The sequence below is a fragment of the Pezoporus occidentalis genome, unplaced genomic scaffold (assembly GCF_034315485.1).
Source record: "Pezoporus occidentalis ecotype Australia unplaced genomic scaffold, CSIRO_AGI_Poc_V1 ctg5, whole genome shotgun sequence".
Classification (NCBI taxonomy): domain Eukaryota; kingdom Metazoa; phylum Chordata; class Aves; order Psittaciformes; family Psittacidae; genus Pezoporus; species Pezoporus occidentalis.
In genome coordinates, this window is record NW_026915835.1 from 4,623,281 (window position 1) to 4,911,638 (window position 288,358).

Here is a 288,358-nt window from a genome sequence, read left to right on the forward strand (position 1 = left end):
TATCCTTTGTTTCTTTTGTTTCAGAGAAACCCTTTTTCTTGCGGCCTTTTGCTCATACTGAGCTTCGTAAAGAAAAAGAAGGTAATTTTAGCAGGCCAAAATTAGGTACAGAAATTGAAACCTCCACTCTTACCTTCAGGTATTTGAGCTGAATTCAGTAAAAGCCTTTGCCATAGGTGGGGTGCAGGACCATGTGCTGCCTCTTCTGACAGAAGTAGACCTCTCTCTTCCCATTTCCTTCAGAGTATTTGCATGACACAGACAGGGCTCTGCATTAGCATCACATCTGCTTAGCTCAGGGTGTTTAAATATCATGGTTTGGTTCCAGAGGAAGAATAGCATGTGTGCCATACATCTCGGTATTAGCACTGGCAGATTGGCTTAAGTGTCAGAGGGTTACTGTGACTATTGTGTCATGAAGGATAAAACTCTTCTTCTCTCAGGTGGACAAAAAAATTTGAGGGCAAGAAGGGATCTTCAGCGTTTGCTTACTTAATCCATCACCCTGCCATAAGGCAGGTTCAACCCTAATTATGGAAATCCTCATAGATACTTGACTAAGCAGCTAAAAGACATGCAATGTGGGAACTGCACATCCTCTGTCAACAAGGGGTGCATGCAGTGGAATCACTGCCCTTCTCCATATAGCTGGGAAGTTCTCTTTATTGTCTGTCTGAATTGCTGTCACTTCAGTTTGTCTGTGACTTTCATCCTGACCATCAAAGGCATCAAGAACAGAGTATTCCTTTTGTTTGTGATCCTTTTGCCTAGTTTATTTTGCATCCGTTCTCATATTTTTTAGGTAACCTAGCCCAAATCTTTCAATCTTTCCTTCTGGGTCATTTGCTAGAACTCTGACTATTCTGCTTGCTCCTCTCAGGATTTATGCCTGGATTTACTATCAAAATGCAGCGCTGAAAAACTGGACACAACTTTCCAGGACAGAATAAAAAACTTGGTGTGTCATGCTGTGCAAGTATCTATAAGTCCCTGTAGGACGATTGCTCCTTTTTGGGACAGCTTGCTGTTGTTCACTTGTATTTGTTTTTGTTCTACAAAACTCCTCAGTGCTTTTTCAAAATAGCTACTTAAAGTTTTTGTGTTTTTTTTTTTTATTTGCACAAAAGATTATTTCTGCCTACAACAGAATTCATTCTTCTAACCAGCTTCATAACCATTTGCAGCTATTTTGTGTTGTCCATATTCTCCTGTGGGAACGTTATGGAACACACTGTGAAATGCCACATGGTAACAGGGTGTATGACATTCTAAGGTATTACTTTATGGCTTCTCTCTTTTTTTTCGTTAGGTACCATAATCACCATTTCCTATCCTTTCTGCACCTTCTGAACCCTTAGGAGTTCTCAGTGATGCTCCCTGAATGAACTGGAATAAAAGTCCTGAGACCCAGATGATGTGAAAGTTTTTAACTGCTTTATGCCTTTAAAGCTCCCCAGCTTGTGTTTCCCTATTCAGAAATGAGGTCTTGTCCCCTACTTGCACCTATGAACTGACAGCCTTTTGATCAGAGTTTTCCTTTCTAGTGAAGGTATGCAAAGAAAGTTAAAGAGCTCTCCTGAAGTTGTCTCTTGATACCTTTCCTTCTCCACTGAATACCAGACCAACATTTTTCTTAATCTTTGTGTTAATGTCAGTATTCTTATAAACCAATTATTTCTTGCTATCTTGCATGTTCCGTATTAGCTGAACCTCATGTTACATTGCTTATTTTCATTGGGGGGGGGGGGGGTGTGTGTTCAATATTTTTGTTCTTAGGATCCTGAAATTTGTCTTATTGGGAAATCTTTTTGTCCCTCAAATCCAGCTTACTCATATTTGTATCTGATACCTTTTTCCTCTACAGATTTTTTTTAGGAAACGCCACCTTTAACTCTTACTTTCTTTGGATCGGATCCACAGATAATTTTACCATGAAAATCTCTGAATTCATTGAAGTCTCCCTTCCAGAACCCCACTGGTTATTGGTTTGGTTATTATTCTTCTGTTGGTAAGCATTATCCACCTAACTGTTATGCCAATTCAGTTGTGGACTTGACTGTGTATCTAGCTTATCACTGTCTCCTGTTTACTTGCACTAGGATATAGTAACTGAATTGTTCTGGGGATTGACTTATCATCCTCTTCTATGGACCCTATGGGACACCCTGATCTCTCCTTTTTCTTAGGACAGTCTGTTTATAGAATCGGAATGGTTTAGTTTGGAAAGAACCAACCTAAACCATTTAGATTTAGGTTGGACACCTAGTCCAACCCCCCTGCCATAAGCAGGGACGTGTTTCTCAGGGCCTCATCTAGCCTGACCTTGAATGTTTCCAGGGAGGGAGCATCTACCACCTACCTGAGCAACCTGTTCCAGTGTTTCATCATGACAACCATAAATAATTTCTTCCTTATTTCTAGTCTCAGTTTAAAACCATTACTCCTTGTCTCATAACAACAGGCCCTTTTAAAATGTCTGTTCCCATTTTCTTGTAAGTCTCCTTTAAGTACTTACAGGCTGCAATAAGATCTCCAAAAAGCCTTCTCTTCTCCAGGCTGAACAAGCCCAACTCTCAGACTTTCTTCACAAGGAGGTGTTCCAGCCCCTCTGATCATCTTTGTGGCTCTCCTCTGGACCTACTCCAACAGGTTACTGTACTGAGGACTCCAGAGCTGGATGCTGTACTCCAGATGGGGTATCCTTCCTTTCACTGTCTTCTATTAAATGCAAATACACTCATAAAGATAAGTTAATCTTTTCCCAGCTGCTCATGAAACAGCAGTCCACAGCTGAGAAAGCCAGTACTCCAGTGCCACCTCCAAAAGACTACTCTGTTTTTACCCAAAACATAATTCTTGTTAGATACCGTTGGCACATACAAGTTTTTTCACCCACACTCTAGCTCCTTGTAGTCACTTATGGTCTGCCATTGTCACTGCAGTCGGTATTATTAATACCATACATATGAGCAGAGCAGGGTAGCAGTTGGTATTACATGAGATGCCATGTCAGGTTGACAGACACATTCCTCTATTGCCCTTAGGAAAGAGGCAGCAATCACAACCACTGGTCTTACGCTTCTTTCTGGAAATGATGATGAATTGCTGATCCTTTGGAGTGTGCAGCTCTTTCTAAACTGCCAGTAAGGCTGGTGCTGTGCCTGCAACACAAGAATCAGGGCCGGCACACGGTGTCAGTAGGACTCAGGCTCAAAATACACAAAAGGAGATGCAGGGGAATAAAAGGGCTGAGTTCCTTGCCAAAGGACACTGGGTACTAGAGATGTTTACACAACTGGACAAGCAGCAGAGAGATCAGCTGGGTGCTAGACATGTTTACAGAACTAAATCACTTCCACAGTAGGCAGAGGAGTATGTAGTGTGCTAGATACAGGTAAGTCCCTCCATTCCCCTTCAGGGATCAGAGGTGCTTTGTGTTGTTCTGCTATGTTCCCTTAATATTATTCCAGTTATCTCTGGGAAATCTCATGGGTTTTGTGAGCTGCTGGCATAAAGGTTTCTCTGTCTTCAATAATACAAAGATCTTTGCTTTGGAATAAAATCTCACTGCTTTTTGTCTTGGTGCCATGAGTCTGCATCAATCTTGGAGGATTGTGCATTTTACTTTTCCCATTACTAAAATAAGAGCATAGCTACACCAGGTATTTTGCTGCCTGATAGCAGCTCTGCCTTTCAGAAGCAAGCTGTGCAAAAGCGGCGCTTTTCATCCTTTTGGAACATGACCCTGGACAATCCCCCTTTGCATTCCCTGAGATGAGGCAAATCTGCCGTAAAGCCAGAGGCTTTTGGGGTGCTGCTGCACCGATGAAGCATCTTGGAATATGGTGGCTGGGGATTGTGCAGTTCTGCATGTAGCTTTAATGAGGTGAGATATAGGTGAAAGTGGGAGGTCATCATTCTGAGATGTCCTTGTTTTTGCAAGCTTAAGTAATTTATGCTGTTATGTCCACAGAGGTTTCTGAGATAAAGTCTCTAAAAAACGCTGATAGCAAGTCCTTTGCTGTGTAACACTTATAATGTATCTTCTCTTTATCTTTATAAAGAACCTGGAGTCATATTATAAACCCACAAGATGAAGTTGTTCTTGTCATCCAAATCCTGAGGTGACAGTACCCTTGCACTGTACATTTCATATCTGTTATTTTTAAGTGGGAATTTTCATAGTTGTAGAATATGGGGTGGCAAACAGATTCCATAGGTGACTTCAGGCAGGTGTAAAGCCAAGACATTTGCAGAATTTGCTTATTACAAATATAGTCCAGGACATGAATAGCTTTGTACCGACAAATACTGATTCAAGGCACAGAAACATACAGACAAGCAAAAGAAGGCACCTGCTTGTCATGTGATTGCTATAAAAAATTATGGTGCTGTTTTCTTCAACCTGCTGCTTTGCTGATGGGTTGGTTTTAAGTGAATTTTTGTCTTGCCATAGGCTTAATGAGTGAATGGGTCAAAGGTGGGAATTTAATTTCAAGGACTAAACTGAGCAGAAAAAAAATCCTTGGGACCACAGACAACACTGTAGTCTAAGGTCCAGATGAAAACATACACTTTGGATAGTGATTAGGACTTCAGCCTTTGGAACAGAAGAGTCCTGGCAAAGAGAATTGACCAGGACTTCTTTTTTTTTTTCTTTTTTTTAGGTTCTGGGAGGAATTAAAGTTGTGTTAATGCCTTTCAAGGAGAGAATTTTCTGGCAAGAGGATTTGGTTCACCTCCTCCTTTTGTGAGTGGGAGAGGCAGCTGCCCTTTCAAGCCTGGAAAGAAAGAACGAAGAATGTGAAGTTCGTGACACGATGCTGAGCAGGGGCTCCATCCCCTTTGTTCTCAACGTAGGTAGCACACTGGTTTCTCTAATCATTTGCAAATGTTCAGATTCATCTGCCCACATCTGAGCTGGTCCCTTCAGGCTCTCTTTCTAGTCAAAGGAGGGAAGAGGCATGGCTGCAGACTGCTTTCCCTCTTCTTAATGTATGCAGTTGAAAGAGTTCAAATTGGCCTGTTCTATATAGAAGGAAAGCCAGGATGAGTGATAAAGAAAAGCTGGGATAAATGATAATCTCTGCTGGGGTTTTTTACATCAGCAACATCTGAAGTTAGGTGATACGAAGCCCGCACAAGAGACTGTACATTGTTCAAGGCCAAAAAAGAACTTTCAGTTTTTTATGAGGGAGACCAATTTGTTTAAAGTGCATTTTGCTCTCCATTATAGCTGAACTGTGTGCAGGGACTCTAGATTTCAGCGGCAGTGCTCTGCTCTCCTCAGTCTGATGTTGCTAACAATAAGCATCTTCTTTTGTGCATGACATCTCCCAGGGAAGCATAGTGTCATACCACAGGCTTCTGGGCCTCATTTTTATATAATTAACTGTTTTGACACCTGAAATGTTGCAATTAAGCTTTCATGTGTAAAGCAGGAGCATATGCCACTGTCAAATGAATGTGAATGAGACAAGTCAGGCATTTCATGTTAATTTCACTTTACTGTGATTAACTCTCTTGTTAGTGGTGACCATACACATAAACTATTGGTGGTGACTATCACTTGCCAACAAAGCTGACAGTTTCTTGGTAAGGTTAGGTACTGTGCTGTGCTCTAACAACTTGATGTATGTTAAAGACAGGAGTTAGTTCTGTCCAGCATAATGAATCTCAGTGATAATGAGAAATTTTCACTCAGAGATTTCCTACTCCTGGTCTGTAACATACATCTGAGTTGGCATTGGATAGGCAGAAAATGTGTGCTAACATCCTTTGCTTTTATAAGAATGCTAAAGAGTGGATTACAAATTCACAGTGTCTCTGAATACAGTAGTACTCTACAAGGGGTCATGGCATGGGCTGAGACATTGGCCCAAGATCACCCATGCTATATAATTGTTAAACTGTCCCTGAAACAAGTTTACCCATGCCAACACGCCCATGCACAGTTTGGGTGTTTACAGAACAAGCAACATGAAGACCTGGGATGTGGCCTTCAAAATTGTTTGCCCATTGCTCTGTCCCTCGTTGGTTCAGCTGCAAACTGGAATGCTGCCTTCTGTGAGTCTTCTGTTGAGTGGACTTAATGACTGTTGTTCATTTAAGGAAAATGAGAACCATATGAGATCCATCCTGACTCCTCTTCTTTTCTCTTCTCTTCTCTTCTCTTCTCTTCTCTTCTCTTCTCTTCTCTTCTCTTCTCTTCTCTTCTCTTCTCTTCTCTTCTCTTCTCTCTTCTCTTCTCTTCTCTTCTCTTCTCTTCTCTTCTCTTCTCTTCTCTTCTCTTCTCTTCTCTTCTCTTCTCTTCTCTTCTCTTCTCTTCTCTTTCTTCTCTTCTCTTCTCTTCTCTTCTCTTCTCTTCTCTTCTCTTCTCTTCTCTTCTCTTCTCTTCTCTTCTCTTCCCTTCCCTTCCCTTCCCTTCCCTTCCCTTCCCTTCCCTTCCCTTCCCTTCCCTTCCCTTCCCTTCCCTTCCCTTCCCTTCCCTTCCCTTCCCTTCCCTTCCCTTCCCTTCCCTTCCCTTCCCTTCCCTTCCCTTCCCTTCCCTTCCCTTCCCTTCCCTTCCCTTCCCCTCTCCCCTCCCCTTCCCCTCCCTTCCCCTCCCCTCCCCTCCCCTCCCCTCCCCTTCCTTGTGATGGCAACACATAACTGCTATGTGAAATCTGATTGCAGGGTCATTTTTTCTGGTTGAAATTTCAGGCAGGAATTCAATTCACCTTTTCAGCACTGTATTTTTGGGCTGGCAATTAGAAAATAATTACGCTTAAAAACTGCACAGATTGGAGCGGGAAGCAATGAGACAATAAAGCCCCACAATACCAGCTGTATAGCTGCCTCCAGGCTAGAGGAGAACTTTGAGTCATGCCATTTAGGAGCTGTCTCCAGCAAACACTGAAGTCAACAGGAGCCTTTGATTTTTTCTTAGTAGCTGCTGGATCAGATTGCTGTAGTCTCCTTTCAAAGTCTAAGAACAAGGGGGCAAAAGGAAAGTTTAATGAACTACATTGTATGGGTAAAATAATACCACTTTAAGAAGAACCATTCCTTTTGCTGGAACATCAGATTTGCAGGGAGGTAAGAGTTCAGGGCACTTCGATTACTACAATAACAATTAACAGGGCAGTTTGCATGCAAGGTGCTTGAAGTTAAAAAGGTATTTTACACATATCTAAAACTTTACAGTGATGTGAGATGTATCTGCTGTATATATGTGCAACACACCAATCATTTGGCAAAAAATTACCCAAAAGTTCAGTTGTGTGAATTGGTTAGTTAAAGCATTTCCCATTCCCTTCTCAAAGCCAGTCACACAGGGGTCAGGCTGTTCTGCCAGGAAAATGTCCTAAGAGGAATATTTTATTTTACCTTTGTCAGCATTTAGGAGAGGATTTTGCTCAAGTCACCTTTGTATATTTTATTCATTAGGGCATGATCCCAAAAAGCTATAGTAACCCTCTGCTTGTAATGATTTTGTGCAGTCTGAGGATGATGAGTACTTGTGAGGACATGCAAGGGACCTCATAGGATTGGGTCCTTATTTGGGCCATCTGTGTTCATATACCTGACTTTTTTTCTGAGTTAAGAAAAGGGACAGGTTAATTCTTTGACACAAGGTGCTGAAACTGTGCTAATCAAAGCATCCTAAAGGTGCAGGATGAATGATGAATCTTCTTGGTTTATCTAATTAAAAGCAGTTCTAACTTGATTTTAATATAGGTTTGTGTATTTAGTATTAAAGATATTGGAGATGGAAAGGGAAGAAATGATCCTGCACAGCCTTTCACAGGAAGGGCTTAATTTATTCTTACCTGCTGATTTTGATGTTCTGTCTTGGTGTTATCGAATTTTAACTGTTTATTAGCTTGTGGAAAGATTTACCATATTGCATTCCTTCTGAGAGAAATAAAAACTTTTCATCCCTCTTTGGGGATTTGGTAATCAAGGAATAGAAAATTGTATTCTGGAGCTGAAGTTAATGAGAGCTAATTCTGTTCCTTATGGACCAGAGATGCCCCATGTTCCCTGCAAAGGGAACAGGGAGAAAGCTTCTTCTTCCACTCTACCATCCTGAGGCTTAAGCAGTTAATCTGTAGCGTGGGTTTACAGGTTGGAACCTGTTACTCCTGAAAAGAATTCTCTTAATACTATAGTTACAATTCCCTCTGATTCTCCACAATGTCAGTGGATTCAAGGATAGATAGGAAGATAGTATTCCAGTTATCTGACCATGATGCTGCTGCATGAAATGGAAAGGTGCCACCAACTGCACGGAGGGATCATATTTTTTTCTGTCTAAGCATTTTTAATGCAGTGCCCAGGCACCTTGGAGATAAATTCATCATAATCAATTCCACTTTTAAAGTGGTGGAAAGTTCTCATTCAATTTTTCATTTCAAACCACTCTTTGTGGTTTCTCTGCCTCGGTGGCTGTCTTTCAGGAGCAACACTGATGGGTTGTACTCCAAGATTCATTACTAAAGAAGTTGTGTGTGTGAAATTGATGGGTCTTGCATTGTACTATCAAGGTGAGTTGTTTCACTGCACTGCTCTGCTATCCTATTCATTAGCAGAAAGTACTCTTCATTAGTAAAAAATCCAATCGTCAGACTGCATAATTGCCATTTCTGTCTTCCTTAATAGAAGGAGTCTTGTTGTACTGCATATTTTCAGCTACGTGCAACAACCTTCACATTAAAATGCAACAAATCAAGCAGAGCTATTACAAAAGCTGTTTTTTTTTTACTAACAGTTACAGACTGCAAAGTTTATATGGCTTGCTTTGGACTGAAAATTTCAATTAGAGGTTGAACTATATATAACAAAGAAGCCTAAATAACTGAGAATTAAAGCTGCTTCTGAATGTGTAGCTTGTGCATATTCATCAGGCTTGAAGAGTTGATATAATGGCTGTCTTTAGGAAACATCAGAAGTATGCACACATTCTGCTGCCATTTTGACACCTGAACATTTTAGAAGACAGTTATTCTACTTGACATGTGACTGTGGAATTGTGGGTTTTTTATTGTGATCCCATTATTTGAGCTCACATTTCCTGGCCACTGCCCTTGTGGCTTTCTCCACAGTCTGAAAGACCAGGAGGGCAGGGTGTCACCTGTGCTACCTTCTGTGTATCACCCGTGGTAGATACCAGAGCAGTATTGTCTGGCATGGCAGTATAGAGATGTATGGCCATTATGCTGACTGTCTGTCCTCATGCCCTTCCTTTAGCTATCAGTGTGAATAGAAGAAGCAGGACTGATGCTTGGATTTAAGACAAAAAGAGTCTTAGGTTTTATGAGGCCTCATATTTATCTTTGTCAGACTTTTCCTTCTTATTCATTTGAGGGCTTTGAGAACTAACAGTCCAACAGCATTGCTATTCTGAGGATATTCTGATATATGTCTTCAAAACACAAGACACCTGTGGCCATACCAACTCTGGATCACCCACCATTGTTTCCTTCATGACCTTTAAAGATGTCAGATGAGACTGTTTTTTTTCCCCTGTTGCTTCATTTTGCACTAGATGCAATTTCAGGTCCCAGAAGTAAAATCAGGCAGCACATTAATCAACTCTGCTTCCCAGTCTCTGCACTTCTATCTTTCCATAGTTTATTTTTCTGTCTAATACAACACAGATTTAAAAATAGGGGTATATTACCCTCTCAAAATGCATATGATTCTGGTATCGGCAGTGGAATAAGCTCATTTAGATGAAAGGAACTCTTTTCTTTCAGTGGAGTGAAATGCCTTATCTGCCTCTGTTTGGATGGCATTCAGGTGTTTGCCTCCTATGATATATAGGACTGATGTTACATGCAAGGGATCTGCTCAGTGTATTTTCGATACGCTGCTGGAAAATATTTCCCTTAATAATTCTACAGTGTATGCCAGTGCATGGATCATAAAAAGGAAAAGCTGCATTACTGAAATAAAATTAGAGGGGTTTTAAATGTGCCCAGCTAACATATGAAACTTAATGGCTATCTCTGCTGCTTGGAGGGAAGAAAAAGCGTGTCTGAACCATCTCTTGTTTATTCTTCTCTGATGTCAGCGACCAGAATGCTTTATGAGCATGGTTTTATAGTGAGATGTATAGCCCTCATCTTAATCATATACTTCACGTAAAACATACAACAGTGCAATGTAGGAAGTGTATTTGGAAAGCAAGAAAGTGTGCTTGCTTCATGTGCCAAGAAAATTCAAATCAAATTTATTAGTTGGTGGCACAGTTAATTTAATAGAGTATAATTTTAGAATTACTGATATATACAAATGTTGCCATAAGATTAGACTGAAAATTAATAAAATCGGCAATTCATCTAATTCTTTTTATTTCATAGAATAGAGAAACATTTCCTCAAACTTCTAACTTATTTTTCTGCTGCAGTTCAGTTGTGTAAAACCCACACATCACATTAAAAAGAAATAGAAAATGGTATAGCAATGCTTTATTTTGTTCTGGAGAAAACAATGTTGTCATGTAATTGCTTTTTTCCTGAGCTCTTTCACTTGACCCTGGCTGCTTATTATAAAGTTTTAGGTGCCACAGCATAGGGTTTATCGACCCCTGCTTGTTGCCCATTTGTTTTGAGTTACTGAGCACTGTAAGGCTTGGAAAGATTAGTGTAAAAATTATAATTTGGTCCTGTTTGTTAGAAATGGATGTGGAAAAAGTGTTAGAGTAAATGTCCTCTTTTTCAGCTTTTATTATAAAAGCCTGAAGGGCTGCAGTACCTCAAGCTGCTCAGCATTAACTTGTTCAGTTCTGGAAAGCATGCCTTTGGATGGGCCAGGCTGAGGATTGGTCACATGAAGTGAAACAAGGAAAACTGTTGGAGGGAAGCAGTTTATAACAACTGCAGCTGAGACCTTTTTTCCCCCACACGTGGTCTTTCCAAGTCCCCTAAGCAGGAGCATTGCATAATTAATTGGGAACCAAAACCAACTACATCTTTTCAGGTTGCTGGCCCATGTTCCTTTAACACAGGGTCCGATGCAGAGCTCTGTCACGTCTCATGGCATCCACCACCTCCTGATACTGCTGTACTATTCTGTAATGAAAAGTTGCTACCATAATTTTTCCTTCTGAGCTTACACAAACTAGTATATTACCCACGGCCCATAAGCCAGGTGTCAAGCTTGGCTGCCTTCAGCTTGAAGAGACTGATCACAAACATTCATATCTTGAGAAGGCCAAAACATTCGAGTATTACATATGAATTTAGACCACTGCCATAAATAATCTGGTGTATACATAAAGTAAAAATTGATGTAGTCATCAAAATTCTTTTACTGAGGAAAATGAAAAGTCATCCAAAATAAATGTGAAAAATCAAACGGATGCATTAGACTTTTACAGTTTTACTGGTGAGAAAAGCCATGGGTGTTTGTGCCTTCTGTCTGCTGCTCATGTAGAGAAGGAGCAGTGGAATGTACTTTGCAAGATTACTTCAAATGCTGAATGCAGGACAGCTTTTATCTGAGGAGTCATGTTTGAAGAAATCAGGAAGCTCTTTTTATAAGGATTTAGTTTCAGGTGTGAATTACAGAAAGAGAAGGGTTTGCACGGTATGTGAAACCTTCAATATCTAACATAAGTGGTGTATAGATCAATCCCTCTGTTCAAGGAATGAATGACTAAAAAATGTCTTCCTAAAATAACTAGCACACACCACCAAAGCTCTTCCATAACTATTTTTAGATTTATTTAATTTTAAATTTTAAATTGAATAAATTTATTAATTTTAAAATATAACTAAAGCAATTTACTCCATATAATTCAGAAGCTGAGTTTCATACTTTTATAAAACCATAAACGCACAGAAATAGAATACATACATAATATTTTTCAAGTTATTTTTACTTAAACTCCTTAGGAAATACAAGCGTTTTTTCCTATAAAAAATGGCATGTGTGTTTGCTTCTAAAGGAAGATAAAGAAAGATGAAATGCATAAAGAAAACTTACTGTGTACTTCAACTGGACTGTATACTTTCACTCCAAATACATCAAATTATGATGTACAAAGAAATACTGAGGAGAGAAGGGAGAATTACATACTGTATGTACATGGAGTCTAAGAAGTTGTATAGCTTTTTCTACTCTCCTACTTACACAAAAGAAACTGTGAATTAACTTGATGTCTGCTTGAAAGGATTAATTCAGAAATACAATATCTTAGAAGGATGAAAAACCCTGGAATACATTTCTAAAAGCTTCTCAAACTGCAAGAAAAGGTAACTTAAGATCTATAAATTTATATGCAAATATTTATTTTAAAACCAGAAGATGCTAGGCTGCTATTAGCATTTTGTTCATTGAAAATATCAGTAGATGGTTTTGTAACTTTTCTTTGCTTGATAAACTACTCAATAGTGACCTGAACTGTCAGTTTTCTGTTGTAGACTATTATCCACTAATTCAAATGAACAAGTTTACTATGTTCAGGAAAATGAGTCTGTACTTCCACCTTCACTTGGTAGGTCATCCTTCCAGCATTTCAGACACAGGTCTCTATTCCTAGCCCTTTTATTTTAGCATGTGCTTAGCAAGTGACAACATGCAGTGAGTGAATGGTTATATTTTTCCCTTTTACATATGTTTTCTTTGTGATTGAAACCCCATTTTATTTAGTCAAACATATTGTACTTTGAAGGTAGCAATTTTTACTGCACCCTGTAAACAAGGATAGTAAGTCTTAACAGTGGAGGTGAAGAAGATTTTAGTGGAACAATTAGCAGTAGTTGTATTTCCAGTTACCCACTAAAGGTGCATTAAGTCGCAGTTCTATGGTTACTATATACCAAGTTACCAAAGGTGGCCCCATATGACAGCTTTGCCCACAGTTTGCAAGGGGAGCTGAAGAAATGACTGTCTGATAGGCTTTTGCTGTGTCTTCCCCTGACATCTGTTAATACCTCTTATTTTTTTTTCAGTTAATGTGGGAAATGTAATTGGAGTATATAAAGACACTTACAACAGCTGCAGAAACAAGAGGTTGATTCCCATGATGGCTGCAAACCCCTCCATGCCGCATGTATAAACAAGCCCAGTTTCTGAGTTCTAATTAACTTTATTAATGTTTGGTGCAGGAAGTACAAAGGCAACTTCAACAAGGATATAAAAAGCACTGGAGCATTGAAACACTGGTTTCATGTAACTGACTCTTGTTGAAAGATGTATTTTTCAGCATTTTGTAAAGAAAAATGGAGTAATTTAGAAGAAAGATATTGGATACACTCTTATAATAAGGAAGCTTTAAATAATGGAGCAAAGATACTAATAATAGCTTTCTACTTGGTAACATAGGTAGCAATTCTTTATGATGTGCAATTAATAAATACGATAGCAAACACATAACGATGTACAGGGCAATAAAAGAGATACAATTACATGCAAAATTCCTATTGTACCAGCAAATAGGACTTCGTGGGCTACTGGAAAATGAGTTTGTGAAAAAAAAAATTGTTAAAACTTTTTCCATTACATGTTACTTTTATAGAAACATACTAACTTACATGTAAAAAGATAAAATATTAACTGGTAAATAACCGTAAAGACATTTTCTCCCACTATTGACACAATTGCAAAACCTTGCAATTACAGAAATTATATATATTATTTTGATATAATATTCATAACTAAGGTTATGCATAACTAAGGTTATGCATAACTAAGGTAACAGCAGTGATATATTAATCACACATAAAGTATATTATTTGTATAGATTGTTTGTTTACTGTCCATGGATTTCTATTTTGTAACACATAGAACCTTTGGTGCTCTCCAATGAACTCAAACTGGAATATGCTGATTTATGATACATATTCCTATTACTCTAACTGCAGTGGATGCTATAATACTACTTTTTAGGTGCTAAAACCTTTTAAGTATAGAAATTGGAGTAGAAAATAAAAGAATACCTTTTCTGTTATTTACTGACCCTGATTTCCAGGCATAATGATTTAACAATATTTAAAAGATATTCTTATTTTGTGAAGCTCTCAAAACATGTGGTCAACAGCTTGTCCATGAAAGGGATTGTGCCTTGGAATAATTTAGGATCTGTTTTCTTCTGATATTTTTGTATGCTAAGTAGGTGAAAACATAGAAATCATCTTGCAGTTATGCAAAACTATAGTATTATTTTGTACAGCCTTGCAAACAAACAGCTTAGGAATAGATCGTTCAGCCATAGAGAAGTTAGGAAACCAGAAGTATTTTATGTCAATAATAGAAAATGAGTGTATCTATCTTTGAAGATGTAGTATCTTATAGCCTGGTTTAAAGCTCTGACTTAATCCTTGATATGTTTATTCTATAGTGCTCGCAGTCTTGCCAGGAGGGCTTCTACTTCTGGAATGTCTTCTCCCTTAGGAGATCCAGTATGACCCGTTTTCTTTTCTCTGCTGCTTTCTCTGTGACAGGCTTCCTTTTTCCCAACAGGCTTATTCCACACAGCAGAACTTGCTACAACATCACAAGTAGCTTCTTTGGGGACTGGGCTTCTTGTCAGGTTTAAACTGATACTGGGGTGCGAACATGACTTCTCTAGTTGTCCTTTCTGGTTCTCTGCAGAAGATAACCCAAACAAACATTGTTTCACTATTAAAATACTTAGTTTCAGTATTCTGTAATATAAAAAGACCTCTGGATCAGACAAAATTTTACACACAGATGAGATACTAGAAGAAGTAATGATAGCCAAGGAGACAAGAGAGCAGACTTTGGCCTCTTCAGGAACCTGCTTAGTAAGGTTCCATGGGATATAGCTGTAGAGGGCAAGAGGGGCCCAAGACTCTTTGTGGATATTCAAGGATCACCTGCTACAAGCTCAGGACTGTTGCATCCCAACCAGAAGGAAGTGCAGCAGGAGGGCCAGGAGACCTCCTTGGATGGATAAGGAGCTCCTGAGGAAAATTTGAAGGAAAAAAGAGACTTATAAAAGGGGGAAGCAAGGACAGGCGGTCTGGGAAGAACAGAGGGATGTTGTCCGGGAAGCTAGGGACCAGGTTAGGAAAGCTAAGGCTCAGTTAGAATTAAATTTGGCTAGGGATGTTAAAGATAACAGGAAGGGATACTAAAGGTACGTAGCAAATAAAAGACAGGCTAGGGACAATGCAGGCCCCCTCTGGAAGCTATCGGGAGAACTGGCTACCCTGGATTTGGAGAAGGCTGAGGTTCTGAATGACTTCTTTGCCTCGGTCTCCACTGCCAAAGGCTCTGACCACACCACCTAAGTCTTGGAAGGCAGACTCAGGGATTATGAAAATGAAGATCTTGGGCCCCTTAGAGAGGATCTGGCTCGAGACCATCTTAAGAACCTGAACATGCACAAGTCCATGGGACTTGATGAAATCCATCCATGGGTCCTTGAAGGAGCTGGCAAATGAAGTTGCTAGCCACTGTCCATCATATTTGAAAAATCATGGCAGTCAGGTGAAGTTCCCAAAGACTGGAAAAAGGGAAATATAACCCCCATTTTCAAGAAGGAGAAAATGGATGACCCAGGGAATTACAGACCAGTCAGTCTCACCTCTGTGCTTGGCAAAATTTTGGAGCAGATTCTCCTGGATGGCATACTAAGGCACATGAAAATCAACAAGGTGCTTGGTGACAGCCAGCATGGCTTCATTAAGGGGAAATCCTGCCTGACCAATTTGGGGGCCTTCTATGATGGGGCTATGGAACTGATGGACAGGGGTAGAGCAGTTGACGTCATCTACCTGGACTTGTGCAAAGCGTTTGACACTCTCCCACACAACATCCTTGTCTCTAAATTGGAGAGACATCAATTTCATAGGTGGACCCCTCAGTGGATAAAGAACTGGCTGGATGGCTCACGCAAAGAGTTGTGGTCAATGGCTCAATGTCCGGCTGGAGACCAGTAATGAGTGGTGTCCCTCAGGGATCTGTGTTGGGACCGGTCTTGTTTAACACCTTTGTTGGTGACATGGATAGTGGGATTGAGTGCGCCCTCAGCAAGTTTGCAGATGACACCAAGCTGTGTGGTTCAGTGGATACGCTGGAGGGAAGGAATGCCATCCAGAGGGACCTTGTCTTGTGAGGTGGGCTGATGCCAGGTTCATGAAGTTTAACCATGACAAGTGCAAGGTCCTACACCTGGGGGGCAGCAATCCCAGACACAGCTGCAGGTTGGCCAGAGAAGAGATTCAGAGCAGCCCTGTGGAGAAGGACTTGGGAGTGTTGGTTGATGAGAAAATGAACATGAGCCGGCAGTGTGCACTTGCGGCCCACAAAGCCAACCGTATCCTGGGCTGCATCAAAAGGAGTGTGACCAGAAGGTCAAAGGAGGTGATCCTGCCCCTCTACTCTGCTCTCGTGAGACCTCACCTGGAGTATTGTGTGCAGTTCTGGTGTCCTCAACATCAAAAGGACATGGAACTGTTGGAACAAGTCCAGAGAAGGGCCACGAGGATGATCAGGGGACTGGAGCACCTCCTGTATGAAGACAGGCTGAGAAAGTTGGGGCTGTTCAGCCTGGAGAAGAGAAGGCTGAGGGGAGACCTGATAGCAGCCTTCCAGTATCTGAAGGGGGCCTATAGGGATGCTGGGGATGGGCTTTTCATTAGAGACTGTAGTGATAGGACAAGGGGTAATGGGTTCAAACTTAGACAGAGGAAGTTTAGATTGGATACAAGGAAGAAGTTCTTTACTGTAAGCGTGGTGAGGCAGTGGAATGGGCTGCCCAAAGAAGTTGTGAATACTCCATCGCTGGTGGTTTTCAAGGCCAGGTTGGACAGAGCCTTGTGTGATATGGTTTAGTGTGAGGTGTCCCTGCCAATGCAGAGGGGTTGGAACCAGATGATCTTAAGGTCCTTTCCAACCCTAACTATTCTATGATTCTATAAGACAAAAAATATTATCAACTTCAAAAGCAGTAGGCTTGACCTCTTGGAAGTGATTCAGTCTTTACATAACTTCATTAGATTAGCATCCATATTTCCTACAGAATCACAGGCAGAGCCTGAAAGGATCCTCTTTTCTTACTGGAATAAAAGAGAAAACAGTACTTGGCACCTCTCAGTGTCTTCCAAAGTTTTATCTGGTTAATTACATTTCCTACATATGTTTTTTTACTGTCCACATTTTAAAATGTGTTTTTTAAGATATATTTCAAATTAATTTCCCGCTTTAATAATTTTTCTTTCCTTTGCATAACATGCTGCCTTTTTCTAAACAGCAGTTGCACTTACTTTATATCCAGGAGCTTTGCTTGATTGACATGTATTAATACACATATTTCTTTTTTTTGTTACCCTCCCCAATCAAGTGACTGTTCTCTAAACCGGCATTTGAGTGGTCCCTCTCATAGATCTCAAACTTTTCTAAAACAAGTGTTCTCAGTATTCATGTAACCTTGAGCAAGGCTTGAAAATGGCTTCAACAAACTTGACATGACATTTAAAGTTTTTGTTATTCTCTGAAAGATGTTCCATCATCCCAATAGTAATGACTTTGGAGCACAGGCAGTCACTCATGACAGTGTGTTTTATGTGAGTGCTGAAAATTCCTACTGAAAACAGCTTGTACATTAAAAGGCAGCTGCTGAAGATATTTACTGCACTGTCATTCCCTGACCAGGGGCTCTCAGTGATGGATGAGGATTTTACACACTTTCTTGGACAATCTCAGCAAATTTTGTAAGTGCGATCACCTTTTGGCAAGTGGAGGAAAATAAATACCTTCTTTCTATCATCTTCTAAATCGGATAAACAATTCTTAATTAAAATTTGATAAAAGCCGAATTTTGTACTTGGCTGAAAAATTTAATTTCTATTTTACACTATGGAAAATAATTTGACGCTGAAGATGCAGCAGCACACATTTCAGTTCTCCTGCATCACAGGAGGCCAAAGACTGTTTATGAACATACCTTTCTAATTACAGGTAATAAACCCAGCATATATAATTAAAAATCCCTGGTATGTAAACTCTTGATTAGCCCATTTGACTTAAATGTTTATATTTATTGAAGCTGAACACATATTTGTGTGTTGATAAAAGAATGGTACCTGTATCAATATATAAAATACTAGTTGCATCATAGCCTTTTTTGCTTATACTCAATCTAGGGGAAGCAGGAAAAACATGTGGTATACTCTTAAACAGCCTGTACTGCTCCACACACTGATTCAAAATGTGCATGCACTGGTGATTTGGTACCCTATCCCATTCCACCGTCATGACTCTGGATTGTTACCACACCTCCTTCAAATCTTATGTTATAGCAGTAAAATCAAAGAAAGAATTGCATTTTCAACCTATAGTTGTTGAGGTGGGTGCTTTAAAGAAGCCAATGCACTTTGCATATGAACTTAAAACTACCAGGATGGAAGCTGCTGCGGGTTAGCATGTAACTTTAATCACAACAATAGAAAAGCTGCACTTAGTTCAGCATGATAAAGGCTATAAAGCATATAGTTATTTACTTTCAAGAAAAGCCCCAAGTTGAGATTAACTGACAAAGTAAGCACAAGAATAAACAGCCAATAATATGTTCCTATTAGAAAATAAAACCTTTTAAACCATCAGAGCAATAAAGGTTTGGAATGCACATACGTAGAAGTGAGAACAAAAAATTCTAATCAGTTATAAGTAGGAATTTGATCTATTTCTGAAGACAATATTTGATATGGCTTCCTGCCACAGCAAGGAGATGGCTTATTGACATTGGCCACCATTTTAATTCTACATTTCTAGAACAAAAGTTCCCACAGACAATCCAGAAATCATATAAATATCAACAGACTTTTCCTAAACTACTTCAAAACATTACAGCATAGACATACACAAGTTTGGTTTGTGCTTTTGGCAGGAAACTATATTTGAAACAAATTGTGGAGTAAAATAAATACATTCACACACACACCTTGGTTCAAACACACTTTTAAAGAGCAGAATATATTAAAGTTATAGGTTAAAGGGAAAAGGGAAGGTTAAAAGGAAACTACTCATGGAAAGGCACTTCTACATGAAGTCTGGTTATGAAGAAAGCTTACATTTCTGGAGATGCACTATTTGTCCACCTACTGTAGCAATGTGTACCTTTCAGCAGTAGCAAGACAAAAAGAAGCCAGACATTAAAAATTAGTGGAAAAAGACAGAACTTATTAACTTGTTATATATATTGGAAGTAGTTAAGACAATTTTCTAATGTTTGGTCATCAAAACCTGCCATGGACATGTACCATAACAAGCACTAGGCAGATAAAAAAAAAGAAAATTTAATTCATGTTCAAGTTTTCTAAATGCTGGAGTGAGAAGACATTTACCCATAATAGTTTTGACTTAAATAGTTTTGACTTTGATATTGAATTCTTCCAGGCACAGGTTACGCAGAGATCACACTGTATACTCTAAAGTCTCCATATCTAGATTCTGTGACATTTAAATCTTTTTATTTCCCTTGTTCAATATCTAACACTTGTGCGTCCTTCTGACCTATTAAAATTCTTTTTTTTTCAGATATGACTTTCCTGAATGATGCTGTTAATCAAAAACATTTCAAAATCATATTCACATAACCTAGAGCCAAATAGCTGCTATCATCTAGATACAAGTCTTGAAATTACTTTGATTAACAGCAATACTCAGGAAACTCAGTTGAGAGAAAATTGTGCTTAATAGGTTTCCATAGTTTAAATGGTGTCCTAGCATAGAATAACTTATAACGATATGCTTATACTCTATTAAAGGCTGCACACTTTATATTCAGAAAAACAAAATTGTGCACTAGCATGTGAACAAAGAAAAATCAATAGTATAAGACCTGACTGCTGTGAACTTGGGCAAGCATAATATGATCAGTTGGAGATTTTTAAAACCTGCAAAACACTGTTATATACTACCTTTAATAGAGAACAGAAATGACTGCAAGAGGCTCACTTGAGATATGGACTTTTTAAAAACAACAAATAAATATTTAAAATAAAAAGAACTTTGAAAAGCTTTATTTCATTGCACAGTTTCTCAAAGTCTAGATACTGAGGACATATTTAGGTTTTATGTAAATACTTGTACACTGATTGAAAAAAAAACCTTGCAAATACAATAGAGAGAACAGCATTACATGGCATTACATGCTTGTGTTACATTCATGTATCTCAATGTGGGTCATGACAAAGCCATAACATAAGAAATAACAATTGTAGTTACAACCTCATTAAACCTTTTACCAGGTTAACAGAGAAAAATGCTCAAACCCCCAGTGGAATACTTCCTATCTCTCTGGCTTACGCTCCACATGCTACACCATATTCCTGACTTTTTGTCTCCGTTTCCCTGTCCCTGATGCGTTGAACTGAAAGTCAGGGAAAAGCTACACCAAAACACTGCTGCTACACTCATGTGTTTTCCCAGTAGGGAAACACATTTTCCTCATCATGGGAAAAGAGCATGTGTTTTTGACAGCAGGTTTTTTTTACAGTACTTTTGTTTCACACTGTCCAAATCAGTAGTTGTATGGACAGTATATATAGGTAATAAATTAATTTTCCCCAAGGCGAAACAGTTTTGCCTGTGACAGTAACTGGTAAGTGATCTTCCTGTATTTACTTTGACTTGTGAGCTTTCCTGCTCCTGTTCTTCCTATTCTGCTCCCTGTCCAATCCCACCAAAAGAGGGACTGAATGAGCACCTGAGTGGGAGCTGGTCTGATGCCTGAGACCCAACCTGTTAGAGAGGGTGAAGTTTTTACAATAAAATAATCATATAAAATAGTAAAATGATTATATTTGAGAAATTTATAAATCAATAGTGAGGCTTTGTATATTAGAAGATGTTGTAACTTTGCCGTTTGGTATCATAGTTACTCTGTAACTACATGATACAATGGTAGTCTTGGTAGCAAGAGCTAACATAACTGTATATGGTGAGGGGAGTATGGGTGTATGTATTGTAAAACTCTACCCAAGCAGAACCTAAGTTTAAGATAGCCAAAAAGGGCATACCGGAAGCATCCTGGTGAAGATAAGAGAATGCTAACATCCACAAGACAATTGGGACCTAGCCAAGTAGAGAAAAGGTGAAGAGGACAACCTGAGGAAGACTTCATCTGAGGAAGACTCCTTACTTCATCAGGGCGACCACCAGAGGGGGCTGCGCAAGCGCAGAAGAGGCTGATGTCATAATAGATTGATGTAGCAATCTTTGATGCATATGTATTAGTCAATGATGTAATCTGTGTTGAATATGTATTAGTTACGAAATTTTAGTGTATAAATTGCAAACGTGATGTGACGGGAATCGGAACTAGATTTGGGTGCGTACCCCTGGTTCTCGGCGCCTCAATAAAGCACCTCATATAACCATCCCGGTGGTTATGTGTTTGTCTCGATGCTAACAAACCCACCACAATAGCTTAGAGATAAGATGATTACATCTGTCTTTTAGCATTCCTTATTTTAAATTTTCCAATTTAAAACCCTCACAAATTCTGAAAATTGTGATTTTGGATTTCCAGATTCCAAACTCTTGGCTTTTTACTATCAGAAGCACCAACAAGGATTAATTCTTGGTTTTCTCTCAAGTATGAAATGAGGGTCTTGTTTTCTGCACTGACACCCTCTCTCCCATTCCACTTACTCTAAGATGCTGGACAGTTGCAAGCCCTGTTTTTTTTTCAAGCACCCATGTTTCCTCAATGTCATTTATACAGCCCAAAATTGGACTTTTGAAATCCATTCCCAGACCTTGGCATTGGTGTTAGAATATAACAAGACCTTTCTTAAAAGTCTGCCTTATCACCCAGAAGCAGAATTTAGACATAATAAGATTGCTATAGCTAGAGGATCCATGTCTATTACATAATGCCATTAATAAAAAATGGGATAGGTCCTTGCTGGACACTATAATGGAAAATACTTTAAATACTTTCTATTGCCACTTTTTATTAGTTTCATATTTTTTCAACAATTTCTAGGACTGACAAGGGTAGGATTGAAGAATATCCCTGAAATGTTAAAGGAGTGCTGTGTATTGTTATGACTTATTTTAGTTATGCCCTGCAGCCCCAGCCCTAACATGGAGGAATGGCACCTGTACTTGAATGAACCTTGCTTGAAAAGTAATTTCTTACATCTTAGCATGCCATGCTAGATGTTTACAACTTGACTAATCTAAAGCAGACAATAATGAGGCATGGAAAAGTGTTACTGATTTTCAGGACATTTAGAAAATATTTTTTATGCACATTTTATTGAAAAGTTGCTGCTGTTCTTGAGTATTATTTAAAAAGACGTGAAACACAAGGAATAAACACTAACCAGTAAGTCCAGTTTAGATGAGACAAAGTTTTCAGATACAGTGAATATAGGTTTGTTTGTTCATTTCAAAGGCAAGAGTAGAGTATGTCAGCACTAAAGTGAGGCTAGCACAGAGAATCTATAGAAACTAAATTTCAAAGAAAATCAATTAAAAACTGTGAGCAAACCAATCTGTGACAAGAAGAACTATGCTGGACCAGCTCCCCTTTAATCGGCCTTAAAGCAAAGTCTTTAAAAACTCTCTTAATCCCTTCCCTTCCTGCATCTTCTCAAAGACTACTTTAAGTTCCTGTTGATCAGTCCATTCAATCTTTTTCCTATCTTTTCCAAATGTACTTTGCATTTGCATTGAGCTGGGACCAATTTCTCTGTTTAATATATCCTCACTTCTAATACAGTAATGACTTCTGTTACAAGAAATACAACTTGAAGTTACTGAGATTTAAATTTACCTTTAAAGTCTTGAGTGCCTGTCAAGATAAAAAGGGAACAGAAGCAATGACAGAAATCACCCAAGGTTTTTATGTAAGTGAGAGAAGAAACTTCTGAAGGTGTCTGACATCTAATTCAGATTTAGGAGTTTGTTATCCTCCCTATTTCACTCTGATTACAGTGGATCTTCCGTGTCTTCTCATGCATCTTTTCCAAAATGAAAGCACATTGGGGAGTTTCTAGGAAACTGCAAAATGGGAACTTCCAAAATACAAACCTATTTTGTGGTCATTATTTATTTTTCTATTTGAATCATTCTCGTAAAACGTGGAATTTATGTGCAAGTCTCAATTTCAAAATGGGTAAATATTCTGGCATAATTTTATTATTAATAAATAATAAAATGAGCTTCTTATTTATGTTGGGATGAAGGGGGTAAAAAGAGAAATACTGATCTACATGGTTACCCAGTGGCAGTGGGTCTTCAGGAAGTGGCCAGAAATATTGTGCAGCCCAGGTGTTCATGGGATTTCTCCCAAAGTACAAGTAGAATAAACATCAGCTTTTTTCTCTTCTTTAAGTCAGGAAATGATCAAAAAATTACAAGAAACTGGAAGTCAACATATTTAGACACACTGAAATTCCTGAAATGTGGCTTATGACTTTTTTACTTTGTTCACAAGTATACTGTAGCTTACCATTCCAAATCCTCTTTAGAGTTAAAAGAGAGTAAAAAATGATGACTGTATAAGTTAGTGATCTGTGACAAGATACATAGAGGTCCATAGTCTAAAGCTGACAATAATTTATGTAGATCCCATACACTAAACTGCCACTGATGCCTTTGAGCAGTAGACAAGTTTAGTCTCTAAACCTGTCTGCATAGCATCTACCTATAGGTGAATACTGCTTTCAAGGTAAACTTTGATAAAGAATTTTAGGGATATGCATAAAGACTGCTGCCATCAAAGGAAAGCTACTGGCAGCTGCAGTGGATACTGATAAGTAGTATGCTGATGAAGACAACCAAAATGGAAAGGAAACACATAATTTGTGTCTTCCTTTACCGTTTGTTGCTGGAAAAATCCCACAGTAGGAAGCCTCCTACCTCTGGAAAATAAAAATCCCAACAAGTCCAATCAACAAAGCAAGCCTTAAAGACTGACCTGGTATTTACAAGATTCCACTCACTGCAGTTCTAAGTAACATGGTTGTTTCTGTTTTGTATTTACTATTTAGCATGATCAGTTAAAAAAACCCTCTATAACTATTTCTTGTAATTGCTTTAAGAGTTTTAAAACCATACTATTTCTTATCCAGTATTATTGATACAAGCTATCTGCTAGCTATTCTAATAACTGCTACAAACCTATACAATTTGTATTTCCTATTTTTAGCCCAAACTTCCTTTCCCAGGTTTATATAAGCAAGAGTATTAGTAGGTTGCATTGCCTGAAGGTACGGCACGAATATCTTGTAATAACAGATCAAACCAATTGTTTTTCCCTCATCACCTGTTGCAATTCTCTCCTGCAAATATTTTTGGGAGAGAAATCCATTTACAGAATCCTGCAAACATTTCTGGGAGCAGCATAAAGATGAAAGGCTAGAACTGAAAGCAAATCAGATGAGCCTTAGTTTTAGCAGTTGAGTAGAAACGTAATTTTCTCGTATTCCTGTAACAGGTACCAGACCAAAGTCCTGGGGCAGTTCTTGCCCATACAGGTCACGGTCACAGTGGGTTGTTGCTCACTATTATCCAGAAGACTGCACAAATAGCACGTTGCTCTCAGTTCCTCTCATTTTAAAACTTTTTAAAATAAGTCTCGGAAGGGAAGAGGGACAACAGAGAGTGCTGCATGCCGTTAATGATATGTCAGGTGAAAGTCTACAGATTTACTGACCTGGAAAAGGATTTATGAGAACTCCAAATCCTAAGTAGATTGAGAAAAGATTTACACAACAATGATGTCAGTTTAAAGATATCTGTGCGTGTTTGTAACATGGGTGCTTCTCAACAGGATAGGGGCAGACCTGATTGTGAAGTTTAACCCATGTAAACTAACATCCTAGATCGCCTTAATGAATACATTGGAGATAGAATGAAACTAAATCATCTTAGTTCATGAAACTTTCATTGTTTAAACATTATTATTATTATTATTATTATTATTATTATTATTATTATGGCCCTTTCTTTCCTCTGACAAAACTCTACAGAAAACAAAAGCATGCTGTCAAGGAGACTGAAACTGCGCAGCAGGAAACAGTAAATTTTCAAGAAGATCTTCACACAAAACCAAATATTGGGGAATAAAGGCAGAGGAAAAGTGATTCAACTTCCCCTTGCTCTGCAAGATTGCATATGCACTCCTTTGACAATTTTTCTCTCTCTCTTTATATGAAGCTCTCAATGTTTTCACTTAATTATTTCCTCTCTTTGGGATGGACTCTAATTGGGCCTTGCTCATGTGTGGAGAGGTAGGATACAAAAAGAAATGTGTCTACTCCACAGATGATCCAGCCGTGCTTATATTTGACACCAAAAACTGTACTTTGCAAGTGTGACAAATTGCTTTGAAAAGGGATCAAAATTCCAACACAGTCTAAAAAAGGAATTATTTTTTAAAGATGGCTTTTACTGACTCTTCCAAACATCACTGAATTATCATATGAGACAAATCCGAGACACATTGTCATGGGTAATTAATCCAGTCATTGTGAATTCAAAATGCTGTTTTTAACATCATCATCACATGAAAAATGCGTACCATTAATGAACATATTTACTACCCTACATTCTAACAGTGTGACTCTTAGCAGCCACTTTAGTATGTAAAAAACCCCATCAGAAGCCAACTGTAGCATTTCCAGTTTCCTCTTTTCCTGATCAATTGCGTGCATTTTCTGTTTAGCAAACACCAGCTAACAGAATTTAATCTTCCTATCAGAGGATATTTTTTTTTTTAAATTTCAAGAAATCTAAGACACAAAACAACTTTGTGCTTACAGAGGAAACCTCTACCTCACTTACGAAGGAACTTAGAGGGAAAATTTCACGTAGAATATGAAAAAATGAGACAGTCTGAAAAACCAAATCCTTTACAATCACTAAGAAATCAAGGCAGAAGGCAGCAAGACCTCCCAAGCCACTGACACAAAGGATTCTTACATATAGTCTTGGTTTTCCTTTGTCTGTTATGACTTACAAAGCAGCCTTGCAAAAATGTTTAGCTCAAAAGGTGATATTAAAAACAAACGGTTAGAGATCATCATGGTATATTAATTATGCAAAAGAAGCCAAACTGAATTTAATCAGAAACAGCAGACTCCAAACAGGAAAAATCTTCTCTCTTTTTATGACAGAGACGGTTAAGAAAACATTTATGGTAATGCCAGAGCATCTGCTGATTAGTCAAAGCTGCAGGATGCCAACATTAAATCACTGGACCATCTTGACAGCTTCTGGGTACTCTAGTTTCATTCTAATAACAATTTGCTGTGAAATGTACCCAAATCTGAATATTAGCCAGAAAATGTTTACAAAGAATATAGGTAAGGGCAAAGAAATCAGACACAAAATTGATTTGTGTCTGAAAAAAAACCCAACCTAAAATAGATATTTGTCACTCAGACATTTCAGAGCTGCATGCAAATTGGTAAATCTCTAGAAAAGACTAAGCACTTTAAGTACAGAATATAATTTTACCTATTGATGGTGACCTATCACTTTTTTTTCTTGCTTAGAACTGTTACATGCTTGTTTGTTTAATACAAATACAGATTAGCCATTTGAAGAAGGCCTGCACCATTTAAAATCAATTTTTAATTCCGGACACCTGAGGATTCTACACAGAACAATATACTTCATTGTAAAGCTTTAATTAATGCATCTATGTGCTGCAGAGGGTGATTACTTGAATAGTAAGTATAAGAGTCGTGTGATCTGGTTGCTAAGGAAATGTGAGTAAGAGAAAAAGCCCAAGAAAAGATGTAACAATGAATCAAGGTTTGATGACAGGGTAATTATTCTATGAACTGTCATGTTGAAGGACTCGCAAAACATTGACCTGCACATGATCACACATCAGAAGATTGTCTGAAGGGTAATTAAAATACTAATACAGAAGTTCAGTCAATCACAAAGAGAAAAATATAAGCTTGTTTCTCTGTAGCACGCATGGTCAAATGTATTCTCATGTGAAATATAAATGCTTGAACAGTGCAAGAATTCAGAGGACAACAGATCATGGCAAAGACCACTGAAGTTTATATGAATTAGCGCTAATACTTTTCTTTCTTCAGCTACTTTGGGCATTCAACTAAATATTATTTATACTATGACACATTAAAGCGTAAAACCTGTGAACCAACATTCTGAAGGACGTAGGGAAAAAATGTAATCTTTTCAAAACTGCGTGCAAGGCTACTACTTTGCAACTATACTGATTATAAATGCCTACAGATACCTACTCAGTGTAGACCAAAAAATACCCCATAAAGCAACCTACCTCCAGCACCAAGTTAGTCTGTGATGAAAATCACTTGGGTGCTCAGACTAAAAAATTCAGAAATCTCCTCACTTCCCCCCCCCAGCCCCCAATTATTGTTTACGTAACTGAAGATACTGGAAGCTGAAGTGGTTGTATAAATTTAACTCTTGTTATCTAAGAGTATGCATCTTAAACTAACGTTTGATTGCATTTATACAGGTGCATTTCCCTTTAAATTACCAAAAATGAATACTCTAAAATATTCTCAGTTAAATTTCAAATCAGAAAACACAAACTACAACTATGAAATATATATAATTCATTGACTATGGATACTCTTAAAAAATTTAAGACCACTGAGAACACTTGAAAAGATTTTTTGGAACACTTGTACATAAATTCATGAAGACCACGATGTCCATAGGTGGTATCTCATTTCATACATAGGCACAACCATTGCACAATTCTCAAACAGTAAATACTTTTTCTCCCACCATATTTTAAAGAGATGCTAAAAACAGCTAGGACAGATGGATGTCTGGCTGATGGTCAGGGTCAAACCACCACAACAGTATTTCTTTTTTAACATATAACGTTACAACCTTGAACATATTTTGAAAGGGTTACATTAGAAACACAATCCATATAATAATTATCATAATGGCAGTTCCTTTTAGAATGAATATGTTCTGTAAACACATTGCTAACTCATCAATTAAGTTACTCACTCATACCAAATATGCTAGTTATATTTTCAAATCTTTTCTAGCATCTTCATTAGTGCTTATTTCAAAAGACTAATGCCATACCCAAATAGCTTTTAATGCAAAGAAGGAAAACAAATGTTAAGAAAAAATCTCCCAATATTCAGCAGCTTGCTGTGGTCTAAGTAAAACTTATTAAAATGCAAATTTCAAGCACATCAGTAGTAATTTCAAAGTAACATCTTATAGTAAAAACATAATTTTCAGTTTTGTATAATAAAATAATAACGCAAATCTAGATTCTCAACATTAGCCAGCAGTATTAAGAATAACAATTCAGCAGACTCCATAGACATTTGTAAAAATTTTGAAGCAAAAATACTAGGACAGATATTTATATATTTTTACTCCAGAAACATCTTAATGGAGGAAAACTATGGGGAAGGGAGTGGGTAAGGCAGAATATCCTCTACCTCTAAGGATTCAGCTATTGCAATTGAGAATTTATCTGACAACTTCTCTTAAATATGTTTGATTTTTCCGAGATTACTAACCACATACTTTTTTCCATAAATTAAGCTTAAAATTGGGGCAGCTTCAATGAGCTGAAGCAGATGTATAAATTTATTTCTTTTGTTATCTAAGAGTATGCATCTTAAACTAAAGTTTGATTGCATTTGTATAGGTGCACTTCCCTTTAAATTAATAAACATTGTTTTTGGTCTTAATGAATACTCTAAAATATTCTCAGTTAAATTTCAAAACAGGAAACACAAACTACAACGATGTAATACATATAATTTGTTGACAACAAAGAGATACGTATCACAAGTACAGAAAGAAAACTAGCTCTTTTCTTTAGTGGTGTATAAAATTGGGCAAGCTTACTTTTGTGTGTCCTTGTGCCTGACCAAAGGCCATGAGATTCACTGGATGAAATGAATTTGTGCTGATTGCCTTAGACTCCCTTCACAGTAAATGAGAAGTAAGAAGCACTTCTAAACTGTGCTTCATTTCACTCTAATGTAGATACTTTAAACAGGTAAAGAGAGTTTACAGGTGATTAAGTCAGATTTGAATTCGTGCACTCTAGGCATCTAAACTTCTGTATATGGAAGCTTCTCCCTTTTCACTGCAGCAAAGTCTGCATAAAAAGGTGGACTTCCTAATCGAGACAGTGACAGCAGAATGTAGAGATCATACATTCTCTATGAGGGAGGAAAGGGTGCAGATCTTGCAAGGCCTGATAGAACATTATGGGTACTTCCCGCCTACTTAACACAAACTACAGAATTTCACAAAGTTTTTTCTGGCTGCTTAAAAAATATGAAAATAGAATTGAAATTATATTCTGGCTGCTACAGTGAACAGATCAGATATAAACAGGGGAACTCTCTTTTGAATACAATATACTGACAGGAACTGCAGGTGTGAAAGTTGTCATTATTAAGTACGTTGCTCAGCCATTAGCTGTTGCAGAATGGCTCCAAGAGCAAGGCCATGGATCCTTAGAGGCCTTGTGTGAGCAAAGCAAGGTGTAGGCCTCACCGGTAACCGGATACCGGATGTGGGAGGAGAATGTGAAGGAAGCTGTGTAGAACTAACCAATACTGTTCTGACTAGTAGGTGTGGCTAAACACCACGCGGATATAAGTGAAGTGCGCCACAAATAAAGTAGAAGTTTGCTTATCACCCATATTGTGCTGGCCTGTCTTGCTTCTCCTCGCCGCTTACAATTAGCTGTCACAATTTTTTCCTTTTTAAAAATCTTCCATGTTCACTAAATTTTTTCTTAAATAGACATAGATCTTATAGCTATTCAGGCTCCTACCTATCTCTTGCAGATTTGTGATACCCATACTTTTGTGCAGCTTTGCAAGATTCTGACAAGCTTGAAACATTCTATATTTAAAATCAGCCTATATCATAATGATTCCGACTTCTGTACTGGTATGTGCAACCCTACCCTTCCACATGAAAACCTCCACTGCTATAAGCTGAAGTTGGCATAGACTTAGTCCTGGCTATGCAAAACTTGAAAACCCAGTAGTGTACATTCAAACTTAAGAATCTCACATCCACAGAGGACTAAGTGTTTAAGTTTAGCCTTTAGGGATGAAGATATAAATGTGATGCTTTTTATGGCAAGGCAACTCTGTGATTTTTAGATATTAGTCAGTCGTGTGTGTTTGAATTTTTGCCAGATAGATAGCTTTGTAGATGAAAAAAAATAAGGCAAAGTGATTTGAATCCCATGAAAATATTTTATGAACTCCCTCTTAAAAGGAAACATCCCATAACAGTGCTTATATAGAGTATGTGGCAATGTTAGTAATAGGTGAAATTGTGCGTTGAAACAATAGTACGAAGAGAAGAGATGATTATATTTGAAAATCTGTTAATCAGTAGAGGGTTTCTTTTGTATTAAGAACAAGTTGAAATTCTGCTGTTGTGTATCTTAGTTACTTTATAACTAAATATTACAATGGTAGCTATAATGATAAGCAATTAACATAGCCATATATGGGGAAGGGTATATGGGTGGATCCAGGGGAGCATTGTGAAACTCTACCGAAGCAGAACTCACGAAGGTACCAGGAGTAGTCAAGTGAAAATAAGAGAACGCTGGCGTCCACATAATGATTGGGACATGTCCAAGGAACAGAAAAGTGAACAGGATGACCTAAGGAAGACTTCTTACTTCATCTGAGGAAGACTCCTTACTTCATCAGGACGACCACCAGAGGGGGGCTGCACAAGTGCAGAAGAGGCTGATGTCGTAATAGACTGATGTGGCAATCCTTGATGCACATGTATTAGTAAATGATGTAATCTGTGTTGAATATGTATTAGTGACGACATTTTTAGTGTATAAATTGCGAGCGCAATGTAACGGGGTTGAAGCCAGATTTGGGCGCGTGCCCCTGGTTTCCTAGCGCTGTAATAAAGCACCTCATATAACCATTGCGGTGGTTATGTGTCAGTTCTTACGCTAACAGCAAGATTAAAAAAAAAGTATAAAAAAAGTATGCAGTGCTAAAAACTCTCAACAGCACCTGTTATTCAACGCTACTTTAATTCATATAGTCTCACTGCCATTCAAAATAAGCAGTAAAAATAATATTTTCATTGGATCCTATCATAATCCTTTATGCATATATTAAAATCATTTGCCTCTTGCTTATAAACATACAAAATATGATGTTAAATTTGAAATATTCCATAAAAAATAAAGCTAAAGAATCAGTAAAGAAAAGCATTAAGGTTTCAACGTAGGAAAGGCAATAATACTAAAAAAAAATTTGGCATGAAACAAACACAAGCAGTTACTTAGGACTCAATCTTTTGAAAAGATGGTTTTGATAAGTCTTTTTATCATGTTTAGTAGACTGTAACACCGTATTTCATCTTTCATTCAGAAACAAATCCAAATGACCTATGCCCATCAGAGTTAAAGTAGAAATGGTTTTCCACATCAGATTATGCACACCTTTTATTCTTTCATGCATATAAGAATGACTGATAGAGATCCAGCTGAAATGTATTTCAAATTTAGGAGATACCTTTGTGTGTAACACAAAATGTGGGATGTTGCCTACAGATCCTATGCATGCACTAGCACTATATTTCACTGAAATAAATTTTTTCTAGAGTATGGTAGCCACAATACAGAATCATTGATGCCCTGATGCTCAGGGGGACCTTATTGCTCTTTACAACTACCTGAAATGGAGTGAGGAGGTGGTGGTCTCTTATCCCAAGTAACAAGTGATAGGACAAGAGGTGACTGCCTCAAATTGCACCAGGTGAGGTTTAGATTGGATATCAGGAAAAATTTCTTCACTGAGAAGGTTGTCAGGCACTGGAACAGGCTGCTAAGGGAAGTGGTGGAATCACCAATCCCTGGATATGTTCAAAAACTGTGTAGATTAGGCCCTTAGTGACTTAGTGGTAGACTTGGCCGTAACAGTTGGACTTGATCTTAAAGGTCTTTTCCAGCCTAATTGATTCTATTAATCTTTGATTATGCCTGACTCTGCAGGACAATAATGGCAAAGAGATTGCACTGTCAAGGGACTAGTCAAGGAAAAAAGGTAACCTTCAGAGCGCAACTAAAAGCCCATACTTTAGATATGTACTACCTTATTTTGATTCAAGAGAGAGCCTAGCTTAGATTAGTTTTAAACAGATAGCAAATCAGATCCCACGTAATTAAGCGGAATATACCAGACTGTGGACTTTATTTACCTGCCTTACATGTGTCTAAACGTGCTGGAGAACTGCCAGCTGTGAATGGCAACTTCTGACTGATACTCTAAAAAGAAAGGTTTTTCAAACAGAAGTAAGTCATACAGAGAAGTGGGCTCAAGTAGCTAAATGGAGTATGCGACAGACACTGTTGACACAATTGTTGTGGATGATGGCTGTCTGGCTGTAGAGAATGCACTGACATGACTGAAAGGTTGGACCAGATGATCCCCAGGGTCCCTTCCAACATGGTCTTCTATGATTCCATGACTGCCTCTGGAAAGACTGGTAAATCTTGGACTCCTCACCTGCCATTGGAAGACATTTCTGCTACTCACAAAGCAATTCTTGACTACTTTAAAAATGAAGGTCATTAGGAAAAGACTGTACTTTTTGTGTTAGTTCCCTAAGAACAGACTAGTTTCAACACTAATGCTAAATCAGTCATGAGAGGATAGCTTGCCTCCTAACCCTGGAAATTTCACCAGTTTTAGTTTCAACAGTTTGTATTTGCAGTTTTTCACTTTGTTTTAAACGGCTTAATTAAATGCTTTAATTAAAGACTTCTTTAAAAAGACAGTTTTGTAAAATATCTAACGGTAATAAAATTATTGTGAGATACAGTTAATTCTATATTTATATAAAACACTGACTATATATGAATCTGCAATAGATAAGGTGTCTTAGAATTAAACACTTATGATGGATGAGACCATTTTGGAAAATCATTTTCTGCTATTTTCAGCTGCACCTGATCGCATAGAGGGAAAGGAAGTAGAGGGAAGGGCCAGATACCCAAATTTATGATTGTATAAATCTAGAGCTTAGAACTGCACTTAAATTTTGTGCAGACTTATTTGACTTGAAGACATGAAATCCACTAAATAGGAGCACTGAACAATAAGAAGTTGAAATACAGTAGGATGCTGGGTCCAATTTAAGAAAGCACTCCATCACCTGCATTTTTTAGGTGTTTTTTCATAAAAACAGTTCAGAAAGTTTAGAAATAAGGAAATAAGATGGTGATGAAAAAAATCACTGATGTTGCATATTTTTTGACTGATGCTTCATACTGTTTCTCTTTACATCCATTAACTGTCCTTTATTATTACCAAAGCATGAGATTTTTTTTTAATTGGGTTGAAGTAATATACATCTAGACATAGCATCAGTTAAATATTTTACTAGTTACATCTTCTCACCGTATTTATTAAAATATGAATATAATATTAAAAAAATGATATTACAGGGTGGATTGAATATTCAGTAATGTGAAATTACCATTCATGGAAGTATTATTGTTTCAATGTAAATATGTGGAGGTTAGAAGCTACAATTATACATGGGCTACCAAAGAAAATAGATGAATTATGTGAAGAAAACCATTAGGTTTCTCAGACAAAATTTAAAGTCCTTTTTAGTAAGGTCTTCACATCAAATGTTTGAGTAATTGCCATAATATTTCACAAAATAACAATGAAATGCAACAGCTGGTTGAAAATAAATATTGTCATATTTCATCCTCACTCTTTGAAGATTTTTTTATCTTTGTAGATACTTTACTAACAGGTTTTACCCCCATGAACACTATGTTTGTCTTCATTTGAAAATGTGGTCTACCAATGTTTCATATTTTGTGTTTGACAATTCTGAACTCAAATATACAGTATTGTCCCTTTTACTACAGAGAAACACTGGTTTAGAGTAGGATGTATACTACTGCAAGTAACACTGTGGTAGCTGTACCACAATTCATTGGTAGCCAGTTTTCTAACAAATGGAAGTGAGTAGCAGGAGAGGAAACATCCTTATTTAAGACTATAAGGAATACAGAATAGACAGAAGCAATTAAAAAGATATGCACTAGTACACCTTTTAGAAACAGGCATTGGGAAACATCTACTGTTCAGTGCTAGTTAAAGACATTAGACAACTTCTTGTGGTAAATAATCCTCCAGAGAAATAAAAAGCAAAACACACCCTGTTAGAGAGGGTGAAGTTTTTACAATAAAATATTCATATAAAATAGTAAAATGACTGTATTTGAGAAATTTATAAATCAATAGTGAGGCTTTGTATATTAGAAGACGCTGTAATTTTGCCGTTTTGTATCATAGTTACTCTGTAACTAAATGTTACAATGGTAGTCTTGGTAGCAAGAGCTAACATAACTGTATACGGTGAGGGAAGTATGGGTGTATGTATTGTAAAACTCTACCCAAGCAGAACCTAAGTTTAAGATAGCCAAAAAGGGCATACCAGAAGCATCCTGGTGAAGATAAGAGAATGCTAACGTCCAGAAGACAATTGGGACCTGGCCAAGCAGAGAAAAGGTGAAGAGGACAACCTGAGGAAGACTTCTTACTTCATCTGAGGAAGACTCCGTACTTCATCAGGGCGACCACCAGAGGGGGCTGCCCAAGCGCAAAGGAGGCTGATGTCGTAATAGACTGATGTAGCAATCCTTGATGCATATGTATTAGTCAATGATGTAATCTGTGTTGAATATGTATTAGTTACGAAATTTTTAGTGTATAAATTGCGAACGCGATGTAACGGGAATCGGAACCAGATTTGGGTGCGTACCCCTGGTTCCCGGCGCCTCAATAAAGCACCTCATATAACCATCCCGGTGGTTATGCGTTTGTCTTGACACTAACAACCCTACTCTGGATGATACTGACACTGTATATGAAGAACCTTCAATTCTTTGAAGATCAACTTTCATCACTGGCCATAAATCAGTTTATTGAAATTATCACTGTACTACCACATGACTTACTATTTGGGAAAAAAAAAAAACAACAACAAAACAGCAATTTTTCATTCTCATGGCATTTATTGCTTTTAAGCAGCGGTAATTTTCCAAAGTAAACACAACCATGCATAACTGCTCGCTTCCTTTCCCCTGGAAACAACAGTAATGTTGTTTAAATAATTGCTCATTTAAGAGTATTTGGTTTATTTTTATATATAGCTTTCAGTTAATTTCAGTGAAAAGAAATACCAGACACTTATTAATAGTGCATTACTATAGTATGAAATTGAGGGCAGTTTAAAAACCTGTCGCTTAATGCAGTTATTGTTTCACAATGGGAGGAATAATTTCTTGTAGACTGACATGTTTCCTTATGTCACAGCTATTCTTCCTTTACAAAAGCTGTTACGTTGATGGGGAGGACAAATGCCTGCCATATATTACTATGCAGTCCATTACAATAGGTTCATTCATATTTATAATACAATCTGTGATGTTGATGCAATCACTTTAGACTTCACTGTTGTTTCAAACAAATCTGTAACTGTGAAAAAGGCAGGCTGTTGACAGGAGTTAATGTGGGTTTTACTCTGTTTACAATTGCTTTCTAATCTACTAAATGGCTGTGAAAATTGATGCACTGTTAGAAGTGCTTTTATACACTACTACAGATAAAGGGCTGTTACACTGCAGTAATCTCTGCAATGCTAAATTGAATTTTTGACAGTGCTTTTTTTTGTTTGTTTTTCCAATTTGAATGTGACAAGGTGGGCTACTCAATTTATGGTAAGCTTAATTTCATCAATGCAAAGTATTTTTCCATCTTTATTAACTGAGATGCCTATTATTGCTAGGAAAGAAAAAAAGAAGTTAAAACTTGGGACTATCACAATATGTACTCTAGGGAAAATCTCTTGGCCAAAGCATGGGCCAGAGTCACTAAATTTTATTATCACATTTGTGATCTCTTGAAGCTATGCAAGTGAATTCTGCAGTGAAATGTAGTGGAGCTCGCAGAACTGCTCGCCTTGCCATAAAGGTAAACAGATTCTGTTTCAACATCACAAAATTAAATTTAAGATTAGATTATTTGCCAGAAATTAACTTTCCAGTGGAATTTTAGGGATACATGTAAAGATAGTGTTTTATCTACATAACCGATGAAATCACAGTCATAAAAAAGTCCAAAGAGTGGACTTTAGTGTACTACCCTAAAATGTCAATTGGAAAAAATATAATAAAGCCTTTTAAGCTTCAGATTTCCCTGATAAAGAAGGTGCAAAGAAATCCCGAAGGTGCTTTGGTACAAAGACGACTTTAGTACTGTAGAATGGGTGCCCTAAAAAAATTTCTCACACGCTTCTCTGAAATGTCTGGTGTCACATTAAAACTCGAGGAATGCAAGACACAATGTCTTTTTATGTTAAGGAGTTGCTAATTTTCTATATGAATATGAAAATATTACTAAAAAGTAATGAACAGAACTTTTAAATGGCTTCTGATAGAAAAAAATGCTTTATATTCAAGACATTTGCATGATGAATAACTTTAAAATTTGCTTATGTCTTTTAATACTAAAAGATTTAATAAAGAGGCATAGTTCTTAGATAACAGAATAATTTATGTTGGAGGAGACCTCTCTCCAGGTCATCTGGTTCAAACCCAGCTTCAAAGTGAAACACAGTTGTTAAGTTGGACCATAAAATTTTTCAAAAAATAGGCTGTTAGAAATTCAAACTTCATAATTCAACTTCGGTGACATTTAATTACATCAGTTGAATTCAGTAGTCCAACATAACACAAAAAATGCCCACGTGTTTCATGCAAGACAGTCCGATTATTCTATGCAGAGTACTAAGTAAAATTCACTTAAACAGTCTATCAAGTAAGGAACACAAATGTGTAGTAACCAGGCTTCATGAACAATAAAGCTCAAAGAGAATTTTATCTCTTGAGGTTTTTTTTGTGCTGTACGACTTATTTATTTTCTTGAATGCTCACTTCTCCTCTCCATGTTCAAAAGAAAAAGGGCTTAAGAACTAAGTTCTATAATTCTTACAGACTCAGAGAAAGAACAACTATTAAAGTTAAGTGCTACTGAATAAGTCTTACAGGTTCTGCAACATAAAGAATAAATGAAAGCTTGTTTTGCAAAGATGGAATATTAGAAGATGAATCACAAGTAGGTACTTCTGAAGTTGCTTTAAAATGTACTGGGAACAGTCATCACTGGTAAGCTAACACTGATTGTTTAAAAGTACCCTATTGATTGCAGTTGCAAATGAAATTTCTTGCACTAACAAATTAAGTAAAATATTATACAAAGTGGTTCTACAGAAAAGCAATTATTTTGCTTGAGTAGGGTTAAGAAAAATCTGCTGTGCATCTGTCACACTCCAATATTATTTTGTTATATTAGATCAGCTAATACAACCTTTAAGGAACAAAAATGTTTCTTCAGAAAATTAGTGGGCATCTTGTAGACGCTGTTAAGTATCATTTTATCCTAACTTGTAGTTATTTCTGAAACACAACCAAAGAAGCCATGTAGTTTAGCAGCCCTGTATATTCCAAATACTGTCATTCTTCACAGCTGTTTATGTTCAAGCCTACTGTATCGGTAGAGGTTCTGCTCTACAACACTGCATTATACAGTGTTCCTTTCAAATTTTTAAATATCCAAAACATGCCTGCAAAACTATATTTGAACAAAAAAGAACTTATTTTGAAAGGTAGTTTTATAATACGTGAAAACATAGCCTTCCTTAGACTAGAGAGAGTGGTATCTCCTTCATTAGTCACAAAGTTGAGAAAGTTCATATGGAAAGTGTCCCCTTTGGTCCACTGTATTTACCACATAGCACTTCAAAGTACAGGTGAATGACCTATCCCTAAATATGACTGAAAGGTTTCACCATGTCCAATTCAGTTCAAGCTCGTGCACATTTTATCCTTTGAATATTTCAAGAATCAAGCTTTTTTGCCTCCCTACAATTAAAATTGAAGTCAGGTAAGAATTGTTGTGCTTATAAAAACATTAAAAAACCTCAACAATTATGATTTTGGACATGCTAAGACCTAATCTAGTAGATCATAGGTTTCCAGTAAGCACAGTGTCTATGAAAGCCCCACATGCTAACATTTTGGAAGGCTGACTCATGAAGGAAAGGCAGAAATTATGTAATTAGAGCATCCTGTACAATCTAAGGGAAAAGAGATGATGAAGAATGAACAAGTATATGCCTGTAAATGTATGCTTTGTCCAGGAGAATAAAAGGTCAAAACATGGCAATTGCATACGGGTCATCTGATATTATATTCCCTCACCTGTATAAGCAAACTACAGTTTTGCTGTCTTTCCACACTGGAATCAATCTGAAATATTAATGATATCACTCTTTATGCATTCATATGAATGCACCATACTTAAGAAACAAGTTTGTCCTCCAAATGGCATGAAGATAGCTTCTTGTCTGTTGCCATAATTATTCACTGCAAATAATTTCCCAGAGTACTCTGCAACAGGCAGTAGATATGAGGATTTACTTTCACAGAAATGAACACTGAAATTGTGTCAGTCCCCTATGTATGTTATAGTTAAGAATCACCTACAGAATATGAAACTGGACATGGGGGTAAACAATCATTTCCCATCCTTCCTAAGAGTCTGCATAAGTGCATCTATTGAGTAAAGGCTTGCTAATTAGGGATGGACAGCAGGTCTGTCTTGGACCCAGCTGGCACTGTCCCTATTGGACATAGGGAAAGTCTCTGGCAGCTTCTCACAGAAGCTACCCCAGTAGCCCTACTGCTACCAAAACCTTACCACAGAAACCCAGTTCACTATATAAGTGAATATGACCATGCAACAGATGAGAAATCTCACTAAAGGTTCCATAAAGCTTTTCTTTAAAACTTTTAACATTGACTATGGTCTATTTACACAAGCAGTATTACATGAGAAGAGTATTTTTTGCGAGGCCTGATTAGATTTTAGAAAATCACAAAACATTTGGATGGGTACAACTGAACTCCAGTGCTACATCTTTGCTCTGCTGCATTTATAACAGCTGCTTGAAATTGCAGCCACTGGCCAAAATTCTACCATCTATTTCTACTCTAGCAGCTGCAATTCACTGCAGAAGCTCATTTCTCTTTCTTCAAGTACTATTTTTACTTGGCTGTATTTTCCCTGCATTTTTATTCTAACATCAAAATGGTAGTAAGAACATAAAATACACTAGTAGCAAACCGATTCTCTCATGCAAACAATCAGACTGAAACTTAATCCAAATTTTGCTGCAATCCAGTGTACGCGGAAATGCCCTGTAAGTATCTAGTTTTCAAAGCACTCAAGTTGCCTTTGGCATGTTTTGTAGCCAAAACATGCAACTGTTACCTTACTAGTTTCTGTGAAATTCTGAGCTTTGGTAGCAGAGCTAAATCTGTTTCACTTTTTAATAAATTGCATTTCTTGAAATGCTATACAATGAAAACAAAAAGGAAAGGATGATGTATGGCCAAATATAATTAAAGTTGCAGCAAGTTTTCAGTATGCAATATTTTTAATGTTTGAAACTAATGCCATTTACAGTTTTATGTCTAGCACAGGGTAAACTTACTCTGTACAAAATGATGTTTCAGAAAGAAATAAACCAGGTTTCTTTGTAAGTACTTGTATCTGAATTCATTCTTTAGTAGGAAGGAGACTTCTAAAGGGAAAAACATATATTAGTCAGTTCAGTTTCTTAAAGTACTATCTCTTATTTTGGTTTCACTATTTCTAAAATAAAATATCAGACAAAGCCTGTCTTCAGAAGTATGAATCTTATAATTTAGCATCTCTGATAGTTGTCTTTTTCCCCGTATATATTCTGCTTGTATAAAAGAGAAAATGAAATTAAATACAAGTTTTATATTTTCTATTTCTTGTAATCATGACCTTCCGGTACTTTCCAACCCTAACCATTTTATGATTCTATGTCTTAAAGATACAAAAATGGAAAGAAAAATCAATTACAAAAGTCAGCATTCTTTTTTTTTTTTTTTTTTTTTAGATATACATTGGTAATATTATAGAAGCCATAGTTTAGAAGCATGCAATTTAAGTCCAGATTGCCTGATTTTACATTGATGCCCTGATCTAGTGTAGTTGAACACTGAATTTAAATACAGGTGCTTAAGTCAGGAGGGACTCATGTAGGTGCTTATACGCTGTGCTGTATGCAACACCCCATTGCAGCAGACCACAAGTACAGTATGTTTAACAAGCGTAACATGGCAAGTATATTTATCTATCCATAATGTCGTGGTTTAAACCCAGTCAGGTAACTTGTTCACTCACTCCCAGTGAGTGGTGCCGAGCTGACAACAATCGAGGTCCGTGTCTGTCCCTCCCCCCCCCCGCACCGGGGCTCTCCCCTTCCCCGCTCCCGGAGGAACGGGGAGGAGGATCGAGAGAGTGCAACTCCTACGGGTTGAGACAAGAACAGTCCAGCAACAAATCACCACCGCTACTATCAACTACAACAATGATAAGGGAAAATAACAAGGGAAGAGAATATGATACCACCGGCCAAGAAAACGAGTTCCACCCAGAAGCCCGTGTCCTTCCGGGTAACTCCCAGTTACCCCCCACCCCGGGCATGACGTGCTGCGGTATGGAATACCTCCCCGGCTAGCCCGGGTCAGGCGCCCCATCCCTGCTTCCTCACTGCTTCCCCTCCTCTCTGGCAGAGCATGAGCCTCACAAAGTCCTTGGTCAGGGTAAACAGCACTTAGCAACAACCGAAAACATTGGCTTCACCAACACTGTTCTCAGGCTGGAAGTCAAAACACAGCACTGCACCAGCTACCACAAAGGAAAAAACATGACTGCTACTGCTGAACCCAGGACACATAACAAAGCTAAAAATGACATCTCTATGCATTTTGTGAGTTAGGAGAAATCAGTAAGCAACAATAACCTTACTTACTACCTACTTTTCCTTAGAAAGAATTATTTAGCATAAGAAACCAAAACCAGAGTAGGTATTGGTCCAAACTGGCATGCTTCAGCTGTTAACTATTTTTCTCCTAATGAATTGCCCTGTTGCTCTGCATCATTCTGATTGCATTATAACAGCTTTCATTAGTCATGATAAATATGGCTTTGTGACATGTTATTTACTTTCTTACTGCAAATAGCTAGAGCTGCACATTATAATAACTCAGGGTATTTCTGCACTTGCTGAAAAATAATCTGGTAATGCCTAATACATGATTTTACCTTAAAAAACCTTAAACACAAATATTTAAGTTTTTGGATTAGTGTTTTTTTTTTTGATACTTTGCAACCAGCATTATTCTGCCATGGCCAAAGTTCTTGCCAATAACAAGGCTAAGGGGATCAGAATTTTACTGGAATTAGACTTTGCAAACTTGGCTTCTTTTCTGGTAGAACTGTCATAAGGAGAAACTGATATTCAAAGCTTAAAATATGATTATTGCTTGAAAATCAACTAGCAGTGTAAATACACATAAAAATGAACTCAGGAAAAAACTGAATCACAAATATGAACAATAATAAATATTAATCAGTAATAGGATGGTTTTCATAATATACAACTTTTCCAGATAATTTCAGCACATTTCATTACCAAGCTTCATTTTCTTACCACTTTAGCAGGTCAAAAAGAGGACAACAACTGCTATCTGAAATCCTATTTGATGGCAGAGATTCTTTGTAAAATAGTTTTTTATTAACTACACTATTTTTTCCTAGGTCAATCTAAAGTCAATGAATTTCAGACATAGCTAACCTGCTCTGACTTCTAGTCAGTGATTTTGGTACAAAAGTCAGCCTGTTTATCATCCAAAACTGAAAAAAAATCACTTTTTTTCCTTTTTTTTTTTTTTTTTAATTTTTAAAATCAAACTGCTTCCCTGAAGTTGAAAATTGAAAGGAACTAAAAATATATTTACATTGAAGAGTAATGATTACAGAGAATATTTATATATATATAAATATGGGTATAATATTACCCATTACTTTGGTATTACTTTAAAAAATGAATGCCTGACACTAACGAGTATTAACATTGATATGTACATATATGTGTTTATATGTACATACATATAAAAATAATGGTCTACACACATTTTATACCCACACAGATATTACTCGTGCATATACCTTATATTCAGCTTTTTTTACTCAATAGGCTTTAGTATAATTATTAATGCCAACACAAATTTTGTTAGCAATATATGCCAATGCTTTGAAAGAGTGACTTCAGAAAATCCCAACTGGCAATCTAAACTCAGTTACAAAAAGGCACTTCACCTTTTAACTAAGTTATGATGCCAAAGAAAGATTTTTCAAGTGCACTACAAGGATTCCAAAATAATATTTATATAATATAATGGGAAAAAATACAAATGTGTGAAAAGACATCTATAAATGAGGCTTAGTCAACAAAAGAAAAAATTAAAGATAATAGGAGACCTTTGAAAGAACAACAGTGGTATTTTTTAAATTCATTTTTAACCTTCCTAAGATCAGGAATTGAACTTCTTGTTCAAATATTAAGATCTTTTCAATGACTAGAAAAAAATACTCTTGCATTTAGCATGTTCCTCTCTGTCTAGCTTTTATATTAATCCCCTCAAATTCAAACTGTATTCAGCATCTCCTGACCCACACTGCTGCTGAAGATAAACTTTCTACTGTGGTTTTACAGGCTATAAAATTTTAGCAAGTAGAAAACTTTTTTAATTTGATGGATGTGATATTAGGTATATTTAGTTTGTCATCTGGCTGCTTTTCTTCCCAATTATATGTTGGCAATACAATCTTCAAAGGCGCTTCTTTCCCCTAGTAACTGATTATGAGCCATACATTAGAAATGTGGCACCTACAATACATCTGCGTGACATTTTTGGCAATGTAACTACTTAACTCCATGGCAGAACTTGTTCTCAGCACTATTTTTATATTCTTTTAAATATTTGAAATGTTCTTCTAACATTAAACCTCCAGACGCAATCTACAGGCTTTCTCTTGAATGCTAGAATCATTTTCCACCCAGTGAAGATGAAGAACACAGTGTTAATGCTGGTCAGCTGCTGTGGAGGTGAAGCTAGTTAACTGCTCATTTATCAAACTCTCATATGGTAATTGGAATGGAAAACATTACATCTCCATCTCTAATGAAATTATTGTGTAATTACTGTATTAACAGATTCCAATATTTTCACTAACAATGAGACCAATTTGGCATTACTATACTTATTTTCTAGCATCAGAGTATTGCATATAGCTCACAAAAATAACGAGCAAACTCCTTCCATCCATGTACTACACATATTCTAGACTATTTCTAGAATACACAGGACGGTAAGTTTAGAGAGGTAGAAAAAATATACAGATGAGGAAGTTCTTCAATATATTCAATAAATATGTTGAATTTGATACGATGAACATTCTGAGTATAATAAATTTATATATACTAAACCTATTATATAGGTTTATAAAATGTCAAAATCAAGTAAAGCTTAGTGCTTTTTGGTGTGCACATCAGTCATTAACTATCAAGTGGTCTCAGACTCAAGACACCTGAAATGTTCTGCATTTCCCAAATGCCAGTAAAAATATTTTCTACACTTTTGTTATTTGTAGTCTTTTACAAATTATTCAAGAGTATGCTATGCATCTTCAATGCTGGTTGCACAGAAGAACAGATGGATATGAAGAGCTATCTATATTAATGGCTTAATGTGGGAGATCAGAGATTTTATCAACCTGAATTCTAACCAGAAATGGATTCTGAAATACTCCAGAAATCTGAAATGGTGTCAGACACCTATATTCTATTTCTTTTATATATATCTTCTTATATGTAATTAAGGAATAGAATTAAACCTGATTTTCTCCAGAAAAGTATACTGTTCTATTTAAAAAACAACATTTTCAAGTCATTGAATACTTTAAGAAGTGAAATTATTACTTAGTACTACTTTTTAATAAAAATAGGTTGGAACACCAACATTTTAATTTAGATTAATGCTAGAAATAATTTATATTTTTATTAAAAAAAAAGAAAAGCTTTGGAAAAGGAGAAATTGACACAGGCTTTATTAGCTTCATTGTAAACACAGCCTATATTATGTTCTGCACAAAAGAAATAGCAAGAAATACTAGGAAAAATGGGACTCAAAAATATTGACACTTTAAAAGAATGCAATATAAAAGTAAAGAAAACCCATTATCTCATTGCAGAGAAAGTACAGAAAGGTAGTAAGAAATAAACTTGATTAATTCACAAACCCTTCTATGACTTGGAAGTTTGGAAAGGAAAAGCCCAAAATATGGTAATTGGATAAAATTAGTAAGGAGGAATATACAAAGAATAATCCAATTGTGTAAGGACAAAATATCATCAGGAACAAAACGAGATACACTTAGCAAAGAAAGAAAGAAAAAAAAAATCAGTCTATAAGTACACCAGATAAAGAGAAGGAGACAAAATAAACACTCAGTACATTCCTCAAAAGGGAAGGAAAGCCTTGTGTGGAAGAGGACACCACAGCCAAAATGTTTAATGGCTTAATTTACTTCAGTGTTCACTAAAATTACATTTTAAACATAATTAATACCAGTGACAGAGCACTAAGGCACAACTAGCTCTGGAACTTTCTAAATAAAAAAAAAACAAACCCTAAATCAGATAAAACCTGACGCAGGGCATCAGTTAAAGTAACCTCAAAGCAAATTGCAGACACACCTGATAACTTCTTTAGAAGAGATCTGATTTAATAAAACTGGAAGAATGCAAAAGTTGTGACCTTAATAATAACAAAGGAGAGAAGTGGCAGAGAACTGCTCAACACAAGTCAAAATGTCGGGCTGTTTCTAGGAGTTATTAACAGAAGCATCATCCTTCTAGATATGTGAAATCATACTTTAATTCTCCCATTGATCAGCTTCAGTTCTTTGTCCAGTACTAGACACTGAACTAAGGTTCAGAGGTTGACTTTTTCCTTTTAGATATCAAAATACTAATAAAAAGCATGATCATCTGAAAATCCTAATCCACAAGAACAGAAAAAAAAAATATATCAATTGTTCTGCTTAGTCTACAGATTACAAAATACCAGGAAAACGTAGAACAAGGTACTTCAAAAGGCCACATAAGCCTCTTTCTTATCCCAAGATTAATGCTGTCTGTTGTCTCCTACAGTGAGACACTCTATTCAGTAATATTTTTGAATATATACAAAGAAGCAAAAAAAGGAACAAAAATACAAAAGAACAAACATACTGTTCTTTTTGTTCAATGTGGATGTATTTGTCTTTTCTTAGAAAGCTCCATCAAGAATGGGATCTGTACCCTCAAACTGACTGTGTGCAAGGGAAATAGATTAAATAAACTCTTAGCTATCATAAGTTTTATGATTATTAAGCATAGTGAGAGGAAAAAGAGGTATCCACCATGAGAAAAAAATATTATTTCTCCTGATTAATATAATACTTTGTTTTACTCAAAATCAAGAAAAATACAGCAGTACGTCAAAATTCACTAATAAGGTATATATGGATTTGCTGGGAAAAAAAAACAACAACAACATGTTGTTTTCACATTCTCACAGAATGTGAAACTTTACTTAATTCTTGCTAAAGCATCAATGTGAAGACAACGGTGGGCTAGCAGTTAAACTGCGTTTGTGAGCCAGCATTTTAAAGTAAACTTCCTTATGGCATTCATTAAGAGAAATTCCACAGTGAGAATAAAAAGAGCTAAGAGAGACGACTCTAACTTTATTTGTTTAAGTATTTAAAATAGTCAAATAAGTTAAAACTCATTTTTCTGGGAAGTTAGATATAAAACAACAGCTTAAGAATAGTATTGTACTGCAGCATCCTAGTGAAAGCATGAAGGAACTCTCCTTCAGCAGGTCGAAGGAGGTGATCCTGCCCCTCCACTCTGCTCTTGTGAGACCTCACCCGGAGTATTGTGTGCAGTTCTGGTGTCCTCAACATCAAAAGGACAGGGAACTGTTGGAACAAGTCCAGAGAAGGGCCACGAGGATGATCAGGGGACTGGAGCACCTCCCGTATGAAGACAGGCTGAGGAAGTTGGGGCTGTTCAGTCTGGAGAAGAGAAGGCTGTGTGGAGACCTCATAGCAGCCTTCCAGTATCTGAAAGGGAGCTATAGGGATGCTGGTGAGGGACTCTTCATTAGGGACTGTAGTGATAGGACAAGGGGTAAGGGGTTAAAACTTAAACAGGGGAAGTTTAGATTGGATATAAGAACGAAATTCTTTACTGTTAGGGTGGTGAGGCACTGGAATAGGTTGCCCAGGGAGGTTGTGAATGCTCCATCCCTGGCAGTGTTCAAGACCAGGTTGGACAAGGCCTTGGGTGATACGATTTAGCGTAAGGTGTCCCTGCCCACGGTAGGGGGTTTGGAACTAGATGATCTCAAGGTCCTTTCCAACCCTAACTATTCTATGATTCTATGATTCCTTAAGCCTTGTAGTCAATGTAGTCTATATTGAAGCATTTGTACTTGATTGTTTCTTCCTACAGAATCAAAGTTGGGGTTTGATAACAGCAATAGTCTAAGAATCTATAAATAGTCTGACTTGAGCTACATAAGAACAAAAGAATACATTGATTTTATTTGGAAATTATTGCTGTAGTTAAATTAAAAGTCTGAATGAACTCAAAAACACTGAAACAAACTTATATAAGAGCTTTTATCAGAATAATCGTAAAAGTTATTTATATGAACAAATGAATACAAAATGAACTACTGTGGTACTCAGGCTCTATCAGAGGTGATGATAACTCTTCTCCCTTTTTTCCAAATAGTTTTCTTCCTGGCTACTTATTTTCCTTTGAAGTACTATATTTAACAATCTGTTTCATTAGATTTCCAAAATGTACATTTCTGTAGTAATGAATATGGAAATTATGAAGTAACTCAGTGAATAAGTTGGTGAGCTATGCAGTAAACAAACATTTACATAACATTTGGTAGAAATAAAGGTTTTAATATTAGAATGGCAGTTAAACACCCTGTCATTTAGATCTAGAGGTCAGGCTATGTACTCATTTCCATTCCCAACTATAATACTTTAAGGGTCAGTTTCCCAAACAGATATTCTTTAAACCCCTATGACAGATCCAACACAAGAGGGATGTAGATCTGGTCAAGTGAGTCCAGAGGGCTACAAAGATGATCAGAGGGCTGGAGAACCTATTCTATAAAGACAAGCTAAACAAGTTGGGCTTGCTCAGCCTGGAGAAGAGAAGGCTCTTAGAGCAGCCTTGCCTAACGGGGGTCTGCAAGAAATCTAGAGAGGGACTTTTTACAAGGACATGTAGTGACAGGACAAGGGGGAATGGCTTTAAGATGAAAGAGAGTAGATTTAGATTAGATATTAGGAAAAAAAATTTCACTCTGGGGGTGGTGAGACTGGCACATGCTGCCCAAAGAAGCTGTGGCTGTCCCATCCCTGGCAGTGTTCAAGGCCAGGTTGGACGGGGCTTGGAACAACCTGGTTTAGTGGAAGGTGGCCCTGCCAGTGGCATGCGAGTGGCAACTAGGTGATCTATAAGGTCCCTTCAACCCTAACCATTTTATGATTCTGTAATCCATAGTTTAGGATTACCCTTCCTAGACAAGAATTACCAGTCTCAAACTAACTGTTGTCCATTTCTGGTAGGTTTCCCTTAGCTTATATCCCTGACTTGGGATAAGACTCTTACGTTATCAAGTGCCTAAGTACTAGCCTACTAAGGAACAGCCCCTTTTTTCTGTTTTACTATCCATACAGTACGTTCAGACTCTTTTCTAGCAACACACAAATAAACGTTATATACATTTATCTCTTAACAGTATCAGGTACCACAACCTACAATACTTCTCTAAAACTAGTTATTTTCATTTGGAATACCTCTTCACACAGAGACAACATGCATTACATTAACATACATTAACATGAAACTGATGTAGAAGCAGATAATGAATATTATAGTCACATACTTAAAAGTATTCAAAGTCATCTCAAACGACTGAAGATTTGGCATGGCTAGGGCAGATTTTGAGATATATACATATTTATAATACAACAATGTATACTTAGAAATCCTATAGGTCTTAACACATTAGAAGCACACTCACATACATGTGCATTCATACAAATGATGAATGGATTAGTAGAAGTCCATTGGCTGTCCTTTAAAATGTCTTATTAACTACTGTGAAAGGTGATTGTCATGTTGCAATTTTTAGGTTTGCAAAGTTTTAGAACACAGAATCTTAAATAACATTCTAAGAATGAAGAGGCATTGTTTATATTCTCTGTTCAAGAAAACAGAAAAAAAATGGTGAATTAGAAAATCGAAAGGTTTTAGGAAGATGAAGAATGATGGAGATGGTTCAGTACCTCAGTAGGATTTAGTTAGGAGTCTGGTTAAATGTTTTCAAGTTCTTCAGAAAAAGAACACAGCCAATTTAGAAATCAAATTTGCCCAAATGCAATTCGAAGAAACAAAATAAAAGAAAAAATTTCAGGCACTTTAAAGTGCCATTCTGCATGATTCGCCTTGTTTCTTAATTTCCTCTTTGCACTGCAAAGCAATAATGGACAGAAAACCATGAAAAATAATAATAAAGCCACAGAAAGTAGAAATTGAATACATAATTAGGTATAAATGCATACAATTAAAATTTCAACCTAAAATGTGTGTGTCCCCTGAAAACTTCTAACACTAAGAATTAAGCTGTAAATACATAATCTACTGCCATATAGCATGGCCTTACCCTTCAAGGCAGGAGAAAGGGGAGTAAAGCAAACAACAAAAAAAAAGAGAGCAGCTAAAAATAAAAATCTTTATAAGACAGAAATAAAACCTAATCTAAAGATTCACGGACAATGTCGCAGAGGCAAACAGTGAAAGCTTTCTTTGCTCCCCTCTCTACCAACATGCTAGATAACTTTTAAACACCTTAAAGTGATTCAATTTATCTCAACTTACTGCTAGGTAACAACATTATATAGAAAATAGCTGTAAAGCTTGTTTGCTCAGTTTGCTGCATGCGTGCAGTAACGTCCATTTTGTGAAAAGACCATGGCAGAAGGCAGGAAGGCTGCCTGTTTACCATCTCCTGACCATTGCAGAGCAGGTGAATTTGAACCTTTCGGAGATGGGGCAATTTACTTCTTGCTTGAAGAAGTAATCATGCTCAGCATTAGCCATGTTTCTTAATTCAGGATGTAAGCGGATGAAGGAGGGATGCACTTTTGCAGAGGACACTGAGGGCAGGATACAAATGAGTTCTGAACTAGCTCACCCGCAGTTTTGATTTTTCACCACATACATAGTTATTTGTTTTTATGTTCCTATATAATGGGAAGATAAATAGGGAGCCTTTAGTGCACTTCCTTTAAAGCTCTGCCTGAATCGCAGTCCCATCATTATATTCTATTCGAAAAACATGCAAGTTCCTAGGGCTTTTGACATGCCAGCCTCAGACGTAAGAAGCAAGGGAAATCTCAAAGGTGAATTGGTCTCAAGATATATCAAGTCAAATAACAGTCTGACGAGTTACTATGTAAGTGTTAATGAAACGCTCTCTAAAATGTTTATTGTGTAATGCAGGTGACCAGAAGAGTCTCTGAACAAGAACACTGAGAAAAATCAGTTGCTACATATTAGCTTCATAACAAGTTTTTGAAGTACTGAAATTACATTAACGAAAACAAACTATTCATTACATCCATCTGTAACTAAGCTCAAATGCCATACCTTATTTAGCTTACACAATACATAAATTTAGATTTCACCTTTGAATGGTTCCACAGAATCCTAGAATAGTTAGGGTTGGAAAGAACCGTAACATCATCTAGTTCCAACCCCCCTGCAGTGGCAAGGGCCACCTCCCACTAAACCATGTCACCCAAGGCTCTGTCCAACTTGGACTTGAACACACCAGATATGGAGCGTTCACAGCTTCCCTGGGCAACCCATTCCAGTGCCTCACCACCCTAACAGGAAAGAACTTCCTTATATCCAATCTAAACTTCCCCTGTTTAAGTTTGAACCCGTTACCCCTCGTCCTATCACTACAGTCCTTAATGAAGAGTCCCTCCCCAGCATCATGCTAAGCCGCCTTCAGATACTGGAAGGCTTCTCAACTTTCTCAGCCTGTCTTCATACGGGAGGTGCTCCAGTCCCCTGATCATCCTCATGGCCCTCCTCTGGACTTGTTCCAACAGTTCCCTGTCCTTTTGATGTTGAGGACACCAGAACTGCACACAATACTCCAAGTGAGGTCTCACGAGAGCAGAGTAGAGGGGCAGGATCACCTCCTTCGACTTCCTGGCCACGCTCCTTTTGATGCAGCCCAGGATGCAGTTGGCTTTCTGGGCTCCAAGTGCACACTGCCACCTCATGTTAAGTTTCTCATCGACCAACACCCCCAAGTCCTCCTCAGCGCTTCTCTCAATCTCTTCGATGCCCAATCTGTAGCTGTGCCTGGGACTGCTATCACCCAGGTACAGGACCTTGCACTTGGCATGGTTAAACTTCATAAGGTTAGCATCAGCTCATCTCACAAGCATGTCAAGGTCCCTCTGGATGGCATTCCTTCCTTCCAGTTTATCAACTGAACCACACAGCTTGGTGTCATCGGCAAACTTGCTGAGGGCACACTCAATCCCACTGTCCATGTCAGCAACAAAGATGTTGAACAAGACCGGTCCCAACACAGACTCGTGAGGGACACCACTCATTACTGGTCTCCAGCTGGACATTGAGCCATTGACCACAACTCTTTGCATACCGCCATCCAGCCAGTTCTTTAACCACCGAGTGGTCCATCCATCTGTCCTGGGTTCAGCAGTGGCAGTCATGTTTCTCCTTCGTGGTAGCTGGTGCAGTGCTGTGTTTTGACTTCCAGTCTGAGAACAGTGCTGGTGATACCAGTGTTTTCGGTTGTTGCTAAGTGACGTTTACCCTGACCAAGGACTTTGTGAGGCTCATGCTCTGCCAGGGAGGAGGGGAAGCCGGGAGGAAGCAGAGATGGGGCGCCTGATCCAGGCTAGCCAAAGAGGTATTCCATACCACAGCACGTCATGCCCGGGGTGGGGGGTAACTGCGAGTTACCCAGAAGGATATGGGCTTCCGGGTGGGACTCGTTTCTTGGCGGGTGGTATTGTATTCCCTTCCCTTGTTATTTTCTCTTATTGTTGTCGTTGGTGGTGGTGATTTGTGTTGTACATTGGTTGCTGGACTGTTCTTGTCTCAACCCGTAGGAGTTGCATTCTTTCGATCCTCCCCCTGGAAGAACAGGGAAGGAGAGAGCCCGGGGGGGGGGGGGCTTGATTGCTGTCAGCCTGGCACCACTCACTGGGAGTGAGTGAACAAGCTGTCTGGCTAGGGTTTAAACCACAACAGTTCTCACAGGAGTAAACTCAGCTCTTCCACTCCATCCGGGAAACTGCTCACCAGAGACTGAAGCCGTAGCTCTCATGGGATGATCAGTCTTGGCCCTTGCTCCCCTCTTCAGTTCACTCACCCGTCCCTCCAAAGCTGAAATAGGTTTTCTATCCCACTTTGTCATGTCTTCTCCGTGATCCAGCAGGTAAAACCATAGGGTACCCCGTGGCGTATACCTCCTGTATCTCCCCCCTTGAACAATAGGACGCCTTTTGTTAATAGCTGAGACGTGTGTTGGTACACGTGAGGAGCTGGATAAATCAGATAGATCGTCCCTCAATTGTTTGAGGTCCTGGGACAGTTTTTCCACAGCTGAGATGATGGAAAGGGTGAGATCGTCTTCGAACTCTTAGAGTTTATGAACCATTTCATCCACTGTTAGTGGTGCTATGTCATTCCAGGTTACTGTTGCCAATGAATGGGCATATGATGACGGTGCATTCTGTGTAAATTTTCGCCACATGGGTCGTGTACATTCAACTTCATCTGGATCTATAGGTGTATCCCTGTTATTCGGCTTGATGTGATAGATCATCTCTACGATGGCCGATTCCCTCAGAGACTGGATGCCTTTGTCTATAGTAGTCCACTTGGCCGAACGACTCGTAACATCGTCCTTGTACGGAAACCTTTCTTTCACAGCTGCCAAGAGCCTCCTCCAAAGGCTGAGGGACTTTTTCTCTCTTGCAATTGCTTTGTCAAGTCCCCCTTCTCTAGCAAGTGATCCCAGCTGCTTGGCTTCTGTACCTTCTAGTTCGTGACCATTGGTCCCATTGTCCCAGCATCAGAGTAACCAGGTGATGATGTACTCCCCTGGTTGACGGGTAAAATATTTTCGCATATTCCGCAGCTCGGTTGAGGTCCAAGGTCGAGAAGTTACCTCTTCTTCTTCTTCTTCGTCGTGTGATGATGACTCCTGATCAGATTCTGGACCGGGTGGTGAATTCATTGGTTCTTCATCTCGCTTCACGCTTCTTGCCTCCTTTTTGCTTGTTCTCTTGCGTACAGGGGCAACCGATATTGGTACGAATTGGTCCTCTGGTTTGGCTGCAGTGATTATCACTGTGGTTTGAGTAGCAACTGTACTTGTTGCTGGGGGTGGTGTAGCTACTGTGCTTGGAGCTGGGGTAACCGCGCTGTCTGTTGCAGTTGAAGTTTGAGCAGCTGCTGTACTTGCCGCTGGGGCAGCTGTGCTGTTCATTGCAGCCAAAGTTTGAGTAGCGACTGCTGCTTTGCCCTCAGATCCGCCGACATTCTTTTCCTTTTGAAGGTGCTGGATAGTGTTGAACAAGGCCCTGTAAGCATAGGCCAAGCCCCAGCACGTTGCCATGATTTGTCCATCTCTGGTATGGCCAGAATGACCACACACCTCATTTAAGTGTTTTACTAATTCTTCTGGATTTTGCAGTTGTTTGGTAGTGAAATTCCAAAGTACTGGAGGGGCCCACTGACCTAGATACTTGCCCATACTATCCCACACACCCTGCCACTCATGGCTGTCCAGCCTCAGGGAAAATCTCTTGCTCCTCCTACATCGTCGTTTGACCCCAGACAAGACCCAAACCTGACTCTGCTTAACTCTTGAAATCAGCTGTGGGCAAAACACAATCTGTATGCGTGCTAGCATGGTGATTCCCATCACCATCAGCAAACAAGTCTCAACAGCATTGAAAGGCCATTCAAAAAATTCAAAACTCTCAAATGTAAATGGTCTGGGGGGACGACTAGGAGGGTAAAAGGATGTCTCCTTCACAGGTTGAGCACCTGAGAAGGAGAAAAAAGATGTGTAATTGCTAAGCACCTCCATCATATAACTCCCAAAGTATAAAGGTGGTGACCACACTGGGAACATAAGCCAGATCAGTTTCATGATCAATGATTCTATTGTATTACAAGTCATTAGCATAAAGTACAATGAGACAAAAACCTTAGCCCAAGCCCCACACTTGAAAAACACTAATACAGCAAATACTGGATGGAAGTAAGATACGACATACTAAAACTGTGAGATCAAGAGGAACAACCTTGAGAGCCAATAAATCAGCATTGTGACGAGTGACTATTAATCCAGTCAGATCTGTTCTTATCTCAACCCCTCATGCCCCACGTTGGGCGCCAAAAAGAACTGTTGTGGTTTAAACCCTAGCCAGACAGTTTGTTCACTCACTCCCAGTGAGTGGTGCCAGGCTGACAGCAATCAAGCCGCCCCCCCCCCCCCCCCCCCCAGGGCTCTCTCCTTCCCTGTTTTTCCAGGGGGAGGATCGAAAGAATGCAACTCCTACGGGTTGAGACAAGAACAGTCCAGCAACCAATGTACAACACAAACCACCACCGCCACCACCGACAACAATAAGAGAAAATAACAAGGGAAGAGAATACAATACCACTCGCCAAGAAACGAGTCCCACCCGGAAGCCCATGTCCTTCTGGGTAACTTCCGGTTACCCCCCCACCCCGGCCATGACGTGCTGCGGTATGGAATACCTCCTTGGCTAGCCTGGGTCAGGCGCCCCGTCTCTGCTTCCTCACAGCTTCCCCTCCTCCCTGGCAGAGCATGAGCCTCACAAAGTCCCTGGTCAGGGTAAACATCACTTAGGAACAACCGAAAACACTGGTATCACCAGCACTGTTCTCAGGCTGAAAGTCAAAACACAGCACTGCACCAGCTACCACGAAGGAGAAACATGACTGCTACTGCTGAACTTAGGACACCATCAAATTGATGTCTCTCCAATTTAGAGACAAGGATGTTGTGTGGGACAGTGTCAAATGCTTTACACAAGTCCAGGTAGATGCCATCAACTGCTCTACCCCTGTCCATCAGTTCTGTAGTCCCATCACAGAAGGCCACCAAATCGGTCAGGCAGGATTTCCCCTTAGTGAAGCCATGCTGGCTGTCACCAAGCACCTTGCTGTTTTTCATGTGCCTTAGCATGCCTTCCAGGAGAATCCGCTCCATCATCCTGCCAGGAACAGAGGGGAGACTGACTGGTCTGTAGTTCCCTGGGTCATCCATTTTCCCCTTCTTGAAAATGGGGGTTATATTTCCCTTTTTCCAGTCACTGGGAACTTCACCTGACTGCCATGATTTTTCAAATATGATGGACAGTGGCTTAGCAACTTCATTCACCAGCTCCTTCAGGACGCACAGATGGATTTCGTCTATGGACTTGTGTATGTTCAGGTTCTTAAGTTGGTCTTGAACCAGATCCTCTCCTACAGTGAGCCTAGGGTCTTCATTCTCACAGTCCCTGTCTTCATTCTCACAGTCTATTTAGTATAAAAACTGGTTTTGTAATTGCTTACTATTACATGGCTCATGTGAAATAGTTATACCTAAAGAAAAGAGAGCTCACAATATCTAGGGGAAGATAGCAAATTTGTAAAATATTTACCCTTAAGGTCAGAGGCTGGAGTATCAATGTATTCTAGGAACTTGCTTCAAATTTTGTTAAGAGAACATGAGTCTAAAACAGCAAGCAGAAAACAAATACTGTGGAATAGTGGTGGAAGGAAATACCACTTTAATAACTGAAGTGATTTTTCAGATTTTTTTTCCTGTGGGAAGGCAGAAGGTAAGGGTTAGAAACTGATACTATAACAAGTATACCATGAGCACAGAACAGCCAGTTTTAGCTCTATATCTCACTAAAAGTCATCAGTGCAGTGCCAGCTCCATAATGATCAAGCATTCTACTCAACTAGGGAACCTACTGTATTAAACAAATCACGGGATATAAAAATGCACTGCTTGTGGAAGCAAGTGTAAAGAGATCAGCATTAATGACAGAGTATAGCACATAAAACAGTGAGACAAGGACACAGAAGCTCCACTAGTTTAGACACATCATTAAGCACAATCACCTTTGACATGAGCAGTTTTGGTATTTCACTATGCCATCTGTGTCAAAAGCCATGAACTTCAGCATGTTGGCATGGTGTCTGAAAGGTTGCAACTAATTAACCCAGACTGTCTTCTGCAAGTTCTAGACCTGTTTCCTGTGGGACAGACCTTCCAGTGGTTTTGTACAGCTTAAATTGACTGTATTTACAGTGTTACTCCTCATTATAAACATGGCATAAAAGTAAAGAAACCAAATTTCTATAAGTTGTGTAGTGCTTTCAGTCATTATTTCTGTATATATGGCAGTTGCTCAGTAACCTAAACTAGCATATCATCCATCTGCTTTGATGCCTTGCTGTGGTTATATCCATGTAAGATGTAAGAAAATAAAGACTGTATGAAGTCTGAATAATTTAGATTCCAATTCTTCAGAAACTGTTTCTTCTCACAGAGTATTTTTAAGTATCTGTTCCTAGAGCAACATATTCAGGAGCTGGAACAGTTATCACACTACAAGTTTCAAACTCAAATTCTTCAAGATTATACCTGTAATATTGCCTTTACCTACATCTTTAATCCTAGTTGTTTCGATTTTCATGCTCTCTCCAGGTTCCTTGCAGACTTCAATACTCCTTTTGTGTCTTCTTTAAATCTTAGCTTCAAGTGTTTTATCAAAACACCCATGTAATTGAAACAGATTTACACTTCTTATCCACCTAACACCCTCTTTAGACTGGATTTTTTTCTAGAAGCAGTATGAAATATGATCCCTCTTCACCTCCAACAGTTGTCTTTTCCTTCTTCATCCTACCTACTCTGAAATGAATATCCATCAGCATAAAACAAAATTTCACTGCTTTTTCTAACAAGGATATGTTATAAAATGCAAAGAATTTAGGGATGCTACGTATATTATACATATTTTAAAGACCTAATTATATTCAATGTTTAGAGTGCAAAACACAATGTTTTTTTAATGTAACACAAATTGAACCAATGACCATCTCTTTTGGGGAGAGTATTTTATCTAAAAAAGATTAGGAGCCTTGTAAGCATACAGGCATAGACTCAAAAAGATTACAAATGACTGTGAAAAAAAAATCAAAGTTAAAAATACTAGCTGTACGTCTTAAGAGATTCCATTTGCCTATTCAATGATGATGCTAATATACATTCATTTGTTGATTAATATATGAAGTTTTAAAATATTTGACCAACCACCCATCCTACTAGAATGCTATTTTTGAAACTTCACTTGCTACTACTCTCCACTTGCTCTTGTGTTTATGCTGTCAGCTAACTCAACATTTCTTCTTCCATATTTACCCTCCCATATATATACATAGCATATATATTATAATTGTACCTTATTATGTTTTATATATGTGTATATTTTACACATACGCATGTATATATGTAACCATATACTTTCTTCTTGTCTTTGTTGTGTTAGACTAAACAAACCAGGCTGTTTCAATCACTTAATTTTAAATAGTCTCTGTTCTTCTGCCTTATCCTAACAGCCCTGCTCTACATTTATTCTAGTTGCATTAAGCGGTATTAAGGAACAATTCTGTTCTTTCCACCTATCGAAGTTCTTCCTAGCTCATGAATCCCCTGTTTATAGAAAGAATACGCCTTCTCATTTCTCACATTCTCACATATATAAAATAATTATTGAAACATACTTCTATTTGAGAATAAAGTCTATAACTAATTGGTATACTTCATACGTATAAATGAGAAAAAGGGGAATGCATCCATGACTTCCATGCAATTATACCAAAATACGTTTTGCATATTTCTTAAGATAATTCTCTGCAGTGTGTTTTCTAATTCCATAATCCTTACCCTTGTAGGGAATGGTGAAGCAGACAATCTGTCTTTGTTCATTAACTCAGCTGTAAACCTCAAACTTCTAAATTGTTCAGGAATCAAATAAAAAATTTACAGAGAAACAAGTAAGGTTTTTTTGACATTACACTACAGAGTAATTCCCCGAGGCCTTATTCAATAGTCCTATTAGGTCTCCAATAGCCATCATTATTTTTCTTTCTTTTTTTTTTTAAACCACAAACCCCAGAGTATTACAGCGGATCAAAGTTTCATAGTGGCACTTTACAGTCACTGTAGGCATAACTGGGACAGATACTGTATCAGGGGAAAAGCTTTATCAAAAGACTAAACTGAATGAAATATTATAAGCTGCTGTTCAAGGCAAAGAAGAAAAAAGGTCTCTTTATCCGTGCAAATCCTTTTAGGTCATAATACATCTATTATATTAATGGCATAATATATGATAAACCCATTTCCAGACTAACCTAAAAACTAATTGCATCTCAGTCTAAAAATTCTGATTTATAAAATATTTTGACAAACATACCCCTTTAAATCATACAACTTTGCCTCTGAGGAGTCATGTCACTTCCTTTTCATGTCAATTCCCTGCACTGCTGCATTGCCATAATCTGTGGTGGCCACTAGAGCTCAAGTCAGACGGAGCTATCAAATCAATTATAACAGCCTGCCACTGTCTTAACACCGACAACAAATGATTGATAACAAAACCTGCCTACTTTCAGTTCTCATCTGACAGCAACAAAACAGTCCCTGCCTGCTTTTACTGGCATTTGTCATAAATCAATAGCAATTTCATCACTCAGAAAGGTGCTGTCAACTCTACTCAGTCCATCTGGTTTCACTTTGCCAGTATAATTTTTAACGCATAAACTATTCAGGAAGGTTAATGTATAAAAGTGATTTCTTTTAGAATCTCCTATACATTGGCACCAGAGCAACACTTAAAAAATATAAAGCATCAATCATTTTTAAAGATGGGAAGAGGAACAATAGAATCACAGCCCATAATCTTACAACATAACTACACTTATCTTTGCTGGGAATTCTCTTAAGTAATACTATCATCTGATCAAAAAAAAATTTGCTTTTTCTGAACTGTTGTTATGGCCTTACAGTAAATATAAATGCAAGTTAAAACACTGAATCATTTAAACAAAACTCAGACTTTTCAAGCATGAGGTGATAACTAAGATCTGTATTCTTCCTACCATTCTCAGCAGGGTATCAATATGACAAAACAAATAAGTAGATCATCAATGTTTTACATGCTAGAAAAAGAATAATTATAATATTTTGAAACAATATGAGTAGTCACAAATATAAATTTGTATTACTCTACAGAATTCAGTGATGTCTTTTAAGTGGCTCAATGAATTGCGTGGCAACAGAAACACTATTTTAGCACACCAAAGTTTCCAGGGCTGATCTGAAAAGAACTGTATTACTAAATGAACTGCAATCTTCCTTTGCTTAAAGCAGTTGGTGAATGTTTCAACTTTATTGCAGTGTGTGAAGCTCTGAACCACATAATTTACCAGATTATAGTCTCTGCTTAAGAAATAATGGTCTTTCACACAGTTTTCTAGCAAACCACTGTTCAGACGTTGCTGGGGGATAATACTGTTTTAATGGTTCATGTCTGCATTTGGGGACACAAGCCATGTTGTATTTCCACCTGGAATAACAATTATACTTCTATAGTGGTCTTGATTATTTTACTATTTGAATTAATAATACTTGCATTGACTAAATTAAATCCTTATTTAAGTCACTTAGTTTATTTCTGATGAATAATGTTAGATAGTCAAACTAGCAGGCAACAGGTCCATTAACACCTAACTCTTCTATAAGCAGCACTACAGTATGTACTCTTCTGAGGGAGAATACTGACTGATCAACTTCCTCTATAAAAAAACCACAAAACTTCCTTCTCTATAAAAAAACCCAAATAAACCACTTAACACTTTCACAGGCATTCACAGGATGCTGGATTTAACTCTAAAGGATTCGTGAAAGAACACAGGGAAGTAAGTTGAAGTAACTCAAACTGAATCTTGGCAGTTTTAGGACAACCAACTTTACAAAAAAAAAAACAAACAAAAAAAAACCTAAATCAAGTGACGTGTCCAGGCTGACTGAAACTCCCTGTCTGATGTTCCTGAGTGCTGCCACTTTCTCCTCCACATCCTCCCTTTATTAACTGAACACCTTTTGGGATCTTCCACTTGTACTTATAGCAAGGCTATAAGATTATAACCAGTTTCCACATGACTTGGTTCTCTGAGTTTTCTTCCCTGGGCACTTAGGGCAAACGATACAAACTAACAGCTTTGTATATTTTCTATTTAACAGGTAGACTAAGACATCAAAGAACCAGTGGGTTTTAAAGGAACAAATGACATACAAATTTAGAATGCCACAGGTGAATTAAACAAGAGGCTGCTCTCCTACAGAAAGCCAGAACACTTGACCTGCTATCCAAATGAACATTTATGCCTGAATTATTATCTTAGCACTGCCAATCAATTACAGAAACCTTTAATTGTAACCATTCTAAAAGTGTGGTTTTTTCCTTATGTTTCACTGTAACAGACATATCAAAACCTAGGAATTAATTTTGAGAAATGAATGAGCTGATGAGGTGATGGAAGATGCTAGCATTACAATGTAAAATCCCAAAAAAAATGAATTTATAAAATGTATAGACCTGGAAGGACATTTTCATTTGGGTTGAAAGCCTAACATAAATGCTAGCTTAAATCTTTATGTTAGTGCATAAAAATATGGTAGGGACATCAGAAACATATGCTGTGCTCTTCAATGATTATGTTAACCACAACTAATGGGTAGAAGAGAAGATAAAAAACCACAAAATAGATAAAATATCCAGAAAATGAGTAGTTAGTACTTGCACACCAGATCTTAATTCATATTGATAACTATTTGAAAGAAAAATACAAGAGCCTTTTTACTGAAACTAGAGAAGAACTGATCTTGCTTCTGTCTAAATTGATGTACCATCGTTTTAAAACAATTTCTTCCAGGAAAGACCCAGAAAAGGGCAATAAGGGAGATGATCTGGAAAAATATGAAGTCAAATCTCAGAAGTCATTATGTTCATTTGAATCCTCTACCAAAATATGAACCTCCAAAAGCAAGGAAAGAAAAAAAACCCATGCGATAGTAGTTTTGGTCCTATGAGCCACAGAACTATGTCAAACACGCTATCTTTTATTCCCAAGGTATTCAGGGAAGGTGCCTTGGGACTGTGTGTCTCCAAAGACAGATAAAAAAAAAAAGTCATTTATTGTGGCATGTTTTCATGGGTTATTACAAACAGAAGGGTTGTATGAGAGATGTGAATAGAAAGGCTGCAGGCAGGTTTTCTTTTGATTTTACTAGCACATCCTTCACAGAAAATCCTGCACCTCACAAAACAGGCTTACAGATCAATGTAAATATTTTTAAATTTTTATGCCCTGACCTAAGGGTTATCTAAATTGTAATAACTAAGGCCATAAACCTTGCAACTTCACCTAAAAAGTCAGTTGATGATTCAATGCAGTGGCTGGGTATCTTGATTAACTTCGTCAAACCCATTTCTCACTGAGACTTAAGTTAGACTCTCAGCCCATCAGGACTGTTCCACTACTTATAGCATGCACCAACTGCGAAAGAGAAGCTAACCTGGTGGGTAGGTGACTTGCTTATTTCTAGAAAATTCACAGATATTCTTAAGCAAAGAAACTGAACCTCTGTTTCTCATATCCTGGCTAAATGATGAAGTAATCTGGCTGTTGAGCAAAGGCAGCAACATCCCTCTCCTTCTTTCTCTATTGCTTTTCTTTCTTTCTCTCAGAAAAGCAAATATTTCATGCCAAATGGAAAGGAGTATGAGTTTTCAATACAATGCAGAATACCATATTTTTTTGGTAGATTTATATTTTCTGTCGTCCTACCAGAAAAAGAAGAATAGGTATGCACAGCTCTGCTCCAGGCATTTCTCTCGAGTAATACATTCACAAACTCCTCACCAAGTAACCCATTCCATAATTCCCCTCTTTCCCCAAATATATCTTCAATCGCAAAAGTGCTTCTTAGTGGCAGTCAGCCTGCTGTTCAAAGACAGACTCGCTTAAAGAAGACCTACCACCTTTATCTTCAGCCTAGGATTTCTCCTCAGTCCTTCTGGGTATTGCATTACAACCTTTAACAACGCCCTCCCCCCAGAAAACAAACAAACAAACAAAAAAACAAAATGAAACCCAACCCAATAAACCCCTCATTTTACAAGCAGTTTCAAACATTTTCCTGGAGTTGAAAGAAAGAATTGAGTGAGAGGATTAGATGTCAGAAACAGATACATGTGCACAGACAGAAAAGCAGAAAGACAAACATTCTGCCATTTAAGCCAGTTTATGTGGTATAATGGTAATAGAAATCTCTGTCACCTGAAAATGCAGTAACCAGTTCTATCTGTGAACCAATTTTCACCTTTCAGAAACAAACACAAATGATGCCCTTCTTTGATGAAATTTTTGAGGCTGAAAGTAATTGGCTATTTTACCACGGCTTAAAAACTCCATTTAGAGAACAGTACATACAACACACATTTGAAACTACGGAAAAAGGAAAAGTTATGTGACCACCAAAGCTTGTTGCTACATATTAACAAGAAAGAGTTTCATTTTTATGCCATTTTCATGGATGGCAATTAGAGTGCCTGTGCTTCAAGGAACCACATCCACCCCTACATAAAACTGAAACCCAAAATATTTAATTGCATCACCACTAGTTTCCCTAGGTTAGTGCCAGTGTTATTTATCAAATTTGCCTTTTAAGCCATGTGCATCACTTCTTTTCACCACCTAGCAGAAGGAAACACCCACAACTACAAAGTTTTGCTTAAACGTGCAACAGCTTTAAAACGCTGCAGCAGCCTTTGGGTGAGCCTCTCTTCAGCCGGGAATGAAGGAAAGCATTTTGACAGCCAGAGGTTTGAGGGTCACTAACATCCAGCTGGCATCCCAAAGAATATCCTTTTATTTTTCCATCTTAATTCACAAGGATCTGATTTTCTTCATCCTTCAACACCCTCTCCTCCCTTCCCAGCCCATGGTCCATCCAGGTCAATTTTAATAACCAGGAACAGCTGAAGTACCTTTCTCACTCCTTCCCTTACACAGCCATAAACCACCTGGAACACAGCCAGTCAAGCAAATGTATAAAGTCCATCCAAATATGCTAATTTTTTTACAGGTGGTTTACATTCCTTTCACGAGAACTGATGGAGAGAAGAAAAGATTTATTCCTAAATAACGGAGCTGCTATAGCAATGGAGTGAAGGCAACTATAGGGGTGGGCAATAGTCTGCATGGTGAGCCAAGATAAGAGGAGACTGTAATTTAATTATCCCAAAGAACATGGAGGTGTTAATTTGAGCTGAATTTGAATTAATGGAAAATATTGTACCAGAAAATAAAACATGTAAATAAAATGCTTCAGAAGCACACTTCAAAACTTTTAACCCAAACAAACAGGGAACTTCATGCTGCTTTTGCCTGTTGGGCCACACATTTAAGCCAGGAAGCTGCTGTGAATTTTTAAACCTTTAAAAACAACTACTTTTTGTGATAATGTTTACAGAATTTATCAAATGCAAACTCCACTCAGAATGATGGCAATAAAAGGTCCTTCAGCTGAGTGATGCTAATGCAGCTAGGCCAATGAATTAAAATGTCTAGAAACTACTGCATTTTAAGTCTCCAAGAGTCAGTTTGGCTATGATGTCAGCTGCCACATTTTTTGACAGCTTCCTATATGTTGGGAAAAAGTAAAAATTATTTTACCAAATTCTTTCTGCAACATAAGTCCTTTCTTTACTCTTTGTTAACATGTAGAGAACGGCTGTTACCAGAGTAGATTAAAAAGTGACTATCAAAAGATAAAACACAATCTCATTTCTAGCACTCCTGTTTCTGTGAAATAATTTATTTTCCTATTTCCTTTCATATTCAAAAGTAGCAAAAGAATGAGCACAAACCAATTAATTTCTAAAAATAAAAAAGCAAGAAAACTGAAGCACTTTTAAACTGAAAGCCTATCTGCCCCAAGCTCTACTTGTAAGATAACTATTTCTATAGTGTTAGAAATCAAACTCTTAGGTAAACTCTGATTTTGATAAAGAACTACACAAATTTTTTATCTTAAGTGCTGGTAATAGTGTTTATTGGATAATTGATATCCTGTTGCTACTTTGGAAGATAGTTTTATTAACTTGCTTTAAGCTTTAATTTAGTTTGACAAATAATTTTGGTTAGACCATCATATTTCTTGTTTCCTTAAACTGCTGAAAATGTAATTCATCAACAAGAAAAGCAAATTAATTGGAAACCTAACTTTGAGATAAAGAGTATCCCAGAAAAATCACTGCTTCTGTATGATTGTTGCACTATGATCCAGTGAGTTTCAAGGTTTACTCAATTTTTGGTTAATAATTAACGGAATTTTATTTACAAAAATGTAAAATGAAAATGAGTACTGAAACTTCCTATGAATATAAATTACAACAGAATACCCCTTGTGCATTGATCAGTAATGAGGCATTATACGTGCTCCAATCATAAATCCCAGTGGAAAGTTTAACTGATAGAAGTTCTGTTCTTAGGTTGACTTAATAAGCCTGGGCTGATTTACTGAGCAAACTGAAAAACTGGATAAAGCTTTCTTTGGCTGAATTTGTTCACTTCCACACACCATGTCTACACAAGTATAAGAGCTAATATTAAATCCAACACCACACAACTCAGCTCATATACCTCAAAGATAAGGAACTCCTCAAAAGCAATGGATAAAACATCTGTTAAAGTACATGTTACTTTCATTAAAAGAAGGAGAAAAGACTTAAACATGTACTGAAGATGGCATTGGTTCAAAGCTCGATTTTAACTTTGATACACCAAACAAGAGCATGTTAAAAGGACCTGAAATACCAATTATGATACTTTTAATATTATGTGGTGCCATACCCACCAAACTCTTTTCGTCCTGAAGACATGCAACAGAAATTGGTATTACAGAGAAGCACTGTGCTTCTATGGAACAAAAACATTCAAGGGTGATATATATTTATTTTTTTTTTTGCCAGTATACTTCATGCAAACATACCAAGTATAAAATTAGCTCCAAAATCTGAAAATCTGTTTTAGGACAGCAATGCTGCAGTCTTTTCTGAATATAAAGCACCTTGAAGTGGACTTCTCCACTAGCATGCTCATCATATTCCAAGAAAAACAATAGATTATAAATTTTTACTGCACTCTTATTTGGTTTTTGAAAGCTGATACATGTAAAGAGAATTCCACATTAATAACAACAAATAAATTAAGGCTGAATTCTACAACTGAAGACAAGAGCACTAGGCAGTGCAGTGTGCCCTTTACTAACATACACATTGGCAGCTTAAAAAGACCTTTCGCATTTTTCATATTTTCCTAACCTGCTCAGTTTGGCTTCAACAAAGCCAGACCTTGGAAGACTGATTTTAGTCCAACTTTATTACCATACAAAATACAGTTAGTATTCTTGCTCAAAAGTGTTCTTGACCAAATAAGTTTTCTTATCACTTGCCTCAATGTATTACTGCAAACATTTAAACAACTTCCACTATGTCACTGCAGGCTAAGGGAATAAAGATTTGCAAACTAAAAATAAACAAAACCTGTGGGTTTGGGGTTTTTCTTTATTTTTTGTTTGCTTGTTTTAAATTGACCTAAATTAAAAGCTGAGATGTGCTAAGTATAAGAGAAAGTACACAGTAACTATTCAATGTACTTGCATTGTAGAAGCACAGATGAAAAAAAACCCTGTTGGATTATGGTGCACTACTAGAGCTAGCAGTTCTGAAAGTACATCTTCTAGCAATTTCTGAACAAATCCCATCCACAGTTTTGGATGGGAAATCTAAATACGCAATGCTTGAACCCCACCCCAGCACCTTTCTCCTGGATCCTTAAAATGACACAAACATGGCTATTTAATTGAAAAACATTTTATGGAGTTTGGACATACATTAAGTTATTGCTGACCTGCCTCTCATTTGGCTTTCTCTTAAGTAGCTAGAACATACTTTTTAAAATACATCCCTTTGTACTGACAGGTATTAGAAAAAATAACAGTCAAAAGTATAATGTATTTTGTGTTACTGTAGCTTTCCCAGAAAAGATCAGCTGGAGATCTTTTGCAGCCTTTTGGGTTGCTTAGGTTCCTTCAACATGCACAATTTCACCAAAGCTTTATGACTAATGTGAGTATAAACAATTTCTATCAAAAGTAATATTCTCATTTAGGCCACAGTGCATTTTATAGTTTTTTGGTACAGGTCAAAAATGCCCTTCTTATTAGGCTAAATCTGCAGCTACAGGCTGAAGTAGGAGTAAAATATTTTATATACTACAGTTAAGTGGTACAGTTAAATGTGCTAATGTACTATAGCACTGATAGATGAGTAAGAAAGATGGACCTGGAAAAAGGAAGCGACAAGATGTTGTTGGGAACAAGAAAAACTATCATTAGGTGTAACTTACACAGTTGCAAAAAAAAAATGGAAAGAAACCAGTGAAAAAAGATCCATGAAAGAAGGTCTGACCCCAAACTGAGAGATTAGGATATAGTTAGTAGTATCCTCAACTAAAGACAGAGCTGTTAACAGTTTATTTTTTTAACTTCTAATAATGAAGACAAATCTTGCTTTTTTTTTTTTTCTTTTTATTGACTGTCATTGTAATGGGAAAAATGGAAAAAAAAATTCTACCTCAGCATGTTTTGTCTGTCCCATAGGAAGCAACTATTCCAAATAACATCTGATCTTAGACTGTAAGATTCACACATTTTTGACCCCATTGAAACAAACCCAACATTTTACAATAGGAGATCTCACTACATCAGAAGGTTTCAATAAAGTGATCTCAGAGCAACTGCTGTTAGGTGGATAAATAGAGACTGGCTAAACTCAGCGGAGAGTAATTGGCTGTGTCCTGTTTTCAGTCAGCAGCTGGAAACAGAGAAAGAACAGACTTAAAGCACTGGGGCAAGCTTGGAGACTGATTAATCAGGAAGCTATTGCTAAAGGCAGCAAGAGTAGGAGCTATCCCAAGAGCTCTCTCACAGCAGTTTTCTTTGCCCTGTGAGACACAACTGGAAATCCCTTAATGCACTCTGCCCTTCATTTATTTTTGCTACTGGACATTTGAGAGCATTTAAGAATGTTACTTTTTTGAGTAGTTGCCTGATGATGGATCACACAGAATTAAAATGATTTTATACTTCTTAGGGAAAGGGGAAGACTACCATCTACAGCACAATTATAAAACTAGGGGATTACCTGATAGCAAAGTACCTTTTATTCTGTTGTCCTGGGTTCAGCAGTAGCAGTCATTTTTTCTCCTTCTTAGTAGCTGGTGCAGCGCTGTGTTTTTGACTTTCAGCCTGGGAACAGTGCTGATAGCATCGATGTTTTTAGTTGTTACTCAAATGTTTAGTCTGACCAAGGACTTTCTGAGTCATGCTCTGCTAGGGAGGAGGGGAAGCCGGGAGGAAGCAGAGACAGTACACCTGGTATTCCATACCACAGCACGTCATTCTCTCATGTGTATTCTCTTCCCTTGTTATTTCCTTTATCATTATTATTATTGGTGGTAGTGGTAGTGATTTGTGTTATACCTCTCAACCCATGGGAGTTACATTCTTTTGATTCTCCTTCCCATCCCTCTGGGAGTGGGGGAAGAAAGTGGGGTGGGAGGGGTAGACTGGGTGGTTTGGATTTATGGCCTGGGCTTAAACCATGATAGTTCTTTTTGGTGCCCAACATGGGGCTCAAAGGGCTGAGATAAGGACAAATCTGACTGGAGTGCGTTTAATTATACTTGTGATAAGCATTCATTGGTTTGGATTAATAGTCACTCATCACAATTCTGATTTATTGGCTCTCAAAGTTGTTTCTCTTGATCTCACAGTTTCAGCATATCGTACCTTACTTACAGCTTGGGCTTAAACCATGACATCTGTGCTGATTTACTCTTTACACTGAAATTTTGAACTTATCTTGCAGAGAAAAAAGCTACATAGTTTAAGGCCATGGTACTGATTCATTTACTTCTAATCCATATAGTCTAATGAAACATTAGTACACTCAAAAATATTAGCATTGCAGCTAGCAGTAAAATATCAATTATACAAACACTCCATAGTAAAGGGAAAAACTTGAGTATCAAAGTGCTAGAATTTGGAAGCACAACAAAGCTATCCAAAATGTATGTAAATGTTATATATATGCATTGTAACACGGACTACTTTAACTTTTTTCCCCTCACAAGCGTAAGACAGAATGTACTAACTTAAAGAGCAACTACTCAAGCTATTGTTTTATCTTCAGTATTGGGTGTGCTGTGCCATGTGTCACTAACTTTATTACAGATAAGAGAACTGAAAGATGGAGTAACCTCTTCAGTCTCTTGGCCTCAATCACTTTAAATTAGACGCCTGAACTTGCTGACCATTAACAATTTATATAACACCTATGAAAGATAGGTATGTCCCTCTCTCTAGCCAGTATAAGGACCCATAGCTCTCGAGATTGTGTATCTATGTTTATAACGTATTTGTATATCTTCAAGAGATCAAATACATACATTAATTCTGGGAGATGAGTTAAAAACGCTTAAAACTGATATCCCAAAGTAATTAACATGATAAAGCACTTCATGTGTTTAGTGTTTTGATCCTCCTGCAACTGTAGATACTTGGTACATCTGTAAAGCAGCACCTGCAGATGTCTGCTTAAGAACCAAGCAGTATAAACTGGGAAAAAAAACAAATAATCCAAAACCAAAGCAAATCCCACCCCCTCTATGGTTTAGGATCAGAGGAAAGGATAGGGCTCTCTACTAGCTTCTAGCATTTCTTTTGATGTGGTTCTTATTTAATCTTACCTCATTTTTTAAATACTGACCAAAATTTAAGAGTCCTCCCCTAGCTCCTCCATCAGCTTAACTGCCTAATTTAGCATCGTGTTCATATGAGTTATCAGCACGTTTGGAGTCATTAGATCAACTCACCTAGTTCTTCAGCTAATGATGGTGAAGTGAAAGACCAGACATCATAAAGTTTACTTTCTCATGGAAAAGATAGTTCAAATAAAATATTTATATTTATATTTTAGAATGTAGAAAGAAAAAAAAAAAGAGGTCTCCCTTCTCCAGTAATGACAGCAATAAAAAGTACCCACAGAAATAGGAATAGGTCCTGAGATAAATTTCTCAAGAGACAGTTCTTATGCACAGAAGAGAAAACAATTTTGGCAAGGAATTGAAGTATTTAGGAATGTATCTTTATTTTGAAACTATGGAAACATAAAATAAAAGAAAAACAAATCACCAAATATAATTATTACTACAGTAAAACCCAAACAAACTCCAACCTTATACAAAGTTCAGAAAACAAAAGAAGCCTTCATGTAGTAATCGAGTACATATTACGATCCCTTCTCCAGAGGCTAAAGAGTCTATGTATCTCATCAGTCTCCACCTTGAAGATTAATTTTTCTGGCTAACACATCTGTGCTATCTCAGACTGCTATCCCTCAGTTAATACACACAATTATGATATCAATTTCTTCTTCTGTTAATAAATTCAGCTACCAAACTAAAAGACCAGAAAAATTTAGGTGTCAAAGTCAACCTAGGTAATGAAAACTCTCACTCAGCTGTGTTGAACCCTGTTTCATCCACATTCCATTATCATCACAGAAACAAAGAGTCATTTAGGTTGGAAAAGATTTTTAAGATTGAGTCCGCCTGATATCTTAGCACTGCCAAGTCCACCACTAAACCACGCCCCTAAGCACCACAGCTACACATCTTCTAAATACCTCCAGGGACAGTGACTCCACCACTTCCCTGGGCAGCCTGTTCCAATGCTTCACCTTTTGGTGAAGACATTTTTCTTAACATCCAATCTAAACCTCCCCAGTACAGCTTTAGGCTGTTTCCTCTTGTTACTTGGGAGAAGAGACCAACACCCACCTCACTACAACCTCCTTTCAGGTAGTCGTAGAAAGCTATAACACCTCCCCTGAGCCTCCTTTACCAGCTTCATTCTTTCAGGGACAGGATTTAAATCATGTTTTCCATATCCCTGCAAAATTCCCTTCTGTTCATTACCCATTCTTCTCATAGAGTTCCGCTATAAGTAACAAATATATCTGAGTCTAGTTATTCAAATATTCATATTGAATAGGGAAGGCTGACAATTATTCCTGCCACAAAAATCCAGTGACTTAAGTAAAAGGAATACCATGACCTGGAAGCCATGAAAAAATACCAGCCTCTCAACTTGTGTTGCATTAAGCAGGCATATGCCAAGAAATAGTTTACCTGTGGTTCTATTAAGCTCTTCTATCTGTCAGTGAATTGAACATAATCTGAGGCATATCTTGTTTTCAGATTACTTAAAATGGTTTCCCTCTTTCTCTTTATGAAAAACAATTATCAGAAAATGCTGTCTTTCTTGCCACTATAGGTTTCCAAATTGCAGGGAAGAACCCAAGTGACAAAGTGATTCTAGATATAAAAACATATAACCTATTAAATTGGCTCATTTAGATTTTAGAAATAGAAACCTATCAAAAGAGTGTTCATTACAGCAATGCATCTTACTTTTCTGTGGTTGAAGGATTGTTAAAATTCTTGGACATTGCTCCTGAAATTGCATAGCTCAATTAGGTGCTGTACCCAGATACCAAATTTGTTCTGAAACCTGAAAACTGGCTTGCTATACCCAGTTTTGCTCCTGCCCCAAAAGCTATCCTGATTCAAGTAGACAAAGCAGTCTGTCCTGAGGTAACTGAAGTATTGGTATGAGTTCTGTACTGTAACATACCATGTACAGTCATCTATTTTCAAGTACAAAGAAATCAGCTTAAAGCCTAAGAAAGATAAAAAGAAAAAACTCCGTAACAATTATTTGCTCATGCTGAATATCTGCTGAGATTTCATTCCGTTTCTCTGTTTATGACACTAAGTATTTTTGATGTTATCTTTTCAATTTCATATTTTATCATTTTCCTATGCCACAAGGAGAGGGGAAAAAAATAGATCAACAACTGCAAGTCTGAATACAGTGTAGAATAAATTCATTCTGAGTTTTTTAAACCTCAGTTTTCACATTTTTGAAAACCTAGGGCAAATAAGCTTGTAGGGTCCGATAACAGGTTTTTCTTTGATTGCTCTATATGAAGTTAGATAAACATAATCAGACAATAAAGCATGAGAAAAACTCCTTCCCCCAGTGAAATAAAAACCCTCACAAAACAGTCCTCTTTTTAAGGTATCATCACAAACTGTTGTAACATCAAGACCATGCTACTAACAAGGTATTGTTACAGTATTTCAGACAAAGAAAGAGCATATATTAGCAATCCTGATTTTTGCAAACTTTGAGGAAGTAAAATTTGCTAGGAAATTGCACAGTAATAGTAATAGTAATTCTTCTGATCTTCCTTTAAAGAGGTTTGTTTTTTTTTTAAACATTACCATACCAAGAACAAGGGACAAACTACTTTACAGTGTATGCTGAAAGTGAAGAGATTGATTAGCCCAATATCCTCCAAAATCTTTCCTGAAATTACTTAACTGTAGCTTCTTATCTTGGTTTTGTAAGAAAATAGGAGTTACAGTCCAACTACCTCACATTACCTCAGATCATTCAGCCTAAGTCTGGCTATCATCTTTCCTGCTGCCATTCAAATGAAAACTGCATTTGCTCCCTATATTTCCTTCTTTTCCACTCATGATGTATAAGTTTGAGCCACCAAGAAAAAGTCTCTGACTTTACTGCTGATTATTTTGCTGGGTGATTGATGTAGATATTGCCTTAGGCATGTATGATAGAAGTACAAAAGACATCTATTTTTGGAACGAAACAAAGAGATACTGCATTTATCAAGCAACTTACAGACACAACCCACCAGTTCTGGTTCAATTTAAATGCCAACTTCCCTTTAGAGTATTCCAAAACTTGAAAATAAAGCTTCCAAATGTTCCTACCCCAACAAAGGGAAAAATCAGAAGGATACCCTGGTTTTCCCTACATCTATTTAATGTCCTTTATTTGTACCTTTGCAATACATTGGCTTATAATAAAAAAAAACAAAACAAATAAACAAAAAAAAAACCAAAACCAAAAGAAACCCCAACAAATCAAAACACCTAACAAAAACAAGAAAACAAAACAAAAAACCAACAAATAAGCAACAAACAAATAAACAAACAAAAACAAAACACCAACCAAAAAAATCCCACAACCCAAACCCCAGACAGAAACATAACTCCAGTGTTTCTTTTGCATTGTACATTTGTGTTTTGCTGCGACAACAACTTTGGAAAAAATGAAAATAAGTTCTCCCAAAGGAGGAAAAAAACCCAGAACATTAAGGGAACACATGCACTTACATGGCAAAGAAAGATGAACTAAGAAGTGTGCTTAAAGAATTTCATGAGTAACATTTTGTGTTTTTTCTACACCCTTTGAATTACTGGCTAAACAATGCTTCATGAACCAGACGTCACTCGAGTCACAAAATAGACTCAAATCAAGGCTGATACAGTTTCACTGCTTGGTTCCAGCTCAGATTTTGTCCCCTGTGTACATACAGGAGAGTCATTTTAACTCATTTCTAATATCTAGCTGATGATATTTCCTTACTCGAGATTTCTTTAAGAAAAATATCCCCCTTAAGAAGATGTACATGTATTAAACAATGTAAAGAACATTATGGCTGTTGGATCAGAGTTCTTAAAGATTTTGAAGAAAGGTGCAGGAGTTTAGATACTTGTTTAGACTACTTGTTCTTAATATTCAGAAAACAGAAGTGAAAGAGTCTGGCAAATGTATATCTAAAATCTAGTTTAACAAACACAGAAGTGACTTGAAAAATACTCCGAGAAGCGACAGAAACTCTTTGCTATATAGATCAACTAAGTAATTCTCTTTGAATGGGAAGTTCTGCGTGACTAAATAATGAAAAGACAAATATGGGTAAATTGTTGGCAATCTACAGCTCCCTCTGCAGATTTAAGATTGCCCAGTGATGCATATGCAGAAGACTGCTTTGAATATATAACTTGCCTGCTGTAGCTTTTGGAAATCTGGTTACCTAGCTAGACTATTATGAAACTGACATTTACTGTATGTGCAATTATGGAATATACAGTGTCACTGCTTTCAAATGTCACCTCTTTGCCACAGTTCTTATCTTGCAGAAAATGTCCTTGCCTCCCTTGAGAGAAGCAGTCTGATTCAACTAGCACCAAGGAACACTGGCAAGATACTTACAAAAGCAATTAGCTCCTCTGAGTGCCTAATTTGACGTCTTCAGAGGGTCTCGCTTTATAAATAAAGTTGTCAAACCGCTGGAGAATAAGCCCCATTATAAGTCCCCCCTCTTCTCAAGGCAGCACCTAAAATTTTTACTCTTAAAAAGCTTTGATTCTTGCCTATGTTACGTTCACATATAATTCTTTATGAAAAGACACCGAACGGAGGATACGCATGTCACCTTACTCGTGGAAAGTCTTACAAGACTATATAAGACAATCAATGAAACAGCCACAGACATTTTTTTGTAGGATTACAATTCCTCCTCTCCTTCTCTACATATATGCAGTGCTAAGGTTGACAGTGTGTGCTTGGGTTATATGAAGGGCAAGTTAACTTTATTTTTCTTCTGTCTATACCAATATTTTCAGACTACTAATATGCATTTGCTACTAATTTGAAAAACCCATTTCCATTCTTAAGAGAGCTTGCATCCATTTTGCAGTATTTGGCATTTAAAAATAAATATAAATAAATAGATGAGTGTTTTATACCTTTCTTTATGTCAGTCTTTTATTAACTTTGTTGGAAAGAGATATTTTGGAATGCAAATTTTCTAGGACCATCTCTGTGAGAGACTGTATGTGTCTGCAAGTATGGCATTGCAGAAATAGTTCTAAACAAACAAATACCAATGAGTAAATTCACTTTTCTTGTCTGGATTTTTTTTTTCCAGATATGCAAAATTGATTCTTATGGTCACAGTTTGTTTGAACTCTGCTGTCTGCTCTAGGAAAACGCTCTATTATAAACAGTGCAGATGGTTTCAGGGGAATTATTTCTGTTAGAATAAGCAACAATTTTCCTTGACCTATGAAGTCAATATCGAAGTGAAGCTTCGGTCTTAAAATGGGAACGACTGAGAACTATGTTTTGGTATTTTTTAATAGAAATTCTATTATATGCTTTCATTTCATAACAATGCCCGCAGATATTCCAAGTCTGCTGCCAAGAAAACTTGTCTATTGAGTAAAACTTCACAAAGGCTAACAATTTTTTTCTCTACCAGAGGTACAAACACTGATGGTTTTAGATCAAACACAGAAAGAAAAACAGTATCTACCATGAAGAGCTGGTAGTGGTCAAGAATACATCTTTCCTACTAAAATGTACTGCGTAAAAAGTTATCTTCACAGGTTTCATTGTTTCTCCAGTTTTATGTACTTCCTAATGTTAGTACATACAGTTGTGGAAAAGACAGTAACATACAAAACAAAGAAATAAGGAAAAAATTGGGTTGAAATGTCAATCATAGTTTGCTGTCATATACATCTATGATGAAATAAAAGTGACCCCTAAGTGACTGGACTGTGGGTTTCAAGAATTAAGATGAGCCTGAGCTCACTGTCAACTATGTCAAAAATAAGGTAGCACAGACATTAATATGAACCTCAGATGACAGTTCCATTACAAATAAGAGATGAAAAAAACCCAATGAACACAAATAAAAGGGTTTTCCTTGCCTTAATTTGGACCAGAATGACATTACTTGACAAGGATTTTATTTAACAGGGGTGTTTAAAATGCTTCAGATGAAATGTGACATGAAAATTATTCTATTGTTTATAGACTTGCTGAAACAAACAGCTATAGTAATTATGACTACCCCTTACCATCAAGTTTGATTTGAATATAGAAACAAGATCTTATTGTTACCTTTGGAAGTAGAGTCCACAATCCAATTAATGATTGCAACAGAAAGATTTCTTTCAACCTTTTCAGTCACAAAAAACAATTTGTATTTTTTTACTTCCATTTTATTATAGCTTTTCTTTACTCACAGCATTCTGAATAAAATCGACTTGTAAAGAAAAATGCTTTCTGCTGCATTTGAGGTAAATATACATGTAATCAAAGCTGCATCTCGAATTCATTTTCATGCATTTCAGATTACATTAGCTTGGCTAATGTTACTGTAAATAAACACGTAGCCACAGCAGCAGAGAACTTGATGCAGAACTGCAAAGCCTGACTGAAAACTTAGTGAATAATACAGCTTCCTGTGCTGCAGTGGGCTCCGTGCTGCCTTTGATATGATACTATGTCTATTTGAAATAAATGCGCAAGCTGCAAATATGCCTCGACTGTTGTAAATAACTGAAATCAGATCAGCCATAGCTATTAGCTGCTTGAGATGATCTTCTAATGTGCAAAATCCTGATCACTGAAAATTAAGTGCTTTCTTCTACTCTCTAAGTAAAACAAAAAAGCTCCCATTAGACGCTCTTGAACTACAACTTTACCAAAGTACAACACTAAAACTATACTAACACTTCACTTTGTGTCATATAGTGCTCTGAATAGGAATTACAGTGAAAGCATACACCACAGTACTGAGGGCAGTTTGTGGCTCTTTGCAGTTAAACTAATATTAACAGGTAGTTTTGAACATATAGGTAACTTAGTTGTTAACTTAAAAATACAAAAACCTAGAAATGGAAACAAAGGAAACAAATACACCAATACGTCAATAAAAAATCCAGTAAAAATGATTTGTATTCAGGTGCTAGAACATTTCCAAAATCTAACAATTCCAAATGTGTATTATTTCTATTAGTTATGCAGCAGGGCTTTTCGTCAGCAAGAAATTATCTGACTCCATAGGCCTTGTCACAAGCAGAAAATATATAACTGGTAATTCCGATCACAGAAAGAGAATAGATTTAAACTTGACAAAACCCACATACCATGTCACAAAGAAGCAATCTGTTCAATAAAAGAAGAGTGCAGTAGGACTGAAAATAAAATAACACACCCAAGAGGCTTCCCTGGGATGCAGCATGAGAACCAGTACTCTTTCTTAATAAGAAATGTATCAGTCAAACCCTACCAAAGCTTTCTGGGGACCTCAACAGATCATGAGGAGAAAAGTGGCCAAAACATGGCTAGTAATCCACTAAACCTACTATTCTTCTTTTTTTTTCCTTTTTACCTTAAACAGTCTATTTAGATAAAGGAAACAGTTTCAGTTCTCAGTTCTAGAGCTAAGTAGTATTGGATTGCTCATCTGTATTACTTTGTTTTATGGGGCTTGGCTCAGCCTCACCAGCAAGTGACAGTTTGGTATCTTGAGCAGTATCATTCTGAGGATGACAATGGTAATGGTTAGAGAGATTTCTTTCCTGCTTCCATTTATGTTAGAGGTATGAAGATTGCATGCATTCTGCCTGTATTTCTCTCTCACAGCACCTCCTGTGAGACATGGAACCACTACTCTCCCATGTATGTTTGAGTCTGATTTATATTCCACTTTTTTTTAGCAAAATATCTTTAATCATATAAAGACTAAGCTTTTATTCATTTGCTTTTTTTTTTATTTTGAAACTGAAGGGATTAGCTACAACTTGATGGAATCTGCCCAACAGATTGCTATACTGTGAATGATTCAGAGGACAAACATTTCAAGTTATGGCTTGTAATTCTTTTTGACTGCATGATAAGTCAAAGAACTTCATCCTAGATATGAATTTGCAGCATCTATTGAAGTATATCTACTGTAAGTGAATCTGTTAGTCTCGGCAGAATAAGCAGTAAACAAACAGTGGTTACCAGTTAAGCCAAACATCCAAAGCCAGTACAGAAGCAAACAAGGAAAATGCTTGAATTGCTGCTTGTGGGCTTTTATCAGACTCCACATATTTTAAGCATAGAGAAGCCAGTGTTTTTTTGCCATTATATAAAATTTAGCACCCATTTGATACATTAGGTTGGGAAAAACAGCAAATCAATGAACAGCCAAGCCAATACTTTTGTCTAATGACATATCCTAATTTTTCTGGAATGTGTTGAAATTATAGACTTCTTTCTTGACTGCCCACATTGTTAACTTCAGTTAGGTTATTATTATCTAAAAATAAACTTTGATACTGAGGGTCTAGTATTCATTCTAGACAGTATGCAATCTACATAATTTCTGGTTTCCCAATAACAATACAAATTATTAAAAGTAAATTCCCAACTTGCCTACAAAGATCTTGAATAGCAAAAAAATAAATAGATATTCACTTCAAAGGGAACTTGGAGCAATGAATAACTATATAATTCTATCATAAAACAAAAAAGTCTTTGATATATAAACTCACCATAATCTACATCAAGTTTAACACTCTCTTAGGCTCAAGATAGGATGATGTAACACGTAGATACTGTGACAAGTGTCAACAAATCAAAAACATATTAATGAATTCTTTAAAAGCAAGCTCTGAGTTGTGTTATCCTGGTCCTGAGGCAACAAGTGAAAGAATTATTTTTTTTTTTGGTGCTTCTGGTGCGCAGCCCAAATATAGTTTGTCCAAATACAGTTAATTTGAAAACTGGAAATTACACTATCTGTCCATAGACAGCTAGACAGATAGATCGAAAAGGTTGAAAAGAAGCAAAATTCAACATAATTTTTCTTACTAGCAGAAACACTTATAGGATGAACTCAGATGTGCTCTACAGTCATTATTCAAATATCAACGTTATGTGCCAGACAAGCACTTGTCAAATATACTTGATTCTTCTCTGCACCAATTCCTATAAGTGAATTAATTATCTTTAAACTGTCCTTCCAGCTCTATTTTCTTTAACTTTGTGTTTAAGGTAATGCCAAATTCTGTTTGCTTTTGGGGGGCTATTGACACTTAAGCAATAACAATTTAAACATGAGGAATAATTAATATCATCAATTTGATAGCATTTGCTTTATAAACTCCACAATGCATTAACATAACACAGGATAATGCATTCTGTTAAAAAAAATAAAGGAGATATTTTGATTTTTTTCCCTGTAAGTTTAAAAGAAAAAAAATAATTCTTTAACAGAGGTGTTACAGATATAAGCTTTTTCCAGAAACCACTGAAAACAGTCACTCTGTACCCCCCAAGCTTAACTAAAACACACCTAATATAACAATATTTCATAGACTGTCTAATAATCAAAGCTAACAAGCGTCCACACACTCATTGTAACTTTTCAAATATGAGTAAGTCATATTTGATTACAGTGAGATAGTTCAGAAGCTTACAAATAAGCATATAGGACTAATGCTCAAAATCTGGAGAAAAATTTTGCCATGAAGTAACTGATTCATTTACTCGTACTTTGTTAATACAACATAACTTTTGAATTAACCTGGTAAATGATACCTTAAACAATTCCATTACTATAGGATCAAGAAAACCAAAACAAAGAAAAACAAAACAAATGCAAACATTTTTCTGATTCAGTATCATAAATACTTAGTAACCTTTAAAATGTTCCAAAATCTCTGCTTTCTGTTATATTTCCATAACCCATTAAAAAAAAAATCTGCATGATTGTTCTTAAGGACTATAAAAGTACTACATTTACAGATATACCCAAGTTTTAAATACCCCCCCCCCCCAAAAGATAGAAGAGCTTTCCAAAGTAATCAATAAGTACAGTTTCAGGTGATTTTAAAAAGCAGGTTCCAATACACTTTCAGTATGCCACTAAGGTAGAAACTGAAAAAAATCACAGCAGTCCTTTGAAAGCACAGATCAACTACATAAGCTAAGAGCAGCATGCAATTCATGAATATGGTTCATTACCATGGTTACAAGCTTTCAGCACAGGCCGCTGTGTGGCTGGACTGAGATTTTGCGGTATGTCTGCAAAAGAAGGAAACAATGGAAATGAAACACATCTTTGAAAGTTACTGAAATACTCTAACAATATTACTAAGCAGAATTATGTAAAAGTTGTTCCTATGTGTAAAGTGACAATTACATACCAGTGAAATTTTTTGATTCATTTATAGGGCAAAATGACTTTTGTTTTCCCCATTCAACTAAAACATTAAAGTACATGTGGCTGTATTGAGGAGTTTTGTCATAATAATCATGCTATGTTAAGCTCAGTAAATTAATCTCTTAACTGCTACTATCATCAGCAAAACAGCCTGAACATCCCTAAAAGTTATCACTGCAAGAAAAAATTAAACCAAATAGCACTGAAATTCTACAGCACTTGTAACTTTCTATGGGAAATAAAACGTAAAGTAGAATATTCACCTTTAGATCTCGGTGCCCTTTTCCTTCGGTCTCGAAAAGCTGCACCTGATTGCAAGGCCTCCAACAGGCTATCCATCACACCAGTCTCCTCACCTTCTGTAAAGGAGAGAGAAGGAACCCTCTAGGTTACCATAGCAATATCAAAGCATAAATAATAACAACTATAAACAACAACAATGAAAGGTATTAAGGGTACTATTAAAACTTTTTATTTCAAACTTAGACCAGGGTTTTAACATCCACAATTTGCTCTCTTGCAATTAATTATAACTGATTTGGTCTTCTGTACATTGAACTAGGCCTAATTTTATTTCATTCATTTCACATTCCTCTTTCTCTATAGTGAGAGTGAAGTAGTTTTAAGTGAAATGCCATTTCACTCATATTTTCATTTCAGCACCCTTTTGCAACCACAAATAATCATCTTCATGTCAGCTTTCAAGACCTGTCCCTAAAAATTATTTGCTATATTAGACAGAAGATCATTTCAGTTATTGTTATAAAACATTGAAATTGTTTCTCGGCAGGAAGCTGAGTGAACAATATTGGACTGGATAGGTAGCTTTAATCAAAAGCCGTTTTCCCTTTGTATTTAATGACTGCTGACCAATGTTAAATAATAGATGTAGCTCAGGAAAATTCTACTTATCCTATTACACATGTATGTATAATATCCATCAAAACACTTATGAATGTTACTGTGAAACGATAATTAAATGCAAGCATTAAACACCCTGCTTTTATTTCCTCAAATAAAAACATCAGCAGATGTTAGACTTTTGAACCTTGTTAACCCCTTGTGTATGCGCCTGGGAGGAGAAAGAACACTACTCCAGGGATTTACTATATGATGAAAAATCACCACGGAGGAATAAAGAATTACACGATAGAAATCTCATTATGCCTCACTGGGCAAAACTCCCTCAGTCAACACGCTACCTTGGATACAGTCAGACACATCACATGATTCTGCAGTCATTGCTAACAGTGAATATTCAAATCAGGATCTAAACTAGTTGATGGGTATAACAAGATGCCACATCACTAAAAAGGAATTCTGAAAGCGTTGGACTACGAATAAGGAAGTAAGGCAATCTTCTAGACCTGAAATTGGGGGAAAATTAGTATGGAAAATGTCCCAACACTGTTTCTGTCTCTTTCTCTGCTTTAAATTTCATCTTTCAATAAGCTTTAAAGAATTCTAGCATCATCTTTCTAAGGTAAGTGGTTTCAAGGACAACAAAAGTAATTCAGACAAAAAAGCTCAAAGTGGCAAACAGGAAGGTCTGGCAAAGTACTGTGAAACCAGCATGGACCAAATCATGACTATGACATTCTAGAAAAAACTTTTTTACTTTCATTATTCAACAGCTAAGTCAAGAGTTGAATCTAATTTAGCTTCTGAGAACCCTAAGCCTGGGTATCATTTAAAAGCAGAAAACAAAAGCATAACAGAAAGAGGCACAATAATTTGGGAACCGAGATATGCAAAAGATTATTAAAAAAAAAAAAATCATTTATTGTCTCAAAATTTGAGCTTTCCATCAACAAATTGAAGAAAAATGTCCTTTAATTATACTTTAAAGTCACATAGTGGCAACCTCATAATAAGAGTTTATATGCACTTATAAACTTACATAAAGATGTACATGCTACTTAATATTGAATTTAAATTCCATTTTCATAAATATTTTAATTTTCTCTATTACACCAGTAACTAATTTATTATTTACAGAACCAAAATAATTTAATTGAAAATATCTTTTTGTGCAATTGTATTACAAATTGCATTTAGTAGGCACTTAAGTTACTTTTGCATGCATTTTTACCCATTCTTTGATTTCTGCTAATTCTACATGTATATTTGGCTTTAGTGAGTAATTTTGGTTTCATTTTCAGAATGTCATGAATTTTCCCACCAAGAAGAGTCCTCTTCCTTCCTTGTAGTATTTGAATTGCCACTCTCCCAGGATGCTGGCCCTTAAAATGACAAAACTATAACCTGAGAACACCCTAAGAATCATAGAATTATAAAGGTTGGAAAATACCAAGATCATCTTATCCAATCATAAACCTAACACTGCCGAGTTCACCACTAAGCCATGTCCCTGAGCACCACATGTACACATACTGTAAATATCTGCAGGGCTGGTCACTCCACCACTTCCCTAGGCAGCCTGTTCCAATGCCTGACAACCTTCTCAGTGAAGAATTTTTTCCTAATATCCAATCTAAACCTCTCGTGGTGCAACCTGAGGTTGTTTCCTCTCATCCTATCACTCATTACCTGTGAGAAGAGACACCCACCTCACTACAACCTCCTTTCAGGTAACTGTAGAGAGAGATAAGATCTTCCAGTTCCTTCAGTTGTTCCTCTCCAGACCCTTCACCACCTTAATTGCTCTTCTTTGGACATGCTCCAGAACCTCAATATCTTTCTTGTAGTCAAGGGCCCAAACTGAATGCAGGATTCAAGGTGAGGTCTCACCAGTGCTGAGTACAGGAGGATGATCACTGTGCTGGCCCTACTGGCCACTATTACTCGTACAGACCAGGATGCCGCTGGCCTTCTTGCCTGTCTGGGCACAAGCTGGCTCATGTTCAGTCAATCAGCAACCCCAGGTCATTTTCCACTAAGCAGCTTTCCAGCCACTCCTCCCCAGGACTGTAGCGTTGCATGGGGTTGTTATGGCCTAAATACAGGACCTGGCACTTTGCCTTGATGAACTGGCCACAGCCTATTGATACAGCCTGTCCAGATCCCTCTGTAGATCCTTCCTACCCTCCAGCAGATAACCCTGCCAACCAGCTTGGTGTTGTCTGCAAATTTACTGAGAGTGTACTTGATCCCCTTCACTAGATCATCAGTAAAGATATTAAACAGAACTGGCTCCAGTCCTGAGCCCTAGAGAACACCATTTGTTTAGTTTCCTATGACTAATGAACTAGCACAACTATGAATATGGTTCAGAATGTACATAACAAATATAATTTAGATTATGCATTCAGCTTCATTTTTTAACTTTCCCTTTCTCCAACTGATGTCATGCAATTCTTTAAAATACTTATGTCTGGAATGAAAAACTCAGTGAAGAGTCTAAAACCAAAATCATTCTTGAAGAAACTTTGAGGCCAACCCATTAGCTACAGTAAAGTACATGAATGCTGGAGGAAAGTTTATAAGCATTTTGGGTAACAGTAATGCAAAAAAGAATGAAAAATATTACAGTCCCAAAAAGGATACCGTAAATTTTATGGAAAAGAGTTCATAAGCTTTGGTTTAGGAAGTAGGAATAAGACAAGAAGAATTTCAATCCTATTTCAGCATGCCATCTCTTTCCTTTTAAGCCTATCCAAGACTACTACGGATATCATAGTTATTTCAAAAACTGAACAGTTTTCAGGAGAAAAAAAAATTCCTGGAGCATTATCTGCTAAACTATAAAAAACCCCACCAAATAAATTAAAAAAGATTCTAAATAATGGAATATAAATACTAAAAAGCCACAACTTTTTGTATCATAGCTGTAACATATTTATCTACTTTTCATACTTATCTGAAATATACCATGGTCAGAAACTAGATTATAATTATTCCGCTGATCATGCAAACCAGTTAACAGAAGAAGAAATAAAGTGTATAGAAACTTGAATTTAAAAACCTCTCTAGTAGCTTTTCTGTATGCATGGATGTATTGAAAAAAGTTAACCACTGCAAATAAAAACATTCATAGTTAATAATCTATGTACCTGAAACATGCAGTAAGCTTATTTTTCCAACTCCTACTCCTTGAGTTAGGCTCCAAATTCTGGGATTTTTTTCTGATTCCTAAGTCAACAGTTGACAACTTCTATGAAGCTATAGAACTAGTGATAAATACTCATACTATCCACAATGTTGTCCAAGTTTGTATGATGGGAATTTTAAGAAATGAAAATGTACCATCCAGTATTTTAGAAACATCTTAAACTGTCCCAGCACAACTGCATACAACATTGCTACAGTGATAGTATAAGAGTTACAAATATTGTTCAGTATTAACACTTCCTATGGGACCTTTAAATCAGCTTTCACAAGCTGCTGCAGACTACTGTCACCAGTCCAAACTGGCTTCCTAATTAGTCAAGTGTATCCATCTTTTGACATCCTAGAATGAGTAATTCCAGTTGGCTTGCAGATAGCTGTATAGCCCACAATAATTCCTTTGAGAAATACACCCTCTTATAATCTAAATAATCTCTTTTAACTGCAGAATATATTTAAATACTTTTTAATATCATACCCAATTAAGACTCATACAAATGTCTTTTAAATGCCATCTAAAGCAGAAGTAAACTTGTCAAAACAGCAGGTAAGTTTTGCCCTTGACATTTCAGTGCCAGATATAAACTACCTAATTTCATAATTGTGCCTTTAAAAATGTTAAGAATATTAGAGACCCTCATTTAGTGTGCTTTTATAAGCTTTACAGTATGAATTTAGTATGTTTTATGATAGCAACAGATACTGCAGTTAGTAATGAGTTCTTATTGAGGAAAAAATTATATATACCATAATACCAGAACCACGTCCACTGACATGATAGAAACACAAATATCATTAGCAATATGGATTTAAAATAAGAGTGGGTGCAACAACATTACTTTGTAAGAAAAATGTTTCATTTTTACAGTTCCTCTGCATCTTTCCAATACAAAATAAAACATCGCACTCAACACCAGGACTCTAGAATCTTACTTTAGCAAGAGAAAAACGTAGAAGAATATATCTATTTCCTATTTCAAGAAATTAAAGCTTTATTCAGCTACTCAGTAAAAACAAAAAGAAAAATCTGCCTTTTTTTTTTCCTCAATGAAGGCAAAACTAAGGCACTTCACAAAAACCAAGAATGTTTTAGCATGCTTTGTTTTTTTTTTTTTATCTCAGTCCATACAATAAACAGATTTATCTACAGGGACTTTGACTGTCATTTTCTACTGGGATCTATTTATGGCACTGCAATTACATATAGCTTTTTGTTACAGTGTAAGTAATGGAAAGGATCAGCTTGTAAAGCCAACCTCTGAATACTAAGCCTCACCTGAAATTAAAAGTTTGGACTAATGCATACATTAAAAACAGACCTGCAAATTTCATAGTGTAACAGAATGAAAAGTGTGCAAAAACTCGAGGGCTACTCATCAAGTTATCTGAATTAGGAGGCACTTTAATAACCTTTAATTATTTAATTATATGAATTAGCAAAGACTCCATGGCAGAACTCAAGCTTTTATATAATCTAAAAACAAACTTGGAGTGCTGAAGCTATTGGATTTGTTCTTGCAGTCTGAAGTCCTGATCTCACAGTTCAGTAATTACCAGAATGAATACTTTTTTTATCCTTGTTTAACTAGAATATAAGACCTAATATAAGTCTATGTGTGCGTGAACATCTGTCTCTTGGTTACCGTGTTTCTCTGAAGGAGTTCACTGAGCACAGGGAAAGACATTACTATTTCCATTCAAATTTATAAACAGATAAATCAGAAAATATACACAATAATCACTCACACTGACAGCTGTGCTACAGAGATGAGGGGCTGAAGGAAATTTAGAAGTTAAACAATTTTTCACTTGTGGAGTGATAAAGTTCTGAATGGATTACATGACTGAGCTTAGTCAAAATAAAAGCTTCCAGACAGCTTTAGGTGGGCAAGACCCTTTTCGTTTGGGTGGCTATAAACGCACAAAAGTACCCAGGAGAATCAGATCAAAGGTCCTTTGTACACTAGTAGCCAACAGCAAACATCTATAAAAGGGACAGGATAAATATGCAATGACATTGCTAGAATGGTCTCTTGGTCTCCAGCCATTTGTGATTCAAAGACTTTTTATTTGCATTTAATAACTTTCAATGGATAGAAGCTGCCAGAGAAATCAAGTAACTTCTGTCAGCAAGCTTCAGAGCTTCAGAATATTTTGGTATGCAGTAACAACACTGTTCTTCTGTACAACCACTGAGGTATTGCCGAGTGAAGATAAGCGTCACAGTGAACAGCATAGAAACAGAAGCAATAGCAGATTCAGTTTGAAGGAGGAGTAAAAGACATGACCTTCTCTTCTACTAGCTTTCCAACAATGACAAAGGAGGTTCTTGACTCTTTTATAACCTTGGACTAAGGAAAGTAAATATAAAGGATACCCTCCAATGCTTTGGTAAGGATATTTATACCTCCTGTCCTCTGCAACTTGAGAGGAGAAACTTTTGATGACTCAGGGAAAAAAAACAAACAAACAAATATTTACACATAGCAGGAATGGGAGCTTAAAGAGGACTCTGATGTCTACCTCCTTATAGAGACGTGCAGCAGTATTTGGAGTACTAAATGCTTGCTCAAACCAAAACCTATCATCTGCATAAATGTTAAGAGTTCTTAATCCAAGAGATGGCTCCAGGGATTGTAATTTTTTTCATGGCAATGCCAGTTTAAGTTTGCAGCATTCTTTTCATATTTGCTTAGAAATTTTACAGCTACAACACAAATGACAAGCCTTACAAGAATACTTATCTGCAGACACTACTTTATTGACCCTTAATTTTTTCAACAGTTATGTTTGTTTTGACAATTTCTCTCTCCCAAACACAGATGCTATTTATTTTTTCAGGGGCTTTGTGGAAACCTCAGATTCACAAATGCCTTTCAGCTACTATCTCCAAAGGTTCCACTTGTAAGTAAAATTTTCAGAAAGAAAAAGAACCATTTCTTCAAAGCGTCTTGCTCTTTTGGAGCTACTACTTAGTACAAACAACTACTGATGCATTCTGAGCCCATGGGTTGCCAACAAGTTCATGAACTACATCTCCATGTTTGAGAAAATTTAGCACCTTTGAGATCTTGTTAGAACAACTTGTGCCTATTAGAATTGATCTGAATGTACATTAATTAAACCCCAAAAACTATTTTCTCTGCACTAAAAACATTCAGTTCCCTGAAGACCCAACAGTGCAAGACTTGATAAGATTTTGGTGTACCTCATCTTTTGCTGTGGTATCTGCAGATGTATCACACATGGCCCTATTATTTATTTTTAAATGGAACATACCTGTATTTTATGATTCTCTGTATAATTTGCAAGTACAAATGTGAGAATTATTTTTGAGGGAACATCTGTTCTAAGCAATTTACCAAGATTTATACTTCACTGTCAAAATGATACAACTGCAGCTGAAAAACAACCTCCATACTTAGTGACATATCAGGTGACTTTGTTCCAGTAGATTTGTGGTCCATGCCTGTCACAACTCATTCTTCATGTATAGGACTTTATTTACTTCTATCAGGCATATAGCAAAATTAGATCTAATCTCTAAGCTGTCATGACCTTAATGTCAACTGCCCACTAATTATTAACATGAGTAAGTATTGAGTAGGCTACTTTATAAAGGTCCTACAGTTCCTTCTGCTCATTACTATTCAATATAAGAGGAAGAAGTTACACTCCTCACAGTTATTTCTTCCCCGCTGGCCTCACAATAAAAGCAATCCTTAAGAATAACTTTAAATAAGTGAACTCAGGAGTCCTCTTGGAGAAAAGGTTCCAATTTGAGGCCAGCTGGAGGCAGTCATGGAACAACTGTAAAGAGTAATAAGCACCATGGATGAACCAAGATGAATGGATTCCAAACTCCCTATATTAGAGAGCCCTTCCACAAAACAGTCCTTGGATATTAATATAATAACATCAAGATTTCTTTATATATATAGCACTATCAGATCTTTTGTCCCCTTCACAGTAAATTTAGTTACACAAACCATATACATAAATGCCCAAAATCTAGCAATAAACCTACTGCTGCCCAAAATTTTTGTTTTTCAGGAAAGTGGCCCAAGCAGACAATTTAAAACAATGAATTATCAACATATGCTCAAAACTACTGATGTCATCTCAATTGTAATGGAACTTGAGCAATTTTGATAATCTGTGACATCTGCAGTCCTTCACTCCCCTCAGAGAAAAGGAATGCTATTAAGAAGTACTGATTCTCCTCTCCCGTTGAGAAGAAAGTAATAAAATGGAGGGCTGACAAACTTGAGGTAGGCAGGGAAAACAGGGTCTTTGAGGGCACTTACTAATATAAGTAGGTTTGAGGATTTTTTAATATATCTCAAAGGCAAGAATATTATCTGTTGAAATCTGAATTTTAATTACCTAATTATGTTTACCATTCTTACTGCTTAAACTGTCAGTGCTGGAATCCATGGTGTCCTTTTGTTTTGCAGAACACTATAGAAATAATGAAAATATTCATACTGCACAACTTAGCAGATGGTAATAAAGTAGTAAATGTTCGTAGAACCAAAACCTAAAACACTCTTAGCTAGTTCATGAATCCATTTTTCTCCAAAACCAGACAAACAGTATAAAACCTCTGCAAAAATAATTGTTTCAAAATTGATCACTAATAAGATCATAACTGTCTAAATGAACTGAAACATGGATTCAAAACCATTTAGTTGTAATAAAAGTGAAACTAACACAATTGAAAACAAACTAATATTTTAGGTTGGAAATGAGATATTTTAGACATCATTTTGGCATCTCTTCACTGTTTTAGTGAGAAAGGGCAGCCTTTGTAAATAACCACTGATTAAAGTGGCTTGTTACTTAAATAGTATTCAAAGTAAGACACAATGAAGATGCCACAATGATGGAGTTCTCAATTAAATTACAACAAATTTAGCTGGTGTTATCACAGTTATAGAATTCTTTACACCATGATAAGATCAAAATAATTGATTGGTGTGCTTTCTACTGAGAACCTGAACAGCGCAAGAAAGTATGTATCTGAATGTTAACAGTATGCAGACAAGTGGCATTTACATAAAAATCCCCATCCACTGGCTATTTACCTTTGGAAGGACAGCATGTGATAGTTTGAACTGGCTTCACAGAAGCAAGTAAAGCAACCTTATTGACAAAGCATCTCACAATGGATATAATTTTGTAGCCCAGAGAATACTTTGAGGATAGATTTTGTTATCATAAATTTCAAAATACCAAGTACCATTCACTGCGTAGACATTCAAAAATTGTATTGAATTCCACACACTTTCAAAGCTAGGATAAAGCTGAAAGGAAAATATGGAGCTGATATTTTTACACTTAACCTTTTTATCAGTGAAGCATTTGAGCTATGATAGGACACTTAAGTAGCACTGCCTATGATGTAAGCTAGAGATTGAGAATTTTAGCAAATTACAATTTAGACTGATCCAAATCTGACATTGGCTTCAGGTCCAAATCTCCAAAAAACACTTGCAAGAGTAAGTCAAATACTTGCATATAATTAAGAAACCCTAACTATGGTTTTATAAGCAGAAGTCCAAATTTGTATTATAAAGCCTACCTAAAACGTCAAGTCTTTCTAAAAGATACCACTCTATATATTCACAAAACTCTAGACACTTCACAATCTATCTATATATATTTATACCTGAAATATATAACAAAAATCAAACTGAAAACTTTATGAGGATTTATCACAGTATACATATTTATCTATTTTTAGAAAGTGACCTTATCAACACTGACCTTTGTGTAACAGTATTTCAAAGGCAGTCTGACGCAGAGGTATGGATGACAAAGCTGTGATCTAGATGACTAAGTTGTCACCTGTGTATGAAAGGCACTGCATAGGCTAAAAAAGACTACTACAGTTAATGAGAAGGCTGGTATGTGGTAGGAGCACCTTGAATTTCATGTTTGAAGTATATGTCTGTTCCTAGTAATGAAATTATTGTTTTCACCCAGAAGGAATTAGTTTAAGCTAAAAATCAGGAGTTACCTTAAATACAGAATCATTCTTCCTTTTGGGTTAATAAGATCCATGTAGTGCTGGTCAAACCTCGTATAATAAAGTCCTAATGTGCTATATGCAACCTACTGACTCAACTCACATATTTCGTAGACATTAATAAAATCTATATTTTGGTACATATTTCTTTAAGATCTTAAGTTTTATGTGAATGCAGAGAAAAAGTCAGTAATATCCTCCAAATAGATAAAGACTTTTGCAGTATTATGTAGGTCACATTTATGAGAAGAAATGAATCTCTCTTTCCTCCATCTTATATAGCCAAAGGAGGCACCATAGGCGACAAAACGCAACGCTTCAAATAACTTCCAAAAGCAGATGAAAGCTGAAGAAATCCAAAGAAAATGACTTCAATAACACAGGAGAATCTAGGACAGGTTAAATGTCTGTGTTTTAAATTAGACCAGTGGTTAACAAAACAATCATAGGATGTTGATATAAATCCTGTTTAAGCTTTGGATAGCAGCCTAGGCCTTGAAAGGTATGGGCACAAGCTGAAAGCAGAAGCTCCAGAACGTTAAACTAGTCACTAATAGCCAATTAAAGGTCAGTGAAAAAATAGCACAATCTCAAGCACTGGGAAAAGACTGCTGTTACATTAACAAAAGAAGCAGCAGCTAAGCAAGGGAAAAGTATCCAGCTGAAGGCACTGCTGTGGCCTGGGGAATTAACATCCCTCCCCCCCCGCAAAGGATTTTGCATCCTGTAATCTAGAGATAGACAAGAGGGTCAGGAACTGTCTAGAAACTAAACCATTTTATAACAGAATAAGATCCCAAACGGAGTGGGGAAGGGAAGATGGTAGAGAAGACAAAACAATATCCACTTCAGTTCTAGCTTTCCTTGCAGAAGACCTATCAAGTTTCAACATGCCTTCTCAACTAAGACCATCATTGGTAGCCACCATTGCCAACTCTATATTATCAGCTCCATGGGATTTTATATTCACATCAAATTTAGGACACAGATGTTAAGGCTTTGAATATGTAGTGTTAGTGACACTAAAAAGTAATTTGTAGTGGCAGTGATAATGTCATTCAAGTAATAATTGAAATAATGTTTCTATAAATCCAGCATCTGATCCAGTCACCATATCATGAAAAGATATGCAGCAAAATTCAGTTACTCCACAGTCACAGTCCAAGTGAGAGTGTTTTGTTCTTTAGATAGAGGGCGAACCTGGTTAGAAATTTGTCAGCAGGTCAGATATAAACATTTTGTCACTGATTTACAGATTCTAAATGAGAAAGAAGCTTGCAATGAACTAGTTCTGGCTAGGAAAACAAAAAGAATTAGTTTTTGAATATCTATGTTAGTCTTCCATTAGAACTGGAGCAACATTTGCCTCTTCAATTAAGAAATAGTTTTCATAAGCTTTTTTTCACTGTCAGACTCAGAGTCTTCTAATAGACTTTAAAAATGATGTTGCAAACAAGCAAAAGAAACCTTACAAGGAGCTTTGCAGAACAAAAGCCCAACTAATCAGTGGCCAGCTTAGTGAATATAACATTCAAGACATAGGTGATCCTAACACCATCCTTTACCATTCCGCTGTTGTCTAGATCAATCATTCCAGACTGAACCTTAAGTGGCTGCTAACAAGAAAAGGAAAGCTCTTTCTGTAGACTTATATGATTTAATAAAACCAAGCTACTAAGAAACAAAGCAGCTATTTACTCAATGACCCAGCGGATCTGCAGATGACAAGTACATAGCTCCCTGCTGCATTAGCAGAAGCAGTAGGTTTAACTAGCAGAGGCTTACATACACATGTGGATTAATATATGTAAGTCTGTAACGTTGGCACCTGTATTCTGGAAAGCCTGAACATGACATTATTAAGAAAGGGACTTGAAAGAAACTTTAATTTTCCACAGAAAACTACTAAATTTCCACCCAAAGCACTATTAGTCATACAAATGTCTGAGAAAAGAATACCTAACCTCTTTTTAGACACTTCCAAATACACATGAATTCTTATCCTTTCCTAGTCTTCAGCATCCTTCACTATCTCCCATGGGCTTTAAAAAGATTGTCACAGATAGTTTAGTGATTGGGTTTTGAATTTACTTCTGAAGAATTAGTAATTCTGTGTTCAGAGAGCAGCTGCCTGATTTCCCAAATTAAGAGAAAGGTTTACTCTTGCACCTCAAAGCATGGAGGTTCTTATGGAAATAAATTAAATACTTCTAGCCTGAAGAATCTCTGAAACTAAACACAGCTACTCTGTCTACTACTGAAACATGGAAGAGACACATAATGGTTTATTCCAAAGGTGCTGGCCAGGGTTTGAGTAGGGAATTGTTCAACAAGATCCGCTCAGAAAAAAATGAAAGCAGCTCATGAAAATTTATACAGTTAAGTCATGTGTCATTCTGAAGGATTCCAGAAGCTCAGTCTGGGATAAAATGTAGCAGTATAGAGGATCATGAGATATCTTTCTTGTAACAAAGAATTCACAGTGTCTGCCTTCTCTTTTGGTACAAAAGACAACACAGCGTAAGTGAGGAACTTTAAAAATGTATGGCTGGGGTTGCTTTTTAGAAAGGTGCTTCAATAGGGACCTACTGAAATAACAATCAACATGAAAAGCTGCTTTATTATGAAGGTGACAGAACATTGCAATAGGTTGCTCAGGGAGGTTGTCCAAGGAGTCTCCTTCCCTGAAGTTATGCAAGAGCTGTCTGGACACTACCCTGAGCAGTGTGCTCTAGGTAACCCTGCTTGAACAGGGACATTGGACTAAATGACACCCATTGGTCCCTTCCACCCTCAACCATTTTGTGACATATTTAAAATTAAAATCTTAAGAATACTTCAGGAAGGGCTTATTCTCATAAAATAACAAAAATGAATATGTAACTTCAGTTAAAAGAAAGAAAATAGCTTTGTGATTTGGAACATGTGTTTTCAGGTAACGAAAGGGGTCTGAGCATAATTAAACTTATACTTGTCACACAAGGTTCAATATATACTAATAGAAAAATACAAAGCAGCATTACAAGTTCTAATTCATGAAAACAGGTAATTAGAGAAGCTCATTAACAAAATAAAATTTAAGGACCTCTTTGCCGTAAACTTTAATATGTGAAATTGTTCATTTATTCTGTCTTTTCTCATAGTATGGTCAGATAATGAAAAAATAGCAGCTTTATTTTCAGCAAATGCTTGGTAAAATGGGTTTTCTATGTTACTTACCTGTTTTCATTTCTAATAAGCTTTTTTTCTTTTGTTGCCTCTCTTGCTTTTCTTTTTCTGCTTTTTCCTTAGCTATTTTAGCACGCCTCTGTTTTTCTTCTGCTTCTCTCCTTCTCATATTTTCCTTTACTGCTTGCTATGAAAAAGAAAGTTCCATTAAAACTGAAGTCTTATCAAAAACAAAGCTGAACCTTAAAAACAAAGAAAAAAGCTTTAAAATCACATCTCCTGACTACTAACCTTAATTTCTCAAGGCAAATAAATATTTTACATTCCATATTTAGTGCATTTTATTCAAAAAAGTAAGCTAATTCAGAATAAATACCTTAAAAGCATACTAATTGCCCCCAAATGGGGATTAGAAATTCAGCAAGAAATGCATCTTAAGAATACACACATTAATGGAAGAACAATTCAAAATATCTAAACCACTTGGTTTTACAAAACTGTTACTATTTGTATTTCTAGAATAGTTTCAACATTTATTCTTTCTCATTCTGCCACTATACCAAGTAAAACAAGGCTGCTTGGGTAACTTTAGCTGTGCTTTGTTCTTATCTTATCCACATATGCACTAATTCACTGGTCTTATAAATTTTTGTCTTCAGGTTAATACCATATACCATAGTTTATTTTGAATTATAAATAAGTACTCCATAACTTCCAATGAAGCCCAAAAGAAACCAGGGTTTTTAAATCATTATTTTGCATATTCAGACATTAAATAAGAAACTGTCACATTCAATACTTTAACAAAGCTATTTTAGGATTATTTTTTCATTATTTCAGTGTTAACTATTTTCACTGGCAAATTCTTAGTGCTCTCCAGTGCCTTCTATTAAATGTGAAGTGCCAGGCACCTATTCTTCATTGCAGAAAGTTTATCTTTTCAGAACGGAGTTACACACAAATTCTCGTCCTTCAAAATAGATCAAAGTGTCCCCCCCCTACACAATGGCTAACATCTTCACAAGGTCTGAGGCAGAGGCTCCCTGTTGGCAGGGATATATAATGTCTCATGTCGGTTTTAGTGGGAAAATGCCCAGTCTGCCCCTAGGAAAAAAAAAAAAAAAAGTAAAACAGGATTAAAGAGTACTATAAAGCACAGATTGAGGATTACTGCAGTATATGCACGGGCACCGTTTGTAGCATCACTGCAATAGACAGTGAACAAAGGAAGGGAAAAAAATATCTTGTGAGGAAATACCTGCCTTTAATAACCAAACAATAAGCTTTCAATCATGAAAAATGAGAATGAAATGGACTTTTTAAACAAAGCAAAGCTGTACTTCCACAGTGTCTTCTCCAGAGTCACCTCTGTCAATTTTCTTGACACTAGGGCAGGAGGGGAGAAGCCTGCTACAAACTGCTAAAATTCTGAATGGAATTAATTTTAACAAATTACTTGCTGATTTTCAGACTGGGCATTCTGTAAACTGCTAGGCAAAACTCAAATGGGACTTGAGCACAAGTACAAATTTGACTGAGATGACACACTTTCCTAACAGAGTTGACAAGGAAATTTCTAACTTTGCTTATATACTTTTCCCCAAAAAAATTATAGCAGGAGGACTCAGCCACAGACTGCAGTCATCCAAATGTAGATGTCTATTTATTTCTAATCACACTTATTAACTGGGCTTAACTTAGCAGGTCACACCTTCATATTCAACACTTTGAAGTATCACACCTTGCCTCCAGCCTTTCTCTAGCAGGACACTGGTCTTCATAAGTTCTATGTCATAGCTTAAAATTTCATGATGATGATGTCTTGGATACTGTTTAAGACACCTCCGCAGGATACTAGGCACTTCTCTTATTAGATCTCCTTTAAGTCACTGCATAGATACTCCCCCCAAATTCTGCTAACTGTATTGAGTATGTATCAACTTGACTGTAACACGAGATTGGACATCCAAGCTCACATTCAGATGCCAATATTTAGAGGTCTATGCCCTAGAACCAAATCTACATAGTTCTTTGTGTTTTCAACAACAACAACAAAAAAAGGTGTATAAAGTTCTGCAAAATGCTTATATCACAAATTGTCAAAAAATTTCTAAGATGAACACATACTTGTCTCTCATGCTGTTTGCATTTCAAAGATTAAATGTCTTAACACTTCCCTGCTCAAAAGGCCTAAAGAGTTTGACATGGTCTGTGCCCTAGATTTGGTGCTCACAGAGTGTGAGTAGCTGTCACAGTCACCAAACAACACTGAAATACAAAGTGCCCACCAAAGTTAAGTACAGAGCAAACATCAAAGAACCTGAAGTCTGTGGCTCTATATTTAAACATGTTTTTTTAAACATTTTAAACATTTTCATTAATTGAGAACAAAAAAAAACCCACATTATAAGGAGGCAAGTACTGTACACAAATTATCAACTTTGCTTGACAATGGGGATGACTGAACTTCACTTTCCCCACACCTACTTGTGACTTAAGTAGTCTTTTAGTTTTGGACTTTTTAAGAAGCCAATGATTTTTCAGCACTAAGTTTAAAATGATTTTGAGCAAATTTTTCTATAATGCCAACCACCTTCAGTTTCTGACAGTAATCAAGACCAATGCTAAACAATTATGAAAATCAGACCTTAGGTGTCTCACACTAGGCGTCTCAAAAATCTTTTCCAAAAAGTCTCAAAACTGAGCAGCTACTCAATATTTTATTTAGTGTCATTGAATGATAAGGGGTTTCATGCCTTATCTACACATCTTTTTCATACAGCCTTCAAACTGTGCGCTGCAAGACAGAATTATTAATTTTCCTCTAGGTTTCTTCTATCATGCTCATCAATAATATCTAACTGTTTTGAAGCATTAATTAATCTGCTTTTATAATATTGCTGCAAAGCAGAGGTTAGTATCAGTGATGATTTTACGGACACAGAAAAAAAATATGGGAGTTTTCAATTTAGGATAAACCTAAGCATTTAGAATTCTTATTCTGCAGTGTTTAAATAGGAGGTATGGTTTAACCATCAGAAAATTAAAGTAATATAACTATTTCATAATATTTAGCAATTTTGAAATCGGGTTTCTGAGTTTCATTTTAGGCACTGACCAAGTTAGGAAAACATTATCACTGCTCATATTGAAAAATCTGGCACGCACAACTTGCCAAACATAATTATTCTCATGAAAGACTGTGCCTTCTAGGTTTTCAGTTGTTAAACTGTTAAGTTGTAGAGGCCTGGTGAGCTTCACATGTTCCAATGTTTGCTACATATGGGTTCCATTTTAAGCCCTATCCTCAAAATTAAGTCCTTTCCCTTTCCTTTCTGATGAAATCAGATTTTCAAACCCTTTCTCAGTATCTACAAAAAGTATTTTTCCCCCATCTACATCCTCAAATATTTTTGAGAATATTAAAAAAAAAAACAACCATCCAAGCAAGACCAAACAAGACTAGGGAACATGCAAGCAACTTAAGTGTGTTGCAACAATAAGTGTCAGGTGCAAGGAGTGGATGGAAAATGAGTAATTGAATCTTTCTACAGATCAATAGGCATGAGTTAGATCACTGCTCCAGATTTTGTCACAAAGTTCATAATTGGATAACCTTCCTGCAGGAGTGTAGCCAGCAAGTTAAGCTATGCAGTCATAAGTAGCCAGATGTGACATAAGCCACCTTTTCGAAGTTATTGAAATTAATAAATTCATGCATAATTGGGGACCTGCCTTTTTACTCTTCCATTTCTTGAGAAAGAGTTGCTTACCAGCCAAGTGTTCACAATCCAAGAGAAAAAAACTATTTTTTGCAAGGAAAGCTTAAAAGAAACAAACCAAAATCAGTCACAACCTCCACACAAAATCAGCTTCTCCCTGCCCCCCCTAACACTACCAATCTGAATGTAGTCCTCAGTCACCAAGACAGCAACCCCTACTAATCCTAAATAAGAGCTCTAGAAAAGTATTTTGAGTTTATATAGACATCAGGTTTCCCTGATTTGCTTGTGTTTGGTTATTTTAAATCGATGTATATAGCAGGCTTGAGTATGTATTCTGAAGTACATCAAGCTAATCCTTCTTCCAGAACTACATTGACAGTGGCAAAAGAACCTGCAATATTTTGGAGACCATCTGATTATCCTAAAATTTGCCAAGATGACTGTTCATGGTCATACAGAATCAGCTCCAAGAATATAAAGAAACACCCTGTTGAGAAATTTCTACCTTACTTTTCAGAAACATCTTTTGTTAAAACCTTTAAATCACATTTTGGTAGGGAAAAAAACCTAACCAAACCAAACCAAACCATCACATCTCCCTTGGTCCCCCAGATAGAAAAACAAACAAAAAAAACAACAAAAAAAAAAAACAGAGAGTCTGAACTATGGTTTAAATTATGTTCTAAGTTCTATAGAAAAGGAGCAACACAACAATAACTTGGATCAGGTCAATAACCGGGATCATCAACTTGGATGGGGCCTCGAGCAACCTGGTCTAGTGGAAGGTGTCCCTGCCCATAGCAAGAGGGTTGGAACTAGATGATCTTTATGGTCCCTTCCAAACCAAACCATTCTATGATTCTATTATCAATCTAATGTATGTTTCTCAAATGTAATTCAAATATTTCAAAAATAACAAAGTAATAAGTCTTAGCCCTTTGACCCGAAGATTACCCTTTTAAAGGGAAAAGACAAATGTAAGCATTTAAGATGCATAAAACAAAGTCCTAGAAAATCTACCGTCACAAAAATTTAAGGTCATTACAAAGAGAGTCTGAGGAAAATATGCTATTTTTTTTAGAGCCAGGCTAAGGAGCTCTGAGTTTCAATAGCAGGGATCCTGCTTACAAATGCAAACCTCAGCACTGATCAAATGAAAAATTAAACAAAATAAAATCACAAGTCTGGATTTTGCATGGGAAGAACATGCATTATAAATATAGAATTACTGTTAGAATATTTGTTGTTATGTAAATAAATTTGGTTTAAAGTAAATCACAAGCATCCTTCAAACAGAAAATGCAGCTGTATTGAAAAATAGTAGAGTTTCAGGTTTTTCCACTTCAGGTTATATATGCATACAAGAGGTTCAGTTTTAAATTACCTTCATTGTTGTTAGGAATTTGTAATTATTTCAGAAATGAAATAATTCACAAATAATAATTCAATACTCCATTATGTTTAGGATATCTTAAAAGTTTAGGATGTGCCAAGTAAAATTTCTGATAAGAGTATCAGGTACCATTTAAGGAGGAAGAAAATAATTTTTAGATTGTTCAGTAACTGAAAGATTACAGAAATAATTTCTAAGAAACATCAGGCATAAAATAAACAGACTATACCATGAACATTGTCCGGAAGTTGTTTAAGTCCGTTAAAAACTCCTCCACTGAAACTTTTTTCAGATCAATGGCATAATATCCCATCACGTTCTGATAAAGCTTTTCCATGTTCTCATGCATCCGTGAAAGTTTCTGAAAATCTTCTGTGGCATGAACCAGAAAGCTGTACACTGCTGTTAAGGCTGCAAGAATACTCAGTGAATCCAGTTAACCCCACAGATTTTACTTAACATTGATCCATATTTCATACACATTTTTCACTTACAACTATTGGAAGTATCAAAAAGAATTACTTCAACATCATACACACTTCCTAGTCTTCATTGTGTATATTACGCCTATGAATAAACCAAATTTCATCAAATCTTCTCAATTCTTAAAATTTAAGGATTACTTCATTGTCATATTATTTTGTATGAAATGAAATGTATGGGACTAATCTAACTTCAAGCACCTATGTAGCTTAATTAGTACCACTGTCTTCTTATTGAAGCTAAAGTTTTAGGTATATCAATTACTGTTTATATGGAATTTAGGTATGGGTACCACTAACTAACCTGAATACATTAATATATCAAGAAATAGTATAGTTCCTACTGAAATTAGAGTAAAAATAGAAATATTGATAACAGTGTTCAAGATAAAAACTTAATAGCTTTTTTTTTTTTTTAAATGCTGTTGTAGCAACAGCAATATACTGCTTCCTGTTCCTGGTGGCTGCATCAGGTATTTATGCTTTTTCTAAGGCTATTTGCAGTGCCAATACAACTTCATTAAATTACAGGTGTAAACAATAGAACTACTTCCATAAGAGATAGACAATTCATAAACAGCACCAATATACTGCATAACACAAATGAAATAACCCCCCTATGTTTATTCAAGACTTTTGATAATAGTTTGTCAAAGAAGCTCAACGAAGAAATATTGTGTGCAATCATTTCCTTATGTAGGACAACATCGTAAGGTGTTTACTTTAATGGAATGGTAGCTAAACAAATATTTATGTTCCATTATTTTGCTGCTGCAGGAAAGACTACGAAGGACAAAAAATGGCAATTTTACCTTTACTCCCAATTGCCCACCCAACTATCACAAAAGAAAATTTACTGCATTTGTATACTTTATACTAGATACACACAGTATTGTCCCTTTATTTTATGAAGCACAGGATTTTTAATCAAGCGCATTAAAATTGAGACAATACAGAATTTTTGTCCTCCGTGCTGTGTTTAATACACAGTAACAACTTACTGCTGAGTGACTGCTTCCACTCTTAAGGTTTTTTATGATGCACACTTCTTCTAGTTTTATTTAGAGGCTGAGTCCCATTTGAATTTCACTATTAAATGTCCTTCTGGTTGTTAATATTGATCTTAAAATACCAAGCAGTTAATAGTTTTCTTTTTGTTATTTAGAATCCATGCCAGTGTCATATGATAATGTTCTCAGACACGTACAGGAAAGGAAAAATTTCACAGCGTTCAAATTAGCCACTGTGATGGGTATTAGCTAGGCCTGTAAGGGTAGAACAGTCTCCACTATGTCAGACTTGCAGAAAACGACTAACTGAAGCCTAGATTTCAGTGATTTTAAATGATACCTCTTCAATCATCCCCCCAACAACTTCATTTCAGGCTTTCTCTGACAAGCCTCTTTAGCCAGTATGAGCTTATTTCCATGTTTCTATTAACTTCACAAGTTGCAGTTTTTGAGAAGCTTCAGACTGCCTGTGCTGACTGGCTAGCAACAGCTCAAAGAGAACTGATACTGTTGGCCTATGTTTTCTTCCCATATCCATTGAATCTTTCTCCTTAACAAAGCTGCAAAAATGTACAAAGCTTACAAGAATCTACCCTTCAGAGCTGAGTTTCAGGAAAATTATTAAGGATGTTAAAAAGCTATTGATGGGACAGCAAAGGAAGTTGATGAGAGATTAGTATGTAACAGCTGCCCAAATATTAAACAAAAAGAAAGGATTCTGAGAAACAAGACATGACAAAACACAAGTTAAGACCATGAAAAGAAATGTCAGCAGTTCGAAAGAACCCAAACAAACCAAACCAACAAATTACTATAATAAAGGAAAACAGTTAAAAATTAATGATAATAGAAACTAGAAACAAGCATTTGTACATCCTGTTTATTTTTGACTTAGGATACTTACTATTTGTGATTCTTAGATCATTAACATAACTTTTTTTTTTTTTGCAATTATGAGGCTGTTTATTTCCACAGAGTAGAAGGGTAAAGGCAAATAAGGTAAATTTGTTTTATTGGCACTATGTATGAATGTCATACATCAAATATTCAAGTAACTTTCCTCAGTTTTCTGGGAAGAAAAAACTGAGTGGGGGGAAAGTTAAAATTATCAATAAGATTCATATTTCATCTTGTAAATTAATGATATGCCAAGAGTATATACTGACATGGAAACTCAGGTGGAGAGGCGAGAGAGACAAAATTTCTGTGATATACTGCACGACATCGCTAAATTTACAGGTATGTTAATAGAGTCCACATAGGCTGCTTAGTTTATGCTGTTAAAGCTGATTCCCCTTGTGTATGTGATGCATAATTTTAAACTTAAAAACAGCAGTCTGGGAAGATGTTTTACTATCCGGTATTTCAATGCCAGACATGATGAATCGTGAGATTTTTATTTTCCATCTGGTGCATTATGGGATACCCTAAGCTCTTGGCATTCTATTGAGACTATGTTTCAATTTAAGTATTTTAAGTATGTCCTCTGCCTTTTTCCCTTTAATATAGCTTTTGTTAGCCAGCGCTAGCTAAACTCGAGACAACAGGGAAAACTACTGAGTACAGCACTCCCAGCTGTCATGATTATGAACAGGTTGATATATATGCATTATCAGCTACATAATTCATTGGCTTTGCATGAATGAAGACAGAAGTACAGCAGAGCTGCAACACAGGTGGGAGGAAAGGAAATCAAGAAGTTTGGTATTTCTTAACTTTTTCTAAAGCAGCTTCACTTCACAGACTGCCTTTTCGGACTCATGGGACTACAGATCATCACTCTGCTCATTAATAGAACAGGAAAGCAATGCAGGGCTGAGATGAGCAATATCTGTGGCAAAATTTCTAACTGCTGTATGTTCGGTCTTGCATATTCATGGCAGCTCTTTTCATAGTGGATTTCATGTCTGAAGATTATATTGATTTTAATATATGGTGGCATATAACATACTAATACAAGGCAGAGTAAAACAATGTAAAAGCAGCTGTTACCCTAGAAGAAGTGGATAAAGACCTGGCTGGATGCTGCATGCAAAGAGTTGTGGTCAATGGCTCAATGTCCGGATGGAGACCAGTAACGAGTGGATGTCCCTCAGGAATCTGCCTAACAATCAAAAGAGTAAGGCTACAGAATTCCCTCCTTGAGCCATATTATCCTTGTGGAAAAAAATACAATTCTGTGTTCCCGCATGACATCCTTGTCTCTAAATTGGAGAGAGATCAATTTGATAGATGGACTACTCGGTGGATAAAGAAATGGCTAGATGGCCACACGCAAGGAGTTGTGGTCAATGGCTCAATGTCCAGCTGCAGACCAGTAATGAGTGGTGTCCCTCAGGGATCGGTGTTGGGACCAGTCTTGTTCAGCATTTTTGTTGCAGACATGGACAGTGGGATTGAGTGCGCCCTCAGCAAGTTTGCCGATGACACCAAGCTGTGTGGTTCGGTGGATACGCTGGAGGGAAGGAATGCCATCCAGAGGGACCTTGACACGCTTGTGAGGTGGGCTGATGCCAACCTCATGAAGTTTAACCATGCCAAGTGCAAGGTCCTACGCCTGGGTGGGAGCAATCCCAGGCACAGCTACAGGTTGGGCAGAGAAGAGATTCAGAGCAGCCCTGCAGAGAAGGACTTGGGGGTGTTGGTTGATGAGAAAATGAACATGAGTCAGCTTCAGTGTGTGCTCGCAGCCCAGAAAGACAACCGTATCCTGGGCTGCATCAAAAGGAGCGTGACCAGCAGGTCTAAGGAGGTGATCCTGCCCCTCTACTCTGCTCTTGTGAGACCTCACCTGGAGTATTGGGTGCAGTTCTGGTGTCCTCAACATCAAAAGGACATGGAACTGTTGGAACAAGTCCAGATGAGGGCCACGAGGATGATCAGGGGACTGGAGCACCTCCCGTATGAAGGTAGGCTGAGAAAGTTGGAGCCTGGAGAAGAGAAGGCTGCGTGGAGACCTTATAGCAGCCTTCCAGTATCTGAAGGGGGCCTATAGGGACGCTGGGGAGGGACTCTTCATTAGGGACTGTAGTGACAGGACAAGGGGTAATGGGCTAAAACTGAGACAGGGGAAGTTTAGATTGGATATAAGGAAGAAATTCTTTACTGTGAGGGTGGTGAGGCACTGGAATGGGTTGCTCAAGGGAGCTGTGAATGCTCCATCCCTGGCAGTGTTCAAGGCCAGGCTGGACAGAGCCTTGGGTGACAAGGTTTAGTGGGAGGTGCCCCTGCCGATGGCAGGGGGGGTGGAACTAGATGATCTGAAGGTCCTTTCCAACCCTAAATATTCTACGATTCTATGATTCTAAGAGATAATGAATGACATAAATCTATAACAAACATTTCCTTAAAGAACCCATATTCACCACTTGTGATTTTTTCAGAAGCTAATCTATTCATGCAGTGTAAACAACTAAAATAACATCAATCTGCATAAGAACAAAAGATTATGATGTTATTAAAAGATTAACATATGCGTAGATATTGCATATATTTTAGCAGAATCTTCAAAATGGAACAGAGACTGCCATCACAGTAGCAAACAACAGTTTCTGTAAGAACACGGCAAATAGACACCACCATGTTGGGTGGGAGTGTTTATATGCTGGAGGATAAGAAGGCTCTACAGAGGGATCTAGACAGGCTGGATTGATGGGATGTGGCCAATGTTATGAGGTTCAACAAGGCAAAGTGCCGAGTCCTGCATTTAGGCCATAACAACCCCATGCAACACTACAGGCTTGGGGAAGAGCGGCTGGAAAGCTGCTCAGTGGAAAAAGGACCTGAGGGTGCTGACTGATGGCCACTGAACATGAGCCAGCTTGTGCCCAGGCATCCAAGAAGGCCAACGGCATGCTGGAATGTATCAGCAGTAGTGTGGCCAGCAGCGCCAGGGAAGTGAATATTGCTCTGTACTCAGCGCTGGTGAGGCTGCACCTCGAATCCTGTGTTCAGTTCTGGTCCCCTCACAAGAAAGAAATTGAGGTGCTGGAGTGGGTCCAGAAATGAGCAACAAAGCTGGTGAAGGGTCTGGAGCGCAAGTCTGATGAGGAATGGCTAAGGGACCTGGGGGTTTTAGCCTGGAGAAGAGAAGTCTCAGGGGGTAACCTTATTGCTCTCTACAATTACCTGAAAGGAGGTTGTAATGAGGTGGGGATTGGTCTCTTCTCCCAAGTAACAAGTGATAGAACAAGAAGCAACAGCCTCAAGCTGTGCCAAGGGAGGTTCACATTGAATATTAGGAACAAATTCTTCACAGATAAGGTCATCAGCTATTGCAACATGCTGCCCAGGGTAGTGGTGGAATCACCATCCCCAGAAGTGTTCAAAAACTGTGCAGATGAGGCCCTTAGTGACATGGTTTAGTGGTGGTCTTGGCTGTCCTGGAGTAATGGTTGGACTTGATGATCTTAAAGGTCTTTTCCAACCTAGCTGATTCGACGATTCTATGAAAGTTTTCTAAGACTGGTGCAAAAAGACTATGTATGAGGTCACTTCAAACCAGCATTTTAGAAAGCAAGTTTCTGCTATGGCCAACAACTGGAAACACCACAGGGCTCTATTGGAAGATTTCTCACATCAAGTTCTTGGGAAAATCATTGCAATTATCTTAAAAATATGTGTCTCAAAGACTTCTTTTTATATACACATAGTGAGGTTCAACAGTAAAATTCAATATGTGAATACAGTATTTCGAGAAAAACAGAAATACTAAGATCTTTAAATTAGTACCTTCTGAAGAGTATTTGTCAAATAACTTATCCTTGAATCACTCACTCCTATTTAGCTCTATGTTATAATACTAAACCAAATTGACAGCTGCTGCATACAACGTATATATGCCATATATTACAAGCAAAACCAGTGCTAGCTATAATACATGCCTGTAGTCCAGAGCAGATATTAAAGACCAGTATAAAGGAATTATATACTTCAATTTACATTGTTTGCCAAAGCCTTATCTGTCCATATCATCAACATCTCAACAACCTCCCAAAGAGCAACATGCAACCTTTTTCCAATAAGCTCAGGTCCTGTAATCTTTCAAAGTCCTTAGGATGTGAGGACATGTTACAGACTTCAGTTTAAGTTGTACAGAAGGAAGTTCAAATTATGGGGCTGATACAGTAACTGACAGTTTAGAGGCAACATGTAGTCTCTTCTTGCAGTTGAAATAGGTTTGTTGTTTCTTCTACCTAACTTGAACCAGGCTCTGGCTTGGGTAAGTACTGTTCCTTCTTTTTCTTTTTGCAGTGCCAACAAATCAACTTAAACAAGGAAAAAGGAATAGAGAACTGATCAAATAGAAAAGATTCTGTTCCTAGCTGAAAGGCAGCAACAAACTCGTCTCTCAAATATTAGTTCCATAAATTAGTTCTGTAAAAATCACCACCAACACCACATTCACAGGAAGGCTGAAACTTGTCAAGTTTCTCAGCTGCTACTTACAAAATCATGAGATGTGAGCTGGACTGATAAAGAGCATGTTGACTAAACTACTTAGTTAAGCTTTTAATAAGCAATCTAAATACTCTCCATAAACCCACTAAATTTTCATTTTTGAATGTACAAAGGTATTTTGTTCACTCTGCTTTTTATTGAACATTTCACTCAAGGGATTTAATACTCTAGATCAGCATCAATTCAATATTCTTTGACTTTCTTAATTAAAGGAAACAGAAGACCTGCAATGATAACTATAATTCCTTTTTCAGCTAGCATACATAAGATGACTGACAAACTAGCACAATATAATATATAGGAGAAATATTCATAATTATAGACTTTGTCAATAAAAGAGTGCACCAACTGTGCATATATCTGACTTCCTAAAGGAACAAGAATGCTAATCAGTTCATTAGGGTCCTTTGGGTTGTGATATTTAGCGACAGGATGTAACAGCCTGCTTGTCCATACAGCCTAATTGTACTCAGGATGAAAAATTATTTCCAACAAAGAATCATCCTTCTTTTTTCAGATTTCCTGCTGGCTTTTTTCTTATGAGCTGCATGCTTTTCAAGACATCAGCATCATTCAGCTTTCCTTGTCACAAGAACAAAAGTAAAGACAGGTCCAGGCTTCATCATGCTGTGCAGGATTATCTAACCTTTACATCAAACCATTTTTGCTTTGTAATTTATTGAAGTTCCTGTTTTTCTAAAAGTGAGCTTCTTTAATTAGTGTGTTCACAGACATTACTAGAACCTATATACAACTCTACTGTTTGGAAATTACTGCCTGTCTGCTGGGAGAGGTAGTAGGTGAGGGCAAATTATTCCTGTTCATAATATTTACTATTCAAAATACTTTATTTGAAGAGTCTAATACAATGAAATACATATTATGGCTGGTTTTACCTGACCGATATAAGCTGAGTAAGACCAAATATCCATCGCAACTGCTTCTGGCAGCAGTCAATATGCCCAATGATTAGGGAAAACAAGAAGGAAACTTGGCAGGTATAACGTGATAATTCACCTGGCGTAGTATTTAGTTTCTAAACGTCTGCTGGTTAGTGTTTTTTTTGAGCTAAAGCTACCTCTGGACTACTGCCATTAATAGATCCAGATGCACTATCTTTCGCTAACTATGTAAGCCTTATATGAAATTAATTTACATTTTCAGTCTCTACAACATCCTAAAAGTAAATGCTGCAGTTTGTCTGTTGTGTAAGAAAATATTTCTATTAGTATGTTTTAACTGCCAGACTGTATTTTACATGGGATGAACCCTGGTTATTTATAATGCACAGTGATTATGCTCCTAACTTTTGCCCTGTATGGGATAAAGAGTTTCAAGTATTTTTACTGTATTTTCCTAACTTTTTTGATTTTCCACCCTCACAGTCCTAATCTATTAAAATATTCCTTATGCAGAAATTATTGCCTACTACTGATCATTGTGCTCTTCTCTGTCACATCAGTATGTATACAGTATAATTTTTGAGATGGGGTTATGGAAGCACTCAAGATGTGAGCATAACTGATTTTTACAACAACTTTCTTATGTCTTCTGCTTGCTTTTAACTGCAGTCGTACTTATTTATTCTAATGTCCAGATCTATTATTCTATAATCATTGAAATTCACTTCCTTCTTTGTCAGCATCTGCCAATATCTCCTTTTTGACATGAGGTGTTTGTTGTTTGTTTGTTTGAAGATACTAATCCAGAAAAAATAATCATTCCACTTTTAAACTAAGAAATTTCTTTCTTTGGAAGTATTTTAATACACCATGTTGAAAGGCATGTGGAAATTCAGTAAAATTCTACTGACTGTTATCTGCATGTCTTAATAGATCTGCAAGGTATGGTTTCCCTTTACAAAACCCCTGCTGACTCTCCCCAACCATATTATATCTCCTATATATACATGTTGGTTTTGTTTCTATTAAGTCTTCATCAGCTTTCTTGGTAGAGATGCCAGATTTGCAGGTCCTTGTTGCAGCCCTTTTAAGAAAGCTCAGTGTTTCTTTTCAGCTTTCATTCCTCTGGTGTCCTGGGCTAACTTAGCTCATGCAAGATTATGCAGTAAGATAGGTTTATATGTGATCTAATTTTAAGATCTTTTCAAGTCTTTTGTGACCACTGATTACTCCTGGGGATTTGTTACTATTTATTTTTTGCTTTTTTTTCTACTGATTCCTTCATTTGAAATCATTCTTTCATTCAAAATATTGCAGTGGGGTCGACCAAAACTCCCCCAAGAGAAAACTGATGCAAAGAACAAATTTAGATTTATGGCTATGGCTTATCTCCTTGGTACACATTAACAACCTTCATCTTATCTGGCAGGATTATAGCTTTTGAGATGCCTGAAAAAGATGATATGCAGATCTCCTTTGTGTTTCCTAAAATGATCACTATCCTTTATAAGTGATCAGTAAACTGCTCTACTTTTCTTCATAAATGGGGATGGAATTTTAACCCCTGGTAAAGTTACTCTATATATTGACAAGGTCCACCTATTTATCTTATTTGCATTACATTTTAACTTTTCACACTCTTTCTCTATAACTGCGACTTCCTCTGTCTTAAATACAATTCATAACATTTTATCACAGTATTCCACTCACTTTCTGCTATCTACTTTCAGGAATGCTCAATGTCTGTAACACAAAGGAAAATAAAGCAAAATAAAGCATCCTACATATTTTTTTTTTTATGGGTAGATGTTTGATATTAGCATAGAAGTACATATCTATTCATCAACTTAATTTTCCTGTGCGAAGTTAATTTTCCTTAAGTGACATTGATTTTTTCAGGGCATTCTTTGCTCATTCTCAACTGAATTTTGGTAGTTTCTTCCCTATTTATTTTATAGGTGTGGAAGTTTTATAACCACATCTCCAAAGACACACAAAATTATCAAACCCTAGTCCTCATTATAAAAATTCAAAAGGTTGTAAGGTATTTCAACTGCCAGCATCATGACCATTTTGGGTTAGATGATCATTGTAGGTCCCTTCCAACTGAAACAGTCTATTCAGTTCTATTCTAACAGATTAAGAAGAGTTTGTCCTTTTTCATAGGTTAGATTTCTTAATAAATGCTTTCTATTCCTAACGTAGAATCATAGAATAGTTAGGGTTGGAAAGGACCTTCAGATCATCTAGCTCCAACCCCACTGCCATGGGCAGAGACATCTCACACTAAAGCATGTCACACAAGGCTCTGTCCAGCCTGGCCTTGAACACTGCCAGGGATGGAGCATTCACAACTTCCCTGGGCAACCCATTCCAGTGCCTCACCACCCTAACAGGAAAGAATTTCTTCCTTATATCCAGTCAAAACTTCCTCTGTCTCAGTTTTAACCTGTTAAGCCTTGTCCTGTCACTACAGTCCCTAGTGAAGAGTCCCTCCCCACCATCCCTATAGGCCCCCTTCAGATACTGGAAGGCTGCTACGAGGTCTCCACGCAGCCTTCTCTTCTCCAGGCTCCAACTTTCTCAGCCTGTCTTCATACGGGAGGTGTTCCAGTCCCCTGATCATCCTTGTGGCCCTTCTCTGGACTTGTTCCAACAGCTCCATGTCCTTTTGATGTTGAGGACACCACAACTGCACACATTAATCCCAAGTGAGGTCTCCCGAGAACAGAGTAGAAGGGCAGGATCACCTCTGACCTGCTGGTCACGCTCCTTTTGATGCAGCCCAGGATATGGTTGGCTTTCTGGGCTGCGAGCACACAGTGATGCCAGGTCATGTTCATTTTCTCATCGACCAACACCCTCAAGTCCTTCTCTGCAGGGCTGCTCTGGATTTCTTCTCTGCCCAACCTGTAGCTGTGCCTGGGATTGCTCCCACCCAGGTGTAGGACCTTGCACTTGGCATGGTTAAACTTCATAAGGTTGGCATCAGCCCACCTCACAAGCGTGTCAAGGTCCCTCTGGATGGCATTCCTTCCCTCCAGCCTATCAACTGAACCACGCAGCTTGGTGTCATCGGCAAACTTGCTGAGGGCGCACTCAATCCCGCTGTCTGTGTCAGCGACAAAGATGTTAAACAAGACCGGTCGCAACACAAATTCCTGAGGGACCCTACTTGTTACTGGTCTGCAGCTGGACATTGAGCCATTGACCACAACTCTTTGCGTGCGGCCATTCAGCCCAGACACACTACTAGCAATATTTCTGAGAAAGTTATCACAGATATATTTTACTGTAACTTCTTAGGAGTAGTTTACCTCTTGCTTTCAGGACCCTTTTGCTAGCTCTTCCATTAGGCTGTTGGTTTCTTCATGGACAGAACTTACATTTCATACTACAGAGACACCATGCTATTAGGTTGCAACTCTCAAAAACGCATTGAGCTGGAAAAAAAAAAAAAAAAAAAGCCAGCAACAAAACAGAGGACAACTTCACCAACAAAATACCTGACCTTTGAAAAAAATCAGTAGTGACACTGAATGATTACAGATAACCCACACTGTCCAGAGAAGGCGCAAAGCGAAGCTGTAAATGCTTTGGTTGCAGCAAGTCTACTGAAGAGGAGAGTGGCCCTAATGCAGCAAGAACCAGTATATCCACTTGGCCTCAGGGATACTTGCCATCTTTTATTCAATAGTGTGATATTAATCAAAAGGACTGTCTCCTGAGTCCCCCTGTCTTTGAACACAGCAAAGTAGTCTTCCAGCTAGGTAATAACCTAACCATGCCTGCAGAGGGAATTTCAACCTGTCTCTCTATCTGCCGATATTTCTGCTTCCAGATTAGTCTCAGTGCCAAGCATGTATGACCATCATCTGGTAGGAAGGTTTAAGTGATTTTTTTTTTTTTTCCCCTGCTTTAATTAAGTACCTTCATGTCACAAAGCTTTCTTATGAGACAGGCAGTGAAGTTGGGTACAGGATTTGGAATAAATAGTGAGAAAAGGAAATTTGGCAAAAATAAAACTAGAAACCAGTTTTCATGTGCTGTAAATCTCATTTCTGAAATAAATGTTTTGGTTCTGTAGCTTCATGTAGAACATTCACAGTGGTGTTGCATATACTACCAAACAAATGAACACAGGGTCATAGACATCTTTACAGTACTTCCATGAAAAAAAGTTGTTTAACACTAAAATGCTTTTCATTTGTATTGTAACTACTTTTTCCTAAGAAACTTACACACAGTGTAAAAGCCAACAGTAAGCATTTTTCTCTTCATTCTATCCACTATAAATGAATCTTTAATTGGATTGTTCATCTATTTAATTTTTGAGAGGAAAAAGACAGTTCTATTTTTCAAAAATAAATACTACAGAACAGACAGAAGTGATGCAAAGAAAATTAAATTTTAAGGTAATGCAATTAAATTACTCCTGCACTGCTGAACCCAGGACAGTTGTTTTGTTGTGGGTTTTTTTGTGGTTTGGTTTGGTTGTGGGTTTTGTTTTGGATTTTAAAAAGAATACTCCAAAGGATATTGACATTTTTGCTACAAACTTATCGTGCTTATCTTCAGGAACTGGAAAAGTCTTCAAGTCCTTCTCAAGCTGCTGGAGTTGCCTCTCCATATGCTTCAGGCTCTTCTCCAGGTTTTCTGCTGAGACTAAAATACAGAAGATTCATTCTGTTAACAACTTAAAGACAACACATTGTTTGTAGAATACATGAGTTAAAACCTTACCCAAATCAGCATACTAAGTTTTTAATTCTGAAGTAAAAGCACACCAAACGAATTACAATACAAGATGAGGGGGTAACTCCACAAGGTTTAGTTCCCCTCACTTAGGCATTTGTCTTATTCTAATTAGATGTACGCTCTTTAAACACTGTATTTTGTTTTATATTTATGCCTAAGTTTTTGCACTGCAATTAGCAATCTGTTTTAAATAACTTCAGACATACATATGCCAGTCCACTTCTTCTGATTAACCAAAGGACAAGTCCTGAAGCTACACCAAAAGCCATAAAGCTTTCTTCAGTCTCACTGTGCGAAAGGAGAAAATGGGAACATTTGTATGGAAGATCATGAGGAAAGTGAGACCCTCAAAACACAGACAAAATAAGGCTACTAAACACCTACGCATGACACCCAAGATTCAATTCCATAGTTTAAAAGCACAATGATTGGTAAAAAACAGAATTTGTCAGAGCAAAAGTGCTTGCCAAGCTGGACGGAAGTGCAAGCACTTGAGCGGGTGTGTCAGAATAAAATAGGGGCTTAGGAAAAAGAAAAGAGTAAAGATGAAACATCAGGGATTTACAGAAGGATGTAGAAAAAGTGCAAATTTTCTTTACCAGAAAAGGAGAAATACAACTTCCATCCATTTAAGGTAACACATGGAAGTTGAATGCTTTATTGAAAAATTGATTAGAATACCAAGACCAGAAGGGCAAACTGAGAATAAGACCTATTAGAATGTATTCTATCTTGGATTAATATTATTGAAATCAGTTAAGGTTTATTTCCTAACTGTTTATAAAGTAAACTTAACATTTAAATACATTTTATAGGAAAAATACATATAGATAAGAACATACTCTGTCTAGTGACCTGATTTTTTTTTTTTAATCATTATTTACTCCATTCATAATATGCAGTATCTATAAATGTAAAGCTACCTTAATCTAAAAAAATCCCTGGAGAAAGTCTGTGGCCCCATAATGTTCCTAGGATCTGACATGGCCCCATGATTTCATCCACCGACTAGACTTATGTGATGGAAAATATAAGATACTCACACTGAATACATCTTTCTCTCAAAAGATGACACAGTCCCCAGAGGGCTAGAGTAAAATGTTGCATAGCAACTACAGTTGCACTCACAGCAGAAAGGTTAACACAACTATAAAATGATCAATGGCAACCTGTTAAAATCTTAACACAAAATTAAAAAAAAAAAAAAAGACAAAAAACCCTACAATGCAAAAACCCACAACTGGACAACAATCAACTTTCCCACAAAAAAAAAATGAAAAAACCCCACCATAATATAAATGTAGGTTCACAGAGAGAGGCTGGGCAGAGAAGAGATTCAGAGCAGCCCTGCAGAGGACTTGGGGGTGTTGGTCGATGAGAAAATGAACATGAGCTGGCTTCAGTGTGCGCTCACAGCCCAGAAAGCCAACCGTATCCTGGGCTGCATCAAAAGGAGCGTGAACAGAAGGTCAAAGAAGGTGATCCGGCCCCTTTACTCTGCTCTTGTGAGACCTCACTTGGAATATTGTGTGCAGATCTGGTGTCCTCAACATCAAAAGGACATGGAACTGTTGGAACAAGTCCAGAGGAGGGCCACGAGGATGATCAGGACACTGGAGCACCTCCTGTATGAAAACAGGCTGAGAAAAATAGGGGCTGTTCAGCCTGACTGAGTGATAGGACAAGGGGCAATGGGTTCAAATTGAAACAGGGTAAGTTCAGGTTAGATAAAAGGGAGAAATCCTTTACTGTGAGGATGGTGAGGCACTGGAACAGTTTGTGTCAAGAAGTGGTAAATGTTCCATCTCTGGCCGTGTTCAAGGCTAGGCTGGACAGGACTTTCAGCAACCTGGTCTAGTGGGAGGTGTCCCTGTCCATGGCAGGTTGGAAGATCATCTACTGATCCAACCTGTCATGAGGGGTTGGAAGTAGTTTATCTTAAGGTCCTTTCCAAGCCAAACCATCCTATGATTGATATTATAATTCAGTCTTCACAGGTTCCAGAAGCAGACCTGATCTTACTAGAAAGTCATGCTGACACAAGAAGCCTTTGAGGGAGGGCACACTCAATTTTAAAAGACTGATTTATTTAGAAAGGTGCTAAGAAACACAGAATACCTTGTGTTTGATGCAGCTATTGATAGGACTTCACAGTATAGCTTGACTTGCATTAAGAGTTCACACTGTAAAAAGTGACATTCTTACAAAATGTCAGAATAATGAGACTCAGCAAGGAATTTTTTTTTTTAGGTTTTTTTTTTTTTTAAAAAAAAAAAACAACTAAAAAACCCCAGCCCACCAAAAATCTTCTGTTCTTTTGCCACTGAGCAGTTAAGTAGTTGATCAAGAATCTTTATATCTCTACCTTGTTTCGAAGGGGTTTTTTCCTGTTGTGGTCTTAAATTATTCCCCAGTGTAAAAATTCAGCATTCCTTTGATTTCAGCAGTGCATAACTATTAGATATATTTTACTTTAAGACTATATTTCTGTTGGTAGCTTCAAGCAGAAGCTAGCTCACAATATGCTGGTGCTAGTTTGGTACTATTGTCTTTGCAACTTCCAATTTAGTGAAAACAGAGTAAAAAAATAAAATCTGTAAATATAAGCAGTTCCTCAACAAAAACATGAAATACTCACTGACCTTCCTCAGTGCACCTCTGCAAGACATGGTATAAAATCTAAAAGCACATAGAAGAACAGCAGAAGAGGATAAAAATCCCTAACTTTGACCTCTAATTCTAGGAGAATTCAGATACAAATCCAAGCTAAATTAAAGTAAGCAATTTATGCGATGTCTTGAAAACAAAGACAGGGGTTTTCAGTGTTAGTGAGCCTAAAAGCCCAAGTTATCTGTTCAATACAATGCATATATACCTGCACGCTCTCTCACTTGCACCCTCTGAACTCCCAGACCCTTCTTTCAAAAAGGTCCTGAGATTTTTGTAGGCAATAATTACATTTCTTCAACTTCTGCATTTCATGGTTTAAACAACTTTGTTCTTAAAGGTTTTTCTCTTGATTCAGGTTTTCCGATACCATGATTATTCCAGAAGCCTCTTCACCCACTTCTGCTTTAAAACCTTTTTGCACAGCATTTTAGGTGAGGACTCACTAGCCCTTTTAATGTTTACATTACTATTTCTACAGTTTTACTGGAAATACCTTATTTGATTATCTTACGATAAAATAACTTTCTTCTCTTGACCGAAGCTCTTATTACAGCATCAGGACGCATGATACTTGTACTTCATCTATGGATTTTCATTTCTGTTACTCTCCTTCCTCAGGATCATTGATGACAGTGATGACAATCCAATCCCCCTCTTGGCTGGCAAAGCTGTCTAACTATTTGTCAGATATGCTCATTGGTGCAATACCACAATTTATTTATTTTTTTGCAATATTCCTTTTAGACAGCACTTGATATTTCTCCTGCTTTTTATTCTATATAGTCTCCTGTTTTCCATAATATCAAATCCTAGATACGGTTTGATATTCTTACCTGTAGTCAACACAGACTTCATGAGTCACAAAAAAAAAAAGAAAAAATTGTCAAAACCAGCAGATTAGTGTACTATAAATAAATTTATTTTCATTTTGGGCTACTCTCATTAACCTCCGCATCTGACTACTCTTTCCTCCATTAAATTTCGTACCAGTAAAGTCAGGTAAAGAGATGTGGAATTGCCCAAACCATTCTTTTTCTTTCAGTTTCTTAAATATTCTGTAGTCATACATTAATATGGCCACACCAAAACTTGCTAAAATGTACTTCTGAAACTTTTAGTTCCATATCTCAGTTATTTCAGAATGCAGAAATGGAAACTGGTATTTACAATATGGGAATACAGTACTTCCAGCAAATTCATATGGAGACATTTTGCTTCCCTCTCCCCCATATCCAGATCATTACTCTTGCTCAAAATTGAAGCAATATTTCATCTAGTTTAGAGACTATACCTGTTTTATCTTAAATCCAAGAAATAATACTCCAAAGCAAAACAATACTACTTATGTGCTGTCTCATTTATATTGCTGTAAACCTTCTGCTACTTTTTGGAACAGATATTTCAGCTGATATTTCAGAAACTCTACATGATGCCCATGTAAGATAATTCTCTTGGATGGTTGCAATCTTCATATCAAGAAAATCTTCCTCTTGCCTACAGATATTTTGCTTTCCTTTTGCTATTCTGGCTCCTAGTTATTCATTACTGGATTGCTATTGGAAGAAAGAAGCAGCTGCTAAAGCAACAGGGAAGAAATGGTCAAGCAATAGGATATGGCACTTGCCTCAGCACAGGGAAGTAATAACCCTCAGTGTTGCACAGTACACAGTGATATAGTGCAATGGTGGACTATGACAGAATAATCTTTTAAACAAAGCAGTCAAATTTGGAGGAGGGAAGAGAAAAATGACCCAGAATCAGTTCTGGCTTCCCCCACTGAAAGGCTCTTAAGCCTCATCACTACAACCCTTGGGGACCCAGACCGTGACATCCTGCGACAACTGCAGAATATTGTACATTCACAGCTAATTTAGGATACGATTATTAATAAATAACTGCTTTGAATACGCTGTGATAGTGATTAATAATGATTAAGAATGAGCCATTAGCATGAAATGTTAATGAATATCAGTCTAGTAAAGCATAAATAAAATTTTAAAGACAGCCAGATTTATCAGTCTTCTAAACAATCCCACCACTGCAATCTCTAATTCCCTGAGACAGATATACAGGTAGCAAGATAAACAAGCCTAAATATACGTATATATGCACTTGCAACACTTCCCTACTCATTAAAATTAAGCTTTTTCACCTCCAAGGTTCTATACACATGCACAATGTATTCAGCTTTTCTGTTCCAATGCCCTTTCCACCATATTAAGGCTCCTGCACATGATGATTGGATATAAGAAGGAAATTCTTTCCTGTTAGGGTGGTGAGGCACTGGAATGGGTTGCCCAGGGAGGTTGTGAATGCTCCATCCCTGGCAGTGTTCAAGGCCAGGTTGGACGAGGCCTTGGGTGATATGGTTTAGTGTGAGTTGTCCCTGCCCATGGCAGGGGGGTTGGAACTAGATGATCTTAAGGTCCTTTCCAACCCTAATCATTCTATGATTCTATGATTTCTGCATAACCCATTTGATATTTTTATTTTATCTTTCTGCAGATCTCTACATTTTTTAACCACAGAGTACTGATATTATTTGTCTTAATTTCACTATCACTTACAATGTTATACAGCAATGAAATCTTTCAATAACATCCAGATATTTATACCCAGTTTAATAAACATGAATTTAAAAGTATTGAACAGCTTTATGTGACTCCTGAGCTGTCTACAGATCAAACTGTCTACATGTTTAAATAACTTGGAGGGGGAGAGGGCGGGGAGGAGGGGGATCGGCAAAGGGGCTCAAGGACTGCACCAGAGATTGGCCATGATACTTAACAGTATGGGATAGTATAGCCCATACTTGCATGGAGTACTAACATACATCAATATCATATTAGAAATTGAAGCACTGTTTTGGTTAAAATGTGTAAAAACCCTATTGCTTCGTATTTGATTTGCTAATTCATGCTTGTAAGAGATGCATATATTTCCATGCCCTAAAAGAATATTTCACTTATGTTTTAGTAGTTCATTGCGTGATCGTATGTTAAAATTACTTGCCAGATAACAGTACTGGGCACAACTTAAAGCCAAATATTAAAAGAAATAAGATTATTTGCAATAAATACATAACAATATTGCATCCTTCAGCTTTTAAACCCAAAATTTTTTATATAATGAAATGCACTCAGACCAAAGAAAAAAAGATAAAATTCAAAAGAAGCTGTGTTTAATTATTTATTTTTAGCAAGTTCACTTTCTTAAAAAATAGTTCGGACAAGATTATGTCAAGTCTATAGTGCGCTGACGTAGGACTTGTGTTCCAATAGAGCAAAAATTTTATCGATTACAGGTATAGAAAGGGGTGCAAAAACATCAACAAACACAAAATTGCAGTAATATTTAAAGGTGCATTTCCCTTTGCAAATATTTAATGCCCCTGGTATAGAATCACAGAATGGTTTGGACGATCATTTAGTTCCAACCCCCTGCCCTTCTTTGTCCATCACTACTTTGTTACATCAGTATTCATTTTAAGGCTAACACCATCACTTCATAGTTAATATGAGTCTTGTTTGATGGCCAAATCAGACCAAAGCTTTAATTCCTATTATTTTTTATATCTTGAGACACATAATTTGGTATTTGCTACTCTGAGCACCAAATTTATATGATTATTGTTAAAAGCAACCTATTCCCATCTTAAACATAGAATCATAGAATAGTTAGGGCTGGAAAGGACCTTCAGATCATCTAGCTCCAACCCCCCTGCCATGGGCAGGGACACCTCACACTAAACCCAAGGCTCTGTCCAGCCTGGCCTTGAACACTGCCAGGGATGGAGCATTCACAACTTCCTTGGGCAACCCATTCCAGTGCCTCATCAACCTCACAGTAAAGAATTTCTTCCTTACATTCAATCTAAACTTCTGCTGCTTAAGTTTGAACCCATTACCCCTTGTCCTGTCACTACAGTCCCTAATGAAGAGTCCCTCCCCAGCATCCTTGTAGGCCCCCTTCAGATACTGGAAGGCTGCTACGAGGTCTCCACGCAGCCTTCTCTTCTCCAGGCTGAACAGACCCAACTTTCTCAGCCTGTCTTCATACGGGAGGTGCTCAAGTTCCAGTCCCCTGATCATCCTCGTGGCCCTCATCTGGACTTGTAACAACAGTTCCATGTCCTTTTGATGTTGAGGACACCACAACTGCACACAATACTCCAGGTGAGGTCTCACAAGAGCAGAGTAGAGGGGCAGGATCACCTCCTTAGACCTGCTGGTCACGCTCCTTTTGATGCAGCCCAGGATACGGTTGGCTTTCTGGGCTGCGAGCACACACTGCAGCCGGCTCATGTTCATTTTCTCATCGACCAACACCCCCAAGTCCTTCTCTGCAGGGCTGCTCTGAATCTCTTCTCTGCCCAACCTGTAGCTGTGCCTGGGATTGCTCCGACCCAGGCGTAGGACCTTGCACTTGGCATGGTTAAACTTCATGAGGCTGGCATCAGCCCACCTCACAAGCGTGTCCAGGTCCCTCTGGATGGCATTCCTTCCCTCCAGCCTATCAACCGAACCACACAGCTTGGTGTCATCGGCAAACTTGCTGAGGGCGCACTCAATCCCACTGTCCATGTCAGCAACGAAGATGTTGAACAAGACCGGTCCCAACACCGATCCCTGAGGGACACCACTCATTACTGGTCTGCAGATGGACATTGAGCCATTGACCACAACTCCTTGCGTGTGGCCATCCAGCCAGTTCTTTATCCACCGAGTGGTCCATCTATCAAATTGATCTCTCTCCAATTTAGAGACAAGGATGTCATGCGGGAACATATAATTGTATTTTTTTCCACAAGGATAATATGGCTCAAGGAGGGAATTCTGTAGCTTTACTCTTTTGATTGTTAGGCAGATTGCTTGCATTTCTAAATCAATTTGTAATTGTGGCAATGTAATTAATAGAATTTTTTTCTTCTTTATTACCCCACCAGCACTTTAGTCTTCTTCCTGCGATATTCAAACTCACTTCTAACAACAGCTTTTACTTTTGTCTTATCACCTTATTTCACTAGGACTTTCTACTCCTAGTGAAAGTAAATCTTTACTGAATATTACAGTAAATCTAGAAATCACAATAGGTACAACTGCTCCCCAGACGAGTAAGTTCCTTTACAAAATTTGCCATAGACTTTCAGAAATTCTGCAATAGGAAAATACTCCTTTCCTTATGACATACAGATTTCTTATAGCATACATATTAATACTGTTCTCTCTGCTGTCTTAATGGTTTTAAATATTAGTGAGGGTGTTCTGTTTTTTAATGAATATAGATTAAGCTTCAGATTCACAGTTTGGCTTCTGGGTTAAAAAAAAATTCAAAAATGAGAAAAATAATAAGTTACTCGTAAAGTGACAATGAGCTAAGGACTTTTAGAGGAAGGAAAAGCTGTAGTTTTGTACTGTTATTAAAATACGAAAGACTTTATACACTGATACCTGTAAGGTCTGTGCAAATTAGAGTCAATCAATAAAACAGCAGCCTGTATTCAACACAATATAATTCTTTACAGTACCATAAAATAAGAAATTAGTAAAGTGTATTAAATTACCAAAATATTTCTTCTCTAGAATGCTAATAAAAAAGCAGGAAAGTCATTATGTTTAAAAGAAGAGACAGCTTTAATTATACGAATCTTCAGGAACTGTCATATCAGTAAGCTCATTAGCTGCAATGAAAGTTCCTCCTGCTGATCTAAATGTACTTAAAAAACAGGATGTATTATACTTCAAAGCAAAAAGGTATCTTTAATTCATGTACTGTAACAGTGAGTTAAGCCTACTGTTAGTATTACAAAAGTAAAAACTAAAACTTCAGCACATAATAGAAAGGGGGTAAATTAAATACTCTGAAGTAAACTACAATTGCATAGGTCACACGTCTCTTGCTGCTTCCCTCTCCAAGTCATATTTTTTAAAATTAGGATTTTTTTTTTTTCTACTGCAATCATTATTTTCATATTCTGAATGTTTTATCACTTACAAAATACTAAAAAATATATGTTCACAATTAACAGACCTTGTCACTGCTCTTAAAGTCTTCCAAACTATGTTAACAGCTTACTGTATGACAACTACTGGACAATACTTAATGAGATGAAAGGAACAGAAATATTTCTTCTAAAAAAGGATAAAAAGAAAATGAGTTGCTAAACATTATAGTGTTCTAATGTTCACCGTTTTGAATCAAAAATAACTAGAAAAAGAATTTTTAAAGAATAAGCAAATACTTCAGAATAAGCAAAAAATTAAAAAGACACAAAAATGGGCTGGCTGATACAAGGACAGTCCTGTCAAGGAAGAATTCCAAAAACGAATCTTTTTAAGAAACTTGTGAAAGACTCAACAATCACTTGTTAATGATCAAATCAAATCCAATAAATGCATAGTATAGTCCCATTTCTATACAGTGTGTTCAACGTAAAGTTGTCTGTTCATACTGTTCAAATCGCATTTACGTATCTTTCTGCCACATTAATTATTCCTATAATTTAAAAGGAAACAGCAAAAAATACTTTTATGCCACATACAAAATGCAGAATTATCACATCTGAAGAAATGAATATGCAGACAGGAAATAAAAAACAGCTCAACTGAAAAAAAAAATAGCTTTCAACAAAGGTACAGGAGAAAAAAATATTCTTATTGAACTTAACTGGTTTATTCTTGTGAATTACTTTTAAAAATTACTTCAGAGCCCAAAGTTCAGTGAAACCATGATGGGAATGGAATTCCATCACCTCTACAAGGCCCTACCCTTTGAAAAAAAGGTAGAAAAAAGGAGAATGCTCTAGGCCCTCAGTACCCAAATCCTGCTGAAACACAATCAGTATATCTTCTGGAATAAGCATATTTGCCTCCATGACCATCAAGATAAAAGATTTTTGATGTCTTTCTTTCTATCTCTCTCTGTAGCATTCATAATGATGCCTTGTCACACCTCCTGTGTTTCCCAGTTCACAGTGGAAACCTCACTGCAAACCATTCTTGGTCAACTTATTAGTCCTTCTGAGCATATTCATTAGTTACATCAGACCAAGTAAGTCCATTCTGTTGAATATGGTTGATCACAACCACAGCTTCACAATGTTTTTGAATTGAACTTTCAGTAAGCTCAAGCAATAATAGCCACTTCATTAAAATTTTACTCTGCAAAAGCTGATACATATTAAATCAACTTGCCTTGTAAAAACAAACTTATTCAAAATTACTACAAAGTTTTTTAAAATAATCCCACATGAGCTGTAGTCTTTGGAATCTGCTAATTTTTCCGAAATTCCAGTGCAGGAGGGATCTTTCAAAATAAAATGGAATTTTGCAGGCAGGAAAACAAGTATAAACACACACACTGACATGGTAATCTGTTGAGGACATCCTACGCCTCTGCATTTTTCATACAGTAAAACTGAAATGTAAAATGCATCTCACAGTACACTGAACTAAATTTGATACATAACCTTGAAAACATGGTCATTGAAACCTTGAAAACATGGTTGTTGATTTCTATTCCACAATGTACTGAGTGAGATCAAAAATTCATCTGGTCAATAGCATATATGTAAAAAGGAACAGAAAACCTGGACTAACTGATAATTTTATTGGGTACTCTTCAAATGGTCAGTGGTTTACATCTCAGCAGCTTCATGCAAAATGGATTGTCTACACTGAAAATAAGGGCTTTTATAATAAGGAACATCTTGAGGTTTCTGGCTGATATAAAAAATTCAACCACAATACACCCAACAATACACTAATACTACTAATCATCTTCAATGGCCAGGTGACACTGAAAATAATGTATAAAATACTAATTTTACGTACAACAGAAACTCCTTCTACTACCAGTACAAACACTGAGATAAACAGCTTGAAGAATTTGACAGCTATTTAAAAATACTTGACCTTCTAAGTGGTTATGCACCAAATTTGAAACTTTAAAACTCATGACATCAGATAGCGAATTCAATGTGAGTGACCACTGTCTCAAGTTCTCTGTCAGAAGCAGGTTTTGCAAAGCTGTAGTTTGTGGCAGGAAGACTGACTGAGGCATAAAAGTGACACTGTATAAAGCAATACAGATAAACAGTGACATTCTCCAAACTGACATAAAATAAAAAATTATTAACTGAGACAGGCCATCCAATTTTCTTTTACTGCAAGAGTAGGACAGTGCTAAGATGGCATCAATTTCTAACTCAGTGCTTAGTCAGTTTAAATTACTTAAGCTGCGATAAAATATGGAGAAGGCACTCTTAATTAAGATATTAACTGCAAAAAAATGCTCCTGTGTATACTGAGATTTACCATATTATATGATGCATGATGAAGCAGCAAAAAGAGGAATTTATTTTTTCAGACTTCCAGTGCTACTGTTGCATGAAAAACATACATACAAGAAAGACCAAACTTTCTGATTCATATTCAGAAAATAAAACTAAAATAATAATTAAAAAAAATGAAGTGATGGTATGACGGCTTTTCTGCATTTCTGAATTAAAAGACGCTGAGTAATCATACTACACTTATCATATAGAAGATTGAAATTTGGAAATAGTTTAAGATCTGGTAATAGAAAAGAACTTCTAAAAGAAATACATTTTGGACAATGATTCAGGAAAATATGTTAAAAGAAATGCAATGGAAAATCCTGTAGTAAATAACAGAAGACCAAATAATAAATAACTTCCAAGACCACTTGCAGCAGCTCAAATTGCTGATCTATGATATAGACTTTTAATATCTATTTTTTTTAAATAATCTTAGTAAAACATAAGCATCAGCTCATAAAATATGCATCACATCACACAAAACACGCTGTAATGCTGTCAGAATCAAAACTTTTAGTTTGTTATACAAACCTTTACTAGCTTTATCTAAATGCTGAAAATCCTCAACAAAATTCAGGACATCCTGATAGCTTTCTTCACAGACTTCTACTAGAAAATGGAGCAATGTTGTTTTTTGATCTGCCGACTTTGTGTCCTTCAGCTAGAGAGAAAAAGGGAAATGTTAGAACACTAAGAATAAGATTACTTCTGACTATTTTGATAATGAATATATATTTCTAATTGTGAACCCAAGAAAGGCAAGAACAAACTGTTGAACTGGTACAGCTCTTTCAAAGAAAACCCTAAGGGACAGGGTGTTTCATTCACCCCTTTGCTAAAAATACCCAGAAAGATTACATTAAATATTTTTTAAATTCTAAACAATATTTGAGTTCTGTACTCAAAACCAGTACACATTTCTCTTTTTAAAATGTAGTTATTTAAGCAATATAGGAATAATTGCAAAACTGTGAATAGACTCATGAAAGTGTAGAAAAATAAAAACAAAAATCAGAGCTAAATCAACAAAAGCTAATAATACATGTTGCACATATGCACTTTGTGACGTGATTTCCTTATGTGTGAAGCTAACTCTAAGATAACAGTATTTATGCAGTTGAAGCTACAAGCTCAACCTGCACAATTTCTTCCTTTTGTTCTCAATAGGGCAAGCCTAATATTCCTTTGCCTCAATAGGGCAAGCAACAGTTCACAGGCTTCACTGTTTAAAAGCTTTAACTTAAAATTCTTAAGCACAAACTTTTATTTCAGCATCCTTTACACATACAAGATTATTTTAAGCCCAGCTATTTTAAAATTTGCAGTTGTTCATGTAAAAACACTGACAACTGGCAAACATTAGGTTATATGTTTCTGTTGTAGTCTCCAATTTGAGCTAGTCTTTAAAATAATCAGAGAGATTTTTAGAATTAGAAAATGGCATCTCATAGGAAAGTTTTTCTTCACTAAAAACTTTCTACATAAAACAATTTGAAAGTATACACGTACATAGGCACATATAAAGTATGCACACACACTGAACGGCTGCCACGGTTGCACACAGACTTGTGTATCTGAATATTGGGGGAGAAGTCTTAAGTGCTAGTTGTTACAGTGTGCTAAAGTAGAAAACTCGTGGTACTTTGTTTCAACTTCAAGACTGTTCTTTAGTTTGGTTACTATGAAAAATACAAGCGATAAGCAATGCTCAGCCAGTATAAGAGTAACTAAAGAAACAAGGCAGAGAGGAAAAATGACCTACCTTTCCCAGGAGGTTCAAAACCAGACACAGAGCTATATGGGGATTACTTCTGAACAGGAACTGAGAGCAAGATCAATCCCAACCTAAATATACACACACTACCTGTGCAATATCCTCAGAGACCACTTAAAAGGCATTTTATTGATCTGATTTAAAAACCAAATTATATTGCTTGTTTTTTCTATACTGTATGAAAATTAAAATAAAGAATTTTGAATGGCGGTGATCACATATGGCTGATACTTCATATTTCACTGTAAAAAGTCAGTGATTACTGTCAAAGATCAAAATGATGCTATCTTAATACAGAATGTATATATTTTCCTTCTGACGAATGGATTAATAATGTGAGGTGTAATTTTCAAAATAAATAAAACACACAACACATACATATCAAAACAAAAAAAAAGTCATTATTGTATGCAGTGTTATAAGTTACTTCTGCTGTACAGAGAATCTCAGTGAGAAATGTCTCAATAGTTGAAACATCACACAATTTCTATAAAGTGACACTGCCTAAAATACATGTAGTTAACAAAAGTTAGTTTTAAAAACCAACCACTGTTATAAACATGCATATAACTAATATATCACTATTTAATAAACAATTGAGTATTAGCATATGTACATCATATCTCTCATCTGAGAATATGCACAGGTGTTGCAGAACCTTTACAGGTCAATTCTACGTGATGCAGGGAGAAGGCAAGATACAGAAGTGGAAGATACCCACTTTTCTGCAAAGTGGATAGTCCATATAGATCCCTATGCATAGTTTGGCACCACTGAAGAACAGATAAATGTTACATTCTTCAAATATTATAGAAATCAACACCTTCAAAGGATAGAAGCCACTTCAAATTTGTTTAGTTCTCGGAACCCCTACTAAAAATTGCTGTGCAGACAACCAAGTGGTCTGCAATTTGCAGCTTTCTAGTTTTGGGCCTTGAAGGAATACTGGTTTGGGAGGGATTTTTCCTGTTTTAATAGTAATATTTGTAATAGTTGAGCCACTTTATTATTCTCAGAACAGAGGAGATCAAGCATTAACCCAGACATTACACACAGTTAAGAAAATCCCCAAATTAAACATACATAGTTTTACCTCCATGTTTCCAGACAAAGTGATCTGTCTGTGTAATTTCATAACCAGTGAAGACTTGGCACTCACGGACTTCCTAAATGAGGCCACAATTGGATGAGGTAAATTAGGAAATGGTGACTAGTACCCGATACATGTAGGATAGTAAATGCAAAGAGATTCCCTCTCTGAAAATCTTTCAGCCTTCAAAAGAACAAGTAGTTCAATGTAGGTTACATTCCTCCTGGGACATCTAATGGCAGAGATCTCAGATTTTACAGACAAAATCTAAGGTGGCCATAGTTTTTTTGCTTCCCAGAAAAACGTATCATAATTCATATTTCTTTTCTAATCATAAAATGGTTTCGCTTGGAAGGGACCTTTAAAGCTCATCCAGTCCAACGCCCCTGCCCTTGGTATGGACATTAATGAATTCATTCAACAACCATTAAAGTTGTGTTCTTTTCCCCTAGAAAAGTTTTTAAGTGCCATGGTGTGGTATTTACAAACCAGTATGATGTGATGCCAAATAAAATATGTATGAAATCTTTGTCATTGGAACTTCATTTTTTTAGTTACACATTCCTTACATAAATGAAACATACTACTATATGTTTATGCATAAATTAATTAAGTCCTGAAAGGAGTAAAGCAGTATCACCATGTCTAATCAGATGATACAACGCTAAAATGACACCATAATAAGCATGTTGATAATAGTGAGTAATTTACCTTTTTTGGTCCTTATTGCTTTGTATCTACTTCATCTACAGACTATTGGTAGTGATCAGCATTTCCCTTGACTAGAAGGTTGGATTAGATGCTTACTGACATCCTTTCCCACCTGAATTATTTCCTGATTTTAAGAAACACATACACACTTTCCAAATAGTCAACTAAATACTTGATTCAAAATATCGCTTATTTTAGCTCTTACTTAGGCCTCAAGGAGATTTTGAGAATTATTAGCATACCTGGATTTCAAAAGCTTTCCAAAGTCTTCTTCACTACCAATTCTTAACTACACTTACAGTCAAAAAGCTTTCTTATCTTTTAAGCAAACTCCTTCTGCTATTAGTAAAGCCAATTAATTATTTCATCTCCTACCTTAGCCACATAGAAAACAAGTGTTCAAACGCCTTCTTTATCATCAGTTAATAGCAAAAGGACACTGTTATGTCCTCTTCACATCCTTCTCCTTGCTTTTCTAAATTAAAAACACCCAAATGTTTTTTCTCATTTTAGAAGTGGTACATGTTACTATCATTTGGATTCTTACCAGTCAATCTTTGTTTTCTTCAGTAATTAAGACTTCACTTAAAACCTTATCAGTACCAACTAAGTAGTAGATAATTACCAACTTTGTAGTACATACAGGGTCCACTAAAAGAGACATTTTTTTCTCTCTAACAGAACAGTGTAACCTTCTGTAAAGCTAAATAACCTTTAAGAGTGCAAATCTAAGCAACTATGACATCCTAGATTATCAAATGCATTTAATGCTAGAACACTATAGAGCTAGCCAAGACATAAAGCACATTTTCTGGAATTCTGCCATTCACCCCTTACTTTCAATATCTACATATATCAGTTAAATTTCCCGTATGTAGTACTTCATGGTAGTCTTCAAAATTATCATATTCTAGATGTTAAATTATTTCTCCAAGATATTTTGAAATTTGATCCTGCTCTGCAAAGTGCCCGTAACAACTCATATTGTTCTCATATTTCCTTTCTTTGTTGCTGTATGTATTAAAAATACAGAAAATATAAGGAGAGCTAGAACAGATACTTGTAAAATCATACCTAAAAAGTAAATGCACCCACCTGTAGAGAGAACCTTTAATACCTTTCCTTCTGTATACGTTTCTCAACAAATTGTACTTCAAACTTAATTTCATCTACACTGTATTTCTCTATGTGTTTGATACAAGCTTAAATGTTTACTTCAGACTCAGAAAGGTATACAGGTTATTCTCTATGAGTATTTAAGTTACAGTATCACATTCAACAGTTGAGAAGCATAGTGAAAGAATTATTCCTGAAACATGGCAGAGTAAGGGTGATTACTTTAAAGAACATAGAAGTTAACATATTGTATTTTCTCTTGTGTAAAAAATAAAGAAGCTGACAGAAGACAAAGAGTGCATACAAACTCCCCAATAATTCCTTTCTCAAAAGGACTATTACATACATATGCGCCCTCTGCAGATTTTGCAGTGACCTTCCAGAGGGCACAGGAAAAAAAAAAATAACACTAAATAAGGGGAAGGCAATAAGGATTAGAATCGACTGTAAGTTAACACTCAGAAAAGCGTAGATGTCTTCTTGTATACACCTTATATAAAAGCTGAAAGAGTGAAAATGTAAGGAAAATTAGAAGAAACAGGCAACTAATGAAACTGAGCAACAATAAGAGAAGAGAAAATATATGTAAAAGAGAAAACATAACTGTTTTAGAACAGATTAAAATGTGACAGTCTTAGAAGGGCTCATACATTTAAGACTACAACATCACTATGATCACAGTAATATGTTTTTTGCATAACCTTATTTAGTTTGGTTTGGTTCGTTTAGCATTCACTTGAAATCTTGTAAAAGTTTAAATGCAAGCCAGTCTCAAGATGACTGTACACAGCTTAGCTGTATTGCTCAAACCATCAACTAATGTTAAGAATTATTAAAAAAAAAAAAAAGAAAAAAGAAGCCAAAGAATTAACCGATTAACTGCAGAAAAAACATCAAAACAAAGTATTTAAGTAGCATAATAAAAACAAATGAAAAAGTAAATGTGTTACTCAACACAGATAGTTCAAAACTCACTTTACATAGGGAGCTGAGATTATATCCAAAGGTCTGTGCATTCCGAGAACCTGCATTCATGTAGTTTCCCATTAACAATACTAGTTCCAGCAGCTTGCTAAAGCTTTTACTCTTCTTTATCTCTTCACAGGCAGCACTGACAGCCATGATGTCAGGTTTGATGTTGTTCACCTGCTCCTCAAACTGAAGCTTAAACAGAATAGCACTGAGCCGTGGCTGTAGTCTCTTCACGTTGCTCATCTGATTGAAAAGAAAATAGGAGATTTCCTTTAAAATTCATGGTACACTTTGGCACTGTACAAATGCATACAATCTGAAATGATTTATTGGTGTGACAGGCTTGAAGAAGCAATATATCTGCTATAACTGATAGCAAATGAATGAATGAATGAGAGACACTTGGGTAAGCAACTGAAATCCCATCTTGTGGTTAATATGAACTGCCCCCATCCTTTCCCAATAACTAGCATGTGTAAGCAATAAAAGATAAAGTGTCATCATATATCACATCTGTCAACTCATATACCAAATCCTATAAAACTAATCCAAGTTTATGACCCGGTTGTTACAAAGTAATAAAAGTAGTTCACAAATTTTGTATAACTCAGAATGTACCAAAACAAGGCAAATCTCATTTTCTGGTGCAAATATTTAAAAGCTTATTTCAATAAGAGCTTACAATAAACTTGCAGGAAAATAACAGTTTTGAAAAATCTCACCTATAAAACACTTCATATAGCGTACATTAATATACGCCAGTATTCGTACCCCACTGTACTCTTGTATATATTAACCGTATACAGATAATTAGGTAAACCAGAATGCTACCAGGAAACCAATACCTTCTGTAGATCATATGCAAAAAACTTGGCTTTTTCAATGGTTTACTGATGAGGCATTTTCAAGAGAAGATTCAATTCCCATATAGCATAGGTCACCGAATTCCCACCCCAGACATTCTTAGCACATTATTTACTATATTCAAGCAAGAAGACTCCAAATGTTATCGCTTCTTTAGTCAAGGAACACTGAATGCATTCAGTAAATTAAATTCCTCCATCTCTCAAGTCTCCAGTGCACTACTCGTCCTTCCAACTCTATCACATAAATCTTCAAACATTTTTTGGTTTGGCATCACATACAATCCCAGATGCTTACTATTTTCCATTCTTGTTCTTTTCTCCCTAAACAGGCATTAAATGTTCCTTGCTCTTTCCTTCTTCCATGGCAGAAACAGTGGGGTTTTTTTTCCAACCTTCTCTGTTTCCACATGAGAAATATTATTCTCAAATTCTTCCATGAGCTTTTTCCCTCATTTTTCCCCTCCCCATTTTCTCACCAGCTCGATGAATTCTGTAACACGTTCTTCCCTGTACCTGCATTTTTGATTTTCAAGGCAAGGTTCAAGCCACTAATGTCTTGACAATTCCTGAAATCTTTAACCATGTTTTGGGCTTTTTAAAAATAAAACACAGGTGTTATGGTTTCCAGCTATCAATACTTTTCAGTGCAAGAAAAGAAGCGATAATATTGGCAATACTCCTACAAAGTAACAGGTTTCATAAAGTGGACTTAACAGTTTGCCTTTGTATTGGAAATATCCCACTCCAACCCATAGTGATGCCTAAGGTTTTGTAGAATACTTCTCAACCCATAGCTAGTCTATCAATGTTAAAAAAGCTCTGACACTGTAACGTTCACAAGTGTTTGCTGCTGATTAACCCACAAGAGACTCAGTGATGAGTATAATGGTGACACTTTTCATCTATTTCAGTGGAAAATCGAACACCTTACCTTACTTAATCTGATACTGAAGGCTGTCTAATCTAGAGCTAGTTTGATATAGAATCAGAAAAGGATAAAATTTTCAGTCTATTTTATTGGGTTTACAGTGGCAGTATTAGAAAATAAAATCAAGTAGAGTTAACATTTTATGCTACCACGCCACTTTGCAATACTTGCCTAGCAGTGAAACCACCTGATGATGCCCTACTGAAGAAAACATACTGTTTGCACTTTAACACAAATAAGAAATCGTGAAGTAAAATAAGCAATCTTTTCCAGTAACCATGCTTTGGTTTTGAACACAGAGCACACAAACATAATGTCTTTCAGATAAGACTAGGTTGAAAATCAGCTCCAGTATTAAGCTTTAATCTACAGACTGCCTTCAACTTGGTCCTAAAGTAAAACACTAAAATGCATATAGTTTGAACATTAGCTCAATATCAACTGTAGGCAGTTATTCTGTACTCATCACAGAATCATAGAATAGTTAGGACCTTAAGATCACCTAGTTACAACCCCCCTGCCATGGGCAGGGACACCTCACACTAAACCATATCACACAAGGCTCTGTCCAACCTGGCCTCGAACACCACCAGGCATGGAGCATTCACAACCTCCCTGGGCAACCTATTCCAGTGCCTCACCACCCTTACAGGAAAGAATTTCCTTCTTATATCGAATCTAAACTTCCCCTGTTTAAGTTTGAACCCATTACCCCTTGTTCTGTCGCTACAGTCCTAATGAAGAGTCCTTCTCCAGCATCCTTGTAGGCCCCCTTCAGATACTGGAAGGCTGCTATGAGGTCTCCACGCAGCCTTCTCTTCTCCAGGCTGAACAGACCCAACTTCCTCAGCCTGTCTTCATACAGGAGGTACTCCAGTCCCCTGATCATCCTCCTGGCCGTCCTCTGGACTTGTTCCAACAGTTCCATGTCCTTTTGATGTTGACGACACCAGAACTGTACAAATACTGCAAGTGAGGTCTCATGAGAGCAGAGCAGAGGGGCAGGATCACCTCCTTAGACCTGCTGGTCACGCTCCTTTTGATGCAGCCCAGGATACGGTTGGCTTTCTGGGCTACGAGCACACACTGCAGCCGGCTCATGTTCATTTTCTCATCGACCAACACCCCCAAGTCCTTCTCTGCAGGGCTGCTCTGAATCTCTTCTCTGTCCAACCTGTAGCTCTGCCTGAGATTGCTCCCACCCAGGTGTAGAACATTGCACTTGGCATGGTTAAACTTCATGAGGTTGGCATCAGCCCACCTCACAAGTGTGTCAAGGTCCCTCTGGATGGCATTCCTTCCCTCCAGTGTATCAACTGAGCCACACAGCTTGGTGTCATCGGCAAACTTGCTGAGGGTGCACTCAATCCCACTGTCCACGTCACCGACAAAGATGATGAACAAGACTGGTCCCAACACCGAAACCTGAGGGACACGACTCATTACTGGTCTCCAGCTGGACATTGAGCCATTGACCACAACTCTTTGCATGCAGCCATCCAGCCAGTTCTTTATCCACTGAGTGGTGCACCTATCAAATTGATGTCTCTCCAATTTAGAGACAAGGATGTCGTGTGGGACAGTGTCGAACGCTTTACACAAGTCCAGGCAGATGACATCAACTGCTCTACCCCTGTCCATCAGTTCTGTAGCCCCATCATAGAAGGCCACCAAATTGCTCAGGCAGGATTTCCCCTTAGTGAAGCCATGCTGGCTGTCACCAAGTACCTTGTTGATTTTCATGTGCCTTAGCATGCCATCCACGAGAACCTGCTCCAAGATTTTGCCAGGCACAGAGGGGAGACTGACTGGTCTGTAATTCCCTGGGTCATCCATTTCCCCCTTCTTGAAAATGGGGGTTATATTTCCCTTTTTCCAGTCATCGGGAACTTCACCTGACTGCCATGATTTCTCAAATATGACGGGCAGTGGCTTAGGAACTTCATTTGCCAGCTCTTTCAAGGACCCACAGATGGATTTCATCAGGTCCCATGGACTTGTGCATGTCTGGGTTCTTAAGATGGTCTTGAATAGCATCCAATAGTGTGAAAAAATTCTTGCTTAAAAACAGGTAATAAGACTTACATTTAAACAGGGTATTTCACAATTCCTCTTACAACTTTATACCTAACTTAGGAATTAATACCTAAAAGAATATTAAGGTATTGGACAGAAGCAAGTTTCACAAGGTCATTCTCCCAGCTCCATCAGGAAAAATCAGTATTTTTTCCTTTTCCTCAAACAATTTACTTATTAGATATATATACATACTACTACTCCTCAGAACATTGAGAATAATAATAATAATAATAAAGTTTTGTTCTCCATTCAGTCAGGAAAAAAGTGAGAGTAGCCTAGAAAAAAAAACACCACAAAATTCCATTGAAATTATCAAGATTTTTCCTATTTCTCTCTATTCAACATGTAATAGAGGTGATCATTAATATTAAATCATGGAGCTAGCAAAATAAAGTGTATATTTCATGGATTTTGAATGGTACCAGACTTAAGATACTACTGAACCAGCCAATAATGCAGCACTAATTGACTTTTGGCTTCTGAGACAGGCCAATTCTTTAAATCAAAATAATTAAGTATTTTAGAACATAAAGATGTGTTGCACAAATGTGAGCAAGTGCGTACACGTAAAAGATGCTAAGTTTTCATCAAAACCTGTTGAACCACAACAAATTAAGAAGTTACGCACATAAGTCTTAAGGATGGATACATAAATATATAATCTAAAAAATAAGAAACAGAAGCACATGCTAGAAACACAGCAGAAATGCCATAGGGCTTTTTTAAGAAATCTTTTTAAACACTCTGAAATCCATAGTTCATCTACAATGCATGTTCTAGCAACTATTTGTTTACCTTTTATCTAAGTCAATAACTGCGAAGGGAGGCAATGGAGAGCTTCCTTAGCAATATATGGATTTCTTTGTGATATGTAATCTACAAACACATTAAAACTGTAAAATCCATAAACCTTATCACAAGAGAGGCTAGGAATTTAAGTGTTGTGATGTTGGGAGGCTTATGTTCATGCCCTATAATTTTTGTATAATTTTTTAGCATATAAATACATAAGCCTAATTATGTCCTTACAGTGGAACCCTGAAAACAGAAAATGTAAATAATTAAAGAAAAAAGTTGAAGTAGAAAGCTAAAGAGAGTGGACTACACATGTCAGCAAACTCCGTGTATGGGTGACAAATTGTTTTATTTTTCCAGTAATAGTTCACAAGAATATTCGCAGTATGTGCAAGTCCAAATGGGAATTGACAACTGAGTTGAGCTGTCCAGTAGCAACTCTCACAACTCTTTATCCAACAACAAAAAGAGGTTTTTCTCTCAAATACAGCATAAATCAGAAGGCACCTCCAAGTGTGTGCCATCTAGTAAATGCGTACTTTCACTGTCTGCTTTGTTGATGTCAAGTAAAGGAACATGTCTCAGAAGTTACACTGCCATTAAATTTGATCACTGAATGTGATTCATTCTTACAAGCTCGTAGAGAAAAACACTGCAAGGGTTCCAGTTTCACAATATACCTTCCTTACAGAATCAACAGTATGAAGGCTGTCAGACCACCTGAAAGTGTTCCCATCCAAAAAGTAAAGTATCAGCTACAGCGAAGCCACCTAAGAGAATAAACCGGAAGGGCATCTCCTATGGAAAATGTATTGTTTTCATCACTGCAGCACCAATGAACTCTACTTCAGATGCAGGCACTGGGACAGCAGGAAAAAAGTTAAAGTGACGAAGAACTCCCACCTTAACTGGCTTTGAATCATGGTTAAAAAAAAAACAAACCACAACCTGCTCAATTTGAAATGTGCAGTCAACATGCCTAAATCTTAGTGAAGCCCACCAGCATTCTGGAAAGACTAAACATTATTTGTGTGTATGGGAAATCAATCCATGATAATGGAAGAGTATTTTTGTTGAGATTTTTTTATGGCTACCTGGAAATGGTTCTCCTTCACCTTTGACATACTCTTTTCCCCAAATTAATGGCAGTAAAGTCAAAACCTGCCAACTCAAAATTAAAATTACTTGTGAGAGATCAGAAAGTCTTTACACTTACAACACAGATACGTGCACATGCCTAAAACTGAATTGATGACTTTTCAGCCCACTAGCACTGATTGAGGGAACACCCATTTTGAATTATAAACAGCTTGAATTTGCACTGCTGACTCAATTCCTCGCAAATTCAAGATTTTCCTAAAGGTATTCAGGGCAGAAGAGAAGGAAGCGTACTGTGACACAGGAACAATAGCTATCAATTACCTCCTAGCTGCACATAGGTAGTCTTGTCTTGTGGATGACAGTGCACTGATGTACAGTGCAGAAAATCCTCAGTACTGTTTTTGATGGCATTATGTTCAACAAAGATGGACCAGTAAGACCAGTCTGCAGATCTCAGAAATGGGGGCATTCCTTTTGAATTCTCCAGAAGTCACTTGTCTTAAGAAATAGAACCAAATTGCCAATGGGGGCTACAACACAGCTGTCAAAGTAAGCTGCGTTTACAGTCCTCACACTGAAATTCAGGAATAAGCATGTTCTACTATGACAAGAAAGGGGTGACTTTGTCTTACCCAAAAAATACAATTAAATTTACTGACATCATGTCAGAAAAGAATACAGAGACAACTTTTGTTTCTCTAAGTTGAATTTAGACAATGGTGCTTTCCTAAAAAGGAATCATCCAAGAATTGGAAGGTCTGAATTTCCCAAATTTTATTATTTTTAGCAGACATAACAGATGTCAGAAAAGCTATTTTCATTAAAAGGTACATATGGAGCAGATTAACCAACCACTAGACTGAAAAGCTTTCCTCATGTGAAACCAAGTCAAGAGTTTAATATAGGTAAAAATCCTCTGTAAAACCTCTAATTAAGCCAGGCAGCAAAAATAAATAAATTTCTACCAGAAGCCATTGAGGAATTTAGAATAGAATATTAAACCAAACAGAGAAAAGCTTCTAAAAGTAAAACAGATCTAGTTATATTCCAGATAGAAAAAAATCTCACCAGCTTCACCTCAAAATAAATGTCTCATCTTCTGCCTGGCTACTACCATGAATCCACCTCCAAATGAAAAGTAAGTATAGTATTACTTTGAGTCTCCCAACATACAGGCAATGAAGATGCAGAGAGATGATTCAGGTATGGATAGAAATTTCTGAGAACCATGACAGCAGGCTTATTGCTTTCCATCAGGTTGAACCACCATAACAACTCCAACATAAAAGTGGAATGCAATGCCACACAATTATTTAAGCAATACACAGTGGTATCAGACCATAATAGCAGATGATGATAATGTCTTTGGTGTGACAGACACGACCTGTTTCAAAAAAGCTCAGATCTCAAGCATGATAATATTTAGAATAGTCTTCTCTACTGATCCAGCAAGGTATACAAGTTAGTTTCCTAAGCAAGGAAGGAGAGTGTCTATGATGATGACAGTACTGGCAAAGAAAAAGCATTCCACTGTAGATCTTCTAGAGTCCTGACACTAGAGATTTCAGTAACAACTTTGGAATTTTTATCCATATGTTATTTAGTGTATTTTGAAGCACAGATCGTCTGTGGCAAAAACAGTCCAACATGAAGCATTATGCAAGTGAATGTTGTGTAAGACAGCTTGCATATCCCAGAGAAAGTTTCTCAGTTCTACAAAACAATCAAAGGGAAAGTAAATCCTAAAGCACCTGGGCACCATAGGAGCTCCACTGAGCTCTGAAGTCTAAAGTTAGAACACGTTAAATATCTGCATAGTAATTTCAAAAGGTACTGACTAGCCTCAAAATTCTTTCAGCACAGCTGCCCTACATTAGCCAGTCATTTGGATGCCTCTCTCCATTTACATGGCTAAATTCCAAGACACCCTTCAAGCTGCCAAGTCAGGATGGCAGAATCATGTACTGATCATGGCCCTTACTCAAAACAGAAGTGTTTTTCTTAAGATGTTCAAATCACAACATGAACATTAGAGCCCTGTTTACATTTCTAGTCAAGCAAAAGCAACAAATCAGATTCAGGACAGGCTATTAAGACATATAGACAAATCTGAAAAGTGAATGACTGGAGGCACAAGATGAGAACCCTTCAGACAAACCTTACTGATCTGAAGTTGTAGCAGTATCTGCCAAGAAGAAAACTGAGATAGCCTATGTGTGTGCTAGAAGAAACATTAACCAACCAACCACTTTCAGCCCTCTGAATCAACATCAGACAGCAGTAAGACAAAATTTTTTAACCTATTCTTTAGATTAGCTACCCAAAATAGTTTTACCAGAACTGAACAGGGTAAGAGAGTGAGACCTGCTGTTACTGAACCTTTCATAGGGACATTCCTCTATAATTCAGCATCACAATCTTTCAGTGATACAGAGGAAGTAACATAATTCAATCAAATAGCAACGGCAAATGGCCACCTTCAGAAGGTATTTCTGGAGCCTGGTTCTCCAGCCTATCCATGTCCAAGGTTTGCAAGACACCAACTTAGCTGCAATTTGCCGTAAGGATCTTTTGACTGTCACAGATGGCATTTAATAGAAAGTTAATCTTTGGCAACACTTCTGGAAAGGCTGGAATTACTGATAGAGAACACGGACAAGGCAGAGCAGCAGACACATGACTTCTAGAACACAAGAGAGGAAGGTAAGCTATGCAGACAGAAATTACACAATCAAAAGATCTCACAACACAGGTGCACCTCACCACTTTGAGATTTTGAACCAAATGAAATGTCAGTAGGTGTGGCTGGGGCTGCGCCAAACCATCAAGTGTTAGGAAAGGCAGAGTATACCTCTGCAGGTAGAGTGGTAAGTATGATATTTTCCAAAAACCAGTAAGAAACACTAATACATTCTGAGTTATCCTCAATGCGGACATACAGGTGAAGCCATCAGCTGAATATGGAATTGATCATTTTAAGTGTCTGCTAAATTATTTAAGACAAACTAGCTTTCATCAGGCTTCACTCCAATCTTCAATTTAATCTAGTGAAATCTTTTCCTTTGGTATGAACTCATTAAAAACACATCCATCAGCAAACAAGCTGTGAAGCCACATGAGGACTGCTTGCCAAATTCTATTTGGGTTACCTAACAGTGTATTTCACAAGGACAGGGCATTAATTTTATTATTTCTGAAATAATAATTATTTCTGAAACAATTATTTGTTTCAGAATTATTTCTGAAACAGTATTTCATGATTGCCTCAATTTTTACTTTCCAGTAAATAAGCAATCAAGGAAAAAACTGTTTCTTTTCACTCCAGGACAATACGGGAACATACTTACAAATATCTCAAGTTTTAAAAAAAGAAATAAAGCAGCAGTTATCACACGTGGCTCTTGAGATACTATTCTCAGGTGTGAGACTGGTAATACTGTTGTCTGCACCTGAGGTCAAATGTCCACTAGTCACATCCTGACAGGTATTAGCAACTTTTAAAATCAAAAGTGTTTATAAAGAACATCAAAATCATGATTTTTTTTAATGGAATTGCATTTATGGATTTAAAACCATGTTACTAAATTAAATTTGTCCAGGATTATTTTACACCACTAAGGATTAAAGGCACTGACAAGTCTACATGCTTACTACTTGACAGCTCTCTCTTTGCAGCATAACCAAATCAGAACTACCTTGGGGAATGGTTCCTGGTGAAAAGGCAGTTAACATACATTGGCACTGACAAGCCTAAAGCATTAGCATTGTTGTGTGGGCAGAAGCATGGGGAGAGGTAGACCATGCAACTCCATAAAGAATCAATTGTATTTTGAGTATTCTGGCAATCATTTATGTAAACCGCATCCAAAAATAATTTGAGTAGGGTGGGGGCAAAGATCTGGAGCCACCTGATACAACACCAAACATTGCCATGCACCTCTATGCCTCCAAAAATGCCCTGAAATATCATGTCCGAGAGGTGCAGGGATGCCTGATCACCTCTATCTGATGACCAGTGACAGGATACAAGAATATAGAATTAAGCTGCTTCAGGGGAAGTTCAGGTTGGACATAGGATTCTATGATTAGGAAAAGATTCTTCACTGAGAGGATGGTTGGCCACTGGAACAGGCTCCCCAAGCAAGCGATCATGGCATCAAGCCCATCAGAGCTCAAGGAGCATCTGAATGATGCTCTTAGTAATATGATTTAGTTTTAGGCAGTCTTGCAAGGAGAAGGCAGTTCGACTCAGTCTGTATGGGTCCCTTCCAATTTAAGATAGTCTAAATTATTCATTTTCTTACTAGCCTACCAGCAAACTAAACCATGTATTTTGAAAATAGATCCAAAACAAGGATAAGTAAATCAGTGGGCAGCGACCTAGTCAATCTTTACAAGAAGCTGAAGTTAGGAGATTCCGAGATAAAGATATCCTCATGCCAACTGATGTTTTCTGACTGTATGAAAGATCTGTCCGAAAAAGCTTGCTGTCACCAACCAAGAACCACAACAGAGACATAACATGGTGTTGAGTCCTGTGCCCTCTGTGCTGTACATCAGCAATCCTGGTCAGACTGCTTGAACCCACGCACAAGGTGGTGCTCAGAAGAACATAGCTATGACAGCAAAAGTGAATTAAATCTATAAGAAACTGAGCAGGTAAAAACTAATTTACATCAAGGTTTTGTAAGTAAAAAATTACTTTTCCTTTCCCATAAAATCTCACAGTGAGCATTTTTCTTCTATGCTCATTTCCCCATGCAAGTCTGAAACTTAAAAGCTTTATGTTACTTAAACTTCTCTTTTGTATTTATCTTTCAACTCAGAAGTTCAGAAAGTATACTTTAAAAAAGCAAGCAGTAAGCTGCCCTTATCAGTTGCTTATGACCCTTACACTTTTAATATCTCAGAAAAAAAAAACTCAGACTCAGATCGAATTAATACAAATGAACAATAACAGAAGACAATTTTTTAGTACTTGAATATTTTACATTCAAAAAGCACTGGACAAATGTTGACTCACATCTTTTATAGCTTTATTAAAATAATTGTAATAAATAATGGTTTATTTTTGAACTTTCCAGCAATCTCTCAAATAACCACATATTATTTCGTTTCTCATGCTATACTTTTTAAAAGGCCACAACCTTTCCTGCCTGAAGTTAATACCACTGTATTATTGGATCACATTCTTAATTAAGCTGTATTTGTGCAAGCGATCACTATTTTTTTGTTCTTATTTTCACAAAGTCCTATGCAACTGTTAGCCATAACTCAAAATAGTATTTAAGTTGGACTTCCTATTTATTCACAAGATAATCTGTCATTAAAAAAGGTTCACAAGAGTTCTTGTTAAAAATTATTCTACAAGTTGTGTTTCCCAATACACCAGATGATTTGGAAACTTTCAGTTCTGCTTTCTTCAATATACCTATATTGTTATTTTATTTTGTCATCCCTAAGTTCTTTTCCTATGAAGTTGAATTGCATCTCCATGGTCCAAATCCCTTTATTTTGCCTGTTCTTTACACTTAAGATTACCCATGGTGATCTTTCTCCTCAAGTTTCTCTCAAGAGAATATCTAAATTAACATTACTTTTTCTAAAGTTATCAGCATCTTCACTTGGCAGACAAATGGCAGCTTTCGATGGCATAAGTAAGAGGTAAGAAAAGCAGGGCTGTTCCCAGGTTAGTCAACAGTGGACTCACACCAGAACACTGTCAGTGCCTGGATAACAAAGGAAAACACACTCTGATGCAGTGGAACTGAAGAAACGTTAGACGTTAGCTTGGCTCACATGGCCAGAGAAATGCCCTGTTGCTCCTGGAAAGCCACACAATACCCTGAGAGTTACACTAAGAGGGAAAAAACAACCTAAAATCCAGCCAACAACCCACACAGCTAAAACAGCTATGCATATTGGTTTCTGCCTCAGCTGCAACCAGACACACGTCGCATGGTCATCACTGTTACAAGACAGGTGCTACACCACTCAGACAAAACCATTAAAGTCAAAATGAAGCTGAAACTTGAGATGACCAAATAATAGCTATAATTATGTCAAGGTAAACATGAGAAACTCATCAACCGCTGGTAGGAAATTGTTCAGTATTTCATAGAACTATTACAGAAAACAGAAGCAGTAAGGCTGTCACAGCTTCAGTAAAACGACACAACAGGGCTGATAAATACACTCATTAAAGGTAGGTCTTGGTCTCTGGAAGAAGCAATTCAGAATTTCATATGCAGACAGGAGCTCTTCTTTGCACAACTCAGTTTTGACAGAAACCAATCTTTAAGAATGTCACACAATCAAGATAAGGAACTTCTACCAGCTAGAGTAAGGGTGAGAAAAAAAATTGAAATACATAAAAAAAAAATAAAATTATTTACATGGGGAAGATGAAAAGACGAAAACCAGCAATAAGCTCATCATCAATAGTCGAACACAAGGAAAAGATAAAACCATTAGTGCTCTAAGAAGGATGAAGATAAGTAAGTACATAGGCAAACTTATATTTGGATATGACTGGGTATATTGCTAGAGCAGAGTGAATGTCTAAATGGCCGGCCGATAAAAAAAACAACCAACCAACAACAACAAAAAAACAACCAACCAAAAAAAAAACCCAGAAAACAAACCACCATAAACCCCTCAAAACCAAACTCCACAGTAACTGACTCACAGAATCACAGACTCACAGAATGATTAGGTTTGGAAAGAACCGTAAGAGCATCTAGTTCCAACCCCCATGCCATGGGCAGGGACACCTTCCACTAGAGCAGGGTGCTCAAGCCCGTGCAACCTGGCCTTGAACACAGGCAGGGATGGGCAGCCACAGCTTCTCTGAGGAACCTGTGGCAGCGCCTCACTATGGTGATAATAGGCAATAGGTGATATTATGTGTGCTCTGAAGCATCAGCCTAGACTAAGTGAAAGAAAGGATGTCTAGAAAAATAAAGTAGTTTAGCTAAGGAAAAACCTAGTCTGGAGGAGAAGATAAGAGTAATAAAGTATTTATGTTATACTTACTGCTGAATTAATCAAAAACATAAAAGTTCAAAATAACTTAAAAAGAGGAAGTTTGCAGTAGACACAAAAGCAACCCATAGAAACACTACAAAAATAAAATAAAGCGGCCATACTCATGAAGGGAACCTGAAGTGTTTATAGAGTTATGCCCTCAATGTCTTTAAGCCAACAATAAAAGTTAATTAACTTTGGTTGAACTAGCATATGCAATACTGTAACTGTCACAGCATGCCAGTGTCTCAGTAAGTGTCAAGCCATTTCTTTCAGAATACCAAATCTTGACTTGGAATTCAAAGACAGAAGGATAAAAAAGGTTTCCATTATAGAACATCTTATTATCACACAAGTAGTAATTACCTGTTTATTCACTACTCAGGCTTTTTCTTGGGAGTCAAATAGTTTAGTGTCATGGTTTAAACCTAGCCAGACAGCTTGTTCACTCACTCCAAGTGAGTGGTGCCAGGCTGGAAGCAATCGAGGCCCGCGTCCCCCCTGCCCCCGGGGTCTCTCCCCTTCCCTGTTCCCAGGGCGATGGGGAGGAGGATCGAAAGAGTGCAACTCCCATGGGTTGAGACAAGAACAGTCCAGCAAACAATGTACAACACAAATCACCACCGCTACTACCAACGACAACAATGATAAGAGAAAATAACAAGGGAAGATAATACAATACCACTCGCCAAGAAACGAGTCCGACCCAGAAAACCCCGTGTCCTTCCAGGTAACTCCCAGTTACCCTCCCGGGCATGACGTGCGGTGGTATGGAATACCTCTTTGGCTAGCTTGGGTCAGGTGTCCTGTCTCTGCTTCCTCCTGGCTTCCCCTCCTCCCTGGCAGAGCATGAGCCTCACAAAGTCCTTGGTCAGGGTAAACATTACTTAGCAACAACTGAAAACATCGGTATTATCAGCACTGTTCCCAGGCTGAAAGTCAAAACACAATGCTGCACCAGCTACCCAGAAGGGAGAAAAACTGACTGCTACTGCTAAACCCAGGACATTTAGTCATTCCCTTAATCACAACTTTAGAGCAAATTATCATGGGATTCCAAACTCCCTAAAACACCATAACTACAAAACACCACTCACCTAAAAAAAACTGGAATGTCCTGTATTGTGTGCTTGATTGACCTCATTTGAAAATAGTAAAAAAATTAGGCATAAATCGGCAATTTTAAGAAAAAAAAAAAAACACACACAAAAAAAACCAAAACCAACCAACCAACCAAAACAAACAAAAAACACAACCAAAAATAAAAATAAAAAAGCACCAAAACCACAACCAAACAGCTATACTGTGCAGAACTGTTGACTTTTTTTTTTTGTCTACAACAGTTCTTAAAGAAATTATTAGAAGTTCTAAGCCTGCTCTCCAGCCAGAATAAAACAAAAGATACAATCAAGCCCAATGGAGATTGAAACTTTGATGAATAGCAAACGCATAACGCTCCATATTAAGAAAGCAAAAAAGTGACCTATTGAAAACTTCTGCCCTCCAAGAGAAATTAAAAATGTTTTCATGTTATAAACTGATTTTGACTTATACTCTTCTCCCAGTCAGGAAATTCTTCACATTTAGGAAAAAATAGCTGCTACTGTTTCTAAAATATTATATTAAAATTGTATTTCACAAAACACACACATAAAAAAAAAAAAGGGATAACAAAAGAGAGCTCACCACAACTCCAAACTGCTCTGGCTCCGACAAATTATTATACTCATTCTTGAACTTGGACAATGCATTCAATTGTTCTTGTTCAGGAAGATGTTTTATTAAATTCTATCAAGAAAAATAAAAAAGGCTTAAAAAAAATCTCAGATTCTATGTTGCTTATATTATAGGCAAATGGTATTATATATGCATGATTACCAAACTCTACAAAGACAACATTCAAAACAAAAGCTTAAAACCCTTATGTACAACATTTAGCATGGAAACTTGCCAGAAATGGGAATTCAGAGCTGGAATTCTGCTTCAGTGGAGTTCAGGTGCCCATACGAGGAGCTTGGACATTTTCATAAATGAATGTCTTTTGAACACAGGCAAGGGAATCTAAATATGTTAGTTTCATCTGATATCTGAAGAATTTGCAATTCCTGGGGCTTTCTGAACACTTTTAATTATGTTATATATGGTCAGTATGAGTCAGTAGCTCAGTTCTGTCCCTTCCCAAGACAATTACTATAACTACTAAGCAATAGTCAGGGTTCCTTTAGCCTTTGTTCTCTCTCAGTTTATGACTCTTGTGTTCCTGGTTACACAGTGGCTAAGCTTCCATCACAGTAAAAAAAAAACGAGAGACAAATTGTGTTCTTTCTTAAAATAGTCCCTGGTCTATTAGATAAGTCTGAACAAAGATTCAAGCCGGCTAACACTGAATCAGGTCTAGCAGACAGTATCCCACTGCCTACTACCATATTTCAAAAAAGGATCAGAAAGACTAACTCTAGCAGCTCCCTGTTTCAGTTAAGTCAAAATCTCTTCTGTGTCTCTGCAAGTAAATAGCTTTGGTGACATACAGTCAACAGAAAAGAATTCACTTAAGTTAGTGAACAGGATCTCTATCTGAAAGTCTTAACCCTCACCCCCCCCACCCCCCAATTTTACACACAAATTAATTTCTTTTTCCACATGAAATTCAGCCAGTTATGATAAATCAATGCAGTGGCCTTTGAGATCTTCACAACCTGTATTAATTAGTTCAAAGCTAGCTGCTGGTGTGATCCTTGGAGCACAGTATAAATATTCCTCTTGTTAAAAAGTGAAAATACTAGATTGTACCTGAAGTGTTTTTGTTTTTTTTTAAACAACTTGACTATTTTAATACTAATTTTATTTATTTTTTTAATAACTCGGTTTCCTAGCTTTTATAACAATTGTCATTTGATGGCAGTTTACCAGTTATCAACCCTTTTCTTAAATGGATAAAAAGACACAGAGTCTTTTATCACTGTTTAGTTTTAGGGTAAAAATAGTTACTATTTTAAGAACCAAAACTCTACTTTGATCCTAAGGACTGCAATAAGTAATTGATTTTACAACATTTTGTCAAATCCCAAGTAAGGATCAAGTAGTTTATCAAGAAAATAAAATCAGCATGCAAGAAAAGCTAGACTTAGGAGCAAAGGTCCAAATAAACCAAAGGAAGAGTAAATAAAGATCAGACTGCTGCAACAGAATGTCCACACTCAAATCAGGATTTTAGCAGACAAAAAAAGAGAACTCTTAAAAATGCATGAAAGCTGATGCTTAATAATGTAACTTAAATTTTATGTGGTTTGATTTGGACATAGTCAGACTGACTTTCAACATGAAGAATTTATGACAGTAGTCATATATATCCTTACCATAACTATATTTAGAAAACATTTTTGTAAGGAACACTGTATTTGTAAGGAACACTATATTTATTAATGATGGATGTAGATGTTCAGCACTAAATCAGTAATACTGAGCAAAAAATGAAAGGGTACAGAGTGTAAAAAGATTTATTTTAAATTAGAAATTCATAACCCTCTTGATATACAATAGCTATGTAACAAGCTCTTAATATACTACAATTCCTTAATCTTTACTGAGATTAAAGCGCTCTTGTTTGATGCTAAAATAATTTTCATATGTAGAAAAACTGACCACAAAACTTTTGAAAAAGAAAAGTACTCAAGTGTTCTATTAATATTTTCAATACTGAAAAAACTGAAGAAAAAAAAAAAAGGAGCAGATTATACCAAAGGAGCTTTATGGTGTTCAGATAAAGCTTTTGAACTGCTAGAGATGAATACCAGACAGAATAAATAGGAGCAAGAATTTTGGCTAAATTTTAAGAAACATTCCAATGATTAGTCAATGACTATCTGGATTATAGTATGACTTTTGCAGGTTTTATGTCTTTCAGAAGTAGATTCAATTTCCAACTGAAGAAAGGGAGAGAGGAAGAGATTACTTTTAACACTTAAGTATAACAAGAGTAGGAGTAAGGACAAACTTCCAGCTTTGGAAACCATGACATTAAGACACACTGAAAAATATTTAAAGATAGAAAAAAAAAAAAAATAAAAGGAAAAAAAGATGAAGGCAAGAAATTTCTAGAAAGGAAAAATACCAATAATATCTCGGGTATCTTATATAAATAAATGAAAAAAATGCCATATGCTTGCAAACCAAGGTATGCTTTTGCTCTTCCCAGAATCATGAAATATATGGGACTACATTTTCATTGGTTGCTTCAGGATCTTGTTGAGGACCTAATTTCTTTAACAAGGTAAATATTCACCAATAAAAAACAGTGCTAAGGCTGAAGTGTATGAGTCTCAGAGCAGGCATGAACTATCTGAAACAGAGTTCAAGCTGCACGTAACAGCACAGCATATTCTCTCTCTCCATAAAATAGCTTTTCATACTATGTGAAAGAATTTTCACTATTATTCCAAATGAAATGCAAGAAAGATACACATCATCATACTTTGAAAAAGAAAAGCGATGAAAGTGAAAACTGGAACAAACATTTTCAACGTAAACTCCTCTGCTCATCTAATAATCTTAAAGTAATATTTTCAATGTCACTATTAACTTCATCATTGAACAAATTAAAGAAAATTACACAATGATTACACATACTGTCACTGGAGATGACAGCTCATGTTTGTTCCTTCAAATATTTCTTGAGAGAAACATCTCATTCTTCAGTGAAGAATTGAAACTGAAGTCCAGATAGCTCAACAGAGTTTACAGATCACTGGAAATCAAAGTGACAAGAAGTGAGGGCCAAACTGCATGTGTGGAGAAAAGGAGCATCCTGAACATTGTACAGCCTCCTCAGTAGGACCTTATTTTGACATACCAATATGGTGGATATTTATTTTGCAAGCAAAGCACACAAATACAAATTTGCCTTGTTTTGACCTTTATATACAGATTGCTATGTGTTCAGTACAAGTCACACACTTGAATCGCAAGGAGCCTTAATGTTACAACTAATTTTATGACTCTTGATTACCTGCATTTATTTCTTCACTAATCAATATCCCTGCAGAAAGTGTACATTTCTAAAAAAAAAATAATCTAACTTTATTTTTCTTGGATGTTTCAGTGGGGACTGGTACCTGTGTCTCTAACACACACTGAGGTATGCTTAGAGAACAGCTATCTAAAGCCTCTCTAACTAAAACTTACGACACATTCCTAGTAGGTTAATAAAAGTTATGATTTGACATTTACGAGCCATAATGGCAATAATTTGACATTCACAGTATGTAAAAAGTAACTTCCAAAAGACAATCTTAGCCTAAAAATGTATCATTGAAAATCTAACAGATGCCCACCCAGATGACGAGGGAACACAACACATGACAGGCAAGAAGAGGTTGACAAATGGGTTTGTTGACCTTAAGAAATAAGCCTCGGGTGGTCTCCAGGTACCCATCTGGAGGGTACAGAGAACATGCAATTAGATTCCTCTTGGAGATGTGCAACAGAAAGCCAAGGTCACAAGTTGCAACAATGAAAACTCTGGTTAGATAAACTTCACCAGATTTTTCATCAAAAGGGTAGTTCAACACTGCAAAAGGTGTCCAGAAAGGCTACCGAGTGTCCAGCCTTGGAGATACTAAAAAATTAATGGGAAAAGCCCTGAGCAACCTGCTCTTGTTGACATGGCTTTGAGAAGGGGCTTGGATCAAATGACTTCCAGAATCACTTCTCAAATTATTTCTTCCTATGGCTGTATAATGAAAGATTTGTATTTTATGAAATTCCTCAATTTATCAACACATATAACACTGCCCAGAAGAAGAAGAGGCACTTTCAGTTTCTTTTGCCTCCACACATAATCATACTAATTTTGTGCTTTGAATAAAATAATACAGAAAGGGAAAACAGTACCCAAATAAATTCCAGGGAAGAAAACTGGATGCCCTAACGCAAGTTCCTGGATTGTATCAGCTCAAAAGAGACAAGGGGAAAAAAACACCAAACAACAACAAAACCCCAATAAACACAAAACCAAACAACCACAAACAAAAAAAACGCAAAACACACATACACAAAACCACAAATTTTTGACCAGAACAGGTACATGCAAATGAGACAGAGGGAGACACAAATTAGAGAAAAAATGAGTAACTAGGAAAGAAACAGAATATCAGATGGTGTTTGAATATACCAAAGAAAAATCTCAATTTAGGAGTGGACAATATGATTCAAGAAATTAGAGAATATAAATTTATCCACTTTCATTAAAAAATAGCACTACAAATATAAAAAAAATCCTACAGTTCACAGATAGTAAAAGATTTTCACAGTGATTTATTAGCCTAAAGTAATGGTAAGAGGTTTTTTAGTCACAGGTTTCTATTTAATGATAAGCTTACTCTGAAATATTGGGATTTAAAGTGTCACTTTCCTTACCTGAATCATGGACTCTGACAGTTGTGTTTCATCAACTTCCAGTATCATCATTTTGATTTCTTCATACGGCACTCGGAAAGAGCCAAGGAAAATTGCTAAAACAAAGATTCAACATATAACAAAGAAAGCAAGACTTTTTTTTTTTCTATTTGCAAATCACCATTTAATCAGCCTATAGCATACAGGCTAACAAACACCATACAAAGTAACAGAAATAAGAGACAACAATTATTTTTAACCACTGTTCTTCTACAATTCTAGCCTTCTCCATCCATTTGTTACACAGAACATCCAGCATCACAGAAGATCACCATAAGTACCCAGTGAAAAGTCTACTCTGCAGGACAGTTGTTGTTGTAGTCTTTTGTGCTAAGCTAAGAGTTAACACTTTTTTCCTTCAATGGTTTTGAGAAACTGAAATCACATCAACAGTTAAAAAAATAAAATGCTCTTATTAAGCACTGTTTATTCATTCACCATAATCCAATCATTTCCTATTTTATCTTTTCCAGTATTCAGGAACATACTCTTTACAGCACTCATCGTTGCCAAAACTTTATCATCTTTATTTGCATATTACTGCATAATACTGAGTATTGCCTTCTTTCTACAAAGTACACGCAGGATGGCCAGATACCTTGTACCAGACTTCTTGGAGGGGTGAAGCAGTAGAGGGTTAGGCAGTATTCTTTGTTGACTATGTTGAAAATAGATAATTAGATACGTAGCTGTACACTTATGTTTCAATATATACAGAAGAGAGTAATGTCAGTCTCAAAAAAGTGATGACCTTTAATTGTTTTCTGGGTCCTTTAAAAAGTGTTTCAGTTGTATCAGCTCACATCCTTTGGCATAACACCAGTATGCACATATGAACATATCACATACTTTACATAAAAAGTGGTTACCACCAGGCAGACAAGACAGACAGTTTTATGGAACATATATATGCAACATTACTTTGTTATAAAACCAGACACTACTTACACAGATTCTGTGCAATCTTTGGGTCCAAGACTTTTAATTCTTTGATTCGTTTCTTAATGGATTTCTTTTCTTCAAATTCCTCCTCCTCTTTTTTTACTGCCAAAGTGAACACAAATATACTTACTGTAAACTCTTATTGTTTAGAAAAACATTAATGAATTCAGAAAACATATTTGCTATCAAGCATAATCAATTCACAAAATAACATATAGAAGAGAAAAAATACAGAGGTTTTGCATTTAATTGCTTGCATTCTCAATATGTGTTCTTCAGTGAAATTTGTCAGCATGTTGGCCTTCTAGAACAAGATTTTTTTTAAAATATATAGAAACTGAAGATTATAGTATTAGTTGTATGAACTGTCTGAAGTCATGAAAGTCATATATAAAATACCATTCAACTTTCTTCAGTCAGCCTGGCCAGGTTAGCATTCTAATTGGATTTTGATACTTGACAATAACAGATCTTGAAGAAGATATGTCAATATGTCTTGATATTAAGCAATAAGGAACCAACCCAGAATTTAGGTATTTTTGTGACTGCTTTTCTCCACGTATACACACCAAAAATATCAAAGATCACTGTCTTATGGAAAACTAACATTACTTTAGAATAAAAATGAGTTTATACCTATTTTCCTTATTTCCTCCAAAAGTTATATTTTTAGATATATGGCATAATAACCTTATTATAAAATACCAAAAAGACAAAGTGATTGTGGAAACGTACATTAACATGGCTGGAAATTTTGGTTCGTACTTTCTTTTCAAAAAATAATTCCTACAAATACATTCTCTCAAATGCATTATGTAAGTGAATTTATTTCTCATTATTCACACACTGTCATAAGAATTTCATTTACAATAACAACATAGTTTTGATAATGTATTAGTAAGAAATATTCCAATTATTATACAAACAAACAAGAAGTCCAAACCCACACAAATCTGGCTGTCCTTTTTTATTCCTTTTTTTTTTTCTTCTCCTCCCCCCAGCACAAGTCTTCACTATCAAATATTATTCAGCCAATATATTACTATTTCACAAAATTAGTTTCCAGTCTTTTACAGTATGATTGTTGTAAATTAAGTTCTACATGCTCCAAATAGTTGAGAGTAGAAAATGCGTTGTAATAAAAGTATATGCTACTGACTTCAGAAGGAGATGGATATAGAGAAACTGTCAAGAAAACACAGGATTAAAATTTGTAGCTCACTGATGATTCTTGACAAAACTAGATGTAATATGAATTATCAAAAGAATTTCTCTAACTTGAAATTACTTCTGTAATCTTAGGAGAGCTATGTCATTCTTAAAAAATGTTTTTCTAAGGACAATGACCTCTCAAGGTCTCTGACCTTTGTTGACTAGGAAACTATCAAAGAGATAAGAACTTAAAGACCTCACACAGGGATTGAAGGAACTAGATTCTAGTCACTCCCAAGCTGGTGGAGACACAAATTTGAATCATCTCCTAAATGACTTCTAATTGCTAGGCAGCACGATGCTCCCCTCTAAGGACATGCCACAGTGCAGAAAAGAACCTGAATGAAATGAAATTACTGAGTTAAGACATAAAGCAGGCCCTCAGAGGGCAGGGTCCTGGCAAATGGGTTACAAAGTCAAAATCTTCCTCTTCTGTCTTTCTCCTCACCCTACTGGAAACAACCAGCTGGTCTGAATCCACAGTTAAATCCACAGATTTAACAGAAAAGTCAACATTCTCCTGTCCCAGGAAAAATAACTGCCTACTATGTATATGAAAGCAAAAGAAGTAGTTTTTAACCACAATGTGAGAACTCAATACCCCATGTTCAAAAGGAACAGAATGACATGACATTTAAGCTACTGGAGAAAAGGGAGGTTACCACTAAAGCTTCACTTCTATTTTTTTCTTCTAGTTATGGTTTAAGAGGCCTTACTAAATCCAGAAGGACATGTCAGGGGCTATGGATCTCAAGATCATACAACTATTTTCTCCTGTAGTTACACACCTTAAAGACCTCTCAAATTTCTTAAAGGCTGACAACAGTCATTCTCAAAACTATCATAATTAATGGCATGTCTTATCAGTGCCCAAATTGCAGATCCCACTAGATCTGGATATCTCTGTAGCACAGGTTCCATACCTTAACTCATCTGAATCATAATGAAAATACAGTAATGCTTTATGGCTACCTTGAAACCTTGCACATCATCATTTTATAGAAAACAAAATCATTTTCTTCATAGACATAACAAAAGAAGTTAAAGTACATGAATTTATAAATTTGCTTAAACTTGCACTGACAGACTTGAACTGGACACTAATAGGGGATGAAAAAGAAAAAACACAAATATGTTTGCCTTTTCCAGGACTGGAAAGCAGTATTTATTCATTAGTCTTGTAACAGAGATAATACACAGATATACAAACATACAAAACTAACTTTCAAATTAAGGAACAATGTTGCAAATGAACTGGCTAATTCCCTCTGGAACTTTCACCCAGGAGGGGGTTACACACAAAGTGACAGCAATACTTAAGACATCACAACCCTAAGGAAAAAATGAACATAGAACATACTCTAGAAACTCATGCAGGAATTGTATATAGAGTTATACAATTATGCAAACTTAATTACACCAGACTTACATGATACTCCTTCAGGAGAATTCAGGTCACATCCTTACATAGTTGGCAGCAATAAGAAGCAGAGGACACATATTACTTGTCTTTCCTATTGGAAATGGTGCACTTTCCAATGGAAATTCTGAAATTCTTATACCTCCTACTGCCTCTAGAAGTGTTTTACCTCATTTCCTTGTTAACTTATTGGAATGGGCAGGAAGCAGGGAGGGGAGAAGAGACACAACTATTATCTATTTCCAACAAGAAAAAAGGTAAAAAACCCACAGGGGGGAAAGGAGAGGAGGGAGAGAAAAACATTTAATACATCTGAATAAGTGAAGTAAATATCTAAACTAGCAGAAAATTTAAGAAAATCAGCACTTGTATTTTTATTTGGAGAGGGCACTGAGGGAAGGAGGAAAGTATACAGAAAATAGAAATGGGGAACATCTGCTTACACTGGAAAAAGAGAGCACAGCCCAGTGAGAATGGGCAGCTGTTGCAGAAAGGAGATAAGGGAAACAGACATAAAACTTTGTCATGCTAACAAGAGAAGAAGCAAACCAGGGGATCTCTAAACAATCATGGCTCCAGAAGTTGGACCATCACATTATACCATTAACTGTTTCAAAATCTCAGGTCTTACTTCATGTATTATACAACTGAAAAGGAACGTTACATGTCAAGAACAGCACACTGGGGGCATACACATGGCCCAAGCATTTGAACTAGGTAATTTTTAGTCAGTAGTATCTCCTCTGATGCTCCAACTGCTCTGCTCTCCCAGGCTGGGAAACAAAATGCTACATCACTTTGAAACACAGAATTCATCTCCCACACTTTTTAGTTCCCTTTATCTCCACAATCCCACATCCTTATTAACATGATATCAGAATTAACAGATGTGGTTGCCAGTGTACAGACAGAAAAATACCTCAAAGGAGTTTTATGTATTGGAAAAATCGCTTTTACCGACTCCTTCAAACACGTACATATACACATTCAACTGTAGTCAACTACCTGCATTTTGGCAACGATCTGACTGAAACCAGAGTCATGAAGGGAGTAGAGACAGAATTCTTTTACAAACATAACATCACAGCTGGAAGCCTACAGAATAGCATTTCACAGAAATGTGGATTGAATCCTATGTAGTTTACTCAGCAGATCTCTGAAACATTCGCATTTTGGTAGGTGCAACTGAAAATCTACATTCATGAAGTGCTAGCCACATTTCCATTTCTGCCACAGATCCTGATAGAATCTGCTATCCACTATCATTGTGCAAGAAAAATCATGTCTGTGCATCTGTATGCTAAAGAAAAAAAAATTCCTCTAAAATACATCATTATTGAATAAAACCAAAATACCCTTGAAATACAGGTTTTGAAAGGAACATGCAGATCTGACCATTTGTTTTAAAAAGTCTGAATTCCTAGTTCAGCTAAAACTGGAAAACTACATTACACAGAAATCCACAGAACACTCAGTGGAGTAATTTTGTCACTAAGTAACAGAGTGTACAGAAAATTACACAACACCTTGCATCTTTCTTACCCTCTTAGCTAAAACAACAGTCATCTTGAAGTCTGTCTTCACTGAAAAATGAAAGAACAAGCCTGGGGTCATGAGCTCAAAAGATGTACCCACACCAAGACTCATTATGAAAGTATATGCCCACCTCACCTGTTTAGAAATCTAACTCTCAGAAGTAAATGATAGCTTGTGCCCCATACAGTAGGACATTCAACTGAAAGACATTCCTTATCTCCAAGAAGTTATCTGGAATCAAAGGAATAGGTCTTGAACAGAAAATGAGGTTGTAGGTGAATAAAAAAATGCTGCAAAAGTTCTTAGTTATTCAAAGCAAAAATGTGGCCCAACTTGCTGTAAATCATAGAACTATTCAGTGGCAAACAATGATAGGACAAGGGGTAATGGGTACAAACTGGAACACAAGAGGTTCCACTTAAACTTGAGAAGAAACTGCTTCTCAGTGAGGGTGACGGAACACTGGAACAGGCTGCCCAGGGAGGTTGTGGAGTCTCCTTCCCTGGAGACATTCAAAATTCACCTGGACACATTCCTGTGTAACATTATCTAGGTGTTCCTGCTCCGGCAGGGGGATTGGACTAGATGATCTTTCGAGGTCCCTTCCAATTTCTAGCATACTATGATACTGTGTGATAACTACTGAAGTTGGAAGGGACCTCTGGAGGTCATCTGTTCCAACCCCCCTACTCAAACAGGGCCACCTACAGCCAGGTGCCCAGGACTGTATTTAGGCAGCTTTTGAATACCTCTAAAGATTGAAGGAGAGGCCACAACCTCTGCAGACAACCCATGCCAGTGATCAGTTAGCCCCGTAATAAAACAAGTGTTTTGTGATGTTCAGGAGAAACCTCCTGTGTTTCAGTTTGTGCCCACTACTACTGCAAAGTGCCTGGTTTCATCCTCCTTTTACCCCCTCTTCAGGTATTAATATAAATTGACAGGATTCTCCTGAGCCTTCTCCACGTTAAACAGTCCCAGCTTTCTCAGGCTTTCCTCACAGGAGAGATGCTCCGGTATCCTCATCATCTTTCTGACCCTTTGTTGGGCTTCCCTTAGAATGTCCATGCCTCCCTCTTACTGGGGAGGCTCAAGCTGTACTCCGTACTCCATGTGTGGCCTGACCGGTGTGGAAACCTGAGACCTGCCAAGAAATATATGTCTTTTGGCTGACAGAACACAGCCTTTTGAAGACTTGGATTGTTTTAACAGCTCCAAAATTATTGTCCCGCAACATGACATGCAACAAACAAAATAAAAGGACAAGCCTATTTCCTAGATAGCTTCCCTACTGAATTGCAGGGTTCACTAGCACAATTATTTGTGATAATCTGCTTCAAAATAGGAAAGAAATTCTGAACTAGATCTACTCTTAAATATCATCTAAGACATGTATTTGGGGTTTTCTTGCAGGGTTGGTGTTTTGTTTTTTTGGGGGGTGATTTTTTTTCATTATTGTCGCTGTTTTGTTTTAAATAAAAACAAGGATAAAATGAGGATACAGCCCACAGCAATAGGAAGAATGTCTGAACCTGAGAGGTGAGAAAGCTGGTATATGCTCTTTCGAAAAAAGAGCAACCTAAGGTTGTATCAACACAGAAGTTTTAGCCTCAGGGACTGTTTATCACACCTAATAATCTAATCCAGCCTTTTCATGGGGTACAAGTTATGTTTCAAGTACTATGAAAAAGCTTTCATGATCCATCTTATTTTCCATCTACATATACCTATAACTTGGAAAATCAGTAAGAAACTATTAACTATGGTAGAAATATAAATAATGTTTCACAGTTTTAACTGCTAGCTTTGAAACTGAAAATGTTTCCATTACTGAGGTGGAATGCAAACTCCTAGAGAGTGTGGTCATTTGTTATTCTTCATGTTGACTATAACAGATATGTGGAACATACAATGCAAAGGTGCCAATGCATTCCAAGTTCCTGTTTATTCAGGCCTCTTTTTTGTCAATTTCTATTCATCAGTGCCTCCTATCTTTGGAATGGTAGTTGCTGCAATAGGGAATATTTCTTAAGTTTTACCATTTGTTTTCTAAGCAGTTTGTAAGAGATTGCCACTTCTTACCTCCCTCAAACATATGTTCAGTCATGCACACACACACTGTTTTTCCTATATTGACAACACTGCTGTTGAATTGGCACAATTCATGCATACACCATTTTAACTCAGTCATGCTTCATGAAAGCTTAAATTCATGCATCACTGTAACTCATTCAAAATAGAGGATTTTATTACAAGTAATTTCTCAAGGGTACATAAGAACTGGAATCACTGGTAACAGCAAATGTACAAATATATTCAGGCATTTTATCTCTGACAGGTTATTTCAAGGTAATTCGGAAGAATATGCCTCTATAACAGGCTATTAAATACATCCAGTGACTGACAGCCTTTAATTTTATGCATATACATTACATTACATGCACAAAAATAAGTAATTCATCTTAGAATCTTTACAGTTGTCAGCAATGCATCTTGCCCATTGACAATCTGCGTAATTGTAGCATGAATAGGTGGACTAAGATAAAAAAACCACAACTAATTAAGGTGGACATATAAGGTCCTTGTTTGCAGAAAGACATACCGATAACAGGCATAGGCTGATCGATCATGTAACAGGAATTAGTACACTAGCAAGTGATTAACCAAATGGCCTAGTGTTTGTACTTCCACCCTTTTGCTCATCTTCTATAACAATCAACACAGGACTTTGCAATTACAGAGTACTGCTTTTGTGAAATTAGCCAAGTAACTAAGATTTTTTTTTTACTAAGTCACTAAGTAATTTGAAACAGAAATACCATCTTTATTTTGAAAACCTAAGTGCTATCATAGTAACTAAATAATTTCTAAATGATGTTAGTTCATTCATAAAGCTGAGACAGTAAACTCTCACTTTTTTAATGGCAGCTGATTAAATTCTAGGAAAAACAAAATCAACTCTGAATTTTTCCTTCAGTAACTCTCCAAAATACTGTCAGAAATATGGCACATAAAAATCAGAAGAATCTTTTTCTTCATTATAATCTGAACACTTGCTTGGGTCCACACTAGAATTGAAAGTTTTAACCAAGATTGATTCAACTCCTGGAATGATTTAAAACATCATTAATTTTCCTCAAAGGGTAAAGGGAAGAGGTAAGGGAAGAGGTAAGGGAAGAGGTAAGGGAAGAGGTAAGGGAAGAGGTAAGGGAAGAGGTAAGGGAAGAGGTAAGGGAAGAGGTAAGGGAAGAGGTAAGGGAAGAGGTAAGGGAAGAGGTAAGGGAAGAGGTAAGGGAAGAGGTAAGGGAAGAGGTAAGGGAAGAGGTAAGGGAAGAGGTAAGGGAAGAGGTAAGGGAAGAGGTAAGGGAAGAGGTAAGGGAAGAGGTAAGGGAAGAGGTAAGGGAAGAGGTAAGGGAAGAGGTAAGGGAAGAGGTAAGGGAAGAGGTAAGGGAAGAGGTAAGGGAAGAGGTAAGGGAAGAGGTAAGGGAAGAGGTAAGGGAAGAGGTAAGGGAAGAGGTAAGGGTTGAAATGAGTTTTCTGCTACAATGAAGTTTGCTGAACAGGGAAAAGCAAAACACATTGGTGTTCCCAGCAGTAGAGTTGCTTAGAGTCTAGCTCCAGCAGACACATAATTCAGACCTCCTTATTTTAAGATATATTCCTCTTACCAGGATTTAGCTGCTTGGGCCTTACAAGGCTGATCTGTCACTTGACAGAAGCTATCAAAAGCAGAATAACAGGACCTGAGTGCAGCTGCACCCAAGCTGAGCATAACTAATTAAAAAAGCACTATCATGTTGTTTATTATCCTGTGAAATGGAATGACAGCTGTTCAACTCCACCTCTCCGGGTCCAGTATATGAACTGAGGTAGAGAACCACACAAGGTTCTCTTGAACAAGGAGCCAGCATGGGTCAGTCTAAGCGGGACAAGGCAACAGAAACATAGAAACATAGGAGAGTTAGGGTTGGAAAGGACCATAAGATCATCTAGTTCCAACTCCCCTGCCATGGGCAGGGATAGCAGTTGAGTTAAAAAAGCAGTTAGAATCATAACTACACTGCTGCCTCTAGAAGCCTCTTCATAAGAATAATTATGCCTTGTGTCTTGGGTTCAGCAGTAGCAGTCATTTTACTCCTTCTTAGTAGCTGGTGCAATGCTGTGGTTGTGACTTTCGGCCTGGGAACAGCACTGATAACACCAATGTTTTTAGTTGCTGCGCAGTAATGTTTACTCTGACTAAGGACTTTTAGGTCTCATGCTCTGCCAGGGAGGAGGGGAAGCCAGGAGGAAGCAAAGACAGGACACCTATCCCAAACTAACCAAAGAGGTATTCCATACCACAGCATGTCATGACCACTATATAAACTGGGGGCAGTTACCCGGAAGGGCTAGATACTTGCTTAGGTCGGGCTGGGTATTGGTTGGCGGGTGGTGAGCAGTTGTATTCTCTTCCCTTGTTATTTCCCTTATCATTATTATTATTGGTGGTAGCAGTAGTGTTTTTGTGTTATACCTTAGTTACTAAACTGTTCTTATCTCAAGCCGTGGGAGCTGCATTCTTTCCATTCTCCTCTCCATCCCCCCGGGAGCAGAGGGAGAAGGCAGGAGGAGTGACCGAATGGCTGCATAGTACTGAGTTACCAGCTGGGCTTAAACCACGACACCCTGCTAGATCAATCACCTCTTCCAGAGGTCAGCAAGATGTACAGGAAAACATACAAGAACAAGTCAAACGTATGCTTCTTTGCAAGTCTCCATATATTTGCCTTCCAGAGATAGTCCTATTCCAGAGCAAAAACTTTTTATTTAGTAATCTTCAAGACTGTTCTTCTGTGACTAACTGCTGTTTACACCTACGAAATTTTAAACATTGATGAAGTTCTTGAGCACAGAGTTCCCATTCTTAATTATGCATTGTACAAAGAAAGTCATCCTTTGATTTATTTTGATAACCATGATCATTTTGCTGTACCTCTATTATACCTTTTATTAGCGAGAGGAAACAAAGCCACACAAAGTAAGGAGGATGTGGGCACAGCTTGAACTTGTACGTTGACACTTTTAGCTTTTATTACTTTGTTTTTTCTTTCCTAGCAGTCCTCAAATCCTATTTGCTTTCAGCCATTACCGAGAAGATTTTGCCAGCATATAACTAATATATTGTTAAACAATTCTACCCTTTACTAATGATTATCTACAACATGTACACCATGGGTACCAACTTCACTAACTGTAGATCCTAAAAAAAAAACAGAACCTTTTGAGAAAGTTATCACATTGGTCACTTTGCTTACTTTCCTCTGATATTGTCATAGGTTCAAATAACACTTTACACAGCACAGTTCATTGCTCAGCTGTTTCAGAGAATCATAGAATAGTTGGGGTTGGAAAGGACCTTAACATCATCTAGTTCCAACCCCCCTGCCATCGGCAGGGGCACCTCCCCCTAAACCATGCCACACAAGGCACAAGGCTCTGTCCAACCTGGACCTGAACATCGCCAGGGATGGAGCATTCACAACTTCCTTGGGCAACCCATTCCAGTGCCTCAGCACCCTAACAGGAAAGAATTTCCTCCTTATATCCAATCTAAACTTCCCCTGTTTTAAGTATTAACCTGTTATCCCTTGTCCTGTCACTACAGTCCCTAATGAAGAGCCCCTCCACAGCATCCTTATAAGCCCCCTTCAGATACTGGAAGGCTGCTATGAGGTCTCCACGCAGCCTTCTCTTCTCCAGGCTGAACAGCCCCAACTTCCTCAGCCTATCTTCATACAGGAGGTGCTCCAGTCCCCTGATCATCCTCATGGCCTCCTCTGGACTTGTTCCAACAGTTCCATGCCCTTTTCATGTTGAGGACACCACAACTGCACACAATACTCCAGTGAGGTCTCACGAGAGCAGAGTAGAGGGGCAGGATCATCTCCTTCGAACTGCTGGTCACGCTCCTTTTGATGCAGCGCAGGATATGGCTGGCTTTCTGTGCTGCGAGCACACACTGCTGGTTCATGTTCAGTTTCTCATCAACCAACACCTCCAAGTCCTTCTCTGCAGTCCTGCTCTGAATCTCTTCTCTGCCCAACCTGAGGTTCTGATATCATCCTCTAGTTCTCTTAGAAGTCCAGGGTGAACAGCAACTGATCCTAGCAATCCTTTACTGTCATTTTATTGACCAATTCTAAATCTTCCTCTACTGACCATACAAGTTGTGACTGATCCTCCAACACAGTGCTTCCCTCAAAGCCAGTTTAGAGGCAACTTCACTATTGGCCAAACCAAAAACAATTATAAGCTTTAGCATTTGAAAGTAGAAAAGAAGTATGTTACTCAAACTTTCTTTTTTTCCTTTGGAAGACAGATAAGAAGCAGTGAATTATACTTTTGTACTGCATTTTTATTAATTCTTTATCCATGCTCAAAACTAACTAGTAGAAAAATTTTAACACCTTATCTTTAACTGAGCAAAGCAGCAAGCATTAAAACAGCATTTCAAACATACCGAAGTCCCTGCAATTTAAATACAAGCATATACTCTTCAGTAAAATCTAAATGAAAAAGAGACACTAATGTGGCTTCTGACGCTTATAGATTTTGTGCAGTATATGTTAAATATCATAAATGAGAGCACACAAGGGCCACTGACCCCAGTACTTTTAAATGACCTCAGAGATTTTGATAAAGTTGGTCTGACACATTTCTATTATTGTGCATACTGCATGCTTAGCAGTTGAGACACATCCAGAGGGACCTGGACATGCTCGAGAAGGGGGTCCATGTGAGCCTCATGAGGTTCAGTAAGAACACATGTAAGGTCCTGCATCTGGGTCAGGGCAACCCCCAGTATCAGTACAGGTGGGGGGATGAAGGGATTGAGAGCAGCCTTGGGGAGAAGGACTTGGGGTTAGTGGTAGATGGAAAAAAACTGGACATGAGCCTCCACAAAGCCACCGCAACAATCAGGGTGCTTCAAGAACTCCTTCATTCACTAAAATGGCAGAAAATCACCAAGCAAAAAAAAAAAAAAAAACACCACCACCAAACAAAAACCCAAAGAAGTAGTGCATAGCTTTCAACCAAGGAAAACCAAAGCTAGGGACCAGGTTAGGAAAGCCAAGGCCCGGTTAGAATTCAACTTGGCTAGAGATGTTAAAGATAACAGGAAGGGATTCTACAGGTACATTGCAAATAAAAAACAGACTAGGGACAATGTAGGCCCCCCTCAGGAAGCTCTCGGGAGAACTGGCTACACAGGATTTGGAGAAGACTGAGGTTCTGAATGACTTCTTTGCCTCGGTCTTCACTGGCAAAGGCTCTGACCACACCACCCAAGTCTTGGAAAGCAGACGCAGGGACTGTGAGAATGAAGACCTTGGGCCCACTGTAGGAGAGGAACTGGTTTGAGACCATCTTAAAAACCTGAATGTGCACAAGTCCATGGGACCTGATGAAATCCATCAACGGGTCCTGAGGGAGCTGGCAAATGAAGTTCCTAAGCCACTGGCCATCATACTTGAAAAATCATGGCAGTCAGGTGAAGTTCGCGAAGAATGGAAAAAGGGAAATATAACCCCCATTTTCAAGAAGGGGAAAATGGATGACCCAGGGAACTACAGACCAGTCAGTCTCACCTCTGTGCCTGGCAAAATCTTGGAGCAGATTCTCCTGGATGGCATGCTAAGGCACATGAAAAATCAACAAGGTGCTTGGTGACAGCCAGCCTGGCTTCACTAAGGGGAAATCCTGCCTGACCAATTTGGTGGCCTTCTACGGTGGGGCTACAGAGCTGATGGACAGGGGTAGAGCAGTTGATGTCATCTACCTGGACTTGTGTAAAGCGTTCAACACTGTCCCACATGACATCCTTGTCTCTAAATTGGAGAGACATCAATTTCATAGGTGGACCATTCAGTGGATAAAGAACTGGCTGGATGGCACATGCAAAGAGTTGTGGTCAATGGCGCAATGTCCAGCTGGAGACCAGTAACGAGTGGTGTCCCTCAGGGATCGGTGTTGGGACCGGTCTTGTTTAACATCTTTGTCACTGACATGGACAGTGGGATTGAGTGCACCCTCAGCAAGTTTGCCGAGGACACCAAGCTGTGTGGCTCAGTTGATACACGGGAAGGAAGGAATGCCATCCAGAGGGACTTCAACAAGCTTGTGAGGTGGGCTGATGGCCAACCTCATGAAGTTTAACCATGCCAAGTCAAGGTCCTACACCTGGGTGGGAGCAATCCCAGGCACAGCTACAGGATGGGCAGAGAAGAGATTCAGAGCAGCCCTGCAGAGACGGACTTGGGGGTGTTGGTTGATGAGAAAATGAACATGGGCCAGCTTCAGTGTGCACTTGCAGCCCACAGAGCCAACCATATCCTGAGCTGAATCAAAAGAAGCATGACCAGCAGGTCAAGGAGGTGATCCTGCCCTTCTACTCTGCTCTCATGAGACCTCACTTGGAGTATTGGGTGCAGTTCTGGTGTCCTCAACATAAAAAAAGAGATGGAACTGTTGGAACAAGTCCAGATGAGGGCCACGAGGATGATCAGGGGACTGGAGCACCTCCCGTATGAAGACAGGCTGAGGAAGTTGGGGCTGTTCAGCCTGGAGAAGAGAAGGCTGCGTGGAGACCTCGGAGCAGCCTTCCAGTATCTGTAGGGGGTCTATAGGGATGCTGGGGAGGGACTCTTCATTAGGGACTGTATTGATAGGACAAGGGGTAACAGGTTAAAATTTAAGCAGGGGAAGTTTAGATTGGATATAAGGAAATTCTTTCCTGTTAGGGTGGTGAGGCACTGGAACAGGTTGCCCAGGGAGGTTGTGAATGCTCCATCCCTGGAAGTGTTCAAGACCAGGCTGGATGAGGCCTTGGGCGAGATGGTTTAGTGTGAGGTGTCCCTGCCCAAGGCAGGTGGGCTGGAACTTGATGATCTGAAGGTCCTTTCCAACCCTAACTATTCTATGATTCTATTCTATGAAAGCTTGTGGAATAACCATTAGATTATAACGAGCGCCAGAGTGGAGTGGACCACATAACCAGCAGGGCAGAAGAAATCAGTCAGGCCTCATCCCTTCAGCATCAATGAACTGTTGCATCTTCTCAGTTGCTCACAGAGCACCATCCCATGATCCCAGTTGAACAGAAGCTGGCACTGCAGCTTAAAAAGGCTGTTCCAAACTTTTCCCTGACACTTTATGCTGACCAGCACACTCTTATCTGTATAGCAAATGCCAGCAGCTAGTTTCCAGTTGTGCTAATTCCCTGTCCCAGATCACAGCACAGCCACGTAAAACAGAACAGACACCCTTCCAACTAGCAGCACCAGATTCACCTGTCACCGAAATATGGCACAAAGCAAATTTATGAAATTGGCTACCACATTAAATGATAAACAAATGCTAAAAAACATTTGGTTTTACTTAAGGCATTTTTCTCTCAGAACAGTACGCTGTAACACCTTGATAAGATAAACATTTTTCATTATTTATTTGATACTTGTTCTGTCAAGATTTAAAGTTAACAAGGCCCATCTATATCTACAGTTGAAGATGTACGTCTGATAGAGAAAGGATTCTGTTAAGATTACATCTCCTTCCTTGAAACTATAGTTTTAGTTTTACTTGTGTGAAATAGTGTTATATAGTCTTTCCAGCACTCAGCTCTCAATCAGTGTTTTACTACATATCCTTAAAGATGAACAATACCTCAAGGTACTCACAAAAAAGACAATTTCTACTAGTTATTGTATAAAAGTCATTTATATCACAGAACACATACCTATAAAAGCACATTCTATAGTGCAATACTTTTGCTGAACACTGATTTTTCAAGGGGTACTCTATGGGTTCTGATTTTATTTTTAATTCTTTTATTAATCTCTGATCTCAGCTTTAAACAATTCAACATCTTTCCAGCAGGGAAACACTGGATCAGGCCTTCAATCAAATTCATCAAGTGACTACACAAAAGAACAGAACATAACAGCAAAAGAGATACAGGAGTGGAAAGATAGGAATGAATGATCTGACATAAGAGGCACAGCTTACTAAGCTCCCACTGTCACCTCACAGCAATATCAGTGCCTCACATATCGAAAAGGCAAGGGCAGCACTAGCCTAACAAAGGACTGATCATTAATTTGTGGGAAGAAACAACAGTATATGGGACTCCAAACCAAAAGGGCAGAGGGGAGAGAACAGCAAACTAGGATCACCAGGGAGGAGCTGGCATATCCTGAAAGAAACTTAATGAGGAAGCCACAGTTAGTAGCAGACTGCTAAGTTACACAGACAGTGAGAGACCAAGCACACAGAATCATTAAAATCATTTAGGTTGGAAAAGACCCTTAAGATCACCAAATCCAGCTGTTAACCAAGCACTGCCTCGTCCACCACTAAACCATGCCCTCAAGCATCACATCTACAAGTCTTCTAAATACCTCCAGGATGGAGACTGCACCACTTCCCTGGGAAGTCTGTTCCAATGCTTGTCCTGTGGCAAAGACATTTTTCCTAGTGTCTTATTTAAGCCTCCCATGGGACAAGTTGAGGCCATTTCTTCTCATCCTATCACTTGATACTTGGGAGAAGAGGCCAACCCCTGCCTCGCTTCAACCTCCTTAACATATCAGAGATAATAAATAGCATTTTCTCATATCAGTCCCTGAAGTACCTGTAAGTACCTGAAGTAGGCCTCGAGACATGGATGGATCACTTCTACCAACCTAAAACATCAGACACCAGTACATAACCAGGCAGTACAATAGCTCTAGATTTCCAATATGATGACATGCTGAATGGCAGGCAACCTTAAAGTAGCAGGGGACTTGAAGGTCAAATGCCTGTGTTTGAATCTTCAGAGAAAGATTACTTACTCATTGTTATAACCCCTGGAAGCTGGGAAAAACAGATGACAAGTCGATAAATAGCCAAATCACTGCAATCTGCAACCCAACTTTTTCCTCCTGCACTAGTGCTGCACCTGCTGCTCCTAAACATTTACCTTACATGGTGTATGGCAATATGGGAGAGAAGATTAAGAAAAGTAAGTCTATGTCTCACTTGTACATTTTTGCAACAGTAATACTAACTATAGTGTCATCTAATAAATGTAAAATAGGAACTTACAGCCCAAGGTCCGGGTTGCTGCTATATGAAAGCACAACATACATATTTTTCAGATTTTTGTTAAGTCTACCTTCAAGATACTGAGCTGTTTTTCTTAAAGATCCATTTTCAAGATAAACTGCCTGAACCTCCCAGATCTAGTTGATTGGAACCAATCTGCAGTTTAAATTTATTCATGACTAGCTTATACTGATTTCTCTTGGTTTAAACAGTTCCTTTCCCTTCCTAATGCTCTTCTAAAAGAAGAAGAAAACAGCACTACAACATGATCTTTGCTTTTTCTTAATTAGAGATTTCAAATCCATTTAATCTCTTCACCTGATGATACCAGCAGCTTCTATGCATCTGTGATTTAACCTGTCTCGAGTCTGGGACAGTAGAACTGAAAGTCATATTAAGAAGCGTGACTTGTAAACATATCAACAACAATGCTTCCCCACTGGAAACAATTCTGTGAAATCCAGGATTTGTTCTGCTCTTCTTCTCTTACCTTTTTTCCTTTTCTTTTTCTTTGTAAACAACTGATACATACATATACATAAATGCAAGTAAAACTCACAGATTCCAGTGCTAAGCTGAAGTTTGTATTCACACTTAAATTTTGAGCATGAGCACCTTTTAATTAAGGCTCTGCTACCCTGACCACAAGGAAAAGCAAGTTCTATATTATGCTCTTACACAGCATCAATTTAAATGGGCTAGAGAAGTGTTAGATTATTTCAGACAGCTTCTTTCTCAGCTGATTTATAACCAAGTTTTTTTTGCTCATCGGCACTCACACCCTCTATTCTCAAACACCACTGGTACTCTGCCATTTTGTAAGTAGTCTGTCAGCTACTACAGGTCTCCATAATAAAGAATTAGCAGATGGATGTTAGCAAGACTACACAAAGATAGTAAGAAATATTTTAATGACTGCTACACAACTTTAAAATAAAGGTTACTGGTTGCTCTTCCTATCTGCATTCATCCCACCCCCACCCCTCTACTTCCTCCCCACTGACATCCACATCAAGACACTGTGGACATCAGACAAATAGCACGCTGTTAAATACCAAATAGGCAAATACAGTAACATTTAGCAATCTGAACAAGGAATTGAACATACTGAAATACCTTCATGTTGAAAAAGTTCTGTTTAAATACAAAGATACAGATTAAGATTTGTACAAAAAGTCTAACAGTTCTTATTCCATAGATCATATATGTAGCATGAATACCTTGAGATGGCTTGAAATGCACTTAACTAGAACAAATTCTTTCAGATTTGATGGATGCAAAAGTAACTGCAAAATTTGCCAATCATACAAAACTATTTGGCTTTGTTCCCTAATTTATGTTTCTACCACTCATCCAGCTTATTATCTGCGACATCCTAACCTCCTTCAAACTTGAGAATGCCTCCAAACTCTGCCATCACAAAATTCAGCCTTCTCCTAATACATCAAACTATCATTGAGACTATTTAATAATTATTCCCAAAACTCATCCTTCAGAAACTCTACTAATAGCCTCATAGTACAATGCATCCTTTGATGGTCCACACCTCCTCTTGAACCCACCTGTTTTACGAGTCTGCAGCTGATATCACTTTCCATTAATACTGACACATTGGCAATCCTACTGCAGTCACAAGGTTAAATCTATCACATTTACTTTGCTTAGAAAAATTACCATCTTCTCAAAATGAATCCAATTTTATCAACTGTCTGGCATAATTTACTTTTCATACGCTGAGTCTGACACACACACTTAAAAGTCTACCTCTACCTTTGACTATAATTTTGTAGAAAAACTCTTCAGTATTTCTGCATATCATTGATATTGGACTCACAAATCTGTAACACAAACTCCTCTGTGATTTTTGAAATTAACTTACAGAAAAGGTACTAACTCCTTTTACATAGCAAAAATATAAAACCCCCTTGCTATAACCATTAAATAATGCATTATTCCTTTGCAATCATCAGTAAAAGTTATACACGCTGTTCCTAACAGAAGTAACGAAATGGATTGATATAATTGAATAAAGAGAAAAACAGTAAGGCTCCATATTATAAGTTAAAGTCAAGGTCCTTCTGTGCAAAAGCAACCAGAGTATTAGACTGAAACAAAATATGGCTTCAGCCAACATTTTTCATTCCTAAATCAACAGCTGTCAATCAGCAGATTTGTTTATGTGGTCTCATTAGAGTACATTACCTCAGTCTCAAAAGTCATAGTAAAGAACATGGAGAGCATAACTGTACCTACTTAACCAGCACTCAGGCACCCTCATTAATTTTTTTCATCTCACTTTCAAGCATGACATGGCTCATGTCAGAACAATAACTTGCTGATAATTGTTTGAGACAACAGCTGGACAGGAACAGTGCAGAGGTGAACATTCTTATAGATTAAAGGGTGTCTCAGTGAATTACAATTAGTTTAAAAAGTCACCTGCCCTGTCCAGCAGCTTTGAAAAGACAACATTTCATTACCAACTAAAGAAACCCTAGCATATTTTCAGCTTTAATAACCCAATTGTACTGTATTTTTAAAATAGAAATTTCTCAATATCATATGACAAATACTGAAATGGGTGAGCATGCAGCTCAGTAGGCGTAATATTTCTGAAACTGTCATACGATACAAAGTGAAGCTCAGCTTGTCATTCATTATCATCTAATTTAAATGATAAGAAAATAAGAATTATTTAAACAGCACTCAAATTACAAGCCACCTTTACAAAACTTTTTGACTCCTTTGAAAGAAAAAGTATCATTCCTAGGAACACAAAAATAAAATAAAAAAAAAAAGATCAAGTACACAATGCTAAACAAACCACAGAGAATTCTATAGTTGCACTGCATAACAAGCTAAAGGAAAATAGAGTTTGCAGTTTTCTGAATACTGTTCTTTCTCTGAGCTAAGGAAAAAAGCTATTCCAGAATCTTCTGTTCTCCCCAAAACTCCAAATATAATTTGCTGTAATTAAAAAAATGAAATACCAGTAGAAAAAGCAAAATGTATCTGCCTTTCTCTGGCAAAATACTATATCCACCTATCTTTTCTACCCACTTCAAAAACTAAGCCTTTGTTTCTCAAAAAGAAAAGAGAGAGTTGCTCCCTTTTCAAACTTATTCAAGCAGCAGGATCCATAATGCCTTTTGCCCAGTCAACCTGAACAGAAGCATGTTTGCACTGCCCTGTAACAGGAAGGAGGGAGGCTCTACAGCAGTTTCCCACTTCAAAGTAGAGCCTTCAATTTTTTATGACTACTATGAAACAGTTCACACTAACACTGCAGATAACAGGACTGCACTGCATTAGATAGTGAAGAAATGTAAAATATACTTTCAAAGCTTTCCAGTTCTTTTAGCTGTATTTCTTCCCATAAAGCTTCAAGTATTTGAAATAGCTACTAGGTGATAAATCAAATAGATAGACTAATATTTCAGAAGTTGGGTCGCCAAATACTGGAGAGATTGTCCCTCTGAGTTTTCCAAAACAAACTAGATTTAGTATCATCTCAAACCAGACACTGAGAAAGAATCTTTTTCTACACAATCCACTTAAAAACCAGGACAATGAGACCAGAAATCCACAAGCTTTTTCTAAAATCTTGTTGCTGTTCATCATCATTATCAACACCATTCATTCATTAATAAGTGGATGGGACATTACATAAGGTGGACTTTACACCTACAATTTCCCTTACTATCAATCTACTTTTTCAGTTTGAATGATATTTAGAAAATACTGAGACTTTACACAGTAATTCTACTTTCTAAAGCTATCTCACCATAAAAATAACCACCACAGTTCTCTTCTTGCATCTACTTTCTGAAAATGGATGCAAGCACTTAATTACAAACCAACACATACAGTGGAGGTCACTATTTATGCTTTTGTCAATGGATATTCAAAGATGTTAGTGTAAATGTAAACAACAAAACAACTGTATTTCTAGAATCACAGAATGGTTAGGGTTGGTAAGGATCTTAACATCATCTAGTTCCAACCCCCCTGCCATGGGCAGGGACACCTCACACTAAACCATCTCACCCAAGGCCTCATCCAACCTGGCCTTGAACACTGCCAGGGATGGAGCATTCACAGCCTCCCTGGGCAACCCATTCCAGTGCCTCACCACCCTAACAGGAAAGAATTTCCTCCTTATATCCAATCTAAACTTCCTCTGTTTAAGTTTGAACCTGTTACCCTTTGCCCTATCACTACAGCCCTGATGAAGAGTCTTCTCCAGCATCCTTGTAGGCTCCCCTCAGATACTGGAAGGCTGCTATGAGGTCTCCACGCAGCCTTCTCTTCTCCAGGCTGAACAGCCACAACTTTCTCAGCCTGTCTTCATACAGGAGTGCTCAGTCCCCTGATCATCCTCGTGGCCCTCCTCTGGACTTGTTCCAACAGTTCCATGTCCTTTTGATATTGAGGACACCAGAACTGCACCCAATACTCCAAGTGAGGTCTCACAAGAGCAGAGCAGAAGGGCAGGATCACCTCCTTCAACTTGCTGGTCATGCTCCTTTTGATGCAGCCCTGAAGGCTGATAGAAAAAAAAAAAAATAACAAACCAAACCAAACAAAACCCACCACCAACAGCAAAACACACAAAAAACCCAACAATCCACTTTTTTCATGCATTAAATAATTCTACAAAATATTACCTTAAAATTTTACTGAGACAAAAGCCTTTCCTAGAGAAGAATCGACACTTTGATTTATGATGACGTTGCTTCATTTGAAATTATAAAGTTAGTATTTCTCTAATTCTCTACAGGTATATTTAAAGCCACAAGTTAACCATTGCTGTTGCAGACTGTAAAAAAAAAAAAAGAAACCTATACCTAAAGCTGCATAGTCATTAGTTTCAACATGCACTAAAGATTTGATTTTTAAGGAAATACTTGAAACAGGTCTAAAAATACAGTTCTAAACACAAAGAGGGAAGAGAAAAAGAAAAAGAATTTTTAGCTTCATAGTCTCTAAAAACCACAGCATATATATATATATATATATATATATATATATATGAAAAAAGCAGAGGTTGCGAGGTTTACAGAGAAGCACGAATTAGTAAGTTATTCAATAAGATGTCAAGATCTGTTTCTAGTGAGAATATGAGTAAAGTTTGGAATATTTTTAAATATACAAAGGTCACAGTAACATAAGACATAATACAGGCTGAAAAAAGATCCAAGAATCTCGTTGCTATGGTGAAGACATGAGGAAGCAGAAAGTCAAAATGGCATGCATAAATAGTTAGAAAAAGTATTGGGATACAGAACAAAAAGATGTGATGCAAGAACACAATGTGAGACATTAAAATGATTTCACACAATATTTGTCAAATTAAAAAATAATGGATACAAAGACAGAATATACATACTTCCTGCAAAAACTAAAGTAGTGCAGAGCCAGAAATTTAACTGACCATTACTAACAGAAAATGACAGTGCAAACTATAATTCCTGATCTTTATACAGGTTTTTGTTAGGAGAGTCATCTTGTTGACTAGAAAAGGATGGCTTACATAAAATTAAAAAAAAAAAATAATCATACTATGTCAATATGACATAATCACTAGTCAGTAGCACAGTATATGAGGATTAAAATAAGCTAAAATTAAGAAAAGAAAGTGACATGGTTTAAACCCAGTCAGGTAACTCGTTCACTCACTCCCCCCCTTCTTGCCCTACCCCTACTCCCGGAGGGATGGAGAGGAGAATCGAAAAGAATGCAACTCCCACCGGTTGAGATAAGAACAGTTTAGTAACTAAGGTATAACACAGATCACTACTGCGACCACCAATAATAACAATGATAAAGGAAATAACAAGGGAAGAGAATACATCATCTCACCACCAGCCAACAGACAACTCGCCCCCCCCCCCCCCCCCCCCAGCCCAACCAAGCACTGACCCATACCTCCTCCAACCCCGCAGTCTCCCAGCCCTTCCGGCTAACTCTCAGTTACATCCTGGTCATGATGTGCTGTGGTATGGAATACCTCTTTGGTCAGTTTGGGTCAGGTGTCCTGTCTCTGCTTCCTCCCGGCTTCCCCTCCTCCCTGGCAGAGCATGAGGCTCACAAAGTCCTTGGCCAAACCAAAACATCATTGTTATCAGCTCTGTTCCCAAGCTGAAAGTCAAAACCCTGCACTGCACCAGCTACCAAGGAGAAAAATGACTGCTACTGCTGAACCCAGGACAGAAAGATAATAGTAGAAGTTACAATTGTAATAGCTCAAATGTTGTCACTATACAAGTACTGAGATGTATTCTGGCACATTGAACTTGATTTCATAAACCATAAACCTTGCTCTACAAAATTTCCCCTCCTTTTCCCAAATATAAACTGTAAATAGCAGTAAGAAAAAAATACAAATATGACTAAGGAAAATTAAAGGCAAACAAAAGTTTGGTTTGCTCTAATAAGTGAATGTTCATATTTCACATATCTATCCTACCTAAGGAAAGCTATATTCTGCTTTAATCTACACTGCTTAACACTGTGGAAGTAGATATCATACAACCTGGAGAATGAGCAGCTTACAGATTTAGACTTGAAAGTCTCTTGAATGGGCAAGAAAAATGGGCAGTATCTTTTCTCTCTGAAACTCACATATTTGTATTCATGTACGGCTCTCTGAGAAAAATCTCTATGAAGGAACTTGACCTGGCATATAAAGCTTAATACATATGTAGCAATCATCACAGGTGAGTTCCCAGTTGCACAAGGAAACATTACATATGATAAAAATATAGTTTCTAAGAAAAAGGTGAACAAACCAGAATATTTACTTACTGAAAAGGGCATTAATATCTCTTTCAAAGTAGCTGGAAATCAACAAACAACTAATTCATTTTCAGAAGTAATAAACAAATCTTAATGAAACTCAAATCTCTACAGCATACTGGAGTACTTGTGGGATACAGTTATATAACTAAAACTAGTGTCAATCCAGGTCATACAAAATCCCCAGGTAGATAGAATTGCCAAACTTAATAAATAAATCCAGGTATTATCAACAGCATTAACTGTTGATAGGCGAATATAAACAATACAGTTCATGTTCTGCAGAAAAAAGTTAATTAAGAATATAGAACTGCATTGCACAAGTCTGTATTATAATTCCTCAGTAAGCTGAACAAATAGCTTTACATATTTTGCAATGGCAGTTTATTAACGATCATGAATACTAGGCTTTCAGTCATACACTGCATACCAAAAGTAATTTTCTGACAACAGTTTGAGGACTACAGACCAACCACTAGCAATTAGTTTCTGAGATGTTCTTTAAATTGAAGGGGTCATTCACTCTATCCATTTCAATTTGTTTTTTTTAATAGTAAGCAAAGCTTTTATCCCAAATTTCAGTACTCCCTTTTGAAATTACACGCTGGTGCCTTTATGGTGAACCAGAGTCTCTGTTCTCTTAAATAACATAGTAACGTTGCATTGACACTAAAAAAAACAAACTGAACAAACTGAATGAGGAATTAAGCAAGATACTATTGAAAAGAAGAGGGGGGCTTGAGATGATCTCAAACCATGGTCTTCACATCAAAATAGGACCCAGCAGCAAAAATTGAAACAATCCCTATAACAATTCATACATTAAAACAAAAGCTAAAAGGGAACAATAGACAAGTAATAAACAAAAAGGTCTAAAATATTTACTTAGATATAAAGGTCAAGCACTGATCACAATGCACGATACGTTCAGAAAACAAATTCCTGGTATTAGTAGTTACCACAAAACCTCCTCCTGATCCAGCAATTATTTATATAGTAGCATTTAAGTAACTTAATTATTATTTGGCTATTTAAAACCATTTCGTAGCTAAAAGTAATAATTATCACTTTAATTACTATTCAGGCAGTTAGTGGGGGAAGAAGGCTGAGAGTATTACTTTCAAGTAGTTAATATCTTTTGCAAAATGCTGGAAAGATACGTATACACTCCAGAAGGGCTTGTGTTTCAAAACCCAGAAGAACAGGTCCATGATCTACCATACAAAATGAATTCCAGGTTTCATTTTTCACACCCAAAAAACATACCACAACTTTTTGGCCTAGCATAAACACCAGTATTACACTCTTAACCCAATTTTGTGAATATGTTCAGAACTAAGCCATCAGTTTTGTATGATTAAAACTGTCTTAAGCCAGTTTTGAAAAATTGAGTATTCAAAAGTATGGTGAATCTCAGTAGAAAACAAGAAGTTAATTCCATCACTCAGATCATCATATTTCCCTCCTCACTCTACCTGCTGACTTGAGTAATACCACCAAAAATATTTAAACAAACAAATGTTTTTAGAATTAGATGCCAGTTCATACAATTGAGGCTAACTTAAGCTTGTAAACACTGGATCTTAATCATTAGTACCTTCTGTCTTAATTTTTCCTAGAATGTCTGATAAATGATTTCAACTTATTCCAAAGTACATCTTTACATAATGTTAGAAAATTAACTGGTATAAGAGACTGAATTTTCCATAGGGCAAGGGAAGGCAGGTTGTTTTGTTGGAGGGAGGGGGAGGCGGTGTTTGCTTTGTTCTCCTTGGGGGATTAGAGTGTTAAACTGCTCAGGAAAGGTAAGTATTACCATGAGCCTTCAGTAGGCCAAGAAATCTGACTGACCTCAGACTCAAGCTGGAAGCAACTGGATTTATCAACATATTCTGGTTTAGCAAGTGTCAAGTTAACACACTACAGTATTCTGTAGAACACTTTAGACACATTTAAAAGTTGCTTAGTCCATTAGCAGTGGTAGAAATAGGACACTAGGAATACTTAATGAAGTTTTAGATGTTTTAATGCATTGTGTGTCAAGATTACACTATTATAGGGTAGACTGTCTAAGCACATGAGTTATACCATTAAGAATCTGTGTACTCATATTAAACACTTAAACACTCATAGCCTCAAGCCATAATGAGACTGCAAGTAAAGGTAAATGGAGCATACCTTCATTTAGATTATATGCTTTAATATACCCTGTAATAATGCAAATTATTCAAGGCTGTTCAGAAGAGTGCCCATTTTAACTATTGAGTTTGGGCAAGCCTAATACAGAAAAAAAATAATAATAAAAACTACCGAGAAAAACATACAAATTGAGTAATGATAGTTTAATACACATTCCATAAAGTCAACAAGAGTAAATAAACTGGTTCTTCTGAAGAAAGCCTTGACAGAAAAGTAAGCTAACAAAGCAAATGTAGCCCTAAGTTCAATTATCAGAAAACCATTAAACTACAATGAGATAAAATTTCTGTATTCATAATATAATCATGAAGATATCTTCAGCATGAGGAAATTTCATCACGTACCTCTAGACACCAGATTATTCAGGTACCAAACTGCTTTGCTTGCTTTGGGATACAGGGACTCCCATGCTCATTAAGAGCTAAAGCTTCTTCTTGTTAAAGACTTACTAAACACCAGAAAACAATATTTTTCAACAGCAATCTATAACAGAAACAAGCCATTAGAATTCCCCTGACTGATTGATATTTATGTATTTATTATTAAAATATAAATAAATATAAGAAGTTCCAGCTTCTGTAAACCAATAAACAGAATGCACAATAAATGTGTACAAATCACCTTAACTTTTTCCTCGGAACTGGAGAACGTAACTGGAGACTATATTAGAATCTGCAACATAAGAACACATCAGTGTTCAGAACAGTATTTCACAATTTCCATGTTAAAAGCTTTTAATCACTACCATAAAAAAAAAAGTGATGTAAATCTAGTAACTCGGGTTCAAGTTTTCTAACCCACAAAAGAACTTTTTTCCATTAATTCACAGCCTCAGTACTTAGAAATATTTAAATATACTCAAAGATTCAATATTTAATGTGCTACTCTACATAAATAGCTCACCGAATGCTACAACTCTGTTTAAATAAAAATTTTCTGTTGAAAGATTTCCTTAATATTAAAGACATTAAAAAAAAAAGATACAGACATGTATCAACTAGGAATCTTTGTACTTGGTTGCAAGATGCCACTTGGTAACTTCACTGACAAGACAAACTTACAAGAAATAACATTGACCTCGCTTTTCAAAAAAATGTTTTCTAGTTGAAAGTATGCCTATGTATCTTCCAATTACAGAACCACATCTCTTCAGCATTATTACAGAAGTGCAACAGATGTTACCTCCAAAGTAATAGTATTTCTTAGAATTTTCTCTCATCTTTCACCAAATCTGTAATAGTTATTCAGTAATACAGATCATTTACTGTACTAGGAGACACTCTTGTGGTACATTAAGGAATGAAGTGATCAGTCAATTGTGAACAGAGAAAGAGATCAAACTAAGAAAGCATGCCCTGCAAGCAAGCTTTAAGATGCAGCATTTCAGAATACTATATTAAAAAGCAAGTGAGAGAGAATTGTACCATTCATTCTCACTAAAATAGCTGTATCTGCATACTATTAGATAGAGACTAAATGACACTGATGATGGAATTACGAGTGAATTCTCATCATTATTGGCTGGAGAACACATAAATACCACACCATACTATAAAACTGAGTGTAGCTTCACTGCAAATCATCTCTTATGTTAAAAAAGGATAGGTATTTCTACATTAAAAATAGATAATGGGAAAGCTAATGCACCTAGGAAAGCTGGCAAATCAGAGAATTTCTGTTAATATAATTCTAGGCTAAATACTAAAAGGCTTTCTAATTAGCATGCATTTAAAACTCTGCCCAGAAAATTTCTCATTCCTTCAGGAATTCAGGGAAACAATTTTTTTATCATTAAAGCTTCTTGAGTTCCTGTTCTTCAAAAGCTGTGCTATAATTTTGTGAGATTAAAGATGATGTAGATTGCAATAGAGATTCCGAATAATCAGTCTACCATGTAGATTCAGTTATTTTACAAGAAAAATGTAATTTATCACATGATAATAATAATAGTATTTCTTTACAGTCTGGTCACATATCTTTCTATTAGTCCCAATTTTTTTTTAAATGCTGGGAAAGATAAGAAGGGAAAAATAAGTATGTTTTGCATTAGTGTTAGACCTTTCTGCAATGATTACATTAACATCTCTAAATGCTGTAGAATAGGATTCTATCCCTCTCTTCCTGTTACGTTTACATATGCATAACAGTTAACTACCCAGTCACTAGACCTCCCTGACTTGAGGAATTAGTCTAATCTCATGTGTATCAAAATCACTTATTAGTTCTACTTGTAAACAGTAACAAAGCTTTCATTCTAACTGACCTGAATAAACAGCTATGAGAAGCATCATTATCAGTAGATATGTTTTTTGCAGCACAATTATACTTTGCCTAAATCTATATGAATTCTCCCCCTCCATCTTCCCCGGCTAAAGACTGGATACAAATATTTCCCTGAGTTAGCAGAAAAATCCAGCTGGTGATCAAAGAATAAACCGTATCTTCAGAGACTGGAGTTTCCTAAGTACCAAGAGCTATACAGGCAGTCCAGAACAAACACTGACAGTGGTACAAATATACAATTTTTTTGTCATTTTTAAGGAAGTTAAACATAATAATATGTCCATTTTACCCTTAAGGTAGGTATGAGTTCTAGCAAAATGAACCACAGTGTTTTCTTGACAAATCAGAGGCACAATAGCCTCTTGACACAAGATACATTTTGTCCTTAATTTCTCTTATTCTTTTCATACTAACTTGTTTTGCCACAGTTGTTTCAGGAAGCCTTTTATTTATTCCCAGTATGCTCCATACTTTGACTTTTTGGTTCATACTCACAAATTCTCTCAGCAACAGTAATCTGAAGATCAGAATTCTCTGTTACCAATGCATACCAATATTCTGTTCTCAAAACACCTATTTTTGTTCAAGTAGTTCAGATTCTATTTATTATAAAGTATGCATCTGCACAGCACAGCTTAATTCACCATTCGACCCCCGTTGCTCACTAGCTCTTCCATTAATTTGCTGAATAAGGAAGACTCAGTTGCCTTCTGAAAGTCAACGGGTAGCAGCGAACAGATTCCATCTTTCCCTTTTTCAAGTTTGACCAAGCCAAATCCTGTATTTATCACTACTGTTTCTCTTCTATAGAGCATTAAAAGAAGAATTTAGTTCATGCCACTAGATTACTGCTGCCAATAAAGTTGGCTTTTTGCAATCAGGATGATCTAAACCCAGTTTAGTTTTAGCTATATCTATCCAGGTTTATTTCTTTTCACTGCAGCATTACAGACCCACTGAACTATACATGCTAAGATTTCTCCTGCTGTGTGCAACTGAGCCTTGAATTCAGTTTCTTTTCATGGAATCCGGTTGTATCTACCCTCCATTTTGTTAGCTTTGATAGCAGCTTTCAATCAAATGATCTTGCTGAACACGTGGTTGTTTCTTCCATCTTCTCACTGTTTCGAATAGATGACTCAGCACTTCTGATCTTACACTGAAATGCCAGCAACAAAAAAGCAACTTTCTCCTGCGCATGTATCAAGTATGTTACAGTCAAATTTGAAGTGCCACAAGGCAATGCAGCACCAATCAGGGAACTGCAAAGATAACCAGTTGCCCTAACTAGGCTCTTTCTATCTTATTACCCTTGCCAGGTACACATACGCTTTTACAATTTTAGAAAGAGGCACTTCTATATCAAAGGACAAGTCAGATTGCACAGCAGGACACATTTAGTTTCTAAAACTGTTACACTGAATAACAGAACAGATAAGGTTTCAAAGTTTCACTACTCAGGTGCTGTTAGAGGTGAATAAGGCTGTAGAGCTATCTTGTGAGATGACAAGAAAAGTAGAGCCCCAGTACTATGTAAAAATAGGAAAACTGAGGAAGCAAAGCCATAAAACAGAAACAGTTCTTAAAAGTTACAGAATACATTGCCCACTGTCTTCATTCTCTTAATTTAAATTAAACTGAAAGCCAACAGATTCAGAAGAAAACACAACTGTTTCAATGTAAATATTTAACTGTTATGCCAGATAATAAGTAACAATAACATCATCATGCAAACACACCCTGTCCTATTAAGAAAATTTTCAGAATGCTGAACTAGTTTATCTCCTATGTAAAAGAATACTTAGCTAAAGTTCCAATTTAACCCCCTCCAAAAGAAATCCTACTATTTCAGTCCAATTAAGTTCTCTCTATTCTTATTCTTCAGAACCTGCCTGCTATTAATGGGAAGGTGGAGAACCAACTACAAGATATTCACAAAATACACATCCTTTATGGTGATGTTTGTTTCATAAAACGTATTGAAAGAGTCCCCTTAAAAAGTCTGCTAGGCAAGATATTTACAGAATGAAAGAATCTATATAGAATGAAGAAACTCTGAGAAATTCATCATGTACAGATCACAGAACAGCAGCCTACAATGGAAGTCTGTTTCTCAAATGAAGTCATCAACTTACTGTTTTTTATACAAGACCTCATTTCAATTAAGAAAAAAAGTTACATATAAGACAACATCAGATCATACTTACAGGGAGCTAGCAGGTAAAGAGGAGCTTTCCTTAGTGGGTAAGGCAAGATGTCTATAAACAATTTTCACATATGAATAAATTAAAATATTGTTCCAATAGAACTATTTCAAATGTAAACAGAAGCAAAGGCTCTGCCAAATATACTGCTATATTCTGCCTAGCTTACCAGTGTCTACCTAAATACTTTCTAACAGCTGCCTAACTGGAGTTCACTGCTCCATTAACACAATCTCCTTGTTTGAGAATTTGGGGGTTTCTTGTTTTTTTAAATTAATTGTCTTTGAAATTTATTTTCCCTGAATCAAGCCATTCACCAAAAAACTAAATGGCAGATTTTCTAAAGGACAAAAAGCAGCACTAATGCAAATTCAAATGCTAACAGTTTTCTTGAAGAGTGACTTTGAAGGTTTGCCAAATAAGGTTTTCTAAATATTTCTTGCGTTTATTCTTCTCAGCTCACCATGAAAGAGTCTACAATAAAAGCACTGTTGTAATGACAATTTTGTTACACTTACATAAGCTACCTTTAGTCAGATATAAATGCTTGTAGCATTAGATTAGAAATTCTTCAACAGTATATGGCATATCATTATGTAACAAAACTAAAAGGTAGGTAAACTCCATGAAAATAGGCTTGAAGTAGGTATACAGAGCCTTACACCTTGTGTGTGATACAAACACCAAACTAATTCTCACAAGAACCTTGTTGATATAAGGACAAACATGCAACTTGTTAAAGTGGGTATCTTCCATTAAATAAACAAAATTGCAATGACCTCTTTTTAGCTTACATTTTAACTTCCAAACCTGGTTTTCCATTCTATTGGTGTTTACAGTTTAGGACTTATACTGAGCAGACTTTCTTCCCCTCTCTGGATACATGAAAATAATATCCGTTTCCTCCAAGATTGCACTTATTCACATTGTAAAAACATTCTCTACTAGAAATCAATAAAGGAACACTCTTGTTGCTTCTAAAACATAAAGCCCTTGAAAGCTTTTCCTACCACAGTGCTGTTGAATGGGAGTGAAATGCTTTTGTTAGCCTGCACATGCTGCCATATTTTCAAACAGGAGTTCACTGCAGACTAATATTGTGTTTTGGGTAGAAGTCAACTACAAAAAAAAAAGAAAAAAAAAAAATCACTGAAAGAAAAAGCTAAAGGTGAACTACAGGAACTACTCCTTTAAAGCACTTCACTGCAGAGAAAAGAAAGCACTCGATCTGTTTTGAAGCTGACAGGAAATATTAAACAGTCTTTATGTAGATGGTAAGAACCAATAACCTAATAACAACACATACTGCAACTCTGCCAAAAAAAATTAAAGTAAGCTAAAATAAATTTAAGGTAAAAATAATACCTGTGCTTAGGTAGTTACTTACAAGTACAGTAACAAACTCTTCAACAATACCCCTTCATTATCTGTCACAGCATTTCCTAACTGAAAATACAAGCCAAAGGACCCTTTCTAGTAATAAATTTTTTCTGTAACTGTTTAGAACTTCTAACGGCAGACTGCCTCTTTCCTACAGTCCTACCAGATTAATGATCTGATGTTGGTGGATTATTCTAACGTACTCAGATTAGGGTACAAATGACACCATCATTCAACAATTAAACTCAAGGGAGAATTCATCCTAAAAAATTCCCAAAGAAAAAGATTAAATGAAAAAAAATATGCCCCAGTTTATAGCTTCAAAAAGAAACAAACTACAAAACAAATGCTATTGTCAGACTGTTCCAGCCATTGGTATGTTAATGTCAACTATGGGTTTCCATTTTTTGTTTGCCACATATTCATGGATATGAAAGTCAGATTTTAGAAGTTATTCATATCCCAGTTCTTTAAAGACATTTAACTATCTGAACAACTTAGGGTTTCTCCTATCTGTGATAGGATATTAATGACAAAAAGAGTTAAATTAATTTTAGCAAAATTGGGTTTGTTTTGCCTGTGACAGTAACTGGTGAATGATCTCAATGGACAGGCTTTTTGTTTTTATTAGAGAGCATTTAGGTGGGCCTCTGGCAGCCAGTCAAGCTCAACCCACCACAGAAGTATATTCATTCACTGATTCTTCCATATCAATCTGTACATTACAAATATACTTGACATATATCTAAATAAGATAAAATCAGAGATCATTCTATCTGCTAAGAATAGAAACAGCTAATGTATTTACTACCGATGCAACAGTGAATATATCATCCCTTCTTCTCCATGGAAAGATGACACATTGAAATTTCAAGATACCATTGACACCTCAGTGATTTACAAAACTCACTGGTAGCTGTCCTTCGCAAATGCTTATGACTGACTCCTGCATTCTTCAGAAGTAAACTTTTTTTTTTTCTTTCTCCATTTTATATATAAAAATCTTTTAGACTAATTTTTGTTTAAAGGGTAGTTGAAGTGATATTGCAAAGCAGCCAAACTCAGGCTTTACTTTTGTCTGTACACTTGAATTAGTGCTATAATATCAGAAGTTACTAGACTACGTTATTGGCAGTCTTACAGGTTTATTTGAAGCACAGTTTAGAGCAACTTCTGTGTAAATCCTCCTTCAGAGGAGGAAAGTATGAGGACACTGAGATCCACCTAATCCTTCAGTTGCCTGACCACAAGTTCTATTGCTTGTGCTGGGTAGGTTGTGGCATGTCAAATGCAGCAGTAAACTAATTTACCTTGGTGATCTGACCCTCTTGCTAGCATTTACTCTTTTCCAGTTTAAAATGTTTGAGAGGTGGTTGGCACCATAGCAGTTTAGGACTTGATGTTCTTGCTTACAGAGTATACAGGGGAGGAAAACAGAAAGGGAAAAAAAAAAATTAGAGAGGACTATATTGACCATTTTAACAAATGCCTGCAGAGAGAGAATTCCTATACAAGTGCTTAATTTCTGAATAATTAAGTTTGGCAGGAGCTCTGGTGTGATGGGATCAGACACTGCCATCTCCAATAAGATTAGGATGAAAATCTGTCCCAGTTGATTAACAAAAAAAAAAAAAAAAAAGAAAAGGAAATGATGCAGTCTTTCTCTCTTGAGTTTATTAGATCAGCTCCCTTTGATATCTAGACAAGAAAGAAGAGTAAATTTCTAATTTTCCATGCCATCTTCCATTAACTGCAGTTATCTGCAAGTTGCTCAAATTAATGAAGAATTTAGGAGTGGTTTCTTGTACATTTGATATGCAATTTCTACTCCTCATTTGGATTTTAACACTTGAAACATTTATGAAAAAAAATTGCTGGATAAAGTCAAATCAATTTATTAATAGGACATCTATAAACACAGCACACCACTTACAAAACACGTATTTCAGAAAACTCTTCTATTTTACATACATGAAACAAATGGTATTTATATGCTTCAAAAGATTTATTTTTGGTTAGATGTCACTTTCTTTTATGCTCTATGCAGCCTTCTAAGTCTAGGAATCCCCTTTGACAGAACACTTCAAGCATCCAACAGATGACTTTAGGTAACATGTAACCGCTTCTCTCTTGAGTTATCCTGAACGCATATCTAACATTAAGCCTAACTACTATAGTTTCACTACATTAACTACAGACTTCCACCAACTTACTGATGTATCTTCTCCACAACAGTACTCTTCAGATTATCCCCAAAAACTAAGTACATATCTTATAGATGTTTCATTATTCTTCTCCCTTCTATAATAGACAAGACCAAGAATTTGCATATCAAAACTTATTTCAGCATTGTGAGTAACTTGAAACTACACCAAGCAAATGGACATTACTACATCTATGATTAAGAACCTAATAACTGCCCCAATGGATCTGACTAGTGATCCCTCCAGGCCAGCACTCTCTACAAGAACTGCAGTAAGAGATGTTGCTTAAAAAGACACTATGCCAGCCTTATCACTACTTGTTTCCCCAAAAAGGCATTTCATCTTCCTACAGATACATTTATTCCTGTTTTCTTTGGACCTATTACCGATAAATTTGTCTAATTTTCTTTGAACCTGCAGAACTTTTGAAGTCATTAACCAAGTGGTCCCACCAATTCCCTACCTAAATTTTCAATAGATTAAATAAGCTTTTCAGTATCAGCTGAAGGACCCTTCGCCTCCTAAAAGACCATGTGAATAATGTCCTGCTTACATTTATCTAGGTACATTTAATGAGTTTCCCCCGTTATCTTCATATGGCCAGACTTTCGCATTTTTAACGCTATCCTTTTCCTTGCAATACTGACTTTAACCTTCCCATCGAGTCACAATCATTTTTTGCCCCATAGCCTTAATTAGGCTTTTTCTGAATTATAATACAAAGCTTACTCAAATCTTTAAGACGGCATTAGTGGAATAGCTTCTGGGTTGTTAGTGGGCATGGATATCTTGCTGGCTTGATAGCTCCCTGTTCTGAAGTTCAGTGCTTGTATAATAGATTGACTTGGATAGTTCTCTTGTGGTACAAAATTAAGATAGTGATCATTCTTTCCTCCTCTACCACTCCAACCTCCTAGATCCAGTGCGTGGCTGAAGCCCATTTCCAGAACAGTTCCTTCTCACACTGGATACAGAATTATTTGAAACAGTCATTTGTTGCATCTAAAGCATTTATCTTCTTATAACGTCCTGATAAGGAATTGACTAAACCTATATGGGGGTAGTTAAATCTCTCACTTTATTGCCACAAAACCTTCAGCTTCTCAAATCTCATTTAATAGTTTCTCATTACAATCATCATCTGATTTAAGAGCTATTAATACAGGACACTATTATTTTATTACAAGGAATTTCCATTCACAAGGTTTTGCATGGCAAACTGCTTTCCCCCTACAAGATTTTCATGCTATCTCTTCTGAAAAGTGCCACTCCCCTGCCTGTATGTCTAATCATTCCAGCAAAGCTTGCAGCAGATTAACATCATACACCAGTGATTATTATCCTTCCATCACGCTTTCAACATCTAATATAGAGCAGCTGTCATTCAACTATGAGCATTTTTGTTTGTTCACCTTATCTTTTAGGCTTCAGATAAAAGTACATATAAGGTTTGCTCCAGCTCTGCTTTTCTATATTTCACATACCAGTTAACTTTAAGTCATATATTCAGTTTAATGCTTTCAAAGAATTACAATAAGAGACTCCTTTGATACCACTGTTGCCAAAAGGCTTTTCACAGGTTTTCTTCACTGATCTGCAACCACAAGTATAAACCTGATAAATCTCAAACACTTGATATTTCTTAAATTTCTTTCTCTTTCAATTCTCTAACCTGCCTTCATATCAATCCTTCTTTTTCTCTTTAAAAAGAAAAGTTATCAGAAAACCAAAGATCATTCATTCAAAGTATTCACATTTGTCGCATTATTTTCAGAACTTCAATTATTTTCTTTTTCTTCTTCCCCCCTGCCAGCCAGGGAGAGAGCCATGGAGCATACTTCTACGTTGCCTTTAAGGCAGTGATTTCACCACTTACTTTTATTCTTTCAGCTGCTGACACAGAGCCAATTAATTATTTGAGGTTTCCAGAATCTTTTGTTTGTTGCTTGGGGCATCTCACACTTAACTCTCATGTTTTCTTACATATATTTTAAATGTATGTACATGTTTCAGTCACAATTAAATCTTTTCAAGTATTCATACTGCGAATATTCCACCCACACACTGACTCATATTTCCAGATTCCAAGCTAATATTCTTCTCCCGCATTTTCTGTGTATCAGTAAATCTATATGGCTTCCTGAAAAATGAGTTGGTTTTCCATTATTCCCTTGCCTACTTCTCTCATGTATATAATCTTAGATTTCTTTAAGATTATTAATTTATTCTGACAAGAATGCTGAGACAGCAAGTAAATTACACTTTGTCTTTACTAAGTTACTACAAGAATACCATCAGCAGCTGATGATTTCATATTTCTCATTGTTCCAGCACCAAGTTTAAATTTTTATAAAACACATTACTTTCACAAAAGGTTCAATGTCTGCAAAGTGGCTAAACCAGCTTTCTAATAATAGAAGAATGAAGAGAAAATACCCTATACCTCTCATAGTCTTCATGGACTCATCATTACCACCACCTCAATCATTATTTTTATTAAATAAGCAGCACAGTGAAAACATTTCCCCTCGTAAGTCACCAAGACTGTTATCAGCAAGTCAAAGAAGTGATTATTTCCCCTATTCCCCTTCTCTCTCACAGAAGGGTATCTGGAGTACTTTTTCAGTTTGGGGCTTCCCACCCCAAGGTAAAAACAAAAAACCAAAAAAAAAATAGATATATTGGAACAAGTACAGCAGAAAATCAAGATGGTTACAGGGCTGAAACATAAGATGCAGAAAGGCTGAGAGACCTGTCAGTTTTGAGAAGGATCAAACTATCTGCCACCTCAAACTAGCTACCAGAAGGCTACATAAGATAAGAGGGATCCATATTCCTCCTGGACGTGCACAATGATCAAGAGGCATAAGACACAAGCTGCAACAGGGAAGATATTATGAAGGAGAACAAAACCAAAAACAACAAACAGGAGCATATGCCTCCATCTTCAGGGATATCTCAAACTCAGTTGAAAAAAGCCCCAAGTAACATGAACTAGACTGATCCTTTACGAAGGTGAGTGGAGCAGACAACCTTCAGAGGTCCCCTCCAAACTACATTTCACAATTCAAGGGCATGTCACTAACATGTCTCCAGACATCCTCCACAGGAGTGATTTTTTTTCTGCATGCATAGTCTTCGCTCTATGTTACTACTTACTATTTTTCCTACACTTTGAAGCTAGACCCTCTTTTACTTCTTTATTCCTGCAGTAAAACATCTTTCATGACTCCATAACATCTTCTGTTATTTCAGTTCCTTCAATATCCATTCAGAATCAACATCATTTATAACTTCTATACAAACATCTCCCTAAAGCTTCAAATCTATATGGTTCTGTATTCCTTTTTCTACTTGAAATTTCTCAATGGATTGTTTACATAAACATAATATTTCCTCTTCTGGATTAACACTGAAATACTTTTGCCCCATGAGCTAGTAATATTCGCCAACTGAACATCTGAGTACTTCAATCTGATTTGACTTAATTAGAATAAAATTCATTTAAAGCATCATTGAACATTCTGGTATCTGCTTCCACAACTAGATACCTCTTCTTACACAATGACTTCAATGAAAAGAGTGCATAAGCAGACCCTTCAAAAGAGTGAAAACCAGCTCATTCTTTGAATGCTATCATTTGGCTACAGAATCATTTTAAACTTTTTATCTTTCTGGTTTTAGAGACAAAGCTTTAGAAACAGTCAAGGACTGTTACCAGATTGAGTCTAGTAAACAGTTACCTGATTCTACTCTAGAAAGCATGGTGTTAACTCTCCCCAAGACCAAGATGTGACAAAAACTAGATGTCTCCAATTTCTTTGGCAAGTTTTATTACAATCAATAGGTTATTGTATAAGCTACAAACAAGCATCACTGCTCCCCATGGCCATGAGAACAAACAATACTTTGCTATCCTTCATACTAGAATTCATGCTGCTAATAAGAGACAGATGTCTGGTGCTGTCTGTATTTCTGCAAATTTCTGTAAACCACTCTTGAAAAAAATTTGCCATCCATGTTGCCCTTTAGACACCTACTTGCTGCTCTAAATAAAGCCTTTTAGTGTCTTCACTTCCTTTGAAAATTAAGATGATGGCACACTCAGATCACCCATGTGAGAAGAGAGAGATTTCAAAACTTAAAAAAATGATTAAGCAGTAAGCTCCACCTGTAAGAGAAAAAGTAAATTTGTCCCTGTCCATGATACCCTTTTAATCACACACACACCACCTCCATTTGGTGTTAAGAGTATATTTCACTGATTTTTCAACTGTAGGTAAGTGTCTACTATTAGGTTTGGTCAAAACAGTGTATCCAGTACATTCGGTTCAACTTTGAAAGGATGTTAATCTTCTTATCTTTAATGTCCTTGCTGTCTGTGGAAATTCACAATTCTCCTCTGTGCTATTAATGTTTGGTCTGAACACCATTTTGTCTCCCAAATTTTACCGTTTAATTACACATAGGAAACACTATTTCCTTCAACAGCTTTTAAACCTTCCAATTTATTAATTCAAGGAACCTTCTTGGTAACTCTCCTACTATTAATAAGGCACCACAATTATCTTTTAGACTTGCTCTAATAGATACAAGCAAAAAAGTCTGTGGTGTGTGAGGTTTTCTTGCCTTTTTATCTTTGCAGAACATTCTCAATATTAAGTATCAACAGTAATAAAGTGTAGTACTCAACTCAGTAGAAATACCATTAGAGCATAAAAAGCCTGCTTTGACAAAAGCACAATAAAATTCTTAGTTATTGTAAAAAAAAAATTAAATAAAATATTGGATAATACACACCAAAGCTTATTAAAAAGAATGGAGAAAGTTGAAAATTCCACACACTTGATTAAATAAAAATATAAAATTGAAATTTGTAATATGAACTGAAAATATAATAATGTCTTTTCAATTTCAAAAGGAATTAATCATTACACCTCTTTGGCTGACCCAAAGTACCAGATGTCCAATACCAATCAAAGGGGAGGAAGAAACATCAAGACAAACAGTGGAAATACAAGCATTTTATATATGGGGCAGAATAACCTAAACTACTAGCAAGATGACTTACTTACAGAAAGAGAGAAAAGTTTTAAAGCCAGGAATACATTCACATATTTTGCTCTACCACAAAGCTTTAAAAGATGAAGAAACTAAACAAAGATCTATGTTGCTATGGGTTTATAAAAAAATAAAAGATTTCAAATACTCTCCTCCTTCACAGATACAGAACACATCAATTAACATATGTATTCTAAGGATAAACAGGATTTTCATTCTAGGTCACACAATTCCTGTCACCCTTTAAGTGAAATAGTTCAATATTACTGCTTTAACCAGTCTACAATTCTTCAAATTATCTTCACACATTCCAATTAAAATCCACAAACTTTATGCTATATTCTGATTTTTTCATATGCATATTTAAGCCCCAAGAATGTTAAAGATATCTCTAAAAGCTGAAAATTAAAGCAATCAACTACTTACCCCTTTTTTGACAACAAAAAGTAAGTTCTAATTTGCAAAGCATATCAGCATTCTCATACTTGTCCTCTTCTGCTTTAACCCAAAAACATGATTCTGTCATTTCCCGAGGTCTGATCTACAATTAAGAGATGAAAGACAATTTTATTAATTATTTTGATACTATGCAAAGACTGCTCTGTTGAGTCTAAAGCAAATTAAATACTCAAGAGCTCTGTAAAACACATTAAATTTACATAATACATTCACAATAAGGACAAATGGAGAGACCTGCAATGCCTCTTTCCACAGTCCAGGTTGGATAGATGCAAGACATTTGCTTGGAAACTGTACAGCTATCAGTACAGGGCAGTGACTGATCCAGTGTAAACAGTTAGCTAAAACAGAAGTCGTAGGATCCAGGAAGCATGCTGGTATCAAGGTTGTATTATTCTAGACCAGAACTGACTCTGGCAAGCATCTCAGAACATCACATAGACTTCGCCCAGATGGTTCAGGAGTCAATGCAACACAGTTTTTAGAAAATAATGAAAACTAAAGGCAGTAAATATTCATATCTTGCCTAATTTTAACTAACATAACAATTGGTCTACATAAATTTTACTCCTGACAATCTATTTACCCTAAGCTCTACATAAGATTTTACATCAATCAGTACTACCTTGGACCAGTTGAGTCTTTTCATGGTAACCTCGGGTCTGAATTCTTTTTTAGGCTTCATTCCAAATGGCAAAGCACATGAAGGTGGAGACCACTGTGCTCCCAGCAGGCCTGGGAGAGGTGGTGGTGGAGGGTGACCACCACCAGCCAGAGAAACTCCCAAGCCATTCAAAAGTGGTGGAGGAGGAGGGGGAGGTGGTGGAATTGCTCCATTAGAAGGCAGTGGTGGAGGAGGCGGTGGCAGTGGAAGTAGATGTGATCCTGCAGCTTCCAGTGGAACAAAAGATGCATCTCCACATGATGATGGTAGAAAACCAGGTGGTAAGGAGCCATACTGATAAAGAAAATATTCATATTCAGCTTCACATCTTTATCAACAGAATGCCATAACAATCTTAGTTTACAGATTAAATCCAGCAAGCCAGTTGCAAGTTAGTGCCATTTTTAATTCCACAGGACCACCAAATATGAATTATAAGGAGGCAAATTTGCTTTTTATTTAATAATTTGAATTCTCAACAAATATTTTCTAATATTGTAAACAACATTGTTTCCAATATTTTCTACAGAATTGAAAGCACAAAGTAATGATAAAAAAATTACTTTAAGAAAATGCAGCCGTCTTACACATTGACTTCTTACTCTGTATCGGGAAGACACCTATACTATATCAAGATAGGCTTTTAGTACTTCAGTAAGTCTGAAAAAATATATTTATTTCCACTATTGGGAGAATTTCTTTCATAGGCTTTCAAACATTATTAAAAAGGTACCTGACAAAGATGACAAAGAAATTAATGAGAAATATTTATCTACTGGTGAAAGTATTAATCAACATTTCAACTAATAAATACGAGCTGAAACAATCTTTTTTTTATTAAATGGAGGGAAATACAACATGCAAAGGATTTAATATTTTTAAAAGGAAATAGCTAAATATCAATAAATACAAATGAATATACGCACAGCAGTAGTATTGGTTTAAATTTAAACAGACACACAACAATTCAGCTCTACTAATGAAAGAAATACATGAACAAATACCAAATACAACAAAAGAGTAAACCAAATACAACAAAAGAGTAAAGGACCAAGACCAGGAGAAAAACAGTCACTGAAGCTGGAAGTAGCCATGCTAAGTAGCAACTGATACGATATGGAAACCAAAGACTCCTCTTTAAGATGGTTTTTAGAGTAGTAAGTTGTAGTATCAATTACTTGATGGTCACAAATCATTCCAAGTTTTGCAATAACATTGGGATAAATGACAGTATGACAATTAAACATAATCATATGTTATGATTGCTGTCTGCATATGAAAAAAAATAATACAGTGAACAAAAGAGAAACAAGAGAGGAAACTTACTTCACTCACAAAAAGTTTTAAAGTATGCTTTCAAGATATTTTATCACCTTCCTACTTGTATGTCTTCCTGATGCTTTCTTTAGTTATTTTTAGACTGTGCTTCTTATTCCAGGAAGTAAGACACACAAAAAATAAAATCACTTGGTCACTCAGTCTCCTTACACAGTTTTTACAGCTGAAGCAGTTAAAAGTTAACTCAAGTACTACTCTCAAAAACCTGCACTACTAATCTCCATCCTGTTTTAAAATATCTATGCTTGAAAATTGAAAAAATATCAGGAAAAGTTTTTATCCAGCCACAGGTTATTTCTTTCACTGCTGGATATCCATAGTATGGCTTTAGCAAAGCCAACTTGTAGTGAATAATTCCCTGTGGAGAGATAAAGATCATAGTGATGAATGCTAATCTAAAAGTGTAAGACTTATTACCCTATGTGGTTAATTACTTCAGAAATATATGACACTGAAAGCAAACCCAAGTGAAACATAAGAAACTAGTTTAATTAACAGAGCTGAAGCACAAAAAGGATCATCTGGGAACCCAAACAGCTAATTACTGCCACATCGCAATACTTAGTGTAAAACAGAAATAAAGGAAACAGTCAATAATAATCAATAATTAAGATTCTTTGAAAAAAAAAAAAAACAAAAACAAAACAACCTCAACTGCACTATCACAATCTGCAAAAGATGCAAAATGAAGCCCCTTTCAAAAACAATACTTCATACACTCATTTAAAATCTTATACCTGTGACTTAAAAGCTTGCAATTCTGCTTCAAGTTCACTGATTCGTTCTTCTTTTTTTTGCAGTAGGGCCTGAGTTTCCTGATGAACTACAAAATCTTTCTCAAACTAAAAAAAGAAGAAAGTTGTTAATACTTGTCAGTTCTGTATAATTTCCTTCGATTCCAGCATGTCCTTTTGTGTTTATTAAAGCTCACGTGTTAACAACAGTAAGGACACACAACTTTATCTGCTATTCTAAATTCCATGTACCTAGTAAGTGGACGTACCATCTCTATTACCACTACAAGTCTTTACTATATGAAATGGCAAAGTATTATTGCATTTAAACTACAAGCAAAGTAGCTTAAAAATTTGATATATAGTAACACAGTCCATAGATACAAATGAGTCAACTCTTACTCTCACAGTTTATCTTGAGGAAACTGGTAACAGTTCAAATCAAGTATTCAGTTGATTTTTGAGAGACTCATACTTGAAACCTTAAACTAAATAGTAAAAAATACTTTTAATCTTTTCTTAAGCACTTTTCTCTGCTTCCCGGTCCACAAGAAACTTCCAAATTCCCACATAAACATAGAACTAATATTAACTTAAAAGATAGCAACTTTAAGTTAAAAACTATGCCATGTTCAGTTACACCATCCATGAAGCTATTAAGTAATCCCCAGTGTCCATCTTACGATCGCATAACTTGAAAATTACTTACTTTTCTAGAAAGTTCAGAAGCCCTCTCTTCACATTCTTCTAATCTTGCTTTGTCTACACAGATATCTTGAAAAATAAACAAACATACTTGCACATATATGGGCAGCACAAGATTCTTAGTCACATGTACAACTTTAACTTGTTTTTTATAACATATAAAGAACTATGATACTGTAATCATTTCTAAATACAGTACTTACCTATTAAGTGGCTGAAGTCTATATCTAATCTTTTACGATACGTGAAATCTGGGTCTGTTCCACTTCGATGTAACACTATCTGGGATACACACTCTTCAATTAATTTGAAATACTGCGGACTAAAGACAAAGATGAGTTCTTTTACAGTTTATTTACTTTTAAATATGTACTTAAAACCTCGTTTATGGACACATTAAGGTCAAAAGGGGTAACGGGTTAAAACTTACACAGGGGAAGTTCTTTACTGTAAGAGTGAGGCACTGGAATGGGTTGCCCAGGGAGGTTGTGAATGCTCCATCCCTGGCAGTGTTCAAGGCCAGGTTGGACGAAGCCTTGGGTGGCATGGTTTACTGTGACGTGTCCCTGCCCATAGCAAGGGGGTTGAAACTAGATGATCTTAAGGTCCTTTCCAACCCTAACTATTCTATGATTCTATGAAAAGTCCTGGGCTCACTTACTTCCACAGAAGTGTAGGTGCAAGCCCTAATTATAAGCTCTGCATCTCTCCCCTTACAGAAATACAAGGAAGGAAGGACTCCCTCCTGCTTCTTCCCAGTAAAGAGAAGACTCTTCCTTCATATTGACCCCTTCTGGTTTTATGAATTTGCAGCTATGGATTCACTGCAGCCTTGTTTCAGTAAAAAGAATGCAATCACCTGGTTCTAAATTGCTGGGGTGTATGACAGCTGTGTCACTTGCTCAGAACATGAAAGGGTTGAAGGTGGAAGAGGTCTAGAACTGGTGTACCCATGTCAGGCAAGGAATCTTAAACTTTAAGGGTACATCTATGCTAGACGTTGCCTGAAACACCAGGTTATGTAGAATGTTATGAAGAAAACAGATGGATTTCCTTCTCTGTATGCTTTGCATCTGGTTTCCCCAGTTTCCTCAAAAACTACATGAGCAGATTTTAGAAAGTATCTGTCAGCTTTAAATACCTAAGAGTTTCCTAACTATTTCCCTGTAATTTTTCTGACGAATTTTCCAAGATACGCTAACATGTTCACACTGACCTATAATGTATATTGAGAACACTCAATTCCCAACCAAAAGCTACTCTAAATTAAGGACATGTTCAGATTTTTGTATAAAGTGCACTTCCGTGCATACCTGGTTTTGATCTTTGACTCAAAGTCACCAGAAAATTATAATGCTACTACCATGATTTATAGCCAATTAAGAGACCTGACCTAATCCCTTATACTTGCAGTCAACAAGGTTCAGATATCAACACAAATAGTTTTCTACATTTACATATGAAATTGTATCCTAAGCAGAAGAAACAAGAACATATAGATGGCAATCTTATTCAGAGCTGATACTATGGAACATAAATTCACATAGGAATAGTTAGGAACTACAATCTGCACAGAAAAAGATAAAGCTGCATTTATCATTACATTTACAGAAGAAATCTTCTATTAATGGACTGAATGTCAACAAACCCCATAATTAACATTTAACATAGTATCAAACATACCGTATAAAATAATCATTCCTTATCAGCAAAAGATGTTGGAGAATAGAAAGAAAATATCCTTCAGCGTTAGTGTCCTTAACTGTATTCCACACCATGTTGTAAACATCATTTACTTCAGTAAAAGTGTTAAGGAGAATAACAGCAAGGAAAAAAAAAAAAAAAGAAAAATCAGACAAATATTGACTGGTAACATTTTGTAAACAAATTATACCAGAATGTCCTTTATACACTTAATTTTGTTCATGTTTCTTTGCAGATATCAAAAGGATATTCTAGTTCAGACCTAATATCTTCTAAACGGTGAGAGAATTCAATCATGTCTTCTTCTTTATGCTCATTGAAGACTTTCAACTGAATATCTAATGCTTCATTTTTTATACATTTCAATTGCTGCAAAGAAGAAATAGTAGGAAGGCTTGCAGAATTAGCATTTCCATATGACGTAAATAAACCTTATCTTTTTAGTATCTTCCATAAGTCTATGGTATTTTTAAGTTTAAAATTACAAGAAAATGAGTTAAACACTTAAAAAGTAAACATGGCTTCAGCCTGGCTTAACAAGTGTCTGCACAGCAGTCTGTCACATGTTCTAAATCAGAATGCTAAAATGCTGAGGAATCAACAAAGCCCAGAGAGCACACTTCACCTTTTCATTCCTGTTTTAACAGTGATTCTCATATCTAACTGTTCATGCCCAGAGTTAATAAAATGCCCTTGAGAACAATTTATTAGAACTTGGTCTCCCATTCTCCCTCTCAAGCTCAAATAGACCAATAATTTAAATAGTAATGCAAAGTGAGACTAGAAGACTCTTACTGGCAGTATCTCTTTCAATCCACTACGCATAAATTCATTTCTGATGTGAAGCCTAAAATCCAAGTCATCAGGAGATGTAACGAGAGCATTGATGAGCTGCATGCAAGCTACCTGTAACAGAGGAAATATTAAACTATTTTACTTCTTAGATTTCAATATGCATCACAGTCAAAAAGATTACAAACTACTAATTACATCATGTCAAATTAACAATCTACTGTAATCTTATAATTAAGACAGTTAAATTTCTTGTCAGCTACCTGAGCTATAAATAGCAAACACTACTTTACAAATTTCCATAAAAATGAAAGTCCCTCACTCCGCTTAATTTTATACAAACAGCAAGTTCCTTTTAGTAAATGAACTTTAGCATATAGCTAATACCTTGATAAGTATAATTCTCAACATATAAAAACCAATGTAAACATACATAAGGTCTGAAGTGATGTTTCCTTACTATCATTTTTTTTCCTTACTGCAAGACAGTCTTTATATTTGATGTTAGCAAAGAGTATAAAAAATTAACAAAAATATTAAGAAAATAAACAAATTCTAAGGCTAGAAACTGCAAAGCAACGAAATTCTGTCCCTGTTCTTTCTTCGTATTCTTTACATTGAGATCAATTAGATCGTGGCCTAATAAGTAACAGTAAAAAACCCTACACATTAACAAGGAATAGATACATAGGGTGTGTTTTGCTTCAGAAAGGTACTGGCACTACATTACCAACAGTCAGTTTTAAATGAGATTAGTTAAATAGGAATATAGATAATAGAACCACAACCTTGACCATTCTGTCTTAAATATGTTCCCTTGAGACAGATCTTTCAGATTTCAAACTTCTTTAAAGTTATAAATAAGAAACAATCCTATTATCCGTCTCTGAACAACCCACTTGGAAAGCTGCTAAATTTATAGCAATTTGGGGCTTTAACTGTCACAGTGGCTTCTTCATCTTTGTAATGCCTGTCAGAACAATTGTTATGACACTTCTCCTCCCCGGAGTCTGTTATTTCCCTAATTTTATGCAATTTGATTCTACATGCATGTCTACAGCATTTTAAAAAACCTAAAGGAAAATATGACTTAATTAACTTGCCATTTATTTTTTTTCAAATCCTAGTAAAACCTTTGTATTACTCCTGGAGCCTGTTTCTGTATAGGTATAGTTTCTAAGAGTTACTCTAATATTTCTTTATTACTACTGAAGCATCATCCTACACTAGGTAACAAAAAGCAGTGCTAACACCCAAAAAAGGAAACCACAAATACCAAAATATAAATAAAAAGAACATCCTTAGGCTTACCTACATCTGCACACAACAACAAAAATTTAAACCCACCAAAAATGCTCAGTCCACTCATAAAAAGTGAACTGAATAAAACCAATCTTAACAGCACCTAATAAGAAATTAGGACTCTACTGTTCCACAGACAAGTATTTCTGGAAACTGAAAAAGCTCTTCATATTCAATATTTAATTGTCATGTCCTTTACATTCTTATTTAGAATACGTGTCCTTGTAGCTGTTATTTTTGCTAGTAACAGGCTAACATGCTTCCATACTCATCAGGCTTTATCGAGACTAGGCTCACCTGCCTGTAGCTTTGTTTTGACTTATTTTGATGCATCAGGACTTGTCTCATAACAGAATGACTATCACCCTACTAGCTTTAGATTTTGCTTAGCCTTGTACAAGTTTGTGGCATAAAGTTTACTCTTTCATAACAGTTTCCTGTAACTAGCAGCTAGCCATATGGCCCTAAGTAAAATGCAGCATAGAAGAGTAGAGACATGGGATGTCTTGTGTTAGCACTACTGACAGTAGTTTGATTAGACCATTAAGACTTCATTTAGACTAACAACAAATTCTTGCCTCGGTCTAGAAGGTGTATTCTCTAGGCTCTCAACCTGCACAAGTTGCAGGGTCACAATGTGGCAGAGAGTGTGGATGCAACAAACAGTAGAAAATGCAGGCAAGCAAAATGGTTAAATTTTAGTGTAACAATACCTTACAGAATATATTCTCTTATTACCTAAATACAGGCTGTGTTCTTTATTTTTAAACCTTTTCATACTTGTTTTAGTATGGGTACACTTTACCAAACCATCCATTTTATCAGTATTTTTATTTTTCTACAGCAGCCATGATGAACATTTTGACTTCATCTAATTTTCATCTTTTTTTAGTTGAAACCTATTATACACCACCATCAATTTACCTCTTTGGAGTGCTTTCACTCAATTCCATTTTCTTGATTGAATTACCTCTGTCATTCAAATCCAGTAATTCAGCACATTGACAGATGCCATAAACACCTGTACTACTGTCAACATCAGTGAGGCATTTCAATAACTGTAGACTCCACTGGACAACATTATCGTACAGCCAATAATAAGGTACAGTACTGCAAGGTTACATTTACGTTTCAAATAAAGTCAAGCTCCATGTTGTTTGATTACAACAGAATTGAAACCTTTGGCATTGTCATCAGCAGTTTAAAACACAGTATATTCTCATGCAAACCTTTATGTGAATGGACTGCTAAGCAAGGAATCAGCATTTATCACACTTGATTTAAATTATCAATAAGGCAATCAGAGACTGAACAAAGTATGCTACTCTGAAAATCCTGATCAAAAGCAATCTAGTTTTATCTTCGAGACAGCAATGCAATTTTGATGAAAGGATGTCTACAGATGTAATTACTGCCAAATAAATTTAAAAAAAGGCATTTTCTTTTAATTTTCCAAATCAACAAGGTACACGTACAGATTTGCTACTGAAATAGCACAGAGTGAAGATATGACAATGAAAAGAAACACATCAGTAAAAAGTACTGCTGTTCCAGTAGTTTAGTCGAATTTGATCACATGGGAATTGAACTTCAGGTTATAAGCAGAATTTACTTTTGATTTCCTGGAATAAACAAGACAAAGACTGCTGTATTATGTTAACAATCTATTTCTATAATACAAAGACAAAGTAATAGTGAAAGTTCCAAAACAAAAGTCAACAAAAAGCGTGGTGAGAAAAGTTTATCCATGAATCAAACACAGATCTAAGCAAGGCACTGTGTATGTATCTACCTTTGAAAAATTTGCTTTATGAAAACTTGTGAAACCATAATTCAGTATCCAGCAGTTAGTATATAATATTTAAACTATACAATTGCAATAATTTCAAATTATTCATTCACTTAGAATTACAGTGCAGCAAGATAGTTCTGTCCAGTGAACCTAAAAATCTATAAGGAAAACAACATGTTAAATTCTATCAAAAAGAGGAAACAAGCTTGCGAGCAGTTTATTAAACTGCAGTTTGGAAAGTTAGATTTTGGGGAAACGTAAAAACCAAGAGGGAAAAAAAAAAAAAAAAAACAACTCAAACTTGGTGAACAGCATTAGAGTAGCTTTTAAGAAAATTACTTTAATCAATAACCCAGGGAAGATTTAAGAACAAAGAAACTTTTTGCAATCTTAAACTCTGCAGTTGGAATAACAATATATTAATATTATCCTATGTTTGACAGTAAGTCAACGTTAAAAAAGTAGCAAGCTTAGTTCAACTACTGTCTATGTAACAAACAGGAATAAACTTGGAGTTCTCAAGAGTTTGTCAAGACAACACAGTTCAAGCCTGAGATACCTACATTTACATGCCTCTATGTAGACAGATACCTATATGTAGTTATATGCATAGCTAAACTCCCATTCTTGTTAATCACTACTAGATTCTTCTTTAAAGCTTTTCTTTAAGATCTAAGTTCTAAAATATCTTCTTTAAAATATACATGAAGTGATCGGGGCACTCTAAGATCGACTGTCTTTACTGACTAGGGACCCAAGTTATCAGCTTAAACATGAACACATATTGTAAAGAGTACCATTATGGTTGCTGCGATGTGTCCCATCTGGGTTACAAATGCCAGCCATTTGTTCCTGATCTACAAAGTGTCACGCTTTACTTCCATCTGTGTCTGTTTAGTGAGAACGTCTCAATCACAAAAAGGCCTCAGAAAAACAAAGTCTGTCATGAGTTTTGTTGTGTTTTTTTTTGTTTGGTTTTGTTTTTTGTTTAGCTACAGAGGTACATGACTTTTGCTTAAAAATACCAGATTAGGATCTTACTACCTTAAAGTAGTGCTAAATCTGTTTAACAGCATGCTTAAAAACTCTGAAGAAACAGACTGGTATTTAGAATCATTAAATTACCAGAAAGTACTACTCATTTCAGATCACTAATCAAACCACAAGTTTGATTCTTACTTCCAGAGTGCAGCTACTAATCAAAGAAATGCCGTAGAAACAATGGATATAGTAATTTCTTCCACAGAAAGAGACCATCCATTCTCTAGTGATGCGAATAAAGGGTCACACCAAAGAAAACAGGGTCCAAAGAGTTAAAAAAAAAAAAAAAATAAGGAAGAAAGGAAGCTACAGGTGAGTAATTCTTTTCAAGTGATGGCCTCTATGTGCATTCATACTACACACAATTCCAAGGAGTATCCATTCATAATGGCTCATGTTCAGTGTTCCTAACTGAGGAAAAAACTGAAGAACAATTATCTCAAACGTAGTATCATTCCTTGACAAATCTCAAAGCACATAACACTTAAAATACCTGTGACACCTCAGTTGACAGCTCTATAAATGTCAACTCTTGGGACACAGAACAATCAGTCATTGCTTGCACTCCAGATGAGTGGGCCCTAACTGCATTCTTTTACACTCAATTACCTTGGATAAGATTCTGTAAACAGACTGACAGCCTTTTGAATCTTCAGCCACGGACATAAGATAGGAAAGCTGTGTTCACATCAAAAAAGATGTTCCATCTTCAATACAAGAAGAGGTACTACTGCTGAGGTAGCATAACTATAGTAATGATAGGTAAATTAGCTTCCTAGGAATTCACAAGTCATTGTGAGCAAACATGCTAGGCAAATGGTTTATATCTAAAAGCAATTCATTAAAAGTTGTAGATGATGTAGGTGGAGGTTCTTGTCAGTCTGCACTTGAGAATATGCATGAAGAAATGAAATTATTTTCAGCTCTAACAGCAAAAGGCATATGATAATACACAGCTCTCTCGTGTACCTTCTAAAATTTTGCTGTGGTGCTGAGGAGTGCAATTTCTAAGTACTCTTTCCAGAAAGGCACCTCTAACCTAGACAGTAGTTACATTTTGAGAGTATCCTTCTGTTTACAACAGGCATGCAGTGAAGGCCTATAGACATTTTCTTTTCTTCAGGGACGAGCCAAAAGCAAAGTCTTCTCTTCATGTGGTAGTCCAGTTGGATGCTTCTTTTCCTTCTTCATCCCTAAAGAACTTCAACTAAGTATAATCCATCTTGTTAGTTTTCAGAGAGCTTTCAGGTCTGCAAATATATTCCATATGGAATGTTTTTAAACACCCTGCTGTTACATGGTAGGGAAATCTACAATACTTTGTTTATCTAAGAGATGGGCATATATTGATGGACACACATATTTGGTAGTGACTTTTTCATTGATGATGATACAGTTCACTTGGAAAGTAAAAATTTTGAATACTTTCCTCCATGAGAAACTAGACCAATGAGATCAGATATATCCTCCTACGTGAGAAGTTACAGCTTCAAATTCCAGTCCTAACTGATGCTGTCTATCCAGTCACAGGATGCATTTTCTGAGGATTTCACAGTCTGTACTTCAAACTTGCATTTCTCCCAGTTGACGACCAGGCAGGCCATACTTCGTCCTTTTCTGGTGGAAAATGTCAGGTACATACCACTAGCTTTGAATAGCTTTTTTCTTGCATAAACAAGACAATCAATACTATGTGGCAAGTATCCTCTTATAGCTTGCTCATTTGAATAAGAGGAACTGCAGTAAGATTTCCTACTTCACTTTTCTCACTCTTACTCCAAATATGCTTTTGTAGAAAGGGCTCTAAAGATGCATATTTAAGTTAAATTCTGCTTGCCAGTATCAAATTGGCTGTAGATTTGGCTTTGGTACAGAAACTGTATCAGTGTTCACCAATTATTTACTGTTACTAATGACAAAAAATTCTTAGTAATGACTGAGATGTACCATCCAGATGCATGTACATTTACATGGATCTTGAACACTTGTCAGTCTCTACATTTGGATAAGCTGAGCTTTGCTCTAATTCATCCTATTACATACTCAGTGACGGAAAGGACCTCATTAGCATAGAGCAACCAAGACTCATTAAGTGATTCAGCTAACCAAAATATCACAGACTATACCATTTCACATTATTAGATGAAAAAGAAAGATGAAATTTTATTCCCTGACAATGAAAAGTAGTATGAGGGTAATGCTATCGATGAATAGACTTCTACTTTGTCACAAAAGCACTTCTACTACAAGCATGAAACATCTGCAGGTTTCCACAGGGATGATCAATGTTAATTTTTCAGAAACTTAACTGGAAAAGGAGGAATTGCACCTTGCTTCAACATCGTACCTGTTCTCAGTTCTAACTGGAAAAATTAAACGGAGCTGCCATCTGCAACAAGAACTCTACACAAAAGCAGCACTCTTCCACTAGTTAAATCGCCTGCTGAGTAGACAGTGATGAAAGACGATAATTAGAAAGTAGAAGCATTCATTTGATTCTCCATGAAGCGTAAGAACTGTACAACACAAAATTTGTTGTTCCTGTTGTCTTAAAATATATCAAAATGGGTTGTGTCAGAAGAGCTGTGACATGTGACTTGAACAACCAACATATTAGAATTTTTCAGCTGATATCCGAAGTATAGAAGACACCAGATTACCCTGAGCATATTTTCTCAAGCACAGGCTTAAAATGTTAAACTATGTTTACTTTTAACAAATCCAGAAACTCAGTATTACTCCAGGCTATAGTTAGTATAGTCTCAAACTAAGGTCAAACCAATCTTGTCTTTAACCAAAAATATTAAGGTATGCTTTCCATAGCTTTGGATTTTATAAAAGGTAAAAGGGAAGATATAGTTAGGTTTAAAAAAAAAAAAGTAGATACACAGAGCTTTCACTAAAAATAAAAATTAAAAAAAAAAAAAATTGGCATATGGAGGCCTTTTATACACGCAGCCTTCAAGTAGCAGAAATGTTAGGCAATTCAAAACTGAAAAGGTCAGTAGTTAGTGTCAAACTGAACTGCCACAGAGCAAGCCTACATATATCAAGCTGGTAATCAAAGCAAGTATGCCAAGTAACTGACAACTGTAAACTTTTGTTTCATTAAAACACTGTCAAATTAACCACCAGGTCAATAGCACTGTTATAAAAGTTTACAACTGATTCACATGAGCAACCTTGATTTTTCCGGTTTTAAAAAAGAAATCTAGCAAACATTTGTGAAGTCTCAAAAAGATAAAGAGCCTTTCAGTGGAAAGAACATGTTCAAATATAAGTTTTAGCTCAAAAAAAGAGAGCTTTCAGTAGACATTTCTGTGTCTGCACAAGATACACTAAACAAAATAGCAAAATGTTACCCATTTTCAGGAACTTTAGGGCAACACTCTCAGTGAAGCCAAATTAATATATTTAGATTAAGTATTGCAATTGCAACATTTAGAGTGAATTCTCAATTTTAACAATGTTCCTATCTTCTATTTAAGAGGATAGCAAAATACCAAATGGAGGTATAGCACAAACACAAGAAGGGGTACCTGGTAGAAAAGTACTTGTTTAATATCTGAGTTGTAGTCCCATGAAAATAAAAGCTGTTACTGCACAGTTAAAAATTCAGCTAACGTTTTCTGTGCTAACTGCGTTATCTCGAGTATTGCTGTGAACAGTGAGTATGAAAGGACTCACATATATAAAAAAGATCTAAGAGGTTAGAGATAATCAGTCATGACCTTTTTGTCCCTGCATATCAATTGTCACAACTGCCATTAAAACTGCTATCTACCTTTGTCTTAAAGGGGCTTCTTTACCAGCAACTGTTCACAGGGGATTAAAATTTCTGAAGTAAATTCCCCAAAAGAGCTACTATCTGATCACCTTCAGCATGATGAAGCACCGACATGGACAGTGGGATTGAGTGCACCCTCAGCAAGTTTGCCGATGACACCAAGCGGTGTGGTTCGGTTGATACGCTGGAGGGAAGGAACCCCATCCAGAGGGACCTGGACACGCTTGTGAGGTGGGCTGATGCCAACCTTATGAAGTTTAACCATGCCAAGTGCAAGGTCCTACACCTGGGTGGGAGCAATCCCAGGCACAGCTACAGGTTGGGCAGAGAAGAGATTCAGAGCAGCCCTGTGGAGAAGGACTTGGGGGTGTTGGCTGATGAGAAAATGAACATGAGCTGGCAGTGTGCGCTTGCAGCCCAGAAAGCCAACTGTGTCCTGGGCTGCATCAAAAGGAGCATGACCAGCAGGTCAAACGAGGTGATCCTGCTCCTCTACTCTGCTCTCGGGAGACCTCACCTGGAGTATTGTGTGCAGTTGTGGTATCCTCAACATCAAAAGGACATGGAACTGTTGGAACAAGTCAGGAGGAGGGCCACGAGGATAATCAGGGGACTGGAGCACCTCCCGTATGGAGACAGGCTGAGAAAGGTGGGGCTGTTCAGCCTGGAGAAGAGAAGGCTGCGTGGAGACCTCAGAGCAGTCTTCCAGTATCTGAAGGGGACCTACAAGGATGCTGGAGAAGCACTCATCAGGGCTGTAGTGACAGGACAAGGGGTAACAGGTTCAAACTTAAACAGAGGAAGTTTAGACTGGATATAAGAAGGAAATTCTTTCCTGTTAGGGTGGTGAGGCACTGGAATAGGTTGCCCAGGGAGGTTGTGAATGCTCCATCCCTAGCAGTGTTCAAGGCCAGGTTGGACGAGGCCTTGGGTGGCATTATTTAGTGTGAGGTGTCCCTGCCCATGGCAGGGGGGTTGGAACTAGATGATCTTAAGGTCCTTTCCAAGCCTAACTATTCTATGATTTTCCAATCCTAACTATTCTATGATTCTATGATCTGCAAGACATATAGTTCTAGAAAGGCCCTTATATTTTTATTTAATTTTTTAAAGGGAGAAAAGGGGTGAAATGCCCATTTGGGTACCTATCAGGGTAAAATGAGAAGCACACAGGATTAATTTTTTTACTTATTGCTTCAAACAAAGTAAGGGACTGCTTTGAAAGGCAGTTTTCACATGGTTTCTTAACTCTAAGCAAAGGGAATTAGAGACAGTTTTTCTACTGGTACTAAAACTATACACTTTTGGAAGCCTCATACTCATAACAAAATGTTGTTCATTTCAGAACTGTGAATACCTGTAAGCTACTACAAAATACTCAGAAGTACTACCCTACATAGTATTAAAATTTACACATTTTATATAAGTGCAGTGATGGATGTGGAAGTTCTCAAAACCTTTTGCATTTTAGTAGGGAAAGCAGCATTTTTCCCTTCTGAATCAAAATTGATAGCCATATTCATGCCAAACAAAGAATAAAGCTGCTTAACCAATACAAAGAGACTCTGAACTACCATTATTCAACACTAAAACTAATTTCTGTATTTGGACTTTACCATTCTTTGGTTATATTTAAAATAACATTTTCTTAATATATATTATATAATTTTTTCCTTATTGATGATACTAAAACAATGGAATTAAGCGTAACAGACAATGAAACTTTAATATTTTTATTTCTCAGGTTGATCAAATAGGAACAAAAGTACCAAGCAAGTAAACCGAGAAGGACTAAAAAACATGCAAACAAAAAAAAAAAAAAAAAAAAAAAAAAAAGCCCTTGATGGAGTGAGACAAATGTTATATAGTCCTGAAAGTCTGACATGCCCAAGCTTGCACGCCTGGCTCAAATTCATACTGCCTAATATCAAGGATACTAAAATATGACCAAAGACATCATACTGAATAGGAACTTGTTAACCGAACAGGAACTTGTTAACTGAACATCATTCACTTTGAAATCTAAATGAAACAGAAACCGCAGTGAGAAGAGAAATATGAGACCATATATTTAGATTTAATACTGTAGAACTGCAATGATTCATGCAAAAATACCTAAGGTAAAGGCCTACAAGAAATGTGCATCCAATCTGGAAAATACAGACTCAAGAGCCTTGGAAAACAGGAAATACGTTGTCTTAAAGTCTACACTTCTGCAGTCCCTTTCCAGTCACACTACAACTGTAGCTCAAAGCTTTTTCTTTCTCTCCTTGCTAATCTTAATTCTAGGCTGAGCCTTACACAAATCTCTCCAGCCCCAAATTAAAAATTACTCTACAGTTCTCCTTTCCTGCTCCACTCCAGCCTTGCCAATACAAGGTCTCCTTTTTGATCCCTAATGGCAATTACTATGATTTTCAACACATTAAATACATTATGCACACAAGGGAGGAAAAAAAAAAAGACCAAAAAAAAGACAAAAAAAAGACAAATCTTTATGCACTAAGTCAGAACCAACACCACCTGTATGAAGACAATACCAAGCTGATCCACTTTTAAAAACAAACAACAAATGAAATACAAGAACAAACAAAATATCCTACATTTCACCCCTTGCTGGGGGAGAGGCTACTTGGCCCTGAAGTTGACTGTTAAAGGTTCCTAAGCGACTTTGACTATCACTGTTGGTAATAGAGTACAATATGCATTATAGTAATTTGAAATCTTCGAGGTTGAAGCAAAGGAAGGAACTAGAGAATTCATAAATGGTTTGATTTTGTTTTCATTCAAAACTCTTTAACCGGGTGCAAAAAGCCTATGCTGAGATAAACAAACATTTACAGAACTTAATGAATAGAAAAGAAAAAAAAATTATATATTTCAATTAGAGGATTATCCTTCCCTCAGTTATGAGCTCACTGAGCAAATTACACCATGGCTATGAATTCATACTGTAAGACAACTAAGCAGTAACTCAAAGCTGAATTTGTCCTATCACAGCAACTGAGCCCAGCTTCAGCTATGACAATAATATTAAATAAAAATCTATTGGCTCAGGACAGAGACATGTTCAAAGTCAAGTAGGACAGGGCTTTGAGCAGCCTGATTGAGTGAAAGATGCCCACTCATGGTAGGGGGGCTGGGACCTTTAAAGGTCCCTTTCAAGACAATCCATTCTATGATTACAAGATAGAAGGTGTAAGACAGGAGGGACAATTTTTCAAAATATATTCCCCATCAGTATTGGCATAATTCAGCTACAAATGATTCTCCTCTACCTTCAAGTACTTCTTTATGGTTAGCTTTTCTCTGAGACAGATGAAACAAACAGCAATCTTTACTGTCAGACGTGGACTTTTTAATACAAGGTGACAGTGAAGTAACACAATCATTTCTTTCTAACTTGAGATTCATCTTATACTATTTTTGTAATATTCATAAACAATGGCAATTATGAACAGTGTTCAGTTCAACTAATTACATGAAAATCAGTACAATGTAAATATTTACACTCTCAGACCAATCATTTATAATCACCACTCAAATACACCATAATACTTTGTGCCTTTCTGCAGTGAACTCTATATTAACTGAAACAAACTGAAAATAAGGTGAAGGATTTCTTTCCTCAGATTCTCCGCTGCAATTTTATGAAATCATCAAGTGGGCATGAGGGACAGATTTCCCATGGATTTAAACACTGATTATAAAAAGTACTTGCCTAAAAACTTGCTTTTTTACTGTTATTAATCTTTAAGTTTCAGCAAATATTGCCAGAAGTGAGATAATCTTTTGCAAACAAATATACATACAAATTTAAGTCCCAAAGTCTGCAATATTCAGGTAAATAGATATCAACAAAGGAACTTAAAACACTACACTGTTTCTCAAAACTGAATCTTCCTATGACACATTTTTAGAAGTTAACATTATATATAACATTTTGAAATTAGACCTTCATTTGAAAAAGTATTCCTCCTTCTTTTTATTGTAACGACATGTTCAGTAAGGAAAAATAACTGATTTTAATTATACTTGTTACAGAGGTCTGTGAAAAAAATTTGCTTACTTGCAGCTGAACTGAGTTATCCTGAAGGCCTTCTACAATAGGAGAGAATCTATCAACATTCTTTTCTTCTGCTGCTGCTGTTATAGCTTCCAAAATTTTTTCAAGGCTGTAAGAGAAGAAAAGCATTTCTTTCAGGAGAGAGATATAACCTTGCTGTTCATTTCTTATTTGTATTCAGAGCATTACAGTATTCACCTGCCTAAATTTTTTTGCATTCAAATTTAGGAGGATTAAGCATTATTTGTTTCCTTTGGAGACTTCCATAGCCAAAAAATTACTTACTGGATTACAGTGGTTACGGGACCTTTAAAAGTAATGCTAAAAAAATTCAATCAAAAGAATGGCTGCATAACTACTTCCATTTAACCAGTAGATCCACATGTCAAAAAGAAAACTCTTATTGATATGACCATAATAAAAAAAAAAAAAAAAAAAAAAAGAGACAAAGGTGTTCAGAAAACTGACAATATAGCACAGGTATTAATTTCACTCTGAAGCTGAAAACTTTTGCTTTTCATTCAGGTGTAACTATAATATTGGATATTGTAAAATTATGTTACTATTTCTGGCTAAATACATTACTTACATGTTTTCGTCTCCAACAATGCACATTGCAGATAAGAGTTTAACTATATCCGTCATCATGTTAGTTTGCCTGGGATCAATTGCTTTGATCAACAATAGAAGGCTCTTCTCTTCTCCTAGAATTCTTTCCAATCCATACTAAACAACAGAAAATCAGTTGTAAGGAGAGTTGGATGGAATCCAAATAACTGTATTGAATATCTAGTATAAGACAGCGACAGTTCCCTCAAGTAAATATTTCAAATGACATTCAAGTCTGCCAAACACCCAAGAAAAAAAGTTGAAGGAGAGCAAAGTCCCAGTTGGGTCACTTACTCTGTAATAAGGGCAGACATCAGGATCAAAAATTCACATTATTATCCCAGTATACTTCTAGGGAGAGAAAGTGGAAGCAGAAAGGACTTCAAACGACAGCTGACCAACATACCTCTTTCTCCAGATTAAACATAGGTTTATACCCATTGAACATCTACGTTATCTGATTGAACTATGGTAATTTATATTTCCAGATTAAATAAAATCCCCTACCTTATTATTCATGAAGGCTCTCAAACACTGTATAACCTTATGCTGACTCCTCTTCACAACTTTGTCTTGGCTGAATAAATAAAAATAAAATAAAAAAGTGTAATTAAATGCTGTTTACTTATTAAGAAAAGCTAACAATTTTATCTGAAATGATCCTTACTTTTTTGTATCAACCAATCTTTCCAAAACATCCAACAGCAGCCCTAGACCTTCTCGGCCAAAGTTTTCAACCCAGCTAGGGAGAAAGAAAAAAAGAAATTAGAAAGAATTGACATTTAAAAGGACTAATCACAATGAATGAGAATTGTCAGAATAAGAGCAGTATAACTGGATCAATTTAAAACCCCAAACAGACACTCAACGGAATATTAAGAGGCATTCCATCCACTCACAGATGCAACTAGATAACCTTGACTTAAAAATATTAAATACTTACAGTAGCCATTATATTTTAATTTTTAAATTGACAATTATACATTCTTTGGCACAGAATTGTAATTGAGAAACCCTTGCAAACGAAGGGAAGAAAAGCAACATATAGGATCTCCTGTAAATGTCAGAATCTAACCATAAGTGGAAGGAAGGAAAAACCTAAAGGAATTGCAGAAGTGGCTGCCTGAAATATTAATCCGTAGGAATGTCTCCAAGTGAACACAACAAAAATTTAAGATTTCAGCTATTGCCAAAGCTATTTTTTGGTGAGCTTAGACCTTGGCATGTTTTTTCTACATGAGACAGCTGCTTCAGCTGTATTACAGCCTCTGCACTGTTTTCTGTTTTGCATATTTACACACCATTGTACACATTGGGTAAAACTTATGTATCACCACTTTTGATTAGTAATCAGAATATTTAGATACTCCTATAATGGTGTGGCCTTACTAGTGACATATAATAAGCTGTTCTGTTGGAAATAACACAAGGGAGATGCAATAGCTCTTTTGAAATATAAAAGACTTTAATCCAATCCTATGACGGGATTAGAACAGTTCTTCATACCTGAGAGATACAGATCTGTAATGGACTTAAAAATTACAGGAAGAAAGAATCAGATCAGATGCCTTTATCTGTTTGTCCCCTAAAAGTAAATATATATGAAAATAGATTTTGTCCTTCCTGGATGGGTGCTTTGTTCCGAAACTGATTAGGCAAATAACTGTCAATTGGTTTTGATGTAACCAGCCAAATCTGACCTAAAGATAACCCTACAAGACATTTTTTATCACATTTCAGTTGAGAATGATCAAGTGCCTATATCAGTGAGTGCATTTTCCCTTTGAGGCTTTCTTTTTATACCGATGGAAAATAAACACTATGTTTTGCAGTAGGCCATAGATTTCAGCATATTTTTCTAAGTACCAGGACCAAACTATTTAATATCACTTAATTCAGATTTTCTCTGTGAACTAAAAACACATTTTATAAAAATGACTAATTGGAAACAATGTTGTAGAACCAGTTCTTGCATTAGAAACTGAAGTGTCAACAAGATTAAAAAGTTAAAGTATAGCAATTGGAAAACCAGCAAAAAACCCTAGATTATATATTGTCAAAAAGATTACAGCCTACAAGTGTTAAGACTGCTGGGTTAGATGTAAATTTAATTCTCATCCTGTTAAAAAAAAAGCATAGATTTATTCTTATTATATGTGCACAAAATAAAATCCGAGAGTCTCATCAATTATCTCTTATTGTCCACATGATATGAAGCTGGACTTAAAAATAATCATGGATTTATAGCAGCTGGACTAGAGTTCAGTATTTATGTGCCAAAGCACGTTCTTACTCAAAAGTCTGGCTGCTAATAGGAAAATCAAAGTCACTAATATGTACGTCCAATGAACACCAACTGTTGTTACTCATTAGAAAGAAAGAGGCATGGTTTAAAGATGTTTACGCCACACATCTTTTTATGAAGAACAGTATGCCATTGTTACTTTTTTTGCTATTTTTCTATATAAGCCCTACAGATGAACTCAGGTTTTTACTAAGGCTATTTTAAGATGCTCTGTTTAAGCCTAGTGAGGTCTATCTACCAGTCTTTTCCAGCATCACTCAATGCACCAGAAGACTGTTTCAGAACTGTTCTACTTGTTGCAATCCTGAGCTATTCTTAGGCCATATATCCATTAGCTTAATAACAAGTTTCACTCCAATCCAACCATTAGAGATCTTTTACACTTCTTTCTCCTTAATGCTTCAAACTGAAGTTAAATTATAAATTGTGGTCACATTAGAACTTAGATTCAACTGTCAAATTTTCTCCCTACCATAGTATATATGTCACTGAACAAGGGTAAAGCCAGTGTTGCAATCTAGAACTATTTTATCAATAAGTTAAGGAAACTGAGCTCTCAAAACTATCAGTGTAATACTTTGATATCAACAATGCATCGTAATCTTTCTAGCATGCTTTGAAGTTTTGACATAAAATACACTAAGCTTCTGAAAATGAAAACAGAATTAGCACCTCACCAAGCTCATGGGGCTTGGCTTTTTTGGGAGGAGGAGGTTTAACTTTCCCTTTGGTGTGTGGCAAAGTGGCAGCAAAGCGGAATCCCATCCAAAAAAAGAAAAACTATCCAGTCATATAAACAACAGAGAAGAGATTGCTCTAAAACTTCAACTGTCACACATTTTGTGTTTCTATTTGCAGACAAATACTAGCAAGCAAAAGTTTTTGTTAAATCAACATATGTGTAAATAAATGAAAAAAAAAAATGTCTCTGGGGTTTGGGTTTTGTTTTTTAATTTTATCCCGGGGGTGGGGAGGGATGTGGTCGTAGGGAGGTTCGTTTGTTTTTCTGTTTTGGGGTTGTTTGGGATTATTTTTTTTTGTGTGAGGTATATTTGGATTGTTTTTCACTTTTTAAATAAAGGAGAAAAAACGAAGTATACCAAAAATTGGTTTCCCATTCCTGGAAGAAGTATATCTTCTGTAAAACCCTCTATCAGAATAATTCTGGTTAATGTAAGGCGTGTTTCTTCCTACTTGAACCACTGCATATTCCAAATAAAATAATCCAATTCCAAAACAAATTAATAGAAGGAAAGAAGCAACCACCCATACAGAAGATCCACACCAACAACTCTGCTAGGCCAGATGCAGAAAGAAGTTGTCAAATCCTTTTTTAATCACATCCCACCATAGGCAACCCTGAAATTTCATTTGCATTTTTTTTAACTAAACACAAAACAGTTTCCAAAAATCATGTGCTCAACAACTGGCTTAAATAGGAACTCTAAAACAAAAGGTTGAAAAGAATAGGAAAAAAAATAAATGTATAATTTATTAAAAAAAAAGCCAGCATCTACAAATCAAACTGCATGGATCAAATCAAAATTTAACATAAAGATTGATATCAGTCTTAGATTTATAACTACTGAAGAGTTAGACTTCTTTAAAAAAAAGCACAGGGAAACTAAACTATCTTCTGTATAGATAAACCCCACAGATATAGCAAAGATCACTAGAAGGCAAGGAAGAAAGCCTAAAGCTCACTGGACAGAAGGAGCACACAATTAAACCAAAAAAACAACTTAGAGCTGTTTAGCTATATGACTATTTGATCAGAAAACAAAGTGAACTGTTCTGCTCTACACTTGCTTTACATTTTCTTCACCTTATCTTGTACATATTAGTGAACTCTACCAGAAAAAAGATCTACAGAAGATACATACTAAAAGCAAAAGCGTACAATCATTCACTAATGCATATACATTTATTAACTAAAATCTTGAAACCTATACATCTACAGATCCATTAATTTTAATTCATTAAGAAATAAAGAACATAATTAATCTTTGCAATGTGTTTTAATGATGTTACCTGACAGGATTACTAGTCAAGGACACACGAAGAGATTCCAGGCAAGTGACTAGTCTTTCCTCTGTTAACCCAGATTTTAAGTCTTGAATAAACTCTTGGGGTGAAATCTTCCGACTGCTCTTAAGGCTTCCCTGAAACACAGAAAATACATTCACATTTTACTTGGTACATACAGAACTTAAATAGATTAGTAATGGCTAAACTTCATTTCTGCTCCTTGAAAAAACTGGGAGGGGGAGAGGAGGAGAGGAAATAGGTATATAATTTAGTCCTAAACCTGTAGGTGTGTCCATATAACATATATGCTAAATTCTGACTAAATGTTGTCAATTTATGAACAGATTTATAATCAGTAGTCAAAAGCAGCAGGCATCAAATGTAGAAATGTATCATCATGCACACTCACTGAAATGCATTTTTTGTAATGAATGGATTCTGTTTATGAGTCTTAATTTTCAGTACTCAACAGAAGAAAAAACAACTCTGAGGTGCTCTGAAGACATCACAGGGCACGTGTCCAGAAGGGCGACTACAGTCATAACAGAATACAGAGGAAAGAACCAGTGCAACCGAAGAGTACTCAGGATGTTACCACAAAAAACCTGAGTTCTTGTAGACATTCTTTTAAAAGGCTTTTCCCTTAAAGGTCCTTCAGATGAGGAGTATATGAGACTGGGATTATAAAAACAGATTAGCTTTGGCTGTAACAGCTAAAGCAAAATAACTTGAAAATTAAAAATAATAGTAATAAAAAGAAGACTTCTTCAGAATCACTAAAGCTCCAAAAATAAATCACAGCTCCTCAGTTGTATTTGCCATCTGTGAGAATGCAGTACAACACAAATATGACTACTGATGCAGTAACATAAGGATATAACTCAACCTTCGGGCTTGGATTTTGCCTTGTTTTTTAGGTTTTGCTCTTTTTGGCAGATGGGGAAGCAAATGAGGACATGGAAAACAGCAAGATAGAAATGAAAATGCAACAGCAAGTTAATGCAACACTGCAAAAGTAGTTTATAGCATTATAGGTTGAAAGACACTGGCTTTGATTCATCATAGCATCTGTATTGTCAAGTGTTGCTTAAAATAAATGGAAGATCTTCATAACTCTTCTGAAGGAAATATAGTATCCATGGTTGTAAATGAAACAATGGTTGAATTGAACTAAAGAAGCTTTATAATTTGCAATTAAAATGAGGAATCTAAGAAGCACTGACCCTATTATTAAGAGTATCCTCCTCCCCTTTATTTTTAAATATCAGCAAAGACAAAAAATTTGTAGATGGTTCACAATAACAAGTCTATTCCACCTAACACCCATTTACAACAAGAGAAGGATAGATATATTTTCTGCAGAATATATCTAAATTCTAAAAATAGAGGCACACAATGGGGTATACAACCTATTCTCTGACTTAATTCACTGGAATAACTCCTTTTTAGAGAAGAGAAGCTCAACTATTCTGTCATATAGCACTAAAGAGAGATATGAAATAATACTTGATTACCTAGGGGCTTAAGTCAGGAACTGAAAATAATTAAGACTTGCAATGACATAACAACTTGACGTTATCCACTGTGAATGGTGAGGCAGTCTCATTATGTTATTATACAGAGCTTTATACAGAGGATGCTTTCTCAGTTTGGTAGATCCTCAAGAAGTGTTGAAAAAAAGTTCTCATCCTGAAGTAAAAGATGATAAAACTGTTTCTAGCAGAGAAGTCATGTCAAAAACTGGCAAGAGCAGTTGCAACAGCAGAAGCACCTCAACAAGAGAAATGGGCAAAGGAATTTCAGGGAATGCTAAATCCTGAACCTGGGAGAAATAATCCCATGCAGAAATACATGTTGGGGCCAGCCAGCTGAAAAGCAGGTTTGTATTAAAAAAAAAACCAAAACACAAAAACAAAACAACATAACAAAACACACAGAGGTCCTGGTTGATGACAAGTTGACCATAGGGAAGTGCAGCACTTCAAGGGAGATGACCCTGCTCCTCAGCTCAGTGGTGGTGAGACACATCTAGAGCATTGCATCTACTTCAGGGCTCACCCAGGATGGAAAAGACACGAACACATTGGCATGAGTCCAGTAAGGGCTGTGGGCAAGACTAAATGAACAGCTGTTGTACAAAGAGAGGTTGATAGAATTTGGATTATTTAGCCCCAAGGAAAGGCTCAGGGGAATTCTATCAGTGAAAGGACAAGAGCCACAAATTGAAATACAGGAAATTGTTTAAACATACGACAAAAACAAAGTTTCCCCCTTTTTGTTTAGTTTTTAACCGTGAGGTTGGTCAAGCATTGGAACAGGCTGCAGACTGTATAGTCTCCTCTATGAGAGGTATTAAGAAATGGACTAGGTAAGGGGTTGGGCAAGCCAATCTCTAGAGATCTCTTCCAGCCTCAATCATTCTATTCTATGACTATGATAACAGAACAGTGAGGAGCTACTGGAGGCTTCATTACCTCTCTGCTCCACATGTATTTCCTCAGACTTAGGAAACATAGGTTCCAGACAACAAAAACAGACTACTGACAGAAACCACCCTGAAAATACAGCATCTCATGCTATGTTTTGGTACAACACACATCGTACAAAGAATGCGATTCCAAACATGCCTCTGAATTGATGAAGACCCTCATCTGCTTACATATGAAAGTCACTTCCAATGTTTCGCAAAAGAATAGGTGAGACGGCCAGGAAGGGATGACGGTTGAAGGGAACCTTAGAATACAGGATTCATAACAACAAATGTTCCCACAGACAAAAAAATTAAAATAAAAATTAAAAACTCAAGTGGCAACTGGCTTCAGTCTTCTTTCATGTTCTGTGTTAGTTCATAACCACATAATACTCAAGTCAGGCCCCACAGCAAGGGAACATACCCTAACCTCTTTAGATATTGTCTGGGTCCAAAGAGTTAACTATATGCTCTGGTAATGCCAGGAACAGAACACTACCTCCTCAAAAAACTCAATCTAGGTGGCAAACTTATTCCATAAATAGTTTATGCTCCTCACCAAGATGGTAGAATTGCTTGCACCTGCAGAAAGCAAGAAAGCTCAGCTCCCCTACAGCTTTGACACAACTGTATCTACAGAGGAATGAAAAAACCAAACAAACAAAAAAAAAGCCACAAAAACAAAACCACAGCTGGAGAGCAATCTCAAAGCCAAATGTAGAAGACCCTAAACAAAACAATAAAGCATTCATAACAAAGACTGGATAAAACTTGAAAAGTAAAAGCTACTACACCATGAGTTACCCAAAACACTACAAATTCACTGGCTAAGGGGAACTGCTGACAAGGGATTCTGCCTGGTTGTTCAAGAGATTAAATACTGAGCACATCCATCTGGTTACAATAATTCTCAAACATTTTAAGACTAGGCAATATATACTCTTGAGGCAGTCAGGAGAATATGAGTTACAGCTGTGATACAAAGAAGAAATTGTAATAACCATGGTGTAACAGGGGCTCAAGGCTGTGCCTGGATGAATATACAGTTCCCCATGCAATCCTGTATCTTCCCAGCTCATCTCTGCATAGATGAGACTGACTAGAGACAAGATGACCAAACTCCTAGCAGCCCTCGTGACAAAGTATTTAACTAAATATTACAGGAGCTCTCCAGTCAGAAATTTAACAAAGTTCCAGAAATTCTCCTGGCAGCTCCTGCTGTGCATGGACTAGTTGACAAGCAGTACTTGTATGCCTAAGCATATGGATTAATATCCTGGGTTGAGAATCTAATTTCCAATGACTTCCTCCAGCAGTTCTTGCTGTACAATTCACCAAGCTGGATACAACTAAGGTACTTACAAGAAGCCAGCAAGACTGCTTTCCTTTGATGCAGAAACAGTCATATAGGATAGTCATATGGACAGGACACATAGTTAAGATGGTCAGAAGACATTTTGGAAGTAATTTAATATAATCGATAGAAATGTGTGCAGTAGAAAGGTCCCATGAGACAAGAGCCTAACCAGGCTAGAAGAATTCACTAGAATGACATTTCAGAGTCTCTTCTGATTTATCTGAAGTCTCACAAGCAATGGAGTCTCACATCAATATCCAGACAGTATCAGACATCCTGTTTCATGCTCAGTTCCCCACCTGAACATTACCCTGTACAAAACATGCCAATGAATTATGAATGTCTGTACAACACACCCACAGTACCAAGTACCACTTACTCATACTTATGCTAAGGTTCTGCAATATAATAAGAATATGATACATCTGCCAGTGCTTAAATAAAATGAGAGCTGCATTTGGTACCAATTGTGAAACTGATTATATTAACTACATTTCACCATGGGAAAAGCTGCTTAAGTTCAAAACGCTTGAGTTAACTGAGAAACAGGAAATATCTTGAGGCATCAGTGCCTCTAGAAATTTAATTGCTCAACTGAAGAACAACTGGTTTGTGAGCAGATGCAGTATGAAGTCAGCATTAATTAATTCAGTTAAAACATTACAAGGGAGTAAAAGCTGCAAAACAAAAACAAAGTCTTGTGAAGAAAACTCACTTTAACAACCCAGTTTGTGTGTGTTCAACATACAGAACAGCAAAACTTACGGTAGAGTTACATTACTGGAGTGCTGCTTTTATTCCCACTTGAGCATCAACTCCATAACATGGACTGGAACACCTTTGTATTTTTTATACATCACTTAAAAATGTGGTGCTGCATACCAACAGGTACAAAAACCACAGAAAATACATTGGACATAATCTCCAAAGACAAATGGAACCACACTGCTTTTGGTAGATGAGAATTCACACTTGCATAGTAACATTCAAACACAACTGTTGTTCCCTTCTCTGATAAGTAAGGCATGACAACACAGCAGACAGAAATTTCATTCAAAATTTCACAGCCATGATGGTTTACACAATATGCAATATACATCTCTAAGATAATCTTTTTAAGGGAAGAAATAAGGCTTCACCTAAACGCTATACCAGGAAGTACTAACAGTATACTAAAGTACTTGAGCAGAATTCTTCCAAGCATACAACTTTTGCTGTCATTAAAATTTTTTATCAAGTACTACTAGCATCCCAAACACCATGACTGTTTAGTCTTTGCAATTCTTCTACACATTATAAAAAGTGATGGTAACAGCAAGCTTACAGGCAAAGATATACAGACATATATACAGAAGCATGCTTTCAGCCAACTGTTAAGAAGTCTCTAAGCAAAGTGGATGATGCATTTCCTATGAAGACAGGCTTAGAGAGTTGGGCTTTTTCAACCTGGAAAACAGAAGGCTCCAGGGAGACCTTAGAGCAGCCTTCCGGTACCTAGAGGGGGACTACAAGAAATCCAGAGAGGGACTTTTTACAAGGGCCTGTACAAGTGACAGGACAATAGGGAATGGCTTAGAACCGACAGAGGGCAGACTTAGATTACACATTGGAAAAAAATTCTTCACTATGAGGATGATGAGACACAGGCACAGGCTGCCCAGAGAAGTTGTGGCAAGCCCATCCCTGGCAGTGTTCAAAGCCAGGCTGGACAGGACTCTGAGCAGCCTGGTCTGGTGGAAGGTGTCATACCCATGGCAGGGGTGTTGGAAGTAGATCATCTCTAAGTTCCCTTCCAACCCAAACCATTCTATGATTCTCAAAATCTCACCATATAGAGGTAGGTCACAATATTCTGTACCTAAATAATTACCTGAGCGCAGCACTACCAAAGCCAGCAGAATTTCTAGATGCATCAATAACAGAGATGTGATTTATTAATATTGTAAAGGAGTTCTGCTTTTCTAAGAAACAAACCCTGACACTGAGGTCAGCGATGAAGATCTGACTATAGTCTAATCGCCAGAGGCCGCTTCCTTTTCAGTAATGTTTAGAGCCACAGCCTCTGTTCTTCATTTTAATAGTTTTTGTAATAAGTGCTATAAATGAAACATGCTTGGTACTCTGCATAGCGTTGCAAATGAGGATATTTGTCCCAACACAATACAGGTGAGTCCCTGTCTGCTTAAAGTTTGAGAGGTACCTACTATCAGATGTTACTGAAGCATCACTCATAGAGAGACCTGAGATGGGATTAGTTGTATGCAATAGTCAGTAACTTCTTCAGCTCTTCAGAAAAGTATGACACTTCCATCAAGTCAAGGTACACCAAAATTTAGCTGAGTACCCTGGGCATGCAGTGCACTAATCTCTCTAGACAGAAATCACTCAGACAGTCCAACGCACAGGAGGCATGAAAGAGCATGCCAGGAACAAAGAGTTGCAAGGGCAAGTGAAGGAGTTTCCCATTCCGGTAGCTCCAGCACAAAGCTGAACTGATCTGGAGCACTATTGTATCAAACAGCTGACTCTATGCATCACAGAAACAGCTCCTCTCAATTTCGCAATGGCTGAATGTCATTTCCAGTAAGAAAACAACACTAGAAATAGAGTTCAGTCAAGAGTTTTCCTGCATAAATTAAGTCTTCACTGACCTCCCACAGCAGAAAGCTGTGAGATACATGCGCTGGCAGCAGAGGAGGGGAACAGAAAGGAAAAAATGCTATGGGGGCTTTATGAAAACATACAAGGTAAAAGCATGTGGGAACAAATCACTACTTTGAGAGAGGAAACAGACCTGTCCTCTTCAGTAGAGTACCTTACATGGCTGCTTCAGGCACAGCACAAGAAGCTCCATTGCATAAAAAGTGTGATGACGACCAAAGACACAAAAAAATTATTTATTGCAAATGGCACTCAGAAAGAAGGATCAGAGAAACCTACTCTGCTATAGGTTTTAGTTCTTTGAAAGTATTAAATGCCAGGAACTGAAGACGTGAAAACCTTTCTCTTGAGAAAGGGATTCTTAACATCAACATCAGGATGCTAAGATTCCAGCAACAGATGTGGATGCAACCACTCTGCACAGCCATCCATGTGTTATTATCACATTACTTTTCAGATGAAACAGCTGAGATTTTAGAAGGCATGTGGAGGCCTGCAGTGCCAATGACATATAAACCTTGACACACCGTTTTAGGTTAAGAAACTTCAAGAACGTTGTGAGATTTACTAGCCTGAAGTTTCCTGATTTCCCAGGAAATATCTCTAAAAAATAAAAACGGGGTCAACATCCTGATCCTTCCAGTACTAAGGAACTTTTACGCTATAGAAGGAATAGCAGTTCTGATGAGCTTAGCTTAATTAAAACAATCACCAGACAGTTCACTCCTGCACTAGGCACCTACCTTCCCAAAAGTGCATTACACTAATAAGGTACATCATTTAAAACAGACAGTAAGATATAAGTATGCCAATTTAATCTTTAAACTGCCTGGTACACAACTCCTTGCATTTCTCTAGAACAACCAGTCATTATTCCTATAAGTAAAAAATGGACACTAATTGGGTTCATGTGCAAACAATCACATTAGCAACTATTTCATAGCATCACATGAACTCTGTACTGAAGTCAAGTATGAAAAAGAATAACCACTTAAGTAATTATTTCCAAACACTGCTAAAAAATAAAAATGTTCACATCAAGCTTTTTCAAGTTCTATGAAAAATCTTTCCATCTCCACTAAGAGCCATATCTTTACCAAAAAGAAGTACTGCATTGTAGCAGAAGACACACTCCAAGTGAGTATCTTTCACTGGAGCTTATAAAATGAGATAATGCCCTTTAAAAATGTTTGTGTCTATGAAAAACAGGAGTTAGTCAAAAGAATGTGATATGCAGGCATCATTTTTTCCTGTCCAACATGAAAACAACCTAAACATTAAGTAATTTTTGCACTTCAGAAACATTTACTTACAGACTTGGAAGCAGTGCTAATATATTGCATCACCATTTCTTTTTTGGTATTAAAATCCTTTTCTCTCAATGGCATCTTCTTGTCTTCATTTAAATTCATATCTTCCTAGAATGGGAAGCAGGAAAACAAACAAAAAAATGTAGTTTTAAATGTCATCCAGAAACAGTTGTTTAACTATGAGACTAACTTGAAAACAATAAAGACACAAAAATACAAACTTGCGTGATTGAAAACCGTAACGCAAAGAACTTCCCATAGATTAGTTACTCAAAATAATGAAAATCCTTATCCATATTCCCTAGCAACTCAGACTAAAAAAACAGCCAACTATGTCACAATAAACAAGTGCACCACAACCACTAGCATGGACACTTAAAAATCACCTGCAGTTTCACACACACACACACACACACACACACACACACACACACACACACACACACACCAGAAAAGCATTACTTACCACTTCCTAAAAGATTTTATAAATCTTGTTTTTATAAACCAGCCTCTTAGAAAGATTGTAAAAATAATATATTATATTTGTTCCATAATTGTGTTCCTCAGTTACTAAATACTTAACCTGGGCAGCAGAATCTGCTTTGCACCAAGTGTAGCTCACAATACCCTTGCAATAAAAGCAATTCTTGAGGATTTGATCACTAAATCAACACCTTCAACTGTCATCAAAACCACATCACAATTCATTCATTCTAACATAAACCAGAGGTCAAAATGAACATGTGCAGAGCTACATTGAAAGCCATACAGCAGCTATTCATTGACATTTCTGACACAGGGACTTCTACTGTTCCAGCCTAGAAATGCTCTGATCATTGTAATCAGTTCCACATCTGTGAGAAAGGACATTTCCTATCACACTGGAAGTACAGGAAAAAAAAAAAGGCTTAAGAAACAGAAACAATTTAGGCACACACACATATGAGCACATACAGCATTACTATGGTCACCCAAGCTTAGCAAGAATTACTGTAGTTATCAGCTGAGATTCACAAGGTGAATCCCCACCAGCTTTGGCAATAGCAATGCTACAAAATCAGTAGGTAAGCATCTTGATAGCAAAGCTATTTCACCTAGTCAGAAATCAAAGACAAACAGCAAGCAAACTCATAACCTTAGAAGTTTAAGAAAAAAAAAAAAAAAACTAAAGGCCAAAATTTTATACTACACTGAAACTTAAGTTTCCTTGTCTTTCACTAGTTTTCATACTGAATAGGACAGAACCAAACAACTCCTAGAGACATTTAGAGTTTTGCATAAATGCAAGTGAGAAGACACTGCAGAAAATGCTTGACCACTTATGCTGAACTTCTGCCAAATAGGGCAATTTTGTGTAGATTTCCCGCACACACAAATGTTAGCCTTTTGTTTCCTTACGGACTAGAAAAAATTCTCAAGTCTAGTATGCATTTAAATTATTACTTCTTATTTATTTAATTACTATTTAGTATTTTATTATTTATTTGATACTATATATACAATGCTATTATTGATATTTTTACTGTCAAGCAAGCACAAGGGGCATGTAAAAAATCTTTCATTCAAGCAATAATGTAGTCATTTGAATCCTTGGCAGCTAGCTTGCATATTGGTGTTACCTCCCACATCTCGAAGTAAATGCAAAACACCTTCGTCTAAACAAGCCAGAGCCAACAAGAAAGGAGGCCACACATGGTCAGCTGGAAACCTAAAAATTTAAACTAGTTAGACAACAAACCAATCTATGTATTTTAATGACTGGTCAAGCACTTAGTGTTAATTACATAACTACAGAGGACTTGGACAATTCATCAGTGTATTCTGGCACTGATAGGTGGGTTTGGACATAGAGATTTAGAGACTGTTAAAAGGTATTTTAAATAAGAGCAGATAAGAAAGTTATTTTCAATTTACTACTTTAAATATTTTTTTTCAGTAACAAGTTCTTTGAAAGCCAGCAAAATGCTATAACCTTAAATTCTCAACAAGCATTTCCTTAGCTTAAAAATGGGAGGAATCAAAATCAAATCAAATTGGCAAGAACACTATAATGCTAGTGTTCCCTCTGGCCTTCCATTTGTTACCTTACTACAGGTATTTCTCAATTTATGTAATACTTCAGTTTAATTAACTACCTTACATTAAATTCACAACATCATATTTATGACTATTCTTACTAACAGGCAACACATCTGTTGAGATACGTACATGACAACCCATACTATAGATTACTAAAATCAAGTCCAACTTGATAATACCAGATGATTTTTTTTCTGCAAGTTCCAATAAATATCTTTGCAAAACTGTGCCTCAGGATTCCTTTCTACAGGGATACAATTGTATAGCAATACTGGCTTCAAATGAAAATACACTTTACATGTATATTTAATAGAGGTAGCTGTATTTTATTTAATACTTAAATTGTGTTTTTAAAACCTACATAAAGACAAAAGTGGAAACACCGAATCCAAAGTATTCCATTTTAAATTTCACAGAAATATATGGCTAGGTTTTTCTCACTGTTTTCTGGGAGTTATCATATCGTCAGTACCCTGCCTCCAATATGCCAAACAGGTTTTGTTCATAGCAACATTGAAAGATATGTATATCTTACCCAAGGGGGGGGAGAAAAGCAAACAAACACAAACAAGAAATTTTTTTTCACATTAGCCTGTAGCCACTGTGAAGTTCATTCTTCACTTAAAAGCCCTCCTTTCAGACTTCTTTTAAGCTTTTTGAAAAATAACTTCTTAAATAATAAAAAGGTGGAAAAGGGTCTTGTTTTTCTGCAAAAAATAGCTAACTTCTAATCATGTTAAAAAAAAAAGGATGAGGAAGGGAGGAGGCATTAAGAAGCCTATTAGTAGCCTATAGCCTATCAGCTATATTCCAGAATCCTAAATGTACCCCCAGGTTTATTTATAAAAAATATTCTGTCTGTGTGCAGCAAAAAGTAATTTCTTTGTTGTTGCTTTTAAGAAATGAAACATCATTAAAGCAACCTTCCAGTATCTGAAGGAGGCCTATAAGGATGCTGGGGAGGGACTCTTCATTAGGGACTGTAGCGATGAGACAAGGGGTAACAGGTTCAAACTTGAACAGGGGAAGTTTAGATTGGATATAAGGAGGAAGTTCTTTACTGTGAGGGTGGTGAGGCACTGGAATGGGTTGCCCAAGGAAGCTGTGAATACTCCATCAGTGGCAGTGTTCAAGGCTATGCTGGACAGAGCCTTGGGTGATATGGTTTAGTGGGTGGTGTCCCTGCCCATAGCTGGGGGGTTGGAACTAGATGATCTTAAGGTCCTTTCCAACCCTAACTATTCTATAATTCTATGATGCAATTGATTTATACAGATTAGAAGTATTCAGCATTACAAGGGGCACATCACATGTGGCTTAGTTTACAAAATCTTCAACTCCATTCTCTTATTTCTTCTTAAATCATTTACAGTTATTCTACAAGTGAGCAATAATATTATTTTTCTCATTGGAAAATAAGAATAAGCAATTTCACATGGATGTTTTCCTAATAGCACTAACAGAAAATAAAGGAGCTTTAATTGTCTGTTTTTTATGAGTTTTTCCATCATTTTTGCCATCAAAACCACACAAGAAGACACTGCATAAAATACTGGGAGAAGGAAGCTGCAAGCATCTAGGAAAGCCCAAAGTATAACATATCACATTCATTGCAACTTCAGAATTCAGAAACTACTCTTTTCAATACTAACCAATTGACTTTCTGTTTTGTGCAAAATCAGTTCTAAAAGCCTGGCTACAACATTCAAGTTGCTCACCACCCCCTAGACCACTTAATTTGATAAGAACAGCAAACCAGAGGCTACAATATATAATTAGCTATATAATCTACTGTGATTAAACTAGCTTTATTTCACTCCATTCAAGTGTGGATAAACTGAAGAATCCCTTCTGCATTATGTTATAGCTAAAATAACACTAATAAAGTAGTTTATGTGCTTTGTTATTCAATGAGACTAGGAAAGCATTGAAATTATCCTGATGTCATCATTAACATGTTTTTGCATAGTAGTTATAAAATTGGAATTAATTGCTTCAGGATCCATGGAAATAAGCCTGGATATAAGCACTTCTTTTTACCTACACACACAGCAGTAGGTTTCTGAGGATTTACTGGAAGTTTGCATTTTTTATGGCATAGTTTCAACATCACATACTATCCTACACCAGAATCCCTGTGGAATGGTAGAGAAATACATCCTACATTTATGTAGCAGGGGATGTGCACAGGGAGGCATACCTTCAAGGTTATTTAACGAAAAACCTCTCCCATTTCCTAACATTTGAGCAACTACCATTCATAGTGAAATTTTTTAAAAGTAGTGAAGTAGCTTAGACACCGAGGTACACCAAGAAAATCAACCATGTAAGAACAAGTACAGATAGAAAAGTTGATAACACGGTAAATTTGTCCTCTCCATCAGTTTAACCTGAAAACGAAAATCCTGAATTCTCTCTTTCAGTTATAGCTCTCAACAGTTCTACAAAAGCATCTTCATGACTAAACTAACATTGAGTACTGGGAATCAGAAATTCCATAAAGGTATTTCCCTCATAGCACTTTAATTTCTTCCACATCCCAGCTCCTGGCAGTCCCTTTGTTTTTCAATAGTTACTTGTTACAGGACAGAGAAAGAAATAATAATCTAGACATCACCCTCCTTGTTAATGTCCTCTTATGCTCTTGAGATTGCAGTCACTTTCTTCTCTCATGGCCATTCCATGCTTAGTTTTAAATTGGTCAAAATGTCATCATCACCATGACAAAAAGCCTCAACCTATTGGTACCACCAAGAGGTGGTACCAATGTCACATAACCTTTCCACCAAATGACTGCTCTTTTGTTGCACAATAACAATGACAACTGGGGAATGCAGCAAATTTGAGACTCATATGCCGACAAATGCTGCTTTGGAGGCAAAAACCTTGAGTCTTTTTTTGTGCAAGAATGACAGAGAACGTAATTTCAGAACAAAACCCTGCTGTGACATTCAGAGGTATAAAATCTCTTTGTAAAAGTTTCAGGTCATCTTGAAAGGAAGCAGGATTCTCCATTTCTTGTTTTCCTCAAAATCTGTTGCATAATCTCACTTCTAATAACCAGAAACCTCTTGTTTCCATTTTAAATATATTTAGAAAAAGATCTTATCAAAATAATGCAGAGTTAAGCCCCTGAGAAACACCATTAAAAAAAACACACACAGTAACAATACTAATAACTCAGGTGAAGATCAGAACATATGCACAAAAGAAGGCCCCCTCCTGTCAGTTAGCCACATTGTTATTCTTCAAGTAAAGGAAAATAACGTAAGACCCTTACCATCATTTTTTCAAACAGCACTATAATATCTCTTTCTGACAGGGTCTTTGGAGCAAAATCTTCTGTGTCCATAGGTGTGGATGACCAATCTGTAGAATGAGAATGCTTCATATGCGGCAGAGGAGGTCGTTCCTTTTTACTTCCTGGAATTCTTATACTGGCAAACCTATCCAACTGAAAACAGAAAAGGTGTAACATCACATACTGTTTCCATTCTACATAACCCTAATTAAGATGAGCATTCCTGAAAACTAAACATCCTTATTTTCCTGTGGTAACTTGCTTATTATTTAACTGCCTCATTTTAGAGGGTTTTCCTAAATATGCATGTAACAGTCAGTTGCCCTAGGGATCAAGTTAACAGACCAGAATTCCATTGCATTATGGAGAAATCATGCAGAACATGAGAATTTTACGGAAAGTTTGGAGGCAAAGATACCTACAAAACCAATTTATGAAGAGTTCTTCCTAACCATTACATGTAACATATGAAAAAGCAGGCTTATTTATCAAAAGCATAGTTCTAAAATATTTTTTGCTACCCTGAAACAGCTGCACTCCTCACACTGCAACAGAATATACATATTTGCATTTTTATACAGTACATACAGAAGTTATTTCTTATTAAAACACAAGTTAGAATAACTAAGACATTGCTCTGTTTTTTTATTTGTGTTATGCTACCCAAAACTTAGTGCCTTTTTGTGCTCCAGTTATTTAGAAATTCATTTAGGAGAAGCATAAATACCATCAGCTCATTTATTAAAGTTAAGCAGGACACACTCATGGTTTCATGGATAATCCTTAGGTCTTATCACCAACATGAGACAGTCACTTGAACTTTACCCTTTCAAGAGCAAACAAAAACAAATTCTTTGGACAAGTGGTTTGGATTGTGGGGAGTTTTTTGTTGTGGTTTGTTTTTTGTTTTTTTTTTTACTTATTAGGTATATATCACCTTTTCAATAAAGACTTACTAAGTGAAATTTCAGATATTTTCATTTTTAGAGGTTGCGAGTTTAAACGTATATGGCCAAGAGCCAACGGAATACAAAAGCAGATGACATGCTCAATGAGATGTGCTAAATCTTAATCATCTCTGTAGCAGCCTTTTGAACAGATGTGAACACCAGTATTACACTTGTCAATACAGAAGGAAGTTATGGTAGCATTTGATGCATAAGAGGTTTTGGACAAGATTCCAACCACATCAACAGACCTAAATCTTTGAAATGCTATGCAAAAATATTCTGAGGCTTCAATATATCTTGAATATAAGTATCTTGAGATATCACTTAATAACTACATCCAAGTTACCAAGCTAAATGACAAGTTATTATAGCATCTGTGAAATTAAGATTAGAGAGAGCAAAGAAAATTAGTAGCAAAAACTGGGTACAAGTGTTCCACTCTAGTCAGAGCAAGAATTGACTATTAGACATCCATGAAGAGAGGCTTAGAGAAAAAACAAAAAGACTTTTAATTCTTCCTGCTCAAAATTGTGAAAGAACAGGTTTTGGAACACAGAAATAGAGTACAAGCCACTCACATACAGATGGCTGTAGAACATGCAAAAGCAGAAAATGAATATAGCATAATAAAAGAACTCAGCATGGATGATGGGGCTCTTTAGCGCCATATCAAACCAGCAGGCAGTGAGGAAAGCACACTCTAAAGGAATAATTACATAGGCAAGTCCCAGGAAGAAAGAATGCAGCAAAAGCAAAAGGGAGAGTAACATCACTGGAAGAGAAGTAGAACCAGTGACACAAATCATCTTACATCTCAATCAGACAGCAATTTTCTTTCCTGCCTTTAAAAGCAGAAGTCTCTGGTAAACATGGGGGCATAAAGCCAGGTTGCAAACTGCAATATTTAGACTGGAATCTTAAAAAAAAACCATATGATTTGAGATTTTTCTTCTCAAACAATGTCTTTCACTGAGCACCAACAAAAGGCAGCAAGTCTACTCCAAAGAACTAGCCAGTAGCTTCTCCATGCCCCACTATTCACTGTCAAGGGCGTAACCTAAGAAATAAACCATTATGTTTGAAGATTATTCATACACAGAACTGAAGCAGGGGTAGAAGGAAGACACTCTGGTAAAGAAAAAAAAAAAAAAACAACCAAAAAAACACAACATTCAGCCCATCGTTCAGTCAGCAGAGAATTTACTAAATTAGGTTTAAGAGAAGTGTGTGCTGTACACTCCTTATCCCATCTCTCCTGAAAAATCTTGGCCCCTTCTTTACAGTACATGACGCTGAAGTGTCCTCTCTTCCTTGCCCTGCACCACACAGCAGCAGCAATATCAGCAGTGGCCAGGCAGAACCACCCCAGTCTCTTCCATGAAACCCTCCCTGCAGTCCCAGAGCTGCTCTTGCTCCACTAGTAACAGGCAGCACCAATCCAGGGATGAGAGATCATCCATCCTTGAAAAGATATATTTAAATATGTTCACATTCTTAGATTATGCTTTGTTTTTAAGCTCCTCTTGAACATTAGACTGTATGGCAGATGTTTCGCAACACTACAGGTAAGGACATAACATTGATATTCCCCACATTCACCAAATTCTATACCACATATCCTAAAGGAGGGAAGCACACTCTCGAATATATTTGATCAGGCAGAACATGCGAGACAAAGTGAGATACTAGGATTATAAGCACATATAAACGTGTGTCAAACAAACAACTTTAAATAATTTGAAACAATGCAGCCTAAGAGTAAGATTTTCATACACCAAAAAATCTGAAATTCACAAAAGAAATAGAAACTCACAGAAACTCTCACAGAAACTCTCACAGAAACTCTCACAGAAACTCTCACAGAAACTCTCACAGAAACTCTCACAGAAACTCTCACAGAAATACAGTGTTATTCTACAAACACTTCTCCTGAATTATACATTGATAGTGCTTCAAAAAAGCTAACACCTCTCGATATGCCATACAGGCGAATAATTTCATGGTCCACAGAAACCACTATAGAGAAAGAATGCAAATTTCATTGCTTGGTTGTAATGAAATCTACCATTGATCACTGCTGGCGATCTAAGTGCATTGAGGAGAAAATCGCAAAAATATAGTTCAGTAATCTTCCATGCTACACCAAAACATTTTAAATCAGGCTGTCATGGTTTTCCAATGGGGAATATATAAAGTTAGCTTTGATACAAAGTGTCACCACAGTTTAAAGCAGGTTTCACCTTCCATCTTTTCTAAAGATGTCTACCATTTTTTTTGGTACTTATTTTACCAATAAATTGGTATTTACTTTACCAATAAATACATATAGACCCATACAGGAACAGTGCTTTAGGACAATAATTTTCTGAAAGGGACAAACTTTCCCCTCAGAATGTTTGTTGGGCCAACATTATAATTCACCAAACAATAAACAGTGTTTCATATGCTCTTGATACAAAGTATTTTCATAGTAAAATCACTTTGAAATTCCCCAAATTAATATCTGGTTTGATGTACTGACGGAAGGCAGAGTAGATTGTAGAGAGTTAAGATTTCAAAGGCAATAAAGGAATGAGAAGGAAATAACAGTGCAATTACGTACTTCTGGGCACTCAAGAGGAGAAAGCAAGAATTCTTTTAATCCACTATACAAAAACATAACAGGGAATCTCTAACCAGCTCACAAATTCAAAAAAATCTACCCCTACCATTACAGCACAGGTACTGAAGATGAGAAAAACTATTTCAGATACATAATCTAAAAAGAAAATAATTAAATACAGAGTACAAAAATGCTTCTGGAATATTCATTAAAAACTATCTGTGTTGAAATTGAAAAAAAAAAAAACCCCACATTAACTGCCTATGTAAGCACAATATAGGCTGCATAGTGGTCTTATGCTTAAAAGTATGTGATATCGAAAAGAGAAGTCAAAGTAACTGAAAAGAAGTTAACTCGGGAAAGGAATGATAGGAAGAAGTTTCTCATCCAAAGGTAAGCATAATTCTAGAAATAACACTGATACACCACTATTTTGTTAGCAACAGCTAACAGAGACAATCGTAAGGGTTTTTTTGGTCAAAAGGTAGGTTTGGCCTGATTTTTTTCTTAAGTGGGAGGGAAGAGTAAGAGGAGGGAAAAGGTAAATAAAAATTAACTAGGACAGCAAAGAAGCTATTAAAGATATAGTCTGCACAGTTTTCGCTCCTAAGACTAGATCCTGCAGCATGAAAGGCATGAGACGTCTTTTCTCATAAACTTAAAGCAGTGAGTTGTTTGCATATATTTTAGCTTTTTTGTCTTTATGCCTCCTACTGCCAGAGACTGAAACATCTATAAAGCTGTGTACTTTATTCTGTCAGTTCACATTCTCCACAACACAAAAATGGCAAGGCAGCTGAAACAAAATCTTAACATCATAACTCAAACACAGTGAAAAATAAACCATGGTCAACATGTAACCATGAGTTACCATGAGACTGCTTTCCAGTAGCATTTACATTTACCACCCTTAAGATTCTCTGGAAGCCTTGGCAAAACTATTGTTATGGCCCCCTTGCACTGTAATAGAGTTTAAAACTGTCTTACAGCAATGTTTCCTCTACTGCTCTGCTTCATCCATCACACAGCTATGTGAAACTAGCTTCAGAAAAGTACAGCAGCCAAACCCTACCAGTAATCTCCAACAGTGTATGAGGGGCAAGCAAGTTCCTGAATACACACAGTCACGGTGTTGACAGCATCTGCACAGGGAAAAGTTATCTCACTAATCACTTGGCAGTCAAGATATCTGAATGAATGATGAAGATCCCACATATCTTTAAACATAAATCATGCATACAGTGCAAAAATGATCTGACCTGTGCTTTTTTATGACTAGTAGTACAAGAAAATATGCTGGCTTATTTGCAAAATGGTATCATCACGGCAATATTGAAATCCCATAAGGATTTAATTTATAATGCATATTTTTTAAACATTAAAGAAACTACTTGAAAAAAAGCAACTGACACAGGTAGGACATAGCTCCAGCCTCAATACTGATTGGATCTGTGGGTCATTGAGCTACAGCAGCCTCGCCTCTGTTGGGTAACAGGATGCATTTTCCTCCCCCAACAGAACAAAGGATTTATTTTACCCACCACAGCTCACATGTTCACAGCTACATTGCCAGTAACATAAGATATTCTTAGCACATGAACAATTTTTGCTACTTAAAATACTAGAATAATTCATAGTGTCTTTTAGGTTAGAAAAGATATCCTTAAAATCATTGAGTCCAAATGGGCTTAAAGAAGATTAAAAATGTATATTCTTTCTTTGACAGCCGAATTGCTCTATAAAATTAACTTCTCACTATGTGATAAATTCCACTAGTGGCAGTAAAGCTTTTCATAAGAGAAAGACATAAAATAGAATCATAGAATGATTAGGATTGGAAAGGACCTTAACATCACCTAGTTTTAACCCCTCTGCCATCAGCAGGGACACCTCACACTAGGTCACGTCACCCAAGGCTCTGTCCAACCTGGCCTTGAACACTGCCAGGGATGGAGCATTTGGGCAACCTGTTCCAGGGTCTCAGCACCCTCACAGTGAAGAACTTCATCATTACACCTAACCTAAACTTCCCCTGTTTACCGCTCGTCTTATAGCTACAGCTGCTGATGAAAAGTCCCTCTCCGGCATCCTTGTAGGCCTTGTATATTGCATAAACCAAGATACAGAGAAAATCCCTTTTATATGACTTCTTATTCCTAATATGCTCAGTCTCCCAGAGATTATTTTACCTTTCTTGAGATCAAATAATTTTACAAATGGTAGAAAATTAAAAGTCACAGAGTTTAGGCCTATGCAGTCACATCTTAAATGTCTAGAATATATTCTACTCTGAACTGGTTTCTCTATATACTGGAACTTATACAGCCTTTCTTATCATCACAGCAGTTACTATGAAATCAGTCAACTTTATAACTTTCAAGCTGTAAGGACTTTTAGCAAGCATTTCATTTTTGTCTACATAAGAGATTTTTAATAAAATTATGTTCATATGCAGGTTTTTGATTTTTATGAGCCTTACAAACCATCTGTCGAAATGTGAAGCACTCAAGATAAAAGAAAAAAGGCTTGCTCCCACAGCGATCTGGCAAGTAGATGAGCTCTCACGTACCTATTTGCCACTCTTCTGTGGAATAAGATTGAGACTCCTGTCTTCACAGTTTGTAAAGAAAAAAAATGTAAAAGAAATGTGTCAAATGTGTAAAAAAGCAAGGTGTTTCTGAACTTTATGGAGATTTGTCACTAAAAGTAGACAATGCAACAGTGTCTCAGGAATAATCCAATACAATTGAAATACTGAAAGCAGTCTGCATTTTAGACTAACAAATGTTGCTAACTTAACTGAATGTAAAAAAGTTCCTAGTGACCATGATACAACACTGTATTTGTAAGAAACAGGCTGCGAGTAATATTTTATAGAGCAAATTAGCATGCAAATGAGTGTCCCCGAGAAGAAAGAAATCTATTATTTCATTGAAAGCTACAAAAATCAAGTAATGTTAAAACTTCAGGGTTTTAACTTCTCTTAGTACAGTTTCCCCCCATGGCACAAAAGGAATTTTGAGAAAACATCTTTAGCAATTTTTATGCTTGGTGTGAAATGCCAAAACTTCTCTGCTCTGAGCCACATTTAAGCTGCCTAGGACTCAGATACCTAGTGTTATTAGCTGTTTCCCAGGATCAGGCACAGAAAGACTAAACCAACAGAAAACTCAGAGGGATGAAAAACGTCAACTGGAAATCATACCCTTGTTCCAAGATGAAGTTGAAAGTGAACAAAATACATATCTTTAGAAGCGTCTGCCACTGCAATATTTAAGGATTGGGTTGTTTGCTTTTACTGTTAGCCTTTTATTAAACAGCTGTCATTTCCCTTTAAAATACATACATATGTACCATCACTTGTACAGACATGTACAGACACCTCGTATCTATTTTTCAGGTGACGTTCCTTTAGTCTGTGAAGGGGTCTTAAGTATGCTCCAAAAAATTTAAGGAGTTGGGTAGGAGATTGCTTACTACAAAGCTATCAGGCTCTTTGTCCTTATTGCAACATGCAAAACAAATCTCCTGACTTCTAGTGGCTATTATTACAAGTTAGAAAAGTCCAATAGGCTAAGTGTAATAAGGGATCAAGCTAGCCTGTTTAAAAAATAAAAATCCACAGAAACAAACAGCAAGATCTTGCACATCCAGGCTTTAACCCTACCAGGACATGACCAAACTTAAGTTTTGGTTACCACAAAATACTTTGCTTTGAAAGAACTGTGAACATTTCCTCAGCATTTCAAGAAAAAGCACAAATTTAGAGAATCAAAATTTTATTATCAACCCATCAGACTCAAATTTCTTACTAACAATTTCCCACACATGGAACTCTGCTAAAGAAATGGCAACAGGTGATTTAAGCTAATCTAGGAATAATAGGTGGAGGCAACATGCTCAACACAACCACCTTTGCACACCTAATCAGCAGTACTGGTTCCTCAGCTAGGAAACAGTATTTCTCAGCACAAGCACGTTGCACATTGTTCAGCATAAAACACTCTACACTTAAGTTCTCAGTCATGCACAGTACTTCAGCAAGAACTCTGTATAGCACTGAAGTCATAACAGGTGATCTTTAGATACCTACAGAACATTACTTCCTAGATAAAATCAAAGACCGTAAATGATCCACTTTAAGGAAAGCTATTCTTAACAACAAAAGAATATACAGTGAAATAGGTAACTTCAGAAGCAAGGAAAAAAAAAAACCTGCTTTGTAATACAGAACCCCATCTGCTGTTCAGACAGATGAAGTTTGAGAAACAGTGCTAACATGACATTGAATATGCCTAACACAGTTTGAAACAAGCATTAATGAGTTTTAGAATCAACTGTTAGTTTGTTAAACATGGTATTTTAAATTAGCCATGCAGCCTAAATAACTTTATTATTAAACATGCAATCACAGATATCTTAACTACTGCATGTAAATTGGCACAATTACCTGTCAAGCTCATTTAGTTATGATTACAGCATACTTTAAAGCCATCCACAGATTTTTGCTGCTTGCACCAAGTATGCTACAGATAGTTACATTTTAGTGAGACTTTGCCAATTAACTAAATTAACTCCACAATTAAGAGCTTCTTGTATCAATAAGGTTATTTCTATTGCATTAGCAATAAGGTTATTAGCTTAGCACAGCCAAAGAAAAACTTGTCTTACCACATCATCTGTCAGTGTCTTGATATTTAAGTGCTGTAAATCAAACAGGAAACCAGTCATGTCATAATTGTGCAGGAAAAAGAAAAAAAAAACCAAACCCCAAATAAAAAAGCAAGTCTCAGTTATAGCTACTGTTACCCAAAGTAAGATGCAAGTTAAGCAGTGTCGAACCATGGAACTTGATGTTTCTTGGCAAATTGTTGGATTACAGTGAACAGAAGGTTATGCTGGGAATACAGTGAGAGTCAAAACAATCTGTAGTCTAACTCTTAAGATAGAATAATACCAGAAGAACATAAACCAAGCAGAGCTTGAAGCAAGTTGTGTTTGACTGTATTTTATAGCTAAATATACCAGAAAACCTGCTCATAATTCAGCTATAAGACTTATGTCTCCTCAAAATGGCTGTGAGAACACCACTAAGAAGTCTGTCCAGAGATTTTTAACTCAACAGAAAGAGTTCCTCAGCAGTTCAAAACTATCTGCCAAGTGCAGCACTCAAACAACTGAGACTGTTGACTCTCAAGCAATGCCTACATGGCAAGCAGAACACAAAGTTATGAGCATAAAGTGACATTAGCATTTATTAGTAGTAACATTCAAAAATCTATAGATTAGTCACTGTTGTGTAAAACAAGAGTTCCTGAACCAACTCTTTGACTATTCACTGCACATTTACTAACACAGGAAGTTCTAGAATGTTCAGATCTTGCACAAACCAAAAGAGCAGCACCAAAGAACTGTGGCAGCTGATAAGTCAGCGTTGCAGTGATCTCATTTCTAGTTTTTATGAAAAGGTTACAACAGACTTAGCAAAGACATGAGAAGAACATGAAGTCACATACTTGGCTATGCAGACTCTTAATCTTAGACTCCCCTCACTGCCTCATGTACAAGGCTCGTCAGCAGCTACAGCAGCTGTCAGTGCTATTTCCAAATGAATCAGATTTGGAAACTCTTGCTTCGTCTTCACCAAGTCAGTAACAGTTAAGTATCATTACTTATGGCATCTTCTCTGGCTTCTCCCTCAGGACTGAGGAACAATTTCTATAAATCAAATATTATCCCATGGTAGCTCTACTCTGAATACTGTCAAGAAACCGAGGAAGACGCATCTGATAAGTGGCTGTGAAGTTAAAAATAAAAAGCAAGTGAAGTGTGAGGAAACATTCAGTACTTGGTGACATAGAATAAGTTCTACCTTAAAAATAAAATTAAATAAACAAAAATTGGAGCTGGTCACCACTGCACTTTTTCGACAATCCCATTCCACATCCCATCCCATCCAGATAAGGATTTCTAATAAATGAAAACAACAAAGTGAAAATACTTCAATCCCATAAGGAGACTGAAGATCTGCATGCTAGTCTTTTCACTGGTGTTCTCCTGCTGCACAGCTAGATCAGATTTTTGCCCCACACACTGCTACAGAGGTGGGTTTTATGACTTGTTCTTCTCATTCTGCTAAATAGCTACAAAGACTGTCTGTCGTTTGACAGAGCTCACAACTTCGTGTTTAGCAAGTTGTTGGTATATGTCGTGGTTTAAACCCAGTCAGGTAACTTGTTCACTCACTCCCAGTGAGTGGTGCCAAGCTGACAACAATCGAGGTCCATGTCCCCCCCCCACCGGGGCTCTCCGCTTCCCCGCTCCCAGAGGAACAGGGAGGAGGATCGAAAGAGTGCAACTCCTACGGGTTGAGACAAGAACAGTCCAGCAACCAATGTACACAAATCACCACTGCTACTATCAACTACAGCAATGATAAGGGAAAATAACAAGGGAAGAGAATACGATACCACCGGCCAAGAAAACGAGTCCCACCTGGAAGCCCGTGTCCTTCCGGGTAACTCCCAGTTACCCCCCACCCCGGGCATGACGTGCTGTGGTATGGAATACCTCTTTGGCTAGCCTGGGTCAGGCGCCCCATCTCTGCTTCCTCACAGCTTCCCCTCCTCCCTGGCAGAGCATGAGCCTCACAAAGTCCTTGGTCAGGGTAAACATCACTTAGCAACAACCAAAAACTTCGACTTCACCAACACTGTTCTCAGGCTGGAAGTCAAAACACAGCACTGCACCAGCTAACACAAAGGAAAAACATGACTGCTACTGCTGAACCCAGGCCAGTATAATACTTTTACCCTTAAGTAATCAAAACTGCAGAAAACAGTAACATATGGTCTGCAGCGTGGTAGCAAAGAACATAAACATTTATTCCTTTTTCACATGCATCACTTACATCACTAAGCCTGCAGCAATGTACAGATACCACTGTGAAACTGCTCTAACATGGTAAGAGACAGAGTAATCTGCTTAGAAGGAAAATCTTCATTGTATGCTTCAAGGTAGAAGTTGGAGACTCATGTCAAAACTCACGTACATTCCACTAAACACAGGAAGCACAACCACTTCCACTTAGGAACAGATGCTGGATGGTCTGCAACTGCCCTGTACAAGACACCATTATCATGCATGGAATCAAGGCAGGATTTTTCAGATTCAGGTTTTATTCTTTGAAAAAGATAATAGTTAATGGGATAGGTCAAGACACTGTTCTGCTTTGCAATTAAGCCATGAAATTCAGCAATGGAATTTACTGTGATACAGGATAGTAAGCTCCCCATTTAATATATCAGAACATCTCATTGACCCAGGTAAAATCTTACTAACTAGTGAAAAAAAGACTATAATTCAACCAATAAAAGACACCATAATGGTATAAGATACTCAATATACAGATATGAGCCTCCTAACTCTTCATCTTACTGTCTACCTACAGTACAGTAGTCTAAAATTACCAGCATAAGACCTCTTTCATATAATGTTATGGGGTCTGGTTCAAAAGTAAGTTCTATAGGGAAGCAGACCTGCTTAACCAGCACTCACCTATCAACACTGGTGACACTGCATTTCGAGATTTCTTTATAAAGCAGGAGAAACCCCATTTAAACTACAACCTAACATCCAGATCTTTTTACCACGCTAATATTAAAGGAAACAACATCTGTTCCCAAGTGGAAGTGATGTTGGGCTTTATGTGTCTGTTTAGTGGAATATATGTAAGTTTCAGATAAGTCCCCAACTTCTACCTCAAAGCACAGAACAAAGAAGATTTTCATTCTAAGCAGATTACTTGCACTAAAACATGTCAAAAGACTTAATCTGTGAATTTTATATATACTTACGTTTTATATAAGTTATAATACTTCTCAGTCAGTGGAGCTGGTCAAAATACAAGAACTGGAGTGATTTTTTTTCCCCTCCCCCTCACCAAGTCCTTCTCTTCTGGCAAGACTGTACAAAGTAAAACCAGTTGCCATTTTCCTGGTCTTTAATAGCATTAAAATTAGAGAAGCGCTGTGACTCAAGAACAGTAGCATATTTTTATTCTTCCTAGGCCATACAAAACACACACATTCCTAATTAAGGGGAAAAAAATAACTAGACAACCATTAGGTAGAGGTTGGAGTGCTTTACTAACACAGGAACATATTTTTATTTTTAGGCCTGGATGTATCAGCTCACAAAAGATACTCTGCTCAAGTGAACAGGTTGCCTTAAATTTAGGCCTGCAAGTAAATAAATCTCGCTTAAGTAATATTCCTCCAATATTCAGTTACTGTTATAAAACATGATATAAGCTTACAGAATACTCCTCTGCAATGGATTAGAAGACTAATATGCTATACTGTACATACAGTGCATGAGCTACTCCAGAATAATAAAATTATTGGTTTTGAGAACATAGGAGCTATGTATAATTATCACTCTAGTCTGGTTTTCATGTAGAAAGTAGATGCATGAAATTAAACAGCTTGACAATGTTTTATGTACACTGACATCCTGTTTTCTAGTCAAAACTATACGAAACCATTAAGAGATTAAAGAATTAATTAGGATACTTCAGAAGTCCAGAGTTATCGGTAGCACCTACACTTAGCAGAATTATCACCATTGCTTTGTTTATAAATGTGTTTGTATAGTTGAAGACAACTAACGTTTTGAAATTACATCTTCTGTACTAACTTAGTTTGTAGTCTGGGACATGGAGGAAGAGGTCATTTTGGTTTGCTATTGGGTAAAAGCAGTTTAGTTAAAGTTAAGTCACAACAAAGGAGTGTATAGGTGTATCATACTTTGAGGACAGCAACCAATCTGAGATAGAATTACCCCTTATTGAAGATTATTTCCCTCAGGCATACTGGTAAATAGCCAATTCCACTGGGTACAGGATCTACACATACATTTGGTGTATGGTAAAATGTCCTTGATAAACTATCAAAAGGCCTGATCTCAAAACCATCAAAGATAGAGAGCCTTAGATAGAAACTGCAAGGCTCAACAGGACACACATCAGCTGAGGTTCACAACACGTGCATAGCAACAAGACTATTTACAGAACAGAAAGAATACTCTCTTCAAAAAGGTCGTGTGTAATGTAAAGCCATGTGTAATGCAACTTCTGCACCACCCAGCTACAGAAAGAAAGCCAAATACTACTTGGCTTCACATGTATTAACAATAAAATAATCTTACTGTTATGCAGAAAAGAATGATCTTCTGTTGCATATCCAAATAGTAGCCCATACTGACGGTTAATCTACGTAACTGCCCATCAGTCAACTCTGGGTAGAAGCAGTGAAGTGAAGCAAAGAAACAAGAAATGCCACTTAATTGAATCAACAGTACTAGTGTGATCTTTTGTGTCATTACTTCTCTATCTTTGCATATGCACATTTATAAACAAATTCTACCTAAATGTTTTACAAGCAGTCCAGACAAGCAGAACCAGAACTCAGGAGAGTGACATCTTCTCACACAGTACTTCGGTCTGAATGACTTCAGCATTTTTTCCACCAGCACTACAGCTCACTGTGGCCTGGAATCAATGAGGAATATCCTACCACAATAAAATATATATTCTATACCACCTAAAAGGTTTGGCACTCTACCAAAAGGGACATTATCTCTGGTCTCCACAAGTGCTCTTTTCACCATCACTTGAACACAGAGCAACATTGCTCATCTAACTTCCTGAATTAAAACAGCACACTTAAAAACAGTATGTTTGGCACACGAACTCAAATCATACCTGGCAGGGATGGACATGTTTGTATGCCACAGGGGTGGACAATGTCCAATTTGTTGATCATAAGTGAAATTAGAAGACAGACAAACCATACACCACAGCCTATGTGAGAGGAGTTTTCAGCATGCAAAGTAACAGGTTCTCAGGGAGCTAAACAAGAATTTCAACATTCCACTGGACTAAAATACTTCAATTTACCAAAAATAAAATAAATCCCACAGCCTGGTATCTAAATCCTTTTGGTATATTCACTTTTGCCTTCCTTGCATAAGGAGGCAAAAAAAAAAAAATAAAAATCCAACAACCACCACATAACACCCCCTCCAAACCACTGACACATGTGGAGCTTCTTGATACATTAAGAAGAGTTTACAGTCTACAGATATATGTAGAGAAAAAAAAAAAAAAATTAGAGGGTTCAAACAAGATGCAGTGATGAGTTTTAGAAGAACTGTCCAACTTAAGCCTGAATACTGAAACTAGATAAAGACTAAGGATATACATATAATCACATAATCCCCTCTGTGCCTTTTTATATTGGAAAGTGAGAAAGAGCTCACAACACACTGCCATTAATTCTACCACCGAAAAAGATTTAACACTAGCTGTTTTTTCCCCAAAGGCTATTCTCCAGCAGAAACACAACCACAAGACTGAAGCAGGGATTGCAAGGAAACGTGAAGGCTCAAGAGAGATGCAAATTGGATGATTACAGTGAATGCTATTACTTCAGGATCTCCTTAGTCACAATATTCCCTCAGTAATTTTGCTACCTCAGTTTATAAGCGCAATTTAGAAACTGCTGTATAACCCCACAGTGTTTCCTACTTTTAATTTCCAATATACTACTTCAGCATTTATTTAATGACTTTATCACACACTCTGTTGCTTGGAAAGCAGTCTGAGAAGCAATCAGGAGCAAAATTATCTTAACATGACAGTTTCCACACAGTGATATTCTTTAGACATTGATGAGTTAAACTCAAAATTGGTGCTTACAGGTAAGATTATACAACAAAGTGCTACAACACGACACTAAAATTTAATATCATAACCCACAGTGTTAATTCATGCCAACAAAAATAACAGCATGAGGAATTTACAATTCTACAAAGCTGCAATAAAGTCTTTTAGGTAACATCTGTTCAGCAATCATTTCTTTAAGAAACTAATTTAGATTCAAGGTCTTACACTGCAGTGTAACTGCAGCAATAACTCAGTCGCTTTGTAATTAAAGATATTGACACAGATCAGTCTTACCTTTCTACTCTATGCCAGAGAAATGAAAGTGGTTTTGCCCTTAACTACATTTTCTTTGATTTACAGACACTGTTAAATGCAAGCATTAATTTGTCTATTTTTAACAGATTTGTGCAAACAAGATAGCCATCTTGACTCATAAATTTCATGGAGAACCTAATCAAAAACATAACCTGAAAGTCACTGAACACAAGTCAATGGTATACTGAAATTAATAGAAACACCTCTAATTTGAGGTAGAAATTGAAGATGAATAGAAGTCTTTTGAGGACTAGCATCTACAAGATATAACTCCACTGAAGAGCAATGGAAGAGGAAGCTTTTTACCCCACCTCTCAGCTGATTTCAGAAGTTTCCTGCTCGGTCTATGTAAACATAGAAAACAGGTATAGTCTCTGACATCCTTCAATTCATTTCCTTTTTTCACCAAGCCCTAAACCTCAATATTTAATGTAAGAGCTTTCAGTATGCCAAAGTACCAGTGTACCACAGAATATCTTTACCCTTTCAAGAGTCCTGCTGTTCAAAACTTTGGAACTGCTGAACAAAGCCAAGCTGGTATGCGCTTCAAAATTAACTATCACTCCTTAAACAAAACAAAACAGAAAAATTAGTCTGTAAGACAGCTGATGCTTACAACTATTCATTTCTTCCGAGAAGTTTGTTTATTCAGAAAAGCAGTACTTCAAAGCCACCTTTGGACTCAACCACTACAACTGTTTATCCCAAAGACTCTTATGTCCACCCTCCAGATGAAGTGCTTCTTAAATAGAGATATTTACCTCCTGCTAAAGAAGCTTTTCTTTGCAAGGAAAAAAAAAATATAAAAAGGAGGTACATATTAATGATGCCAACTTTGTCAACTAACAATCCAATTTCACCTCAAGGTTTGTCAGAGAATCAAATTATTTTTCAGATTAGCATATCTGCTGTGACAGCTCAGTATGTTGCATTGATTGGAAGGGTCCAACCTGGAACTTACTTTCAAGCCTTTTGCACTGAGGAAAATTAGACTAATACAGTCCGGAGAACTTGAGTTCACTGAATCTGACAGCCAATTTCATCGACATCTGACAAACGATCAGAAACATAATTCAAGTCACATGAACAGGTATGGCATTCTAAGTAACCCAAACATAGAAAAGGCTACAGCCTGTATGTAAGACTAGATTACATAGAATCCAAGGGCTGAGGTAAGTTTTATGTCTTCTAACACAAAACTAATTTAACTAATAAAACTGTATTGAAGATGTTTTGCAGGAAGAATTAGATTTGAACCACACAGAACAGAATAATTTACATTGGAAAATATCTTTAAGATCATTGAGTCCAACTGCTAACCTAATACTGCCAAATGCACCACTAAACCGTGTCCCCAGATGACACATCTACATATCTTTTAAATACCTCCAGGGATGGTCACTGCCCCACTTCCCTGGGAAGTCTATTCCCCCCACCCCACCACAACCTCCTTTCAGGTAGTTGTAGAGAGCAATAAGGTCTCCTCTCAGCTTTCTTGTCTCCAGGCTAAACAACCTCAGCTCCCTCAGCTGTTTCTCATAAGACTTGCGCTCTAGATCCTTCATCAGCTTCACTGTCCTTCTCTGGACACACTGCAGCACCTCAATGTCTTTCTTGTAGTGGGGAGGCCAAAACTGAACACAGGATTTGAGGTGGGGTCTCACCAGTGCTAAGTACAGGGGGATTATCACTTCCCTGGTGCTGCTGGCTATGCTATTTCTGATACAGGCCAGGATTCCATTGGCCTTCTTGGCTGCCTGGACACAAGCTGGCTTATGTTCAGATGGCTGTCAACTGGCTACTAATACTGACAAGTCCTAAATCAACCAATACCCCCCCCCCCCCCCCCCCAAAGTCATTTTCCACCAGGCAGCTTTACAGCCACTCTTCCCCAAACCTGTAGCTTTGCATGGGGTTTTGCATTGGGCCCAAAAGCAGGACTCGGCACTTTGCCTTGTAGAACCTTTTACAACTGGCCTCAGCCCATCCAGCCAGCCTGTCCAGATCCCTCTGCAGAGCCTTCCTATCCTCCAGCAGATCAACACTCCCACCCAATTTGGTGTCATCTGCACCGAGGATATATTCAATCCATCCCCCCCATTCTGGGGGATAAATATAACCAACTCCTCCTCAAAAAAAAACAAACAAACCAGCCCTGTAAGACAACAGGAGGTAGACAGGAAGGAGAGTTTATCAACTTCCGATTTAATAGCAAAGGGATAAATATTCTGTATTGCAACAGCTTAGGGCATAAACTTATAAAGCAATAGAAATAAAAGTGTATTCATAGTACCCTTCAAGAACCAAAGAAGCTGGTTGATGACAACAATTATTAAAGTAATTCTACCTCTACCACTGTGTGTTTCTTCACCAGAAATTATTATCCAGAGCAAGCCAGGGATTAGACTACAGTTCAAAGGTTATAGTAGCTACAGCAGCTCCTAAAGTTTTGAGGCACAGAGCAGCCTGCTGCTCTTTAGTAACCTCTGAATTCCACAGATGACATTCGTAAACTATACCACTCACAGCAATTTACATGAAGGCAGAAACAAAATCCTAAATTCCATTCAAGAAATATTCACCAATTATACTTCTTAAGGTCATCCAGTGAGCTAATGGCATATCTAGAACACAATTCAGGTTTGCAGAACTATCATTCTTCAGTCCCTATCAACACCCCAGGGCAAAACCTTTAAGTGATGACTTAAAGATGAAAAAATAGGACTACCATCTACAGTCAAGCTGCAGTTTGACAATTAAGGGTATTCTCAGTCATCCCTGCTTCAAGAGTTTCAGAAACTGGGCAGAAGAGAACAAAACTAAAAACACACACATGATGATCATACATACTACAAAGCTAAGTCAGATACTCAACTGAGCTCCCTTTCTCTTTTGTACCAGGGTCGAAAAACAACACTGTGACCTCAAAAAGCAAGACAGCTGATGCCCACATCTCCACACGCTCAAAACTACTCTTGCCTATCCTGGGAAGGCTAGACAGATATCAAACAAGATCATTTACACGAAAGAGACGGCCTTCTTTCACTGAAAAGCCAATAAGACTTCAAGGAAAAAGCCTCTGCAGGGTTATACTTCCTGTAAATTACTGTATTACCATTTTAACACAGGGTTAGGAAAAAAAGCTGAATACGTTGGCAATACTGTTTTGGCATGTAGTTGAGGGGGGAGAAGTGAAAATGTTCGCAATCTCTTATTTGCATAGGAATTTAGCAATTGAAATTTCAATAATAAGTAAAACCTCCTGACTCAGTGCTCTTGCCAGTCTCAAACACACACAAATCCATCTCTCCCGCACACCACGGAATAATCCAACCATCACGTCATATACTAGTAACGCTATTCAAACTTTCAGACTCAGCAGATCATGCGGTTTTTACTCAGGCACGGCCAGTCAGGTCCTAACATGACAAAAATGCATGTGCCCCCAGGAGATACATAGCCATTTATGAGGACAACCAAACAGCTGTCTGTCACAGTTTCATATACACCCATTCTAACATGCAAAACCAGGCACAATGACTTGGTTGAAACAGCAATATACACAGCCACAGTATGGAAAGGATTCCAGGAAAAAGGAATGCTAGGAGCAAGTTGTGACCTCCCAGAACAGGTTTGGCCAGCCTACGGTTTGATATCACTCATTGGCTAACTTTTTTGAACCTGTGTTCAAGTGTCAAACACTGAAGTATCAAGTATCACACAAAGACACCTTAGAATCAAGAATCCACTCTATGTTTTGCATTACAATATCTATTTCATCAGCACATAATACGGTTTAGAGCAGGTGGCCCTAGAGGTGGCTGAACAAAGACTAATGTGTATCTCCTAAATATGAACAAGAGATGTATCGGCTCTACATGTGGTGGATATGAGAGTATGTATTTGTCACAGCTTTAAATGTGAGAATTTCATGATGCTCAAACAAAACCTGGCTGGTCGCAAGTGCTTTTTAGTTAGAGCACATCTTACTGACATGCTGTCTTGTGGACAATTATTAGTTGCCTCCAGTTCCCTAGCTTAACTGGTGCACTACCCAAAAGGCTTGTAAAAGCAAGGCTAGGGAGAACTTTAATATATCCCTTAAATTCAAAGACTCAGTTTTTCACCAAAATTAAAAACAAAATTAACAAAACAAAAAAACACACCACAATTCAGTTTTATTAAAGGTAACATCGTTTAAGAGCTAGAAGTCTGTTCTGTTCCCCTTACACCTATAGCTGTCAAACAGCTAGAAAGACAACAAAGCTTTATGATGACGAGGAGAGACCCGAAAACTTGCTGCTAAATAAAGCCGTGTCCTGGCAGGCAAAAAGAAGCAAGCTGGAGCGGGCGGGCTCACCCCCTGAAGCCCAGTCGAAGTCAACAGCTCCGTTTTGTGGACCGTGTATTCTTATACGGCGCCCCGGCCTCTCAGAGGGCTCCAGGCCAGTGACCAGGCCCGAGGGGAGGACAGGCCCCCTGGCACAGGCGTAGCAGGCAGGCGTCGCGCTGGGCCTGGCTGCCCATGGGCCCTCACCTCAGGCAGCCCCGCAGCTGTCGCAGGGGGAAGCGGGTGGGATAGACTCGTACTTACGAATTTGGGTTTCCTGCCGTCCGCCACCTCCTCGGGGCCGCCAAGGAGTCCACTCCCCGGCGGGCCCTTCCGACGGAGCCCCTTGTTCTCCCGCCCACCGCGACCAGGCGGCGAGGACTGAGCGTGGTAACGTGGCCGCGGCCGCCGCGGCTCCATAGCCGTGCCCAGGAAAGGAGAGGAAGGAAAATGAGGAGAAGCCGCCGCCAGCGATCGGGCCCAGGCCCAGCGGCCCCAGCCGAGCTGGACGCCTGCGATTAGCGCGGCTTAGCTGGGCTTGGCCGGGCACGGAGCCGCGGGGGGAGAAAGGGGAGGCTCAGGACTAAAGCCGCCGCCGCCGCCGCCGCCGCCGCCGCCACCACCACCACCTCAATGCAACGAAGGATTTAGCGAGGAGCCACTAATCCCGGCAGCGGAAGCAGCGACTGCTCCCTGCCCAAGAGTCCGCCACACCGGAGCACAGCACGGAAGAAAGGACACGCAACCCCAACGGCCGCACGCCACCGCCTGTCAGAACCTAGGAATGTAGCGCGGTCCGAATAGTCCCGCCACTGCCGGTCCCGCCCGCGGCCTCCCCGCGATAGCCAATCCGCGACGGCAGGATGGAAATGCCGTTTTCCGGTTGGCTGGCATTCTGCCAATCACCGGTGAATCAGCTGCTCTCAAACTGCCTCAAGCGCCGGCGTGCAGTACAAATTACCGCGCCTGGTTATGTAACATACCGGTTCTCCTGCCCCTGCCCGCACTATATGTCTCTGGGTGCAGCGCGGCAGAGCCCGCGGAATAAGACAGGGCTGCTCGATGGAGTTACAGAGTTAGTTTTAGTTCGGAATGAGTGTGAACTCAGGGGTGGCTGTGGTCCGCCCGGGAATGGGGCAGTCAGTGTGCGGGTCTGTAGGCACATACGGGTTTCCTTCTGGATTTGGGCGCAGAAAGTTTTATGCTTCTCTAACAGCGGCCATCCGCAGTAACGCCCCTTGGACGGGGGGATGTCGTTCACCTCAGGCAGAAGGAGTGAGTGGTCCTCCCGCCTGCCTTATCCTCTCTTGTCAGAATACCGACAGAAATGGGGTAAATCTCCGTGTTTTGAGGTATGGCCTTCTCCATCTAAGGGGTCAAGACAAATCTTGACCCCCTCAGGAGTGTTTTATTTCGCTGTCCCCCAGGCCCTGATCACACTCACCCAAAGGATAGGACGGGTACCTTAGCTGTTTGGCCTAGGATGGTGACTTTCAACACCTGGTTTTGTTAATAATTCTTATTTCATACATAGAGCCACTGTTTGACAGGTGAAAACTGGTGTATCTATTTCTATATGATTTTTTTATATTTTTAGAGCACTGTAAATACACATTTTGTAATGTATTTTATATATATATTCAATTTTTTTCTACCGTAAGTTTGCTGGTTCTGGGCTAAGACAGGAGAATAACACAGGAGAGACATAGGCCCTATTCAAAACAGAGGCAGTATTTCCATCCACCTCTTCGGGGCAGGATTTTGGCTTGTGACCAACAAAGTCTTTACAGAGGAGCAAGCAAGGCTGCAAAAGCAAGCATACCTACATCCTGTATTTGTATAACGGAGTCTTGTTTTCTGTCACAGAAAGGCCTTCAAGGCTCTGGGGAAATACACAGATAGCCAGATTTCATTGCACTATAGACTAGCAATTTGTATATGCTTAAGAAAGTAACTGAATTCTCATTACTACAGTCAATACCTTGCTTTTATCTGTATCTTAAATTAGCACTAGTTAGAATAACAATGCAAACTGGAGAGTTATACAGGGGAAAATCTATTTCCAAATCTCAATGTTAGGTATTTTTAAGAAAAAGAAGGCTAACATTCAACATTTGTATCTCTAGAGTATCTTCTAACACAGAACAAGTTTCCTTTTTCTTCTGTCATTAAGAAAGGTGCTCTGTTTTCCATGTTGTTTTTATCATTTTGTGCTGTCTTGAATGCAGTAAAAATAAAATGCTGCCTCCAACAACTGCAGTCGCTTTTTCCATGCAGTTTGAGGAGCTTTCATTCCCATGCAATGACATCAAAAGAATAAAGATCTCAATCCTTCAGCATGACTTACATGGGCAGTGACGAACAAAATGTCATGACTGTCACTACATGGAGCTCATGGAGCAGAATCTAGGCCCAGACTGGACCTTGACAGAATAGGGATTTAACGCTACAGAGGTGTGGGGCTACATAGAGTAGATGCCAGAATTATTTGCGTATATTAAACTGTTTGTACTTTGCATATTTCCATAGATGTTTTGTAAATTTATATTGGAATTCTTTGTGGAGAGTGTAATTAGCACAACACTGTTTAATGTCATGGTTAATGATTTCCTGGAACATTTGATTAGAAAATAAATCAGCCTATGTATGTGTATGATAAAGCTATTTAAACGGGCCTCCTAATTGCACTGTGGTAGAACACAATGGCTTGTGCCAATATTATCACTTTCAAGGTACTGTATTGCAATAATACAGGAAACACTAAAGGGACTAATTTCTCAGACAGTTTTACTAAGCCAAAAGTAAATGTTAGTACTTTTGATCAATTATTTTTATTTTATCCTACCCCTCTTGTGCTTTTTAGGTGCTTCATAGCCCTAAATAAATTTTTCCAGCAGCTTAGTTAGCCAAGATTACTCATGACTGAGGAAAAATATGTGAGAAGGAAATTAATCAGTAATACTATAATTGTGCAGAGATTATACTTGGACATAGCATATGTATTTTCTGGGGCATGTGTGTAGCTGGCAAAAGTCTGAGACAAAGTAAGTGTGTAAAGTTTAAACATATGGATATTTGCAAAACTAGTCCTTTAGATTGATGGATTTAATTAGGCTCTTCCCATTCTGTTCCTTCTTTTTTTTTTTTTTTTTTTTGTAATATACTGTGACTCAGGTCTTAAACCAAAAAATAATTAAAAAATTAAAAAAAAAAAAAAACAACCAAACCCAAACATCCTCCTAATATTCATTGTGCTAGGGAGGGAGTATTTCAAATAAATTCCTGTGCAGTGTTTGTAAACTGGCTTTTGACAGAGTTTAGGCAGCTCTCCATATTTCATTTGGAGACACCTAGTCCTGTCCTATGAGAAGAAGATAAAACAGTTAATTAACTGTTCTTTAATTAGGTTCATCCTCTGAAACTGTCACATAAAAGTTATGAAGGATTTTGTGAGCAATGTTGTTGCTTTTATACAGCAAGCATACAAATTTAATACTTACACTATGTAAGTATTCTCACAATCAGAACCTTCCAGAGCCGCTGTTGCCATAGCTTGGCAGAAACAAGGCAAATGGCAGACAGATGTGTCTTTTCAGGAAAATGTTTTATTCTTTCTCTCATGAAAAGTACCAAACAGGCCGTTCCATTACCAAATCCCTCAACCCTGAATAGCTGTTTATAAGTCATACCAATTGAATATGTATCTTTCTTACACTTTTCCTAACATCCAAACATTTAATAAAGTGGTTACATCAAGTTATAGGATTGTTAACTCATAATGCCGGTAAAAATTATGTTGGAAAACATGGCCTGTCTTCATGTCTTACACAGACAATTGATTTTGTTTTATCTAAGGAACTCTTTAACAGGTGCATTTTCATATTGCAATAGAAATCATTAATAATTTAAATGTATTGCAATATAATACCCTTAAATGTAAGCTATGGGTAAGATACTAAATTTTCACAGCATGGGTGGTTCAAGAAGCGCATTATTCCATTATTAATATAATGGGTAGATAAGAACTCAAGTGGTTCATCTACTCTAGTCTGTTAACTTTCCTAAGGAACCTGGCTGTTAGCAAGTTGATCATACTAATGAATGAACTAATTTCTGTTACAGTTATGACAGAATTCATGCTCTATCCAATTAATAAAGTTTTATAGAAGAAAATTTAATACATTTCTCCTATAAAACAAACATCTGGAATTCTTATGAATTTTTGAACATCATTTGATTGTTATTTCATCAATATCACTGATACTATACTAGTATATGTCATCTCTGCTGTCTGTTTGGGGCATAGACTAGGAAAAATGAAAATCCATAGCTATAACTCTGTGCTAGAAGATCATGGTTATCAATCAGAGAAAGGATGCAACTAGAAATTTGCAGCCTAATAAGACGCTAGCCTGAAGTTTTTATGAAGGGAAAAGCTATTAGACGTTTTCTGATGTACAGTTATAGTTATGAACTTAGTTATGAACAGTTACAAGAGTTGTAAGTCACAGAAATGTGACAAAAAGGAGTTTTGGGTTTTGTAGTCTTTTCATAAAGGATTGAATTTTTCCTTTGCTTAAGCTCTTTATCAAAAAAGCTTCTGTTTGTCATGAATTTGCTTAAAGGGAATCCAAGAACTGAGTTTAGGCTGAACGGCAAAAAATTCTCATTTTCTTTGAGATTCCTTGGGTTCTATTTTGGTAACAAGGTCGTTTTACTCATATGATGTTTTAAGAATGTCTTAAGAATTTAAGAATGTTTAAGAATGGTGTTGTCTTATGCTTCTTTTTTAAGTCCCTGCTCTTACTCTTTTCTGTGTGACTACCCAGTGCACTACACGCAGTTGGAAGTACTCAAACCACTTTAGTATCATTCACTGGCACCCTGGTAGACTAGGTGTGAAGTGTGCTAGTTACTATTTGTCTAAAACTTTTGAATATTTTAGGTGGAATTAAGGCCCTATGACAGGACAGATAATTAAAGAAAATGCTGTCTTGCTTGGTATGCTGAATTGTCTTTAGAGACAAACAAGCAGTTTTGAGCCGTTTGGATCATGGGCTTGGTAAAGCTGAACTAGGTCACACCTCTTGGCAGGTACACTTCTTGTTTCTTAAAAGTCTCTGAACCAGTATCTTCTAAACCGAGTTGTTTTCTTCCCTTTCTTAAAAAAAGAAAAAAAAAAAAAGTATTAGTGTTGTGTTGCTTGTAATTAATTTCTGCTATCAACAGAAGTAGTTTTGGAAACCAAAATCTTGCTGACTTTGATCCCAGGTCTTTATTGCTAGATGTCTTGATCAGTCACACCTGCGCAGTGCTAAGTATCAATGTTACTGTCGTGGTTTAAACCCAGTCAGGCAACTCGTTCACTCACTTCCCCCCCTTTCTTGCCCTCCCCCTGCTCCCGGAGGGACAGAGAGGAGAATCGAAAAGAATGCAACTCCCACGGGTTGAGATAAGAACAGTTTAGTAACTAAGGTATAACACAAATCACTACTGCTACCACCAATGATAATAATGATAAAGGAAATAACAAGGGAAGAGAATACAACACCTCAGCACCAGCTGACCGATAACTCGCCCCCCAAGCCCGACCAAGCTCCGACCGATACCTCCTCCAACCCTGCAGTCCCCCAGCCCTTCCGGCTAACTCCCAGTTACATCCTGGGCATGACGTGCTGTGGTATGGAATACCTCTTTGGTCAGTTTGGCTCAGGTGTCCTGTCTCTGCTTCCTCCTGGCTTCCCCTCCTCCCTGGCAGAGCATGAGGCTCACAAAGTCCTTGGCCAAACCAAAACATCCTTGTTATCAGCTCTGTTCCCGAGCTGAAAGTCAAAACACTGCACTGCACCAGCTACCAAGAAGGAGAAAAATGACTGCTACTGCTGAAACCAGAACAGTTACGTATCAATGTAATATGTATCTTGCACCAGTTATAAAAAATGCTCAGCTTTTGAGATACACAAAGGACACTAGGACTCTATTTCTGTTCTGCATGGCAGTAAATTCCAGGCACTTAAAAAGATGTAATCAAAGGATTTAAGGTGAAATGAAGCTTTCACTGAGATTTGTCTTTAAAATACTTTCATACATTTTTAATTATTACATGGGAGTTGTTACTGAAGAAAGCAGCAAAGCAAATGGTTTTAGCAGATTCTGAAGGTATAGCTGTATAGCTGCCTTTACTCAAGAATGTACAGATGAGAAAGGCATCCCTGATGACAGCATATGTCACAATCCTGTTACTGATTTTGTATCAGTCATAGCTTTTTGAAATGTCAAAATTTTTCATGCAGGGGATTTATTTTCTCTCTTTTCTAGCTAGAAATTAAATTAAGGGCTTTCAGAAGTAGTTGTAGTCTGAATAGCACCATTGTCCTTTTGGAAGCTTTCAAAGTCACCCTGTTAATGATGAGGATATAAGAAGTGGGAAAGTAGTTTGCTTCCTCAATTTATTGTGACTACACGTTGCTAATAATTTCTCACAAAATATTTTAGGCTGGCCTCATTCAGCTGAGGAAATTTAATATACCTCTTTCGAGATACTGCCTAGATGGGGAAAAAATAGTAAAGAAGTCCATTATACAGTTCATCAAATGGATCTTTATGAGGATATTGGAGATGTGATTTGTGGCACTATTTATGATACATTGCATACTACATTATTATAAAGTTCAGGTTTGTAATTTAATTATGGTCCAAATTATCTTCAGTTCTAAGTTTAGTCAAAGTGACTAGGCTAAGCCTGACAGCTGGTATAAATTGCAAATTCTAAGTGGTCTGAGTGTCACGGGCTGCAATAAAGACTGTGTTACATAATTTTATACTTTGTAGGGGATTTTCAGAGCTGCCTAAAGAATTAAATGAGCTGTTCAAACCTTGCTTGCTCTGCCATTGCACTATTAAATGTTCCTAGCTAAATTATTGCAAACAGTTAACTTTTCCGAAAAGGAGTATGTTCCCAGAGGAGAAAATTGTGATGGAGTTTCCTATGAATATAAGGGTCTGTAGTGGTGTTGATCAAGCACAGACATTTGTCAGGGCATTTACTATAAAGTTTTTCAGGCTTATGTCAGAATTCTGGGATGTGATTATCTTCCATTACTTCTTGATAATTGTCTGAATTCCTCATGGCTTTCCTTTTTTAATATACTTCTGTCTTTTTTTATGATTCACTTTCCAAATTTCCTTCTAAGATTCATTTTTACTTCTGATAATTTGTATCACTTTCTACTAGAGCATGATACTTTCTGCTTTCAAAAATCCCATTTTCTTTTTGACAGATGTATCATTTTGATATATATATATAAACACATCTATGTACATGCATATATAATTTTTTTATGAGTTAGTTATATATTGAGGAAGTCTGAAAATTGACTGTAATTTATGTAGCTTTTATTTGTCTCTGATTTTCTTATCCGAATCCATCTTTAAGTTTCTCACTCCAATTTTTCCTCCTGCAAGAATAACAGATATAATCATATCATGGTTACTGCAACTTCATATTCAGCTACACTAAGTACTGTACAGGTACATAAAGAAAAAATGCTTCCTGTCATTTAAACATATTGTCCTGGGTTCAGCTGTAACATTTATTTTTCTCCTTCTTAGTGAAAGTCCTGACACCTGCAGCCATGGTCTTCCAACTCACAAGCCCAGGGAGCCCCAGGTCTACCATGCAGATTGGGGCAGAACAAAAGCATTAAATGCCTCTGTCTTTTCTTCATGCCCAACTTTTAGAGACCATCTTCATGAAGTATCAGTCCAGTACTTTCCTTAGACCTCTTCTTATAAGCATACTTCAAAAAGCCTTTTGTTGTTGTCTGACAGAACACTGGCTTCTGTTTCTCGAATTAGAAGAAGTAGTAACATACTCTGTTCTTTCCTTGTCAAGACCTTTTCTTGGATGCAAGTGTCTCCTCAGGTTTCTTAAGAGAAAAAACAAATTTCTTGGGAGAAAGCAAAGGCTCATAAAAGTGCAACCATTGCATGACCTTTTTGTCTTCTTGGACACGTAAGTATCAGAGAGAGAAATGAAACCCAGAGATGAAGAAACGAATAAAAAGGAAAGAGACTTATCCAAATATAGAGACTGGCCAGATAGACATTTGACACTTTATTTCTGTGTGTAAATGGTAAGAAAATACAGGAAGTCATACATATGAAGAAGTGCTGAGAACTGCAGGCAGACCGTACAGTGTATTGGGAGATGTCCCTGCCCATGGCATGGGGGTTGGAACTAGATGATCTTAAGGTCCTTTCCAACCCTAGCTGTTCTATGATTCTATTCCAGCAAATACAAGGGCAAAACACATGTATCAGTCATTCGGCCCCATTACAAACAAATCATTCTGTTAGTACTTGGATTTGAGACAGCTTTGTTTGCAAATGGGTAGTATGCCTGCCATTTCCCAATGGCATTTAAATAGTCTTCTGTTCATAAAGTATCACAATATACACTGGACATCTATGGTACATCACACTAAGAGCTTGAGATATGATGTTTTCCCTCTTGAATACATACAGAAATGAGGGATTTTTTTTCTTTTTTTTTTTTTCCCAGAAAATAATTTAGGTAAAGGTTTTTGTGGGTTTGTTGTTTTTTTTTTTCTCTTTTGTGGTTTTTGTTTGCTTGTTTTGCTCTGCTTTGTTTGGTTTTGTTTTTTTTTAATTCATTTTGTTTTGGCATTTTTTGTTGGGTTGGCTTGGATTTGGGTTTTTTTTTTTCAGCACCTCTCTGCACAGAATGACTAGCTGTAAATAAAACCATCTGTCATTTCTTTCTTAACAATAGACTCTCTCAGTGTACTTTCTTTTCCGTTTTGCATTCTGCAAGATGCAGATGGCAAGGTAGAGAGATACGGCTTTTGTAATTCTGCTCTTTTACTAATAGAGCTGAAAAGTCACTCTAAGACTAGTCTTGTGAAATCAGATCAAGTTACTACAAGTCTTTTCCAACCCTAACTATCCTATGATTCTATGAAATAACTACTGCCTAAATTGTAAAACCACTAAACCAGAACTCCTACCATTATATCTATATTGGTTTAAGGGGAGGAAAGGGAGCTAAGACACTACTTTTGCAACTTATCCTATAGCACGTTTCCTAAAATATATCCTGATAAATAAACATAGTAATAAACACAGTAACAAACATGGTAATAAGTGCAGTAATAAACATGCGGCCCAGCATAAGTGTTGCCTCTGCTGTCCCCCTCAGAGGCTCTTCAGGGCCATTTGTAAGGTGAAGTCCAGAGGCCAGCTCCCTCCACCTTGGGGAGGTGCCAGTGGGTGGGCATCTGCTGATGGAGCCGAGGAGGGAGCCAGCAAGGCCACCTGAGGGCTTGGATGGGTCTGAGGGCGCTGCTCTGGCTCCAGGACAAGCTGGTAGAACCTTCTGGCCAGAGCAGAAGGAGATGGTGATGCTGTCCTCACCCCTGCTGAGGTGGTGCTGGGGCCACAGGATGGAACTGGAAGCCCAGGCAGCAGATCTCATCCGGAGAATCCAAGCAGCACAAGGAAATGGGCACCTACAGGGGCAGAGTCAGAAAGCGCTGATGAAACCATGAGGGCAGGAGCAGGTGGGACTTGACTGCTGGCTTTTTTGGAAGTATGCTGTAAAAACGGTCGTTCCTAGCACAGGGAAGAGGCTCCTTACTGGCATCTACAGTGTTCCTTTGGTCTCTTCTCAACGCAACTGATACCCTCAGAGCACCACAAGTTGACAGAGATGTGCAGTGCCCCCTTGCCGGGCAGCAGGGTTTGGCAGGGAGCCCTGGGAAGCTGAGGTATGGTTCTTTCCAACACCCAAGCAGCATCATCCCTTGCTCTGCCATACTAAAATCACAGGTTGGCAGGCAAAGCACGTCTTTTTTGTTACTATTGTTTGGGGATTTTTTATTTGTTTGCTTGTTTGTTTTGACAGACACACACACACACACACACAGAGTTATCTCAGGTAAAGTAAAAACTGCCAATATCTCAGCACCTACAGATACTTGGAACAACTCCTTGCATGTCTCTGGGATTCCGACAACACTAGCAAGCACTTGGATTGTCCCCTGGCATGAGCAGAGCAGCGAGAACTCAAACTGTGAGTCTGCTGATCATGCTGTTGTGTCTGCTCAGACTTACACAAGCAGAGCTTCTACAGAGGCAAAATGACCCCTGTCAACTCTGCAGTGGTATGTTTCTCCTGACATACATGTTCCCCCAAGGGCAGGTACATGCCTCCTGTCTAGGACCATCCTGTGCACCTCAGGAATATTTCCTATACTCAGAGCTTGAAAAGATGGAAAACAGGGTCTGCTACATACCCAGGCTCCTCCTTCTTCTTCCTCTGCTTGGAATTCCTTAATTACCCATCCCTGAGGGCTCGCTTGACAACCTGCTCCTTTTCCTGCAGGATGTCCCGTCACTGCCATCTTCACTGCTTGCTCGTAGCATTCTGCTCTGTTGTGCAGAGCCTGGGAACTTTTCATTCAGTAGTATTGTTAGATAGGTGAAGCCATGGTTACCTTGAACCAAGCAAATCTAGGTAGTTTTACCTTTTCTCCCCAGAAAAGCTTCTCTGGTGTTCGCTCTCAGGAGTGACAGGAGGCACCTGCAATGGAGATGTGTAAATTAGCAGGGGGCAAGGACCTCCCTCCCCCATTGCTACCCGAGCTCTGAAAGGCACATCTCTTGGATAGGTTTGCTCAGCTCAGCTGAGCCAGCTGTGGTGGGATCACCTCACAAAGCCTGATGGCCAACCTGCATCAGCCTTGCTCTGCACTTTGGCAGAGCTGCAGGCTGGTGGATGACCGTGCTGGCCCCTGCGGCAGCAGCCCCACCTTCTGAGGTGGGAGGCTTTTGTTGTCACACTGCTCGTGCACCTCTGCCGTTTCTGGCTCTGCCGGAGGTGCTGATGGCTCCTCATCCCCCTCACTGGCCAGCCTGGCCATCTCCTCCCCATGCTGGTCAATGAGGAGCTCTACGAGCTGCGTCACCTGCACACAGCAAACCACTGTTTCACTGGGGTGGTTGATAAGGGCTCAGCCAGCCTTTCCCAGCCTGACCCGTGCTTCTGTGCAGGAAGGTGCAGCCGTGGGGCTGCGCTTCCCAGCTGCTGACCCACGGCTTTGCTGACAAGAGGAGGCAGCAAGGGCCCTCTGAGCTGCAAAGCTGAGGTGGGCTGGGGACCCTGTAGCTGGGTGGTGAACACAGGGTACCTTCCCTATCTCCTACACCAGGATGTCCAGGGGCAGCTCCTGGTGGGGGGCTGAGCAGGTTCGGTGCCAAACAGATGGCCAGGTTGCCAGCAGTCATTTTGCCGGCAGCCACATTCCTGCTGATGTCACTGAGCAGGGACAGCAAGTGCTGGAGCAGGAGCAGGCTGGGGCTCAGGTAACTTGCTGGCCACCATGGGGGAACAGGAACACAAAGCTGAGGAAGTCAGTGTTGACAACCCAGGTCTCCCAGGCTGATCTCACCCAAGGCCACAGCAGAGAGACTGCCTCTGCTGAGCTATGGCCACCTCCCTCCGTCCCTGCCCTTCTCGGAGGCCCTTGTTGGAGCAAGCCCCAATGCCTGCAGGAAGTGCTCCCTGGAGAGAAATGCTTTTCTGTGCCCCTTTCCCTCCCAACATAAACCCCACAGCAGCAGGTGGTGCCTTGCAGAAACCATGGCTATTTCAGACAGGCCGTTGCTTTGCAGGTGAGTCCCAGCCTGTGACAGTCCCTGTGGAGCAAGCAGGCTGCTGCCACACTTACTCTTTCAGCGCTGCCAGCCTCTCCTGCTTGCTGGTCATCTGTAGGGTGCTCATCCACTCCTTGTAGAGGTGGTTGTCGAGGAGCTTGGAGGGGATCTTGCAGAGGAGGTCCTGCAGTGCCAAGGGTTCAGCCTGTTATCATTATGGATATTAAGCTACTTCCAAAACTGTGGAAGTCTTAAGTTGCCAATATACTTTTTCTGTTGTATGGTCTTACTTGAATGGTGATTAAATGGATTAATGCTGCTACCAAGCTAAATATTCTAGCACATTTTATTGACAAAATCTATTCAATTTTTCTGTTTAATATTTTTTCTTAATTATTTTTCCCCTTTCCTGTTACAATATATTTTTCTTTCTCATTTGTAAAATTTCCTCTTCAACATTGGAAACTTGCAGTATGAAGAAATGAAGTCTCTTCTCTAATCAGTGCATGACAGCAGTCCCATCATTAATTTGTTAGATTTTTAAACAGGTACTTGTGTGCCATTCTCCCCAGATGGCATTACTCTATGAAGAACTAATCTGTAAGCATCGATGATCAACCTAATTATTCCTTTTTGAATCTTTCTTTAGATTCCTCCTTTGCCAGTATGCCCATGGAAATGTAGATTTTAATTACAGCCTCCCTCGCTGTTAGGTGTTGCTTCTGATTTGGTCTGTATCTCCTGTCTCTCTTCTACAAAAAGACAGCAACCTTTTGGGGCATTACCTTGTTTTCATTCAAAACATGCCTCCAGGACCCTGGCATTTTACAATAACACTTTGATTCATACACAGAGCTCAATACTTATATTGCATGCAAGAACCAGAACACCTAAATTCTGTTTGATTTCTAGACTTTCTGAGTTTCTGCCTGCATTTACAGAGTAAAATTCACCAGAACAGATATATCAGAATAAAATACACTTTCTTTCCAAACTTAATGTTTCACTCTTCAAATAGGACAAAAAAGTCATCAAGTGCCTGTTGTCATTTGTCAGTGTTCACCATATTTACAAAATAACTCACATTTTATTGTTGGTGTTGTTCAATAAAGCTTTCAGACTTGTGATATTTTATAGCTTTTAACAATATATGTGCACAGTCTCAGAACTGACTGTTTTCTCCCTGTGTCTGTTACTATAACTTGTGAAAGGAGTTGGGGGTGGATGTAATTATCCATTTATGTTTTAGGTGGAAACAGAGAAAAACTTGGCCTGTTTATCTAGAACTGAAGTCTGTCATTGTACAAACATTTCTTTTAAATTGGGAGATGATACAGGATATATTCTTTCAGATTCAGTCTTATGTAAATCATGGCTTTACAATCTCTTAGGAGTTGTATCATATTAATCTACATTGACAGTGTTCAGCAGAGTCTAGAAAGTTGTTTGATTTTACACTTTGAAACTGACAATTCTTGATTTCCTGTAATATTTTGGATCACAGACAAAACTGGTTTTCAGTAACTACTATTAGCTGGACAGTGACAGGTGAAATGCAGAATTGTTGTGCTTGGGTGATATGATCAACATTCATCACAAGCTAATAACAATGATTTTGAACAACTTAATTGGAGATCATACAACTCTGTGCAGTGTGAAATAAAATGTCTGGATGATTGCAAAGATTTTGACTGGTCCTTGTGCTGATAGCCAGCAGGAGCTTTTAATATTTTGAAGTCACACCACATGCACAATCTGCTTCTGTGTGTACCTTGGCTCAGTTTTAAGCTGCAAGGGTTTGATATCTGATGTCACCTCAAGGGAAAAATAATAAGCAGATGGACTAATGACATTTTTTAATCTCTGTACTCTTGATTTACCTAGGCTTTGACTGGTGCAATAGTCAGCTTAAGACAACTGTAGAAAGGCACAAGCCTTCTACAACACCAACATATAAAAATGCATAAGGGAATCAGAAATAGAATGTGGAAAAAAAAAAAAAGAAAGTATGATTCAACTGCTCTATGCCCGCCTTCTAATCCTCTGTGCAAAATTTAACTGTTGTTGCAAAATAGGTTTGGAAAAGCATACAGATATAAGAAAAAAAAATGGCAGAGTAATCACAGTTTTAAAATGTGCATTGTAAAAGCATACAGCTAAGATTTTGATTCATTTTTATAGCTTCAAGAAATGCAGTCAGTTTTCTGGATCAGTGGACTTATTTATTCTGGGAGTGAATAGATAACAGTACCAGCAGTCCCCTACTTCAAGGTTTTGCTGGATAAATTCTTTCATAGAATATTCCACAGAAAACAACCTGAGTCAATGTGAACTCTGTAGCCCTTGATCGTAGTCCCCAGAATTGGTCTTTTGTCCATTTTTATACTGGACAATTCTTGGATTTAAGTGTTTCATGGTGATGAGTATCTATCTATTTCAGTGGGGAATTTCAGGACAAAAAAAAAGACTCATAATTTACAGTTCATCAGTTGGGTGAGTCTGACCAATAGGTTATGCAATTCATATGAAATATAGGATATATTCAACGTTTTGATCTGCTGTTGGTTTGGGGTTTGTTTGTTGGTTTGTTTTTTTTTTTAAACCAGTTGCTTCAGACTATAGCAAATCTGTCATGCTAAAAGAAAGAGAAAAATGTGAGAAATTAGGAGCTGTTGTGGTAAACGTCTGGCTTTGGATTAGGGAACCAGAGAAGGAATTAAAATAACTTGTATTCTATCATGCTGAGGCATTTAGAACTGGTCACTGAACAAAAAAAAAGACCTAATTGAAGTGCTTTGCCCTACTGTGGCTGCTCAACAATTAGTAAATGGTAAAGGAAATAGTCTGAGTTGAAAAATAGGACAGATAAAAGATCACTAGAACTTTCACCTGGATTGTGAAGGGAAAACAAAAAAAAGGTAAGGAATGCTTACATTTGAAATCTAAGGAATGAATGAGGAGGAAGACAATCAGAAGGTCCCTGATTTCTGACTGTATCTGCTTGTGTGTCACTTACTATGCTTCGTAGTTTTTAATTAACTCAAGCTAATTGTTAAATAACTTCATCCTGATAACAAACTATGATGCCTGACTGAGAATGGGGCCTTACACACAAGGATAAAATGCATGAAGGATGCATTAAAAAACCCCCATGGAGATAGGTAAGAGACTGTGAGTGATACAGGAGCCAAGCATATAATGCCAGGAAAGAACAGACATCTGATGAAAGTCCAGATTGAAATTAGAATGGAATGTGTGGAATACACAACTGAAGATACAGAATTAACACATTAAAGTATAACACAGCCAGCATTTGCCTGGACACTCTATTCAGGGAGGGCCATAAATAGGCTTAAGGAGGGTCAACAGTGCATCATTACAGGCAGGAAGGACAAAAAAAAGATGATAGGCATATGTTTAGAGACACAAGGGTTCAAATTTGAATAGAGATCTGTTCATACTCTGGTAACCAGGACAATTACCAGCATGCTAACTAAAATACAAAATTGACCCCACTACTTTGCAGACCTTAGAAGTGATTTCAATCTGCATACATCAGAAAACAGTTGTGCCAATCTGTCCTGGTTTCAGCTGTAACAGTTATTTTTTTTCTCCTTCCTAGAAGCTGGTGTCTGAGAACAATGCTGATAACACCAGTGTTTTAGTTGTTGCTAAGTAGTGCTTACCCTGATCAAGGACTTCTCAGTCTCATGCTCTGCCAGTGGGGAGGGGCATGGGAAGCTGAGAGGAAGCAGAGACAGGACACCTGACCCAAACTAGCAAAGAGGTATTCCATACCACAGCACGTCATGCCCAGTATATAAACTGGGGTGGGTTACCTGGAAGGCCCAGGTCGTTGCTTGGGTTGGGCTGAGTATCGGTCAGTGGGTGGTGAGCAATTGTATTGGGCATCACTGCTATTTTATTGGGTTTTTTTCCCTTCCCTTTTTAGTTTTACATTCTCTCCCCTTGCTATTTTGCTTATTGTTATTAGTGGCAGTAGTAATGGTTTTGGATTATACTTTAGTTATTTGACTGTTCTTATCTCTACATTCTTTTTATTCTCCTCCCATCCTGCCCAGGGCAGGGGGTGCGAGGGGACGGGATGAGCGAGTGGCTGCATGATTCTGAGTTACCAGCTAGGCTTAAATCATGATACTGTTCTATCACTGATCCCAGTTAGTCTATCGGTACAGTAATATATAAAATTCTCTAGAGTAACGGGGCATTCAGGCTGACCTTTTCGCTCTTCCAGAGAGTCATACTATATCAAAACCTGACACTGGGACAGGCAGGGAATTGCTGGAAAGCTGCCGTGTAGTTCCAATCTATTTCATGTACACCAGGTTAGGAGGCTAAACTCTGAAGTTGGGACAAGATGCTGACAGAGCTTGATACTCTGCAGTTTTCAGAAAAAGTCTTTTCATCTTCTGCCTCTGTCATTAAAAACCTTTTTGGTTTGATTTTTATTCATTAAAAATCCTAGAAATTGAGATAGAGTTAAGAAGTTGCACAGGACTCTACTGTAGCATGTTATGGGATAATTTACGTTTGACTTGCCATGAACAGACTGAAAGGTCAGACAGGTGGAGTGATTTGTTTTTAAAAGTGTGATTTGCTGAAATATATTTCTTCTGTTAGAAAAGCCACAGATAAACCAATTACACTAACTCTAGAGAAGATGACTTCTTACTGCTTGACACAAAGACCAGAAGTGTATTATGATAGACAAGGCTGCCTTATGTCTGAGGTCTGCTCAAGAACAAGTGATGCCAGGTGCTACACACCTCTGAAGTACTGATGAACGAACAAAACCCTTCCTAGAACAAGGGGTCTAAAGGTCTCCTTTTAAGCAAGGATGTTTTTTTTTTCATTGGGATGCACAGTACAGTACAGTGAATTAAAGGCATTTTGGAGTTTTGTAGCTGAATGGTATTCCCTTTAAATGAGACCCTGGCAGTTAGATGGCTTTGATTGCTGCCAGCTGTCAATACCTTTGAGGCAAACAGAGATATTTCTGTGATGGAAGGTGAACAAGAAGCCTGCTGATCAAACACATCACAAGTTTTGTCAGAGGATTACTGAGTTAAATAAAATAGATGTGTGTTTACACTCTTCTAGTCATAAACAAGCTGTCTGTGAGTTTCCTTTTTTTTTCCCTTTTCCTACAAAAAGCATTCCATACCCCAGTATGTTAATTATTTTTTGTAGCCTCTGTTCTTGCATTTCTGGTATACATATCCATAGATGGAGATGAAAGGAGCTAAACCAGCCATTTAGAAGTGTCTGTCTACTGCCCTTGGGTAAGTACCATTTAAACAGACAACAAGAGTAAAAATTATTTACTAGTTGCAGTGACTTGTTATAGTAATAGATACTCACAACTTGAAATACGCAGTTAATTCATGGCTCTAATACCTGCTGTGCAGTACAAGTCAGGCATTGGTGTTCCACACAGTTAGTTACCTACTATCAGCTTCTACGGGCATAATTTAGAAACACACACTAAATTATGCCTAATTTTGAAATATGTAATCCATATGTTTTATGAGTCCTGTTTCTTCTCATTACACCTGCTTAATCTCAGTGTTCAGCAGAAAATTAGCCGAAACCCGTAAAAGAGGAAGTGAACACTAGCAATGCATTTTTGAAAGTATAAAAAAAAGTATTTTAAAGTTTAAATCTGTCTTTATACCTCTGCATTACCAAGTGTTTGAGAAAAAGAGTTTCTGTTGAGTTGCCATGTTTAAAGCCTTCGGTGCTAGCCAAGTGACACATTTTAAAGGTCCATGGAGCTAGTTAAGTGTTGGGTGTAGGTAAGTTATCTTAATAGAGATACCTAATGGAAGGACATGTCCAACCTTAACAATCTTAATAAAGAAACAAAGAGTATCTGATTATCATATATGGTGAGAGAATTTAAAGTTTCTGTATATTTTATTCATTGAATAAAAAATACTTTTCTATTTTTTCTTGATAAAGGGCTAGATTTAATGGAAATTAGCCTAAATCAATATAAGAACATACCTGAGTGTTGTATGAACATCAAGGTTTCCAAAGTCTGCAAAAAATTCTTTATAAAACTGCTGTGCCTTCCAGGGCACCAACCACTGCAGAGAATTTTCTGAGTTTCCTAAAAGCTTCAAGAAGCTTGTCATGACAGGAAATCATTACGTAGCAGACTCAGAAGGAAGTCCAGTAGCATTATACATCTTATTTGTCAATTGTCTTTCCACTTGAAGATGCATACTGCCTAATTTGGGAGGCTGATCACCAAAGCCCCCTATGTTCTCGTGAGGCAGTCCTTAAATCTCTTTCAAGGGATAGAGAAATCCTAGAGAATTCACAAACTGAAAAACAAAGACCAGGCTGAACAGTCAGTCAACAGCAATCATATGAGAAGGGAACCAGAGAAGGGTTAAGAGCCATGGGTGATAGTGTATCTCCTGTTCTTCAGAGGCTGATAGTCTGTGTGCCTTTTTCAGTGATCCTAACTTAGACTTAACTATGTGCACAGACCAAGGCAACAGTTCTTAGGCAAGAGTTCTTAGAAGGTTTTGTTTTCTTAGTTATTCTGGTGTGAAGGATACAAATACATTACTGGAATGCGATTTAGGACCCACGTTCAGTATTTGCTCAGATACAAATGCATGGTGACTATGAAAAAAAAGTGGAGGCTGTGAAAACCAGTCATTAAAGCTGTGTTTATACTTCTCTAGTGTGGTTCATTTTAATATCATTGCCAGCCTTCTAGATAAGGAAACAACTAAAATGTGCTGTGGCTGTCTTCCCCAAATGTGCATTCCTTTTCTGTGAATGTCCAATGATAGCTGAGAGGTTGGTATGTGCAGTAAGTCTAGCCCTGATAGAGAGCCAGACTATGCCTGGATAAGGGGAAACCTTCTCTACTGCTGATGTGGCCAAAGAAGTGCCTTTAAGAAGTAACAACACATAACATAGATTTCTTTCTGAACATTATGTAGGTTAGTTTTCTTTTATCTCTATGACAGCCTGCTAATGTGGGCACCTGATTCAGGCTGGGTAAAAGCAATTCCCTCCTTCCCTTTTGTGCTTTGAACCTCTTAGTGAGATAGATATATTTTTCAATCTTCCCTATTCTTTCCTTTTACTTTGAAGGCAGCTTTCATTCAGTATCTTCATCAAGGTATTCTGGAGGGTTTCTTTAGGCCTTTTGACTTGAATGCCTGACCACCTCAAAACTTGAGTGTGCTGATCTTTAGAACAGCCCTGTGAAGTGGCCACGCCCACCACCATCTCAGAGAAAAAGGAACTGAGGACTAAAGTAGTTCAAATGACTTCTCAGCAGCCACACACTCAGTATGCAAAAGCTCCAGTCCTAGATGCTATACCTGCCTCAAACAGGGTGTATGGGAGGTGTGCATGTGGGTTCACTGGCATACTCCAAGCTGGACCAGCTGGGGAGCCAGAGGCAATGGATCTGGGCAGGGGTATCAGGCAGGTGGAGGGTCTGTGCTGGTATCAGAGGGGATCCACAAATGTGGGGTGCTGTGTGACAAATTTTTGTAAAAAGGTGTCATGTTGGCCAACTTCTAATCCTCTGGGACCTGCCCACTAGACCAGGACTGCTGGCAGATAATGGAGGGTGGCTTGGCAAGCTCCTCTGCAAGCAACTTCAACACTCTTGCGTGTAACCCATTCGGCCCCATAGACTTGTATACGTCTAAGTGGAGCAGGAGGTCTCTAACCATTTCTTCCTGAATTATGGGGACTTCAATCAGCTCCCCATCTCTGCCATCCAACTCAGGGAACTAAGTACCCTGAGAATGGCTTGTGTGACAGTTAAATCTGAGGCAAAGGCAGCATTAAATATCTCAGCCTTTTCTCATCCTCAGTCACTAGGTTTCCCCTGGTATCCATCAGAGGATAGAGTTCTCCTTGGCCCTCCTTTTATCGCTAATATATTTGTAAAAGTACTTTTTATTATTTTTTATGCCAGTGGTCAGGTTTAGTTCCATCTGTGCCTTTCTAACTTGCTCCCTACATAACCTAGCAACATCTTTTATTTTTCATGGGGTGACTGTCCCTTCTTCCACAGGTGATAAATGCTCTTTTTTTTTTTCTTTCATGAGTTCAAGCAATATCTTTCTGTTCAGCCAGGTTTGATTTTCAGTACATAGGGACTACCTGCTCATGTACCTTAAAGACTTAATTCTTGAAGAGTGTCCAGCCTTCCTGGACATCCTTATCCTTCAGTAACGTTTCCCAAGGAGTTCTGCCAACCAGCATCCTGAACAAGCCAAAGTCAGCCCTCCAGAAGTCTAAGGTGGAGGTTTTGCTGACCTTCTTCCTGACTTCTCCAAGGACTGAAAATTCAATCATTTCTTGATCACTTTGCCCAAGATAGCCTCCAACCCACACCTCCTTCTCTGTGAAGAGCAGATCTAGCCAGGCATCGCCCTAGTTGGCTCGCTAACCAGGTGGGTTAGGAAGTTATCTTCCACACCCTCCAAGGACCTCCTGGATCATTTCCTCTCTGCTGTGTTGTCCTTCCAGCAGACATCTGGTAGGTTGAAGTCCCCCCTGAGAACAAGGGCAAGCGATCATGAAACTTCTCCCAGTTGTTTGAAGATCACTTCATCTGCAGCTTCATCCTGGCTGGGTGGTCTATAACAGACTCCTAGCAGGATATATGTTTGGTTGGCTTTCCCCATGATCTTCACCCACAAATATTCAGCCTTCTCACTCACAACATCGAGTTCAAGGCAGTCAATGCACTCCCTGACATGCAACACAGCCCCACTACCTCTTTTTCCCTGCCTGTCCCTTCTGAAGAGCCTGTAGACATCCATTGCAGCACTCCAATCATTGCCATTCCACCACATTTCTGTGATGGTGATTATGTCACGATTTTCCTGCTGCACAATGGCTTCCGGCTCCTCCTGTTTGTTGCCCAGGCTGCGAGCATTGTCATAAATGCACTGAAGTTGCCCTGTAGATCTGAACTCCAAAGGCAGCACACTACCCTGCAGCTCATTTCTAGTGAGCCTGGTGCTGTCCCCTTCCTCCTTGAAACCTAGTTTGAAGCCCTGTCTATGAGGCCTGTTAGCTCCTCGGCTAGACTCCTTTTCCCACTTTGGGACAGGCGTACCCCATCTGCCACCAGCAGGCCTGGTGCCGTATAGACTGAGCCATGGTCAAAAACCCCAAAACTCTGACACCTACACCAGTCAGGGAGCCAGGAATTAATTACTGAGATTTTTCTGATGTAACCATTGACACTGATTGTGACTGGCAGGAGGGACAAGAACACTACTTGGGCTCCTGGGCCCTGAACCAGTTGCCCCAAGGCCCTGAACTTCTTAGAATCAGAGAATCAGAGAATCTTCTTGAGTCCCCTCAGGCTTGAAGAGATTTCCTCCTTGCCCACCTGGAAGGCTAATAAAGGATAGTAGTCACAGGGCCATACCAGACGAGCGAGTTTCCTGGTGAAGTCCCTTACCCTGGCCCCAGGGAGGCAGCAGACTCCACTGTGTGTCTGGTCAGATCGACATATGGGGCCCTCTGTTCCCCATGGGGGTGCTGCTGGAGGCAGCTCTTTGTCTGTGGCCATCTGTGTGACCAGCCATGTCAGTGTCCTCTGTGTGTGTCTCCATGTGTGTGTCTCCATGTCTCTGTGATATGTACTCAGCTTTGCTGCTGGCTGAACCTGCCAACAGGAAAGCATCAGCTACACCTCTCAGCCTGGGCAGAGACCCTGGGTCCCTGGGCACTGGCTTGGGCTTCAGCTGCCAGGCAGGAGGAATCTACAGGCCTGGAGCTGCTGGAGGTGGTGGCTGCTTAGAACAGTTCTTAACATTATCCTTTTGTATCACTGTGTTACCTGGGTACTTCCCAAACCTGAAAAATTTGGTTTCTCATGCTGTCTTTCAAAGTTACGAAAGTATTATGCTGATGGAGACAGAAACCAAAGAGATTAAGAGCAATATTTTCAGTGACCAGTCCTTTTTAGCTCCCCCACTTATAAAAAAAATGTCCAGCTTAAATTTTAAAAAAGCGAGGGATGAAAAATCATTTGACATTTTTGAAAATTTGGCTTCTGACATGGTTAATATCACACAGCAGATGTATCGTGCCACAGAGGTCACAGCTCACTGCCTGAGGTGAGCTAAATGAGCAGAAACCACAAGGAGAGATTATACTCAGAAACAGTTTATTACAAGCAAGCTGAAGGGCACTGGCTGTGAATAAGCTAGAGAAATTTATGCATCGCTTTTAACTCCTGAAGCTGCCAAAAGAGGCATTTCAGCCTTCCCCAGATGAGTTTTCCTGCTGCTGTGCTCACACAAACAGTTGTGCTGGACAAAGGGAGGTGATGGCAGAGGGGCAAGCAAAATAAATATTCCATTTTTAACTTGGAACAGTTTCTCTGCCTAGTTTACCACCTGGAAGCACAAGCTTTTGCATTGGCACAAGTGAGGAGTTCATATAAGGATGGGAATTGAATCGCAGAGCAAGGGAATAGGAATGGCTCTCTTTATTCAGCTGGTCTATGCTGCATAAAAATGACTGCAGAATTACAGCATTGTAATTGCTTTAAGTGGGAAAATGGATTCCCTTATAGTTCCTAGCATAATTCAGGTTGGAAAAGACCTCTGAATGTTTCCTAGTCCCAAGTCCTGACAAGATCAGAGCTTGCTTCAGCAGTAGTTGATCAAGGCCTTCCTCATTTGGGTTTTGATGTTTCCATGGTGGAAATGACACAACCCCTTTGGACAGCCTGTTCCAATTCTTAACCCCTCTTTGGAAATACTTTTGTTCCTTATGTCCAATTGGAGTTCATTTTGACAACATCTCTTGTCTTGGTGAGCCCTGACCCGATCACTGTATTTCAAATGCAGCTTCCATAATGCTGAATAAAGGGAAATAACTCTCTTGACCTGCTGGCTAAGCTTTTGCTAATGCAGCTCGGTATGTGGTTAACCTTTGTCACAACAGGGTACACTGCTGACTTGTGTTGAACTTAAGGGCCATCAAGACAGCTTCCTTGCTGCTTGTTTTCAGAAACATTGTTTTCTAGCCCTACCTGTACTGTTGCATGGAGTTTTTCCTCTTACTTTGCAGATCACTAGCATGTGATTGTGTGAGGTGAAATAGGAAAACGATTCAGAAAACTCTGGAAAAAGCCCATGTTGAAAACCATTTCCTAAGCGGTGTCTTAGCCTTTTTGGGTCTTCAGAAATCTGCAGTTTGTGCTTTCCATACTTCTCCCTCGTTTTACTGAGGTTAACTTTCCCACTCTTGCTTTCTACCCATCCATCAAAAACATCTAGCAAAAAATTTAAAAATTCAGAATACAGATGATAAAGGAAAAGGATAAGAATGCAGAAACATGTGATACTTAGTTTTGCAATTATTAGGACTGTGGCAGAGATACAGGTTGTATAAACAATCAAAACAGAGACTATGAAACTAACATAAGTTACTAACATTAAAATAGTGTTGCCATGTCAGATAAAGCTCTTGTAAAAGTATATTTTGTTCCCTTTGTAATGATTTTGCTTTTGAAATTACACTGCATGAAACTGTTAATCGTTACAAGTGTGACTATCCCTAACTGTGTTCAAATGCCTTCTTTTACTTCACTTTATTTCTTATCAGGAATAGCACTCCAAACAGTTGTCTCAGTATTCATATCAAAGCAGACAAAATTCAGACCTCTAAAGGACTGAATTGCCTCATGCATTTTTGTTCATCACAGAGAACAAAACCCATACTTTCAAGTACACTAAGTGATTTGTAGTGCCTTGCCCTTGCAAGGAAATTTTTCTATTTTAACATTCTGCTTTGCTCACTCTTTCCTCCATTGTTAAAATTGAATTCATAAAACAGTTCTCTATATTTTGTCTCACAAATGGAACATTCTTCAGGAACAGAACAAGAATGTGGGCACAGAAATCACTGAAGAGCCACCTCCATTGGAAAAAACCCGCTTACTTTCAATAGTGTTATAAGTAGATGTAATAAATGATGACAATAAATGACAAAGATACCTTTATTGTTTGCTCACCTTAAAAATACCAAGTGTCACCAAGCAAAATAGTTTGGGAATAATTTATTTAATACTATTGTTCTTCCACAATAAAGATAGAGACACACCTAATTAAGGTGTCATTTTATGGGGGAAGAAAAGTGTCATAAGGTTCAAGTGAAGGTTAGATTCATTAGAATCTGCTCTATATTCTATAATACAGTAGCTCTGAGAAAAAGATCTAATGTGTCCCTTTTTTCAAGCTCTTGCAGCATGCTAAGTTTATTTTGCTATTGTATCCATTTCAAACATGTTAAGAGACTACTTTGTCATTATATCCATCCCAAACAACAGCAGATTATTAGACTTGTATTTGACAGGGTGAGGTTAAGCCACACCAAGTTGAGAAATGGTGACAGTTAGAAAAGTTCTTGCGGTTTGGGTTATTTGTCTGTGAAGATCTCCCACACATTTTGCTCCTTTTTTTTTTCTTTGCAGTTATATAGAATAATATGTGAAAAATAATACATGCAACCTTTTTCAGAGTACGGCCAGCTTTATGAATAATTCATTTCCTTCTTGTATGACTTCATTATGTCATGTATAACTAGCACTTCGTACTGTCAGACTGAAAAGCTACAAAAAATGTTTAACCTTGCAGTATAAATTCATAACTTGTAATTTGAAAAGTGACATGATATTGCACAAGCCCTAGCACTCTCAAATGTGCTTTCTGAGATACCTTATTTAAGATAAAAAATACCAGACTTCAAGCTGTTTTTTTTCTACTCATTGAAGTCTGTTTTTTACAGAAACAAATCATGCATTCAATAATCTTCACTGGCCTAAAAGCTCTCATACAGGAATTACTGTCAACTTTTGGTCTTAATTGTCCAGAATAGCTAAAACCATAGCTAAATATTTCATCAGTTATGTCAGATAACACAGCATAATATTACACCCAACTTCTAAGTGAGGACTCTGTGGCACTACTCAGAAACTAATGAATATTGTTCCCTAATTGCCTAAAGAGCCAGTCAACCACACAGCTGTGAATTTTCTATGGTTTGAAGTCCAGAGAGAGATGTGGCTCATCTGGTACCTGCACAATTGGTTAGTTGGTTGTTCCAGTGGGAAGAATATAAAGGTTTCATTCAAGACTGTATTTGCAACTACAACTGTTTGGTTGTGTTCCTGGAGAAAATGTTCCCAGAAGGACAGTAAATTGCATAAAAGTTTAGCTTTGGATGTCCTCCTGCAGAAAAAGGAAAGAAAGAAAGCCAGCTTTCCTCTTCTTGCATCTCACAAATTATGGAAAATGAGTTGCAAGGTCCTACCTATTATTAGGACCTATTAGGGTATTATTACCTTTAATAATAATGTAATCCACACATAGTGATGAAATACTCCTAAGCACTTAGTTTTAGACGCTGTACATTATATTTCCCTTTAGAAGTGTTTTGAAGCCCGCACTTTTCTCCATTGAATATAGAATTAACATACTTTAGTGTTGCTTCATTATGACTTTAAGGTTGTGACAGATGCAAATCTCATACTTAGTTAGGGTTTGTTTTTTTCACTGTGTGAAATACTGTTTTCTAAAATCACTATCCATGGTTACTAACAGTTACTCGTCAGCAGTATTTAGAAGAAGCTGCATTCGGGGTCAACAATTTCATTACCTTGTCATAAATTCATTTAAGAGCTGTGTGTACAGATTGTCACCGGCTTGCCAATTTGCCCAGTAAGGAACAGAATCAGTATTAATCGGTAAGTCTTACCGCTCTACTGCCCTTCAGTCTCAATGCTCCAAGCAGACTTAAAACTTCTGAGTTTTAATTGCTTCATTTTTCCATCACAATCTGGAGGTGAGAAGAATCACAGGGATTGATATGGATTTCTTTTGGGGGTAAATAAGCTTTGCTTTGCATTTTAAACTGCTGAATATTTTAGTTTTTCTTTCAAATACATATTTTTCCTTTCAAGCATGCCATTACGTATATATCTCATGTATGCACAGAAAAGATCACTATGCAGAAATGGAACATGAATGACATTTTGCTATCGTGTATCATCGTGGTTTTAAAAAAAATGCTTGTTTAGTTTTCTCTCGTCACAAACTGTGATTGAAGAGCAAGGCAACCTCATGACAACTAACAATTACAGGCAAAACATCTCAGAAATAGTCTTTAAAGGATGAAGCCTCAGGCAAGTTCTGTTGCCTGTAATGCCAGAAGAAAAATTAATACAAAGTGAGTCTTCAAATGAACGGAAACTAATTTGATACTTGGCAGTAGCTAAGGAAAAACTTCTTTCTTCTCTAACTTTTCATTTCATTTTGTTTTTCCTCTTTGTGCAGAGAGATTTTGTAGCTTTTCATACCGCTAAATCAAATCTTTAAGGCAGAAGTATCTAGATAAGGCAAATGATTCATTGAGCTGGACTTCGCGGGTGAAAAGTGTCTGTTAAAATTGCATATAAAGAATGCAGATAGGAAATTCATATTCACCTATTCCCCACAAAAGCCTGGCGTGTGAGATTATGTGGGGATGCAGATTTGTTCACTAAATTCCATTTTTACAGTTTTTGAACCAGCAATAATGCAACTATTGCTCTTCTGTGCAGGTCACTGTAAAACTGCTGGTTCAGAAGCTCCTCCTCTGGCCTGCTGTCACCTTTTCATGACAAAAAAGTTGCTAAAGACATCACTTCTAAACCCAAAGAGGACAAATAGATGACTCTGCCATCCTCCCTTTGTGGAGGGACTAGCACAACACTTTGTTAGAACACCTGACCTTACAATGTCATTGCAACAAATTAATTCTAGCCTGTAGGTAGCTTATTTGTGTAGAAGTTTGCAGAAATCGGATGATTTATCAATCTTGTCCTTCATTTGCAATTGTAACTAGAGTATTGAGTAGGCAAGTTCTATTTTCATCATACAAATTGACTATCTGGTGCAGAATTATTCAAATACTAATCCTAATTTGCACCCAGTGCAATACTATTAAAGTCAAGGGGTAAAGCAGACTTTCTGATCTTACACAACAATTGACCCATTTATTTTTCATTGTGTTCTGTTTGATGCCTAATTTATTAGCTAGTAAGGACTGTATATGGTGCGCAATTGTATTCCCATAGATGAAGAAAATTTAAGGCCCTTTTCTGAGATATTAGGCATTTGAGTACTGTGATCTCCATTGCCGAGGCATGGTTGTCACCGATTAATCTTCTTCCCAAGTTTTAAAGCAGTGATAGCTGCATGTGGTCAATACAGATCTTACAGCCTCCTTTCCTTTACTGTGTTGCTGGAAGGATTTCTGGCATTAAGGATATAACTGCATAAAGAGTTTGGAATTGACTAGCGGGGTTTTTTTCAGAAAATGTAACTTGTTACGGAATTTTCTTTTCTATAACCTTGGTTATGCTCCCCCAGAGTTTATTTCTAATCTTTAACAATACCTGTATTCATTATTTACTTTAAATGTTTTCAGGCAAGCACCTTTGTGTTTTTTTTCAGGTCTCATCTCAGGATATCTTGGGAGTAACACTTGGAAATTTAGCTCTTTATCATTCCTTAATTTCTCCACAGACTAATATTTTTTACTGTGAAGTCTACACAGCTTTGGATATTGTTGAACAGCTGTCTTTTAGAACTCCACTGCCCTGGTAAACAAAGTTTTAATGCAACAAACTCCTTATCCATCCATGTCCCTTTTTTTAAAGCCTTTGACGACATTTTTTTCAGGGAATTTTTTTTCTTTTTTTTGTTTAATACTTTCCTATAGTGTCTTTTCCAGTGTGATACCATGATAATCTGTGACTCTGTAATAATAGTCAATTAGAAAAACACAAATTCAGGTAGCTGATTTTTATAATGTCAGCAACATGATTGACTAATCCTGCTCTGTATACTCGCTTTTTACAAGCAAGAAGAAGTAATAAAAATAATTGGCAGATTTTATATATAGTTCAAAGATTAATCCTTACCCCAACAGCTAAAATGCAAGTCAATAGGATGACAGGAGACATACAAGCAAAATGACCAAGGTGAAGCCTGACATCTTAATTCCTTTTTTTCCTTTCCTGTTACTTTATCTGGTTTGTCTTACAGCCTGTCCTTTAAAGCAGTGTCCTGCTCCCCCACCTTCTGTCTCCATTATGGATTTTGATTTGAACTATAATATACAGGGACTCACTGTCGTGAAGCAAATAAATGGAATCCCATAAAGCACTTGCCTACACACTTTACAACTTTTCTTGTTCATGAATTTGTATCTCAAATTTATTGTTTTAATATCTCAAAGTCCAACAGCTTATTAACTGCTCAGACACTCAGAATACACTTTTTCTGATCATGTGCCACTCATTCTAATGGCTTTGTTTTTTGAAGGACCACTAAATCTTATAAACAGAGGTTTAATTTCCTCCTTTGACAGAAAAATGAAAAAATGATGAAACTACTTGATGTCGGCTGTATAGCAATGAAGTATTCATCTCTATTTCTGTCTGTTGAGATGCTTTTCAGTCTAATAATTGGGAATTGATCATTGTAAAAAGCTATATTACAGCAACGAATAATGACATATGCATTGCACTGATAGGATTTTAATATTGAAATCAATTTTTCATAATAATATTGTATTGGGAAGCATGAACTTTTCACTCTAAAAATGTATTTAAAGAGTTTCAAGAATACTTTGTTTCTCTAATTATTTAATATAAATTTCAATTCCCCTGCTTGTACTGTTTAGTTAATAAGTACTGGAATTTTAAGTTGATGTGCACTTACATTTTCTCATTATTGTGATGAGAATTTTATCTTCTTTGGGCATTTATAATTCCATAGGTAATAAGCACTGTCAGTTGTTGCAAGTCTCCTAATTCTGAACTGTTTTCTGAAGGTTTTCTTTCTGCAAAATTAATTAATGTAGCTCACTAGTAGAATAGTTGATGAGCATCGGAGTGGGGTGAGGGGCAGAATGGAGATGGGAAAATTCTAAATCTAGAGAATTACTTGGAGGAGGAGAACCCGAAGAAGGACCTGAGCCACACAGATTTAAAGAATATTTCCTGAAGTCCCAGGTGTAAGCATTCCAGTTGGAGCAGAACATGACAAGGTGGGCTTTGTGGTTCCAAACTAACTTTTGCCACACATGGACCTCTGCAATCAGCTTGGAGCAGCTGCTGCTCCTTGATTTACATGAACCAAAGCTGTGTTTCTTTCTCAGTTCAGCTAGAAATTTTGAAACAGGAGGATAAATTCAACCCTCCCTAAAGTTTTGGTGCTGAAGAGAAAGAGGTAGAACTAGGATGACCCTCTGATAAGGGTACCTTGAGGAGCAGGTTCTGAATCTAGTCGGGACAGGCTTTGCATTTTGATTCTCTTGTCTGTTCTCCTGCCTATACAATTAGATGCCATGGATCATATCAAGGAATGGGAGTTGAGAGACTGGTTCCCTCCTTTTCCACTAGAGCAGAGACACTCACCACGTATGCTGGTGTCATTCTGTACTGGATGTCCACAGTGAGGAGCTGGCAGCGGAAGCGACTTCTATGAGGAGAGGACAGGGCTGCCCCATGCAGAACACAGTTCCAGAAGGCTTCAACCAACCCACTGCAGGGCACAGCTGAGCCCCGCAGACAAGAGCTGGCACCTCAGAGAAAACATAGTTAGGGAAGGTCAAAACACTGCATGCAGTGAGGATTGAGGGGAAGGTGTGAGGAACTGTCCTGCAGACATTGAAGGAGAGCAAAGAGTTGCTCCAGGGAAGAGAGCAGTCCCTGGAGGAGACTTTCTTTCCTTCAGAGAGCTACTTCAGAGATCCCTACTTCAGAGATCTTTACTTCAGAGGTCTGCTGCCTATAAAGTGATGCATCCTTGTTACTCTTCACAATTATTCAGCGAGTTAATAGTACATAGCAAGCGTGTGAGGAGGAAGGAATGGCAGATTTTAGCTGTCGATAAATGAAATTAATTTTTCCCAAGTTGAATCTGTTCTGCCTATGATAGTAATTGGTAAGTGACCTCTCTGTCCTCATCTCAACCCATGAACTTTTTCATAGAATCATAGAATAGTTAGGGTTGGAAAGGACCTTAAGATCATCCAGTTCCAACCCGCCTGCCACGGGCAGGAACACCTCACCCTAGGCCATGTCACCCAAGGCTCTGTCCAGCCCGGCCTTGAGCACTGCCAGCGATGGATCATTCTCAACCTCCTTGGGCAGCCCATTCCCGTGCCTCACCACCCTCACAGTAAAGAGCTTCTTCCTTATATCTAATATAGACTTCCCCTGTTTAAGTTTGAACCTGTTACCCCTGTGCTATTGCTACAGTCCTTGCTGAAGAGTCACTTTCATCCTGTTTTCTCCCCCATCCCGCTGAGGGGGTAACTCAGCAACTGGGTGGGAGTTTGGCTGTTAGCCGTGGATAACCCACCACACCTGCAACACAGACTTATACATGGTCTCTAGTTCTCTTGCTGACTGACTATCCATAACTTTTTCCTCTGAGTGAAAGCGATTCAATGATACTTCTCTTGCAGGAGTACCACAGGCAGTAAGTAGTTCTACTGCCTATAAAGTGATGCGTCCTTGTTACTCTTCATAATTATGCAGTGAGTAGATAGTAAATAGCAAGGATAATAGTGAGTAGAATGTATTTTGTTAAACAATCAGCAATATTGCAAATACAGACTTCAGAAAGAAAATATTTCAAGTGCCATGATGTGCCCGTTGCTTAATGTCTTTTATTTGAATATTGACAAAATTATTAGCCACCTAAAAGCAGTACAACTATCTTACTAATAAGAATTAATACCAGATATTGATACTAATTAATGATGCCATTACATTTCTGACAGTCTCTCTTCCTTTTTAATGATCAGCTTAGCCATTATTTTCATGGCATTTTTAGACACAAGATTAATTGTATTTAGGTGCAGTTGCTATTTGTTCTGGGTAGTAATGGCCTATCGACTTTTTGAGATGATGACATGAGATCAATGGGGATTTAGAGAAGAGGAGTAAAGTAAGTCCACAAACACTGATGTCTTGAGGGACATAAATATCTCCACCTTTGCTTCTTTGCTTTATGCAGTCAGAATTAGACAAAAGCAGTCGCTGGTCAGTGTTTTCTAATTAGCCTTTGTGAAATGAAAAGGGGAGAGCTCAGTCTGCTTTGAACACAGTACTAACCCACTAACTGATTAGTAGCAGGTTAGCCTTTTTCATGGGCACTTTCTGAAAATAATGGAGGCAACAGCCGCTTTAGTCCTTTATACTCATGCAACTGGGAAAAGTATAGGCAGATGAAGGCTGCTATGCCAGGGCAACGTATTTCCTCTTCCAGTGTGGGTTTCTGGTCTTGGTGTATATGGTGTGTCCTATTCTGAATGGGGCCTTGATTCTGGCATGTGTGCTGTGTGTATTTTGTGCAGCAAGGAAATAAGCATCAAAGATTTTATGGAAGGTTTTAATGTTCTGGAAATGGATCCTTCTTCCCAAGGTAAAAGCCACTCTTGCACAGGGGTGATTTCTTCTGTAGGCACTAAAGTGTATGATATACTCCATAGACCCAGGGCATCTGCACAGTTGATTGATAGATATCTTTTTCCTTTCTTTCTTTTTTCATCTGAGTCTTGCTCACCTGTAAATTTCCTCCAAGTTAGAGTTCTGAAAATAGGAAATTATATTAAAAATGTAAATGGTATATTTTTGAATTTACTTAATTTTTAATACATTTTTCTGAAATCATCTACCTCAAAACATCTCAAAAAATAATTTGGAATATTTGGTACAAAACATAATTCGGAATATCTGCTGCAAAAAATAATTTGGAATATTTTCTCATGTACAATGAGTTCTGTCTTCCTTATTTAGTTAAAAAAAATACTTGTTTTTTCATTTATTGCCTTTTGGATTTACATGTTTGTCGTGTTTGCAGAGGATATTACATATAGATCTGTGGTAGGATATTACAGGTAGTTTTATGGTTCTGCAAGTGGTGCTGTAGTTTCTGTGTCTCCTGTAAATTCTGGTTCAGAAACTGAGAATCTTTTTCTTCTCTCAGATACATAGGAAAGTTTCTGGTTTCAAATGACAGCGAATTATTCAGCAGCTCTGCTTACATTTTGAAATTTGTTAACTGCATTGACCTTAACAGATCTGCAAAAGGGCACTGAGAAGTAAGCCAACCAGAAATCCTGGTGGCTTTTGGAAGTCCTGTCAGCTAGTTAGCCAAGGTCTGATGAATATGACAATCCAGGGAGGTGGTTATGCCTTGGAGTAAGTATGGTTTTCATGATTTTACTGGTGTCGTGGTTTAAACCCAGTCAGGTAATTCGTTCGCTCACTTCCCCCCCTTTTCTTGCCCTCCCCCTGCTCTCGGAGGGACGGAGAGGAGAATCGAAAAGAATGCAACTCCCACGGGTTGAGATAAGAACAGTTTAGTAACTAAGGTATAACACAAATCACTACTGCTACCACCAATGATAATAATGATAAAGGAAATAACAAGGGAAGAGAATACATCATCTCACCACCAGCCGACCGATAACTTGCCCCCCCCAGCCCGACCAAGCTCTGACCGATACCTCCTCCAACCCCGCAGTCTCCCAGCCCTTCCGGCTAACTCCCAGTTACCTCCCGGGCATGACGTGCTGTGGTATGGAATACCTCTTTGGTCAGTTTGGGTCAGGTGTCCTGTCTCTGCTTCCTCCTGGCTTCCCTTCCTCCCTGGCAGAGCATGAGGCTCACAGAGTCCTTGGCCAAACCAAAACATCGCTATCAGCTCTGTTCCCAAACTGAAAGTCAAAACACTGCACTACACCAGCTACCAAGAAGGAGAAACATGACTGCTACTGCTGAACCCAGGACAACTGGAAACTGCTGACTAGAGCAATTTAATTTAAGTAAACAACTCCTCTGTTCTCCAGAAAACCTGTGGAAAAAAAAAAAAGAAAGCTGAGATTTCAGACCTGTTTTTCAAATGCTTCTCATCATTTAAGTATATAGTCATATTAGTTGTAGATCTAGTATTTATTTACTTATAGAAGCAAAGGGATTTGTACATGAAAAATGACCATATATTCCAGTGGACCTATTCACATCATTACAGTTATTTCTGTAAATTTTTATAGAACTAGGGCCTTGTAATCTCATCTATATCCGTATGCAGAACAGTCACAGGTTCCACCATAAGGGGCTTTGAAGTGAATGAGTACATGACAAAGGAAAATGTCTTCCTTTAGGACAGTCAATCATATGCATTTTATTTAACATGCTGCAACTCTCTTTCACAACAGAGTAGCTACCTTTGTCACCAGTTGAACGATACAGTTTTAGTGTGGCCATACATAGAAGTACATGCCTTGATGACCTGCTGGGTTTGCTAGTCTATCCTGAAACTTGGGGCACTGGCACTAATACAGGCAGCATTAACAGAAGTATCATTAAGAGTGTCTTTGTTTCAAACCTGCCTTAATTTTTCTGCACAAATACCTGAGAATTACCTCATTTGCTATCTGAGATTTAAAACAAAGGCAATGAATGATTGAGAGCAAGTTGTTTCTTTTGTGAGACCTTTTTTTCAGTATCTGTCTTTAGTTTCTCCAAAGTCCTGTGAAAAAGAATACAAAACATTTCTTTACTTGGGATTCCTTCTGTCTTTCCACCATCCCTTGCACCCTATACCTTAAGAAACATAGCTGCATACTCCTTCAGTATGAAGAAGTTCAAGTTAGATATAAGGAAGAAGTTCTTTACTGTGAGGGTGGTGAGGAACTGGAATGGGTTGCCCAAAGAAGTGGTAGATGCTCCATTCCTGGCAGTGTTCAAGGCCAGGTTGGACAGAACATTGGGTGACATGGTTTAATGTGAGGCGTCCCTGCCCATGGCAGGGAGATTGGAAGGTGATCTTAGGATCCTTTCCAACCCCAGCTACTCTATGATTCTAAGAAATAATGCCTATTAGCCATGACTGTAATGAAGGTTTCTGACTCTGACTATTGGAAAGTGATGTCACTGGCAGAATGCACTCTACAAATCTGGGACCACTTCCAGGACCAAGCTTTCCAATATTTTTATCTATCTTTACACAAGATCAGTTACATTTGAAGAGCTGTCATGTTTCCCTCTTATAGTGTAAATTATTAAGCTGCTCCAGTACATAGGTACAGTTTTGGGTATGTAAAATAGGGAATTATTAAAGCAAAAGGAATTTTGGACATCAGCTGCAAAACTGGATGTAAGCTTATTAACCACATCTGAAGCTGAAGTATAGGAAGTACCAGAGAGTACATCTGAGGAGGACATATTATTGGGGAGCCTGTAAAAGCAGCACAGTGAAGACACCCAAAAGACAAATGACACGGATAGGGAATAGTGTTGTGCTAAGGAGACAACAGGTGATGAAGGTACAGAGATAGTATGAAAAGAAGCCCATGGTCACCACTGTGACAGTTTCACATCTAAAAATCCTTCAGAAAGGAGAAAAGGATTCCTAGAACCCATGCATTTCTTCTGTATCATCTGCTTGCACAACTTAGCCGTCCCCACTGCCACTGCATTCCCCTGGCCTCAGTCTACAGAAATCCCTTCTCTGCCACCTGCAGCTCCCTGGCAAAGCTCTTGTTCCTGATCTTTTAACCTGTGAAGCATTTTCCAGGATGTGCCTCTCCATGTGAGATCCACCAGGTAGGTGGTATAAGAGCTGCTGGAACATGTTCAAAGTGGAAAAACAGGGAAACAGCGAATATGTAGATCTCCCCTGTCCACTATAAAGGAACTGCCTATTTAAAGCAGTGAAGCTGTATTAACAAGTAATTTGCCCTCATCTTGTTTTGAGCTAGTTTAGGAATCCCCCTGTGCTGCTGCACTGTATTACCTGGGCATACTTTGCCTAATCCCTCAACTGAGCACAGGGAGAGTCTCAGTGTGCTGCGTATACGCTGTGCAATAGCCATGATTAGCTCAATCCTGCTATTATCAAGTGGGTCTTCCTTGTTATGTTAGCCAAGCAAAAAGGAAGAGAGGCATCAACAGACTATTTGAATTTGTATAGCTCTCTTCTAGGCATAAAAAGTATTTGACATGTCTGCTAGCAACAGGGTTCGAACCTATTTGATGTTTGCTAGTCCAGTATTTGGCATGTGCACAAAAAAAAGCGAAGGCAAAAAGGAAACATGAAATTTTGTTTGATGCAAAGTTTTTCCCTTAATCACTTGTGATTATGTACCTAGCAAATAATTTAAACAATAATAGGCTGGGAATTGAGAGCTGTGTAAAGGTTATTTGCAATGAAAAATGTTTATAAACATTGTGGATTTAAAAATGTGAATGTATTTAAATGAAAGATATGCACTTACAGTCTCAATGTCACTAAAGTTTGCCTTGTAAAAAGAAATACCCAGTTGCAATGTGTCAAGCACATAAATGAGGATTGTCATGCATGTGAAAAAAACTCCATTGTTCTGCTCTTTCTGAAGTAAATGACAAAAATCATAGAGTAATTTGCATAACTTGGAGATTAAAAATGTATCCCTTTATCCTTATTAATATATTTGCCCTTCTTAATTATAAAGATTTGAATCTTATTTTAAAATCCTTTCCTATGAAATATTACTGGGGATAGAAGCTGCATGTTAATTCTGAATGGATTATTTTCTTAACCTCACAAAAGAGATAAATTGCTTCTATTTGATAATAGCAAATAAAAAAAAAGTTTATGCTCATTGGCCAACAGTTGATACCTATGTAGGAAAAGGGTTCTCACCATAACTTTAGCTATTTTCATTTGTCATAGACTTCTACCCACAAAAGTTACATTTCTGTTTATGTCAATTTCCTGTATATAAGACGTTATACAATATAGAATTTCAGATAAACTTTTGCCTATGTTTGCAAAACTTTTAATTGAACTCAGTGTCAGTTCTCCTCTATGTCAGTCTGTAATACAAGGATCTTTACTTATTCACAGAATTACAGAATCTTTTGGGTAGGAAGGGACCCTTGGAGATCATCTAGTTCAGACCCTGGCTGAGGCTAGGGGCAGCTACAGCAGGTAGCCTAGATCCATGTCCAGTCGCAGTGTAAGTGTCTCCACAGGTGGAGACCTGACAACCTCTATGGGCCATCTGTGCCAGTGTTTGATCAGCCTCACAGCAAAAAATGAAGTCTTGTGTTCAGATGGAATTTCGTATGTTTCACCTTATGCCCAATTCCTCTTGTCCTGGTCACTACTGAGAAGAATCTGTGTCTTCTTCATTTCCTCCATCAGGTATTTATATACATTGATAAGACCCCTCTGATCCATCTCTTCTTCAACCTGAACAGTCCCACCTCTCCCAGCATCTCCTCATATGAAAGATGCTCTAGTCCCTTAATCATATTTGTGGCCTTTCGCTGGACTCATTCCAGAAAATTTGTATCTCGCATTGGGGATCCCAGAGCAGGACTCAATACTCCAGATGTGTCCTCGCCAGTATTGAGTAGCAGGCACAAGAGATTCATTGGGAGATTCATATGATGAATTCCAAGTGGTTGGAGATAACTGGGGACAGTATTCTGGATTCGGGAGGAAATCTAACTGCTGCTTTGAGAGAAGAAATGTACTGCTTTGAAGTGATGGAAGCAGGACACATCAAAACACTGGTTGAACAAAAGAGGATGAACGCAGCCATACAAGTGAAGGAAATGGGTGGCAAACAAAGCTTCTGTGGAGGGTTCCCTTCTCCCATGAAACCCCAGCTTCCACACAAAGAAAGACATTTTATCAGTCTAGATGATCAATAAAAACAGTACATGTGTCGCAGCATGTATCAAAAGGTAAGCACAGACATGGTGTAGAAGACCACTGTTCTTTCAATAGAGCCATTTCTGCTCTGTTCCCCACACAGAGCTCTGTGAACTCTACACCCTAACTAAACCTTTTTTCTGTGAACCCCAGTACAGTTTTTCTCTATTATTTTGAGCTCAGTATTTTCCATCACTATATGATTTGAATCATGACAGTGTCTCTGAATTCCAGAAAAGCGGAAAACTGGGGTAGGAGATATATCATTCATCTCCTGGCCAGGGAGAGCTTGTTGCACATGTGGAGTGCTATAGTAGATGGAAAGCAGTTATAAGAAACCTAACCACCTATAAAATCCAGGCTAGAAAAAAAAAATGAGTGACTGCTAAGTTTGTCATTCTTAGGAAAAAAAAAAAACAAACACCAAACAACAAGTACACAACATTTGCGAGCAGCAATTTTACTGAGAGTCCCCAAGGTACAGTAGCACTATTGAAAGTATCTCACTTGGGCAAGCTTCACTGCTTTTAAAAGGCAGAAAAAGTCAGTGAACATCTGGCTGAGATCTGTTGTCAACATAATCCTAACACTGTTTTTGTCCCCTCATTCAGTTATCTGGAGACTCCATCTTTTTAGCAGTATTTCTTTATCTTTGGTCTCCATAGGCTTTTCCATCTTCCAGTGCTAAAAAAAACCTGGCTTCAAATGCCACTATTCAATGATAAGAACTAAGTGTGGGTGACATCTATAGATCAGCAGAATTTCAATGTGCCTGACAGTTAGAAACTGGAATATCAGAAATAACTATGGAAATCTGGAAATTAGTAGTAATCTAACCTAATGGATTTTATTATCTTACCCAGGTTTTACAGAAGCACCTATATACCAACAGATCTTTGCTGTTTTTCAGAAATAGGTACTTTGTATTTACAGATAGTATTTATTTAGTATGGGCATTGGGGGTTTGTAGCTGATAAGTCGTCATATTTTTCCTTAAAATAATCCTTTCTTCACAAAAGAAAATACTCATGATCTAGTGGTTTCTACACAATCAAATTTTAATATAGCTACTTTAGTTTATTCAGCTATTTTAGCATATCAAAAGTAGAGAAACTGGGAAGGAAGGGGCTCTAGCTTTTAGAAAGTGATATTGTCTATATTCTATTTGTTATTGAGACTTTTAACTAACTTCTGTCATCTGCCTGGACTTGAAAAGGACAAACATGAATCATGTAACATAAGAAATAGTATCCCTATTTGAGGGAGGTAAGAAAGCCAGAATAGGTACAATTAATTCCTAAAGAACAACATTAGCAATTTGTAGTCTTTTTTTACTGGTGTGTGTGTGTGTGGGTGTGTGTGTGTGTGTGGGTGTGTGTGTGTGTGTGTGTGTAAAATGTTCCTCCTCTTACAATTATTTGCATTCACAATTTGAAATCATTGGGGGTTACTGAGTAGCGCTGGTTCAGAATGAGCCAATACAGTGGCACATGTTTGTGTTAGCTAACCTGCTCTTTGCTAGCTGTACCTCATGCTGTCAGGCCCTTCTAGACATGCTTGCCTGGTGCTGCCAAGGCTAGCTGCTTGCACCCTGTACTTGCCACTTTTTCCTCACCAGCTGCTCTCAGGCAACCTTACCTTGCTCTGAGACCTGCTCCCCTGCCTGTTCTCTCCACCCCTCAGCCCTTCAGCTCTGGCCTTCACCTATACCCAGCACCACTGCTCAGTTCTGCCTTTCCCACAGCCATGCCCTGAGCTGCTCCTCTCCCCACAAGCCCCCAAAGTCCCTTTATCTACCTAAGAAATGATTTATTGCCTTGGAACAATGCTTTATACAACAGCTTGTGTCCACTGCAATGGAATGTGAACATAGATGAGCAAGTGAAACATGAGCATGGTGTAATTAATAAGATTCACACCTAGGCTGAGACTAACTATGGAGACTATCGGATTTAGAGCAGAACATTTGAAAAAATAAGTCCTTTACATAATTTTTCTGTTATAATCTTTCATACAGGTAGGTGCATAAAACAGGGACACAGGGGGGAAAAGACCCCAAATTTAAGTGTTTAACAATTACATACAAATTTATGTATTACATACAAATTTAAGTGTTTAGGAGGTCGTTGGATAAAATGATGGCAGAAGCCACATAATCACACAGACACAAAAGGCAAAATGAAATTAATGTAAAAAATAGACAAGGGACAACAGTACGAATTTTGGGTCTTTCACAGACTTCAACTTTCATGATTTTTATTCAGTAAGGTCATTGGATAAATTTACCCTGTACCTGCATTCCTAATGATGCTTTTTGCTGACTGCTCCTGCTTTTCTGAAGAAAGAAAATTTCTTTCTAGTATTTTAGGAAGGCAAATCCTTGTTAATGGTACCTATGGGGTCTTAAAGTTTTTACATTATTGGCAAAATTGTGTATGGCTTAAGATATGAAACACTTTTATTTGAACTCTTTTTCTCTGCTGGATTTTGTTACTCATCACCCCTCACTGTATCACTATTTTGTGTGATATATAACAGCATTGCTTTCCCTGACAAAGCAAAAGAAATCAAAACTGAAAAAAACAGCAAATATGCCACATCCTTGAGGCAGAGCTGAAGGAAACCTTTCAGAAACAAGTTGGTAGCATTTAATTATTCTAGGCCCTTCAAGATAAAATCCATCATATTGCTATGTTATGAGATTATCACTGTCTATTTCTTCAGTGCACATGAAAAGGGAACTTTTGGATTTAGCATCAAAGGACAGAGATTTAAGAACGTCCTGATTGATATGCTGAGGTTGTTTGATGCAAGTCCAGAAAAAACACCAGCTGTACAATTGATGATGCCCATACAGTGACTGGTGAGACAAATTGTTCTACTGGCAAAAAAGAAGTTTGGATCACAAAGGGCTACTGCAGACATATTTTCTTATGATATTTCATTTCCAGCTTTACCAGCCACTTGACAAGTCAAATTCCCTTTGTGCTGTTATAAAATGGTGAGTTCAAAATGAGGATCTCGAATCACAGGCAAATCTGGGCAATTATGTAAAGTATTAAAATCTTGCAGTCTCATAGCCTGTTTAACATACTGAGGTCAAATGTATTTTCATGAAGACAAATGGTCGTCCCCATCACACATGCTTTGCACACTGGTAAGTGCCACAGTTTTCAGTTCTAGATGACATCTATAAAATACTTGTACTGTGATGCACTTTTTGGACGAATTCCAGTTGGAAAAGATTGAAGTCAGCTGAAAGCAGTTACAGTATAATTGCAAATAGACTTTGTACTTTGTGGTAAATATTTTTGTGTGTGCTTTTTGGCTGCTATCTCTCCTGCTTATCAGATGCAGATTATGTGAGGACAGAGACCTCTTCTCACACATCACAGGGTGACTACATGGGTCTTCCTGGCTCCTTTTATATGTGGGTGAAAACTGTTTTACCTTCTCAGCTGTGTTTTGGTACCTTTCCTTTGCACATGGAAAACAGGGGAGAGAAAACAGAGAAGAGATTACAGATGATTGGTCCTCATCCAAATGGGATTGTCTATAATGTTAGCATTTAGGTAAGGTAAATTGGTTCCTGCTGATCTCCAGTCTCTTAGAGTTTACTTGATTATTGTGATACCTAACACCTGACTGCACTAGACTTTGGTATCAAGTTTAGATTTCCTTTCTACACATTCAGGAACCTTCATACCTGTCTATACTTATATTTATTGGCTCTTATGTTACTTTCTTCTCTCTGGCTTTGCTGTTTGCAGTATCTATATTCCCACTTCCCTCTCAGCCTAACTTTATTCCAAACCCCATGTCATTCACAGCATACAGAATAACCCTTTTTGAAATGGGTCAGAAGGCTCTGATGACCCTCTCTTCCTCTTGCTTAGTTCTCTCACAGGTCATAACAAAAATTAGCAGATATCTAATGCTAGACACAATAGCAGTTAGAGAAATATCTTATTAATTTAAACTAAGAAAAGTGACAGGAAATAGTTTTTTCCACCACTCACTTTCGTCTGTTAATCTTTGGTTCATCTTTGCTGCAGAGATCTGTCTTGTCCTCTGGTGCCTACTGCATGTTGAGGTCTCTTGCGATCACCCAAATGGCAGAGCTGCCACTGTGCCATTGTGCTTCCCCATGTGCCTACCTCCATGTTGTCACAGCAGTGAGAGGTGTGGTAACTCAGCCTTTGAGGAGAGTGTCCCTGGCACTTGGTACCTTGCAATTTAAAACTATTTTGGAATTAGCTGCTACTGGACATTGGAGCATCCTCCTTTCCCTTTTAAGACTTTACGTGAAGATTCCCTCATTGGGCAGTACACTTTTTGAACTTGGGTGCTTCCTGCTCTTATGCTGTGCATGGTGCAACAAGGTCCAACACTCATGAACTGTGAATGGATGAGCCCTTTCTTTTTGTGTTTCTGCTATTTCTACAGTATAGGTAATAGGTTGTATAGTGACAAGATTTATGAGCAGCAGGGAAATGTGACATTATTATGGACCCTTTACCAGAATTAACATGATTTTTTACAGAATTAATGCTGAGGAGACTTTGTTCATCTACTGGTATTCAGAGAGTGGAAAAGGGGATAATATTCACATGTTACCTGCATATAAGACAGTGTTAGAAATATATACTAATTATTTTGCAGTAAGAGCAGGTAGACAGGAAGTTGTCAAGCTTAGGTGCCTGTCACAGGATGAGTTACATAGACCAGTCACCGTTGACTGGATTGATTGATCCATTTGCTTACATGTAGGCATGCAGTGTCCTTTGAGAAACTGTACAGTACTACCCAGTTATTGTTCCTAATATCAGCTGCCGTTGATGATCTCCTGTAAGCTCTGTATACATCTGTTAACATCTGGCTGATGTCTTTGGGACCTTAGGCTATCCATCTGAAATGAAACTGAGCAGCTGTGTGTGGGCACCAAATTAATCTTTGTTGACTGCAGGGAGACCTTGTGTATCTTGTGTAGTGCATAGGTAGTCCCCTGTATTTAGGTATCTATGGTGTGGACCTGAATCCTGCCCCATATGTCTTTTAGTTAACTTAGATGTCAATTGAAAGATTGCTTTTAAAAATTATGCTGTCTAAATCTGTGTTTGCACATCCAAAAGGCTCAATATAAGACAGCAAAACCAAGGAGAAGAAGCAGGAGCAAGAGCAGTCATGCACTCTTACCATGCATGGACTTGCCCATCTCCATGCTGCTGTGTGAAAGCTGAGTCCAAAGGCAAAGCAGTGCTGGTCTGCGTGGAGGCAGGCAGTGGTGCAGTTGACCATGCATGTGTCCTGGAGCTACAAAACCCCTAAACACATTGGGAAGTGTGAGGATGGTTGTGCTTCCTCCAATACAACTAATTTTGCCCCTTGATAGGACTTCAATGGTATATTTGGCTAATTCTTTCCACTCTCCACTGGGGCAAGCAAATGTGCTGTTGCATCTACTTAAACGCAATTGCAGTAAGACAAGACAGAGGGGTCATTTAAGTTGGGTTATTTTTTCTTTTTTTCTTGTTTAATAGTGTGCAGTGGCAATGCAGGCACATACAGTGTCTTTATTTTCCAGTTTGAACTGTACAACATAGGGTTGCTAGTCCTACTGTGAGTTTCTTCAGGCTGCCATTTCCAGGTGATGGTCTAGTAGCCACCCTGCTGCCACCAGACCACTGGCTGTATTTCAGTGTTTAGTGTTTTTCTTATATATAGCACTGAGGTTTAATGTATCCAGGGTGTTTATAGGCTGCTGAAATAACATATTATGCTTCCTACATGAACTCTGATCATTCTTTTAGACAGTACGTTTTTAGATGCCATCTGTAATTTGTGATACTAATACTGAACTTGATCACCGTTCAGTGGTTTTACTGAAGTATTTACATATAGATTAGTGAAGTAATTTTTTCTAGACTATTGAAAGCTCTCCAGGCCTAATTGGAATCATAAACTTAACCACAGTATCTCTATGACATGAATAGGATTTTTGCTTATGAAATGGCCTTGGAGGTTTACTTTCAAAACAAATTGAGTGTATTTCCTCTGTCTCATACATTTAGCTCTGACTACTTGGGGAATGATTTGGCGAGTGTTTTGAATAAGCAGCAGTGAGAGTATTCTGAGAATTGTTTTTTTCCACATCAGCACCCTTTTAAGTAAGATGAACTATCTCAGTGAGTTTTACCCAAAATTACATTTTAAAATAATGAACTAATTAGTTAAGACATATATTACTTTATTATGTAAAAAGAAACCTTTCCAGGAGTGACAGCTTAGTTACATAAAGTGCCTTCTCATTGTATACTAAAATGGAAAGAAGGACCTGTTATAGAACACTTGGATCACTACTATTAATTATCTGATTTGAAGATCACCTCTGGCTGTTAAAAAGATTTATATTAATCTGTACTTGATAGATTTAGAAAGATTAAAGGAGTGAAGGAGAGCCAATAAAAAGAGAACATCTTCCTGGCTTCATTGTTAGATGACCTTGTGCCGTGGTACGTTTAAATTGCTTACTTCCTCTAACTCTATAAAGTTCCGTGTTTTCATTTCTGGATTAGATTGAAGTGTCAACTGCTTTTGATGAATTACACTAGTAATATATGTTCATGCTCTTCTTTGGTCTTTTCTTTTTTATTTATATATGGCCAATATAATTTCGTTCACCTAAAAAAAGCTTTCAGGAAAAAAGTTTATTTATTTTTTTTTAATTACAGTTTTAGCAAAGTATATTTTTTAAATGTCTTTAACTTTGTTCTGAAGAAATAAAATATATGTTCAGCTGTTTAAAAAAAGCTCAAAGGAAAAGTTTATTCCAAATGTCCTCGTTTTCCACATCCTGAAACTCAGCATGATTTGTAGAAAAAAGAGAATTATAGAAATAAAATGGATAAGTTATTGCAATTAGTGCTTTAAACCTTTACCCTTTACCTTGATCTGTGTGAAATACTGCTGAAATCAGGTCTCCTTGCAAGAGCAAGGGTTTAGACTTACCTTCAGGATTGGGGTCTTATTTATTTATTGCTGAAAGGTGCAGAGGGAAGCAGAAGGCTTTAAGTGCTTTATTTCTGTTATTGAAGATTCTCACTGATGCAGAACCTGAAAGAACAGCAAATAAAATCAAGACACATTTATATACAGTATGTGTGCTACCAGCCGGAATTATAAAGGGCTATACATACATATTGTTTTATAGCCATAGCCTCAAATCAGAAGGGACAGAGATATCTTTAGTCAAGCACATTTTGTGCTGATTAAGTGCAAGCAATAGAAATAATTTATACTATTAAATCTGTGTTTTTTCGTGTTAAAGTAGTATAAAGAGCAGCAGCTTCTCTGTACATTATTTAGTCCTCGTGTGTTAAACTGCAGTGAATATGTTTTATGTGTAAGCAAATGAGCAGAGTCATTTAGTATACCCATCATTAAAGTACACATTTTGACTTTTCCTTAATATTGCAATTTAAAATCATTGTAATACCTGGTCTAGTAGAAGTTAGATGAAGGCAGGGAGGTTGGAGCTAGGTGATCTTTAATGTCTCTTCCAACACAAACCATTCCATGACTCTATGAAAATGAAGAACTTTGGGTTGTTTTCAGGTTTTGCCTTGTCTTTAAGAAAATTCCAGTCTGAGACAAATGCTTATTTTTCCAAAAGAGCAGGGTAAACTTGGAGATGTCTGAGACAGGAAATCTGTTGCTGCAACTTTAAGCAGTGTCACAAATACTAAACAAAGCTAATAAAATACATACAAATATTTTATGTATTTTCTCATTTCAGAAGCTGTCATGAGGGAATTAATTGCACTATACAGTACAGGGGAAGTGGTACATTATAGTATCTGGTGCATACGGTTCTCATATTTTTCCCCAGTGGATGTTTCCACGAGCTCTATTCTATGTAAGAGTGTGCACGTACACTGACTAGGGGGAGAATAAAAACAACCCTAAGTTATAAATGGTTAAGCATCAGAAGAAGTTTTTTATCAGAGCTTACTGAATCTCATGAATATCGAGGGCTCTTTGTGTCTTTGTTAAACCAAAACATGATTTCTCTTGTGGCTTTAAGCGGCATCTCTGACTATTATTTTTCTGTATCCCACTGTGTGCTGCGCCATCTCAAACAGAACTGGAGCTGCAGTTGTACTTCCACTATAAACAGTGATAAGCAAGTATATGCCCTTCTGTCTGTTGTTTCCAAATGCAACATTTGATTGAGTGGAACAGTTTCTCAAATTATATAATCTTGCTCCTAGTGCCACCTGTTATTTAACATTGTTGTTGCTGGCTTTGGGCTATGTTGTATTTTGCTTTCCAAAACAGTACAGAATCTTGAATGAAAAAACTCAGAGAAAATCTGCTCAACAAAATGAGACATCTGAACAGAAGGGATTAAAGTAACAACACTGTCCTCCACAGTTTATTACTTTAGTTCAAATACAGGAGTAATTAGGAGATGTAATTTTCTGCTCTTAGCAAAGATTTTCTGTTGTTAGCTTCACTGATTAATATGGGATAGTGTGATTTTTGCTGTTTGTCTATGGCTTTTATGCTTCTTCCATTTACTTTTACATTACATCTGAAGTTTTGGGGCAGAAATATGTTGCCACAGAGAAAACACATTTACATAGGAAGTGCTAGCTCTAGGAACATCACTTTAAGCAGCTCAAAAGCCAATTGCTCTATTCCTAGGAAATGAGTTAATAAAGTCCTATAAAACTCTACCAAGTAGATGTGAAAGACTGCAGATCCTGATGCTGTAAGTTATACTTCTAGAAAATTACAAGTCCTCTGACCTGAAACATCCTGCCTTGCCTTCTTTTGGCAGTAGGAGCTTCGATGTTAGCTGGGGGGGGGCGGGGAGAAGGAAACAGGCCAAAGAGTGGCTTTGTGAGGAAGGTCTCTATAGATTTCCTCAGCTGTTAGTGGAAAGACAGAAAGAGAAGTGTCTTTAGAAGGCCCTTCATAAGGGCCCATGACAACAGTCTCAGTCTCAAGCAATACTGCAGAACACTCCCTGGCATGGCAGCTTAGCTGTAGATATTTATCATTTTTCAGGATGCTTCTTGGAATGTTTCTGGCTCAGGCAAGCTAACCGTCTCTCCAAAAATTCCCAGGCACTGTTCAAAAGCTATGGGACCTTTTTCAATAGAGAGTTCTATTGATAGTTGCAGCTATCCTGATTTTGAGGGGCAAATAAATAGTTTAAGAGCATGAAGGTGGACCCTTCTGCACTAGGTCTCAGTGTCAAAAAGTGCTTGCAGAATAAATTATATATTCACATAGATGCAGCCTAAGCTGCCTCCTGGACTAAATAAAAGGCATCTGAAAAACATAAGTGTTAAATCACTAAGCAGTAAATACTGCTTAGCTATGGTGATGGTAGCACAGGGCAAGAACAAACCTCTAGAGTCATCTTCATGTCAAGCTGTATGAGTGCTCCTGAGTAGAAGCTTAGAATTTTAGGAGTGATGAAGGCTGTAAGTCAATAGAACACCAATGGTAGCAAGGCTCTAAAATGTCAGCCATAGTAAAGAAACAACCCCAGTGGAAATATAAATACCATGATTTGAGATCCACAACAAACTAAGCATAATTATACCCAAAGTATATTTCCCATCTTACTGATGACTGTAATGCCTGAAAGTGCAAGTGTATCCTGTCTAGAACTGTAAATATCTCTTCAAACTCAGCGCTTCCTATATTTTCCAACGTGCAGCTTGAGCAAAACAGAGGTGGAATGGCAGTGGAAGAGGCAACTGCCTGAGCATAGAACCATAGACTGTCTAGAATGGGATGGGACCTTAAAGATTTCAACCACCCCACAGCATCTGCAGTATCTGCTAAGGATGATAGACAGTTACTTCTAAGGATGATATGTAGATACTTTTCATTCATGTGGGTCACTCTGGGAAACATGGAAGGTTGTGGGGAAAAGGTGGAAGGTTGTGGGAGAACTCTGTGAGCTCACCTGTCTTGATGGCAGCTGAGGGCTGTGAAACAGACACAGCAGGATTGTCTTTTTCCCAGCATACTGTAAATGGAGAAAACTTTGTCTAAAGCCAAGTGTTGCAAATTGCTCCATTGTTTTAAACCTTTCAGCAATAGTAAAATCAGCCATGAGGAATGGGGTTTGAACCAGCTCATGCTGTGATGCTGGCTTGGTTTCACCCTAAAAAACTGCTGCTTTCTTTGCAGAGTTTTTCTTACACATGCTAGGGGTATACTCTGATATTAGTCTGTTTCTATCTTCGTTTCATTATCTGCTTTTAGTTTTTGTATCTTTGCTTTTTTTTACCTTGAATTAATTGAATACATTTTCTGTTCTCCCTCCACACCTGAAATTTTATGCTGCTTATGTATCTTTCATATTCATCTCCCAGTATCTTTTTCAATTCTGTGTTTATTTCCTATGCTCTTTTTCCCCTTCTAGTGTACATATTGTTGGATAATATTCATCACCCTTGGATATACAGTAATAGCTTTCTGAACAGTTCCTATTTCCTCTGTGTCCTTCCCTCCTCCTACTCCTCCCATGAGACACTTAAACCACTGCTCCAGCACTTCCCCATTCTTCTGTGTTCAAAGTCTTTGGGTGTTTTTTGTTTCTCTTGCAGGTAGTCTGCAGTAATGAATCCAACTGGATTGTGGTCATTACGGACTCCTCTACCTCTTCCTCCAAACAGCTGCCCTGTTGAAAGGCAGAACTTTTGTCTTCCTTGCCACCTTTAATACCTTGAAGATATATTACATGACTGTTGCTTGATTTATTTCTCTCATTGTGTCCCTGTTTCTGTGTGTTTGAGTAGCTGAGATCTCCTCTTACTAGTTTTGACATTTTGCTGTATCTCATAATCTCCTTGTTCTGTCTGATCCTATCTTTTCTGGTTTATATCCAGTCTGTACTGCCACCTTGCTCCACAAAATTGTCTCGAATTTTGAGCCATGATGTTCCTTTACATCCAAAAAACTTTTGTCTTCTTCAAAGTTTGGTCCTGTTGGAAAGGAAGAATTTTGAACTAACCCATTACAACCTGAGCGGTATCTGCTTAGCAGAATGCCTTCCTCCACCTGCGGCTCCTGCCCGCAGCATTCTCTGCACGCTGGCCCCAGATCAAGCAATTAAGTACATGCTTCAGTTCAATCATGTGAGGAGCACTGTTAACAGGACTACTTACATGCTTAGAAGTTGGCACAGGATTAAACACTTAGCTAAATCAAAATATTGGAGCTGTGATTTTAATGCAGCTTGATTAATGCAGATTATACATCCCCGTGACATGAAAGGTGTGCAGTAACTCATTCTGGTAGACAGTCGAGTGTGAAGACAGAGAATTCAATCCTACATCTAGGTCTTAATAGCTCGTGTGTCTGTGTGCATTTGCATACACACACACAATTGCAGGGAGGACAGCACATATTTGAGAATATCAAGCAGATAGTAAAAGCAAATGCAAAAATCTGGGACTTATTCATTGCCTATAGATGCAATAAGAAATTCCCATTGACTTTAATAGCACAGTATGGGGACTGTCTAAGACAAACACTGCAACAGTATTTATCAAACAGCTCCATACCATGGACACATTTCTTATTGCAGTTTAACTTTACCATGTCTTATACCTTATGTACAAATTTTACAGAGAGCAGTAGGTTGAGTTAGCTTCCTTCTTCTGGATCGTGTTAATGCCTGACAAAATACTGAATGAAGCGTGTATATAATCATCTAATTTTCTTACCCTTTTTCCTGGCTCATGATCAGAGTCTTTAAACATTAGAGTGTTAATTCTACTGAGCATTTAAGTAATTACGTATCAACCCCTGCCATCATAGATGACTTAGCAAATAGTGGATTTGCCTATTGTATTTCAGTGCTAGGGTGAACATTGCCAAAATTAATATCCATATGAGACAAGGATATTTATTCTAATCTGGTCATGCAGTTTTCAATAATGTTTTAAGGGAAATTAAATCACCTCTGAAAACTGAATTCTCAGGGTGAAATTACATATCGTCATAGCCATGATATGTCACATTCATTTTGTTACAAATGAATATATCAGCTTAGATTTATTTTAGCATGGCTTATGCTTTCCAAATTCAGGTTTTAAAGGTTCACTCTGACTAGTGTTTCAGCAAAATGCGTCTGGAGAGACAGTTGGATCTCATTTATAAGCATCTCTTACTTTCTGCCTTATGCTGTAATAAACATTCTTGACTGTAAGATTTTAGATGAGATCTACTTATCCCCTTCTTTACTGGCAAATATGAAAAAAGGACAATTTCTTTTTCACAGCCATTACAGAAGGAGACTCTCTTGACTCCGTTTTTAAAGCAGACCACTTAATATTTTTGGAATTACTGCTCGAATTCCATCTGCAGGATGGCATTTATTATAACAAGCAAACTAAGAGAACTGCTCACATCACAGCTTCTTTCTTTCACTGCCAAGAACTATTTGCCATATCAAAGAAATTTGTCTCCAAAGTTTTCTTTTTTTAATATGTTCTATTTTTAATGGTTATCTTTGACAGGTGACTGTAAAAAATGGATTCCCAAAACACATGAAGAGCCCTAGATCCAAAATATCCTTTTGTAGTCTTTGCAAACAGTCCTGGCTTGGGGAAAAAAATTTAAATCTTTGCCTTCAGATTTAATTGCTTAAAGTATGTGCCATTCTTTTAAAACTGAAGTAATTTGTGCCTCATGGCATAGTGAATAATAAAATTGGGTTGCAGACATTTGATGTTTGCCAGCTTTAGTTAAATTTGTAAAAGAGGGAACCCAGCTGTAGTGGGTCTGGCTGGGATTGAGTTACCTTTCTTCATAGCAGCCCTTATGGCACTGT

General features: G+C 37.5%; 1 protein-coding gene and 1 long non-coding RNA gene across 2 annotated transcripts; one reads left to right on the top strand and one right to left on the bottom strand.

Moving 5' to 3' along the window:
- Window positions 1-13,690: 13,690 nt before the first annotated feature.
- Window positions 13,691-239,611, bottom strand: DIAPH3 (diaphanous related formin 3). Its single transcript, XM_062636862.1, has 28 exons — window positions 239,282-239,611; window positions 228,318-228,350; window positions 220,074-220,247; window positions 214,718-214,822; window positions 206,920-207,050; window positions 203,251-203,325; window positions 203,091-203,160; window positions 202,564-202,700; window positions 201,978-202,083; window positions 189,990-190,100; window positions 189,445-189,563; window positions 189,174-189,290; window positions 187,694-187,812; window positions 187,495-187,559; window positions 186,789-186,893; window positions 184,675-185,007; window positions 184,017-184,131; window positions 146,173-146,268; window positions 145,186-145,280; window positions 140,458-140,559; window positions 125,980-126,219; window positions 120,845-120,974; window positions 109,088-109,212; window positions 96,923-97,087; window positions 91,627-91,762; window positions 78,572-78,667; window positions 78,110-78,169; window positions 13,691-14,577 (listed from the first exon to the last, which is right to left on the bottom strand). Exons 1-28 carry the CDS (start codon window positions 239,435-239,437, stop codon window positions 14,324-14,326), a joined length of 3,570 nt encoding a protein of 1,189 aa, XP_062492846.1. The 5' UTR covers window positions 239,438-239,611; the 3' UTR covers window positions 13,691-14,323.
- On the top strand, window positions 21,088-30,886 carry LOC134173140 (uncharacterized). Its single transcript, XR_009968144.1, has 2 exons — window positions 21,088-21,151; window positions 30,682-30,886. It is a non-coding gene; the product is annotated as an uncharacterized LOC134173140 (long non-coding RNA).
- Window positions 239,612-288,358: the final 48,747 nt, after the last annotated feature.

What these genes read in the sequence shown, in the direction of transcription:
- DIAPH3 (XM_062636862.1), bottom strand. Translation starts at nt 239,437, where the DNA reads ATGGAGCCGCGGCGGCCGCGGCCACGTTACCACGCTCAGTCCTCGCCG. An exon ending in CAGAGCAGTTTGGAGTTGTG is followed by an intron (nt 126,220 to 140,457) that starts GTGAGCTCTCTT and finishes CTTTTCAATCAG; the next exon opens with ATGAGCAACGTGAAGAGACT. An exon ending in ACTTCCGGACAATGTTCATG is followed by an intron (nt 91,763 to 96,922) that starts GTATAGTCTGTT and finishes TCTTTTTCATAG; the next exon opens with CAAGCAGTAAAGGAAAATAT.